The sequence below is a fragment of the Python bivittatus genome, unplaced genomic scaffold (assembly GCF_059951505.1).
Source record: "Python bivittatus isolate LINGU-HERP-01145 unplaced genomic scaffold, Pbiv_v1 ctg000370_np1212, whole genome shotgun sequence".
NCBI classification, from domain to species: Eukaryota; Metazoa; Chordata; class Lepidosauria; order Squamata; family Pythonidae; genus Python; species Python bivittatus.
Window position 1 is genome coordinate 3,021,700 of NW_028277062.1, and position 251,348 is coordinate 3,273,047.

General features: G+C 55.7%; 20 protein-coding genes, 1 long non-coding RNA gene and 1 other non-coding gene across 38 annotated transcripts; 15 read left to right on the forward strand and 7 right to left on the reverse strand.

Annotated features, from left to right (window-relative positions):
• Positions 1-1,053: 1,053 nt before the first annotated feature.
• On the forward strand, positions 1,054-4,426 carry LOC112542430 (uncharacterized). The gene is made up of 3 exons (XM_025175251.1): positions 1,054-1,179; positions 1,841-1,898; positions 3,567-4,426. The coding sequence occupies exons 1-3, from the start codon at positions 1,054-1,056 to the stop codon at positions 4,424-4,426; spliced, it is 1,044 nt and encodes a 347-aa protein (XP_025031019.1).
• A 2,440-nt stretch (positions 4,427-6,866) lies between these two features.
• TMEM102 (transmembrane protein 102) lies at positions 6,867-11,016 on the forward strand. Of its 2 annotated transcripts, none has more exons than XM_088142115.1 (3): positions 6,867-6,911; positions 7,310-7,528; positions 8,889-11,016. In XM_088142115.1, exons 2-3 carry the CDS (start codon positions 7,339-7,341, stop codon positions 9,908-9,910), a joined length of 1,212 nt encoding a protein of 403 aa, XP_087998241.1. In that variant the 5' UTR covers positions 6,867-6,911; positions 7,310-7,338; the 3' UTR covers positions 9,911-11,016. The 2 variants fall into 2 exon arrangements, with proteins under 2 accessions (XP_087998241.1, XP_087998242.1); XM_088142116.1 differs by having other exon boundaries at positions 6,875-6,901.
• An 11,257-nt stretch (positions 11,017-22,273) lies between these two features.
• Positions 22,274-43,907, forward strand: FGF11 (fibroblast growth factor 11). Its single transcript, XM_025176917.2, has 5 exons — positions 22,274-22,466; positions 34,461-34,571; positions 35,903-36,006; positions 38,676-38,874; positions 39,918-43,907. Exons 1-5 carry the CDS (start codon positions 22,274-22,276, stop codon positions 40,028-40,030), a joined length of 720 nt encoding a protein of 239 aa, XP_025032685.1. The 3' UTR covers positions 40,031-43,907.
• An 801-nt stretch (positions 43,908-44,708) lies between these two features.
• Positions 44,709-54,641, forward strand: CHRNB1 (cholinergic receptor nicotinic beta 1 subunit). 4 transcript variants are annotated; one of them, XR_015796460.1, is made up of 11 exons: positions 44,709-45,072; positions 45,265-45,404; positions 46,668-46,712; positions 47,789-47,898; positions 48,805-48,913; positions 49,202-49,349; positions 50,021-50,212; positions 50,989-51,212; positions 52,066-52,211; positions 52,783-52,888; positions 53,755-53,890. XR_015796460.1 is itself a non-coding variant. In XM_088142094.1 (11 exons), exons 1-11 carry the CDS (start codon positions 44,832-44,834, stop codon positions 54,504-54,506), a joined length of 1,644 nt encoding a protein of 547 aa, XP_087998220.1. In that variant the 5' UTR covers positions 44,709-44,831; the 3' UTR covers positions 54,507-54,641. The 4 variants fall into 4 exon arrangements, 3 of the variants coding, with proteins under 3 accessions (XP_087998220.1, XP_087998221.1, XP_007443863.2); XM_088142094.1 differs by lacking the exon at positions 52,783-52,888 and adding an exon at positions 54,366-54,641 and having other exon boundaries at positions 53,755-53,902; XM_088142095.1 differs by lacking the exon at positions 53,755-53,890 and having other exon boundaries at positions 52,783-53,695.
• Positions 54,642-55,542: 901 nt separating this feature from the next.
• On the reverse strand, positions 55,543-59,274 carry LOC103062673 (diamine acetyltransferase 1-like). The gene is made up of 6 exons (XM_025176655.2): positions 59,150-59,274; positions 58,692-58,746; positions 57,991-58,074; positions 56,942-57,043; positions 56,179-56,219; positions 55,543-55,979 (listed from the first exon to the last, which is right to left on the reverse strand). The coding sequence occupies exons 1-6, from the start codon at positions 59,210-59,212 to the stop codon at positions 55,803-55,805; spliced, it is 522 nt and encodes a 173-aa protein (XP_025032423.1). The 5' UTR covers positions 59,213-59,274; the 3' UTR covers positions 55,543-55,802.
• A 6,176-nt stretch (positions 59,275-65,450) lies between these two features.
• On the forward strand, positions 65,451-69,310 carry LOC103061945 (thialysine N-epsilon-acetyltransferase-like). Its single transcript, XM_088142176.1, has 6 exons — positions 65,451-65,628; positions 66,649-66,700; positions 67,678-67,761; positions 68,318-68,419; positions 68,676-68,716; positions 68,984-69,310. Exons 1-6 carry the CDS (start codon positions 65,548-65,550, stop codon positions 69,188-69,190), a joined length of 567 nt encoding a protein of 188 aa, XP_087998302.1. The 5' UTR covers positions 65,451-65,547; the 3' UTR covers positions 69,191-69,310.
• Positions 69,311-70,184: 874 nt separating this feature from the next.
• Positions 70,185-76,218, reverse strand: LOC103062429 (C-type lectin domain family 10 member A). The gene is made up of 8 exons (XM_007443802.3): positions 76,110-76,218; positions 73,669-73,794; positions 72,692-72,787; positions 72,351-72,422; positions 72,105-72,197; positions 71,692-71,840; positions 71,490-71,596; positions 70,185-70,403 (listed from the first exon to the last, which is right to left on the reverse strand). Exons 2-8 carry the CDS (start codon positions 73,790-73,792, stop codon positions 70,259-70,261), a joined length of 786 nt encoding a protein of 261 aa, XP_007443864.1. The 5' UTR covers positions 73,793-73,794; positions 76,110-76,218; the 3' UTR covers positions 70,185-70,258.
• A 1,540-nt stretch (positions 76,219-77,758) lies between these two features.
• LOC103061717 (asialoglycoprotein receptor 1-like) lies at positions 77,759-93,877 on the reverse strand. 4 transcript variants are annotated; one of them, XM_088142153.1, is made up of 10 exons: positions 93,613-93,870; positions 85,997-86,116; positions 84,442-84,539; positions 84,014-84,130; positions 82,761-82,856; positions 82,318-82,389; positions 81,420-81,506; positions 79,361-79,512; positions 79,084-79,190; positions 77,759-78,260 (listed from the first exon to the last, which is right to left on the reverse strand). In XM_088142153.1, exons 2-10 carry the CDS (start codon positions 86,014-86,016, stop codon positions 78,110-78,112), a joined length of 900 nt encoding a protein of 299 aa, XP_087998279.1. In that variant the 5' UTR covers positions 86,017-86,116; positions 93,613-93,870; the 3' UTR covers positions 77,759-78,109. The 4 variants fall into 4 exon arrangements, with proteins under 4 accessions (XP_087998279.1, XP_087998278.1, XP_087998281.1 ...); XM_088142152.1 differs by having other exon boundaries at positions 85,997-86,121; XM_088142155.1 differs by lacking the exon at positions 81,420-81,506 and having other exon boundaries at positions 85,997-86,121; positions 93,613-93,877.
• On the forward strand, positions 87,210-97,981 carry LOC112543366 (zona pellucida sperm-binding protein 3-like). The gene is made up of 12 exons (XM_088141990.1): positions 87,210-87,589; positions 87,834-87,952; positions 88,931-89,034; positions 90,315-90,492; positions 91,082-91,202; positions 92,514-92,605; positions 92,868-92,998; positions 93,632-93,751; positions 96,571-96,678; positions 96,955-97,035; positions 97,165-97,275; positions 97,827-97,981. Exons 1-12 carry the CDS (start codon positions 87,278-87,280, stop codon positions 97,979-97,981), a joined length of 1,632 nt encoding a protein of 543 aa, XP_087998116.1. The 5' UTR covers positions 87,210-87,277.
• SENP3 (SUMO specific peptidase 3) lies at positions 93,693-114,008 on the forward strand. Of its 2 annotated transcripts, XM_088142088.1 has the most exons (16): positions 93,693-93,751; positions 96,571-96,678; positions 96,955-97,035; positions 97,165-97,275; positions 97,827-98,752; positions 99,456-99,674; positions 100,195-101,183; positions 102,776-103,078; positions 104,326-104,437; positions 105,626-105,773; positions 107,059-107,106; positions 108,076-108,153; positions 109,838-109,975; positions 110,329-110,412; positions 111,577-111,627; positions 113,263-114,008. In XM_088142088.1, the coding sequence occupies exons 7-16, from the start codon at positions 100,208-100,210 to the stop codon at positions 113,371-113,373; spliced, it is 2,049 nt and encodes a 682-aa protein (XP_087998214.1). In that variant the 5' UTR covers positions 93,693-93,751; positions 96,571-96,678; positions 96,955-97,035; positions 97,165-97,275; positions 97,827-98,752; positions 99,456-99,674; positions 100,195-100,207; the 3' UTR covers positions 113,374-114,008. The 2 variants fall into 2 exon arrangements, with proteins under 2 accessions (XP_087998214.1, XP_087998213.1); XM_088142087.1 differs by lacking the exon at positions 99,456-99,674 and having other exon boundaries at positions 93,694-93,751; positions 113,263-114,007.
• Positions 114,009-116,046: 2,038 nt separating this feature from the next.
• On the forward strand, positions 116,047-121,971 carry EIF4A1 (eukaryotic translation initiation factor 4A1). Its single transcript, XM_088142114.1, has 11 exons — positions 116,047-116,181; positions 116,917-116,965; positions 117,157-117,289; positions 118,016-118,155; positions 118,718-118,886; positions 119,362-119,471; positions 119,661-119,804; positions 120,135-120,272; positions 120,535-120,624; positions 120,978-121,057; positions 121,157-121,971. Exons 1-11 carry the CDS (start codon positions 116,159-116,161, stop codon positions 121,299-121,301), a joined length of 1,221 nt encoding a protein of 406 aa, XP_087998240.1. The 5' UTR covers positions 116,047-116,158; the 3' UTR covers positions 121,302-121,971.
• On the forward strand, positions 119,151-119,273 carry LOC112542823 (small nucleolar RNA SNORD10). The gene has a single exon (XR_003086405.2). It is a non-coding gene; the product is annotated as a small nucleolar RNA SNORD10 (small nucleolar RNA).
• A 1,457-nt stretch (positions 121,972-123,428) lies between the features above and the next one.
• On the forward strand, positions 123,429-129,745 carry CD68 (CD68 molecule). 2 transcript variants are annotated; one of them, XM_088142124.1, is made up of 7 exons: positions 123,429-123,567; positions 124,627-124,771; positions 125,115-125,668; positions 126,199-126,318; positions 127,653-127,725; positions 128,523-128,690; positions 129,022-129,745. In XM_088142124.1, exons 2-7 carry the CDS (start codon positions 124,705-124,707, stop codon positions 129,159-129,161), a joined length of 1,122 nt encoding a protein of 373 aa, XP_087998250.1. In that variant the 5' UTR covers positions 123,429-123,567; positions 124,627-124,704; the 3' UTR covers positions 129,162-129,745. The 2 variants fall into 2 exon arrangements, with proteins under 2 accessions (XP_087998250.1, XP_087998251.1); XM_088142125.1 differs by lacking the exon at positions 123,429-123,567 and adding an exon at positions 123,744-124,298.
• Positions 129,746-132,639: 2,894 nt separating this feature from the next.
• On the forward strand, positions 132,640-136,125 carry MPDU1 (mannose-P-dolichol utilization defect 1). Of its 2 annotated transcripts, XM_088142165.1 has the most exons (7): positions 132,640-132,907; positions 133,248-133,313; positions 133,415-133,547; positions 134,079-134,164; positions 134,788-134,906; positions 135,077-135,187; positions 135,755-136,125. In XM_088142165.1, exons 1-7 carry the CDS (start codon positions 132,814-132,816, stop codon positions 135,869-135,871), a joined length of 726 nt encoding a protein of 241 aa, XP_087998291.1. In that variant the 5' UTR covers positions 132,640-132,813; the 3' UTR covers positions 135,872-136,125. The 2 variants fall into 2 exon arrangements, with proteins under 2 accessions (XP_087998291.1, XP_087998292.1); XM_088142166.1 differs by lacking the exon at positions 133,248-133,313.
• Positions 136,126-136,808: 683 nt separating this feature from the next.
• SOX15 (SRY-box transcription factor 15) lies at positions 136,809-139,178 on the reverse strand. The gene is made up of 2 exons (XM_088142164.1): positions 138,582-139,178; positions 136,809-137,359 (listed from the first exon to the last, which is right to left on the reverse strand). Exons 1-2 carry the CDS (start codon positions 139,088-139,090, stop codon positions 137,140-137,142), a joined length of 729 nt encoding a protein of 242 aa, XP_087998290.1. The 5' UTR covers positions 139,091-139,178; the 3' UTR covers positions 136,809-137,139.
• A 3,932-nt stretch (positions 139,179-143,110) lies between these two features.
• Positions 143,111-160,948, reverse strand: FXR2 (FMR1 autosomal homolog 2). Its single transcript, XM_088142089.1, has 17 exons — positions 160,555-160,948; positions 154,771-154,823; positions 151,905-151,998; positions 151,732-151,803; positions 150,996-151,144; positions 150,569-150,662; positions 149,740-149,856; positions 149,243-149,413; positions 148,575-148,653; positions 146,202-146,311; positions 145,790-145,876; positions 145,324-145,537; positions 145,022-145,216; positions 144,540-144,740; positions 144,202-144,297; positions 143,959-144,065; positions 143,111-143,739 (listed from the first exon to the last, which is right to left on the reverse strand). Exons 1-17 carry the CDS (start codon positions 160,603-160,605, stop codon positions 143,632-143,634), a joined length of 1,998 nt encoding a protein of 665 aa, XP_087998215.1. The 5' UTR covers positions 160,606-160,948; the 3' UTR covers positions 143,111-143,631.
• A 794-nt stretch (positions 160,949-161,742) lies between these two features.
• On the forward strand, positions 161,743-172,078 carry LOC103062427 (uncharacterized). The gene is made up of 5 exons (XM_088141991.1): positions 161,743-161,850; positions 162,760-162,980; positions 163,101-163,203; positions 168,594-168,874; positions 170,668-172,078. Exons 1-4 carry the CDS (start codon positions 161,743-161,745, stop codon positions 168,870-168,872), a joined length of 711 nt encoding a protein of 236 aa, XP_087998117.1. The 3' UTR covers positions 168,873-168,874; positions 170,668-172,078.
• A 952-nt stretch (positions 172,079-173,030) lies between these two features.
• EPHB4 (EPH receptor B4) lies at positions 173,031-201,385 on the reverse strand. 2 transcript variants are annotated; one of them, XM_088142063.1, is made up of 16 exons: positions 200,462-201,385; positions 189,596-189,666; positions 187,114-187,795; positions 185,367-185,522; positions 184,940-185,269; positions 183,968-184,092; positions 182,347-182,503; positions 181,589-181,691; positions 181,172-181,242; positions 180,878-180,991; positions 178,702-178,949; positions 177,653-177,868; positions 177,033-177,182; positions 175,896-176,089; positions 174,864-175,019; positions 173,031-174,784 (listed from the first exon to the last, which is right to left on the reverse strand). In XM_088142063.1, exons 1-16 carry the CDS (start codon positions 200,514-200,516, stop codon positions 174,661-174,663), a joined length of 2,952 nt encoding a protein of 983 aa, XP_087998189.1. In that variant the 5' UTR covers positions 200,517-201,385; the 3' UTR covers positions 173,031-174,660. The 2 variants fall into 2 exon arrangements, with proteins under 2 accessions (XP_087998189.1, XP_025032853.2); XM_025177085.2 differs by lacking the exon at positions 200,462-201,385 and adding an exon at positions 190,751-190,831.
• On the forward strand, positions 187,813-190,735 carry LOC112543016 (uncharacterized). Of its 4 annotated transcripts, none has more exons than XR_015796465.1 (4): positions 187,813-187,863; positions 188,596-188,773; positions 189,497-189,613; positions 190,369-190,735. It is a non-coding gene; the product is annotated as an uncharacterized LOC112543016 (long non-coding RNA). The 4 variants fall into 4 exon arrangements; XR_003086485.2 differs by having other exon boundaries at positions 187,827-187,933; XR_003086484.2 differs by having other exon boundaries at positions 187,827-187,933; positions 189,501-189,613.
• A 6,345-nt stretch (positions 201,386-207,730) lies between the features above and the next one.
• On the forward strand, positions 207,731-211,069 carry PPP1R35 (protein phosphatase 1 regulatory subunit 35). Of its 3 annotated transcripts, none has more exons than XM_088142130.1 (5): positions 207,824-208,184; positions 208,515-208,715; positions 208,901-209,171; positions 210,154-210,284; positions 210,535-211,069. In XM_088142130.1, exons 2-5 carry the CDS (start codon positions 208,536-208,538, stop codon positions 211,033-211,035), a joined length of 1,083 nt encoding a protein of 360 aa, XP_087998256.1. In that variant the 5' UTR covers positions 207,824-208,184; positions 208,515-208,535; the 3' UTR covers positions 211,036-211,069. The 3 variants fall into 3 exon arrangements, with proteins under 3 accessions (XP_025030177.2, XP_087998256.1, XP_087998257.1); XM_088142131.1 differs by having other exon boundaries at positions 207,918-208,184; positions 210,494-210,814; XM_025174409.2 differs by lacking the exon at positions 208,515-208,715 and having other exon boundaries at positions 207,731-208,184.
• MEPCE (methylphosphate capping enzyme) lies at positions 211,020-218,450 on the reverse strand. Its single transcript, XM_025174408.2, has 4 exons — positions 216,548-218,450; positions 213,584-213,802; positions 213,235-213,361; positions 211,020-212,116 (listed from the first exon to the last, which is right to left on the reverse strand). Exons 1-4 carry the CDS (start codon positions 218,372-218,374, stop codon positions 212,064-212,066), a joined length of 2,226 nt encoding a protein of 741 aa, XP_025030176.2. The 5' UTR covers positions 218,375-218,450; the 3' UTR covers positions 211,020-212,063.
• Positions 218,451-227,293: 8,843 nt separating this feature from the next.
• ZCWPW1 (zinc finger CW-type and PWWP domain containing 1) lies at positions 227,294-250,383 on the forward strand. Its single transcript, XM_025174407.2, has 15 exons — positions 227,294-227,503; positions 228,681-228,759; positions 230,687-230,744; positions 233,131-233,279; positions 233,642-233,791; positions 236,868-236,984; positions 237,782-237,902; positions 242,001-242,076; positions 242,595-242,699; positions 243,829-243,912; positions 245,557-245,632; positions 245,732-245,829; positions 246,126-246,189; positions 247,135-247,272; positions 247,512-250,383. Exons 1-15 carry the CDS (start codon positions 227,294-227,296, stop codon positions 247,838-247,840), a joined length of 1,854 nt encoding a protein of 617 aa, XP_025030175.2. The 3' UTR covers positions 247,841-250,383.
• Positions 250,384-251,348: the final 965 nt, after the last annotated feature.

Here is a 251,348-nt window from a genome sequence, read left to right on the forward strand (position 1 = left end):
TTCAAGTCCCTGTGAAGGGAGATGGGGCCTAAGGCCGGGTTGACACCCCATGGGGGCCTAGGCTGGAAAGGAATGGGAAAGAGAGCCCCAAGGACTCCACAGTTCAACCCTGGGCTGCGTAGATCCTCTTCTACTGGAATGTGTGCGGCTGAGCGCATGGTGGGAGCTCCGCCTGACCGATCAGGTCTCGTGTCCCCTGGCTTCCGTAGGGAGGAATCGGATCTCCTGGGTCAAAGGGCTTGACGGGGGCTTCAGAGGGTCATCACAGGGATGACGTGGGCTGTGGCTATTGTGAATTCTCCTTCTCCCTCCAGCTTGCAGCCTCTTGGTGCCATCTGGTGGCAGAGTGCGCGGGGAGGGGGACTCTGGGCCAGCCGCGGCTCCTCCATCGCCAGCAGCCTTTCTCAGCTTTGTTGGCAGAAGGAAGAAGAGCTGACGAGGCAGGAAGGGAGATGGAAGAAAGAGGATCTTGTTTATGGAGAAGCTGAAGAAACCTACGGAGTAGAAATGGACAAAGAGGAGGGAGGGAGGGAGGGAAGGAAGGAAGGAAGGAAGGAAGGAAGGAAGGAAGGAAGGAAGGAAGGAAGGAAGGAAGGAAGGAAGGAAGGAAGGAAGGAAGGAAGGAAGGAAGGAAGGGTCTGTAGTGCAGACAAAAACATGTGCATATCAAGAGTGCCTGGCATGAGATCAGTAGTCCAGGCCAGGGATTCCCATGCCCACATGCCACCCATTGCCCCCTGGGCCAGCATGATGGGTGTGCTGGTTACATGAGAGGGACAAGGGAGGGGAAGGAGGGAGGGAGCAACCTTTGGTTCAGGAGGGAAGGGAGAAAGATGGCTGCCCCCCCCCCACAGTCACCCAGCCCCTGGTCTCTTCCACCTCACAATCCCTGGGGGGCTCAGTTGCATCACAAACCCCTTCCTGGGCCAGCCCCTCCAGGTCTCTTCAGCACCAGCCCCACTCCTGTCCGGGACAGTTGCCCTTGGGCCAAGCAGAGGGGGCAGAGGGGATGTCGGGCTCAGCCGGCCAGCTGCTGGCCCAGTCGCCTCTCCCATGGGGGACTCCAGCCTCCTGTGCCACCCAGCCCCCGAGGGCTGCTGCTTGGAGCTGCACGAAACCGTGGCTGTCCTGCTGGCTTTGATCCTGGTGGTGCAACTGGCCCTCAAGCTGACCACTGTGGTGAGGGGCCTCTGGGGGCCCGGGGATGGGTGAGGCCCCAGCCTCCAATGGGGGCTTTAGCTTGGGGGGCTCTCAGCAGGGGATGTGGGAAAAACCTTGGAGATGGGGGGAAGAGATGCTGCCTAGGGAACAATTAGATAAGAGGGGGTGTAGCCTGCAGCTGCATAACAGAAAGAGAAAGAAAAAGAAAAAGAAACTCAGAAAGGACCCTCCCTAACTTCTCAGGCTGTAAAAGAGACGGTGGGAGATTTGTCCTCTCAGACTAGCAAGATTCTGTTAATGTAGCCTACAATAAAGTAGAATTAGCTATCTGGTCGTGGTTCCTGTCTGGTCTACCTGGGAAGGCTGACAGGTACCCACTGGGTATGGTTAAAAGAGTCAAGACGGCACCCACAGACTTTTTGAGCGTAACCTGTGGACACCCTTGCCAGGTTGGTCTGGCCACTGCCCAGGAAGCAACACGGGACTCCAGTCTCTGTCTGCCATAGAAGTTCAGACGGCTGGGGAGTTGTATCCAATGGGAGTTGTAGTCCAGTCCAGGAGCAGGCAGGAGCGGCCCCTGGCAACTCCAGACCCCCGCTCTCCGTGGTGAGCTTTGAGGGTCTACTCCGTCCAACCTCCGGCCCTAACGGGGGGTGTCCTCCCTCTCTCTCCTTCCCAGATCTGCTATTACATCTGCTGCTTCGTGGGGGGCTTGTGCAGAGCTCTCACTGCCAAAGGTGAGCGGGGGGATGGCAGAAACTGGGTTTGCAGGAGGGGGGTGGCGTGGAAGGGCTTCGGCCTTTCCCCCCGGCGCCTCTTGGTGGTGGCTCTGGGGTCCTTCCAAGATTACAATCTTTAATTAACCACCTAGGAAAAATGATGGAATGGATTCTGTGCCACCAAGTCAGCGTCCACATAGAGAGATTTTCTCCAGGCCGGTCTGCCCCAACCTGGTCCTTCAGTTCTTCCAACGGTGCCCCTTTGCACTGTGACCGAGTCCCTTCCTCTTCTCTTTCCCACCCCCTCCTCAGCACCATAGGTTTCTCAAGGGAGCTGCCTCCCCCACCACAATCCTGTGAGGTAGGCTGGGCGGAGAGACAGAAGCTGCGTCTCCCCGGTTCTCACCCATCCCTGGCTCCCAGACCAGCCGCCAGCCTGACCCCCCGGGATTCCAAGAAGCTCCAGCTGCAGGAGGGCAGGGCTTCCCCCTCCGGACCAGGCAGACCCCCGGCCTGTTTCCCTGCAGCGGGTGGGTGGGGGAAACGGCCAGAGGGCCTGGGGGAACCCAGTTATTTAGCCTGCAGCTTGCAAGACATACTGACGGTCACGCGGTTGAAAAGCAGGACGCAAAGCAGGACGCATAACCTGCATCGCAGGGCCCGAACACCAGCAGCACAACTTCTGGGCAGGAACGAAGTGTGAATTGAGCCCTAAAATAAACTTAAGATAGTTTTAAAAAATAAAAAAAAGAGCACCCCACATTCCCTGCCGAAACCTAGAAGGAAAACTGCGAACTTTGATCTTGCTCACATCAGTAGCAAAAGCCACAAAACTTGCCATCCGCTCCTGAGACCCCTAAAATTATTTAAGCAGGCTCGTGCCCTTCCAAATAAATAATTGATGCGTATTGCCATTTTCAGTGTTTATTTTCATTTCATGATATTGTTTCATTTTATGTACTTTGCAGGTTGTAACTTGCCCTGAGATTCTTAGGATAATGAGGGGGTGAAAATATTCCAGTAAACATACACAGATTCCCCTAGGAACACAACTCTGGCATTCATTTACACCACACACTCACGTTCGTGCCATAGTGTTACATTACTGTTTTTATCTTCTCCTTAAACCATGGAACAATTTGTTGCCTTTCGCCATTTATGGCACTGTTTTATCCGTTTGCTTGTCTATTTACAAGATAGATAAAACTGCATTCAACTAGAAATGTTGAGAGCCCTTCTCAAGCTGTCAATAATTCTTTTAAGAAGCTGGTGCTGTTTTATTGCTGTATTTTAAAGGGCGGATTTGCCGTTCAGGACCTTTGTCCAGCCTGGTTCCTGCTGCAACCCTGAAGCCACGTTCGCAGGGAATTCTGGGAGTGCAGCTCCCAGAATTCCCTGCCGTGGCTTTAGGGATGCAGCAAGAACCAGGCTGGCCAAGGGTGCAACGTGACAAGTAAATTCCAAAGCAAACCCAAAGGATCCTTTTAACTGTCACACCTCCACTCAAAGGCGCTCGGAAAAGAAGGATTCCAAAGGCCCAAGGCCAAGGGGAAAACTCCAGCGGCCTTCTTCCACGGCACGGAGGCTGCAGAGGCCAAACTGCTTGGACGCCGGCGTGGCGGCACCCGGCCCGGCCGCTCGTGCCCGAGGTTGCTCTTTTGCAATGCTTCCGCTTTCTCTTCTCAGGATCCGAAAAGCCTCCTGTTCTCGTCCGCCCAGTGAAGAAAGCGCACCACCGAAAGCCACCAATACAATACTCAGAGGAGGATCTCCCCCGCCGGCGGCACCGCAGAAGCAGATCGCCGCAACGCCGGTGTCTCCAGTGCACCCTGGAGCCGGTCAAGCTCACCATGAACTTGGAAGGCGGCCACTTCCGATGCCGGGAGCACCAGCAGATGCGCCGACGCTCGTGTGCTGATTATCCACCCTGCGGCTCACCCCGTTATTACAGCTGTGACTGTGAGAACCGGCACCGGGCCCGGACCTCCTCGGCCCCCTCAGCCTATCCCATCCCCCATTACCGGGACGTGGCCTGCGGGACCTCCGACCTGATCGTAAACGTCCCTGCTGATGCTGAGCGCCGGAATGTCGGGATAGCCACGGAACCGTATCCGCGGACCCCGGTGGCGGAGACCCAGCGTCGCTCCATGGTCACTGGCCAGGATGCAGACTACCCACCCGCCGGGCAGCATTCCCGTCGTCCCGCCAGAGTGTACATCTACCCGGTCCACCCTCAGACCCCACCAGGGAGTCGGTCGCCCAGCCCCGAAAGGGCCCACCGGCGACGGGCCGTCAGCCAGGACGAGCAGGCCGATTACGAAGCCCGCGAGCAGCGCCACCGGGCACGGGAACCGGAGGCACTGGCACCCGCAACGCCACAGCAGCAGGTCGCAACCGGGGGGCCACCCCGGTTCCATAACGTGGTCAGCAGCATCATGCAAACAGGGGCGACACCAGCTGAACCGGGGGGAGCCAACACAAAGCAGCGGCAGCCACGGGCCGAAACCCCACCAGGCTCCGACTGGGTCTACCGCCCCCTGAAATAAACCCTCCGAATGCAAACCAGGGAGTGGGAGGAGGAGGAGGAGACAAGAGAAGAACAGACATCCAGCTGCCTCAACTGGGCTCCTCTTGGGTTGGGGAATGAACATTAAAGACAATTCCATCCATCTCAGGATACCCCTTGGTGCTGCCCAGCTGGGCGTTCACCCTCCCCAGAATCCAGGTGCCGATTTCTCTGCCGGGGCAGCTTCTCTGCCTCTGTACCAAACCAGGGGTGTCCACAGGCCGTGGTCCCCAAAGGGCGCACATAAAGTCAGGTGCAGCTTCAATCACACCGTGGCAGCTGCCCTCCCGATTTTTTTTGTGACCACCCAAAGGTGGCACGGGTTAAGTGACAGACCCCCAGGGGAAGAACGGGTGGCTCAGGGGTGCTCGTCGCTGGGCGCATTCAGCTAGCCCGCGCGTGCACCAGCAGTGCTTGGCCAGAAACATCACCCCAAGAGCTCGAGCCGGGGCTTCGGAAGAAGGTCCCAATCCCTCCCTGGTTTTTCAGGGCAAGAGTTTCGAGGAAAGGGGCTGTGATAACACTTCTGTAAACGGCAGAAGCAGCGGGGATTCGGATACAGGCTCCTTTAAGTAGAGAAGAGCCATTGCCCCCAGTATGAATGGCTTTAAACAACCTCTGGGCAGGTGCAGGGAGGCTGCCCGTGGCTCACATTCAGGGCAGCGGTGGAACTGGGGGGCAAACCCACTCTTGGCCCATGTTCTGTAGGTGGGCTCTCACCCCAGGGAGAACTTGACTGACCACCAGGGGACAGCGAGGAGAGACAGAAAACCCAACCCGTTGCTGCCACCTAGCGGCTTTTCCAATTTTGCAGCTATACCCACGGCTTACCCCCTTCATGGTGGACCCGAACCAGAGCAAGCCCTCTCCCCATCTGCTCACGGCTTTTTTTTTTTTCCTGGGTGCCTTGACCAAGAATCCTGGGCGGAGGGCAATCTTTGCTCCGACTTGTGAGAAAGAAAACCGAGAAAGTCAGTTTCTCCCAGGCGCTTTTCTCCTGCGCCTTCCCCATCCAGGCCGCAAATGCCCAGCCTGACTGCCTGATTTTCTTGGGGGGGGGGGACTCCTGTTCCAAAGAGGAGCTCAACTCCCACCTCCAGCAAAGCGAGCAAGGACGGAAAGGCCGCATCCGCATCCCGTGCAGTTTGGAGGGGGAGGCTGAGCGAGCTCTCGGAAACCCCCTAAATGCACATTTTCATTCCAGTCTGGAGGGGCTGTAGGATTGCTGATTGCAATTCATCAGAAAGTTAAGGACCATTATGCAGAAGAGGAGCAACGCGCGCTCTCCTTAGACAGGTGTCAATTACCTGTCAATTAGCTTCTTGGCGAGGACAGAATGTTTTCCTTGTCATCAGCGCAGCAGTTTTAATGATGCTGCTAATGATTTTATTGGTCTTTAAGCCTGAACGTAATTTTTTGCATTCCGCTTCCTTCTAGTCTCATAATTTACATTTTTATGCTTTCACTGTTTGGATAACCCAGATAACTCAGGGCATCTGAGGGGCCCATCATCCAAACTGTGGGTTGCTTATCTGGGGTCTGTGGCATAAGCCACTCGATTCATGCAACATACTAAACCCTGAATGGTGGTTTGCAGGGGCTAAGTTCGCAGAGCAGGTAAAGCCACTACAGACAAGCCTTCTTGAAAGCCCCAGGAGAACGGCCCTTGGTCTTTAGCGCTGGCACTTGAGATCTCCTCCGCACGGAAGACTCGTGCAAGAAATACGGTGCAGCCACCTCCCAGTCGCGCCCCAGCCCCTCAGTCCCCTGGATGAGGACCAGCCCTTCGGGGCCCGGACACCAGCTCCCCCAGCATCCCTTCGCCGCTCTTCCGCCTCCCGGGGCATCCCCGGACTTCGAAGGCCCCTGGCGGTGAGTTGAACTTAGCCCCCCACCATCCCCCAGCCCCTGACTGAGGATTATGGGGGTAGGAGTCCAACACGCAGGGCGAGTCTGAGCCACGAAATCGGCCGTCCGCTGGGAGTTACCCGCGTACACAGGCGGCGCGCGTTCAGACGGCCCACGAGTCGCGCCGCCTGTGAAGCGGGCGGAGAACGGGCAGCGCGGCTGGCTTTGAAAACGAGTCCTTCATTCCCCTAAATCGGCAACCCCCGGGAGGCGCTGCGAAGGCGCGGGGAGGGCCGGTTACATTGCAGCTGCCGCGGGAGGGGCCCGCAAGAGCCGTTCCGGGCGGGGAAGGCTCGCCGGGGCGCCCAGCGGAGACGCTGGCGGGGGGACCCCGCGCCCCGCCGCCCGGCTCTGCCTCTCCAGCCGCAGTGCGCGGCTCTCGCCCCCCCACCAACCGCCTCGGGGGCTTTTCCCAAAAGCGAAGAGGGGGCCAGGCTGCCGCTCCCGGCATGCCTTGGGAGCCGGCGGGGATGGGGTTGGTAGAACTACATCTCCCAGAGTTCCTGGCGGCAGCCGCCCTCGGTGGGTGTGGCTTCGGCTCGGCCAGGTAGGCGCAGGTGAGCGGGATGCTCGGGGGTCGCGGGGACGGGGTCGCGGGCTCGCTTCGCTCCTGCCCGTTGAGGGCGGCGGGGAGCAGGGCAGCAGGCGAGGCGGCGGCGGCGGCGGCGGCGGGGGGCCCCGAGAGGCGGGCGTGGCGCGGCTGCCGCGTTGCACCTGCTCCGACCCGGATGCCCGGGCTCCAGCTCCATGGCTCCAGCTCTGGGCGCGTCCCCGTCCTTTTCTCGGCCTTCTCAGCCTCCCCGTGAAGCCCACCACCCGGGGTCTCCTTGTGGTCTCCCATCCAAGGACCAGGCCAGACCCCGCTTAGCTTCCGGGTCTAGTCCGGGCGGGGTATTGCATGTGGAAGCCCCCGCCCCCGGTTATTCTCCCCGTGACTAACTGTTGCTTCTTCAAGGAAGCTGCGTTGAAAGACTGAACCGGGGAATGGCATCTCCTCCTGAGGACGCCCCCCCCAAGCCGGCCCCAGCCAAGCCCCTCACGGACCTGGATTTCCGCTCCGGGGTGCAGATCGAGGAGCTCAACCAACTCATCCAGGAATACGACGCCAGGGCCCCCGGGGGCTGCGACGCCCCGGAGCTGTTTCAAGCCAAAGACCTGGTTTTTTCGCTGCTGGGTGAGTTGGGGCCGTCGAGAGGGGACGCGCTCGGCCACCCTTCGGCCCTCCGGGCTTTGGTCACTGACGTACCGCCTTCTAGCCCGCCCCAGTCCACAGACTCCGGCCAGGCTACGACAGAGTAAAAACCTAAAGCGATGTATGCCCTGCGAGCATCTCCCCGAGATGGGCAGCGCAGGCCATCCGCCCAGCTTAAAAACTTGGTGGAATCGGGCTGGGGGGCTCTTTTTTGAAATGCCACCCAGGAGGGGGCTGCACAGACCTCTGGGGGAGGGGAGAAAGGCCTGGTCCACCTCCCCCAGGCTCTGATAATAAAAAAATGCCAGGAAATGGGCCTCTCCAGCAATAGATATGGGAAGAAAGAAAAAGGCAGGAGGATTGAGAACAGTAATTGCCAGCGCTGACGGTGCCTTGGGTACAGTGTGCAAAAGGTGCCCCGGAAGATGAGCCAGCCACCATCTGCGACATGACCCAGCCCTGGTCCTTGCTGATGGCTGTGGACAGGAGGGGCCGATGCCAAGGAGTTCTGCCCGCCTGCGGGAAAGGGTGAATTCTAGGCCCTTTGGGGTTGCTGGGGTGAAAGAATGGGCCCGCAGAGACCAGGGAAGCTGCAGCGCCCCAAATTCCTCTGTGTGCAACTCTAATCAAAGTGCAGAGAGGTTGGATCAGTTCAGGGCGGCACCCTGTTTGCTCCCCTCCCAGAGGTCCACGGATAGGGTGGCACCATAGAGGCACCCTTTAGCCATTAAAACAAACCAGGCTCTCATTCATTCACCTTCATTCACACCCTGGTCAAATCCCCACTGGGGGGGGCATCTAATCCCTTCCACACCAACGGGGGGGGGGGGATCCCTTCCCCTGCCTTTCCCGATGGCAGCGTTCCATTCATTAATGAAGGTCGGGCGCAATCTTTCCCTTTGCGGGTTTTCACTGCAGAAGCACTGTCGATCCTATGCCGATACAATCTAGCCTTGTCGTTTCCCTCTTGCCGGTAGCAGTTTGGGTGGGGAAATAATTTCAGTTCCTCGGACTGAGTCAAGTCAGCTCGTCCCAACTTGGGGCTGTCCAGATGTGTTGGTGCCCGAGACTGGAATCGCTAGCCATCGGGTGGCTAGGAACCTCTGGAGAGCACCACGTTGGGGCGGCCAGAGGTCACCCCCTTAGCTCATTGGATCAGGACCTACGTTCCTGGTCTAATTAGAAGCCAAAATATATGTAATAAAGCCACCGACCCGTGAGAGGTCTGTTCACCCCCGTCTTTGTTCTGTTTGGCTTCTCCCTTTGACGTGGATCTCCCCGCCAAAAGGGTCCTCTGCGTGGCCGCGGTTCTTTTTCCACCCCCTGCCTTGTTCCCACCCAGGTGAGGTCCAACGATCCGATGGGAAACTGCCCCCGGTCAACTGCTACCTCCTCCTCTCCGGCGGAACCCAGCAGGGCACAGTCCACGTGGACTTGCCCTCCCTGCGCCCTCTTTCTCCCGGCGGCGACTACGATACCAGTTTCACGCTCCTGGTGCCGGTTCTGCATGCGGCTGGGGTGCCCGTCACTCTGGACATGAAGCACAGCACCCCCGGCCACGCCCAGATCAGCCTGGGCCCCTTTGACGCCACAACGCTGCAACGCTGGTCCGAGTGCAGCTCCGGGGACCAGACTTTCCTCTCCGCAGAGCTGGTCTCCGAGTGGTTTTTCCGCGCCTTTTCCTCAGCCGCCAAGGATCTTCGGGTCGAGCTCCGGGGCCGCGTCACCTCCGTGGTCATCTGCGTGGGACCCTCCCGCGTCCTCTACGACATCATCCCCGTGGTGGCCCTTAGGGGCTGGCCCGAGGTGGCCCAGCCGTGGCTGAGCCAGGCCCACTTCTGGGACGGCAAGCTGAGGGACGAAGACGTTGCCGGCAGCTTCTACCTCCTCCCTTCGGCGTCCGGCTCCGACTGGCAGCTGGCCTTCTCGGCTAGCGAGCTGCACCTGAGGAGGATCCTTCCTCTCCCGCTGCTGCGGTCCCTGCGCGCCGCCATAGCTGCCCTCCCCTGGGGAGGCCTCCGGGGCCTGGGGCCGTACCACCTCTTCGCCCTGAGCTTGTGGTCCTGCGAGCGACTGCCCAGCAGCTACCTGGCCCAGGAGGAGAACGCAGCCCACTCCTGGCTGGGGCTCCTGGACGACCTGTGCGCCAGCCTGCTCCACGGGCACCTCCCCAACTACTTCCTCCCCCAGTGGAACCTCCTGGAAGGCCTGTCCCCTCGGGCCGCACAGACCCTGGCTCGGGCGGTGGCCCAGGTGAGGGCCGACCCCTCCAAGTACCTCCGCCAAGCGGTGGAAGGGGCCAAAGAAGCCAAGCGGCTGGCCAAGGCCTATCGCTGCCAGCTGCCATCCCCTGCGGCCTCCTAGCCATTGGGCCAGTTCCGCAGGGACAGACCACGGCCGACCCACCCTGAGTTCTTCAGGCAGAAGGCAAAACCATCCGGGAGCCCCAGACCTTTCCGAGAAGCCAGCGGGATGCTTCCCAGGTTGGTGGTGCCAGCCTTTGGGGGGGTGCAGGGGGCACGCCAACCGGGTGACCTCTGCAGATATGCTGGAATGTGACCCCAGGCTGGCCGGCGGTGATGGGAATTGTAACCCCCTGGCCCGGGTGGGAGGAAAGGGAGGGGAGGATCTGGGGTGCAGGAACGGCCCTGTGTTCTGCCATCTTGAAATTGTGCCTTAAAATGACATTATGGCCTTGCAACCTTTGGCAGCGAAACCAGGTGACTGTACCTCTCTCCTTACTGTACTCTCAGTATGTGCTTTCAATCCAGTGATTTCAGACACGGATTCCTGCCGAAAGGGATCCAGGACAGGCCCTCCAGAAGTTTGGGACTTCAACTCCCATTAGCCTCGGCTAGCTTAGCCAAAGACGGGTAGCTGTGGTCCAGCGTGGCTGCAGGGTGCCAAATTGCACAATGTAGCTGAATCCTCAGCCCTAACCGTGGGCTTCTTTGGGCCGGGGTGTGTGTGTGTGAAATGTCAGTGAAGAGGGTCTGGGACATTTGGGTTGAACGGGAAGAAAAGACCTTAGCGTACCTCTTTGTAGCCTGCTATCCTCCAGATGTGTTGGATTACAACTCTCACAATCCCTAGACAGCTCAGGAATTATCCAACACATCTGGAGGGCCCTGGGCTAGGTAGGTCTGTCCTACAGAATATTAGAATATCACATGTTGTGGTTATATGTGTAACCGTGCACTAATCGTAGTTCGGAAAAGCATTATCTGGGCACTGTACTGTTACTTTCTTAATCGTTAAATGGCGGGGAGGGTTGTAGTCCACTTCTCCTGTAAACCATTTTTGCACCAGCACCGTCTGTCTGTCTGTCTACCTGCCCACCCACCCACCCACCCGTCCACCTGGTCACTGACTAAAGTTAATAAAATAAATCTATCAAGAGAGCAGCTTCAGGGTTGCGTTTGGTTTGGAAAGGAGCGTTTTATAAGCCTTGGGATAAATTATATTTTGTATTTGTAAAGGGTCAGATTAAAGATTTATTTGCAATGAGTGCTGGTGGTGGCGGTCGTTTGGTGGGAGAGAAAGAGGGGGAAGGGGGCGGGGGGAGCGAGGACAGCCGAAAGAGGGGCAGGGGAAATGACAGGATGCCGCTGTCCTCAAAGGAGAGCACATGAGCAGACGAGCCGCCCGTGCCCATCCTTCGCAGGGGCCTTGCGAGGGAGTGAAGTGGGGGCTGCTGTCTGTGCCTGGGAAAACGAGCTGCAGCCGGGCAGAAACGCTTCTCACCCCACGTCCCTAACTCAGACGTTGCTCACGAGCACCCAAGCCGGCATCCAGCTGCGGGTGAGAATTGAGCCACGCCCTGGCGTTTCAAGGAGGTGCCAGCGTCCAGAGGCAGCCTGCCCCCACCCACGCTCTGAGGTTAGGGAAGCAAATGCCGAGGCGGGGGGGGGGGGAAGGTCCCTGCCTGGGAGGAAAGGCGACAAGCAAACGGCCTGCAGACAGGGAAGCGGAGGCGACGTCTGGAGATTGGTGGCTTATTACAAGCGGGCGAGGGAACGATCGTTCCATGGCCAGGACCGCTGGCTGTGGGGAGCAGCCTGCCCTGGTGGGGGTCCTGCCTGGGGCTTTGCTGGGAGCTCAGCAGCAGCTAGAAGAGGAACCGCCACGCCGAGGCAGCATCTAACCTCGGCCAGTGCAAGAATACTTGGAAAAAGGCAAAGGTTGATGGCACTTTACAGACTTTATATACTTATATATACTTTATACGCTTTATAGACTTTTGCTTGAACTAAGCATTAAAGGACTGAGTATTAAAGATGTATTTACATCACCTTGCAAGTCCTAGATGGGTGGAGAGCAAGAGCCTGCTGTCGGGGACGGCAATAAAGCACCGTGTACAGCTTTGCCACGCTGTGGCACGTCCAGTCCTTGGAAATCAAAGAACCCTCACAGGCCTGAGTTGCTATTAGCCCGGGCTCTCCAAGGGCTTCCTTCGGGTCAGCTCGAGGCGGCGTTCACACAGCCCCCTATTCTAACCTGGAACTGGGTATCACGGGTCAGCCTGTTGCAGGATGCCAACATTTGCCCCTGCAGGTGGTAGCAAGCAGGCCATTCCCTAAAGTCCCCACGTGTGAGATGAACGCACCGCAGTTCTGCTCTGGGAACCCAAGTGTAGGGTTTAGCATGTTGTGTGAACCCAGGCAGACAGAGGTATGCACAGGGTCAGGCGCTGAAATCAACCCCTGGGAAGACGGTCTAGGAAGCAAGGTGGCCGCCCTCAGGCCCCTGCCCCACGGACAGGAATTGCCTTCTCTGGGGCCCCCTTGAGGGCTTTGGGGGGTGTTTTGGACGTGGGAGGGAATGGAGGGGGAACCGGGAGCACGGGCTGAATCTTCCTCCCCAACAAATTTTGCGTCTCGGGGATTAAAGGGGTGGGTTTACAGAACTTGCTAGGAGAAGCCGAACGGGGTCCACCGCGTGAACATTTGCATGTCCAGCTCCTTCCTTGTGTCTGTTTGGGTTCAGCCCTCCGCTCGACGGCCGTCCCACAGACTTAAGACGCCGTCCAAATTCCCCAAGATTCATCTCTCACAATCTTTAGCGAGGCAGAAAGTCTCCCTCTCTTTCTACTAAAACACAGTTTGATTACAAGAACGTTATGCGGTGATTCCAAAATTAGCACGGCGTGGCATTCACACAATCAAATAATTAACACATTTCTCCATTAAGGCTTGGAAGGTAATTGCTTAACAGGTCTATCTGTCGTGACTCTCCATCTTTTCCAGGATCTTGCAAGGGTCCCACTGCCTGCGCCTGCTGCATTCTGGAGCAGTTGAAGCTTCTGGTTGGTACTCAAGGGCGGCCCCACGTGCAGCACATGGCAGCAGTCAAGCCATGGGGTGACATGGGCAGGAGTCACTATCTGGGGCGCTGCCTGATCCAAATGGAGCTGTGCAAAGGGGCACAGCAGCCACTTGCTCTTTGGAGAGGAGCTGTGAGTGCAAGAGGACCCCCGGATTGCGCACCACTCTTGAATGGGGCAGTGTGACCCCATCCAACTCAAAGATGGGATGCCCCCAGATCCGGGTGTCCCCAACACCCGTAGCCGCTCAGTCTTGGTACAATTGAGTTGGAGACAGTTCCTCCCCATCTAGACCTGCCCAGCCTCAGGCACTGGAACTCAACCTCAGCAGCCAGTCCATGATTACATATTACTTTTTTAAAAATGTTGGTAAGACCAACCCCAAGGTTACAAAATACTGTGCAACTTTTGGGAGACTCTCCAGGCTGGTATGTTAAACCAGGACAGAGGAAGGATTGTTTGGGAATGCCCAGCCACGTTGCAGCACCAGTTCTCAAACATCTAAGCAAGCTGATTTTTTTTAGACTGGATGGAAGACCACTAGGAGATCCCAAGCAGTAACAAGGATAGGCAGTCAAAAAAGCATTCCAGAAGAAAACACTGGCAAACCCCCACATTGTTGCCACGCCATGCAGTCAACAGAAGCTGAGCTTGACTTAAGGGAGATGGCTATTTTCTATTTTCACTATTAAGGGGTGTGGTACAAAGCCTCATGACTTTATTCCAGAAGTTTGGAAAAGGGGATTTCAGAATTAGGCTCTTCTGTGCCTTATGGATGCATATACTGGATAGGATAGGAGAGCATGAGTGCGTGTCTGTGGGAGGAGGCCATGCCTGAAGGTGCTCCCGGGGCCATAAATGTGAATTTATTCCACCCCTGATGGGGTTCGCGTTGGAGGAGTTGTTTTTTCTGCCAGCCACGAGGGGGCGCCAGACGCTCATTTCAACCAACTTTTCCCTTTGACCCCGTGAAAGTGAGTGGGATTTAAATAACTTTCTCTCACCGCCCCCGCGTGCAAAACGAGGCAAGGCCCAGCCCTCACCTTTGCTTCTGCAGCAGCGCTGGCTGGGAATAGCCCACAGTGCTTCCTAACTGATGCCCCTGAGGAAACATCCCTTGGGCATTCGTCAATTTAGAGAAAGCAGAAGAGAAAGTGAATGTGAAGGGTGCAAAGTTCTGCATGAATATGGGGCTGGCTGCTGCATGCCGTAAGCGCAGGATGTGATGGAAATACAGCGCTGGAGAATAGATGGACTGTTTAGTAAATGGTGTAGCACCGAGCAGAGAGTTAAAAAGAGAATCTGATATTCCCTTGGTCGTTTAATGTATTTATGGACAAATAAGAATTGCTCGTGCTGATATTAGAGGCGTGTTGGCTGAGGGTGCATGTAAATTTGTATGCAAATGAAGCCATGTGGTTGGTTGAGAACCCGCATGATTTGCACTGAATGTTAGACGGCTTGTGCGATGCAACCAGGACCCCGGCTCTGCAGATGAATGAGCTGAAGGCCAAGGCGGTGGTGTTTAACAGGAAACATGGAATAAACAATTGAAAGTTATAAGTAAATAGTTTAAGAAAATATGAATGCAAGCAGAGGAATTGGGGTCCCTGGGAAGAGCGTTTGCTAAAGATGGGAAAATGGAAAGAAAAAATGTAAGATATGGAAATGCTGTGGAAAACTAATGGGCGTGTTTGTTGAAAGAGGCCAAAATGCTTGGGCAGAAGAGCATGGTTGTGCCCACTCTGTGTCCATGGGGTGGGTCAGGAAAGTCAAGATGGCGGCCACGAGAGTGCAATCGAACCTCTCCCTGTTTTTTATGTGGCCGCCATCTTGACTTTCCTGAGCACACCCTACAGCCTCCCCTATATGCAGGGGAGCGTTGGGTACATCGGAAGAAGCATGAGAGTGTGGAAGAAGGGGATGAAACAGGGGAGGCTGGGTCAGGAATGAATGAACGGGGACTGAATACAGACGTGAGCAACTGGCGTGCCAGAAGTATCATTGAGAGGCAGAACGAGAAGCGCTTTGCTGGAAAGACGGGCGGGGAGAGCGAAGGGGTCGAGAGGAAGGGGAAGGCTGAAGACGCTGCGATGGGGTGCAACTGATGCGACCGCCAAAGGGAGAGAAGCGGTTCCAACAGAAGAGTCTCTCTGCAGCTCAGGGTCGATCTGCGGAGTCCCCCCCTGCAAGGAGGTCGCATCATTAGTGGGAGGGAGGGTGGGGTTTGAGAAGTGAGAAATTCAGCAAAGGCACGTTAAATCTTAAAGGTAAGAAACAGCATTTGGGCTTGGAGAAAGCAAGGCTGGTTTGCCAGGCTAATGCAAGACGAAGAGTTATCGTGAAAGGTGCTGACGAAAACGACTTTTAGCTCAGCCTTCTTTTCTCCTTCTTAACCTTCCTTCCTTCGGCGTACAACGTCACACTCCTTTGCGCAACGTGGCTTACCCCAAAGCGGTGCGACGGGTATACGGGCACGGACAGACGTTTTTCAGTGACCTGGGAGGGCCGAGTCCACGGGCAAACAGCAAGGCAAAGCAGAGTTTTCCTCTGGGGCTCTGCCTGGGCCTCCCCCTGAATTACCCCCAGCTTTGGGGTAGGATGAAAAAAGTCAAGGGATTGAAATAGCCTCCCATAAACTGGATGCTTTCAAATATTGCAGCCACGTTTGCAGGTTTCCAGCTGTGAAATTCCCCCCAACACCCCTGCTTTTGGGGAAGAAGGCCGAGTGGGAGAAGGAGGGGAAGCCACACTATTTGGGGAGGAAGTCCGTTCTCTGCCCCACTGCATCTCCGGCCCAGCGTTTTGTAGGAACAAAAAATCAGGCGCCCCTTTGAGGGGCTGGAAGTCAGAGCCGGACTTAGTCTGACGTCCGGCTTTTAATCGCTTAAAAACTGGTCAGGGGGTAAGGTGGGCTGCTCTTGTTCTCTTCCTTCAGGGACGCGGGTTGGGTGGGGGCTGGGGAGAAGCAGGCCGAAGCCCATCGCAGCCACAGGACCTCCCCGGGGGACCTTCGCCAGCGGCTTTCTCGCAGGGCCGCCTCCCTCGCAGGGTTGTCGTGGTGGGGAAAAGAAGGGCAGGGCAGGGCAGGGCAGGGCAGGGCAGGGCAGGGCAGGGCAGGGCAGGGTGCCATGGAACCAAATTTGATTCATCAACCTCCCTCGCAGGGTTGTGGTGGTGGGTGCCTCAAGCTCCTTGAGGGGGGGATGGCTTTTGCTAACAAACAAAGCAAAGGAAATTCGACCAGAACGGGAAGGAGACCACAGGGCTGAGTTCCAGGCCAAAACCGCTACCTGAGGCCCCCACTTCTCCCCAGGGCCCCACCTGCCAAGCCCTGCAGAAACGGGCAAAGCCTCCGGCCACCCAGGGCAGGACCGGCAGAGCTGTGGGGAGGCCCAGGGCCCTGAAAGGACGGGCGGGCGGACAGGGGTCCGAGGGGCCACTGGGGTGGGCCGGGCCCCTCCTGTTGAATTCTGGCCGGGCAGCTCCTCACCTGGAGGTCAAATTTCCCCAGGGCACAGCCCTGGGTTGCCTGTGGGGAGGGATGGGCGCTCTGCCCCATGGCAGGACAGGCCTGTGAATGCTCCTGCAAATGCTGGCCAGGGGCCAGGCTGCAGGACTCTGCCAGCCCCTCCCTCCCCGCCCCTCCCCCCCCCGCCATGCACTCTGCAGCTGCTTCTTTTGGCTGCTGGGGGGCCAGGGGAGGCTGCCGGGCGCTCTGCCCTCTCTTGCCACTGGAGGCCCCCAGCAGCTGCAGCGGAAGAGCCTGTTGGGGGGGCTGGGCCAGGCCAGCCCCACCCTCATCTACAGAGCCAGGACTCACTGGAGCCCTGATGCCATCTTCTGGACGATTCCAACACCCCTCCCTTCCCGCTTGAACAGCTTTAACCCCCCCCCCCCCCCCCCCCGGCATCGTGCCCCTGACCCTCAGCAAATCCTGACAGGAGCAGCGGCTGCAGCTGGAAACAGCTGCCCCCCCCCCCCCGCAGCTTGCAGAGGTCGCCAGAAAACGCTGCCCGGGGATGAACTGAGGGAGGGGCTGCTGATCCTCTGGGGGCCTTCAAGGCCAATTAAGGCCGCGAAGAGGATTCCCTGCCTCTGCAGAGCTGGGGGGCGGGCTGGACTCGGGGTGGGGGGGCTGCTATTGTCCTGGGCTTTGCAAGAGCTGCAGAACGAAGCCTTTGCATCGCATGGCCCCAGACGCCCTCCGCGAGTGGGGGGAGCTATTCTGGCAGGAAGTGCAGAAAGGGGGTACAGGAGAGGCCCCCCAATCCAATTCCAGCCTGCTGTTTCACCTATTGCTCCACCGCACAGTTGAACCGAGATCCACCCAAATAGACCAGGGGCCAGTTTGGGCCCTGGACACCACGTGTGGGTGCTGTGGCCGAGTGGGTGCCACGGGGACAGCCCAAATGTGCCGGAATGCCGGCTGCCCGCAGGGTTGGTTTTCTGATCAAGCTGACAAGACGCAGGGCCGTCTCCTTGTTGCTTCTCTATAATGCCAGGCGGGGCTGGAGGTGCCCCGAGGCCAACCCTGAGAACCCGGATGGGCCAACCAGACATTTCTGGCCTGCTAGCTGCCATCGTCCCCGGCCAGGACAGTGGACCAAGCATGTGTTCCCCAGCCCCATGTCAGAGGGGGCCCAAGACATGGCCAGGCTGGGATAATGGGACATGGTGCAACCCATTAAAATGGGTCAGGATGCTCCCTAGAGCAGTGTTTTTCAAACTTGGCAGCTTGAAGAGGTGCGGACTTCAACTCCCCAGCTGGCTGGCTGGGGAATTCTGGGAGTTGAAGTCCACACCTCTTCAAGCCGCCAAGTTTGAAAAACACTGCTCTAGGGGGCAGTCTATTCATTGTGCAGAATTTGCACCCTGTCCCCATTTTCTTCCCAGACGAAAAGGGGTAAATGAAGAACCCTCAAGCTATCTACTGTATTTCTTTCTCTTGGAGAGGGACAAAATATTCAACTGTGAGCCGCAGCGACTGACGCTACCTCTTGTGGCCATGAGTTCCAGGGGTTAATGGCGTGTGGTGCGTCCAGGCACCCTCTTTCATTTATCCCACGGCGGTTCCCAAACGCCAGGGGCCGGGGTGGGGGAGAGAGAGGACCCCCCTGCCAGCAGAAAAGCGATCCCCTCTCCCTCTTGAACCTGGCCGTCTCTGATTCTGCAGCTGCTGCAGAAAATATATATTAATCACCCCAATTAATTGCAGTGAGCGAGGAAGTGGCAGGTTCCTCCCCATCGATTTCTTACGTAGCCTCTGCTGGGAAATTGGGTCCCTCCTTCTGCGAACTTTGCAATCCGGACCCAAGCCCCCTCAATCTGTGGGAGAGGGTGCGTGGGTAGGGCACGGGGCTTTTGACCCACCCAGACCCATTCTCCACAGCCCCCGGCTTCCCATGGCGGACGCGTTGGGCCGCAAAGCAATTAGCAAATGGTCTTGGAGAGGCCAGGGCTGGCAAAGTGCCTCTTTTTATTGGCGTGAGGTGCCAAGTGGGGCCGGCTGTTCCGCGAACGGTTTTGATCAGCGCGCACCGAGCCCCTTGTTTGCTCCCAGGTTGGAGGTGGCGCCGAGCAACCGGGGTTATCGCCCTGGAAAAAGCGCTCCAGAGGCAGGGTTCCAACACACATGCACGTGCACACACTCCCCCCACACGCACACCATCAGCTGCGGGTGCCAGACCAGCCACAGCTCTGCACGCAGGAGTCATCCTGCCAGCTGGGACGCTCCGGGCAGAGAGGAAAAGCAGGGCTGGGTTCAAGGGTTTACAGGCCTTTGGGGAAGAGTGCCTCTGAGCATAGCGATGCTGGGCAGCCTCAACCAGTGTGCTTCAGCTCAGGCTTAAAAACGCCTTGATTTCCCCCACTCAAAGCACTCTGCATATGCTCAGAGGGAGCTGAAGCTCTAGTTAGGCCCTCTTCCTCCTAGGGATTAGCCCTGTGTCTTTCAGACTTGGCAACTTGGAGATGGGTGGACTTCAACTCCCAGAATTCCCCAGCCAGCAAGGGTTAGGATTGGCTGGGGAATTCTGGGAGTTGAAGTCCACCCATCTCCAAGTTGCCAAGTCTGAAAGACACTCAGCCAGTGGAAAAGCACCATCAGCCTCGCTTTGGCATAGAAGAAACTGTCCTGTGCTGCATGGGGAAGTGTGCAGCGATGGGCCTTGTGGCTCACAAGCGTGCCCTCCCCCTTACTCATTCACCCCTCCGCTGCCAGCCTTCCAGGGCTCCTCCTGAACCTGCCAGATGAGCCCCAGGGGCCTGGGGCGATGTGGGCTGGAGCATCCCGGCTGCCATTTTCGATCCCCGCCTTGTCCGCAGGCAGAAGTGCGTGAGAAATGGATAAGTCTGCGCTGTGGGGCCAGGGCCCTGGAGGATGGGGCGGGGAAGGGCGAGGGAGGGGCAGGGCTGGGCACAGGCCGGCAGGCAAGCAACTGTCCTTCCCTTCTCTGCGTTGGGGGGAACTAAGCACAAGTCCATGCCCGAGTTCATCTCTAACTTGGCTGCCCCCGTCCCATTCATGTCCCATCTGCATGAAGTTTCAGTGGGGAAAACTCGGGGGGGGTGGGGGGGAGGCAGAAACAGCAGGCAAGCCCACCCCAACATCAGGACTTCGGGTTCAGTCATGGGCACCGCTAACCAACCAGGGCGGGGGGTCCAAAGAGCACGGGCTGGGACGCGGCGATCAACGCTCTGCCTGGTTTTTAAGGGGTTTTTGACTTTTTGGGCCATTCCCTGAGGACGTCCCTAACCGCCAACACAGGGAGAAGCTCACAAAGGTTTTTATGTCCGGCCCGAGGGAGTCGAGGAGGAGGAGGGCGATGACGATGGTTATGATTACTGATCAGATGCGCCCAATTCCAGAACGACTCGGTCTGGGCATGCCCACCCTATGTCGGGCATCAAGAACGGGATGCCACTTCCGCCTCGGCTGGGTTTTCTCCGGGCCTTGCACTGGTAAGGCCCTGGCACCTTTGTGGGGCTTAATGCCGCTGCCTTTCCTGCTCGGGTGGAGAACTGGGGGGGTCTCTCTTTGCAGGCCTGCCCTGAGAGCTGCCTCTTCTCCCACCCCCCACCCCGTGCAAATTTCCCCCAAAGCGCTGCTTCTCCCACTCTGCACACAGAGAGCCCTGGGACGCTGGGCTCCCTGGTACAACGAGGATGTGCCCCTCCCTGCCCGTGGCTTCCACTTGCACACTGCGCCTGGCCGGGGGCTTCACCACGCAGCGCTGCTCCTGCGGCGGGAGCAGGCAGCCATTCGTCCTGTCCTGCTGCACTGACTGATGGGCCGGCTGACCCCTTCCTGCCGCCTGCGGGTGCAGCAGGAGGAGGAGATGATTTAAGGGGGGGCGGAGGGCCCTCAAAGGGGGCGCAGAAGCATCTTAAAGAGAAGCTGCAATTCTGTCCCACCCAGCAGCCCCCCCCGTTTTCTGCTGGATGCAACGCTTGTATTGAGAATAGACTAGCAATTCAGAGGTGCTCTGCACATGCACAGAGAACCGCTTTCGCGGGAGCCAAGGTAGATCCTGTTCCAAATTAAATCTGCTGAAGGTAGGTGTATGGCGTGCCCTAAAGTTGCACCCTTGTTGGCCCATGGAGTGGCTTGGCATTGTCTTAAGGGGGGTAAACTGAGGCACAGAGAAAGACAGAGGGGTGCTGAGCTCAGAACAGAAACAGGGCAAAGTCATGTCACAGGGTGTGGTCAAAAAAGTCAAGATGGTGGCCATGATGGTGTGATGGAAGCTCCACCCAGCTTTAATGTGGTTGCACATTAAGACTGTGTGGAGCTTTGATCACACCATCGCGGCCACCATCTTGATTTTTTCGACCACATGTTGCAGTACATGTAAGAGGAAGTCTCCCTCATTTCAGGATGTTTTTTTCTCACCTCCCATTCTAGCCTTCAGCCACGGGATTTCCTAGTGGTCTCCCATCCGAGCAGTAACCGGATCCATCGTTTCTGAGCTTTTTAAGATCTGCGAAAGCCAGCCAGGCGCCGCCATCTGCTGCGGATGCAACTGAGACCCCCCTTCCGCCCCATCGAAATCGACCCCCAAATCAGGGCCTTTGTCCTGGAAGGCCTGAAAAGCTCCCCTCAACTCTCCTTCGAGGAGCCCCCGTTCCGATCGCAATTGGGCAATACAGGCTGTCTCCTCCAGGGGGCGCTGTTTGCCACTCAGGACTGACCCATCGCAGGCAGGGCATTCCTGGGCCTTTCTCCTCCCCACCCAACTTTCCCCCCACTGGGCCTGTGCTGGAATCCCCCTTAAGAGTAGTTTTCCAGGACCCCCCTCTTAAATCCACCATGACGCATTGATTCCTGTGGTGTTTGGAACTTCCTCCCACTGGAACCCGGCTCGCCCCCTCCCTTTCCTCCCAACTTTTGGGTGTCCCCAGTGCCCCCCCCGGCCACACAGACACCCCCCTTAAGCCTTCCCTTGCCTGTGGGGGCGGGTCACCAGATCCATCCAGGGTGGATTTCTATTCTCAGAGGTCATTTATCTGTGTTACGATGTGCCTGCTTAATTCCCAGTTTGCTGCAAAAATGTTCTCAACCTGTGCGGATCTCTCTTCTCCGGGGGGGGGGGCAGTGCCCCCGCCCCGCATGCTCCCGAAAAAGAGGAGCTCTTTTTGGCAGGGCGGGGGCAGCCCCCCACCCATGGAGTTCCTCTCTCTGGCTGAAGCCCGCGCCTGCCTGCGCGATGGGGAAGCGTCTCCCCCCCCCCCCCGAGCTTTGTCACTGGCGTGTGACAGGAGCCCTTCTCCTCCCGCTCCCCCTTCCCCTCCCTCGCAGCTGCTCCCTTGCTCGCTGCCAACACACCCAAACCTGCACACACGCGCATCCTGGCACACCCAGCGGGACGGCTTGGCGAGGGTCCCTCCCTGCCCCGTCCCTCGGCTCAGCCCCTCTGAAGGACACGCCAGGGTCTTCGGCTGGCCTCTCCCACCCTGGAGCGCAGCGGAAGCCGCGATGGATGGAGGGCAGGGACGGATCCTTCTCCTTCTCGGGGTTTAAATCGACCTTCTGGATTCGGGAGCATCTGCCGTGCGTGGACCGTATTCGCCAGAGGAGAATGCGCGGCGTTTCCTTCACGTTGCCCTAACCCCGGCTTCGGGGGTCTTCCTGCTTCTCCCCCCCCCCCGTCCCCCAGGCGTTCTGGGGCAGCTGCTCGTCCCGGCTGGCTGGAAGTGGGGATCCTTCTGCGCTCTCCCCCCAGTCTGATGGGGACCCCGCCTGCTCTTCGGGCCCCGACTTTTCTGGACCTCCGTAGCTGAGAGAGGAGGGGGCCAGGAGCGTGAGGGTCACCCTTTCCTTGACCGGGCGACTGCCGGCGCCTTCCAGCCCCCCGCCCCCCCGCCCCCTCGCCCCCACCCCCTCGCCTCCGGATGGGGCAGGCATGGCCGCGTTAGCCAGTTCCCTGATCCGGCAGAAACGGGAGATCCGGGACCCCGTGGCCACCCGCCCCGTCTCCACCCAGCGGAAGGTTTGCCCCCGAGGCACCAAGTCCTTATGCCAGAAGCAGATCTTAATTTTAATCTCCAAAGTCCGGCTGTGCGGGGGTAGGAAAGGCCGGCTGGAAAAGACGCCAGGTAAGTGAAGTTTGGAGGCGGGGGGGGAGGGTCAGGCGGCTGCCCACCCTTAAGGAGCGAAAGGAGGGACGCAAACGGTGCTGGCGGGACTGTGAAATTCCTCTGGCTGTATTGCTCTCCGCCGGGGTTAACGCTGCAGCGGGCAGGGCTCGGCTTCGGATTGCAGGGCTTGCACCCCAGGATTCGGGCGGTCGAGAGGATGTGGCCGGGGTGGGCGCCGATCGCTCGCCGGTGGTCCACAATCTCCTTCGGTTGTGGTTGAGGCGGACCCTGCCCTTCCCAGGGGGCAGCAGCAGGAGGCGCTGTCGGGGGTGGCCAATATGGGCTCTTTCCTCCGTGCACGTCCAAGGGTCGCCTGCAGGGGGCGTTCTATCAGGTCGGTTAAGTGGATCAACCGAGAGGAGGGATCCGGAGTTGTGATCTGAGGGGACTCTGCTGATTGTGGGCCGAGGAAGGGGGGAAGAGAATGCGTTCCTTTCCGGGTGCCCCGCCTGCACGTGCCCGGCCGCCGGGGATGGCTGCGGGCGAGGGCATCCGTATTCCTCAGGGCCCCCCGGTTACGCAACTCGGTGCCAGGACCTGCCCAACCGGGCGCCCATCGTGCAGTAAAAAGTTTGCTCGTGGACGGGCTCCCCAGAGCCCCGTCGGCCAAGGGCCTCGCTGCAGCAGAGCTGGTCTTGTGGACGCCCAGAGGACCCGTTCTTTGGACCCTCCGCAGGAGCCCAGAAGCAGGCGGCTCTGTACGGACCGACCGGCTGATACCGGTGGGTCCTTCGAGCTTCGCAGCCAGCTCCAGAGGGCGAGAGAGCCCCTCCCTGTGGACCTGGCGGACGGGCAGCTCTCGTTTCCTGCAGAGCCTTTCCCAGGAAACTCGGCTTTCAGGGTTTCTGTGGAGTCGTTGGATTCCCCCCCAGGCCCGTTCGGGATGCTTGTACCTTCCGCCGGCCGCTCTTCCAGGAGAGCTGCCTCGGTGTCGGGGAGCACGTGTGTCCCTGGGCCCTCCTGGTCCTCCAGGCGAGGGGAGAGGAGTGAGCGTGTGTGCATTCACACCTGCGGGAATTCGCACTCCCACAGAGAGGTGCGAATGGCGAATGGCATGCCCTGAAAGCTGCAGGTAACGCCCTGCTGGGGGCAAACAGGGGCGCTTCCTGAATCCACAGGACCCCAGAAGCCGGTTTTGCGGCCACTTTTAGAGAAAGGTGGCAGTTTGTGCAGGTGGGTCTCCTTCCGCATTTCCCCTTCCCTTGGATGCTCTCTGGGTGGCCCAGTCAGCTGGGGTTGGGCCCTTTCCCTCCCTCCCTCCCTCCCTCCTCCCTTCCTTCTGCCTCCTGCTCCCTGCACATCCCTCGAGGCCTCCTCCTTCTCAAGGCGCATGGCACATTTGAGGGTCCAGCCAGATGCCTCAGCAGAAAAAGACTAAATAAATAAGCACTAAATGATGGGGCAGCTGGAGCCCTTTCAGGTGTTGCGAGAGAGAGAGAGAGAGAGAGAGAGAGAGAGACGGGCTATTAATTTTAAAGGTCTGTAAGTGAAAGTGGCTACTGGGGGATTGCGGAGCCACCACGATGACCCCGATCTGCTTATTCTCCACAGGATGCTGAGGTGGGGGGAGAATCCTCATTAAGGCTGATTAACTGAAATGGTTCCCGCTCTCCTCCGGGGCCCTGTCCTGCTTGGCACTGAGGCCGTGGGGGAAGGAAGGGGATCTTCCGTGAGGCTCCCGAGGGGAGCCCCACTTCTTCCTCTTGCCATCGGGGTACACCCGGAGCAACCCCGGGGATTGACGAGGAAGAGCCCGAGGCCCCTGGGTGGGGAGCTGTGGGCTGCTCCCCTCGGCCTCTTTGTCATGGCACCAGTGAGGCTCCGGGTGGGAATCGTGGGGATTGGTCGCGTGAGCATCTGGGGGGCCCGTCGGCAGAGGTGAGAGAAAGGCCTGTGCTGCCCGAACAACTGGACTCTCAAGCAAAACGGGAAGAGGAAACCCCCCTGAATTATAGGATTCAGGCAGCCGAGTTTTAATCATATGTTGGTCGGCCTCTCCAAGCAAAAGGGAGCTGGAGTCGCTGCCATTCTTGCCTGGAGTGGGGGATGCGGACCCGGCCCGCGGGGCACAACCCTGAGCAACGTCTCACCTGAAGAGGTTGCTGTGAAGACCCCCCCCCACTGACCCATGGCCTGTCTTGAGTACCGAAATTCCGTGGGGGGGTCAACCCCTTCCCCCAAGGCCAGATCTCCCGTTCCCCCCATCCCTTCATTGGGAGAGTGCCTTTCCAAGCCTGCTGTAGGGAAGTTGGCAGCCCCCTGGAGCAAAGCCCAGGCCCCTCGTTGTTGCCCATGCAACACCCACCAGAGCCAGGCGGGCTTCGATCGCACCATGGCAGGCGCCGGCTTGACTTTTGGACCAGACCCTGCGGACACCCCCGGAAGGAACTAAGAGGGGTGTCTCTTCTCCTGGGAAAGCCAACCGTGGAGACCCCAAAGAGCCTTTGGACATGGGGTGGGGGCCAAAGGGGCAAGTGGCATTGCACACGTTATGATGTCACTGCTTGCCCTCTGTCCCAGGGCATGGGACCGGGATGGAGGCTGGGAGGGGGGTCCCTTCTTTCGGCCTCCTTTTTCTCCCATATCAAATTTCTTTCTGTTGGGTGGGAAGGAGAAAAGTTGTGAGGCTGGGTTCAGCCTGTGCCGCTGACGTCCCCCCTCCCCTGCCCACGGCAGCCCCGATAACTCCCCCTTCCCCCCGCCCTTCCCTCGGCCATTCTTGGGGGACGGCGCGTCTGGGGCGGGGGGCAATGCAAGGCTGGGGGGTTCCTTCCACCAGCTCTGCTGCACAGCCCCGTGACGGGGTTGAAGACAGAAATCAGCGCAGCTTCAACGATAAGGGGAGATAAAACACAAGTGCCCTGATCCTTTAATTATTTCCCATTTAACAGAGTGCTGGAAATTGCATTTTGCCTGCCCATCAGCAGGATAATCCTCAGGGGAGGACACTTCCCAGGGCACACAACCAAACCCCATAGACCAGTGTTTCTCAACCTTGGCGACTTGAAGGCCTGTGGACTTCAACTCCCAGAATTCCCCAGCTAGCAATGCTGGCTGGGGAATTCTGGGAGTTGAAGTCCACAGGCCTTCAAGTCGCCAAGGTTGAGAAACCCTGCCCTAGATTCAACCCATCCCTTTGTTACACAGAGGGAAGGACAAGGCCCCTGGAATTTCCTTACACCCGTCTCGCCCAGCCAGGCTCCCACCAGATGTGCTAGAACGGCATCTCCAGCGGGGTGCGGCTGCTGCATCTGGAGGCCAAGGCTGGCTTAGACTGAGGAAGCCCTCAGACAGAGGGGTGCCAAACCCTGCGCCAGCCCTCCGCGTCTCGCCTGCGTTGGGGGGGCTGCATATTTCTATCTGGTAGAAGCCAGCAGGACGGGCAGCTTCAGAGGAGGAGGGCACCTCCGTACCTTCCCCTCCTCCTTTGTCACCAAGGACAGATGGAGGGGAGTTGGGGGGGGGCAGATCCTGCCCAGCACTCCACTGTACAGTCAATGAAGCGTTCAGTTCCAGGCTACTGAGACAGGCGGGGAAGATGCGGTGCACATCTGCTTGGGTGCCCACCGGCCGCCCACAGGCACGTGCAAGGTGAGCCAGATTGGGGGCTGGCAGAGCGTTATTGATTAGGAGCAGCCTGTGGGACAAAGCATTGGAGGAATGGATGGCTTGGGGGAGGATATAATATTTCTGAATCCAGTTCCCATTTTCACCCATTTGAGCTTTTCGGTGAAACCGGGGCTCCAACACCTGTAAAACAAGAGGGGGGGGTTGCATTTCCTTTGTGGAGTTTGCAAGATTTTCACACTGCTTCGCATAAAACATAAAAAGAGCCCTGCTGGATCCATCCAAGGGCTACCCTGGTCCGATTGTTTCTTCCTCCCAGCAACCAGCCAGATGCCTCCAAGGGGCATAACATCAGGAGAAGGAGATGCCCCCCTCTCCTGCTGGTGTTCCCCTGCAAGTGAGATTTGGAGGCACCTGCGCCCAACCTGGGGGCGGCCCTGAGTCTTCAGGACTGACAGGGAGACCTGTCCTCCATGAATCCCCCTTCAAAGCCATTCCAGATAGGGGCCACCACCATGCCTTGCGGGAATGAACTCCACAGACTGTGAGAAGTTAAGGCGAGCCCTCTTCCCTCAGCCCAAGGGCCATCCTGGGCCAGATCCCTCCAAGGAGCTCCCACGCAGGAGGTGGAGATGCTCCCCTGCAAGTGGGACCCGGAGGCACCTGCGCCCAACCTGGAAGCAGCCCTGAGTCTTCAGGGCTGATAGGGTAGACCTGAACCCCCTGTTGAAGGTCATTCCAGATACTGGCCACCACCACGTCTTGCGGGTAGCGAATGATGGAATTACACAAACATGAAACCTGGAACCTGCTGGAATATTGTCTGCTTCTAAATCTTCTAGATCCCCCCACCAGAAGCAATAAAAAACAGGTGGAGTTTTGACTGCCCCGTTGCGGCTGCCGTTTAACTGTGGACGCCCCTGCCTACCCCCTTCTTTGGGTCTGATTCATTGGGGCCAGTTGCAAACCAATAATGTGACTAGAATTAGTTGGCAGGGAGACAGCCCTAGTGCTGCTGGGAAGGGCAATGAAAATGGTTTCTTCCCCTTCACTGGAGGTTTTCAAACAGAGGGTGGATAGTCCTCTCTTGGGGATGGCGTAGGGAATCCTGCAGGGTGCAGGGGGGTTGGACTGGATGACCTTTGAGGTCCTATACATTTGATAGGCCTGGTAGACCGCACCGCCTCTTGCCACATCCATACCCCCGCCACCTTCTGGCATTTCCCGGCCCATTTCATAGCAGAGGACACCGCCAGCGGCCTGGGGCAGCTCGCTGGACAGCCCCCCTCCCAGTCCTGTCCTCTCCTGTCCTGCAGGGACCTTTCGACATTTAGGGCAGAGGACCTACAGTTGCGCCATGGGCCGTGAAGGGAAGAGGGGGCAGCTGCACGAGGGGGCTCCTCCTTCTTTCCTTGGCTGGGAGGACCAGATGGGGCAGCCACTGGGGGTGGGGGGCACAGTGCTGGGCAGGCTGAAGGAGAGAGTTTGCTGGGCACAGAGAAAGCCGGGCAGACCTGAGGGGGAGCAGAGGGGGTCTGAAGCGGAACCTCCGTGGCCCATTGCAGTCGACGCAGCGGTTGGCAGAGGCCGTGGGAAGGGGCGATGCCTCTCCATTCCCCCGCCCCCCGCCTCTTCTGCCCTTCTCCCTGGGCGCTCAACCCGCACAGCCTCGCCTTTTGGCCGGGATCCACCCTCCGGCCTTCCCTCCCCCCTCCCCAAAACTGGCTGCCTGGTGGTTTTCCTGGCCCTTCGTTCCCAGGAGCATCTTTGCAGTTGGCAGCGCTCTCACCTGGGAGCCGGCCAAATCTTGGGCACCGCCCTCCCCGCTCCCCCCCTTCCTGCAACTGTGAGCTGCTCGGGGCAGGAGGGGCGCAAACGCCAGCACCCCTGCCCCTCCCGTGTGGCACAGCCAGCTGAATGGGGCTTAAAAAGGGCCACCCACCCATTCGAGCGAAGGGCGCGAGTCAGAGCTCTGTAGAAGCTCAGCTACCTCCATCTTCATGGGGGGGGGGAGTAAAGGGGGACCCTTTGGGGAAGTCTCTGCAAAACTTCCCTTCTGGAGAGATGAGTCCCCACCTGGGTGCCAAGCGACCGGCTGGGGGCACAGCCCACACTCGCCTCCACTCATCTCCAGCGAGGGCACCTTGAACGGGCACAGCGCGCTTCCCCCAACATTCACCTTCGCCATCCAGCCAGGCTCTCTCCTTTTCATTATCCCCTAGTCCCCCGTCCCCGTCCCCCCATTCATGCCCCCCCGTGCTCCCCTCGCCTTTCCGAAGCCACGCCCCCAGGGCCCCTTCAGCCTTGTTCCCACGTGGAGAAAGGTCCCTTCTGCCCCACAGACGGGGCGGGCCCCCTTGGTGTCTGAAGAAGCAGAGGGCAAGGCACTTTTCACGAAATCAGCCTGGAGCTCCGTGGAAATGACCCCAGTGGGTGACGGGGGGGGGCTGGGGGGCTGATGGGGAGGGAAGGGGTCGGCGAGGGCAGAGGCTCGGCGGTGGTCCTTCTGCCAAACTCCGCCGCCGTCCCTCCCGGGGAATCACCCACCCTGGGGAGCATCGCTTTCTGCCTGAGCGGCAGTTTGGATTTTCTCATTAGAGTTGCAATCGGGGAAGAGGCCGAAAAAGGAGGCGTTTTTATTGCTGGGAATAAATTTATTTATGGGTCTTGGAGAACCCAGGAGGCCAAGGGAAGCTGATCTCAGCTTTCAAAGACACCAGTTTCATTTGTAATTTGATGGGATAAATTAGGATGTGAACATGATGGACAGCTGGGCAGGTGCCAAGGGCTTGCCAGTGCTCCCCCCTCCCAGCATGACTCAGGTGGGCCTTGGGGCAGCGCCGCCATCTGGCTGCCCCCCTGCTGCAGCACCCCCCTTGAGTACAGCCCCCAACGCCCCCCAGGTCAGCTGCTAGGAGAGATGCAGCTGCCCCCTTTCTCGGGCCTCAGTCAAAGGCTGGGGGACCTCTGTTGCCCTGGCTCAATGCTCCGCTCCATCGGCTTATCCCCCTCCCCAGCCCCCAAAACTACTCCACAAACATGCATATATTAAAATAAATCGGAGCCGTTTAAATAACACGCATGCATCGTGGAAGGAACGGAGCCAAGTCAGTCTGGGTGTATTTAAGGATCCGGGGCACGTTTGACGAAGAAAAGAGAATAAAAAGAAAGGATGCCCACTCAGCCAGCAGTCCATTGCCCCTCCCCCCACAGCTTCCCACTAAGTTTTCTGCCCTTAATTCTGCCCGGGAGCTGTGCTCTTGACAGCGAGTGGGTGGGGGTCTTCATATCCACCCCCAACGCTCAAGGTTCAAATTGTACAGCAGGGCTGTTTCACAAATATTCTGGATTTTGCCCAACACTCATGCCCTTCTCCCCCCAGTGTGTGTCAGGGGCCTCCAAGCCTGCATCCCCCAACCCCCATCTTGGGGCCATCGCTTCTGTCCCCCCCACCCCGCCCCAGTGCACAGCTTCCTCAGTGCCCTCCCCATCTCCGTCTTTGCAGCAGCTTGCAGCTCTCATCCTCCTGTCTCCTGCCCCGCCTATGGGCCTGGCCCCCCAACAGGTCAAGGATGGGGATGACTCCTATCCCTGCCCCACTGACATGGCCTGGCCTCCAGGCCCAGCAGCCCGCCTCCCCACGCCCTGCCGTTGCCCGTCTGACAGCCATCAGGTCAAGGACCACCACAGGGCTCGGCTCCCACATTCTGGGCCCGCCTCTCCCCCGGCCTCCCTCCCCCTCGCCACCAGCGCCACCCAGGGGATTTCTCTGCCCCCTTCGCAGTCCCCTCCCTGCGGTGGCTGGGGACTCAGCATCTGGGTGGCTCTTCCTGCAGCTGCAGCGTGCGAGGGCGGGAGCATACAAGGCAGGCAAAGGGGCACACGCAGGCCTGTGGGCCTCCCCAGGCGGGCGGCTGGGCGTGGGAAGGTGCCCTTTTGCACCCCCGTGGCACTGTGCCATGCCACTCAGCCGACAGCGTCTCCCACGGCAGTTTGCTTTAGGAAATGCAAAATCGCGGCCACCCTGGATGGCTCCGGGTTCTGAACTCCGCCCCGCTGGGTTTTGGCTGCAGATGTGCTTTGTGGCCAGGGTCTTCCCCAACCTGGTGTCCCCACTTTGGGCTGGGGAACATGGAAGTTGGCAGGGAAGGTTGGCCTGATCCCCCAAGGGCCCGAGGAGAGTGGAGAGGTCCCAGAGCATGTGCAGAATCCTCTCCCTATCCTGGCTGAGAGTCATGCAGAATGGCTCTGCCTGACTCCGAGGAATACTGCAGTGGAAGAGAAGCCCCTCCCTCAGCGTCGATTTGAATCCAGGTTTAAATGAGCCCAGGGAAAAAAAATCAATGCAGAAATGTGTCAAGGAATACATAGGAGAGCAATTTTTCCAGCCGGCCCCTTCCAGGTGCGCTGGGATTGCAACACCCAGCTGGAAGGAAATGCCCCAGCCTGGGGGGTCAGGAGAACTGCAGGCCCAGCCGGTCTGGAAGCTGCTTGTCTGGGGAAGCCTGCAGCAGGGAGGGGACTCAGCGCCCCCCCAGGAGCAAGCGTGCAAGCCTTTCTCCGTGGCCAGAGGGCTGCAAATATCATTAAGTGTGTAACACCCCTCTGCAGTTTCGCACTGAACCCAGACTTAGGGAAGGGGTTGAAAAGAAAACGGTCCGGTCGCTGTCCTTTCATACGGTGTGGTTTCGCACTGGGGCCCTCGGACTTAGAGAAGAAAAGGACATTTGGAGGGTCGGGACCCGTCTCCTGGGGCTTCTAAAACGTGCCAAGAAGTGGAGAAGCTGTACGTGGTTAATTCTCCCTCGGTGGTCATCTCAGCTGGGGTGAACTTGTCAGGTGGGGAATCCAGGACCCCCCCTTTGCACGGCCCTGGGAACTCACCACCGCAGGGTGTGGCGATGGCTATTCACCGGGAGGGCTTTGAAGGAAAAGCCCTTTCCAGGAGGGCTTGTCACGTGCTCCAGATGACCTCCCTGCCAGAGGTGGGAGACGTCTCAGTTGCTGGGAGGAAGACATTCAGAGGGTCCAAATGATGCTCCTGCAGAGCTCGGGGGCTTCCCTCCGGGCATCAGCTGGCACCAGCAAGAAGGCTTGCTCGGATCCCACCACGTACTTCTTGGGCTCTTCCCCTCTTCCGTTTGGTTTGGCCTCAGTGGTCCCCTTCTGTGAAGTGGGAACACTCCTGGCTGGAAACCCTGGGGAGGGAGGCCATGAGATTGTCGGGGGCTGCAGCCAAAAGTCCTTAAACCCCGGAGGAACTGCCCTGCCACCGTCACGGGAAGCCACGGACCCAGGAGGGCAAACTCACAGAGATGGGGGATGCTCACCCCTTCTTTTGGTGCTGCCCTAAAGGACGGGCACTGAAGAAATGATACAAGACAATCCACAGCCCAGGGCCAGACTCTGCCCCCCACCGGAAGCGGCTGCCCTCCCCATCCACCCGAATGATCCTGTTTTTCCCTCGGGAGCCCCCTGCAGTGCCTGTGTGGCGCTTAGAGGTGGCACTGCCCTCTAGAGAAGGTCATCCTCTGGCGACTTACAGGGACTGGCCCGTGCAGCCCTCTTAGCATGTGCAGAGGACCACAGAGGAGACCTTGGTGAAGGCACACGGGGGCAGCAATTAGCGTGACCTGAATTAACTCCAGGAAGGTGCTAGAAAGACCCTCAAAGCGATCCTGCCTTGACTTCCTTTGGCATAAGAGGAAGGGAAGGGAAAACGCTGTTTTGCTTATAAGAGTCAGTTCCTAGAGCCTATCTCAGTAAAGCAGCGTTCCAATACTTCTGTGACGTCCGTTTCCAGACCTGGCCTACCTTGCAGGGCTGACAGCAGGCTAGAAAAGCAATTTCTGTTGGAACGCTTTTTCAACTGGCCGCCAGCCCTGGGATCTCCTGGTGGCCTCCCATCCAAGTCTGCTCTGTTTAGCTTTTGAGATAGGCAGGACCTCCCTTCCTCCACACACACACACAAGAAAAGAAACCTCTTTGTCCCGCTGACCCCTCCTCTTTTCCATCCCACTAATGGGGCCGGAGGGCGTCTCCCGCTCTTCCCTTTGGTTAAACCACAGGATTAAAGCCGTGGGCTCTTCCACCCCCACCCTCCACCCCGCATTAGCTGATTGAAAATCTCCCAGCAGCTTGTTAAAGAGACCTGTTTCCCTAAGAGGCTTCGGCCCCCCTCCTCTTCCAGATGCCGGGCCAGAAGGCCAAAGAAAGCAAGCGAGCTTTTGTCGTGTCCCCCCCGCCACCCCCCCTCCGGTGAATTGCTTCCAAGGGCTGTCAGAAGGAGAGGGGAGAACAAAACGAGACTGGCTTCCAGCGGGCCAAGGAAAGAGCCTTGCAGATAAAGCTGTCCTTAAATGATTTCCTCGTCCCGTGCTCTGGGCGAGAGAGAGACACGCTTTCTCCCACGCAGGCATTTCCCTCGCACCCCAGCCCGCCTCTCGGAGAGCCTGCTTGCGCCACGGCTCCGTCCGGGTTTAGTTTTTGGAACCAGGGATCAGGCCTCCGGTCTTGGCCAGACCCCTGCGCTTGTCGTGGACGGGCATCCGAGCGCCCCGCGAGAGACGCCGTCCTGCAGGCAACTGATGGGGACGAAACTCATCCCTTTTCTCCTGCGTTTTGGGGAGAAAAGGGTTGAAACTTGCCCCTTTTACTATGGAGGAGTTTACTGTTTTAGTAACTGGTGGGGCTTTTTTTAATCGGTGGGAGAAATAACTGGCGTCTGAGAACGTGGCAGGCAGTGTTTTTGCTGGGCACCAAGTCGGGAGCAGATTCCAGGCAAGGGGCTCTCTGTTCCTGCCTCCAAAAGGTCTCGCATCTCACCCTGCACTCAGTGAAGTGTGTGAGTGTGTCTTTTGTGGCCCTGTGACCTGCTTTGCCACCCAAAGAGTCTTGGTGAGAAGATCAGAAAATCAGGAGGGTGGAGTCCTTGGGCTTCTCTGCGCTGGGCTCTTTTCTTGCAAACGTTTCATTGCCCGGCTGGGTAACGTCTTCAGTGCTAGAAGGGGATGGGGTTTACTCTCTCTTTATCTGCTGTGGCCTGCCTTGCCAGTGCTGGGGGGTGGGGGCGGGCTCTGTTTTGCTCCTCTGGTACTTCTTTGATTGGCATCTGTTCGCTGCTCGGTTGTGTGCCTGGTGGTGACCTTTGCTTCTCTGGGCGATGATTGCTGGTGACTGAATGCTGGTGAGGGGTCTGGCAGCACCTTTTCCGGTCACAATTTCTATTCGAAGGCAGAGGCTCAGGGTTGGCATGGCCTTTGCCCCCCACGGTCACCCTGGTTCCCCCCTCTTGGCGGGAGGCTGTGAAGCACGGCCCCAAAGGCTGGGGTGGGGGCAGCAGGGGTCCCGGGCAGCTCCTCTCGGGGTGGCCCAGTCTCAAAGCACCGGCCCCAGCCGCCACGGTGCCCCTCCCTTGCTCGGACCTCCCCCTCCTGCGGCGCTTCTGGCCGCCTCAGCTATGCGGGGAGAGCAGCGGGCCATCCGTCATCCGGAAGGGGTTCTGCTGAGGCTGACGGAGCAGGTGGCAGCGGGCGCATGCAAGAAGGGAGCCCTTCCTCTGTGCGCCTTGGCAGTTCATGATGCCCTTGCATGGGAGGGGGACGGAGGAATCCCTTCTGGGGGGTCAGGAGCCTGGGGTCCCTGCAGCAGGGATGGCATCTGTGGGGAGGGTGGTCCCTTCCTTCCTCCCTCCCACCCTCCCTCCCTCCTTCCCTTCCTTCTTCTCATTCCCATCTCCCTCCTTCCTTCCTTCCTTCCTTCCTTCCTTCCTTCCTTCCTTCCTTCCTTCCTTCCTTCCTTCCTTCCTTCCTTCCTTCCTTCCTTCCTTCCTTCCTTCCTTCCTTCCTCTCATTCCCATCTTTCCCCGGCTGAGTCTTGTCTCCCCACTGCCCCCTCAGGGGCCTGGCGCTGCGCCAGAAGCAGAGCCTCCCCCGAGTGTGCAAGCATGCGGGGTCCTTGGGGTGACGCTGCTTGGGCAAGAGGCCTCGGGGGGGGGGGGAAATGCATAGCTGCTCCGGGGGGCCAAGGGGGGAGACGGACCGCTGCCAGCCCTCTCCTCTTCCTGGAGCAGTTCTCCCGGATCCCGGTCAGAGGAAGCTTGGAGGGGCTGTGGAAAGGCGTCAGTTCCAGCTTTAGGTCCATCTTGGACAGGCATCTAGATTAGCCTCCCCATTCCCTTTCCAGATGTGTTGGGACTGCAACACCCAGAATGCCCCAGCCCACATGACCTCCCAGCTAGCTGGGAATTCTGGGAGGTGCAGTCCCAGCGCGTTGGAGGGCACCACGTTGGGAAACTGGCCTCGGGCTTTGCATGGCTGCCGTGCAGCTCCTGGGGTTCAGTCCCCCCGTAATCTTCACCCCCTCTTCTTTTTACCCCCATGACAGAACCGCAGCTGAAAGGCATCATCACGAAGCTCTTCTGCCGGCACGGCTATTACCTCCAAGCGCGCCCGGACGGTGGCATCGAGGGCACGAGGGAGGACACCAACGGGTTCAGTAAGCCGCTTGCTGCTCGCCGCACCTCTCTGCGGGTCTCTACGGCCGGCTCCGGCGTCTGTCCTGCCTGTGGACAGACTGTGGGGCAGGAGGAGCGCCTGGGGACCCTCCCTTGGCCAGGGACCCTGCACCAGCTGCAGCTCAGCTGTGGCTGCCCCCCTCGGTGGCCGGCCATGGGGGGAGAAAGGGGACGGGTGGAGGGGCCCTCCTGGCCTCTGCCTTGGCACAGGGGGAGAAGGCTTCGATGCACCACTTGGGCCCAAAGGGGGGCCACCTCCAGCCTTGCCCTGAACCCCCCATTCCTTGCCTGCACCTTGCCGGGCTCCCTTTGGGCTCCCCTCCGGCTGGGGCTGTTGCCGGCTTCTTTAGTTGAGCCTGGAGCCCCTGGGGAAGCAGGACGGGCCCAGGATGGGTGACGCGCCTGTCCTGGTCGCCACCCGTTTCCAGCTGGCAGGCCAGTGTCTGTCCGGGCACGTGGCCCTTCCCCAGCAGCCTCCTGAAGACAAAGCGGCCGGTCCCCTGGCTGGCCGGCCAGCCACCCCCCTGCAGCTGCCTCGCGGCTCTGAACAGCCAGTCTTTAATGGAGTAAGCGCTTCTCCCCGGGGAAAACGCTGCCTCTCAACAGGGAGAGTGCACCTGGGCAAGGCCACTGCTCCAAGGGCTGGCTTGCCTCACCTCAGCCCTCCCACCAGCCACTGAGATCCACGGGGGTCAAAAGAGTCAAGATGGCAGCCACAGCCATGCGGTGGAAGCTGGGCCCCCTTTTTACATGCATGTTGCAGAGGGTTGGACTAGGTAATCCCTGGGGTCCCTTCCAGCTCCAGAACGTGGGGGCGATCCTGCCCCCCTCCTCCCAAGGAGCTGGAGAGAATTGGCTGGGTCCACTTCCTGCCTGGGCTGTTTGGCAGAGACCCCCTCCTCAAAGACCCCCATTCCCAACTTCCGATCCTTCATCAGCCCTTAGGGAATGGGGGGGGGGGGCTGTGCCTACCTTCCAGGCACAGGGTTTTCGGCTGCTGTGTATTTTAAGGTATTATTTTAATTGTTTTTATTTTTTAAATTTCGTTCACTGCCCAGAGTCACCTGGTGAGATGGGCGGCTGTACAAATTAAATAAATAAATGAACAAACTTACATCCAATTAGAGATCCAAATTTAACTTCTGGGGGACCAATCTGGCCTGGACCACTAGCTGCCAACCCCTGATTTGGCGAGGTCAGCAGCCGATGGGCTGGTCCGCTCTGAGCCGGTGGGAGCCAAAACCCCGCTGGCTCTCGGGGTGGTTTATGGCGTGCCGCGTTGCTGAAGACCCGCTCTCTCCCTGCCCCACAGCCCTCTTCAACCTGATTCCGGTGGGGCTTCGGGTGGTCGCCATACAGAGCACCACGTCCGGGCAGTACGTCGCCATGAATGCCGAGGGCTATCTCTACAGCTCCGTGAGTAGCCCAACCCTCTCGCCGGCACGGGTGGTCCCTTTGGGCTGGTGGCTAACCAGGTCCCTGGGGCGGGGGTGCAAAAGCTGGCTGTGGCATTTCAGGGTGGGGGGGGGTGATTAGCAACTGTCCTCTATACGGAAGCCTTCTGTTTTGGGTCCCAAAGGCACCCTCCCCATCCCCTCGTGCAAAATGGCTGTGAATCCGTGTGAACGGAACACACCTGTCTGGGACGCTGCTTTGCCCTGCTCCCTGCCTCTTCTGCTCCCCCCACCCCTCAAACCTGCACTCTGGTGTCTGGAGATCTATGGTCTCTCCCCCCCGCTTTTTATTCCCCATCTGGAAACAGCCCAAAGCCGTGTAAAGGAAGAGGATTCACCTGTGGGACGAAGCAAGATCTCTCTTTTGGGCCGTCTGATTTCCAGCCCTGGGTCAGCCTTGCGAGGTAGTCCAGGCAGAAAGACGTCCCAATGAAGTAATTCTACTTTATTGTAAGGTTACAGTAATAGAGTCTTGCAAGACTGAAAGTTCGTCCCTCCCCTTCCCCTCGCCTTTTCAGCCCAAGAAAGTAGGGAGGGTCCCTTATGAGATGTTTCCCACGTCCCCATTCCTGCTGTGGGCTCAGCGGCCTCTGATCCAGCCATTGCCTAGTCTGTGGCTCTTCCTCCTGTCTCCCAAGGCCATTCCCACATACCATTGAACTCTAGAGCAGTGTTTCTCAACCTTGGCAACTTTAAGATGTGTGGACTTCAACTCCCAGAATTCCCCAGCCAGCAAGGGTTAGGGTTAGGGTTGAGAAACACTGCTCTAGAATCTAATCTAAAAGAGGAGCTGGGCATGGGCAGTGGGTTCCCCCCCCCCCATATAAACTGTCACCCTTGGTTGATGCCTCAAACTTTGGGGGGGGGGGAATCAGAGGTCACATTTAGGGTCAGGGGCCGAAGCTTAAAGGAACCCAAGAAAATAAGACTTTCCTTTTTTGTGGCACAACTTCCTAGCCCAGAAGACCCTCCATTTCCAGCTCTTCCCCCTCACCCGTATAATAAGGCTGGACAAAGGCTCCCTGACTCTCTGAGCCTCCTCCATTGCAAGGGAGAAGCACTCTTAACAAGCTCAGTTGCCCTTGGTTTCCGAGCAACACCCAACAGGTCCGAATGGAGGACCCCCACGGATTGGGGTGGGAGCCAGGCACTTCCCCACCCCCCGTTTCTCCAAGGCGGTGGGCAAACCTTTCACACCGCTGTTTCTTGTCTTTCCACCCGTTTGTGGGTCTGATTCCTCCTTCTACTCTTCATCTCCCCCCCCCCAAAGCAGCAGAGGGTGGGGAAGAAAAACAGGGCGAGTTTAGGCTGGGACTAATTTTGCTCTAATTTACGGCTTCTTGGCCTCCTTTCCTTTCTCAGTTCTGGGATGGCAAACCCCGGAGCCTCTGGTTCCTCCCTCCCCGGCTGGATTATCGGGGTGATCCCTTCAGGGGCTGCTGGGTTAGGCCGAGCTGGGCATCGCCATCTTGCGGCTGGTCCCTGCTATGACCACTATTTGGCACAAATCAGAGCGGGGGGAGGCTGGAATGGGAATTCTTTCTTTAAAGAGGGTAGAATGAAATTGGGACTTCACGAACACATCCATGGCGTTTAGCAGCAGTAGGGAAATGGTTTTGCCTTTGCTCCTCTGGTAAAGTTCTTTTCACCACCCAGTCTAGTCTACATTGGGGGGATCTCCTGGTGGTCTCTCATCCCAGTCCTAACCATCTCTGTCCATGCTTTGCTTTTTCTTTCTTTCCTTTGGAAATCCACCAGTGTTAGCTAGAGGCTGCCTCTGCAAAATCTCCTCCCCTCTCCCCACCGGGAGGAGACCAAGATAAGGAAGGGAGACAGTGAAGGACTGATGGATGAAGAACAAACGGAGTTTCATTAATTGATTTATTGCTTTCCAGCCGAAACCACCCCACCCACAGGCACACATTTCATTATACCCAGACCATCCTCACCCCAAGCAACAGTATCGGGGGGGGGGGGAATGGTGGTATTTTAGTAGCCTGCACCTAGTTGTTTTTGGAGTGGAGAACCAACCACAGGTGGGGCCATTAATACAGAGCCAATGGGCTCACATTAAACATGCAGGTTTGGGAAGGAATTGTGGTTAGTTTCTTTTCCTCTCTCCCTTTTTAAAAAAAATCTCATTACTTAGTTTTAAAAATGCAGAGATACAGATGCTATAGAAGGACGGGAGAGAATGTGGAAGGAAGGAAGGAAGGAAGGAAGGAAGGAAGGAAGGAAGGAAGGAAGGAAGGAAGGAAGGAAGGAAGGAAGGAAGGAAGGAAGGCAGGCAGGCAGGCAGGCAGGCAGGCAGGCAGGCAGGCAGGCAGGCAGGCACTTTTAAGATCGCATTACTGTTTAAAAATTCCTTGCCTAGAGATGGTGGATTATCTTATCTCTTTGGCCAGCCCCAAACCAACATTTGGCAGCCCAGTCAGAGGGGCTTCTGAGGGACCCCAAAGTTGAAGGGTTTGGGACCACACGCTGCCCAGGGCTGCAGGCTGGACTTCTGGCCCGCCTTCCCGCTGAGCGCCTGGTCCTCTTCAGCAGCAGCCGGAGCCCCGGGTGGGGGGCCGCCCAGTGCAAGCGTTCTCGGGGGGGGCTCAGGAGTAACCCTTCCTCCCTGACCCCCAGGCTCACTTCACTGCCGAGTGCCGGTTCAAGGAGTGCGTCTTCGAGAACTACTACGTCACCTACTCCTCCACCCTGTACCGGCAGCGGGAGTCCGGCCGCTCGTGGTATCTGGGCCTCAACAAAGATGGGCAGGTGATGAAGGGAAACCGAGTCAAGAAGACTAAGGCTGCGGCCCACTTCCTCCCAAAACTGCTGGAAGGTGGGTGAGGGTCTTCGGGGTCTCTGCAAATGATCCCTTGCACACTTGCGCAACCCCTAGCCCAGGACGCCTCCAGCTCATTCTTGCACAAGCCTAAATAGGCACACCATCTTTCAGCAGGCCATCTCTTGTGCAAGCTGTGCAGACCGACTTTGTCCTGATTTCATGCAAGGCCCCTTGAAAGCAGGGGGAGCCACCTCTGGGGCCGATTGCCCCCCCCCCCAGCTATGCAGGGTTGCTCCTTCCAGGCAAATCCCGGTTACACGACTCTCTAGCTTCTGTCGTCTGTGGTCAGGAGGACTCGCAGGTGGCACCTCTGCCCCCATGGCCAGCGGACGGAGCACCAGGCACTCCGGCTTCTGCAGGCTGGAATGGCTTTCCAGGGTTGCGGTGTTGAGAAGCAAAGGGGAGGGGGTGGGCAGAGGAATGCACCCCCCAGCAATCAAGATTGTGGGAAGGGAGGCTTTATATATGCACGTGCCCATGAATATGGGCACAGATTTCTGGGAGGCTGGTCTCCCCCCCCACTGTTGTGGCAAGCCAGCATGACAGTGTAGTGAACGTCCAGATTTAGACTCCCTCACAAGATTGCTGGGAGGAAATTGGAGGCAGGGAGAGCTACAGGCACTGCCTTATTTTAATGAATGAAAGAAGGGCGGATGTTCTTGATCAGCTCCTAGTTGTTGCCCTGGGCTTCGACTGAACCAGAAAATTGAGCTGACCTACCTTCCTTCCTTCCTTCCTTCCTTCCTTCCTTCCTTCCTTCCTTCCTTCCTTCCTTCCTTCCTTCCTCCCTCCCTCCCTCCCCCCCTCCCCCCTCCCCTCCTCTTTCTTTCTTTCTTTCTTTCTTTCTTTCTTTCTTTCTTTCTTTCTTTCTTTCTTTCTTTCTTTCTTTCTTTCTTTCTCTTTCTTTCTCTTTCTTTCTTTCTTTCTTTCTTTCTTTCTTTCTTTCTTTCTTTCTCTCTCTCTCTCTCTCTCTCTCTCTCTCCTTTTCCTCCCTCCCTCCCTCCCTCCCTCCCTCTCTCTCTCTCTCTCCTCCACAGTGGCCTTGTATCGCGAGCCTTCCCTACACAACGTCATCGAGCAGGCCCTGGCTAAGAAAGCAGAGGCTGGAGATGGCCCTGTGCACCCACGGAAGGAGGCTCCAGCCACGTAGTCCCGAGGATCGGGTGGGTGGGTGTTTCTTCCCCTCCACCCTCCACTTCTCCCCATGCGAGTCCCTCTCAACCGCCACCACCTCCAAAACACACCTCTACTTGTCCACGATTTGGTTCTCAGGATGGCTTCCCACCTGCGCATCTTCAGCCTCTGGAATTTTTGACCCAAATACGATCAGCCCAGGAAGGAGAAGATCTGTTGACCCGGGATTTTCCATTCTGGGATGAAAAGACATTGTGCATGCACGCACACACGCGGACACACACACACACACAGGGACAAACAACAAGAGTCTCCTGTTTCAAGCCATAGGACCAATACAGGGCCCAGCTCTCTGGGAGAGACACTGTGTTCCTGCAAGGGGCTGACGCCACGTTCCCAGCTGTGGCAGATCCACGGTGGGTCTCCAGCCCCTTCAACAGGTAGGGCTCCTGGCTCTGTCAGGAGTACCCTTCCTAACGAAACCCCAGATCTATTCCAGTCTTCCATGCAAACAAGGCAGTGGGTTTATGGTGCTTCACTCCCTCCGGGCTGGTAACACAACTTACAAAACCCTTAGGAAGCAGCAGAACAGAGAAGGAAAAAGATGTTCACGTTCTTTGAAAGCAACACTTTTTGCCTACTGCAGAACAATCTTCTTCCTCTTTTTTTCTTTAAAAAAAAAACCTGTACTACGTTCCGCCCCTCGGTGGTGACATTGTTCTATTTCAAACGATGGCAGAATTATATATGGTGTCATGGCTGACCTTCGAGGACACAGGAGCTAACAACTGGACGGGTGTTCCTGGCTGGGCAGGGCAGGGCAGGGCAGAGCAGCCAAAGCGAAGCTCCCGGTTCTGGTCAGCTCAGGAAGCCAAAGGTCCTTTTCTCGCTGGGGTCATTCCATCGCCAGGAGAGAAGATCACCTTCAGGATTCTCAACCGGCTGTTCTAATGGTGCAGTTTTAAAAAGTGGACTCTTTTTCTTCATCCACGGAATGCCGAAGAAAACCGCCCTTGCCAACCCTTCTGCCCTGGGCCTGCTCTGCAAATTTCAGACAGTACCCACTGAAGACCTCTGAGTGAAAAGGATTAGATTTGATGAGCTGGATCGCCGCCTTCGACGGCAGGAAAAGGCCACCTCTTGCAGCAGGGGGCCTGCTGGAGGCTGTTGCGCCCCCGCCCGCCCCCCTCCCCGCTGTGTGACACCGCTTCTGGCCACTGGATGGCAGCGCTGCGTTCACGGAGGAGCAGAGACTTCGCGTCGGCCCGTCCGCGTCCTTGAAGCAGGCCCCGGAGAGTTGCAGTACCTCATCTGGCCACTGGGTGGCAGCACTCATCCCGGCGCAGGGCTGCGGGGAACCGCGCCTCCTTCCACCCTGCGGGCGCGGGGGGCGCGGGCGGGGGAGGCTGCCCGGAGGTTCTCCACCCGCCTCCTGCCCCCGACTGCGATCTGGCCGTCTCCCCTCATCCCAGGAGCTAGAAGTTCACCTTTTCCTTTCTTTGCAGGGATTCCACTGGCAATAAATTAACGGGTGGGAAATTGTAGCCTTGGGAAGGGGCGATACTGATTCCTGCTTGTGGGATGGGGTCCCTTGGCCCTGTGGATCAGCGTGGGGGTGGGGGGTGTGAATGCGGGCTTGTCTCCTATGCCTTGTGCCTGTCTTCCAAAGACAATGTGATCAGCTTCCTCCAGACACGTCCCCACGGTCACATCCAGGCCAAAGCAAACCTGTCTTCCAGCTCTCCACTACACTACCCATCCTCCCCGGCCCTTGTACCTGGCTGCTAAGTGCTCTGCCTCTGCCCAGCCCCGGGTGTACAGAGAGGAACCCCCTCTTTCACACAATCCAGAGCAGCTGGGTTTCCTGTCCCCTCATTTGGGACCTCTCTGTCCACTGGCCAGGCTTTTGACCTTCCCCAGGACCGCATCGTCTTGACACGTCCTCAGCCCTGTTTCAAAAAGGGTCCGGTCTATTTCGGTTTTGCCTCAGAGGGAGGGAAGGGCAGGCCTTCAATAAAACCAAGGGTGGACGGTATGTTCTCCCTCCTCGAGAGGGGGGCTCAAACGAAATCCCTGCTCCCCCGTCCCAGAAGCTGGGCCTTTGCCATCCCTGCCAAAGAGGGAGCGTGGAGAAAAGATGGAGAAATGTGGGAACAGCTGCAGAGTCAAAGCTGAAATGGGCTCCAGGAGGTCTGGGCAAGATGGAGCCGCTGGGGGTCAAGGAACTCCGAGGAGTACTTCCCATTCCAGCCACGAGTTGGCAGTGGAGGGGGCACGCGAAGGGGGGGGGGAGCTGGACTCTTGGCGTGGGTTTGGCCCAGTTTTTGCACACATGAGTTTGGTCTCTCTAATTGGAGCTGACCTTTGCCATTGCTCTTCTGGTCAAGCTAGAACCAAAGCGGGTGCTGAACCCAACATTCAGCCTCTGCCAAGGGAACCTGACCTCCAGGGTCTTCCAAAAGTCAGGGGGTGGGAGCAGAAAGTGGGCCACCAAGTCCAAACAGGTCCAGCTTCTAAGGATGCCAATCCTGGAGACTCCCTCTTTTCAGTAAAAGAGAATGAGATTTATGGAGTAAATACATGTAGAAGATGGAGTATAGCTAAAGGGTGGGAGAGGAAGAAGAGGTTCGTCTTTGAAAGACCATCTTTGATGCCAGATGGCTACCCCTTTGCTCTGATGCCACCAGGACAGGCATTTACCCACTTGGATGAATGAGCAGAGAAGACAGATTTGGGGTTGGGAATGTAAATACTGTATGCACCAGTTAAAATTATTCAGCAGTGAAGTGGTTAAAGTGGCTGAGCAGGCAGGCCGAAGGAGAGAGGGAATATCATAGGACCAAACTGGTGGTGCACGGATGATGGACTCAGTCTCACAAGGAACGCTGTGCTGTAGTGTTGGACAAGGAGTGGAGAGAACCAGGTTCTGGTCCCCCCTCAGCCATGGGGGCTCCTGAGCAGCTAGTTGTTCTCTCTCAGCCCAACCCCCCTTTTAGAGCTGTGGTGGTGGTGGTGAAAAATAAGAGGAGGGAGTTTCATTTACACCCCTTGAGGTCCTGGAAGAACTTCAGGATAAAAATGCAACTATGGTAATCTAAGAAGCAGTTCCTTTGGCTGGTTGGGAAACATGAGCATTGTAGTCCAACTGTTTGAGCCCAGAGAGACCACGATAGGAGCCACTGGCTTGGGTGAGGCTGCCCTCGCCTTAAAGAGCTTCCAGCAGTCCAACCATTCAGGGATATCTGCAGGGTATGGTCAAAAAAGTCAAGATGGCAACACACATAAGAAACAGAGCCTTGATCCCACCGTCTTGACTTTTCTAACCATACCCAGTGGACACCCGATCTGAACTTTAAATCACAATTGGTGTATTATGAAGAGTTGTATAACCAGATGGAAGGGTGTCCACAATGAAGGTCAAAAAAGTCAATACAGAGGGTGGATTGGATCTGATCCTCTCTTGGCTGGGAGATCCAGGGAGTCCGGGCCTGGGGGCTCGATTGGGTGCACAAATCCCCAAAGGAGGCTGTGGCCGATCACCTCTTAGGGCTGCCAAGGAGACACCTGGGTGATTACGAGCGTTGTGACCTAGAATATTCCCATCGCCTCCCCCTGCAACCACATTCTGAATTAGACTCGGTGTTGTAAACCACTTTACAAAGGACAGACCCTGAAACTCGACATTTAGAGCATGCGTCCCACTTCCCTTAATAGGCGCCGTGACAATCGCAAAGGCAGGACCCCGTTCCTTGGAAAGTCCGTGGGGAAACTTTGATGCTGCTGCAACCCGGAATGCATAAAACGCAAGTCAGGTGCAATTCAGGAAAAAACCCCAAAAGAGTCTTCTTGCAAATGCACAACCTCAATGGCGCAAGAACCAAGGTTTGACTGGCCCGGCTGGGGAGGCGGGGCTTGGGCTCCTTAGCTCCGCCCCTGCCCCGCCTCCCCCCCCGCCTTGTCCTCGTCCCCTCGACCAGCCCAGAAAAGCAATAATAATAATATCCACAATAATTGCGGGAGGCGCCCTGGGTCCTCAGCGCCCTGCATGAGAAATGGCTACCCCCAGCCGTGGCCCACCTCCCGGGGGCGAGGGGTCAGGCCGCCCTGGTTTGGCACCCTGAAATAAAGGAAACTTTCTACAGTTCTTTCTCACCTTGTCTTGGGGGGGGGGGGGTTGTTGCAGGGCTTCAGAAATGCGCTTCCAGGAATTCATTCTCCTCCCGAACTTTCGCCTGTGATTTCTACAAAAGCCTTTCGGTTCCTGTTGGGATTTGCTTGCCTGCTGATCGAGGAAGGTTGAACCCGGGGCCTCGCAGGGTCAGGGTGTGGGCTGGGGGACAGGTGGGGTGGGCTGCTGCCTCCCCCCCAACTACGCAGGTTGGAGGTGGCGGGAGCTGTAAACCAAGCTGTTAGGAGGGCCAGGCTGGCGAAGGGGCAGGGCCAGGCGTCTTCCCTCCTGACTTCCACCCACCCTGAACTGGGGAGCTCTGGATTGAACACAGACCTTCTGCAGTCCGGGAGGGGCTGGATCAGCGGTGCCAGCTGCCGGCAGCTCCTTCCAGACGGGACCCCAGCCCAGCAGCGCCCCGGAGGCTCCCTTGGGTGGGCTCACCTGTTCCCCCTTTCCCGGGGGGGGGGGATAACTCTTCCTGCCCGGGTCCTGCTGTGCTGCCCTTCTCTACTCCGGGGCCGCCCAGGCCGGGGCCCAGATTCTGCCCGGCGGTGGTGGCGGCAATGCCCCTGTCCGCCCGCCCTCCCTGGGCGCCTCTCGCTTCCCGCCGGGGCTGCAACCGGAGAGGGCTCCGGGCCTGCCTTGGATGCCCTTCCTGGGACAGCTGGCCGGGCGGAAATGCCTTCCGCAGCTGGGTAATCCCCCCAGGAACCCAAGACGGGTCCCCTCCCCACCAGACTGGCGGCCGCGGGTGCCACCAGGCAGCTCTCGGCGGCGGAGAGGAGGCGCAGTGCGCGCCGTCCCGCCGGGAGATCGGGGCAGCAAGAGGCCCGCCATGCTCAGCTGGGTGGTCTTCGGGGGGCTCCTCTGGCTGCTCTCCGTCGCAGGTAGGCCTGGCCCCGCCGCCCCCGAGCAGGGTGGCCCGGGCAGGAGGGGCCCCGGAAGCCCCGCTGGCTGACCGGCTGGCGTCCCCAAGCCGGCTTGGGAAGGCTGGACCTGCCCGCCGGGGGCGCTGGCACAATAGCCCCCCGCCCCGCCGCCGCCTCCAGCCCCGCCGCTCTCCTCTCTTCCCCCTCTAGGCGCGGGGGCTTCCGAGGTCGAAGGGCGCCTGAGAAAGCGGCTCTTCGAGAACTACTCCAGCACCGTCCTCCCGGTGCGCCGGGTCCCCGGCAAAGTCCCGGTGAGGGTGGGCATCTCGCTCTCGCAGCTCATCAGCTTAGTAAGTGGACTCCCGGGGCGGGAGAAGGGGGCCGCAGCGGGGCGGGGCCGCGACCGGGGGAGGCCCAGACCTCCTGCCCCGTTGCCCGGGCCGGCGGAGCAAGCAGGCGGATCCCGGGCTCCCACCTCCAGTCCAGAGGCCCCGCTGGCGAGCGGTTGGGCAGGGAGGCGCGTGGGCCCCGCAGCATTTAATCCCGAGGGTCTGAGACGGGGATGGGGGGGGTGGCTCCTGGGCGCAGGCAGCTTCTGCGTCGCCGGGGCTGGCCGGCACGGGAGCCGCGTCCCCACAAGTCTGCTCGACGCGCCTTGGGAAGCCGCTGCGCGCGGCGGCGCCCGTCGGCCGGGCGGCTTTGCTCGCTTGGTGCCGGCCCTGCGAGGGGCTCAGGGGAGCGGCAACAGCTGAGCAGGCAGGCTATTAATAGCTCTTTGTCCACTCCCGTCCGGCTGCAGCTGATGCCCCCTCCCGCCTGTTGGGGACTGGGGCCTTTCCGGAAACGTTTTCCTCCTCCGGCCGGCCGGGGAAAACCCCGCGGACAGCAAGAGGGCTCCTGCCCCCGGTCCGGATGGACGGGGCTGGGCAGGACAGGGGCTAAGCCGGCCCTGACTCCTGACCTTGGAGGGGCTGCGGTGCAGTCCCAGGCAGCTCCGTGCCGTTTGCTGGCTCGGGCGGCCCTCCCTTCTTTTCCTCCTGGGATAAAGCTCCCGGCCACTCAGCGATGGCCGCCTGCGCAGGGTCCTCGCCTGCCCTGCCTCTTCTAAGGAACGGGGGCCAGGTTGGGAGTCACCGCAATACAGTTGCAAATAGCATAACTGAGAAGAATGAAATCATGCCAGGGAAACCCAGATGGGCTTCAAAAGGAAAAGAGTGGGAACCTTCTGCATTTCCCAAGGGAGAGATCCCCAAGGGGGAGCCTCCACCAAGAAGCCTCCCTCTTTTATCCAAGCGTGGGGTCCCTTCCCTTCCCAGGACCGGCACCGCCCAGAGGTGCTGCACAGCAAGAGGCTGGCTGAAGACTAGAGCCTTAGAGTGGGAGGGGGTCCTCGAGGCCATCGAATCAACCCCCTGCTCAATGCGGGGGTCCAGATATCCACCCTTGGCCTGAACCCATCCACCGCAGAGGGGCCCAGCACCTCTCTCAGTTGCCGGCTCTTCCCGGGAGGGAGTTTTTCTCTTTCGGCCAGAATGTTGGAAGTCCCCCAGTGCGGACGCTCTAGAAAGCACGAAAAGACACACGAGGCATCTTTGCCGTTTTCTTCTCCTTAGAATGAAAAAGATGAAGAGCTGACCGTCAAAGTGTACATGGATAAGGTGAGTAAAAAAAGGCTGCCTTCCGCAAGCACTGATGTTTGGTCTGCCAAAGGAAAGAGGGTCTTTTTCTCACAGCACATCCCCAGAGCATGGACTTCTTTCTCCCCCCGGCCCTGTTGTGATGGCCACGAGGCCAGACTCGGGTTTAAAGACGGCCCTCTTTCTCATACAGCCACCCAGCCCAAACCTGTCTTGCTAAGGAATTAAGGATATATTTAAAGCAGATCTAGCAGGCTTTCTCCTCTCAAGCTGGAAGCAGAGGTGATGGTGGTAGGGGGTGCCTTAACCTGGCAGGGGCTTCCTCCAGAGACTTTGCGTTTCCTGAGTTTTTTCTGGGTGCTACGAGTGAGATGCCTGGGCTAAAGAGGAAGGACTTGCGTGCGCCACATTTGCAGGCTGCTGGGGGAGATGGGTGCCCTTATTGGACGAAGCATTTGTGGAAGTCGCTGGCCTCTGCCCAGGGATGTCCAGAGGGGTCGAGAAAACTGTCCAGGGGACCACAGCCCATCCCTTTTTTTACACACCACCCAGGTGTGAGCCTTCAGGCCTGCAGTGGCTGTGGCCATCTTGACTTTTTCGCCCCCTGTGGACACTCCTGCCTCTACCACAGCATTAGGAAAGCGACGATGGTTTTCTCGAGCTCCTGGTTGCAGAGGGCCAAACAAACATGGGGCGGTTTTGCTCGATGGACAAGCTCAGAAGCTGGAGGAGGAGAGAGCAGCTCTCCAGGGTGGGGAGGGGGGCAGAGGAAGGGAGAGACCTGGGTTCAAGCCCACCTGTACAGAGATTGTCGGGAGGGCATCTGGGCCTGTAGCAGGAAGGATGTGGCCCACAAAGAGCCGGGAGAGAGGGGCAGAGCTCCAGGGCAGCCGATCTCATGCAGCTTTCTGTTTGTTGTTGTGGTTGTTTAGTCGTTAAGTCGTGTCCGACTCTTCGTGACCCCATGAACCATATTGCGCCAGGCCTTCCTGTCCTAGCTTTCTGTTAACTGACCTTATTGGCCAAGCTGTGATTTTTCCTTTTTTCTGCCGGATTATTCTGTCGTCTTCCTCGTGGGACCTCCCTTTCTCTCTCAGGAGTGGATCGACTATCGGCTCACCTGGGATCCGGCTGAGTTTGAGGGGATCACCTCCATCCGACTCTATGCAGAGGAAGTGTGGCTCCCTGAGGTTGTTCTCATGAACAAGTGAGCAGCCCTGAGGACCAGGACCTTGATGCTGGCCTGGGCGACCACCAAGGGGTGGGACGGGGGGGTTCAGCTGGAGGGTTTTCCCCCACTGCTGAGAGGGGAACAGAGGGAGCCTCTCTGGCCTTGCGTGGAAGTCTGGGGACCAGCAGGGGCAGAGGAGGATGACCACCACTGAGTCGGCTAAGGCCCGTGCACAGGGGTGGTCCAAATCTGCATGGTGGGGGTCACAGTGTCACCCTCTAACCCCCCCCTTCTTTTCGATGGTCCACTGCAAAGGGTCTGAATTGCAGCCCATCTCTCCCTAAAGGTGCCAAAAATGGACACCCAAGTCTGGCCCTTCTTAAGCCCCCTCCAGCAGCCAAAACCTTACAGGATTTGGTAGTGTGCCAGTCAGATGAATGAACGAATAAATGAATGAAAGATTTATTCGTGAATGAAGGGAGGTTTATTAATAAATGAATGGAATTCATACTTTTTTTTAGATTTTTTTAATCCGCCTTTCTTATTTTTATAAATAACTCAAGGCAGGGAACAGACCTGATACTCCTCCCTCCTCCCATTGTCCCTGCAACAACACCCCCGTGAGGTGGGCTGGGCTGAGAGAGCAGGACTGGCCCAAAGTCACCCAACCAGCTTTCATGCCTCAGGCGGAACTAGAACTCACAGCCTCCTGGTTTCTATTTTCTATTTTTTCTATTTGATGGAAAACCCACGGACACCTTGCAGGTGGAAAGCAGAAAAGAGTACACATTTTAGTGATTTTTTCCCCATTTCAGCTGAATTCAATTAACTTAAGTCTGAAGCTGCCCACTTTAAGGCTTCGCTGCTCTGATGAGGTTTTTGAGCATGGCTCTTTCTGCGGAAGGCCAAACCCGTTTCCCCGTCTTCTCTCCTCCCGTCCAGCAATGATGGTGTCTTTGGAATTGCTCTCAGCGGGAACGTCCTCGTGCGCCACGACGGGAGGGTCCGCTGGCAGCCCCCGGCCCTTTATCGGACCAGCTGCAGCATCCAGGTTAGGCTCTGCCCCAGCCTTTGGTTCTCTCTGCCTGATGGGGTTTGTAGTCCAACCCATCATGGAAGGGGGGAGGCTGAGAAAAGCAGCTCTGAAGGGGCTTATAAGTTTACCCCTCACGGGCAAGCGATCGGTGCCAACTCACCACGCACAGGTGCAGAGAATATCTCCCTGTGCAAGGCGCCCTCGCGTCGGGAACGGGGAAGTGTTTAATCAAGCAAGATGTCATTAAAGGCTTAGGGGGCAGATACTTGCTGCTTCTGTCTCTTGTTCTTTGTGGGACCACAGGTGACCTATTTCCCGTTTGACTGGCAAAACTGCACCATGGTCTTCCGGTCGTACACTTACGACGCCTCGGAGATCACCCTTCTGCACCCCGTCGACGAGGACGGGCAGGAGGTGAAGGAGATCCACATATATGAAAACACCTTTATTGGTGAGGTGCCTGCGGGTCAGCGCCTGCGATGGGGCGGGGCTCGCCTGTCCGCTGGGCAAACCCAGCTTCGTTTATGGTCATGCAAACCCCGAACATTTCATAGGCGCCCCACCCTCAGCATGCAGTTAATGCATGTTTGCTCCGCTCTCTCTTTTTTCTTTTTCACGAAGTCTCCTTCAAGTCGCGGGTGTCCGTGGGGAGGGTAGAAAGAGTCAAGGTGTCAGCTGCCATCTTGCGGCTGAAGCCCTGCAATGCCTGTAAAAAAAGGACAGGTTGTGACTGCGCCGTGGCAGCGGCCATCTTGACTTTTTTGACCTCCCGGCCCCAAATCAAGATGTCCGTATTGTTTCTTACGCCACCGTAAAAGAGATTTGGGGCAAGGCTTCCAAAGACCCTGCTGCCTTCTATCCGAGCCAATCCGATCCAGGACTTGCCACAAAATCCTGCCCCTTCCCCGGAGACCACCTTCCCCTCTCCGGACCGCCTTCTGCCCCGTCCAGACAGGAGCTCCGCCGCTCTGTCCAGCTCCGTCTCTTGGGGTCCTTCCTCACCCCGCTCAAGAAGACGGGTGGCTGGGGAGCCACGAGGGAAGCCCCCGGCGCCACTGGAGGAGAGGCCGGCGGGGGTCGCGGGCCTTCCTTCCGGACGTCCTTCTGTCCTTCTCTCCGCAGACAACGGGCAGTGGGAGATCCTGCACAAACCGGCCCGCAAGAACACCCACCCGGAGGACCCGCTCTACGAGGACATCACCTTCTACCTCATCATCCGCCGGAAGCCGCTCTTCTACCTCATCAACGTCATCATTCCCTGTATCCTGATCACCATCCTGGCCATCTTCGTCTTTTATCTCCCGCCGGATGCTGGTGAGCCACCGCGAGGGGCCTCTGGGGCTTTCGTGGGGGGCATCTTCCCTTGGAGCTCATTCCCTTGAAATGGCGCAATACCGTCTCCTTCCTGGTGCCCTCAATGCCCCCTCATGCCACCCCTTCCTATTGCTGGGACTTCCTTCTGCCGGGCGGGGGAGCGTGGGCATCCACAGGGCAGTGAGCAAAAAGGGTCCCCCAGTCCTCCCAAAGTTCACCTCAACTCAGGCCAGTCTCCGGCAGTCTTGCTCTCCGGGGGCTTCCTCCCGGGCCCCTTGGAGCAGAGTTGGTCCCCTTCAGAGGGGGGCCCAAACCAGGAAGCCGCTGGAACAGTGCTTGTGGGAAGGTGGCGGGGGGAACCGCCGGACCGTCGGTTTCCTCAAGGGCTGCGCCTCGTCCCACCTTTTCAAGGCGAAGGGCCACCAGGCGTCTCACGGGCTCCCCGTCTTTACGGGAATCCTGGTGTAATTTGCCCCCGCTTCCTGCCCCCCGAGGACCAAAGGAAGGGGTCCGTAACTTGCCCTCTCACAATGCCTCCTCGTGGGGTAGAAGGGGACGTCTCCTGTGAACTGAACCGGGGGCTTCCTGGAGAGGTCGCTGCCGTTTGGAAGCGGTCCTCGTTCCTGGGGAGCGCAGATGGTTTCCTTCTGCCTGCGGCTCTTGGCAGGGGCCCAGACCAGCCCTGCCTTTGAGCTGCGGACTCGGGCTCTGGGCCCCTGTCTCTGCCTGGGAAGGGGGCCTTGGCCGAGCCTGACTTCCCCTCCCGCTTGAACCAGGTGAGAAGATGACCCTCTCCATCTTCGCGCTCCTCACCCTCACCGTCTTCTTGCTCCTGTTGGCCAAAAAGGTCCCAGAGACGTCCCTGGCAGTGCCGATCATCATCAAATACCTCACGTTCACAATGATCTTGGTGACTTTCTCTGTCATCTTCAGCGTGGTGGTCCTCAACATTCACCATCGCTCACCCAGTTCCTACAAGATGCCCTTCTGGGTGAGGCAGGTAAAGGGGGCGAGAGGGCCTTCCTGCTTTTCCACCAGACTGACCTGGGAACCCATCCTGGGGTTTGAGACTTCCCTCCGCCGTCATGCGGGGGAGACGGGAGCTCAGCTCTTCTGGCAGCCCAGTTCCCTCGACCTGGCAGGCCTCGGCCCCTTGGAAAGGGCCCTTCCGGCCATCCCCTCTGGGGGACTCGTGGGCCCTCCGCCCATCCTCAAGCCATCACATAGATCAGACCAGCCTAACACTTGGTGTCTCCCTGCCAATACAATCCTCCAGCCGTTGATGGAGGATTTCGACCGATGGCTCGATCTATGATTTAGCCTCTATCGAAATCCAGTGTGAAGAGCGCAGGACAGCAGGAGAGCCACTCCCGCTCCACAGATTCCCTGTCCTGCATCCAAAGCAAGCCCCCTGACTTGGGAGTAGGATCTGGGTGCCCTGGCGGGCCGTGCGTTAAGCCTGAGCCAGAAGCGGGCTGCAGCTGCCAAAAGAGCCAGTGCGATCTTGGGCTGCATCAACAGAGGTATAACAACAGGATCGTGGGGTGGGGCGGGGTGGGGCGGGGTGGGGCAAACAGTCAAGATGGCAGCTGAAACCACGCGACTGGAGCTCTGCCCCTTTTTCATGTCCATTGCATCTGCCATCTTGACTTTTTTGACTCCCTCATCTGCTCTGGACTCTATTCTATCCTATGTGATGTTTTTTATGTACCCCACTGTTCTTACTTTCTATTTACACTTTTTATTTTACAACTGCATTATTTTAAAGCTCTGTCTTCTGTCCAGAAAGCTCTGGTTATTAGTCAGATTAAGAAGAGAATAAATAGAGGAGTGTTCTCTTGCTGCTTCTCTAGATCTTTATCCACAAACTCCCCCGGTATTTGTGCCTGCGGCGCCCAAAGCCGGAACCGCCCCTCAGGGAGACGCTGGTGAAAAGCAGCCGCCACGCTGACGAGTACTTCATCCGCACCCCTGCCTGCGACCGTTCCAAACCCGGCAGGTACAAACCGACGCTTTAGGGTAGGAAATGAATTCAGGGGGAGGGAGGAAGAGAGGGAGGGAGGGAGGGAGGAAGGAAGAGAGGGAGGAAGGAAGAGAGGGAGGGAGGGAGGGAGGAAGGGAGGGAGGGAGGAAGGGAGGAAGGGAGGGAGGGAGGGAGGAAGGGAGGGAGGAAGGAAGGAAGGAAGGAAGGAAGGAAGGAAGGAAGGAAGGAAGGAAGGGAGGGAGGGAGGGAGGGAGGGAGGGAGGGAGGGAGGAAGGAAGGGAGGGAGGGAGGAAGGAAGGGAGGGAGGGAGGGAGGAAGGAAGAGAGGGAGGAAGGAAGAGAGGGAAGGAGGAAGGAAGGAAGGAAGGAAGGAAGGAAGGGAGGGAGGGAGGGAGGGAGGGAGGAAGGAAGGAAGGAAGGAAGGAAGGAAGGAAGGAAGGAAGGAAGGAAGGAAGGAAGGAAGGAAGGAAGGGGGGAAGGAAGGGGGGAAGGAAGGGGGGAAGGAAGGGGGGAAGGCAGGCGGGCTGGCTTTTTGGAGATGTCCTAATATCAAAAGCATGCCCCACTTTCCGCATTTTTTCAAACAGAAAGTACTGTATGTTGGGAAGATAATGTTGCAGAACAATAACACGCATTCTGGATTGGTTAGTTGGGAATGAATAAAACTAAGCCTGGGAACCAAGTCTTTCCAAGGTATTTTATTGGGGCACAGAGCAAAGTCCTAGGTGGATTCCCCCCACCCACCCCAGAAGCTTTTCTGGCAGTGAAGCAGAGTGGGAAGGGTTGTATGGAGAAAACCAGGCCAAAGTTTCCTATGCAAAGTTTTCATCGTCCTTTGAGCCCACAGCAGCACCACTTTCCAAAGGAAAAAAAACCCAGAAATATGCAAATAGTCCCCTTTTTTAGATGATGGATGTTTCCTTTCTTTGCAGCCCTTTCCATAAAACTTTTTTTCTGTCTTTCGTACCTTAAAATAGTACTGTGGGCAAACTCCATCAACTGGGAATAATAGGGATTTTAGGTGCACTTTCAGCTTTGAGATAATTGGCTTTGATTCTTTTGAATCAGAATCCAACGCCCACAGATGGGGGGATCTGATCTAGATACAAAGGGGCTGGCAACTAATTTGCTGGAGCCAATCAGAGAACGAGCGCACTGAATGACGTCAGTCAGGTTCGTTTATTTAATCGTGGAGCCCATTGAGAGTAAAGCAAAGCCTTCTCAGTTAAGTATGGCCTCTGCTCTGTACGGGCGAATATTTCGGCTCCTTTTGGAGGGACCGGGGGAACATGTGGCGTCACATGCATCACGACATCATCATGTAAATGATGCAATTCACCATATCTGTCCACCAACGTGCATGGCCGCCGCCGCCTCCTCCTCCTCCTCCTCCTCCTCCTCTTCGTAGCCTCTTCTAGATGGCCCCACGCGCTGTTCGTGGCTGCTGAGAAGGTCCATTCTTTGCCTGCCCTGAACCCCAGAGACTCGGGCCGGTCAATGAGAAGACGCCACTTGCCTGTTCTTCATCGGAAGGTCAAATCCTCTCCCGCTCTTTCAAGGTTTCAGCTGGAGACCCTCTCCACAGACCTGCGGAAGTTCATCGACGGCCCCAGTCACGGCATCGCCCTCCCTCCCGACTTGAAATCCGCCGTGGATGCTGTCTCGTACATCGCCGAACAGCTTCAGGAGCAGGAAGATTACGATGCCGTGAGTTGGGGGGAAGGGGCAAATCGGTTTGCAGAGCTTCTTGAGAGCGCCTGGGGAAAGAGCGATCCCTCGTTGTGCAGGTTGCTCGGGAATCCGCAGGGAGAGGGTCAAAAAACTCCGTGGCAGCCACAGCCAAGCAATCAGAGCCCTACCCTTTTCATGTGTTGCGGGCTTTGATTCGTGGTTATGGCCATCTTGCCTTTTTTGACCCCCTTCCTGTGGACACCCAGGGCAGTTTGCAGTAATCCACAGGGGTTGTGCAAGGACCTTGTCTCCCGCAAGGCGCAGGAGATCCTGCTGGGCAGTGCAAGGGGGACATCGTGCCCTTGGCCGTGCGCCAACCCAGAAGGGAGCTGAGCTGCTCCCTACCCCAAGCGTGCATGTGCGGTGGAGGGGGCCTTTCCACGGCCCCTCACGCCCCCATGGACGTCTCTCCTCTCTTCCCTTCTCCCAACTCCTCCAGCTGAAGGAAGACTGGGAATACGTTGCCTTCGTGGTGGATCGGCTGTTCTTCTGGACCTTCATCGTCTTCACCACCACCGGCACCCTCACCATCTTCCTGGACGCCAGCTTCCACCTGCCCCCGGAGCAGCCTTTCCTCTGAGGAGCCCCTCCTGCCAAGAAGGCGGCCCACCGGCCGGAGAAGAGGACCCCAAGGGAGATGGCCAGGCCCGCAGCAATCTTCATCCAGAGCAGCTTCCCCAACGTGGCACCCTCCAAACGGGTTGGACGGACTCCCATGTCCCCCCACCGGCAAGGGGCTGAGGATGATTGGAGTTGGACTCCAAGACAGCTGGAGGACCCCGCCTTAGGGAGGGCTGCTCCAGAGTCTTGTTACGTTTCACAGCCGAGACTCGGTTTGGAACAATTAAGCCTGGCGAGTTTTGCTCTCATCGTGCGTAGAGAGAGACCTAATCGGTGCCTCTGTCCTTCCTTGTGTCAGACGCTCTTACACTCCCAATTTCCTTCTGGTTTACTCACTGTGTCTTCCCCTACAAGCCCTTCTCCCAGTTTTGTGCTTTCCAGAAAGGTGAGGACCTGACCAGGATGTAACTAATGCTGGGTTTTTTTTCCATTGAAAATCAGACACTTCTTTAAAAATGCTACTTTTCTTATTTTAATGGGATTATAGCCTTTAATGGAACTATAGCCTGTAGAACGTGAATCTATCCTTTGTGGGCTCAGATTTCTTCCTCATTTGCTTCCAGTGACACGCAACGAACGGTTCACAACAAACATAACTCCATCCTGTTTTGTGACCCTCTTCTGTTTCCCCCAAATGTTAAAGAGTTTGGTGTTAGGAACCTTGTCGGAATGGGGGCGATAAGGGTTTTTGGGGGCTTCAAATATGCCTTCCCTCCCTTGCACAGAAGGAAAGGTTTTGTGGAAAGCATTGATTTTGGTTTCCAAGGGCTCAGGAGTGTGACGTCTCACGCTCCCCCTTGTCTGACTGAGCACCCTGAAGATGCCCTATGCAGAGCATGGTCAGAGGGAAAAGAGGGAGACCGAAGCCAGGGCGAAACACCAGGGTAGCCAGCGGTTGAAGCAGTGAGGTTCAAAGTCCTATCGAGATTAACCCGGTTAAATATTACTGGGAAAATATTGTGCTAAATCGGTTATAGAATAAACAGTACAAGATGCTTCTGTGAACACTTTTTCCTTTATAGACCTTAGTTCCAAGGATCCCCCAGGTTCCCCTCAGGCCAAAGGTCCCAGCACCCATGCTTCCCGGCCGTTTCCCGTCCTCCAGTTCCAGCTCCTAATCTCTCAGGGCACGTGGCGTGCGCTCAGAAGGCAATTCCCCCTTCTTCTTGCGCAGACCCGGACCGTGTGGAGTGCCAGAAGGGCGGGTGGGGTGGAGGGCTCAGTCCCAAAAGCCCCTCCCCACCCCCACCTGATGCTAGGCTTGGCTCTGGTCCGCCATTTTGCGGAGCCGGTCCTCGTAAAACCGGAGCAGATTCCAGCCTTCCTTGACCGTGAGGTTTTCTCCTCCCCGCCTCTCAAGGAAGGCCGTGTTGTTTGGGTTATGGAAGAAAACGTGCATACGAAGCTCGGAGCAGCCTTGCTGCCAGGCAGCCTGAAAGTGCGGGGGGGGGGAGAAAAATCAGTATGCAAAAACTCAGTGCCCGCCCCATCTGGACATCAGCGATAACTGGGGCAAACATTGGGCAGAGGAGACATTTGGCCTCCCTCCCCCCGCAGTGCCATGGTAAGCCCTCTGAGGCCCAGTGGGTGAAATGGCACAGCACAATCCCCGGGGGGGTGGGGGGGCTCACCTTGGCTGCTTCGTTCAGCAGGGAATTCCCGATCCGCATTGCTGCAAGGAAGGGAGTCAGAAGAGAAGGGGGAAGTCAGGGGGGCCGGACCCCGTTCTCGCCCTCAGGAAGGCAGGCAGGTCCACAGCAGGACTTGGTGTCCCCCAGGAATGTGGGTCGGTAGCCCAGCAAAGGAAAGAAGTGCTTCCTTGCCTAATCTGGTGGGACCCCCGCCACGAGATAAGCCGGTGGCCGTGGCCTGGAGGAAAAGTCTGCAGGTGCCTGTAGATTTGCTGGGGGGGGGGGGGAGGTGGCAAACAGCAACGCCGAGAAATCTCAGGACGTTGCAGTCGGACGTTGGCCCTTGCCTGCGCTCTGGAATTGTGAATGAATGAAATATAGCAAGGCGACAAAGAACGCCTCGCCTGGAAGTGGGAGTCTATCCGGGCCAGGGGGGGGCACATGATGTTGCGCGTGCCATGGCGTCATCTGCCTCACTGGCATGAAGGCATCATGACTTGGGCCTGGGTGGCCGCGCCCCTTCGGTTCAGCATCCCAAGTGTTCGGACCGTGTCCTGCGTTCGAGCAATTAGCAAGTCCATGAGCGGGTCTTGTGGCTCGGGGGGGGGCCTGGAAGTTTTACCCCGTGGTTTCTCGATGAGTATGTGGTGGGAAGGCAAGCAAATGCGACTTACTTGGGAAACCACGGTCAAGCGTAACGTGGCTTGGCAGAGAACGGGAGCCCAACTGCCAAAGGCAACCCAGCGTTGTTTCCCAATCTCACCTCTAAATTCCGGCATGACGTAGAAGTTGTCCATATAGAGGTTTTTCCCCTTCCAGCTGTTGTAGGTGTAGCTGGAGAGGATGTATCCAACCAGAGTGTGACCTGCAGAGAAAGTGGGAGAACGGCGACTGTGCAGACGTGGCCACGCAAGAGGGGGCAGAAAGCGCCAGCCGCCCCTCCAACGAGGTTCTGCCAAACTGCCCCTCTTCCGCCAGCCAGGATGGCTCTGAGCCGTTCCCAGAATTTCACAAGGGGGGCAGGCCACATCGCACGGGTGCTGCACAGGGGGTGGGGGGCACGAGGAGCAAATGGCATCCTATGGATATCGTATGTCACCATTTGCACGATGGGAGCGTGACACTGTCCTCATGGCTACGCCGTATCACCCTTCAAAAAATAAGGGGAAGGAGTGCTGCGAATGCCACGTTGAGCTCCTGAACAAAACAGCGGGCTATAAATCTAGCAAACACACAAATATGTAGCCTTCTCTGTCTTTAGACTTGCTGGAGAAACATCCGTTCAAAGGAAAACGTGACAGGGCTGGGCAGACGAGCTCTTCCCCATTTGCTAGGCACGTGCCAGGAAGGCTCCCCCTCGGAGAAGCCTCGGCCTGCTCTCTCCCTTCCACTTATAGAGTTTTTGCGGGTCTATTACAAAGCTGGGCGCGATCTTCTTTCCCTCTGGAAACTGCGTGGCTGCAAACTGGCTTTGGGGAGCTGTGGCCAGAGGGGGTCTGGGGACATCTCTGGAAGTGGCCGAAAACTGCCGGGTCTAACCAAGGGTCTCCTCTCTATGCTCCATGCTGGGCGTCGTTTCATGTGAAGATGGCATTGGGAGAGCAGAAATCCAGCTAGTTGGTACTGTGTGCGAGAGGAGCATTTGCAAATCCCCCCGGGGACCACTCAGAAAGGTCAAGATGGCTGTCTCGCCCACACCCCCCAAACACGCAGAGCTTCGATCACCCCTTTGTGGCCCCCATCCCTGCATCTCCTATTCCTCCCGAAATGCCAGCCTCCCAGAGAAAGGGGGTTCCCCCCAGATTCAAATACCTTCCTTGCTTTTTCGCTCCGGAGGAACTTCAGCCACAAAGCACTCAAACCTAGGGCGAGGTCCAAATCCGTCCTTTTCCAGTTCTAGAGAAAAGTAGAAGGAAAACGGTGGCTCTTTTGGAAAAACAGCCTTTCTCTTCCCTGCTCATTTGCCAACTGGGAAGGGGGTGAGCAGCTGCGGGGGGGGGGAGGGTGGAAGTCCGCGGGATTTGGGCTGCCCGTTTGCCATCTTCCCCTCCTCCTGGGCCTTCAACCCCATAGGGCTGGAGGGAATGACTGGAAAGAGAGGTGCTTGTGGTCAGAAGGGGACACACAGCACCCTTTGGCTGAGGTCAAGAACAAGCAGGCGCATTTACACACTGGGCTCAGCCTGGTTGATGTGAACCAGGGTTATTTTATTGCACGGTTGTTTTAGCTGCCCTGTGGTGCGAACCCAGCTGGTTTGGGGAGTTTATGGTTCAAATGCAGGAAGGGGGTGCACTCTGGAACTGGCTTAAGCCCGTTGTGCGAATGCAGCCAACTTCTCCCTTCCTGCAGATCCAGCTGGGCTTGGAGGAAGCCCCAGGCACAGGCAAGCCAAGGCAGGTTCCCTAGAAGATGGGGGACACCCAGCTGGGCGGGACTCTGCCCCCTCAACTCAGCACTTTCAGGGAGCCCAGCAGATGTTTCACATGCCCAGAAACCCCCTGCCCCACCCATACCTTGGACGTTGGTTCTGAGGGTTTCCAGGGGCACGTTGTAAATGACGGCTATCTCCTGCGGAGAGACGAGGCAACGTTAACTGGCTCCCTCAGATCTCAAGGCACCTCCTGAGGCAGGAGGAGTCCCAGGACAGCAGGGCTTCCGGAGCAGGAAGGAGCACGGTAATGGCCCCATCTTTGCTCGTTTGGGCCTGATCCACCAGCACATTTTCCTCTCCAACTGCAGTGAACGAGGGCTGCCCAAGAACACGCGTTCTTCTGCGTAGCTCTTGCGCAGCTCAAGGGAGGACCATCCTGGTCAGCTGGGCCTTCTGGATCTCCCTCAGCCACGTGCCCAAAGGGACCTCCAAGCCGGACTCCACGTCATGGCCCCAGGCATGGGGGGAGGCAGCCTTGCTCCTGTTCCTCCTCCCATCCACGCTGGATGCTGCTCTGCCCATCCTGTTCCTCATCCTCACCTTGACAAGGCGCATGATGTCCTTCAGATCCCTGGGGGCGCATGGGCGGACAACAAAGCTCATGGCGCCTGTCCTTTGTCTGCTCCTCTCTCTGCCTCTTTGCCCAATGTGCTGCTGAGTTGATTAAGTATAGGAGAAGGTGGAGAAAAACCAGTCTTTCCTCCTCCTCCTTCTCCTCCTCTTCCTCCATCACTTGCCCCACTTGGCATTCAGAAGGTCCCAAGTTCAGCCTTAGCCTCTCCTCTCTGAAGGAGGCTGGGAAGCAGGGGTGGGCCTTTGGGGCTCTTCGGAGGCTGAGAGAGACACCTCGGCAAGTCTTGCGGAGACCGGCAGGTTGCAGGAGAGACATTTCTCCCGCTGGGATTTTGGAGACACTTGAGCCTTTCTGCACTAGGGATTTGAAGCATCTTCTGGATCAGGGTTGGCAAAATTAAGACGTGTGGACTTCAACTCCCAGAGTTCCTGTTGGCTGGGGGATTCTGGGAGTTAAGGCTACACAGCTCAAAGTTGCCATGCTTGACAAACACTGGTCTACATCATCCAGCCATGATAACAGGAAAACAGACAAGCCTTATACCTCTTCGGTTACGATGGCTGGGAGATGCGAGGAGGACGCATAAGATGCTAGCCCACAGACGACCTGGCTGTTCACCTAAGTCTCTGCTATCAGGTTTGATGGACCCAGAGGCCCCACAGACACTGTTTGGCGTGTCTGGGGCCAGCAAACCTTTTGCAGAAGAGGGAAAGCAAAGGGGCCACTGGGACAGGCAGCGTGCAGGAAAGGCAATCCCGGAAAATGCAAATCAAATGCAAAAGATCTAGCAAATCCAGCCCCGTCCTAGTCATTATTAGTTAAGCGGTGTTCCCGGGATAAGGCAGAAGTCAGCAAAAAATCGGGCATTCTATTAAGCAAACCTTAGAAAATGTTAGAGTCTGTGGGAAGAAAGCTGCGTTGGTCTGTGGTGGCAAGAAATCAGGAGTTTGGTCGCAGCTTTTCCAAGAAAAGGAAAAGGCACAAACAGACCCTTTATAAAAGCTGAAAGCACCCAGGCAGCTTCTAAGACGCTTGGGAGAATCTTAAAAGAGTTCACCGATGCTAAAAACACCCCCGGAGAGGCCTCAGGTGGGTCTCTGGGGACAGCTTACTAGGGAGGAGGTGGCAGTGAGAAAAGACCTCCCGGCAGCTGACCCAGAGGTAGACTGCCCCTCAGAGTGGAAGTTCCATAAAGTCAGCGTGACTGGCAGCCGTCACTAGACTCGTCCTCTTCTCTGGAGATGTACCCTCCAATTTAGCAGTTCGCCTCTGACATCTAAAGAGGTGACTTCGTTGTTCCACCTTTTGCCGGAGTGCCCTGCTTTAGTGGCAAAGGTGCACATTTTTCTCCGGTGACAGGGAGCGGCACACGGCGTTCTTCTCGGTCTGGTGACTTGTTAATGTTTAGTATCCTTGCAAGCCCTGGTCTTTGCAGCATCTCTTGCGTCGGCTGGGTTGGGCTCTTCCCGGGTTTGGGCGCCTGCCTTCCAAAGCCGTGGGGAAGCCCGCACTCCTGCCTGCACACCCACACCCACACCCACACCCACGGAATCTGCAATTCTCAGCCACCCTCAGAGGTCACGGCAACCTTCCCCAACCTGCTGCTCTGCAGATGCGTTCAATCCCAGGCCCAGGAGCGATGGGAGTTGGTGCCCAAGGCCCTCAGAGCTTGCGGTGGGAGAAGGTGTTTAAAAACATTACAAGCAAGCTCCTGGTTGTGAAGCTGCTTGCACGCACAAAAGCCTCGCATCGTGTTTTGCCAGATGTGGCAGGAAAGGAGCCGCCTCTGAAGGAGGAGAGAAAGTCGCTCCTGAGATGAGAAAAGCCGCTGACCGTTTTGCCTGCAGCCATGCCAGCTCCACGGGCAGTGACCGCACCTGCACGCACACACAGACACACACAGACACACAGCAGGTCTATCCCTCCCCCCCCCTCCGAACAAACCCTGCCAGAACATCTAAGGAACAAAAGAGCCCAAAGGTGAAAGATGCTGGGTAAGCAAGCATACAGTAACTCACACTGGAAGGAGTCGAGCCAAGGCAGAAATAGGGAAAGTGGCTGCGATTCGAGAGGAGAGAGGATTCTGAGCCCAGACGGGACCCTTCTGGCCATCCAGGCTGACCCCTGCTCAAGGCACGAATGCGAATCCACAAATCCCCTCTCAGGGGCTGCAAGGACAGGTTGGGGAAGGTTGCCGTGACCTCTGAGGGTGGCTGACAACAGACCGACTGACCCCTGGAGGCAAGCGGCCTTGGGAGGGGCGAGGACTGCGAACACGGGGGGGGGGCGCGCGGGGGGGACCGTTCAGAGATGTGGGCAATGCCTGTGCCCCGGGCACGTCAGGCAGACAACATCTGTGCAGGGAAGGCAGCCCTGGGGCCAAGCCATTCAGCACGGGAGGTCAGGGAGAGGCGTTCTGGACCAGCCACGCAGGACGCAAATCGCATCATCCACATCGTTTGCAAGATGATGGCATGGCTTGCGCAGTAGCACTTGCTCTCCTACACACACACACACACACACACACAGACAGCCCTGCCAGGCAGCTTCCTTCAAGGTTAGACCTCATCTCTGCTTCTGGAAGACCCGGCGTTGAGCGGAGCAGGAGGAAAGTTTTGAGAGTTCAGAGATCTCTGGAGTGGGGCGTCCAGTAGGAGTGGCAGCAGGAGACGTGGCTGACCAACAGCTCCAGCTCTGGAAACACCAAAGAAGGTAAGAAGGTGACCCTTAATCCACAACTGGATTCACACCCTTGCCCCAGAGAGGCCCCACGTCCCTGACCGCTCACATGGGAGGGACGGAGGGAGGTTCTTGTGCAGAACTCACCGAGCACCGCTGAACCAGTGGACATCCTGAGGAGTCCAAGGGCATGGATGGGTTTCCCACGGGCCTATGTCGAGCGAGGGACTTCATTCCAAACCCAGACCCTATTGCCCTCTGCACGGAAGCCGCGGGGCCTGAAACGAGACTCCCCGCCTCTCCCTGAGAGCCACACACGGGCTTTTTGTTCGGACCTCCAGTTTGGGGAAACATGGCGGGCTTGGCATGTCCGGCCAGCTGCGTGGCCAGGGGCAGGGTCAGCCTTACCTAGCAGGAGCCGAACGCCTGAGAATCAGCCCCGTCTCTGCGGAAATTAGACTGCACGTTCGAAGCTCTGCTTCTGTACCGCCTCAAACGATGCGGGGGTCACTTTAGGACTGCCAGCTTACCCCCTCAGGAGCAGGGCGCCCACTTAGGAGAAGGCTGACCTTTATTTCCAAACATTTTCAGTCCCTTCTGCAATAACTCTCCCAGCAGAACGGGGAGGGCAGCCCTTCTCTCCTTCCCGCTCTTGAGAAAGCAAGGAGCGCCCGAGATTCCCGGACTCCCGAGCTCCGTCTCTGTCCTGATCGTCCGCACACTTGGCGAGCGGAGAGTGCCTCTGAATGGCCGGTCCACCTCCTGGCGGCCAAATCTGGTGGACACGTGCTGCCGAAGGCCCCCCGAGTTCTGCCGCAGGAAGCTGACCCAGGGCGGTGCCCCCGACGGGGTGGATGCAGCTCCCATCGTCCCCGGCTGGGTGTGGTGGGACCTACAGCCCAACAGGGAGACAGGATGCTGGGTTGGGGGACACGCTTTGAGCACAGAAGGGAGCCCACGTGCTCTGCTGTGATATTCCGGTTCCGCCAAAGAAACCCGAAATCCGAAGGCCGCTTGCCTGGAATTCCACACACGGACCGTCTTCCGACGCCAGACCCTCCCGGTTCCTTGGTCAGTCGGTCGTGGATGATCAAGAAGTGAAGTCCACGGATTCGGAGGGGGCAGGAGACATTCTCCCCCAAAGACATAAAGACCCCCTCTCTCCCTCCCTCCCTCCCTCCCTCCCTCCAGCAAGCCCCCCAATATTTCAAACCAGCCACTGAGCCCACCTGGGGACCCCTCCTGATGTCCCTCCCGACTTGGACCGTTCCAAAAGGGCAAAAGGGGACCAGACGACAGGGCTCCATCTCCCTTGGCATCCTCAGTGCCGTGCAGGCGCCACCCAGGTGCCACAGGCAGATCCTCCTGCTTTGCTCGTGGTCAACTCCTCCTCCGTGCCCTGGATGGGTTGGCCAGCTCGGTACCTGGCGGAAGGGAGGCCGAGCACCCGCCATGGTTGCCAGCCCAATCGAGGAGGCAGGCAGGCAGAGAGGTCCGACTGGAAGGCTTCGCGTCCTCCTCTGCCCAAGGACAGGATCCTCTTCCTCCTCCTGCAGGGTCTCCTGCAGATCAGGCTGGTGGACGCTCCTCTTGAGAAGATGGGGAACTTCTCAACCGGCCTCAGAAGGGTTTCTGGGCCTCTGGGTTGAGTGTTTGGGGATTCCCAGGATTGTAAAGGCACTCTCTCACTCCTGGCCTTCCGTAGGGCTTTGAAGACCTGGTTCTGCCACTTGGCGTGGGGATGGCCAGCCCCATAGAGGCCTGCTGTCTTCAGCCCCAGATTCTTCATCTTCTTGGACTCTCCTTTTCCTTTTTTAGTAATGTTTTTAAATTGATGTTTTATGTATTTATATATATTTATGGTTTTAATGTTTTGTGTGAGTCGCCCAGAGTTCCCCCACTGGGGGGAGATGGGCGGGGGAGAAATTTAACAAACAAACAAATAAGAGACAGTCCCACCTTCCCCAACCTTTGGACTGTCTAACTGAGCTGTGGAAAAAGGGGGACCTGCAGAGTCAGCAGAATTTCTCCAGGAAGCCCAGCGTGTTGCAGCCTGTTACCACAGCCTTTCTCCCCCAACACGTCCTGCAACTGATGATGTGGGAAAATACATGTTTGGGGTGAAGAAAGTGAACTTCTAGAGGCTTCAGGTGAATGGGAGCGCGTTAATGAAACTGAAACATAAAAGAACGCGCAGCACCCTTAAGGCTGGTGTGGACTACCAAGGCGCCCGCCGTGAAGGAGCTGGTGTTCTTCCTGGCCTTTGGCACCCCGAACGGATCCGTTCCTTCTTCTCAGCAAGGCTATCGTTTCCTTGTAGATAGCAGATAACAGAGGGGCAGAAAGTCACTGGAGATCCGTTTCTTACTTAGGTATGCCTGCATCATCGTGTGAATGTGCGTGTATGCGTCCTTTCCCCTTCCGCTGCAGCGAAGCCTTGATTGTTTTGCATTTGGGCCCTGCATTTTGATTCCACAGTGGCATTGATTACCCTAAATCTCCAGGATGGTCATCAACGTGAGCAGCCAGAAAGCACAGTAGCCATGCTGCTGAGGGCGATGGGAGTTGGAGTTTAACATGTCCAGAGAGACCCAGGCCAGGGAAGGGTCTCCGTACGAGGAGAGAGGCCCCAGCAGGACCACCCCATGAATCCGGGAGAACTCCCGAGCCCCTGCCGTTCCTCTCCTTTATCATCTGGGGGTCCCTCATCAAAGGGGACGTGCTGCCCAGGCGACCCACTTTCTCAGTTCGCACAAGACGCTGGCTCGCCAACGAACCAAAGGACTGGGTTCGAACAACTCTCCCCACTACAAAACTCTCAACCAGTGTTTTTCAACCTTGGCAGCTTGAAGATGGGTGGACTTCAACTCCCAGAATTCCCCAGCCAGCCATGCTGGCTGGGGAATTCTGGGAGTTGAAGTCCACCCATCTTAAAGTTGCCAAGGTTGAAAAACACGGCTAAACAGTGTTGCAAGTGATCCAGAACTGCATGTCGTGCGAATGCAGCCGAGAAGCCTTGAGATGACCCGTCGAGGCGTGTTCCGTTGTTGGCCACGGGGTGACCAACGGATTGGGGCACGTTTTCACCCGGGCGAGAGAGGGCCAAATGACGCAGAGTGGAGGGAAGGCACAGAAGCAAAGGGCCCCTCGGGGCCAAAATCCAAATCCGGCGCGCAAAGGGGCCCCGTCCAAAGCTTTCCATACGTTTCACTAGGCAGGTAACACGCATCGCACCTCTTCTTGGCTAAACCAAATCCGTGGGCGCGTTACCTGACGCCCCCGCGCATGTGCCCGTCAGAAGCCGCGAGGGGCGCTCGCTGGCCTCTCGCGTTTACTCCCAGGGGGTCTTTCTGACTATTATAAAACGGCAAAGGGAACCCAGGCCAACTGCTAACGAGTCGCGTATCAACCCCAACCCGAACAAGCCGGAGCGACGCGGGCCATCCCCGGCGCACAAGGCGAGCAGCCCCGGCGGGGCCCGCAGCGGAAGAAGCGGCCGGCCGGCCGGCCAGCCGGCCTCCGCCACGCCCCCGCGCGGGACCTGCTCTGAGCCGAGGCGAACTGACCGCTCCGGCCCCTCCTCTCCCCGCCCCGCCCCGCCCCGCCCCTGCGAGGCGCGATTCTTCCCCAGCGCCTGCCGAGGACGGGCCGAGCGACCGAGCCGCCCGCCAGGCGCCCCGCGGCTATGGACGCCGCCGCCGCCGCCGCCGTCTCCGTCCGGGCGTGCCGAGCCGAGGACTGCGCGGACGTGGCGCGCATGATCCGGGTGCGCGCAGGGCGGCCTCCCCCGGGGCCGGGGCCGGGGCCGGGGGCGGGCGGCGAGCCTGCCAGCGGGGAGGGGGGTCCGCCTGCCGTGGCCCCGCGGAGGGCGAGGCCGGCCACCCCTCGGGCGCCTCCGCCGCTGCTGCTCCGCGGCTCCGCTGCCCGGCTGGGCGGCGCGGGAAGGCGCGCCGGGACCCCAGCGGCGCTCCCGAGCCACCCCGTCCCCCAGAGCCTTGGGAGCCGCTTCCAGGGCCCCCAAAGTTGCCCCCCGGCTGGAGAGGGGGAGCCTCGCGCGGGGGGGGGGCGACCAGGCCACCTCCTGCTGCTGCTGCTGCTGCTGCTGCTGCTGCAATCAAATGAAATCAATCAAATGAAAGGAATTAGGCCAGGTTGGGCCTGGCCCTGCCGCCTCCTGGGGGGCTTTGCCCCCACCCCAATGGGCTAGGCCAGTCTGCAGGGCCACCGTGGCTGAGCTGGAAGCGGAGAGAGTCTCCTGGTCCGAATCGGTCGGAACTGGGATTCTGCAACCTTTGGATCCTTTGCTGAGGGCCAGCAGGTCCCCCAAGGACCCCACACCCGCGCGTGCACTTTCCTGGCAGAGCCAAGGGAGCTCTGGGCACTCTTACCTCTGGGTCTGTGCCCCTTATTTCCAGAGCCTTTTGTAGCTGCCCGTTGAAGACAGCAAGTGTTCTGCTCCCCCAACCCCACTGCCAGTCACCTTGAAGCTGGGTGGTGCCGAAATCAAAGACATTAAATGAAATAAAACGCAGGCGAGTTTTTGTCTCCGTAGGTCCCCGGAACGAAGGAACCCCTTCAGGAGTACGTGCCAATTCTCAGCCCATCTCCGATGCCCTGCAGGGCGCAGATTGGGAAGATGGGTTGTGCGTCCCACTGGGGTCAAAAGAAGTCTGGAATGGCTTAGGGGGCTCGGAGGTGGGAGTCGGGGATGTCGAGAAAAGGAATTGCGAGGATCTTTGCTCCCCTGAGACCGGAGGTGTCTTTTCTCTTTCTCTCCCCCTCCCAGGAACTGGCAGTCTTTGAAAAACTCCCTGAGCAGGTCAAAATCACGGATGAAGGTAAGGCTTGAGCCCTCTCCCCACCCCCGGTAACCCCCTCCCTCCTTCAGATCACCCTCTCTTGATCCTAGAGCAGTGTTTCTCAACCTTGGCAGCGTTCAGATGGGTGGACTCCAACTCCCAGAATTCCCCAGCCAGCAATCTGAACGCTGCCAAGGTTGAGAAACTCTATCCTAGCGAATGATGGGGTGGCCCTTCCTCTCCTCAGTGCCCACCGTCTTCTCCAGTGGCAGAGCCCGCGCTCAGCTGCTCCCGTGCTGGCTGCCCCCGGACTGAGCGGTGAAATCCAGGCGGGCTACGCTTGCATTTGTGTGGCTCCTCAAAACGCTCGGCCTTTATTTCATGTACTCTGTACCGTTCATCGATAAAGACTCACGGCGGTCGACAGCCGTCCAGGAAAAGCGCAGGCTCGGTGTTTTTACTCGATGGCGGTCGATCGCTCTGCGTCTTGATTGAATGGGCTCTAAGGCCCCCAGGAAGCCTCGTGAACACGGGAATTGTACACCATACACTCCTGGAAAAAGAGATGCGTAAGGGCAAAAAGAGGAGGTGGCCGTTGAAATGTAGAAAACGGCATCTGTTAACTGGTCATGGGAACCGTCTCAGAAGACCCTCCCTCGTTTTCTGGACAGTAAAAGTAAAGCAGGAGAGAAGGGCTTTCAGAATTGCAAGATTCTGTTACTGTGTAACCTTACAATAAAGGAAGCGTTGGTACTCGTGGTTTGTGCTTCTGGTCTGGACTACCTCGAAGGGCCGACAACAACAGAGAACAAGGGGTCCCTGCCCCAAATGCCGTACAGTTTATTATTCCTCAAAGGGGAGGAGGCCACTGTGAACAACGTAAGGGAGAAGATGGCCCTAATCCACCAACCGTTTTCCCTTTCGAAAGACGCAGGCCCCTGTGGAGGGCTGCTGTCCTGGCGTTCCCCCGGCCCCTTTTGAACGCCGCTTGCTTTTCTCCCACTTGGCCTCAACAGGGCTTCGCGAAGATGGCTTCTGTCAAGACCCCTTCTACAAATGTGTGGTGGCTGAGCTCCCCCCAGGATGCCGGAGCAAAGAGGGTGAGTAGGGCTCCCATTCGTATCCAGGTGTGAGCCCCACTGTGTAGACCAGGGTTTCTCAACCTTGGCAACTTTAAGATGCATGGACTTCAACTCACAGAATTCTGGGAGTTGCAGTCCACACATCTTAAAGTGCTGGCTGGGGAATTCTGGGGGTTGAAGTCCACACATCTTAAAGTTGCCAAGGTTGGCCAAACCTTAGGCGGTGGCTCTCTCCAAACATAAGCGCAGCGGCTGACCCGGCAGGGAGGGCGTGTCTAGAATGGCCTGAACCGGCCACCGAGGCCCCTGGGCTCCTCCAGCTGCCCCTCCGGCTGCCCGAGTGGTGGAGCGAAGAAGTCCCGGGGCTCTTGCTGGATGTGCTGCTTTGAAACGAGCAGGTCAAGCAAAGGCTGCCCGTCTCGCTGGACGGGGACACGGCCAAAAAGAGAGCACTGGATGTGGCTGAACGTGGGTGCCCAGAAACAAGTAAAGGCCCAAATTCATCGCAGTCGCTGAGTTACAAAGCTCTCATTTCAAAGCGGATTAAATTCCTCCTTTGTCTTCTCCCCGCCAGGGCACACCATCGTAGGGTACGGCCTCTATTTTTTCATTTACAGCACCTGGAAAGGCAGGAACATCTACACGGAAGACCTCTATGTGATGCCAGAATTTCGGGGTGCGTAGCTTGGTCAGGGGGAGAAGGATCGGGGAAGGTGCCTGGCAAACAGGAAGGAACTGCTGTTTTTAAAACCTCTGCGTGCGGGTGTGCGTGTGCCCAGAGTGCGTGAACCTGAACGGCTGACAGCGGCGCACTGCCCTTGTAGCATCCGATGCTGGAGAGCCGGCCAGCCACGCGAGCTGCCCGGATCCCCTTCCCAGTCTCGTGCTGAGGCGTGTTCTGCTTTTGACCCCCTCTTCCCCTCCCCGTGCAGGGAAAGGAGTGGGAAGGAAGCTCCTGAGCGAGATCGCAAAGGTAAGGAGGACGTCCTTCTCTGTCGCGGCAGTTGCCACCTGCCAAGAAGGAGGACTGTCAGGTGGGGGAAGCCTCCTTGCTTGGCCCCCCAATCCTGTTTGCCAGCTGGAATCTGAAGCCACGAGGGCAGCCCAGGCACCTCAGGGTTAATTTCTGCTGCCCTCCCGATCTCCTCTGCCCCCTGCCCAAAGCACCGGCCCCTTCCCTCCCAGGGACTCCCTCCAGGCCCCATTGCACAGCTAAGTGCCCCCCGCTCGTGCCCTCCAGATCGGCTTGGAGAAAGGCTGCACGCAGATGAGGCTCGGGGTGCTGGACTGGAACCGCCGGGCCATCGACTTCTACCTCCGTCAAGGGGCGGCGGACCTGACGGCCACGGAGGGCTGGCACTTCTTCCGGTTTGAGGCAGAGGCGCTGCAGCAGCTGGCGCTGAGGGAGGCGGGCGCAGGAGCCGGGCTCGGGTCTTGCAGGGCGTAGGGCTCCTGGCTCGGCTGGAAGGGGAGCAGCAGGAGGGGTCTCCCCCAGCATCCGCGCAGGCCGACGCGGGATGTAATAACACCGTAATCAAATAGTAATAAAGGCCTAGACTTCTAATAAGTGTCTTGGAACTCGTTCTTTTCAGTAGGCTGCGGCTAGCTCTTACTTCCTTGCTGTACTTCATGGCCTGAGGAATCTTTTACTCTGGTTTTGAACCAGAAACTTTCCAGAGGAAAGTTAACGACAATAGTCCGAACCAGGCAGTCCCTCCCCACAGGTATGCAGTCTCGAAGGTATGGCATGAAAGGAAAAGGTGAAGGGGAGGGAAGAGGAGCAAAGCAGATGTGAGTATCCATACCCAAACTGAAAGGGAGGCAGGTAATGCAGAAAAAGAGGCTCTTCTGCCAAGCAGGTCAAATAGCCCTGCTGAACCCCCCCCCCCCCCCCCAGATTATGAGAAGACCCTTCCCTGGTCTGGATCTCCCCAGATCTGTTCAACTCCAACTCCCATCACCCTCAGGCAGCAGGTCTACAGTGCACAATCCCCATTCCAGCTGCCCACATGGATAACATCCCCGGAGTCTTGGGATAACCAATTTCAGGAGGTGGAGAAAGCTGTTTTAGCAAACTGCAACCCCCTGGGTTTTCTGGAGCAGCTCCACTAACTGGGTGTCTCCATGTCCCAGGTAGACAGTCTTCCCACAACATGCTTAGCCTGCTTCCTGAGTCACCCCACATTCGGGGTTTGCCCAGGGCCATGAACTCTCAACTAACCAGGCAGGCCGGATGTCGTATGATAAGCCACGAAACCCCGAACGTTAGAACTGAGCCAGCTTAGTGTGTTGGGCAAAGGCTGTGCCAGGCCCCGGGCTGGACGATGCCAGCCAGCCCGGGCTCTTCTGGTGACCGATACCGGGGTGAAAGCTGCATGGAAGGGAAGGAGCACTCCAACTAGTCCAAGGCCACACGCGAAAAGCCCATTTGTACCACGGGGTTTTGCACCATCCTTAGTTTTATTTGCTCAAAGGGTTTAGCAGGTGCTCCACGGTCACAGCCGCTCCTCCTCGCTTACTGCTTCGCCTGCACTTCGCACACCCAGTTTAATCGGAGCTCGCAGTGATCGTCACTCCACAGGCCGTCTCGGTACAGCGTCACGCAAAATGCTGTGTCCAGGAATCTGGCGAATCTGTTCGGTTTCCCGGGCCTCCAGTCACTGGAATGGGGAAAGCCGAAAACATTGGCTCGGGCGTAGCAGAGAATCTCAAAAGGAGAGCCCATCCTCTGATCCAGCGTTTCTCAACCTCGGCAACTTTACGATCTTAACGTTGCCGAGGTTGAGAAACACTGCTCTAATGTAACCCCCTCCTGCAGCAGGAATCCACTGTTCCCCGGCTTTGTTGATGGGGATCACGCAGTCACAAAGGAGACAGCTCTTCGTAGCCTAGCGAATTGTGGGAATTCACCAGCGCGGCTCATTTCTGCTGCGATGGATGCAAACACAGGTCAGTTGAGGGCATTTGGTTAGTTAACTGCGGGTAAGCCCATTCTGGGAGATCAGCTATGATGTTAGGAAGGCCCGCTGAGCGGTCAATGTATTGGGTGAGTTAGGGTTAGGGTTAGGGTGATCTCGGTTCAGTCTCTGGCAAACTAGCCTACCGCCCGCGCCAACTGGGCAAATGAACAAGAGAGGGGTCACGTCTCGGGATGGGGTGCTGGGGGACCAACGTTTGACTGATGGACAAGGACTAGCCGGGGTTTTCTACAGCAGGACAGTGGCTCCTTCAGTGAAAATGTCCACATGTACGCGTTGTGGACCCTACTTTTGGGAGAAGGGGGGGCACAGTCTACACCCTGAGGACTGAATCTGTGGGGCATGATTCTCTTGCTCCAGGCTTCATGGCACCTAATCCAAGGGCCACAGGATCCCACCAAGATGGCAGGGTCAGCCGCTTGGTCCCCGCGTTGGACCCTTGCACACTTGGAGGGCCCCTCCTGTGTCTCACTTGCACTGAGGGTGCCACAAAGCCGCTGCTGAGGAATGACGTCCGTTGACTGTCCGCTTCCAGGAGTGAATTAGGGCAAGGGGATTTCAGCCGCTTCGAAGCACGACACTTTGGAGAGCAAGAAGGGGGCTCCCCCAGGAAGGCAAGTGTGCAAGCGTGCAAATGCAAAACCTAAAGCATGGAAGGGGACCTGCTAGCTGGAATGGTGGGGTTGGCGCCTGAGAACATCTGGAGGGCACCTGGTTGGAGAAGCCCAGTCAGGCCGGGCTGGAAGAGAGGGCAGCGGGGAAACTCACATTCTGCGCACAGTGTAGGTGGTCCCGTCCACCCACTTCCATGCGTCACCAATGTACTTCAGACCGATCCAAGCAGTGCGCGGCTTGGTGAGTTGGAACACAAATTGCTAAGTGAGAGAAAAACCAGAGCAGGCATGAACAGGGGGGGTCTCAGCCCTCCCCGTCCAGCAGCCCCCAAGAAATCCAGCAGCCGGGCACTGACCACTTCCACGTAGCTGGCGAGGATCACCAGGTGGGCGTTTTTCCCTTCGCAGTCCTCTCTGGCTTCGTTCCAGGTCTTCTGGGCAGCGGAGACCCAGTAGCAGCTGTGGCCAAGCAGACGCCACCCCTTGGGGCAGCAGGCTCTTGGCCCTGTGGGGCGGAGTGGAGGAGAAGGGATGGGGAAGAGGAGGGGCACCCCCTTACAGCTGGACAGGGAGCTGCCCTCTGCCTGGGGCAGGCGGGTCGGGGGGAATGCCAGTGCAGCGGGCAGCAGTCATCCATGGATCCAGGAGAAAGCCGCAGATCCCGACGGGCAAATCCAGGTTACGATCAAGGGATCTGGAGGACACTGGGCTGGGGGACGCCACCCGGTCCACCCCACACCCAGCACAGCCTCCCAAAGGCACAACTGACCTGTCCGGTTGTGTTTTGTGTCATCCAGGTCGCAATTCAGCTTCTGCAGGGTGCCCTGTAGTTTGGTGACCTGATCCTGGAACTGGGACTTCACTGGAAGTGGAGAAAGGTACAGTCACGTGAGCGATGCATGTTGGCGCCGAGCCTGGGCGAGTGAGGATCTCGTCCTGAACGCGTGGCCGCATCGGAAGAGGTCTTGCTCGCCCGCGGTTGGACTTTCGAACGCCTGCCTTAGCCCAGACTGACCTTCCTTGGCTTCTTCACTCAGGTTCTTCACCATCTGGTCAACCTTTAGGAGAATTTTCAAATTGTTGGCCTCTGGGAAGGGCATAAAGAGGGCACAGTGTTGCACGTTCACGTGTCTTGGTTAATGCAAGAAAAGAGGAGGAACAGAATCCAGTGCGGGGAGAAAGAAGGTTGTGCTCCAAATTGCACCAGCCTCGGGGGGCCGGGGGGCCTCCTCTCCACGCCAGACCCAGCGGAGATGCACTGCCCACCCCCACTTCCCTCTGCGCAGAATCGCCTTCGAGAAAACCAGGAGATTTGCGGGCCAGTTTCATCCCGAACATCAGGATTCCGCGACTCACCCTTTTGCTTCAGAGCAGCTAATTCCGCCACGATCGTGCGATTGATGCTCTTCACGTCTTCCTCCATCCACTCCAAGGCTGCGCCGTATTTGCGCCCTGGGAAGAGGAAGCAGTCTCGCTTGCTTCTTTGAACCCGCATCCATGCATCCGCTCATCCGCTTTTGCTATCTGTACTTCCCTCTGCAGCATAACTCATGGCACTCTTTTCCTTCGCTTGCTACGTGCCTTCCTGCATCTCAGGGTCACTTTGCAGGTTGTGGGCCCCGCACAATGGCTGCCCCTTTAAATCATTCTTTTGTGTGTGGTTTGTGGGTAACTGTGTGCTATAGCTGCTTTGTGATAATCGACTGGAAGGAAAACCGCAGCACTCAGTTTACTGCTAGAATGTATTATCAACAAGGCCAGTTAAAAAGAGAAGTATCCTCTGTAATGTTTACTTACAAACAACGGACATTAAATATGGGTCTCTTGCAATGTTAATTAGTAGCTTTTCCTTAGCAATTTATGTTTCCTGTTCAGCATGGCTGAGGTGGTGTCCCCTGTTAATCATTTTCCTCCCCCTTGTCCAGTGGGGGAAACTAATGAATCATTTCAGTTTGTTCTACAAGCCTACTCGATAGAAAAAAAGAAATATTTAAAAGAAGAAAGAAAGCAATAGGGGAAGAGCTATAAGAATCAGAAGCTGTAAGCAGGAAGCTTTTGATTAAAGACACAATGACCCTGAAAAGCCACAATTGCTTTTTACCAGTCCATAACAGACCGGGGGGGGGGCTGTTATATAATGGAATAGCCATCACAAAATGCGGTTTGGAAACCCTGTTATTTGGGTTCTCCACTCACTCAAGTGAGCAAGTGCAGAATGCTTCCCAGGTTGCCATTCCAGATCTCCTCAACAACATCAAGCCTTCCAGATCCTCTCCACTCCACAGTCGTGTCCTGTCCCTGCTTTGCCACGCCATGTCACATTTCTTACTCACCAAAAAAGCCAAAAGTGATGATGGACAGGGTAACAACCACAAGAAGTCCCAGCAGGATGAGAATCACCCTCCGGCCAGGGCAAATGCGCTGTTGCCAGGAGTTCTGGGGGGCAAACCCCGCCATGGCTGCAGAGGACACAGAACAAAAATTCTCTCAAACTTCTTGGCCAACACTTCAAATAACACAATACTGTGGTCTTGTGTGTGTGAGAGAGGACTGCACAGAACACCCATTGAACGAGAATGCACTATGCTCGATGTACCACAATGGCTATCTCCCTGCACATTAAGCCACGAAAAGGATGCCTCCGCTGGGAATTGGGCAGAGGTTGCCTACAACCACCACAGGGCCTGTGCCCCTTGGACTAGGCCCAGGTTCATAGAAGGCCCTAGACTAGGCCCGGGTGGGGCTGGTTCCTTGTGGTCCGGCTACTGTGGGAACCCAGCCATTGCCTTCCCACCGGTTGTGTGAACCAGGCTGTTATTCAGGTTCGCAGGTGGCTCCTTTGCCTCAGCAGAGCACTCGACTCCATCCTGTTAAGTGAGGTTAGGATTGAACGGGTTGTACGAAGGTGGATTGTGAATCGTCACGATGTAGACGTGGCATCCGACCCGTCAGAGCTTAAAAGGTGGTGCGATTCATAGCAGGCTGTTAGTGGCTGCTCCTCTCTCTGATCTGTGGTGTCTAAGAGTTGAGGAAGGTGAGACGGTCTCTTATGGGTGCCTTCACAATCCTAGGAATCGGTTGTGCCTTCCCTGATTCCCAGGAAATCCCCAAACTCTCAACTCAGAGGCCCAGAAACCCTTCTGAGGCCGGTTGAGAAGTTCCCCATCTTCTCAAGAGGAGCGTCCACCAGCCTGATCTGCAGGAGACCCTGCAGGAGGAGGAAGAGGATCCTGTCCTTGGGCAGAGGAGGACGCGAAGCCTTCCAGTCGGGCCTCTCTGCCTGCCTGCCTCCTCGATTGGGCTGGCAACCATGGCGGGTGCTCGGCCTCCCTTCCGCCAGGTACCGAGCTGGCCAACCCATCCAGGGCACGGAGGAGGAGTTGACCACGAGCAAAGCAGGAGGATCTGCCTGTGGCACCTGGGTGGCGCCTGCACGGCACTGAGGATGCCAAGGGAGATGGAGCCCTGTCGTCTGGTCCCCTTTTGCCCTTTTGGAACGGTCCAAGTCGGGAGGGACATCAGGAGGGGTCCCCAGGTGGGCTCAGTGGCTGGTTTGAAATATTGGGGGGCTTGCTGGAGGGAGGGAGGGAGGGAGAGAGGGGGTCTTTATGTCTTTGGGGGAGAATGTCTCCTGCCCCCTCCGAATCCGTGGACTTCACTTCTTGATCATCCACGACCGACTGACCAAGGAACCGGGAGGGTCTGGCGTCGGAAGACGGTCCGTGTGTGGAATTCCAGGCAAGCGGCCTTCGGATTTCGGGTTTCTTTGGCGGAACCGGAATATCACAGCAGAGCACGTGGGCTCCCTTCTGTGCTCAAAGCGTGTCCCCCAACCCAGCATCCTGTCTCCCTGTTGGGCTGTAGGTCCCACCACACCCAGCCGGGGACGATGGGAGCTGCATCCACCCCGTCGGGGGCACCGCCCTGGGTCAGCTTCCTGCGGCAGAACTCGGGGGGCCTTCGGCAGCACGTGTCCACCAGATTTGGCCGCCAGGAGGTGGACCGGCCATTCAGAGGCACTCTCCGCTCGCCAAGTGTGCGGACGATCAGGACAGAGACGGAGCTCGGGAGTCCGGGAATCTCGGGCGCTCCTTGCTTTCTCAAGAGCGGGAAGGAGAGAAGGGCTGCCCTCCCCGTTCTGCTGGGAGAGTTATTGCAGAAGGGACTGAAAATGTTTGGAAATAAAGGTCAGCCTTCTCCTAAGTGGGCGCCCTGCTCCTGAGGGGGTAAGCTGGCAGTCCTAAAGTGACCCCCGCATCGTTTGAGGCGGTACAGAAGCAGAGCTTCGAACGTGCAGTCTAATTTCCGCAGAGACGGGGCTGATTCTCAGGCGTTCGGCTCCTGCTAGGTAAGGCTGACCCTGCCCCTGGCCACGCAGCTGGCCGGACATGCCAAGCCCGCCATGTTTCCCCAAACTGGAGGTCCGAACAAAAAGCCCGTGTGTGGCTCTCAGGGAGAGGCGGGGAGTCTCGTTTCAGGCCCCGCGGCTTCCGTGCAGAGGGCAATAGGGTCTGGGTTTGGAATGAAGTCCCTCGCTCGACATAGGCCCGTGGGAAACCCATCCATGCCCTTGGATTTGTCCAGATGTGGAATTCCTCAGGATGTCCACCGGATGCATGATTGTGTTTAATGGCTTCAGCAGCTCAACGTGCACTTTTGCTTTGCGAATTCCTCCCAAGACCTATCCTCCCAAGATCTAACATAGGGGCTTGGGGTGACTGTGGGCAGGGGCGCAAAATAAATCAAAATGTGGATTAATAGCCATTTTTTTTACCTTCTCCTTCAGTGTTTCCAGAGCTGGAGCTGTTGGTCAACGGCCTCTCCTGTTGCCACTCCCACCGGACACCCCACCCCGGTGATCTTTGAACTGTCAATACTTTCCTCCTGCCAGGTTCAAAATCAGGATTTTCTAAATGTACAGATGAGGTCCAGCCGTGAAGGAGGCTGCTCCGCAGGGCTGGGGGTTTCCAAGGGGGTGGAGGAGAGCAAGGGCTACTGCGCAAGCCGTGCCATCATTGTGCAAGTGGTGTGGGTTACGTAATTTGCCTCCTGGCTGACATCGTGGTGGCTTGCCCGGGATCCCTGCCCTCAACCTCCTGCTATGGGGTCTCACTGCAGACGCTTCTAGAGATCCCGAACAAGGAGGGGTGGTTTGAAGGGGCTTCCACACCGGGCTGCCTTACGATGGTGCCCATCGCCAGAGGGACTCATGCCCTCAACGCCACCTCCTGGACTACTGCAGCGCACCCTGCATGGCGCTGCCCCAAAGGATGCTCAGAAACTGCAGCTGGCCCAAAATGTTGTCATTCCTGTATCAGGGAATCGTAGTTGCTCGAATCGCGCGATGCCTGTCTAACGCAGCAGCACTGGCTTCCGGCAGGCTCGCGGAGAGGGTCTGAGGGGCCGGTGTCCACCCAGGAGGCCCTGAAGGGCTTGGCACCGAGGGACCCCCAGGAGTGCCTTCTCTGCACCCTGGTTGTTCACCAAAACCTCCAGGGAGCAGGTTTTGCCCACACCTCCTAATGTCCCCCAGAAACCTGGGGAAGGGGGCCTGGCTGGCCATGTCTTCAGCACCAACAGAAGAGAAACCCTCTAAGCAGAGGGTAGAACTGTGGGTGCCCTCTGAGCTTGGCTGTTGCTTGCCAACGCGGTAACATGGTCAGGGCAGCAGCTCAGAGCACCAAGGACTCCACCGTGTTTTCGGCTGCACCTCCCCTATTTTGGGTTCCCCCTCAGGAACGTAGGGAGGCGCTCCCCCCTTGGTCTTGTGGGTGCTTTGGGGGAATGAAGGAGCAGCGGTGTGCCGGTTGTATTATAGCAGATGATTTTAGACTGTTTAAAGATCATCTTTTATGACGGACCCTGCGGGGAATCTTTCTGGAACCCAACCGTAGAAAAATTAATAGAGTGGAAGGAGCACGTCTTTTAATAACATTTGCAAGTCGGAAAAGGGGCTACCAGGCCCTTTCTGGTTTTGGGCTTCCGTGGATTAATACAGCTCTCCTCCTACGACGTTTGCAGCCTGTAGTGACTTACGGAAGCCATGAGTTCAACTCCGCCTTTCTGTGGGAAAAGTGCAGGAAAACCTACCAGTTGAGCTGGTAATTTTCCCAGCAGGAATATGGGTGCGGCTTGCATTGCCTCCTTTCAGGGGTTTTTGGGGGGAGGGGTCCGCAGCTGACCCACAGGCCTGCGACCTCCTTGTGGTCCCCCATCCAAGTATAAACCACCACTAATCCTCCTGAGCTTTTCCAAGATTTGCAGAAAAGGGAACCGAGAAGCTTGGGGAACTCCTGTCCTGCAGGAAAGGCAGAACTTGAGTAAGAGACCCCCGCGATGCAATCTCGACGCCTCCCCCCATAGACTGGTAAATAAAACACGGTCGCAAAGACATCTTCCCCCAAGCACAGGACAGACAGATGCTTGCTTTTGAAAAGGCTTTATTGTTTTGAAAAGACATCTGGTTAGGGCGCTTCACCTTTTAACCCTCCTAATCTTTTGACAGCAAAGGCCTCCTATAGTAGTTCTGCATTGCAGACCTTTCTGAGGCCCTGTGCAACTCCCTCGACCTGCACGCGTTTGGGGTCTGCCCTCCCTCACACGGAAGGGGCCCGAGCCTTCCCTGACCCACGTCGGCTCTCAGCCAATGGCCGACGAGGAAACTGGGGGGGGACGGAGGGCAGCCGATGCTCAGCCCATCTCACACGCACCCATGCACCGCACACACACATAGACCGGTCGGCGAATCAGTTGGGGTGGGACTCGCTCGTGTGTTCAGATCCCCAGTTCCATCTCACACACCCAGCCGAACATGCGGGAACAGTGGTTGTCATTCCACAGGCCGTCGTCCCCAATGTGGACACAGTCCTCCCCGCCCCCAAGGCCGTGCCCATACCAGTGGTCTGGCTGGCCCTCACTCCAATCCCTAAAACAGGAAAAAAAGAAAGAAATTAATCTGGTTGCACATCTACACATTTAAATCTTCTGGCACCTCAAAGCAACCAACCTGGTGCCCGGTGATTACAACTCTCATTGCCCCCAGCCAGCCAGTATCTTCTGCTCCTGGTTTTCCTGATTTTGCATGTGAGTCAATTTGGTTTTTTACGAAATGTATGTTTAGGCTACCGATCCACCGGAATCTAGGCGATACCTTCCCAGCGAAGCAATTGAAATGTAAAGAGAAGGCCACCATTAAAGAGGTCGTGGGGATTACTAGAAAAATATCTCTGACGACATACTTTCGTGGAGGCATTTCTTCCATGAAAATATAGACTATTGTTTTTTCCATGACATGAAATACAGGTAGTCCTCAATTTACGACCACAATTGGAACTGGAACTTCTATTGCTAAGCGATATGGTTGTTAAGTGAGTCGCACCTGATTTTATGACCTTTTTTGCCACGGTCATTAAGCAAATCCAGCTTCCCCCATTGACTTTGCTTGTTGGAAGCCCCCTAGGAAGGTTGCAAATGGCAGTCACGTGACCCCAGGATGCTGCAACCATTGTAAATACATGTCGGTTGCCAAGCACCCAAATTTTGATCATGTGACCGTGGGGATGCTGCAACACTTGTAAGTGTGAGGACCAATCATTAGTAACTTTTCTCAGCACTGTCATAACTTTGAACGGTCATTAAACAAACAGTCACAAGTCGAGGACTACCGGTATAATGAGGCTGCTGGTGCAAAATGGGGGATTTTATTTTAATTCCCTTTTGGGAGAGAAAGCGAATGCTCAACAACTCACTTTGGGTCAAGCACATATAGCGACCCATCCACCCACTTCCAGTTCCCGGTGACATCCGTCAAGCCGATCCATGTGAAACGTGTACGTCTGTTCCGATTCACAAATACCTGGCATGAGAAAACTCAAGCTGGCACACTGACATTTTCCCAAAGGAATTCTACCGCTATTCTTAAATTCAGAATATTGGGAGATCCATTCAGAGCAACGGCAGTGACCCTGCCCTGCCTTGTCTCCCCCTGCTGGAGACCCAAGGGATTGCCCATCACAGCCCACCTACCTTCTCATTTGGAGAGTTGATGATCACCAGGTGGGATTTTTTATTTTCACAGTCGCGTTTGGCCCCTTCCCACGTCTCTTGTGACTGGGTTGTCCAGTAGCAGCTTGAGCGAAAAGTCAGCCAGCCTCGGGGGCAGCAACCACTTTTGCTTCCTATCAGTGGAGGAGAAAAGATCGGAGCATTACCTGCCACGGACCCAGTTGCAAAGATTTCCACCGGTCCTTGCATCTTGGGTCCTCTTAGTTCCTGCTCCAGATTCCTGCCCACGAGATCTGGCTGGCCTCTGTTGTGGGGAGGGTAGAGGCAGCAGTCCCATTGGGCCAGCCAGTGTTGGGGGCCTAGAGCCCTGGGACGGACACCCACCTCCTCAGTCACTGGGGAACACGCTGCCAGCCTGACCCAAAGCTGGGGAGAGAGAAAAAGCCTGCGAAACAGAGTGGCTAAAAAGTTGGGGAGTGAAGTTGTGCGAGTGTGCAGAGCAGCTGGCGGTTCCTGGTGGGGGAGGGAGGAGAAAGGTCCACCGGTGGCTTTCCTGGGAGAAGGAGACGAAGACCCAGAGAGAGGCCATCTCCACCAAGACCCCAGATGGGAAGGAGGAACAAGATGGCATCTTCATGCAGGACCCAAGACAGGAAGGAGGGGATGGTCGGTCCTTGGTGAAGCCCTGGTCCCTGGGGAAGGTCAGCGCAGGAGACCCTGAGAGAGGCTCTTCCCCAGCGGAGGAGCAGTCAGTGTCCGGCTGAGCCAATCCAGGAGAAACTCAAGCCGTGCTGAGCGTGCGACAGTAAATCCAGCCCCTTCTTTCGTTTCACTTGCTCCTGATAAGCCCAGAAAGGGGGCAGGGAGACCAAGGGAAAGATGGGGGGAAGCAGGAGAGCTCCCTGGGTGAACCCCAGGATTGTATTACATACTGTATACCTGTTGTAAGTAATTGTTGTAAATAACTTCACTGTAAGCAGTAAAAAGCATAGAAGCCTCCGGTGCCCTGTTTTTCTGTGTCAATTGCCATCTGTGCAAAGCAAAATTACACCTCCGGTTCAAAGAGAACCCTGTCCTACAGGGACACTCTGCTAGCAGCAGGACCTTTTCCACAGCAGCCCCAATAGAGCAGGATTGTATGACGCCATAAAGCCACCCGCAGGAGGACCGATCTCCTTGCGCCCAGAAATTAATGGCAGAAGCCTTTGCTGGAGGCAGAGGGAATGGCCTTGAGGGACAGAAGGAAGATCCGCTCCCGAGACAACAGTCAGATAAAAGAAACCCAAGTCTGGGCCAGAAGGGCAACCTGAGAAAGCCTCTCAGATGAGGAGACCCTCCCCGGTTCTCATGAAGATAAAAGAAGGGAGGGGGGAAGCGCTTGCAGACTTGCAAGATTCTGTCACAGTAACCTTATCATAAAAACAGCATTACTTTGGTTTCCTTGTTGACACCTTCTTTGTGTGATCGCTGGTCCAAGGGATTTGGATGGTGGTCGCAAGTTCAGAGCTTCTGGGGAATCACCCCCCCGATTTTTTTCCAATTGACATCTGGAGGTCTCCACATCAAGCCTTCTGGCGGATGCTTAAGGGTGGCCTACAAGGGAGGGACCTCCCTAACATCACTGAGGCAAATCCTAGTCTTCCTCAGCCAGGGCTCGGCTGGCTCTGTTGCACTACAATGCAGGGAAGTGACACCCTCGGGGCACCAAGGGCCGGGGATGAAAGGAGCCGAAGCCTAATCACAGCAGGAAGCGAATGGCATCTTCAAGGGGGACAAGTGACATCGTGTGCATCGTGACACTATCCGGAAAATCCCACAATTTACATCATTTGCACGACGACGTTAGGGTGGGCAGGTGGCTATGACCAGGGAGGGCGGCTGGCTGAAGAGACGGCAGAAGAGTTTAAAAGGGTAAGCAAAAAAAGAAGGAAATGATGTTAAGAGGGAAGATCCCAGCTCTCAAGGCACTCTAGCATGGCCATTGATAATAAAAAATCAAATCAAATCAAATCAAATCAAATCAAATCAAATCAAATCAAATCAAATCAAATCAAATCAAATCTGGCTCTTGGGTTTTTACCGTTGCTTTGCATTTCTATGAGTTCACAGTGCAAAGTTCTGGTATTCCGTTCTATGATATCCAGCTGACTCTGGGTTCGTTCCTTCACTGGAAGAAGAGCAAGAGAAGAAAGAAGCTTTACACACACACACACACACACACACACACACAGGATCACAAGAGAAAAACTGAAGCCCATCCCTATCCTCGAAAGACCCCCACCCCTGCCCTGGAGACCCTCGTCTTGGCCTACAACAAAAGCACTTTTATGGCTGCAGACCTTGGGTTAGTCCAGCGTTTTCAAACTTGGCAACTGGGAAGATGGGTGGACTTCAATTCCCAGAATTCCCCAGCCGGCATGCTGGGAGATGACGTCCACCCATCTTCGCATTGTCAAGTTTAAAAAACACCGTGTTAGTCGATGGCGGCAAAACATCAGGAGGTGTCTTTTTGGACTCCTGAGAGGCATTTGATTCGAGGCAGAAGCTCTCGTGAGCAGCAGCAGCAGCAGCAGCAGCTGCAGCTGCAGCTCCCTTCATGGGGTGCCTGGAGGGGCTGGGCTGGTGGGGGGTTTAAACTGGGGTGGGGGAAGGGAGGGGGAGACAGGTCGGTTGACAGATGCAGGTCCAGGTGAGGCAGCTCGTGAAAGTGCCTGCCTTTTAATCCAAATTGCTAGTCGGAAAAGATGTGCCCAGACCCCTCCCGACTTTGGTGGCTGCAGTCTGTCTGTCTGTCTGTCTGTCTATCCAATTGATATGCCACCCATCTCCCCCGGGGGAATTTCTCTGAAGCAGACGTCTTGCCAGGGGTCTTGAGATCGAAGCACCGTCCTTCCTTTGCAGGGACCCCAAGGCCCCGCCACCACCGCGCCCCAGCTGGAAGTGGCAAAGAAGGCCCTTCCCGGGTGAAGAATGCGGACCTTTCTCCAGCTGGTCGTTCTCCTGTTCCAGGGTTTTCTCCAGCGTAGCCAGCTTCCACCAGGTGCTGTTCCCTGAAGAGGGCAACGCGAGGGAAGGTCCGGTCACAGCAATGCCAATTCCCACGGTCCCCCAAGCGTCCCCCTTCTCAAGTTGAGGACGAGGAGAGGAGGAGGAGGACCCCTTCCGCCGACTGGGCCCCTAGGAGCCTGGCAGGAATTGCACCAGCAGCCTTCCCACCCTCTTCTTATGCCCCCTCCAGGAAACTTTGCTCACCCTTTTCCAACAAGGTGCCCTCCCCAGACGATGGACCGCCTCCTGCCATTCCCAGCTGGGAAAGGGTACCCCAAGGGATGGGGCTGGGTTGGGGAAGAGGGGCCTGCAGCCACGGCAGGGGTGTGTGTGTCCTCATGCTGCTTCTCACCCGCCTGGCTCCTTAACTCACTTTTGTCCTTGAGACTGCCGACCCCCAGCTTGACCGTCTTGTTAAAATTCTGCAGCCCCCTCCGAGCTTCTTGGAGATTTTTGCTGAACTGAATGCCTGGAAGTGAGAGCGGGAGGGAGGGAGCAGCACAGAGGGAGGGGGAACCGATAACCTTATACCCGGGTCGTATAAGCTGACCCCCCTCCTTTGGTACAAGGGCTTGCCCCCTTTTCCATTCTGCACACTCATGCCTCTTAGTTGCTCACACTTTCTGGCATTTCGCCGTAGAATCCCCTTGCTCACTTTGCACACAACATTTGAACCCAGGCCGCCCACCCATTTTGCAGACAGAAGAGGCAAATGGGGAATCCTCACAAGCCCTGGAGATGATACACCTCAGGGAGGGACAGCCAACACCTCAGAAGAGCTGCATAAAAGCTGAAATGAGTTTGAAAAAATAGAAGAGAGCCTTGGGCTGAAACTAACCGAATCCCATTTATTACCGACAAGTGCAAAGGGTGGATTGGCATAAGAGTATAATAATGCAGATGAAATCAAATCACAGAAGAAGGAAGGAGTTCATCTGACTTGGGCAGTAATCCTTGTGAGCAGAATCACAAACTGAAAGCCAGCAGGGCGATGCTGCTGCAAAAAAGGCAAATGTGATTCCAAAGCAGCTCTCATACAGCCACACCAAGTAAAAGGCCCACCTCCCTCTAGGGGGTCCTGCGAAGGTTGGCGCTGTTTTCCCAGCATGGAGACCCGGGAAGACAGGTTCACAGAAGGAAGCCGTGCTATCTGCATGGGGCTGCCTGCTTTAGAAAGCCAGCCTCAGCCCGGGGCAAAGATCCCGGCAGGGCCAGGTCACCCTGCTCAAAGCCAGGAGAAACCTTTGGCGAGTGAAGCAAAGGACCCCAACCCTGCAGGGAGAACTCAGCACTCCTTCCCTGGGAGGCCCACCCTAGTTGGAGTTGGACTAGACCACGCGCAACAGCCCCTCTGGCTCTGGCCGATTCCCACGTCATCTGAAACCCAGGTTAAAAAAAAGACAGCACGGCTGTCTGCATTCACATCAGATAAGGGGTTCCAACAGCTTTGGGCTTCAGACATGCGCCATCCCACACGTCTCCTCTCCTTTCACTTCCCACCTTGCACGCCAGGTCTGCCACACGTTTCCTCCTCCATTCGCCTGCGCACGGCCCATTGGCCTTGCACACCCACGTCTCGGCTCACGGACAGGGAGAGCACCCGACCCGCCCTTACGCCGCACTCACCTTGGATGCCCAGGATACTGACCGACAGGATCAAGGTGCCACAGAACACCATCAAGGCCAGGATGAGACGGCTGGTGGGGCAGACGCGCCGGAAGGACGACTTCGGCAAAGGAAAGGCTGCGCGAGGAGGAGGAGGAGGTCTCTGAAGACCACCAACCCCTCAAGGACCAGACAACGAAATTTGCAAGGGGGGGGTGCCTCCCCAGAGAAATGAGATGCCAAGTCTCTTAGGACTGCCCTCCCCATGTGGGCACCTCCCAGAAGGGATGGGAATGGCAGCCCAACCCTTGGGGCTGCTTTAGGACCCTGGGCAGGCATCCCTGGGTGGTGCGGATCCCCAAGTTTCTGCCCCACCAGCCCTAGTCCCTACCATCCCCTCGGCCCGTGCCCAGGACGAGCCCCTGTCGGGCGAACCCGCTTCCAGGTACCTGTGCCAAAGTCTCTTCCGCTTTCGTCCACCACATTCAGAGACTGGGGGGTTTCGTAATCCATCTCGGCCGTAGCAGGGGGGTCTGAAGCTTCCATGCTGGGGAAAAGGGACACGGCTGGGTGGGGGGGAGAAACCGGAGGGAAGGCGGGGGGCTCATGGGGTGATTGGGAAATCCGGAGATACGTTCCAGGAGGGAAGTCTCTGGAGCAGCGTTTTGCAACCTTGGCCACTTTAAGATGGGTGGACTTCAACTCCCAGAATTCCCCAGCCAGCCAGGCTGGCTGGGGAATCCTGGGAGTTGAAGTCCACCCATCTTAAAGTGGCCAAGGTTGAGAAACACTGCTCTGGAGAGATGACCTTCTCCACTGGGACATCTCAAAACAGACAGCCCCTCTATTTTTTCCAACACTGTTGTCTGCTCTGCTGTGCTGATGCATCCTTACCTAAGCAGCACCCTACTCCCCCCCACAAGTATGGGACTGCTCTCCCTATCTTCCTCTGCCAGCACAACCGCAGGCCTTCCTGCAGCTTCTGGGATCCGTAGTCCCAGCATCCGCGGTTCCTAGTCCAGATCCTTGCACAGCCCAGGGGAATCTAGCTTGGAAAGGACCTTGCAACCCCGTGGGTCCCATTCCCCCCAAGGCCAGCCTGGTTCGCACGACAGGAGGGCTCGGCAGCCTTTGACCACATCTCATGGCCTACGCCACCGGCCAATCCTGATTGGCTGAACCCAGCTTACTGTGTAAGGCAGAATTGGCTGGGGTCGGCTAGCAAGCCACGAATTATGGTTTACAAACCAGAGCAACCTGTGGTGTAACTGGTCTTATTAACTGGGCCCTCTCGTTGTGACCAGTTAGGGCTGTTGCACCAGCGGCTGCCTTTCTGGGAGCAGGAGATGGTCAGTCCCGCCTCCATCGCTAGACTACTGTGACACTCTTTGTGCGGGGCTGCCCTTGACGGCTACTCGGAAGCAGGAACTGGGGCAAAAGCAGCGCCCCCCTTGCTATCGGGCGTGAGCCTCCACAGCCAGGTCACGCCAGACGCTGCCTTGGCTTCTGAGTGCAACTCCAGGGATCCCCTTGCAAGTCCAACCATTCCCATTGGGGGGGCTGGAGGCAGCGTCCCCTCCTTCAGCCTCTTCCCTTTGGGATGAGACCCCTGTGGGGGTGGTCGATCCAATCACTGTTGCTATTTTGCTCTTTTTGCTCGCTGTATGTTATGGTTCAGCTGTGAACTGCCAGGTGCCATTCTGTATATTGTAAATCAATACATTGAATAAAGTGGTTTTCCTCTTTTCGGATGTAGCTATTCAGTTAATCCGGGTTTAAGGTCGAGGCGTGGCGTGAACCCTGCCTAAGCCGGTGCAACTGGACTCTGCAAGGAAAACTTTGGCGAGCCTAGCCAGCCTTCCCCAACCTGGTGCCCGCCCCTCCCCTGCCCCTCTCGTGTGCAGGCCCGTTCCCCCAGCTCATCCCAAGACAGCTCTCTCTTTGGGACCCCCCGGAGGGAGCCCGAAAGCCTGAGGGCCACTCGCCACATCCTGGGCTACTCACTTGGCCACCGAAGTCGCCATGGTGCCGGGCTGAGTCTTCCACCCCCTTCTCTCTTCCTGGTGGGACCGAGCGCGTCGCCAGCGGCCAGAGCTCTCTGCCCGCCCAGTGCTGGTCAGGAGGCTGTCCTGGGCAAAGTTTGGCCAGTGAAGGTCCACCACCAAACTCACCTCCCAGCTCATCCCCCCCGACTCCTACGAAAGCGGGGCGGGCATTGGGCGGCCAGGAGCAGCCAGGCCACGCGTGCTCCCCCCTCCCTCCCCCCAGGACCTTTGCTTTGTCAATATTATTTCTCGCCAAAGCGGTCAAGTGTAGAATTGGCCAAGAAATGCTCTACAGATTGGGGGCAGGGGGAGGCAGAAGGGGGACCAGCATTGAGCAAATCTCCAGTATGGAATTCAAAGGCACCACTGGAGGGGGGGGTAGATGTCCAATGCAAACAGCTAAAAGAGCTCCCCCCAACCACCCTCTGCCAGATGGGCTGGACATCAGCTCCCATGATCTATGGCCCCCTGCAGAGGCATCCACCAGGCGTGGTCAAAAAAGTCAAGATGGCAGCTGTGAAGGTGCACCTAAGCTCTGCCATCTTGACTTTTTTGACCATACCTGGTGGACACCCCTGGCTGAGGATTGTGGGAGTTGGAGTCTTGCAGGCCACAGGATGGGGGAAGCTGAAGGAAACCAAGCACAATTGCTGGGCCTGCGTTCCATTCAAAGCAAGCTAAGATTTGCTGTGCACATAAATGCTGACTGTTGGGTACTCCCAGGGGCCTAAAAAAGGGCAGGAACAGGCTGCATTTGCATGTCAGCATGCTGCCATGGTTAAAGGAACCATGGTTTATGCGAGAAACCCGATTTTCTGGGTCCACGTGACCCAGAAAGCCATCTAGCCACACACTAGACTAACTTCTGGTCGGTTAATTTGTGATTGAGGCTGCCCTACAAACCCAGTCTGTATCGTGTGATTAGTTCCTGCTTCAGCAATGGCAATGAGTTTGATTCGGCAATCCATGGTTTAGTTAACCAGGAGTTACCCAGCCCATGAACAGTTCAGTCCAGCTCCCCCTCTTTCCCTCCAGCCCTACAATAGAACCCCTTGGGATGGGATCCCACCCCCGCTGCAGCACCTGTTTGCTTTCCCGGTGGACTTCCCGCCTGCCACACATCTGTGCGCGGGAGGGGCCGGCGCTTAATTGCCTGGGCCAGGGAGCCGCAGGTGGACGGCCGGCCCCAAACAGCCTCACCGCCGAAGCCTCCCGGCTGGGCTGACTCTGCCGGCCAGCAATGCAGCCCCGGCTCTTCCTCCCCTTGCTGGCTCTGCTCCAGCAGGGCTGCCCTGTCCGGCCCTGGCCTCTGCCCGCCGGCCCCCCCCACGCCCCCCTTCCTGAGGCGGCTGCCCCCCCTGCCATGCAGGTGCAGTGCGAGCCGCACCGCATGGTGGTGACCGTCCCCAGGGACCTCTTTGGGGTGGGGAAGCTGGTGGACCCCACGGAGCTGGCCTTGGGGGCTGCTGCCTGCCCCCCCGTGTCCCCGGATACCAGGGCAGGCGTGGTGGTCTTTGAGGCAGGCCTCCATGAGTGCGGCAGCGTGGTGCAGGTACGTTCGTCAGCGGGGCTCTGGGAGGAGGAAGATGGGAAGACTTTGGGGCAGCGTGCGGAGGAGACCCCGGCAGGCAGGTTGGGGGCTGGAAATCTTCCTTCTTCTGCTTGGGAAGGCCCCTTACCCAAATTGCAGCCAAGCCCACACAGCTTCCTCGTCCCCGTTTGCAGAGAGCTGGCTGTGGTGGGTGCACGTCACGCTTACCCCAGAGCAAGACCTACCCCGTGTTCCCTTGTTCCAGATGACCCCCGACTTGCTGATCTATCAAACCAACCTCTTCTACAGGCCTTTGGTTGCCAACCACCCGGTTATCGTCCGAAGCCACGGGGCCACCATACGCCTTGAATGCCGCTATCCCAGGTGACGATGGGGCCGAGGGGGGCACGTGCTGCTTCCCCCTCTGCTAGGGCGAGTGGGCCTGGAAGGGCCGGGGGGGCCCCTCTGCGCACTGGGGTCTCCCTCCTTGCTCTTGACGGTGACGGCTGGAGCTGCTGCAGAGAAGCCAGCTCAAAGTCTTGGCGAAGGAGGACGGCAGGCAGGCATCCCACAGGGAGTGCTCTTGCTACCATAAAGGTCTTGAGGGGAGGCCAGACGACAGGGCTTCTTACTAACAAATTAAGGGGGCCAGTCTCTGCCCCAAGGAGCATGCATGTTAAAAATGGGCTGTGCCTCGGTTGGAATGTGATGCCAACCCATAACGAGTTTGCCCTGGATTTGTCCTGTGGCATAAACTCAGTTCCCACATTGCACTGAACCAGCGTCAAGCCAACCGTGCTTTAGCCGCATAGCTTTTGTGAATCCAGCCAGGGTAGTTAGACTCTGGTTCCCCGAGAGCTCAGAAACCTGGCTGAGTACCGAGGATTCAGTTCACCAGGGGACGTGTCCCCTACAGGCTGACACCCTCCACGGGGGCTGCTACGCACCTCACAGCTGCACTGGCACGAGTTCCAACCTCGGCTACGGAGGCAAGAGGGGAAATGCAGACGGACGCAGCAAGTGGGGAGGGGAGAAACGGAAGGAATAGGCCCGCACTGGGGGGGTGCCCTCTGCACATGGGCTGGGACCCCCACATTATACTACACCCTAAGGACGCTTGGTTGTGGCTTTGTGCCTCACGTGAATTCAGCCTCGTGGTTTGCAGAGTCAAACCAGGATTGTTCAGCAAACCAGGGTTATATGAAGCGCTGGGATGCTGCGAGGTGTGAACTCAGCGTGAATCGAGAAACAGGAGGGGAGAGAAACTGGACCTTCCCCAGCCTGGCGCCTTTCCGCACACATCAGTTGGTTTGCGCAGCCGTGGGCGAGCCCCCACTTTCTCGTTCCCGTCCCTTCTTCCAGGAGGGACAACGTGACGAGCAAACCTGTCCAACCAACCTGGCTCCCCTTTGGGTCTACGGCGCTGCAGGAGGCAAAGCTGGGGTTCTCCTTGCGGCTGATGAACGGTGAGGAAGCCTGAAGCTGCTGGGCTGGGGTGAGGGGCAGAGAGCTCTGTCCAGCCGAGCGGACGGGCAGGAGGCGGCGAGAAGCCCCATGCCCGCCAGGCTGCTGGTCCTCTGGGTGGAGTCGGGCTCCGAAGGTGGGCCTGGCTGTGAATCCTGCCTCCTCCTCTTCCTCCTCCCGCAGAACGGGTTCCCCCACCTCAGCCGCAGGGTCCCTTTCCCCAGGCTCCTCCTTCCAGCAGGGGCCGAGGGTGGGGGAGCCCCCCTGCCCATCTTGCACGTTTCAGACTGAGATCCACGAAGATGAGGAACCTGGCAGTCTCCCCACTAGAGCGGTGTTTCTCAACCTCGGCAACTTTAAGGTGTGTGGACTTCAACTCCCAGGATTCCCCATGCTGGCTGGGGGATCCCGGGAGTTGAAGTCCACCCATTTTGCTGAGGTTGAGAAATGACGTTCTAGAGGATGAGGACCAACATCAGCGGACCCCACTCGACCCCCAAAGGCGAAGGAAGTCCTTGTCTATTCTGGAAACTGAGCCCCGAATCCCGGAGGGAGCCGGTCCCCCTGAGCCGGCTCTTTTCCCCTCCACCCCCGGCTGCACCCTGCAGGCAAAGCCCGTCTCGCTTCCTCTTGGGCTCGCTCGAGGCCAGGGTGGGGCCGCAGGAACTTTTCGGCACATTTACGGGGTTGGATTGAGCGGAGAACGTCCCCATGAGGCACGTGCACCACTCGGTAAAGCCAGGCACAGACCAGCATCCCCCCCCAGCCACGTTCTCACCCCTAGAAAGCGCAGTACCTTAAATTGCTTCTCTTGTGCTCACAAAGCCAATTCTTGCCCCTTTTCCAACTGTGGAACTTCCTCATTTCTCACCCAACTCCGGTAACAAGAGCCGGACCACTCGGCCTATTGCAGAAGTGCAACGGAAAAATCCGGGGGCCACCAGGCTGGGTGGGGAATCCTGGGAGTGGAAGTCCACCCACCTTAAAGTCGCCAAGGTTGAGAAACATGGCATGAGAGTTGCCCCACTTGGCTGAAACCTTTCAGCCGGCCAAGGCAGCTCTGGCCGGGCTCAAACCAGCCAACCCCAGGTTGGTTGAGCGCCTGGCCTGGACCTCTCGCTGAGGCATCCTGGGGCTGCTCCCGCTTGTGGGAGACTTTCGTGCCCGCTGACCCCCCTGCAGTTTTGGCATCAGGACTGATGACTCTGTGTCTTGGGCAGTTGTAACTGATGGGAGGGAGGTTGCTCAAGAAACCATGGCTTAGTGTCTCTCCTTGCGCCAGACGACTGGACTGCTGAAAGAGCCTCCACCCACTTCCAGCTGGGACAGCCCATGCACCTTCAGGCTGACGTCCGGGCAGAAAACCACCTTCCTCTGAGGCTCTGGGTGGAGAGCTGTGTCGCTGGCCTGAGCCCCCTGCCCACCTCTGGGCCCCAGTACGACATTATGGGCTCCAGCGGGTAAGAGCCATCGCCCTGCAAAGCTTGAAGCCTCCTGCTCCCCACTAGTGCCCTCCAGGGGTTTTGGGATCACAATTCCCAGAACGCCAGCAACCACCCTAGCTAGGAATTCTGGGAGTTGTGCCCTCAATTCACCTGGAACTGCAGCTGATTCTTTCCGAAAAGCAGCAAAGCCTTTGCTCCTAGGAAAAGGCTAGAATTGGCGGCCTGGGGGGCGGGGAGCCAACTGCTTTGCATGCAGGGAGGTCCCAGAATTTGAACCAAGCTGGTAAGGGTGCCGTGGGATGGCCCATCCCAGAGCCACGATCTTCCAGCTGGAGGAGGCAAACTGACCCATTTACCTACTATTTGCTGGGGGAGGGGGGAGAGAGAGCTCCCAGCACAGGGCAGGGGTGGAAGGACTGGCACCAGCTGGGGTTCTTACCCTCAGCTTGCCGAGATCAGCAGTGGCTATTCCTGTCTGATCACGGAGCTCAAGAACATGAATCTTGTTGGCTTCCCTTCTTGTAAGGTTATGCAAGACGGTGCTGGTAGCACTAAGCGGGCAAAAAAAAGGGCACCTCCCCCAGAGAAATCTCCTCTACTGCAGATGCCTGCTCGACGGGAGGGAAGAAGGGGTCTCCTCCACGTTCCTCTCCCCACGGCTGCGCCAGGAGACCCTGCAGTTCACAGTGGACGCTTTCCGATTCACTGGAGAGGCCCAGAGACTGGTGCATCCTGCTGTGGAGGATGGGTTGGGGAGGTGGGGGGGGTCTCCTTTTCCTGGATGGATTCTCCCCCTCACTCCTTGTGAATTACAACACCTTTGGGTGCCCAACGGCTCTTTAGAAAGCCTTCACCCCACTCCCGCCAGATTTCTCTCTTCGCCCAAGTAGGGGTTTCAGAAACAGCCACAGTGGGACTGACCACCCAGAGTTCGAAGCCCAGGATGAAACAACAGCTTATTTTGTATGACATACTAAGCTAAGAATTCTAGCTTAAAGCCACAGTACCTTGGTTCACATGCTAAACCAGTGTTTCTCAGCCTCAGCAACTTTAAGACGTATGGACTTCAACTCCCAGAATCCCCCAGCCAGCATGAGTTGAAGTCCATACGTCTTAAAGTTGCTGAGGCTGAGAAACACTGCGCTAAGGCAAAGCCAGACCAACTAAATTATGGTATAGTGTGAGGTATGAACCCTGAATAAATCCCAGTGGTTGCATTCACACACCTTCCTTATCCTGCTTAAAGAATGAAGCCATTTTTTAACCTTTGCACGATAGCCTAAATCATCAACTGCCTTAACAGACCAGGTTTTGTATGCAGAACGGTGAACTGAATTCACACTATGTGCTCGATTAAAATACAATTAACTGGTTTGCAATTCAGGGAGTTGTCTGAACCGTCGGTTCGTGCTTAGCTGACCTGCCGCTGCATAAAAGCGGTCGTTCCCTGGTGCTTGCTTTTTTTTTTTTTAATGGCGAGTTTCTCTTCCTCTGGGAGCAGAAACAGTAAATACCGCCAGTAAAAAATGAGAAGATTCCGGGTTTTTTTTCACTAGAGTGCAAGGCAGCCTGCGGCCCCTGTTTCAGGAAGAAAATCTGCCCCCCACCCAACTTCAGATCTCCAGGCATCTCGCTAAGCAAATGCATTTCCCTTAAGGGTTGGGGGCAACATCTCCAGCTGGAGACCAGCCAGTAGCACGGGTGGCATGCGTCCCACCACCAATGTCCTGAAGGAGGGGGCAAGCAAGGTTTAAGTCTGCTTCGGAACAGAACAAGGTCTCTTTTCCCACATTCACTGAGCATCCAGGGGAAACACTGGTCCTGCTCAACCACTTTGGTGCCTTTAGGGCATTGTTTTTCAACCTTGGCCATGTTAAGATGGGTGGACTTCAACTCCCAGAATTCCCCAGCCAGCTATGTTAAAGTCCACCCATCTTAACGTGGCCAAGGTTGAAAAACACTGTTTTATGGCAAGGGAGAAAAACCCACCCTGCTGGGGATTTGGGACTGACAATTCCTCTTTCCCCCTTTGCCAGATCTACATCACCTGCCACCTGAAAGTCACCCCAGCAGACCGGGCACCAGACGCCTGGAACAAAGCCTGTTCATTCGACGCAGCCAGCCGTTTGTGAGTTCGCCCTCAGCCAGCAGCCCCTCATGCCAGCCCAGTTCAAGGCGGGCTGCTCTCCCCCCTCCTGTTTCTAACACTTCTCTTTCCCGCATGGGCGAATTGTGGGAGTTGTAACCCAGCACCTGTAGGAAGCAGTGGGTTGGGGGAGGCTGAGACCTAGCCGCCGGCCTTGGCAATGCCCGTAGCTGCCCCTTTTCCAAGGTGCCCAGCTGGGGGCACAGAGGCTGGCTCCCCGACAGCACGCTGTTTCCCCTGGCAGGTGGATTCCTGTGGAAGGGCCGAGGGGCATTTGCAGCTGTTGCGAGGCACGGAGCTGCGATGGGACGGTGCAGGAGCCAGAGCTCCAGGGCCTCAACTCCGAGGAGATGAGCTGGCAACGCAGCTTGGCAGGTATTCCTCCTCCCGAAATGGGCCAGGGCTGGCTGAACTGTTTGCAACAGGTAAAATCCAATGGGGTCAGCCAACGTGAGCCACAGTGTACACATTGCAGAAATCCAGGGAACCACTAGAGCAGTGTTTTTCAACCTTGGCCACTTTAAGACGGGTAGACTTCAACTCCCAGAATTCCCCAGCCAGCCAGGCTGGCTGGGGAATTCTGGGAATTGAAGTCCACCCGTCTTAAAGTGGCCAAGGTTGAAAATCACTGCACTAGAGAGCAGCAAACAGCTACATCAAGCTCTTTGCTGCTGCCCTCTCATGATCGTTCAAGATTCTGCAGCCCTTTTCCACACGCAGAAGCTCCAGACGTTTGCTGGCTTCACTCCTTGTCGTAAGCCATCATTCTCTAAAGAAGCCAGGACTGGCTGGGTCCTCCCAGGGTGCCAGTTTCCAACCTGGAGCATGCTAAGCCAGATCAAAACCAACCACGAAACTGCTTTGCTTGCTTCAAGCGGGGAAGTGTTGGGGACAGCTCTCCCGGGGAGATGCACAGGGCCACTCTTCCCAATGTTCAGAGCTGAGCGTCCAGAAGGAAAAACAGCAAGGATTCTGCTACAGAAGCTCACCTTCTCCTTCTGCCCACAGTGGAGACAGCTGTTCCAGAGGCCACGTTAGCGCTGGGACCCTTGTTCGTTTTGGACCCGCAAGAGAACGCCGATCAGTTTCCTGGAGAACCTGGCGTCGAGGAAGAGATGGTGTTGGAAGGTAACAGACTTTTCTAGTCTGGGGGTTTCTGAGCACGGTCTCATGGTACGGCACATGCATTTCCTGGCCAATGAGAAATTCCAGGGCAGCTGGGCAGTTTCGCTTCCCCCTTGATTCTCAGAGATCTATATGAGCCACTTTCTTTAGAACCGCATCTGTTCCCTCCTCGGTGCTTAGTCATGGAAAGCACTTTCTCCCACTCGTTAGCCTAAAAAGACTCCCAATCAAGCTTTTTTGAAAGACTAAATCCATGGCTAGGTGTGGCTTAAAAGAAATGGCACAAGAGGTAGAAAGGATGAGGCAGGAGAAGGAAAACCAACCAACTTGGGCTGCAAGAAGCAAGATTCCCGAGTTGGTCTTGCAGGCGTCGTGGCAGAATCCAGGCCACACCATGGCATATGGTCCCTAGAGTGAGGAGGGGAGGGGCATTGTGGCCTGGAGTCCCTTTCCTTCTCAGGACAGGAGTCCAGATGGAAGCCCCCAGTCAGATGGCCGTCTAGCAAAGGGGAGCCCGCCGCCTGTCTTGAATGTGCATTCCGCTGTCCAACTGCTCTTACAGTCCGGGAGATGCTTCTATGGTGCAAAAGGACCTTGCTGTTATCTACTGTAAATCCAGGATTCAAGGTCCTGCACTCCGGACCAGCAAGAACAGGTCGCCATGTGGCACCTCTATAGGTGTCCTCTCCTTCTGTCTTCTCAAAATGAATTTCCTGGGTCTCCTCGTAAGACTTGGTTGTGAGCCACCTGATCCTAATTACTCTTCTCCGAAACTGTTCCAGTTTGTCTGACTCCTCTTTAAAGCCAGCACCCTTAAAATAGGATGCAGGATTCAAAGCAAGGCCTGAATAAATGCAGAATAAAGAATAACCCTTTGTTACAAACTGAAGCTTCCCAGCACTGCTTACGTTGGAAACGTGAACCCTAGAGATGATTAAACTGGTTTACGCATTCTGGAAGTCCAAATTTTGGCCACCTACTAAAATCATCTTGAAACTGATTTCTGTCTTCTTGGGTGTTAGCTATCCCACTGAAGGCTGTGTGTCATCAGAGACACGTTCTCTCCACTTCATCATCCAAGTCATTAATAACCATGTCAAGGAGTACAGAGCCCAAGTATTAATTCCATGGCTTCTCGTTAGGTGTTCTCCAGTTGATGAGAGCTCTCTGAATATGGTTTCTAAGTCTGCCACACATCTACCAACAGGCATGGCCATATTAACTCGTTTGCTGGTCAGAATATCATCACACATTCTGTTGAATGCGTTGGTAACATTAAGATATAGTATATCCACAGCATTCCCACAATCTACTAAAATTGCTGCAATTTAAAAAAAATGAGAAAGTTAATCTTGATGAAACCATACCGATTCCAATAATAAATGTTTTCTCCAGAAATCAGTAGCTTATTTTCTGTTCAGAATCTTCCCGGCTATCAGAGTCAAGACGGCGGGTTGTTCCCCGGGTCTTCGTTTGCCTTCTTCTCAAGATAGGAATGTCACCCAGTAGTTTAGCACTTTACCCGTTCCTTGGGTTTTTTCCATGCACAGAGATAAAGACATCTTCAGCAAGTTCCCTCGGTATCCTCAGGATGCAAGGAATAACGGCTCTGGATTTTAAATCTCCTGCAAGTAAATAAGTGTTCCTCTCTCCATCAGCCCCAGACTTCAGTCCTATCCTTTTGCCCTGCTCTTCACAGCTGTCCAATCATGAACACTTTGGTTGAGAAGACTGGGATCAAAGAGGATCCGAATCAATCTGCCTTTTCTTTGCTACCCCAGAGTATTGTGCTGTTTTCACTGAGTGGCTGTTAGGCCAATTTCTTCCTCTTCCTTTTATTCTGAACCTACTGTGCAGAAGCCCTTTATGTTTTTGTTAGCATCCCTTGCCAAATTCAGCTCATCTATAGATCTGTGCTTCCTGAACGTACCCAGTCCTTGGGGCCTGTCCTTCCCATCCTTGTCTTGGTTAACTTGTGAGTAAACCCTACAAAAGAGTTTGGTCAGGTTTGACGGCTGCCAAGATGGCTGGGGATGAGGGCTGTAGCCCAAAACATCTGGAGGAAGCCAAACTGGAGGAAGGATACTTTAAATGACGCAGAGCCAGCACTTTAACTCTTCTGTTTGCTGAACGCAGAGCTACAGTTCTTGATGTTGTGAAAACGCCACGCTGGCCTGGTCAGCTGCAGCCCAAATTTCTGCTCCAGTTTGCCAGAAGCCAAAACAGAACAACACAAACAAATACAACAAAGCAAAATACAACAACTTCCTCCTCATGTTACGCCACAAGACAGCAACGCTGAACAAATTTAAAGGAAGCCTCAGCAGGCTGGGGCTTCCTTCAAAGAGAAGTTTCCCTGAGCAGCTTTTAAGGAAATGAAAATGCAGAAGCGTTACTGAATTCCTACTTAACTCCAGCTGAAGGGGGGGGGCATCTTTACATTCTGCCTCCTGCTTACAGAAGCCTTTCTCTTTCTCCAGAATCCGTCTGAATAAAGACCGGTGCATTGCAAAGCCAGAGGCGCTGCAGTTGGATCTGAGACCATCAGGGCTGGCATGAAACTACTGGGGGGCGGGGGGGAGCTGCTTCCCCAGAATTATCCAAAATCCTGACAAGCAGGAAACACTGGGGGGATTGTAAGCCTTCTTAGAGGCAAGAAAACAGCTATGCAGAAGCACAGATAAAAGGGGAGGGGGGTCGAGAAGAAAGCTGGCCTCCCCAACGTCCCAGCAAGCAGCTTTCCCAAATAGCAAACGGCAAATACTCCTGATTTGAACGTTGATTAACACACATTTCACTGGTGCTCTTTCCACTTCTGACAGAATTTATACCAGCAGTGCCAAACGTAGCCCAGTCTCCCTTCAAAGAGCAGGAGGGGTCTACCAACGTCTCTGGGGATGAGCAGCATCGCTTGGGCCTCTCCCCAGAAGGTAAGCGCCGGACAATTGTAAGGAATTCTAGCCACAGTGGCCGTCTGCCTTGTCCAAATCAGCCCCTTCCAGAGGTTGGATCGCAAAGCCCATAATTCGTGGGGGGTTGATGCTGCTCCCTCACTTGCCTTCTGGAACTGCACCACGAATGACGTCTGTGCAAAATTGGCCCCGAGCTCTCGTTCTCCCCGCGCTGAGTTCACCGATGTTAGATTTGAGGGGACAACTTCCTTGGGCGGGTCCAGCCAGGCAGCTGATGTTTTTCACCCTTGGCAGCACCTGCCCGGCAAGGCCCCGGCTTCCTCGAGGGGGCAGAAGATGGCTCGGGAGGTGGAGACCCAGCTGAAGCAGCAACAGGTAGGACGCCTCCTGGAGCGCCTGGTTCGTGAGCAGCAGCTTTGACAAGATGGCCTCTCCTGCCACCGCGGGCCGGCTATGCGCTTTGGCACCTCAGCTCGCCAGCCAAACCCCCACTTTCTCCCACAGAGAGATTGGCCCTGGGCATCAGGGCAGAGGTTCTGTCCGGGCCCCCCGGAGATGCAGCTGCCGTTACTGCTGCGACGCTCCCCAAGGACGCTGTCAACCTGGCAGCTAAAGGTGAGCGGGGCACGTTCAGAGCCCAGCGGCCTGCCACGGGGTGGTGCTTTCTTGCTTTTTTAAAGGGGTCGAATTTCTGCCGTGGGCATCCACACCTCGTTGGCCTCAGGCGAGGGGGCTCCCCCTTTCCAGCACCACCCCGGCCTGATACCTCCAGCTGAGCCACAGCCCAACTGCTTCAGCTTCAGCTTCACTCGGGGGGTGAACTCAGCCCCCCTGCTTTGGAAATCACGCGAACTCGGCTGTCCTGGCCGGGTCAGCAGACTGTGGTTAGAGCAAATAGGTCTCCATGTCACGTGGGGACCCGGACACTGGTGCAGGGATGCTCCTTGTGCTGAACCTGCAGGGGTTCTCAACCTCGGTAACTTTGAGCTGGGTGGACTCCAACTCCCAGAATTCCCCAGCCAGCGCTGGCTGGGGATTTCTGGGAGTTGGAGTCCACAGGCTCAAAGCTGCCAGAGCCGGGCGCTCGGCTCGGCTCGGCTGTTCCTGAAGCGGGACGGCCGGGCGCGAATCGGGGTCCCCACAGCCGCCTCTCTGCTTCCCCCCAGGCGCGGAGCGGCCCTCCGGAAGAGCGACGGGCGGGCCCCTGCTGCTGACGGGCGCGGCCGCGGCGGCCCTGCTGTCCCTGGCGGCCTGGCTCCTGGTCAGAAGACGGCGCCGCCTCCGCCTCCGCCGGGCACCTCCGGCCAGCCTGGCACTTTAACGCAAATAAAGACGTGACTGGAAGCTCGGCCTCCCCGCCTCGCCTCGCCTCGCCTCGCCTCGCGTCTCTGGGGGCAGCGCCTGCGGGGAGCGGGAAGAGGCACCCGGCGGCTGGGGCGGTGCCCCACCGCGGACCCGGTGCCCGCCGGTCCTCGCGCGGGGGGGCTGCGGGCCTCCCTCGGCACCGCCTTCCCGAGACGGGCGCCGGGGCTGCTTTCCCGCGCGGAGGGGCCGTGCCCGTGGGGGCGGCTGCGGGCAGGGTGCCAGCTGGGCACCGCCAGGGAGGCGGACGCGGGACTTGCCAGGGGAAATCCGCTCGGGGAAAGCGGGGCCGCTGGAGAGGCGGGAAGGGGAGAGCTCGCCCAGGCCGGTGGGAAGGGGGACGACCCCCGCGCTCCCGCTCGGACTACAACTCCCAGCATTCCGTGCACGGGGAGCCCAGCCCCGGCGCCTCCGCGGCCCATCGTGCCCCGCGCCGGAGGATGAATGACGTCCCCAGTAGGGCGTGGCGGAAAAGGCGGTGCCGTGACGTCACGCGCCAGGAGCCGCGCTCCCTCCTCCTCCTCCTCCTCCGTCGGCCGTAGCCCCGCCCTTTCCCCCCGACGCCAGTTGATGACGCCATCGGGCAGCGCCGGCAGCCGCGGCAGTTTCTGAGTAAAGGAGGCGGCGGCGGCGGCGGCGGCGGCGGCGCTGGGAGGGGAGAGAGAGCGAAGCCTCCCTCGCTCCCCGGCCTCTTTCCGCGGTGGCTGCGGTTGGGCTCACTGCGCGCACGGTGAGGCGTGCCCGCGCGGACCCGGACCCCTCCCCTGACCCCCCGGCCTCCGTAGCCTGCACGCCCCTCCCCCGCCGCGGCCAGACTCCCCTCCCGTCGTCCCCTGCGGCGACGGCGGCCCCCCGGGCCGCGCGGCCCCCTCAGGTTGCCCCCTTTCCCTCCGGCCACGCCCCCTCGCAGCTCCCCTCTCCGCGCTTGGCCCCGCCCCTCCTGCCTCGCGGGGGTCTCCCCGAGCAGCCTCGGCCCCCCCTCAACCCGCGGCGGACCCCAGCTCGCGACGTTCTCAGCCCGGAGCCGCGGAGCAGCCCCGGGCGGCGCCTCGGGGCCGCCTCGCTGGACGGGCCCTGTGGCTGGGGGGGCCTGGAGCACCCCCGGGATCAAGGGACCACCGGGCCCCGGCGTTGCCTTCCCCGGGCTTCAGCCCTCGGTCAGCCTTGGGCCTGGCTGGAATGGGGGTGGGCTTCCTTCCCTCCTTCTGCGCCCCACCGCCCCCTCCGCCCTGGGGGGCACGTCAGAGAAGGCTTCTGGACCTAGCCCGGCACAGATCCCCCTTCTTGTTACGCCCTCAGCTGAGAGCGACGTGTGTTTCTTTGTGGAAATTGGGGCAAGAGGATTTAAGCGTTTATAAAGAAAGCATCAAGTCCGGTGCAAAAACTGCCGAGGCGTCGGTCTCGCCCTGCTTAAGCCTGTTTCTTTTCATCAGGCCCTCCAGGTGGCCGTGCAAGGAGACAGTGGGATAGCATCATTCCCTTCTCCAGGGAGGCTGTGGAAGGTAGTTCTGGCATGCTCAGTGCCTTAAACCTTGCTCTACAGAGTATGCTGTACCTTGAGGCTGCACCTACGCTGACAGCTCAGGCCAGGCTATCCAGGTGTCTGGAGGAAGCAGTCTAGCATGCAGGCAGAAGCCAGATGCTCCCCCTGAGTAAGTGTGGGGAGAGCATCTTCTCTGGGCAACTAGAGCGAACCGTATAGAGTTTAAAAGCAAAGCAACAGCCGTGGTGGGTGCCCAAACAATCCTTGGTCTCTGCTTGAATTGTAAGGAAAGATGCAGAACTGGGTTGTTGTCGTAGGCAAAAAGACCAACTCCTTGGAAGTTGTCACAAAACAGGAACGTAGGTCATCTGCCCTTCCGAAAACATCCTTTGCTGTTCTGAATTTCTGGGCTTTTGAGTTGCTCTGTTTGTAAAGTAATCATGGCCATCCACTGAGAAAGGGTGGGAAAAATGACTGAAAAAAGTCCTGGGGGCCAAAGTTGCACTAAGCATGGATTGACATGAAGCCATCTTACAGCGGTGTTCTGGGTTCCTTTGGCCTCGCATCTGCAAGGCATAGTTATTGTGCCACTAAATGAGTAAATAACAGATCAATGTCAACTCCTTCAGCATGAAAACCCACCTTTCAGTTCCTCCTGATCAAGATGGCGTCTTTTTTTCCCCCTTCAGGCACGTTGGAGCCATGAAGGAAAGCATTCAAGACAAGAAGTACTGGGGGGCTTCCCCCAGCCTCCATGACCCCGTAGGACATCAAGACCAGTTTTGCAGGGCTTCCCGGGAATGGAGCGAACCGGAGCATAAACATGGCGGTTGCTTTGAGGGAAGCAGGCGCTTGGCCTGCGCCAAGAAACAGCTTCCGAGTTTTGACCCCTTATCCTCCAGCAGTGATGAGGAGCAGGAAGGCAAATGGGATCTCTCCTGCATGTCTAGCTGGGGAGTAGCGGGGGGGCCTTCGGAGCTCTCTCGGAACAAAGCTGGCAGGGGGAAGATTGCCAGGAGTGGGGGGCGCGCCTGGCCCTTTGAAGTAGGGACCGGCTCTCATTCCAGAAGGCGTCCACAACTGCTGGGGACCTCCAGGCGACATTGTTTTCGCCGCCGGCGACAGCGTGCCCTGCGGGCCTTCCGGATGTTCCTGTATTCTAAGAGCTCCTCCCTGGCATTCCAATGGAAGCTTTGGGGCAAGATGGCTGCCAAGGGGCGCCGACGAGGAGGGGCAAAGCGGGTCCGGTCATCCATGTCTCTCTCCCCTGGCTCCCAGCCAGATGATGACCACCTTCCCGTCTATAAGAAAAGCTGCCCTTTGGGGGGAGAGGAGGAGGACTGCCAAAGTGGGGCCAAGGGCCGGCCCCACCCTGCTGGCTACAAGCCACACTCTTCTGAGCCCCACCTGGACTACGAATTGGGTGGAGCCTTCCCCCCATCTCCATCCACACCTCAGCCCTCCCGTCTCAGCTTGCTGGGAGCCCTGATGGAGGATGCTTCCTCCTATCCTCAGTATGTGGAGCTGCAGCGGGTGAGCTTTGACAAGGACGCTGGCGCAGTGGACCTAGAGGAAGAAGAGTCTGCCGCTCTCCTCAAGTACCCTGCGAGGGGAGCCCAGGCTTCCCCCAGGACTAGGAAGATGGGAGAGCCGGAGCACAGCCTGGATGGCGATGGAGGTAAAACGCAGATATTTGGGTTTCTGCTCTTGAGCCCTTCGTCTTCTTTGTGGTGCTAATTTATACATGAGACTGTCATGGAAGGGCTGGTTTTAATTGCTGCGCGTTCTGCCATGTCTGTCAATATGCAAGTGGGGCCGGTACCACGGTAAGCAGTTCTAAGCAGAAAGCCCCCTATTTGACTGTGCTGCCCTTAGGCAAGGTCTCTTCTCAGATTGCAATATTTACTAATTGTTCTCTGGCCTGGGCATTTATTGATCTGGGCAAGGTAAGTCAGAAGAGAAATCTATAAATGGGGTGCCACAATAACGTAGAGGGTAAGGAGGAAGGATAGGAAGATCAAGCAAGGCGATTTGGGTATCAGTATGGTGCTGCAAAATGGTGTCAGAGGCTGTTGGTGGTTGACAAAGGCAATTGGGAAAGTCTGAAGGCTGGTTGGTGTAAGGGCCCCTTGCTGCCTCGCTTCTGCTGTTGGAAGCAACCAGGCCAAAGCAAGTAGAGCTCCATCTCTGGCTGTACTTGGTGGTAGGAATGGAAAAGCCTTCTCTTTTATTTAGTTATTGCATTTTTACACTGCCCGACTCCCAGCGACTCTGGGCAGTTCACAGTTAGAAGCACACAAAACAATAAAATCAAAGAATGATAATGAACAAAAAATGTCACGAACAGGATGACCAAAGCAAACCCACATTGCCCTGAAGGGAGCTTCAATCACCCTCACCAAAGGCCAGGGTGGGGGATCTCATGGAGAACCTCACTTCAGAGGGCAGGTGCTATGGCAAAGAAGATACGCTTCCGGGGGTCCCAATAGATGTTATTGTTTAATCAAAGGAACCCAGAATGCAGGTTTGGGTAACCCTATGTAGAGTGTGTGGCAGTAGTCAGGTCGCAAGGCGAGCAGGGCATGAGTGACTGAAGGGCTTCCTGGTCTAAGAGGGCTCGAGTGGCGCACCAGATGGAGCTGTGCAAAGGCCTTCCTGTCCACAGCTGTCACCTGCTCATTGAGCAGGAGCTGTGGGTCCAGGAAGACCCCCAAGTTGCACACCACTCCGAAATACTGAGGCGTTTCTGCTTGTCTAGACGGGTGGTGGTGATGACCTCTAGGCCATGGAGGAACTCCCACCTTGCCCAGAACTCCGCTTTCACTCCAAAAAAAAGAACGGAGCAATCACATTCTTCCTCCAGAATAAGGAGTGTGGCTGGGCGTATGGGTCTAAAGCAGTGTTTGCCAAACTTGACAATTTTCAGATCTATGGACTTCAGCTCCTAGAATTCTCAATGATGGCCATACTGGATGGGGGATTCTGGATTCTGAAGAAGTTGCCAGAGTTGGGAAACATTGTTTGAAAGGAAGGGATCCCCTCCCCCCCCCTTTCTCATATCCTTTCCCCCAATGTCTGCCGTTTGTACATGGAGAAGGAGAATCCAGTCCATGTGCCAGATTCAGCCACCTGTCCCTGGTTTACAGAATTCTGCGCTAGATGGAGCAGTGAGCTCGCTGCGCACATAACAATTCCCTGTGTTCTTATGACTGCAATGAGTAGATGAGTTTCAGGCCCTAAAAGCATCCCGCATCTCTTGCTCCACTGCAGACCCTCTGGATGCTCTTCCCAATGGCTTTGCTTCTCTCCCTCCTGATGGTGACCTCTGCTCCCTCCCCGGAGTCCCAGACGCCACGATCCTCATCAGCAATGTCTGTAGCATTGGAGGCCATGTGGCCGAGGAACTTTTCCAAGGCCCCCGAGACAAGGACAGGCTGCTGGATCCTTCGGCCATCAGGCTCGAAGCAGGGAGCCAACAGGCAGATTTAGCTCCTGAGGATGCCGAAGAGAGGCTTGGGGAGAACATGGCTCAACCCAGTCTGCTGCGGGAAGAACACATAACGTGTGTGCACAGTAAGATGAGTGTGTGTGTGGAGAGCGGGCGCCTGCCAGAGCAACAGGCTCTGTCTAGGGATCTCCGTGATTTGGCATGAGACACATAAGATGGCACCCTTGGGGTCCCATGAAAAGTCACTTTCTCAGATTCAGGTACACCCTAGACTTTGGATGGACAAAGCCTGCCTAACGTCTTCCTCTTCCAGACCATCCGATCCATCTGTTCTGGGATGATCTGGTAATTTTCTGGGAATGGTTTATGGTGATCCAGCCATGATCTTGCCCTTTGAGCACGAGATGTTATCCACCCATTGATCTGGAGCATCAGGGTGGATAACATCTCAAAAAACACCAGACCAGCCTTGAATAGCCAGATCCGCACGGTTCAGAGAAGAGTGTGGGCAGGCCTGCTCTGCAGAAAAGGTCAGGTCTTTTGAAAAGGCCTAAGCAGTAGATCGTCTCAAAGGAGTTGTTGCTATCTTCTTGCAGCCAATCATCCCCCACCCCCGTTCACACCACCAAAAAAAATAAGCATTAAATTTACATCCTGCCCTTTGCCCTGTAAGTGTTGAGTCTTCCTCAGTCATAAGCTACAAATAAGCCCAGTGACCCCATGACGCCAGGAGAGCATCCGGGGGGAAGCATGGAGCTGCCTCATTGCTCTGGGCGCTCTTCTGAAGCTAAGTCAGGAAACGGTTGGGTGTACAAGGCCCCACGTTTCTTGGGTCTCGGGGGAAACTTCATACACTGGGCTGCAAATTGGGGAGAATGTGGTGGTTTTGGTTGTTTATGGCTCTTGCTTAGGGATTGTACTTTTGTTTTCCTTTTTTTCCCACCCAAATGATGGAAAACTCTTGTCAGTAGTCATAGCCAAGAAGGTTCCAGGAGGTTCATAAAGGGAACTTGAGGGGTGCAGGTCACAAACCCCTGTTTTAAAAGAGTCGAAGAGATTTGCATCTAGTTCTCTGGTGAGCCACCTCCGATCTAGGCCAATGTAACGCCAGCAGTAATAAGAGATTGTATGACTCCAGGCAGGGTGTCTGCAGGGTGCAGTCAAAGAATCGAGTTGGCGGCCGGTTTTTATGTGTGTTGCAGAGCTGTTATGGCTGCCATCTTGCCTTCATTGACCCTATTCTGCAGGCACCTCTGATCCCAGGCTTTGTCCCAGGACCCTTAGAGGCAGGCCTCCCTCTTCCTCTTCCTCCTGATTCAATCTGCCAAAAGAGACTTCGGTTGCTTCAACTCTCTTCTGTCCTTCCCGCTAGATATTTTGGATGAATTCCTGCAGACATACGGCAGCCTAATTCCCGTCAGCGTAGACGAGGTTGTGGAAAAGCTGGAGGACATTTTCCAGCAGGAGTTCTCTACCCTACAGAGGTACTATCCCCTGCTTCCCACCCCCACTCTTATTCCTCCCTGTCTCTGTGTAGTGGTCTGTGGGAATGACCTCGGGAGGCAGGAGGAAGAGACTTCGAGGTAGTCCAGACAAGAAGCTCAAACCGCGAGTACTAACACTACCTTTATTGTAAGGTTACAGCAGTGTTTCTCAAGCTTGGCAACTTTAAGATATGTGGACTTCAACTCCCAGGATTCCCCAGACAGCATGTTGAAATCCACATTTCTTAAAGTTGCCAAGGTTGAGAAACACTGGGTTACAGTAACAGAATCTTGCAAGTCTGAAAGCCCTTCTCCCCTGCTTTACTTTTACTTTCCAGAAAATGAGGGAGGGTCCCTTCTGAGACACTTCCCATGCCCCTTTTGCTGCTGTGGGCTGAGACCCCTTTTGGATGACAGTGGTCTAGGCTGCGGCTCTTCCTCCTGCTTCCCAAGATCATTCCCACAGACTGTTACACTCTGGCAGCCACTGGCCAGTTCCTCTGAGAAGCTAGCAAGCAAAGAAATGTGGAAAAAATTAGTGGAGGCATAGACGCTCTAGCAGTGTTTCTCAACATTGGCAGCTTTCAGACATATGGACTTCAACTCCCAGAATTCCCCAGTCAACTGACTGGGCAATTCTGGGTGTTGAAGTCCACACGTCTTAAAGTGTCCAAAGTTGAGTAACACTGCTCTAGAGGATGCTCCTTTGTTTCCTGGAAGTAGGCTCTGAATTATGGTGGAACATTATTAACATTTCACCTGCTTTTCAGCCAAGGTTGGACTTAGAATCCATTCTAACCAAGACTACGCTGGGGAGGGAGAAGGGGACAGAAGGAACTGCATGGGTGGGGCTGAAAAATACTCTAGGTTTGTCAAAATGAATTGTTTCCTGTCCCATGCAAAGATAAGTGGCAATAGAGAATCCTCAAACAGCTTGATGCCAGCCTTGTATCTGTCGACAAGGGAGCTCCGACAGCTTTTGCTTCACCCCATATTACAGCACTTGATGAATCTGTGCCAGTTGTTGTGAGGGACTGGGAGAGCCTCTGGACTTGGAATGCCAGATGCTGCTTGGGGGTCAACTGATGGAGAAGAAGGGCCCCAGACCCCTACCCATCTGTGAATGCCCCCGTTCCTTTTATTCTTGAGATGGTATCCAAGGCCCGTCTTCCTTTCTGGCCCGTGCAGGAAAAGCCTGGTGAACCAGCTGATCCAGTCCTATCAACGCATGCCAGGCAACGCCGTAGTACGGACCTTCCGTGTCACTTACAAACGCCATGTTGTCACCATGGATGACCTGCAGACCCTTTTTGGGTCGAATTGGCTCAATGACCAGGTATGGTTGCAGCAGACAGAGGGAGAAGGATCCGGGGAAGGAAAGTCAGAGAAGGAAAGAAGAGCAGGGGCTTCTGCTTGTAGTGGGGCTGTTGGCACAGGCGTTTGACAACAGGGTGCTTGGGGTTGCACCAGACACCCAGTTGTGCAAGGGTTGGCTCTGTGGGTGTTTCAGAGCTAAGGAGCCGAGAACACTAAAGGTCATAATCCCCTTCTGGTATTTTCTAACCTGTATAGGCTCCCGACCCATATCTGGGCTTAATTCAAAAACAATTACGCCTTTCTGGCTTGGGGTCACTCCATGTGAAGAAGATAAAGATCTTCCCAAGACTGTTCCACATGCTCTGAGTCCAGGCTGTTGCACATGGAGGACCAAAGAGCAGCTTTGGGGAGTCGGCTTTCACAGCATTTGTTTTTCGGTGGTGAAATGCCTGGCGCAGCAAGTCCACTCAGCGCGTGTCTTAAAATCAGCTCAGCACCTGTTCATGCTGGCTTTTAAAACGGCTCTGGAGCCTTTCTCCCTGGCTAGACTTCAGTGCGTTTTTTGGGGAACAGATGATTGTGAATTGTTTGGTTTTGAGTCTGGGCCTCCAGATCTTCCTCGTTTTATTTGTATTTGCCTGTTGTCATGATCCTCATGAGAGCTGTGTGCTGTAGGGCAACTGATAACTTAAGAAGTGTGATGTGGAGATATTGTTTGATGGATTATACAGTTTAATTGCTAAAAAAACCCGGGGTGGCCTTAAATTCCTGCTGATTTGTTCCCCCATCTGTAAAACAGAGAAAGTAATAATAATACTAAGAGTAGCTTGGATTGTAGCAGGATAGAAATGGAATAAACACATGTATATCTATCTACTCAGTAAGGCTATTTTAAAGGTCTCTGGAATATTCTTAGTGAAACTAGCTTCAGCCAGAGGAAACCAGAAATGATAACCTGCTATTAAATATTTGGATGAGTTGCAATAAATCTGGCAAGGAGGTCTTGCCCTTCGTTGGTTTAAAAGCAAGAGCAAATATTTGTTGTTCAGAAATGGGCTTCCACAAGCCTTGGGTTTGTTGGAATCGAGACAGAAATTTGCACTTCTCCATATATTGTGGCTGGAGTTAATTGGTTGTCTTTCTTGAGCACCATTTCATACTTGGGTTCAGTTACTGGTTGTTAGGGGAAAACATAATCCTGTAATTTGGTCCTGCAAGCCCAGGGCCTACATCCCTCTGGAGGAAAGGGGTGTGTATTTTATGGTCTTGTTTTAATCCGTCCCCATATCTCCCCCTTTGAGCAGGTCATGAACATGTACGGGGATCTTGTTATGGACACAGTGCCAGAAAAGGTGAGCCGCTTTTTCCAATCTTTTTTCCTTGCAAGATGAGTTCAGAATACATGTGAGCAAAATAGTCTGATTTCCAAACCAATTCACATTCAAAATGCTCCACTCTGTGCCTGAGGCAGGGTGCTTTGATCATTCTGAAAATGTTTTGAGCTCAAACGCCTTCGAAATGGCTGAAAGAGGCACCTTAAACATCCGACAGCCCTTCTGAGATCGAAATGTAGCATTGCGGGTGGGAAATGATTTCAATTTGAAAGTCCTGCATGCTGTGCTCAGGAGTTTAAAAGGATTAAGAGAGACACGGTCACCAGTTCAGGCTGTGAAGAAGTATAGAATTTGCTTCCCAGACAAATTGGCTCGGTTGCTGTTTTGGTCAAAGGATTCTGCTGTTACCAACCACGGCCCTTTTTTTTTGAAAAAGGGGCCATCTCCCAGTTAGATCTGGATGAGGAAGTTGGTGTTGAGGGGAGATGTCTTCAGTTAATTCCTTGATCTTCAGCAGTCAGGGTGGAAGTAACTACCACTACTGTTCTAAGTTTCCAAGGGAAGAAGAAAGAGGTTGGGGAGACAGTGAAAGGGGGAAAGGCAGCGTGCTTGTTTTTTGTTTAAAGAACGGGGAGTGGATCCCATGCCACGAGTGGACATTACAAATAGATACCGGATTTGGCAGTGGTGATCTGACAACCCAACCTGTCAAATCTCAGACAGTTCCCAGTTGGTGACACTCACAGAAGTCTTGGGATGTTTTGCTGTTAACTTGGGAAGACCTGCAACCAAGCAAGCAGGCATACGACAAACCATGGGTCAAAAGGGAGTGCTTAGGCCTAGGGTTGTGTGTCCGCCTAGATCTACGGCAGGGCTTGCTGTGTCGGGCAAATCGGTCACTGTGTCCGTGGCTGGCCAGCCAGCTGCTCGGCTCACCCTGCCTTTTCTGCACCTCCAGCTTCGTGGTTTCGCTTTTCCTTCCATCAGGTTCACTTTTTCAACAGTTTTTTCTATGATAAGCTACGAACCAAGGGGTACGATGGAGTGAAGCGCTGGACCAAAAATGTAAGTTTTTGCCAGGATTCCATTGCAGTCCACTTGTCAGGGACAGGGAAGAGTTTAGCAAAAAGGGGTGCCTGGGAATAATAAGAAGGGGGCCAGAAATTGTGCTTCAGCCATCCAGCAGATACTGAAAGCATGGAGTCAAGGACCAGATTAAAAAGACATAGCAGCTGCATAACGTCCATAAGCTACAAATTAAGCCACCAGGCTGTGAAGGATCTTAGGCCACCTTTAAACCCCTCTCCGGGTAGTTGTCAGAAGAAGCCATCCTGGGGGGGTTGCTTGGAGTCACACAAGAGAAGAGCAGCCTAAGAGCTGGCCCAATTCTGTCACTGTCAAACCGTGCAATTACAGTATAATCAGTCTATGTTGTTGTCATTCGTTTACATTTATTGGCTGCCTAATTCCAGTGAACTCTGCAAGTTTTAAGTTTCAAGCTAAGTTTAAACTTTAAGTCTTATGGCCTCTAAAGAAAATATTTTGCTGATAAGTAAATGATGTGTCATAGTTAGAATGGAAGGAAATATTAAATGTTTGAATATTTTCAAATCAGAGCACTTTTAATGGAGAGTGACATCAATTATGAGAATCAACAAAATTTGGAAATAACGGAGTGACTTACAATACTAGTTTTATTTATTTTTATTTTATAGTGCATTATTAAGAAAGAATGATAATGATAGAGCAGGTTGAAAACTATGTCTGAGTAGGCACAAAGCAGAGGAAAATAGATCAATGGAAGTGTGGATAAAATATGTGGGATAATGTATTTTCATTAAATAGGTCATTTCTAGGCCATTGTTTTAAATTTATAACTAATGTTTCAGTTAAATAAAATGGGAATGCAATGAATTATAGCAATTGAGAGAAAGTTATGGCAAAAAGATATCAAGGAGTGAGCAATAAAATAGCTGCAACGACATTTGTGTATGAAATCCGTTAGACCCTGTTTTGCATTTTGAATGCTAGTAAAACTAAGCCAATATTTATTTTGCCTAACTGTTTGTTTGAGTGCCTGAACCCACTCCAGGCCATAAGTTATGGTTTACGTTTTGGCAGCAATTCCCAATTTAAAGATACGGTTTGAAATTTGTTTATAAATTAGACTTATTTTCATCATGGTTCACCTAGAATTCACACTTCTTCCTGGTTTGCATCTGCAAATTGCTATTTTTTCAAACATTTGGGCAAAACAATGAAATTTATGCATAGTTAATGTCTTGTTTGTTTTTTGGGGGAGGGTTTAAATCAGACAAAATGGACAGTATTTGTCCTAACCCTCATAAAAATATGAAGCAGATAAAGACAAATTAACCACAACGTGGATATGGTTAATTATGATGTTGTTTGAAAAGAGAAAGGGAAAGTTAAGAACATCAACACTGCATTTTCTCTCTGGTCTCTGACTAACACAAGCCACTACCAGGCTGCGATGTTGGGGGAAGCATGGGAGCTGTAGTCCGGCCTATCTGAAGGGTTCTGTTGGATATGGCTACCCTGAAACCTGTTGCACAGGCCCAAAGTGTATAAGGTATTCCTACCCAAAGCCCAAGGTGCTGCTTTTTGACCAGAGGTCACACAGGAGCTTAAGCCCGGGCACCCTGTCCACAAGGACAGCCGGGTAGGGAGAAGGTGGAAGCCGCAGCCTGCTGCAAGACCGTGCTGAGCTCCGCTGGTCCCCCCACAGGTGGACATCTTCAACAAGGAGATCCTTCTGATCCCCATTCACCTCGAGGTTCACTGGTCACTGATCTGTGTGGAGGTGAAGCAGAAGAAAATCACTTACCTGGACTCCCAGCGCACCCTGAACCGGCGGTGTCCCAAGGTAAGGGAGACCCATGACTGGCGGCAAAGGGTTCGAAGCCTCCAAGGTCCCGGGGAGGTCGTGGGCCCAAGGGAAACCCGGCAGGGCCCTCCTGGAGCACAGTCTTGCTGTCTTTGAGCAGAGGCCATGACAGTTCACCGCTGTTTTGGAGACTTAATTGAGACTTGCAGGATAGAGGTGGGCATGCTGGAATGGGATTGCGCCGAGGGCTTTTGCCAAGAGGTCTCTGTGTTTTCAGAGGTGCCAAGCAGCAGTGTGGCTGTCTGAGGGGAGCCTGGAGGTGGGGTGGGAATTGGGCTTCAGCCTAACCCAAGTGTGCTCTTTCATGCGCCTGCCTCCTCTCTCCACCGCAGCACATCTGCAGGTACTTGCAAGCAGAAGCAGATAAGAAGAACCGCCCCGACTTCCGAGAGGGCTGGAAAGGGGTTTTCCAGATGGTGGGTGTCTCTTCCCATGCATTTGGGAGCAAGGGGGGGCAGTTAGCAAGCTTCTTTGTATTCTTCAAGTTAGCCCGACTGCCTGAGTTTCTCAGGGTCCCCCGTTGATCGCCATTTGATTTGCACCCCCTGCACTTTGACCCGGGAGGATCATCCCTGTGGCAGCAAGAGGGATAGGCCCAAGAGCAGGGTTTCTCAATCTTGGCAACTTTAAGATGAGTGGACTGGGGAATTCCGGGAGTTGAAGTCCACTCATCTTAAAGTTGCCAAGGTTGAGAAATACTGCCCAAGAGGATCTTCTATTATTTCCTGTTGGCCCTTGGCCGCAGCCTGCTGAGTCCACTGCTCCCTTTTTTATTCACTTTCTTTGCCTCTCGGGGGGAGAGAAAGGTGGGGGAAGCCAGAAAACAGCCGCTGCAGAAGACTTGTGGCTGGCGCTGCCCCACGGCCTCCCCACGGTAGATCTCTAGCCTAAAGAGGGCTCACCCAGTGCAGATGGTGGCCTGTCAGCTGCCCAAGAGAGGATCCCAGGAAGGGGAAGGGAACTGAAGCTGGGAGAGAAGAAGATAAGAGAATAACAGCCAGGGAATCTCTTTCTGACCCCTGCATTGGGTCCTACAAAGCTGTCATTGATTGGGTCTGTTTTACGGCCACGCTACTAGGCTATAATATGGATGGTTTATTTCTGGTGACATATGGAGCCTGCCAGGTTTGTGAATCAGAATGTTACGGTTGAACTCTTTGGGTTTAGGTGGCTGTGTAAATCCAGCCCTTTGCAGGGTCCGGCCAGAGAAGGGCTCTCGCACCATTAATCACCCGCCCTGATCCTTTAAGCTGATGCTGTGCTCAGCTGATTGGAGAAGATGACGTCAAATATCTCTCCGCTGCTGGGCAAAAGCTAACGATAAGGCAAGAATTGGGTGCCCAGAGTAGCTTAGATATTGGGGAGGAGGGCAGAGATGACGTTTTGGCAGACATAATGCATGCCGGTGGGAGCCCAGACGAGGAACGGGGGCGATCCTAGGCCTGTGTTCTCAAAGCATGGGGTGCTCAGATCAGGAGAGGCTGCAGATGGCTGGGAATAGGAATCCTGGGACAGTGGAGCACTTGCTCTTGCCCCCACCTGCCCCTGCCGGTCTGACCCGTCTCGTTTCTCCCACTCAGAACATCGCCAGACAAAACAACGACAGCGACTGCGGAGCCTTCGTCCTGCAGGTGAGATGGCAGGTGCAAAATGGCCCCTGGCACTGGGCAGGGCCCACAGAAAAACCAGGTGTCCGGGGGCTCCTTTTATAACTGTTCAAAGGCAGCAGCTTTCCAGAGCTGCAGCTCACAAACCTCTTCTGCTTTGAATAACATTTGCTACTCGAAAAGGAGCTTCCAGACTTCTCCCAATTTTTGGCTACTGTAGACTGACCTGGTTCTCCCCCTACTCTCTTTCCCTCTGACTTTCTTTTCTCCTCCCCAATCACTGTAGGGATTTGTAAACACTGCTTACAGTATGCTATGGATAGTTGTGTAATTCTGGTGCAAATGAAGAATCGTACCTGCATTTGCATTCAGTAAATCATGGCTTTTATATTTGTGTAACAAACAAGTTTTCAGTGCTGCAAACATTGTCCACTAGGACCATGTAGTACTTCAGATTTGATTCCAAAAGGGCTTCAGAATGCAGGGGGCGCAACCGTAGCGCCTATTTGTGGCTGTTTAAAGCAGCCACGTCTGTCCCCAGGGTCATGTTCCACAGCAGCAGCAGCTTTTTGGAATTGAATCCAGAGGGCTGGACAACCCTATTGTCCAGATGTAATAGCTACAGATGAAAAAAAGAATCAACGCTGCTTCTCCGCTCAGGGCTGGATGGCCCAGGAGCCACCCCACCACGCCAGGCGTTGTGGCCAAGCTCCCTTGCATTCTCCGTCTAAGTCACGTGATCCTTGGGTAAAAAAGCTGGCATTGAAGAGGGCCCTGAAGACAGCCAGGAGTGGAGCCCCAGGGGTCCAGCTTCAGGGCTTCCCATCTGTGGGGCAGGTTGTTAAAATTCCAATTTCTCTGCATCGGAACTTCAGTCATTTTGGCATGGAATGACTTCTGGTGATTCCTTTGACTTTAGGTGCTGTGGCAGGTTGATTTTTCCACTTACTGCCTATGTGTATAAAGCTCAGGATTAAGCGGTCCATGCCGATGACATGGTTTGGCCTCCTGTAAGCCCCCAGCCTGCACAGCTTCTGTTTGGGGACTGCAGGAGTTGTTCCAGATACCTGGAAGGCACCGTTGCTCAGCAACCCTCTTATAGTGGGTCCTTTCAGCAACCTTGAGGGGCTCTGACCCGCTTCCTTGGAGTGGGTTGGAGTGTTATGCCCGCAATCCGTGCGTCCTTTGTGTGCGGCAGCTGCGTGGTCCCCATCCCAGAGTAACAGCCAACCCTTCCGAGAAGGTATTACGTGAGGTTTGAAGGGCTCCTCTGCCCTCGCTGCTTAGGTGGGTACTGCCCGCGCCCGGCCTCTCCTTCCTCCCCCGGGGGGGGTGGTTTTGGCTTGGGCCCTCCCCATCTTTGGCTAGATAGATTTAACCATCCTGGTCCCTGCCCTGCCCTTTCCAGGCCGCTGGACTTGGCCGCACTGTAGAATCCTCAGCCCCTTTCTCTAAAATGCAGCTTTGTGGTTTTCGCTTTACTGGGAAGAATGTGTCGCTGTACTTATTTCTGGGCGAACCCTGGACGTTGGGCGGAGGCTGCTGCCGCTGCACCGTCTACATGGGCTCCCTCCCATCGTGATTAGCAGAGAGGAAAATTAATCCATCGATCGATCAATCGATCAATCGATCTCTTTCTCTTTGTTTTTTCTCACATAGTATTCCAAGTTCCTGGCGCTGGGCCTCCCCTTCACCTTCACACAACAAGACATGCCGAAACTCCGCCGACAGATGTACAAGGAGCTGTGCCATTGCAAACTCATTGCATGACAGCCCATCTACGCCCCGCTCCCCCCGCCCCCCCCTCGGACAGAGCGGAAGCGTCATCCTTTCCTCCTCGGCCCAGGAGCGCCTCTTCGTCCGGCCAGGGGGCAGGTCCGAACCTCACTGGGTTTCAGGCAGAGACAAGGGAACTCCCGAGGTTTGATAAACCGGACTTACGTGGGAGGGAGGCATTTTTTACCCAAGTTGCCCCCCACCCTTCTTTCTTTTCTTTCTGGTCTTTTTGTTTGGTTTTTGTTCATATTTAAACCCAGGACAGGGTGGCATTTCTCTCGGTTGTTTCATTTGGGAAGGGGGGAGGGTTGGGGGTTGGAGCTGGGGATGGCTGAGATGGGAGATCTGCACCTCGCCTGCTCTCTGCAGTTGCTCACTCCAGATCTGAGAAAAGGGTGTGGGGTCCTGAAATTAGGACCAGGAGGGGAGGGAGAAGAGGAGTCAATCCTGCCCCCCCCTCCCTGTTGGCTTCTTTGTGTTAGTGAATAATGTATTTTTTCCCGAGGGGGAAGGAGTTGAAGAGGGAAGGGGCTGTGGTGGGTGGGGGCAGGGACAGGTTTCTACACTGGGGCCGAGATAACCGAAACAAGCATTTTTTATACGTTGGCTGCCATTGTGGGTAATAAAAAATGTTCTTTCGAGAAGCATACAAGCGAGCTGGACTTCTGATACCCCTCCCTAGTCCTCCCACCCAGGAGCACCGGGAAGTTGCAGGCCGTTCTTCTGAGTCAAGCAGAGTTTTGAGACCATGGTATAGTTCAAGGAACAGAACTATAAGAACTTCTTGCCAAAGAAGGCTTGCAACAGAGGGGTCCCCCTGTCTGGTTCCCTCGTGCACCCTGGACACCTGCGTGCCTTGTATGGGTGTCTCTGCCACCCCAGGTGGCTTCGCTTGGCAGAGGAGCCCTTGGGAGGGGGTAGGCAATGGCCTCTGGGGCCTTCAGAGCCCCACTTTCCTTGGGACAGTGATCTCTCCTTGGCAGCTTCCCGCAAGCCACACTACCTAGGAAGCATGGGACTTGTAGTCCCAAGGCACCAGCTTGAGAAAAGCTGCTTTGAACTCCACAACTGGTCTACTCCCAAGTAGCCTCTCAGTGAGCGTTGAAAGGGACTGAATGCACTCCTCTGAGCCTCTTCCTGGTTTAGACAGCTTATTGTGCACGTTTGCCAGCGGTGACTCATTTAATAAGCCATGGTTAAGCCCTGGCTTAATTCAAGATCTGAGCCTTAGTGTAGCTGTTTCATAATGGGGAAAGGAGCATTTTCCTTTTGGGGGTTTATTAATGGAATTTCTAGGCTGAGTTCGAACAGTTGGCAAAGGACGACAGCCACCGAAGGCGTTCCTGGGGAAGGCTGAGCTGGTCTGCAGCTTCCAGTGGTCGGTCCTGCCGGTCGGCTGTCTCCGGGGAGGAGGCCTATCCGCAGCTCCCTGGGGCCGGCCGAATGATGGGCCCACCCAGCCGGGGTCCCAGCCGCTCAGTTCCTGGGGGTCCTCCCAAAGGGGCTGAGGAGGCAGCTCTTCAGACGAGGCCTCGGTGCAAAAGGGCCACCGCGCCTTCCGAGGAACTGGACCGCAGCACTGGCACGTGGGCTGCCTCTGGGCACCCTCGGTCCACGTTCACCCCATTAGTGGAGGCCCTGCATGCCACACCTGGGCAGGGGTGGGGAGGGGCGATTCCTGGGGGAGGAGGTTAGCCCGGTCCCGCCATGGTGGACTGCACCTGCGGGGGGAGGCCCAGGGGCTTCTCTGCGGGGAGCAGATGCTGGATCACAGAAGCTTACGCTGTAAGGGGGCCGTGGTGGGGCCTGGGCCAGCCAGTGGGCATCAAGAGCGCCCTGGGCTTGTCGCGGGGGCGGCCCCTGGGGCTCGGGGCCCCCGTGCAGCCCGGAGCCGAGTTAAAGGCGGGGCCTCCCCACACCAGGCCGCGCTGCGACCGAGGCGGGTCCGCTGTCCCTGCTGCCCCGCTGTCCTGCCTCCCTCGGGGAGCCGCAGGGGTCCCCGCCTGGCCTCGGGGCCGAAGCCCCGGAAGCAGCATCCGGCCTGCGCGCCCCGGGGCCGGGGGAGCGGGCAGCCGGCCCCGCCTGGAGGCGCACGGCCGAGCGAGGACGGGCGCTTGCCATTCCTCCCCCGCCGGGGCTCGGGGAGGCAGCCCAACGAGGTGGAGGCCGCCGCGCTCAGTCGCACCGGGCAGTTTCCGGGCGTGCTCGCGAGGGCCGCGTCGTGGGAACGCGGCCTGCGCGCGCGCGCCAGGAAAACGGGGCCCGCCCATCGCTGCCATCTCCCGGGGAGGGCGCCTCCCGCGAGGAAGCCCGTTCCGCCGGCGCACAAAGCCAGGCCCGGCCGCCGCCGCCGCGCCACGTGCGCCACTCGCCGAGCCCGAAGGCCCACCTTCCCCGCCGCCTTCCATTGGCTGCGCGCGGCTCTGCGCACGCGGGCGAGGGACACGGGCCCCGGCCAATGCGCGCCCGGCGCAAGGCCTCCCCGCGCGACGCTCCTCCCTCGCGCTGACGTCATCGCGGGCCCCCGCCTGCCTTTCCCAATCAGCGGGCGCTGGCGTCACCCGTGACGGCTCGGCTAGTCAGTCGAGGAGGGGGAGGCGGCCGAGCCAATGGGAGGGAAGCCGGTCGGGGAGATCGGTGGGCCGCGGGCCAATCATGGCAGCGGGGAGGGAGGGCGGACCGGAACCCGAGGACCAATGTCCGCCGGGCCGGTGGGCGGAGCCCCGGCGACGGTTATAAGGAGCCGCGAGGCGGGCGGGGCCAGGACCTTTTCCACAGAATGTCTGCGAGTCAAGAGAGCCGGTGAGTGAGCCAGCCGAGCGGCCGCGGCCACTAGGCCGCCCGGCCCGTTCGCACCCGCCCCCGTCCCGCGCGGGCCCCCCTCCCCGCGCCCGACCCCTCGATCGCCCTTCTGCGGCCTCGTCCTCCGCGCCGCCGGCCTCCCACGTGGCCGCTCCCGCGGGCCGGCTCCCCTGTGGAGGAGGGGGCTCCCGCCCCGGCCCTTGCTCCCCGCGGCCTCGGGGCGGCCCTTTCTCTCCTCGGGGGCGCCGGAGGCGGGGCGAGCGGGCGGCCTGCCCTGCGCCGGGCGCCGGGCGGCCGTCCCTTCGGGCCCGCTGCCATCTTGGGAGCGGCGCCGCCTCGCCTCGCCTCTCCTCTCCTCGCGCGGCCTCCCTGCCCCCCACGCGGGAGGGGCCTTTACGCGCCTGCGCGCGGCTCCCGCCGAGGGCCTCTCCGCGCGCCCGCTATGGGGCGCGGCCCCGGAGGGCCCCCGGGCGCCTGCGGGCCGGGCGGGCCCCCGGGCGAGGGGGGGCGGCCGGCGCGCTCCCCGCCGCGGGCGCGTCCGCGCTCCCCCGCGCCCATTGTCCTGCCGCTCCGCATCCGGGAACTCGGGCGGCGTGACGTCACGCGGCCGGGGCGGGCCCGGCGCCCTTAAAAGGGAAGCCGGAAAGGCACGTGGGCGGGGAGGCGCCTCCGCGGCGGGGGGGGTCCCGCGCCCCGCGGCTGACCGGGCCTTCTTGCCTTCCCCTTCGCCCGCAGCTCTAGAGACAATGGCCCGGACGGCATGGACCCCGACGGCGTCATCGAGGTGAGGACGGGCGGGGGTGGCGGCGCGGGGTGGGGCGTGGGCCTGGCGGCGGGCCCCCCAGCTGCCCCTTCTTCTCCGGCCGGGCGCGGCGTCTGCTCCCGGGGAGGGCGAGTCGCCTCCCGCCCGGGAACCGCCGCGGGGGGCGTCCTCCGGGGCGACGAGGCCGACCTTGCGCCCGCTTCTCCCCGCAGAGCAACTGGAACGAGATCGTCGACAGCTTCGACGACATGAACCTGTCCGAGTCCCTCCTGCGGGGCATCTACGCGTACGGTTTTGAGAAACCTTCTGCTATCCAGCAGCGAGCCATTCTCCCTTGCATCAAGGGTGAGGTCGGAGGAAGCGAACTGCTGCTGGGGGCTTTCAGGGGTTGGTGGGATGCCGCCGTGACCACTTCCAGCCCACTTCGGCGCTGTTTGGGCATGACGGGCATTGCCTGGCAATACTGGGGTGTCCTCGCCCAGAAAGGGGATATGATACTGGATCTTCTATCAAAAAGAGAAGCATATTAAAAAAATTCACAAGTTTCCGGGGACCTTGCAAGAAGGGGCAGTTGGGTGAATCCTGGAGAGAGTTTCAGTGAGCCACACGCTTCCTTTCTGCTCTGACGTTTGAACTTTGTTCTCTCGTGTAAACTTACGCTAGGTCTGTTTCCTGGATTCAGGCAGCTGCCTGCGCCAGCAGTCGCCCCACAGGATTCTCAGAACAGAGGGGCGCGCCTGGGGTCCCTTCAGTTTCCGATGCCAGCTGTCCCTTATCCTTGGGCCTTTCTGTATTGCCGGGGGCAGCGGGAGGCTTGGCAGATGGGCTGCAGAGTCCCCATCCCCTGCTCATGGGCAAAGAGGCGCCTCTCCGCGTGGTTGCCGTCTTACATCTATCAGGGGGACATCAGCAACCCCATTCATCCCAGTGCAGTGTTCTTCCCAGTGGCTGCTTACTGGTTCATGCTGGGGAAACAAAACGCAGTAGGCCCCGCAGGTGCTGCTTCTGTCTTGAACGGCAGGCGTGGAGTGTTTAGTTTCTGGGTTAATTGCCCTTTTTTTTCTTCCTCAGGTTACGATGTGATCGCTCAAGCCCAGTCTGGCACTGGGAAAACAGCCACGTTTGCCATCTCCATCTTACAGCAGATTGAGCTGGACCTGAAAGCCACCCAGGCCCTGGTGCTGGCCCCCACGAGGGAGTTGGCTCAGCAGGTGGGTCTCTCTCTTTTCCTGGAGACGAGGCAATGAGTCGGAGGGCTGCCGCGCAGGCTTCCTTGTGTGTCTGCTGGTTCAGGCCACTGTAGCGGGCTATGGCTTTCCTTGGCAATGACTGCTGGTGCCAGTTGCTCCCCCACGAAGGGTCCAGCTTCTGCTCTTTTTCCTGAATGTGTTGAGGCTCCTGCTGTGTCAAAGGGGACTCACGAGACTGAGGGGGCTTGGTAATGCTCCTGTGTCTGACTTGTATGCTAGTTGATGCTGGCGCACCAGTCCCTGCTAACTGGGCAAAGAAGCGCCTCTAACTGTGGTGGCTTCTTACATCTAGCAGGGAAAGAGCAACTGATCCTTATTCATCCCAGCACAGCGTATCTCCCAGTGGCTGCCTGCTGGTTCATGCTGGGGAAACAGGGGTGGGGCTGAGACTGTATGAACGGTAGAAAAGTTCTCTATTGAGATTTCCAGCACATCCTCTTAGTTACGCTGGTGCTTGCCAGGGCGTGTGAGAAGGGGGCCTGCTGGCCAGGGCCCTGGTGATGGTTTTCTCTCCTCCTGACAGATCCAGAAGGTGGTGATGGCTCTTGGGGACTACATGGGGGCCTCCTGCCACGCTTGTATAGGAGGGACAAATGTTCGGGCCGAAGTTCAGAAGCTGCAAATGGAAGCTCCCCATATCATCGTGGGGACTCCGGGGCGCGTGTTCGACATGCTGAACAGAAGATATTTGTGTAAGTACATTCTGCTGATCCGTTTGGCGTACCGAGAGCAGGCGTTCTTCCCTCAACCGGACAGTCTCAAAGATACAGCAAGGTTTCAGAGTCTTGCGTGGTTCCCTTTGGTCCTGCTACTAAATCTGTAGGACGGTTGAAAGCTTCACTTCAGCTGTTGCACATCTCCCAAGATGCGTGCAGCGTTTGGGTTCTCCCGTTCCTCTTGTCAGCGGGGGGGGGGGGGGGGACTTGAAGCCCAGCCCGCCCTCCTTCCCTGCTGCTGTTCCGTGATGATCACCCCATGCGTGTCATCTGACCCCATGCCCCAACTTTCTCTTCCGGCCAGCGTTCTGCTGGGCAGGTGGAGGAATCCTGGGGACCAGGGGGAAGTGATCATACCTGAACATGGCCCTGAGACCAGCAGCTTTGTTCTCCTGTTCTGCTTGGCATTTCCTGCCTGAAATGGCCTGCCTGATTTTCTTTTCATTCACAGCACCAAAGTTTATCAAGATGTTTGTGCTGGACGAAGCTGATGAGATGTTGAGCCGAGGCTTTAAGGACCAGATCTATGATATATTCCAGAAACTGAGTGGGAACACGCAGGTAAAGGCACAGCCGTTTGCAAAACCAGCCGTTTCCCGGAGGGTGGGTTTTGTGTCCACCTAGGAGGAATCCGAGGAGGCATTTTAAGAAAGCTGAACCAGTAGCATGGCTGCAAGGGGAGGGGGAAGAATAGCATGAGTAGCTGCTGTGGGCAGAGCAGGAACAGAGTCGAGATTTTGGTCCTTTTAGGTGGTTCTCCTGTCTGCCACCATGCCGATGGACGTGCTGGAGGTGACCAAGAAATTCATGAGGGACCCAATCCGTATTCTAGTGAAGAAGGAAGAGCTGACTCTGGAAGGGATTCGGCAGTTCTACATAAATGTGGAAAGGGAGGTACGTGCGCAGCGTTCTTCTGGTCAAGGGAGAGGTTGGGAGCCTCTTGGCAGCCAGGCTAGGTAGGGTGTGGGTTTGATGTCAGACCTTAAGGAGCTTCTGACTAGATCTTGCTGGTTCCGTTGCCCCCCGCCACTGCGCAAAAACAGTTTGGATCACCTTTTCCCTTTTGCACCCAGATTGCTGCACAGTCCTAGAACCCAGTTAGATTTCTCAAGGGCCGGCAAAAAGTTCAGGGCCCCCTAAACTGAGCCTTGGCTTGGTCCTGCACTGTTCCAGGAGAGGTGCAGGGAGCATCTTTGTTAATCCTTAATCCTCCTTCTTTATAAGGAGTGGAAGCTGGACACTCTTTGCGATCTCTACGAGACCCTGACTATCACCCAGGCGGTCATCTTCATCAACACCCGGAGGAAGGTGGACTGGCTGACGGAGAAGATGCATGCCCGGGACTTCACTGTTTCAGCCATGGTGGGTAGGCTGTCTTTCTGCACTGAGCCCTGCACCTGGTACAGTGGCGGGTTGATTCTGCCATGTCAGAAAGGGGCATGCTGCTTTCCCCGCTGGCTGTAGAAATGGGGCCGCTCTTGAGAGGCCCAGCAAGGCCTGGTTGTTTCCCTCTGCATCCTGCGTGAATTGGGGGGCCGCAGTCTGCTTTGCAGCAGCAGTTTGACATGGGAGGCCTGGTCTTCGGGGATGCTGATGGGGCGTTCGCTTTGTCTCGCCTGCACAGCACGGGGACATGGACCAGAAGGAGCGTGACGTCATCATGAGAGAGTTCCGCTCCGGCTCCAGCCGGGTCCTGATCACCACTGACTTGCTGGTAAGCGCCCCGCCTCCTGGCCCGAAAGGTTTCTCCGCGCTCCCCAAGGGGATTCCCTCTCTGCCTGGCCAGCGCAGTGCCAGCGGCAGACTGTAGCTCCTTGGCACACAAACTGTTGAGGGGCTGCTTGTCTCCACGGCTGGTACCCCCGAGGTCCCTGTCACTTTGCAGCAGCTCACAGTCGGTTCTCTCGCCTGCCTCGGGAACAAGCAGGCGTTGATGCTTCAACCAGCGGTTTCTGCCCCCTGCCCGGCCACTAGCCAACCCCTCTGGGGACAGCTGCTGATGTCAGCACACCTGGCCTGGCGAGGGCCCGGGCTTCTGTTGAGCGCCACCGCCTATTTCTTCCTTAGGCCCGTGGAATCGATGTCCAACAGGTGTCCCTGGTCATTAACTACGACCTCCCCACCAACCGCGAGAACTACATCCACAGGTTAGTAGACGTTCTCAAGGAGCTCGATTGGGGCGTCTCTCCATTTGGAGTTTTTTTAGCTTCTTTCCGCTCGCCCTCAACTCTTCGTCTCCCCCCCAGGATCGGTCGAGGTGGCCGTTTCGGAAGGAAAGGCGTCGCCATCAACATGGTGACAGAAGAAGACAAGCGCACTCTGCGCGACATCGAGACTTTCTACAACACCTCAATTGAGGAGATGCCTCTCAACGTGGCTGACCTCATCTGAGCTGCCGGGGGGGCCCTGTGCCACGGCACCCCTTGCTTCTCCCCCCACGCCCCACAGCTAGGCACAGTATTCTCCCGTTCCTGCCCTTTTCTATTTTTGAGTTTTTTGCCTTTTGAATAAATGTCACTTTTTTGGAGGCAGAATGAAAGAAATCCTTAGTGTTTACAGGCGCTTCTCCGTGTCTTGTTTTCCTCCCTCCCTCCTTTGTGACTTCATTTTGTAGCTCAGTTGTCCAAATATTCCCTGTATGCAGAACAGAGGTATCCTTTCGTGTGGGGATCAAGTGAGTAGATCACAGAAGCTAGAATTTCTGGCTGCTTCCTGCCCTGCCTTTCCCAGAAAATAATTTTGTAGTTTTTGAAATAAACCTTTCGAGAGAATCATGGTGCTAATGGGAAAAAAAAAAAAAGCTTGAGAATCTAAAACCTACCTCAAAAGGTCATGGTTTTTTTTCTCCCTGCCTAAAATTAAACAAATTGCCAACGTGTTTTTCTCTTTATGAAATGAGACCTTCCCTATCACATTTTTTAAAATAAAAAAAAAAACGAAAACTTTTCATATAGCAAAAAAAAAAAAATCTGTGTGTGCCACCTTTATCTTTCTTTTGTATAGCTATTATTTATTCAAAAGGAGAGTTACAGTGACCAAAATAAACGTGATCTTGAGAAAAGCCTGATTTGAGTGAATTTTGTAAAGCGGGGAGGGGCCGGGCCCTCCCGGCCCTTGGCCCTCCCTTGAGCTTTAGGTCTCCAGGGCTGGGGCCGGCTCGGTGGCCCCCGGTCTTTTCCATTGGCCTGGCTCTTGTTACCGGAGTTGGGTGAGAAATGAGGAAGTTCCACAGTTGGAAAAGGGGCAAGAATTGGCTTTGTGAGCACAAGAGAAGCAATTTAAGGTACTGCGCTTTCTAGGGGTGAGAACGTGGCTGGGGGGGGATGCTGGTCTGTGCCTGGCTTTACCGAGTGGTGCACGTGCCTCATGGGGACGTTCTCCGCTCAATCCAACCCCGTAAATGTGCCGAAAAGTTCCTGCGGCCCCACCCTGGCCTCGAGCGAGCCCAAGAGGAAGCGAGACGGGCTTTGCCTGCAGGGTGCAGCCGGGGGTGGAGGGGAAAAGAGCCGGCTCAGGGGGACCGGCTCCCTCCGGGATTCGGGGCTCAGTTTCCAGAATAGACAAGGACTTCCTTCGCCTTTGGGGGTCGAGTGGGGTCCGCTGATGTTGGTCCTCATCCTCTAGAACGTCGTTTCTCAACCTCAGCAAAATGGGTGGACTTCAACTCCCGGGATCCCCCAGCCAGCATGGGGAATCCTGGGAGTTGAAGTCCACACACCTTAAAGTTGCCGAGGTTGAGAAACACCGCTCTAGTGGGGAGACTGCCAGGTTCCTCATCTTCGTGGATCTCAGTCTGAAACGTGCAAGATGGGCAGGGGGGCTCCCCCACCCTCGGCCCCTGCTGGAAGGAGGAGCCTGGGGAAAGGGACCCTGCGGCTGAGGTGGGGGAACCCGTTCTGGGGGAGGAGGCAGGATTCACAGCCAGGGAATCGACAAGGACTTCCTTCGCCTTTGGGGGTTGAGTGGGGTCAGCTGGCATTTGCAGGGGCCCAGGATGGTCCTCACTCTCTAGACGTTTCTCAACCTCGGCAAGATGGGCAGACTTCAGCTCCCAGGATTCCCCAGCCAGCATGTCTACTCTTGGTGTCTGTGGCCAGAAACCCAGCCACGGTGCCTCCCCTAAATCTCCCTTTCTCCAGACTTCTTCCATCTGTCCTCGGAAGGCACATCCTCAAGTCCTTGTATCATCATCATCTTCCTCTGCACTTTTCCCAACCTGCCCGTGGCCTGGAAAGGGTGCCCAGGACCCTACACAGCGTGCCAGGCTTGGTCTCAGCAGTGCCAAGTGGGCTGGAACTTCGCGTGCCTTTCTTTGTCCCAGATTCTGTATCAGAAAAGTTTTGTTTTTGTTTCTGAAAACAATCTGCATGTTGGAAAGCAGGTGGACTATGTAGGTGCTAAAGTCCAAGTGATAATGACCTCCTGCAGGTGTTCAAGGCCTCCGGTTGGTGAAATGGGAGGGAGAAACCATTCCAAGGGTCACCCCCAGCCCTGTAGGCAGTGCCCAAGTGGGGCTTGGCTCTAGTTTATTTTCCCAACCAAGCCTTCAAGGACCTGCAGAAGGGCAAGCTGGGTGCATCTTCACACGGCCCACTCGGTCAGATCACATCCAACTGGTGGATTTGCACAACTTGCGAATCTCGATTAGTAACCTTTGGTGAGTTACCTGGTAGCTGAAGTGGGGGGTTCTTCGATGGCTCAATTTATTCTGCAAACCCAGAAAAGGGCATAACTCAGTAACTAACTTGGTTACTGAGGCAGCCAGGCACAAGGGGGGGCGGGCGGGGGGGCGGGGGGTCCAGGTTCATCCCCTGCTGATGCAGGGAGGGGGAAGCCAGCCCCCCATCCCTGGAGCATCAGGCCGTTGTGGTTATCCCAGCCCATGCTTCTTTCCCCCACTGGCCTGTTGGGCTCCCCCCAAGACCCAGGGGTCTGCTTGGGTCAGGACTGCGCACACCTGTTCCCTTCATGGAGAAGCCTCCAGGCTGTGCTGGGTGCGAGGTTGTGTGTGTCTGGCCTGGCCCTTCACCTGCTTTGGTGAGGAGGCACAGCTGTCTCGTCACGTGAGAGTCAGGCCTCCGTCTGAAAATGAGGAACAGGAAACTGCTGGTTCCCAAGACCGAAGCCTCCACGAAGCAGACTCGGATTGTGGCCGCAAGCCTTCTGCCTCCTCGCTTCCCACACCCAGGATGCGGCAGCCTCTGCCCTTTGGCCGCCGAGCTGCGCCCTCCACCGACGGCACCAGTGCTTAGAGACAGAGGAGGGCAGGGGACCAGAGCCGCCGGGCCAATACCAGGGTGGCCCCAAGGGAAGTGGCTTCTGAGGGGGGGACCAGGCGGACAGAGAGCTGCAGGCCGGACACAGAACATTCCTGGTTGATCTCCAAAGGTGGGAGCCCCCTAACTCAGTGATGCTGCACTCGCTTTGTGCCCCACAACTGCCGGTGGGCGGGCAAGAGCCACGGCTGATGCCCGGCAGCTCAAGATGGTGGCTGGCGCCATCTGAGCCTTCGCAGGTCTGCACGCGTTGACCTCAAGGCCGCTGCGGGGCTGTCCGTCTGAGGCGGCTGCTGCACAGCCCAGCCCGCCATGGGGCAGGATGGAAGACGGGAACCAGCCCCTCCGGGTCTCTGCATTGGGAAATTCTGCCCCCCAACTGACTCACTGTTTGTTGAAGCAGCAAGTCTCATTTCCTTCCCCTTATTCAAAACCTCCAGAGCACGCGCTGAAGGCCCCCAGAGTCTTGTGAGTCTCAGCCCTGTGAGGAAGACGTCCCCAGCCCTCCGGAGGGAGAAATGCAGCCCCCCAAGATCTCTGTGGGGCCAGTCCTGTGGCTCGCCAGCTGGTACCTCCTTGCAGCAGGTTGGTGGCCTCCGTGAAACTGGGAGGAGGGTGTTGGGTCCAAAGCTGCAAGCAAAGGGAGAGGGGACTGGGACTTTCCGGAGGAAGGGACAAAGATACCCTCCTTTGGGTGCGCTGGGGGGCTTTTCTTGCAAGGACCCTGCGGGACTCTATGTATGGCTGGCCGGAGCCTCCCTGAGAGGAGCAAATCTCCCCCCCCCAATAGCTGAATGAATTCAAAGTGGGAGGCATAAACCAGAAGAGCCCCGGGAGCTTGTCTGGGGCGGAGAGGGGGGCTTGGGCAGCTCTGCACACAGAAGCCTCCGTGGGCCGCTGACCAGCTCCTTCGGCTACTCTCTTCCAGGTCACCCGTCAGCGCAGGAGGAGCCCTGGCAGCCGTGCCCCCAGCAGCCGGGCTCAGCGAACTGCTCCCGCCCCACAAACAGATCGGTCACTCTGGTGCCCTCGTTCACCAAGACCACCCACCTGACCACCCACCCCACCACTCATCCCCCGAAGCACACCACCACCCACCACCACCACCACCACCACACCACCACGCCTCGCCACACCACCACCACGGCCCCCGCCAACCAGACCACCACTGCCCTCCACACCACCACTGCCAGCAACCAGACGGTGTCACCCCACCACCCCACGGCCCCCACCAACCACACCACCCACCCCACCACGCCTCCCAGCAACCAGACAGTGTCACCCCACCACCCCACAGCCCCCGCCAACCACACCACCACTGCCCTCCCCACCACCCACCACCACACTGCAGCCCCACAGCCGACAGAGGAGCCCGTTGTGCCCGTGGGAAAGTACGTCGTTAAGAAAGGACCCACCATCTGTCTGCGGGCAGAAATGGGGCTGCAGGTCCAGGTGCGCTACACGGGCAAAGAGAAGCAGGAGGTAAGGGGGGCTCTCTGGCTTGACCGGGTTGTGCCAGGCGGTTGGGGGGAGAGGGGCTGGGGAGCCAGCTCTGCAGAAGATCCCCAGAAACGGCACATCAAAATAAAATCTGAGCGCCTGGGGGGAAGAGAACAAGATCCCGGAAGAATGGCCTCCCTGCCTGGAAGCCTGGCTCCTCTCTCTCTGGAGGGGCCCAAGAAGCCCCCGTCCCGCAGACGTCCCTCCTCTGCTGCCCGTCATGGCCTGCCTTGGCCGGGTTAGCCTGACCAGAGCGCCGCGGATCCACTTGGTTACCGGCTGGCCTTTAGCTCTGTCCTTGCAGCGCTGGCCATGCTTAATTGCGCCAGAGCAAGGGCAGGCTTGGGCTGTGGCGAGAGGGCGAGGGCGGGAGCAGAACGGGAGGGAGATGTGGAGCAGCCCAGTTCCCTTCAAGGAAACGTAGCACCTAAGAAGGTGGGCGTGGGGGGGGAGTGCCAGCCAGCTAGCAGGACCTGCCAGGGCCTTCTCTCCTTCCTTCCTTCCTCCTCCAGCTCTGGGGAGCATTTCCCGTGCAGCCCAACCGCACCCACGTCTCTGGGACCTGCTCTAACAAGACGGCCACCCTGGAACTGCATTTCGCAGAAGGCTCCATTCTCTTCACGTTCAAAAAGGTGCCCAAGGGGGGCCACGGGAAGGACGGGGAGCGGCTGGGGCCGGGAAGGGGCCTCTCGGGGCGGCGAGCAATTGCTTTCAGCAGCCCCACTGGCAGAGGCAGGGGCGGGCAGGAAGTTCCCTGTTAGCGGTCAGGCCTGCAGAGGCACCGAGCAAACACAGGAAGTCCCCAGTGAACAGCTGGCGGAACCAGAGGAACCCATACCGTCCCGTCCCGTCCCTCTCATTCAGCGGCTGGTTAGCAGCTCTCCCAAAAGGCCTCAGGGGCTTTCTCCCACAGCTGGCGGAACTCGGAGGTAGACTCGCCTTGACCCTGGAGGCTCTGCACGCCCACCAGGGTTAAGAGGGCCTGCTGTAAACCAGGGCAAAGCCACATCTCGCGGCAACCAGCTTAACGATTCATCAGGGGAAGTTTCTTAGCTTCACAAGAAGATGGCACTCAACAGGATTCTTAGTTCATTAATTTCATCGGCCCTTACGTTCTGCCAGTTAGTTTCCCTGGGTGACAACATGGCAGAAAAAGGACCGAGGAATCCGCTCTGAAGGAAGAAATGTAATCTTGGCCCTTGCTGCCCGCAAGTTTTTTCCCTAGAGACATATAAATGGCGGTGGGAGAAAAGCACCACCACGCACACAACCCCCTTCCCTGGCACAGCCGCCCTTGCCCGCTCCCCTGCCCGTGACTCAGCAAGCAACACCCAGCCAGACCCCACCTCCTCCCCCCCGGTCAGACTCCGCCTGGGCTGAGCCACGATGGGGTGAATCACTGGGCCAGGTCAGCTGCTTCAGCACAGCGCGTGCCCAAGCAGCCGCGGGGGGGGGGGCGCAGGGCATTCGCACCACCCACCGGCTCCGCTTGGCTCGCTCAGCCCTTCAGTGGCCCCTCTGAACCCAGGCCAATTGGCTCACCGAGGGCTTGGAGGCAAGCGGGAGATGGGCCAGCATAGGGGGCGTGGGTGCCGGCCGCCCATCCCATCCCAGCCAGGTCCACACCTTCACACGGCTCTGCCCTTCCTCCCCTCCTGGTGGGCTCTTTCCTGGGGAAGGGGCTTGGCAGAGCCCAGATAAGGAGAGCAAAGCGAGCAGCAACTCTAGATCGGTGTTTCTCCCCCTCGGCAGCTTTCAGATGTGGGGACTCCAACTCCCAGCATTCCCATTCCTGGGAATGCTGGGAGTTGGAGTCCCCACATTTGAAAGCTGCCGAGGGGGAGAAACGCTGCTCTAGACCCCTAAGGGGGCAGAACAGAAGAGTTGGGGGGAGGACGGCAGCCTTTGCCTCTCCCCCTCTTGGCTCTTGTTTCTGGCCAAGCCAACCCGATTTTCTCTCTCTCAGGATGATGCAAAAAACACGGCTTACCTGAGCCAGGTGCAGGCCAATCTGACATACCAGTTTCCCCAGGCTAAAGGTAAGCAGCTTTGGGTGTCTGGCTCGGGGTGGGGGTGGGGCAGCCATCATTAGTTTTGGGGCAGCGCTCCTTTGCCCAAGGCAGCCTCGGCAGAGACAGAGGGGCACAATGCAGGGATGTCTCTGCTCAAAGGGGTGGCCTGTGGGGTTTGTGGTCTTCAGGGGGCACATTCTGCTTGCAACATGAAATTAGGCCATAGGGCACCGCTCCGGGGTCCTTGAGCCTGAGATGCCAGACGTTGCTCCATCCTCAGCCTGCAGTGCCATCTAGCCAAAGCCATGTTCTCAGACTTGGCCTGGCCGCAGAGCACCCATCAGGCCTCCCTCAGAGCTCACGCTGGCATTGGCACTGAAACCTCGCGTCCCGCCCACAGCCAGTCCTTGCTTCGCAAGCAGTCGTCACAAGGCTTCATCTCCAGAGCACGCAGCGCTGGGCAAGGGGGGGCAGGACCGGATTTCCTCCTTTTGGTCCAGTCCCTGACCCTTTTGGGGGGCAGTGGGTGGGACTTCACCTGAACGGGATGTTTGGCCTGCAAAGGCACTCTGGTGCGGAAGGGCTAGGCGGAAGCAGGAATAACTCACAGACTTGCCCAGCGCAGTCCCCTTCCAACCTCACAACCACCCTAGGAGGCGGATAAGGCAGCAGGAGGGACGGGCCTACATCCCAAGGGAGAAGCAGTCCCCCAAACAGCCTGAAGAAGCCCACCCCTTCCCCATCCCGATTCCCGCTGCCGATGACCCAGATGCCAGCGCGCAGGCGGACCGCTTCTTCACCAGAGCGCTGCTTTGTCTCCCCAGAGAAGTTCTTCAGCGCCAATAACGCCTCCCTCTGGGAGTTCGCGGCCCCCCTGGGAAAATCCTACCAGTGCCACAACCGCAGCGTGGCCCTCAGCGACGGCTTCCGCCTGAACGCCCTGCAGGAGCGCGTCCAGGCTTTTCAGCTACAAGGGGGGACGTTTGGGGAAGGTAAGAGCCCTCTCCCTCTCCGCGAGGCAGGAGCCTCCTCCTCCTCAGCAACCTTCCATCTCTGCCCTCGGCTTCTGCTCTGCTTCCTCCTTACTCCCCCTCCCCAGCAATTCCTGATTCTCCCCGGGTTCACAAGCGCCGGTCTGAACACCGGTTGCAAGAGGCCTCCCCACCCAGTGACCCCTTTCACTTTTCCTTCCGCCTTTAACCGTCTCCCCTGAACCTTCTTGAGCCCCCTTTTCCTCCATGGCCCGCAACAGGAGCCGGGGAAACAGGCACCTTTCTGCCCCCGCTGCCTCTACACCACCACCTCTTGTTGTGTTCCTTTCAGCTGAGGTCTGTCCCGAGCAGAAACGCTCCATCGTCCTGCCCATAGTTGTGGGATTGGTCCTCTGCCTCCTCATCGTGATTGTCCTGGTGGCTTTCGCTGTGGGCCGATGGCGAGCCCACACGGGTTATCAGTCCCTCTAAGACCCCTTCGCACACACTTCATCGAGCTGCAGCTGGACCAGCAGACCAAGGACTGGACTTGGGGCCATCCAGCCGCCTGCTGGAGCCACCTTGGGACGGACACGCAAAGACCTCAAATCCGCTCCTCCGCCAGCTGCTCTTCTCGGACCGGATTCGAGCAGGGCACCTTCAGGGGATCCAAGCTTTTACCAAATAATCTTGCTGGTTGGGGGTGGGGGGAAGAGGTGGGATGTTTAATCTTTACAGATACCAATACTGTCAGATCTGGCCCAAAAAAAGGCAAGGCGGGGTGTTGGAGAAGCACACGGGGCACGAGACCTGGCTGGGTCACGTGGGAAGCTTTTCCTCCAAAGAGGAACGCAGCTGTGGCGAGGCTGCCTCCCAGCCTTCAGACAGCCAATCTGGGGACGCTTTGAACTCCATGTGAACCAACTGCTACCTACTCCAGAGTAAACAAAAAGGAACTCCATAGTTTGGGGGGAGGTTTTGCTTCGACTATGGAAACGGGATCGGGGCTTTTCCCACTCTGTGCACAGCAAACCGCATCACCAACTGATTTCCCATTAAAGATCTTGAAACGCCTCCATGTTTCGTGTCTTTGGGATTGCTTCTGGAGCCCCTTCCCGTCTTGGCTTCTGCAAATCTCTCCAGGCGGGAGAAAGCAGATCCTCCCACTCAAACTGCAGCCACCAAGAGCCCCCCCTCCGTGTTTGCCCTGCATTCCTCCGCTGAGACGAAACAACAGGAAAAACGTGGTGAGCACCGAAAACCCCAGAAAGCGCCAGCAGAAATCATTTCAACAATTAATCAAGAGCTCTACCAAGCAAAGGCCCCTGAACGGCTTATACAGCTTCACCCAGACGCACTCGCCTAAAATGAGGCGAGATCAACATTCAACACCGCCCATTTGGATCAAGGATCTCCTGCAGGCATTTGAGGCACTGGGATGAAGAAAAGCGAGCCGGGGCATCCTTGAAACCAATTCCTGGGCCCTGGCCTCTTTTCTAAGGGCGTGCCTGTTAGGCAAAGCTCAGCCGACGGATTCCAGGCTTTGGTGAAAAGCCCAGGAGGGCCTGCAAGCTCCAACCTAGCTCCTGCGTGCGACTTCCTGGAGCTTTGTTACCATCCTGCGTCAGCCGGGCGCTTCAAGATTCACAAAGGAGCAGGTGACTAAGCACGCCTGACCTTATCATCAGCAACGAGGACAGCTAGTCACTAGGGTTAGTACCGGTCACTAGCAGAAAGCACACGCTCCTCCTCCTAACATTCAGGGAGGGGAGGCTGTCCTGAAGCCAGCCGCAAGGCCCCACTTAGCTCTCGGCCTCAGGCAAAGTGCTGGGGTGGGGGGTGGGATTCAGAGGGACCCAGGTGGCCCCCTCCTGTTCCCAGAGACCCCTTCCTCCGGGCCCATGTTTCTGAGCATGGCTGCCAAGAAGAACAGGCCCAGGGCTTTGCTTTTCTTTGAGTTGTAAAGCTAGCTCCTGAACCCCACACGGGGGGGGGGGGGTCTGTGAAGTTCCTCTTTTCTGCTCTCTGCCTGAGACAGCCCTTCCCCTCAAGACACATCTGGACTGGTTCTGCTTTGGAAACAACGTCCAGGTGGCAGAGAGAGATTTCTACCCTAACCCTTCCGGCATCCCCAGACCGAGCTTGACACAGAGAGCAACAAAACAGACCCGGTTTCGGGGGGGGGGTCCTTTGCTCACTACAGAAAAGATGGGCCACGTCCTGAAAAAAAGATTTATTGAAGGCTGATCTCGCCCAGCGGCGCCTTCCCTCCCAGATGACAAAGCTCCCAGGGGCACCGGGTCTTTCCCCGCCCTTGGTTCATTTGTTCCCCTGCCCTGGACGCTTCAACCTGGAGGCCTCGCGTCTCCGCTGGGCCCTCCGCTCGGCGTAGCGGCTGGTCCGCCGGCGATCAGCCCCTCAGGGCCGAGGCCAGGGCGTCTCGAATCTCGGCCGCCCCCGCGTCTTCCTCCTCGCCTTCCTCCGGCGGCTGCTCCTCCCGCGGCTCGGCCTCGCCCTCGGCCTCCATCCAGCACGACTGGAAGACGTCCCCGCGGGCCTCGCAGACGTTGTGCAGGGTGCAGCAGGCCGCGATGAGGGTGGGCAAGAAGGACACGTCGGTGTCGTTGCGCTTGGTGAGGCAGCGCCAGCGCCCGCGCAGCCGCCCGAAGGCGACGCCCAGCACCGTCCGCGCGGCGTCGGCGTACTCGTTGAAGCGCTGCTGGGCGGGCGTCAGGGCCGCTGCCCTGTAGGGCCGCATGAGCCAGGGGAGCAGCGGGTACGAACGGCCGCCCAGCAGGTAGACGGGCACCTGCACCCCGGCGACGGCCCGGGACCCGCCGGGGAAGAGCTCGCCGCCCTGGGCCCGCCGGTACAGCTCCGACGCGCGCAGCCCCTGCGCGTCCGTCACCCGTCCGGGGCAGCCCACGTTGATGTCCCAGAAGCAGCCGCGCGAGTCCACGGCGGCCTGCACCACCACCGAGTGCCAGCCGCGGCGGTTGCAGTAGCCCGCGGCGTTCTCGTTGGGCGCGCGGATGGGCACGTGCAGCGAGCCCAGCACGCCGGCCAGCTGCGGCAGCGGGAAGCCGTTGCCGGCGGCCACCTGCGCGGGGTGCGGCGGGCGCACGTAGAGCGGCGTGAGGATGCCCACCACGGCCTCGCAGACGTCGCGCAGGATCTTGCAGACCGTGGAGCGCGACACGCCGAAGAGCTGCTCCACGGCGCGGTACTCGGTGCAGGCGCCCAGGCGCCACAGCGTCATGGCCAGGCGCACGTCGGCCGGGATGGCGCGCCGCATGTTGGTGTCCCGGCGCTGGATGGCGCCGCGCAGGTGCGCGCACAGGTGGTCGAAGGTGCCGGGCGACACGCGGAAGTGCTCGGCCCACTCGCGCGCGCCGAAGGCCTTCGCGCGCACCGTCTCCCAGAAGGCCGAGCTCCGCGCCTTGCTCCACAGCCGCCGCTCCCGCAGCAGCCGCGGCAGGGTGGCCCCCCCGCCGCCCCCCCCGCCGCCGCCCCCCCCGCCGGCCCCCGGGCACGGGCCGGGCGCGCGGGCCAGCAGACGGCACAGCCACAGCAGCGCGAAGCGCTGGCACGAGCGGGCCCGGGCCCGGCGGCGGCGCGCGGCCCGGCGGCGGCGGGCGGCCTCGCACAGGCGGCGGCCGCGTCGCAGCCGCAGCGCGTGGAGCAGGCACAGCGCCACCGCGCCGCGGCTGAGGGCGGGCAGCAGTGCGGCGTCCCCGGCCCCCTGCCCGGGGCCGGCCGCGGGGCACGGCGGCTGCGGGGCGGGCGCGGCCATGCTGGGCCCCGCCCGGAGCCCGCCCGGAGAGCCGCGGGAGCGAGGGGAGCACGTGGAGAGCCGGAGGGACGCGGCGCGTGCGCACGGCGGGCCGGCGGCGTCCGAACGGCGCCTCAGCCGCGCGCACGCGCCGGAGGCCGCGCGAAGGCTCGCAGCGCGCAGGCGCGGGGCTAAACGGCGCGCCCCGCGCGGGCGCGCGATGGGCAGCGGCCGGCCGGCCTGCCTGCCTACCGGCCTACCGAGCATGCGCACACGGGCCTGCGCCCTCTTGGGGCGCATGGGCGCTGATGGGCGCGTTGGCGTTATGGGAGCGGAAGCGCGGCCCGCCCAGGCTGCTTCCTCCTCCTCGAAATGGCGGCGTCGGCGCTGAAGGGCCTCCTGGTCCCGCACATGCTCCCGGAGCCCTGCTTTGACGAGCTCATCCTAAACCTCAACTTCTTACACGGTGAGCCGCCCCCTCCGGCGCCCGCCCCAAGCAGGCCTCGGCGCCCCGTCGTCGTGGCAACGCGCCCTGGCCGGAAGTGTCTGGGCGGTGGCGGCAGCCATCTTGGGGAAGGGCGACGATGCGGCTTCCGCCGCGGAGGGGAGAGCGGGGGCGCCATGTTGGGAGAGGGCGGAAGGCGCTGGTCCCGCGCGGGGGGTCGCCCGGGCACTTTGGATGGGGCGCGGAGTGGCGTGGGGGGGCCGGGCGTGGGCCTCCGCCGGGCGGACCCCCCTCTAGACGGGCCCGAGGGGGACCCGCGCGGCACCGCTCGCGACTCGCCCCCCTCTCTCCTCCCTTCCAGTGCCGTGCCTGAAGGTCTTCCTCAGCAAAGGGCTCGGATTCGGCATCGTGGCCTGCTCGCTCCTGGGTAGGGAAGGGAAAGGAAAGGGCGAGCGGGGAGGGCAGGGGAGGGCAGCGGCCGCCCTTCGACCGCGCGCCCCTGAACCCGGCTCGTTCCCCCCGCTGCAGTGAAGCTGCCGCAGATCCTCAAGATCCTGCGGGCCAAGAGCGCCGAGGGGCTGAGCTTCCACTCCATCCTGCTGGAGCTCGTGGCCATCAGCGGCACGATGGCCTACAGCATCTCCCACCGCTTCCCGTTCAGGTAGAGAGCGCGGCCCCGCCGAGTTGCCCTCCTGGCCGCTGCAGGGGATGCCTGCGCCCCCCCGCGGCCAGATGTGGCTCGGGAGGAGCGGGCTGAGCATCTGGCCGCCCCCCCCCCCGTCCGCTCCGCAGGAAAGCAGCTCTTTGGCAGCCGCGGAGAGGAGGGTGGTCGCTGCCGAGGGCGGAGTAAGGAGCCAGCGGCCTTCCTGGTGTTGCTGAGCTATGACGCCCGCGCCTCACCCTTGGCCTTGCTGGCTGGGGCTGCTGGGAAGTGTAGTTCAACAGCACCTGGGGGCTTCTGAGCATCCGGGTCTGAAGGTGCAAATAAGCCCAAAGGCAAGGAGGTTTGTCAACCATTTAAAGAAATTCTTTTGGGCAGGCAGATCTCGTACCCCGTCCTAAGGCTGGGCTGGAAGGGGGGGCGTGGGCTCGGGCAAGCAGGGGGCTCCTCGCCGCTGAGACTTCGTGAGCGCTGACTTGCCCATTACCGTGACGTGAGAACCCACTCCCTGCCCTCTTCTCTCCCTCGCAGCGCCTGGGGAGAGACCCTGTTTGTAATGGTGCAGACGGTGTCCATTGGGTTCCTGGTGCAGCATTTCGGGGGTCATACCAAGCGCGGTAAGTTGGGGAGTGGCGTTTAGGGTCCATTCCTAGCGAAGGATTTTGTAGACATGCACACAGCCCTGCAGGAGGGTTGAAACTGAAAATGCTTTGGCCAGTATCCATGTTGTGCAGAAGCTGTGACCCGCAGGCCTGGGGTATTCTGCATAACGAAAAGCAGTTTAAAAGTGAGTGGGGCCCATTCAGACATCCCTCCTCACAGTCCTAAGTTGATTTTCTGCTCAAAAGCTCTAGGGCGGTGTTTCTCAACCTGGGCCACTTGAAGGGGTGTGGACTTCAACTCCCAGAATTCCCTTCAAGCAGCCCCAGCTGAGAAGCACTGGTCTCGCAGCTTGCTGTATTTTGTAATGGTTACAAAGATTTTCAGGATGCTGACTTCATTAATCATGTGTTCATTAATTAATTAATGACTCTGGGGGGCATACAACAATGGAAAATGCATCTCAGTCATGGTTGCCCTGGATGTGGGGTGCGGAGGGGGATGCAGCCACCTGCCCGTCCTGCCCCCTGGTGTCCAAGCAAGGGGCCTGCGGAAAATGGACTGTGGACTCCACAGGGCTGTGCGTGGAGGGCCAGGTTGTGGGACTGGCGCGTGACGTGGCCCTCCTTTCTTTGCCCAGGCCTGGCCTTCCTCTTGACCTACTTTGCCGTCCTGTCTCTCCTGCTCTCTTCGCTCACTCCGGCAGCGGTGGTGACGGGCCTGCAGGCGTCCAACATGCCTGCTGTCGTAATCAGCAGGGTAAGCGGGGCCGCCCCTGGGGTGAGGGAAGGGCTTCTAGGAAGCCGAACGGTGGCAGCGGTGTGGGTGGCAGGCCGCCTCTTGCGTCAGCCGGCAGGCCCTGGCATCTCTGCCCGCCGCCTCTTGCCGCAGCCTGCGAGGCAGACTCAGAGGCCTGTTCTCCCCAACAGTTCCTGCAAGCAGCCACCAACTACCAGAATGGGCACACAGGCCAACTCTCGGCCGTCACGACCATCTTGCTCTTTGCGGGGTCCTTGGCACGCATCTTCACCTCCATCCAGGTAGGAGTCCAAAGGAGGCAGCCTGGATCCTGAGATTGGGTGGGGGAGGGAGGAGGGAGCCTTCTGCCCAAAGAAATCAATAATCAATGCCCCCCCCCCCAATCAGTAGCAGCCCAGCCGGCATCCTGCCCACCGCTTCCCAGCAGGTGTGGCAAAAAAGGGGAGCTGCCGGCTGGGAACAGCCCTGCTGGCTTGCTTGGGAGACCGCGCCCTTGTCTTGGGCAACCCTGAGCTTTTGCTGAAGGCTTGGCTGAACTTTCAAAGCTAAGCTGATCCCCAGGAGATCCCGCGTCCTTGTCTAGACCGAGAAGCTGAAAAGAAAAGAACGCCCCAAGAGGGCGAAGGCAAACGGCCCCCACGAAGTCCTCAGGAGCCGAGCCTTGTTTGCAGACCAGACCGGGGCTTAGCAACAGCGGGACGTGTGAACGCAGCCCCGTCACGTTGTGGCTTGCCCTTCGCCACTCTGCGTTCAAAAAGTCTTGTGGGGAGGAAGGAGTGTCCAGCCTCCCTGACCACCCCTCCCCAGTCCTGGGCCTCAAGGGCAGCTGGTTTCCCTTTGCCTCTCAGGAGACCGGAGACTCTCTCTTGGTGCTGACCTATGTTGTCTCCTCGGGGTGCCACGCCCTCCTCTTGGGACAGCTGCTGTACTACTGGAACGCTGTGGACCGGCTCAAGAAAGAGTGACCGGCCTGGCGCCTGCAGGGAGCAAGCAGCACACTCGGGGTGATCCTGAAGTCAGTGGAGGGGCCCCTTCCTGCGTTCCGAGCCGAGGGAGATGGTTGCCTTCTCTGGGAGTTTCACAGGACCTTTTAGCAGACTGGGCAGGGCGATGAGGCCTCAATGGACTGCTGCTTCCTTCACCTCGGGGGCTGGGAAGAGGTCTTCCCTTGCTGCCCCCCACCCAGACTTTTCAAAACAAAGCACAGCCTGTTGCAGAACCGTAGGCTGCCTTGCAGTTCTTTCTGTCCCCGCCAAGGGGAGCCCTTTGCACACATGGACACCGGCTTGCCAGGGAGCTTCTGACCGTCTTGCCCCAAATGCCCTGGGGGGTGGGAAGTTTGGCCTCTGTGCTCGGGCAGGGCCAGGCAGGCTAATTGGAGCGATTAGGGAGAGGAGCTGGGGGGGAGCCCAGGTGAGTCAGCCCAAACAGCGCAGCTGCCTGGTCCCAGGGAGTGGGGAGAGCTGAATTAACAGCGGGCAGCCCTGCTGGGCTCAGGTAGAGGGGAGGCAAGAGGCCATCAGGCAAAGCGGCCCAAAGGTCGTCACACCCCATCCCCACCCAGGGCAACCTGGCAAAGCTGAGACTCACTGGCTCCCAGCCAGCCTCTGCCCTCTCTGCCCTGCCCCCTTGGCCCCCCCCCCGGGCCCATTTGGCATCCGGACTGTGGGCGCTGGAAATCCATCTTCTCGGGGAGGGAGTAAGCAGAGATGACCCTCATACTACTTGGCAGCAGGCGAGCATAGGGCCAGCCCAAGCAGCACACATTTTTGCCAGGTGTGCTGGGCAAGGCTGCTGAAGCAGGGGCAGGGGGAGGTAGTTCCCTGCTTCTCCCCTTCCAAGGGGGCAATTCACCCAGTCCTTGGGCAGGCAAAGCAATTGCAGTCAGCAAACTCTGCTGTATGAAAAATTCTTTATTGGTTCATTTACAAAGCTTTCTTTAGAAAATATCATGCCGCTTATAAAAAAAAAAGTAATATCCCCTCATTCTAGCAATCTCCCCACAAATGTAGGTAGGGGCTGTTTTTTCCCATTCTCCCCACTTGTCAAATGCCAGGCCCCAAGGAAGGTAACTGCTGCCCAGTCCTCCTGCCCCCACTTCTTTGGGGCCTGAAAGTGGGAGTCCTTATGCCTTCCCTGCAAACTATGTACACGTTTCCTTCATTGTCCTGTCTGTCCTCATTGCGCCATCCCTGCGTAGGAAACTTGCAGCTGGAATTGCACTCTCTTGCTGCTAGAGGGGGGTTAAGGGGGCAAGGCTGCTGAACCCCAGGGGCTGGTAAGGGTGTTCGGGAAGGTAGCATGGGGTGGCTGTGTCAGAAACCTCGCAGCCCTGCAGCCCGTAAGCAGCCATCATGTCCTGGAAGTCCCCAAGCGGGTGCTGGGCAACGCTGTCCGGCTTCCTCGTCACTGTGGCAATTGCAGGGGTGGGTGGGGTGGCGTAGGCCAGGCTGCTGCCAAGAGAGGAAAGGGCAACGGGGTTATTTCTGTTCAGGGCAGGGAGAAGGCGTTTTAGGGGGCCCATCGTTTCTGCTAGGCAAGGCGGAATGCGCTGAGCCAAAATGCTAGTCCCCGGCCCATTATTCTTCGTGGGTGGACAGGTTGAGGGGCCTCCTGGTGGCTGTAATGTTAGCCCCCCACTCTGGCCTGCTCTTTCTGGATCTGGCCAGGCCCAGCCCCCACATTTTGTACTGAGGCGGGCACGCATTGCTGATCCCTTGTCCTTGGAGTGGGGGAGGCAAGAGCCCTGGAGGCCTTGCCGGCTTCGCCTGCCAGAGTTCCTCTGAGCCTGCGCTTGGCAAGGGAGGAAGCCGGCGCCCCTTCATGGCAAAGCTTCCGAGGTGGGCTGGGGAGGGAGCCTGGGGCCCTGGCTGCCCTGGGGGGGGCAGAGCAGTTGGCCAGCCTTGGGAGGCAGGAGAGGAGAGAGCGTAGCTGGTGGCTGGGATTGTCACCTGCCCAACCCTACACCTGCAGAGAGAGCTGCCCCCCCCCGGGGGCCATGGGCGGGACAGAGCCGCATTCCTCCGGCAGCCGGCTCATCCAGTTCTGGCCAAGAGCCCCCAGACCTGTTCAGGCCTGCCTGCCCTCAGCCGCGAGCTGCCGCCAAGGGACCCGAGAGCCGCCGCCGGGCCCGCGCTCCCTCGGGCCCCGCTCAGCCAGAAGGGGCGGGCCCGCCTTGCCTTTTGCGTGAGCTCGGGAACTTGCTCCCGGGCTCGGCCTGGCCCGGCCCTGACCCGAGAGGGAAGGCTGCCTTTGTGTGCTGGCGGGGCGGGGCGGGGCTGCGCCCAGGGAGAGCTGGCACCCCGGCCTGGGGGCACACCCAGCCTGCTGGAGCGCGAAGGCAGTGCCGAAGCGGGGCACCCGGCCAAGATGCTGGGGCTCTCCTGGAGGAAGCGGCGTCTGCGGCCGGGCTGGAGAACCGTCCCGCGGCCAGCGCCTCCCCGGGAGACCGGGACGCCCCAGGCAGCCGGGAGGCCTCGGCTGGACGTCCTGAAAGGGGAATCGGGTCTCCGGGTCTCGCACGCAGCTGACTCTGCCCGCTTGCTAGGGGGAGGGCGCCGGCCAGTTCACGCGGGACGAGTCGCGCGGGGGGCGGCTGCTCTGGGCAGCCTGCCCTGGGAAACGCTCCGCCGACGGGTCCCTCCGCGCCGCACAGTCGAGGGGACCGAGCCTCACCTGCAGGGCGCCGCCGCCGCCCCAATCGCGTAGCCGCCCCCGCCCGGGCCCAGCTCGGGAGCGCCGCTCGTCCGCCGGAGCGCGTCGGGCGGGCCGCAGTAGGCGGCCGTCCAGCCGGGGAGCGCCGCGCGTCCCGGCAGGAACGCAGGGACCCCGCCTCGCTCGCGGGCGCCCCGGCCCTTCCGCCGCGGCCGGTACTTGTAGTCCGGGTAGTCTTGCATGTGGCGCGCCCGCAGCCGCTTGGCCTCGTCGATGAAGGGCCGCTTCTCGGCGTCGCCCAGGCGCTTCCAGGCGGCGCCCAGCCGCTTCGAGATCTCCGAGTTGTGCATCTTCGGGTGCTGCTGCGCCATCTGCCGCCGCTGCGCGCTCGACCACACCATGAAGGCGTTCATCGGGCGCTTCACCTTCTCCAGCCGCTCTTCCGAGGGCGGCGGCGGGGCTGGCGGGGCCGGGTCCGCCGCCCCGTCCCTGGTGGGCGCCTCCATGGAGTAGAAGCCCGCGAACATCATCCCGACCGCCGGGCGCCGACTAGAGCGCCTCGAGAGGACCCGTCGCTGGGGGAGCCGGCAGCAACGGAGCACGTGCGGCCGAGGCGGCCCTAGAATATAGGGCGCCAGACCACGCCCCTCGCGCGCCCCGCCCCCCGATTCCCACGCCCGCGCTCTGCCCCCAACCCGGCCGGGAAAGGGCGCCCGAGGGTGCGACGTCGACGGACCTGGCCGGCGACTCCCTTCGCCTCTCCGCCCCTCCCCTCTCCTCCCCTCCCCTCCCGCGGCCCCCGCATCCCGACTCCTGCCTGGACCCTGCCCTCCTCCCGACCGGGCCCTCCAGGCTGTTCGACGTTTGGGGAAAGCGCTGGGTTTCGCTTGGCCTCTGAGCACAAGCAGAGTGTTGTCATGGCTCCCGAGCGCGCGCGCCGCCCGGCCGCGGGAGAACGAGGGGCCGGGCGGGTCCGCTTGTGCATCGGCGCCTGGTCAGCCCGCGGCCCCACAGTGATGCCTGAGCGGGTCCCCAGCTGAGCCCGCCCGGATCTCTTTGCCGTCGAGCCCTTCCTGTGCCGTGCTCTGGGCCGCGCTGGGAGCGCGCCCGCAGCAGCAGCAGCAACAGCAACAGCAGCAGGTCCGTGAAGGCCGGCCTTCCGAAGGGGGCAGGGAGACAGGCCCGCGGAGCTTCCCAGGCCGGGCCCCGCGCGCTCAGCCGCGGGCGGCTCTCCCGGGCCCAAGACGCCACGAGGCCTCTGTGGTCAAGGTCTGGCCGCTTGAAGCAGCCCCTGCCTTCTCCGGCTGATATCCTTTAGGCCCCGTGGCCTGCTGCGTGCAGGATGATGGGAATTGTAGTAAAGCCCACCTGGACGAAATGAGGCTGGAGAGTTGCGGCAGCCGGGAGCGGCGCCTGGAGGTGCCGAAGGCGGGGACGCAACAGCCCTTCTCCTTTCGGTGGGCTCCTGCTGGCAAGGGCCGCCAGGGTCCGGAGTCTTCCCACCTGCCTCGCTGGCTCATCGGCCCCAGCCGCGCAGCAGCAGCAGAGGAGCGGACCCGCTCCTTCCCCGAGCCCCCAGCCTGACCAGGGCTCGAAGCGCGCAGCTCTCCTGGTTTGGTCTCTGTCCCGGGGCTGTGAACAGCCAGCCCCGGCTAGCCGCGGAAGCCTTTGGAGCAGGCAAAAGTTGGCTCTGGGCCAGCTCCCTCCCCTCCTCCGCTTGGGCCTCCGGGCAAGCGGCAGGGACATCAGGCAGAGAGAAGAGCTGGTCAGTGGAGATGAATGCCCTCTTGGAAGCCATTCCAGGAGACAATAGGGAAGGATTTTGCCCGGAACCTCCTTCCTTCCGCTCAGTGGCAGTTTGGGCAAAGGGGGGGGGAGACCCTCCCTAAAATCCCTGGCAGGCATGGAGAAGGGGAACAGGGGGAAAGGGAGCCAGGGGGGAAGCAGTGCTGGCGCTCCTCCTTGAAATTCAAATACAGCTCCTCCGAACAATAGGATCACCAACGATAGGATCACCGCCTTTGCTGCAGGCACCGGCCTGATGTCTTCCTCGCTTTCCTCTGCGGTCCTGCTTAAGAGTTTTAGAGGCCATGCCAGGAACTCCCCTGAAATGAGCACAACCTTGCACATACCCCTACAGGCACGCACACGCATAGACACCATCACTTTCTGTGGATTATGGTAGGACTGAGCTGAAAGCTTCACAACCCAGTTTCGGTTATTTAAAAACCTGATGGCCCAGCTTTCCTGCTGAGCAGACCGAGGAGAGGGTTTCAGGTCCCCTTTGCTGTGCCAGGTCCAAATTCAATGGGAGCAAGAACTTAAAACTGGTTAGCTGGGCTCAAAGCTGGGAGACTGGTCAAGCGTGCAGGGGCAGGGCGTGGAACAGCACTTTTCAAATCCAGGGGCCACCAAGCATGCACAGAGTGCCTTTCCAGCCTGGAGCCAGTCAGAAAAGCAATGTTGGGATCCTTCTCACCCGAATCAGCTGGAGCTCCAGAAGACGCAGCTGAGAAGGAGAGGGGAAGAGTGGAGGGTGGGACCCAGGAGGTGCTGAAGCTGCTCAGGGGCCTGCTGAATTTCTAGGCAGGTGCCGGGCTCCAGTGTCATGCCAAGGCCCATGCAGAGGCCGCCGGATCACAAGGGAAGGCGGCTTCCAAGGAAAGTCATCCCAGACTCAGTCTGCCAGCCCGCAAAGCCGCCAGCCCCCTTGTTCCTCTCTGGTCACCAGTCAGGCCCTGAGAAGCTAATCAGAGCTCTTGCGTTGGACGGCTGGTGGGCTGGTCCTCCGCGGCTAAAGCAGCGGGCAAACTTTTCCCATTAGAATGCACTGTACCTGGTGCAATGGATTGCCTTTCATGCAGAAACCCCAAATCAAGTTGAGAAATGCACAGAGTACGTGCATATTTTGACCTTGCAAAGAGGGCTCAAGTGCAAAGGTGTCTCCCCATAACCCCATGTCACCTGAGGCAGGCCAACTTCTACGTCTGAAGAGAGTTACTGTTTACTTACCCAAAATGACTCAAAGATGAGGGCATTTGCCCAACTGATCCAATCTGGCATGGTTGGCACGCTCCGGGTTCCTTCGATCAAGCAATGCCCTGTCTGGGCCCCAGGAGCATGCCTTCTCTGCAGCAGCACCTGCCTCTGGAGTGATGTCCTCCGAGACTCAAGGTGACAGAATCTTGCTTAATGTGCTCCTCCCCCCCCTTTATCTTCCTCTGAGCTGGGGGGGGGGCAAGACCTTGACTCAGATTAATTTCTTGGAAAGGACTCGAGCCGCGCTTGTCTGACTGCTGCTCTTCCTCCTGTCCTTCGAGGCCATTCCCTCTTCCCGCTGCAGGTGGCCTCTTCCAGCTCCCAAGAGATGCAACTAGGGCAAAGTGGAATGTAGGGGGGCAGCCTAGCAGCTGAAGATGGATTCCCACGTTGACCCCCTCCCGTGTGAGAATGATATAAAGCTTGCTTCCCCTTCCTGCTTCCCCTTCCTCCCAGGGAAGCCTACGATGGGTGGAGGCCCTTGAGGCCATGGAGTCCAAGCCCTGCTCAAGCAACTCCTCCAAGGTGGTTGTCCAGCCTGTCTTAACACCTCCAGTGAAAGGAACCCCCCCCTGCTCCTAGTTTGAAATGATACTTTGCTTAAATTAAACCCCTCCTGAGGAACAAAAGTGGTTCTCAACCTTCTCAGGTGACACCTCCCTTTCCATGCATGGAGTCATCTTCCCCCCCCAATCTGCTTTTCTCCAGGCTAAAATACCCAATTTCTCCTTGCAGACTTAATTTCTGACTGCCTAATCACGCCTTCCCCTCCCTCCCTCCCTCCCCCCTCCCCAACCAGCCAGTTCCAGATGCAGAGTCAGCCCGTAACCAGGCTATTTTAGCTGGAGGTGCTGGGGGTTCAGGGCCTCCCCCCTGCCCTGGCTAAGGACAAGGTAAGCGGGAGGCAAATGCCATTTAAGAGGCCCTCACCCCCCCCGCCCGGCGGAACCTGCCCTACTCCCCTACTTTCACCAGACAGAAACGCGGCAGGCAGGACAGAAAGCAATCGGGGTTGGTTGTTTTTTCTTTCAAGAGTTGGGTTTTTTATTCTCTTTTTAAATACTGTACAGTGAAAAATAAATAGTCTCAACCGTCACAGATCAAATTCCCCCTTTCCCCACGCACAAACACACAAACTCAAGACAGCCAGGCCAGGAGCGAGGCTGCTGCGTCAGCTTGTCCCAAGCCCATCATTCCTCCTGTTGTCTTCCACAGTGTTTTAAGAAAAGGAAAGAAAAGGGAAAGAGACACGTTTGCAGGGCCCAAAAGCCACGCCGGAGGCCCTTCCCTTTCCTCCCTAGCCCGGCAGGGCTGCCTCCCCCCGCCTAAGCTTGGACCCATGGGGGGAGCAAGGACCTGATCCAGGCAGCCCTCGAGCCCCCTGTGCGGGGCGGGCTCGCTCTCCCAGACGCGACCGAATCCTTGCCTTCGATTTTGGTTAGTCGAAGAAGAAAGGAAAAAAAAAGCACTCCGCTTTTGTGTGTGTGTGTGTGTGTGTGTGTGTGTGTCTGTGTGTGTGTTTGCATTATCAGAAGGCACAGGTTGCTCTCCCCTCTTCTTTCCCCAGTTTGAATAGCCGGTTATTTTTTTTCCTCACATTTGTTTCAAAACAAAAAACTGTTTAAGTCACCAAAAACAGATGCATGAAAGTCATAGTATTTCCCCCACTCCTGCCAGCACCTCTCAGGAGGGGGATAATGAGCTCAGGTAGCATCAGACCCCCCCTCTGACAAACAAGAGGCAGAAAAAATGAAGAGGGGTTTGAATTGCCCTGTCCGGCTGCCATCGCTGAAGCTTAACCAGGATGTGTTAAGAGCTGTGGTAAAAAGAGTTTCCCATCTTTGGCAAGCTTTTAACGAGCACTAGATAATTACCTGGGGAGTGGGTGATTTGTTCTTTTTAAATAATGGTTTTGTTCTTAAACAAGATTGGTGTGGTGTTTATTTCGTTTCTCTTAAGATGTTGCAAGCAGGTGAAAAGTAGGGATCGTTTTGCGGAGAGGAGGGCTCGGTTGGCGGCACCTGGCGGGCACTTAGGACACCCCGTTGACCATGGCAGCCACCTCCTCCTCGCCGCCGGCAGCAGCGCTGTGCTCCCCGTTCTCCGAAGGGCCATTGACCATCTTGCTGTTTGCCTCACCCTGGAAGTGACAACAGAACAGGGGGCCAATTTGCCACGCTGTTGGAGGTGGCAGGGCTGCGGCCAACCCCAAAGCCGTTCCCTCTGCCTCCTTCTATCTACTCTGGTTCAGCCCCCTTTAAAAAACAATGGCATTTTACTCTGGAATCCCCCAACTGTCATAGCCAAGACCCTCTCTGGATCACGGTCCTCCTGCGACCCTCCCTCCAGCCCCACGTACCTTCTGCCTAGGCAGGTTGCCTTCAGCTGCCTTCTCCTGGCTTTCCTTGCGGGCAGGGCCCTGACGGCTCTGAGACTCTGCCCGGGATATGTAATCTGCTACGGTGACTGTGGGAGGGGAAACGAGAGCACACCGGTCATCAAGAAAACCACAGCAGATTCCCCTCCGGAAGGCGCACTTTCTGCAGGGACCGAGTCACCGACGCCCGGCTGGCCCCAAGCAATCAGTGCCGTGCGTCCTTACCCGGCTGGCGGTCCCGACTGATAGAGCTGTCCACACGGTTGCCACGATTACGGCGGCGTCTGCTTCGATTGCGTCTTTGCGGCTTCGATTCCTCCTCTAGTAAAAAGAAAGGCGGGCGGTGTTCAGAGCGACGGAACCATTCCCGTTTCCTTCCCGCCCGACCCCCGGAAGAAGAGGGGGATCGCCTGGAAACCAAGGGGCCACAAGAAGATGCGCTTGGCTTGGCAGGACCCCAAGAAGAGCCTCTGCCCCAGAGACCTACACCTAGACTCCCAGCCAGCTTGCTTTCCTCTAGGGACTGGGAGCCTAGAGAGAGAATGGAGGCGCCTTCCACTCACCCACGCCGTTCTCGTTGACAGAGGTGTTGTCAGAGTCCAAGGCCCCGTCCATCATTGTGGTGTCTTCATCGGTGCGACGTCGGCGCGAGCGGCGCCGGCGGTTGCTGAGGGGCTGAGACTCGCTAGCGTCTGTGTCCATGGTCTGGTCGGTTTCGGTGTTCTCCAGCAAGCTATAAGGGTTGCTGTCTGGGTCTCTCAATACTGCAGAGAGGAGAGGCCTTCGGTCAGCCGGGGTGGAGGGGCGGCTGACTTGCTTCCCAGGGGAGGGCAGCTTTGCAGACATGCTTGTTCTCTGGCGGTGGAGGCTGACTAGAGGATTCCTGTCTCCCCTCCTCCGGCCTGCGCAAGGACCCTCCTTCAGCTCCCAGACCTCCTCCTGGCTGATTGGCAGCTCCCTCCAACCCCGAGAATAGCCAAGGGCTGCCTTATCCGCTGAGGGACGCAGCGGCCCCAGAGCCCCAAAGATGGCCTGCTGTCTGTACCTGAGCTGATGGAGGAGGTGTTGTACTTGCTGCTGCTTCCACGAGGTGCTGGAGCGGGGCCCCGGCCCCGCCCCACCCCCGGCCGCCGCCGGCCGTCCTCCAGGCGAGGGTCACGATCGCTGGGGGGTGGGCACTCATAGTCATCCCTCTTTTCTGACTCCGTCTCAGAGGCGTTGGATGCATCAGAGTTGGTAGCTAGGGCAAGAGAAGGAAGGAGGTGGTCCTGGAGTCCGACTCCCCCGTGGGCTTCAGAGGGGGCCCCCGCTGCTCTGAGTGAGAGGCAGAACACCGCCCCCACTCACCATAGCCAGAATTGGGTCCCCTGCGCCCACGGCCACGCCCGCCGTAGCTGCCGCCATAAGTCCTGGTGCTGTGCAGGGACGAGGAGGTACTCTCATCCGTGGTGTAGCCCCCCCGTTCCTTCTCTGCGCGGCTGGAGAGGGGACGGAAGCCCAGGCCGATCTGCCGCAATTGCTCGTCTATCTGCAGCCTTTCCAGGCGCAGCTGTTCCACCTCCTGCCGGGGAGGCAGAAAGAGGGTTGAGGAGGGCCTGCTGCCAGGAGCTCTCGGGGAGTGGGGATGGACCGTCCTCCTGCCCCGCGGACAGAACAGGCACACTAGTACTTCACCTGCTTAGATCAGGCAGGGCAGCTCCAGAGAAACGCCCTGCCCAGAGATCTGGGTGGGGGTGAAGCGCTGCCCTCTGAGACTGACCCGCCCTCTGGGACAGGGCCTGCAGCGTTCTGTCCCGCCCTGGGAACGCCTTACCTGGAGGTAGGAGAGGTGGTATTCCAGCAGCGCTTGGGCATTGCTGATGTTCTCCCGCGTCCCCACGAAGATGAAAGGGACCATCCCCTGCAGAGAGAAGGAAGGAAAGAGGGAAGATGGCGGCAAGGACCAGCCGCGCGGCAGGCCTCTTTGCCCTGGGAGTGGGGGTCCCTCGGGGGGGAGCAAAGGCAACCCCTCAGGTCAAAGCGAGGCAGTGTAGTTCAATGAGGGCACAGGAAGAGAGCCGAGGAGGCAAACCACCACCTCAGCACAGCTGGACAAAAGGGAAAGCGGCAAGGGTGGGGGTGACGGGGTACACTGGCCACCAGAGCAGCCAAAACGAAAGAAATGACACTGCTCTAAAGCGGGCGAGGGAACTGGGTTGCCTGGCCTGGGACTCGGCTCAACATACCTCCTCCCGGGGATTCTTCTTGTCGTTGTCACCTTCCACCCGCACTCGGACCACGCCGGATTTGTCCACAATCTCCTGGATGACCTTCCCGTTCTTGCCTATCACCTTTCCTGCAGAGAATGGAGGGCCGTCAGGGAAGGGTCTTAGAAGACGCACCTGGCCACCCTGCCTGGGCTGGGAAGCTGAGCAGGGCTGCTCTGGGCTCCCCGGCTGCAGGCTGGGAAGTCGCAAGAGGCACCCCGGAGGAAGTAAGAACAAGCGGCCAGAGGTGCCTCCGTAACGTCCCCAGCAGTTAAGCTCAGCTCAGAGACCCACATTTGTGAGCTACTCTACACGGCCCGGTTGCAAACAGCCGGACCGACACGCCCTGGCGCCAGGGAGTCTTGCCTTCATCCTGACGGCTGGGCTACTGGCATACGCTCTACGTTGGGCTGCCTTGGAGGATGACTCAGACACTGCAAACTGAACAAAATGCAGCAGGTGGGCTTTTACGGGGGGAGAGCCGCTGCTGCAGGGCAACATCAGGGCTGCAGCCCTTGCACTGGTTACGCCCCCTCTGAACATCCAAGAGCCCCCCTGGCTGCTATGAGGAGTTTCAAGGTGGGTCTTCTCAGCAGTGCCCCCCGCATTAAGGAACACCAGACATATGTGGAAGGCTGCAGAGACCTTGCGATTCCAGCCTACCTAAGGCCTGGGCTGGTCATGGCTCAGCTGACTGAAGTGGTTCATAAATACCGTTAAATAAATTCAGATTAAGTTTGAATAAATTCAGTGCTGATCTGGCCCTGAAGAACTTTAGGGACTCTCTGCTCCAAGTTCTGCCCAACCTGTTAGGCTGCTAGAGAGGGGACAACCCCTCACTGGGGCAGCCCCAGCACTGGGGAACGCCTCACACCTGAAGGGCCGCCGGGCACCTTCCTTGCTGGCTTTCGGTTGGCTTCAACACAGTTTTGGGACTGATTAGGCTGACCATTGACTGGGTGGGGTTACGTTTTACCTTGATTTGATGGCAAAGCCGGTCTGTCATTTTTATCTTATGTGAGCTATATTTAAAGGTTGTTGGGTGCTATGTTGTGGTATGTTGCGGTATTTTTGTTTCATGAAGTGTTTCATTGGAATGATTTCAAAAAGTTGAAAATTGCTTGAAGTTTTGGGAGCTGACAGGTACAGAAATAATGAATAAGGTAGTAATCAACCAACCAACGCCTCCCAAGGACTCCTGGGAGTAAAATGCTTGTTCCAATCAGAGAGGGGAGTTCTTCAGGCCACTTCAATTGACAAAGAATGGGTCTCCTTCCAATACAACCTCGCAACATCGGTTTGGCTGTGATCACAGAAAGTGCACCAAGAACCATTCAGCTTTCCTTCTGTTTGTTTCCAAACCACAAAAGCAACTACGGAAACCAGGGATTCTTCCAGTACAAAATTAATATGCAATACGGCTTCTGTCCTTGAGAACCGCTATGGGCACACCACCACACTGTAGGAACGAATGGCAATTTTGAGCATTACTTCTCTGAAAATCTCTTCACAAAGGTGTCTACTTCCATGAAGTAATTTTTTGAATCAAACGTAATTTTCAACCTCTAGAGGTATGACATATGACTGTCGAGTTGCTAAAATGGCCTTTCACCAATATTCACACGGTGGGCATTTCAATCCCTTCTGCCATACCTCTTGCTTCAGTGTATTCCGAGTAGAAACAGCTGTTAGAAACAGCTCCTGAATACAAGTAGGGAGTTCCCAGCACTTAGGGGTGGCGGCCTGATTTAACTATATTGCAGGCCTTTTTTGGCGTGTGGTACTTATCCTGCTGCTGATCCTCTATTTCAGCCCAAGGTATGTGCTCCCAATCCGCCCACGTCATCCAACAAAGGACTACTTTGCTCTCTGTTCCAGTTAATCATCTCCCTCCAGGTACCTTCAGCCCAAAGTGAGGGAACGTCTGAGCGTGATTGAAACAGCCCAAAGGAAGATGATGTGGGTAACTCAGTATTCCCCACAGGCATCAGCTCGGAGTAAGACCAATTTGTTCCATACCCCGCAAAGGCTCCAGAACTGTGTTGGTCTGGAAGATTCAGGTTTATCAGTAAACACCCATGCACAACTGAAGGCAGAGAGTGGGAAACCACCCTTGGACCCAGGGAAAGAGCAGGCAGCCTCGCCGCCTTCTGGAGGGTGGTGGCCGAAGGGAAGGGGCGAGGAGAGGCGTTGCACAGACTGAGCGGGGTGGGACATCATGCCCCAGATGGCCAGCTAGCTTTCCCCAGCAGCCCCTCTGCAGCAGACCCAGAGGAAAATGAGCTGCCAAGAGCGAAGCGAATACCCCTGGGGAGAGAAAGGGAGGCAGCGGCGGGAACTCGCTTTACTCACCAACCAGATTCCGGGGGACCTGGACTGAATCCTCTGAGAATTCCAAGAAGCTCCTGGCCTGCTTGCAGGCTTCTGGGGTCTAGGGAGCAGAAAGGCACAAGGGAAGGCCACGCGGCTCACTCTTACGATGCCAAGAGCGGCGGCCACTGACGTGTTCTGCACAGACCGGGCATCTCATGTTACTGCACCAGAAGCCGGTCAGGCTAGAGAGGTGCTCCCTCTGGGCCGCCTGGCTCTTTCTTCCCCCATTAACCAAAGGAGCAGGCCTTCACCTGCCCTGCTTTTCCTTGGACCTTTCCTGCAGCTGAATTCTGAAGCAAATGGGCTAGTGGTTTTTTTTTTCTCCTTTTTGTCTCAGGGGAATACTGCTTAATGCTCCAAATACTTTTAAAAAAGGAAAACCATAACACTGAACTTGCCATCAAATTTCAGCTGTACAGCTGGAAGGAGCTCCAGACGTTACAACCTCCCACCTTCTGTTTAACTCTGGTCACCCACCTCCCCCCAAGGTGACCCTCCCGGTATTCGCCCATTGGGGCAGATTTCCTGGCTCTGATCTGCAGCTGCAGCTGGGCAAGGGACCGTGCCCACACCGGCTCCATGGGAAAGAGTCTGGCTGCTGCGCCACCCAGTTCTCCTTCCACGTATCCCAGGGGTGGATTCCTCACCTCCCCATAAATGCGGAAGGTGCAAGTCTCTTCGTCTAGCTCGATGGCCGTGACTCCCAGCACTTTGCGGGCCTGCTGGATGTTGGCGCCATGGGTGCCGATTGCCAGGCCCATCAGGTCCTCACGCACTGTGAACTCCTCCTGGAAGGCTGAGGCCAACTGCTTGCTCGTCTAAAGGGAGGAGGCGGCGCCGATGGGAAACAGAGGGCGGTCTGAACCCCGCCCGCCTTGAGCAGCCACAGCCTTCCCTCCCATCCTCCTCCAGCAGCTCAGACGCAGGCGTGCCGGCTTGGAACTCGGTCAAAAGGTTTGGGGGCCCCGATTAGACACAGGGCAGAGGGCAGGGCCTCCTGGGCATGAAATACAGGAGCTTGCGAGCGAGCTGGAGCGCTGCTGCCTCAGGCCAGGAGCCCCGACACAACCCGGGGGCTAGCTGCTCAGCCTGCTCCTTTCTCCCTCAGCCCCAACCACCTCCTGTGCCCCCGGTGCCCTCTGACCTCCAAATGTTTGTTGGCCTCCTCATTCCGGGACATCAGCATAAGCTTTGTTCGGATGCTGCGCAGATGCATGTCCCCCAGCAAAGACGCCCTCTTGACGGTGGACTCGTTTGTGGACTAAAGGAAGGCAGGAAGCAGCCTCTGCTCAGTACCCTTGGCCAGCGGGCAGGAGCAGCACAAGCAAGAGAAAGCAGAACCACGCCAGCTCCCACCGGGCCTCAGGCCATGAGGAGGGAAGCAGCTCTCCACAGCCCAGAGACAAAACCCTCATCTGGTCAGAGCAGAAGCTTCACTCAAGCACTCCTCTGTAATTCTGGCTCTTTACGTAACATCACAGGCTGAAAAGGTTACGTGTGACCGCCGGATTATCCACGTTAAAGTGTCAACTAGGTTCAAAAGTGTGCTGTTCTTGAATCCAATTAAGTTTATGTTAAATATATTTAGCAGAGTTGCCTAATTGAAGCAAATACACAGCTGCTGGAAGCTGTCCGGGACATTCTCAGTGCAGAACAGGAAATTCTTCGTGAATCAGAATAAAATGCATGTGGGATCCTGTCTGTCACTCACAAAGAGAGGAACAGCAACGAGGGGATTTTAGGCCATTGAACAGGTCGTCTCTGCATCCCACAGCCCTGCAAAACGTGGCCACTAGAGGGGAGCCAAGAGCCGTGCTTTGCCAACCCTTCTGGGGACAATGTGGCACCGCATCGTTCAGCCAGACTGTTCTGTGGACTGCCAATACTCCACCATACCCACAGAGGACGGACAGACGGACGGACACACACACACACACACACACACGCTGCCCCCCAAAGTGGTGGCTTCTTACAAGGATGATGAGTTCGCTGCTAGTGGTACTGAGGAAGATACAGTTTGCACCCACTGCCTTCTTGAATTCTTTGTGCACATTTTCATTTGAACAGCTGTAGGGTGGAAACAGAAGGCATTAAGAGGGCTTGGAAAGCCAGAATGTTGCAAGCAGCGGCAGCAACCCTAAATCCCAGGAGCCAGCCTGGGCGGGAACTGCCACCAGCCAAAGCCCCTGAGGTACCCCTTCCTCTTTCCCACTTCTGCTTCCGACTTTCCTTAACACCCCTTCCGCCGTTTCCAGAGAAAGAGTCAACAGCTGGGTGCATTTTGCAACAGCTGGGAGCCCCAAGTTTTGAGTTGACGAATACAAAGCGTAAGATGCCTGGATTGGGCAGGCAATTTGCAATTTTCCGACAGACAGAACTGCAATTCCCGTTGACACTCACGCCTCCTTGAGATCCTCTGGTACCGCAACTGTGAATTTGAAAAAGCTGCATTTGGTGGCCACTTTGCTGGGGTTGACAGGCCGCAATCGCTCCAAGGTGACAATTTCGTTGTAGATGGCATCGCAAGCAGCATATTCTATGACATAAAACTGCGAGAGAGGGCAGGGTCAGAAAGAATCTCTGAGAAGTTGCAACTGTGGGAACAGAAAAGACAGCTCTGGAATATGCACTAGTAGTAAGCCTGAGAAAATTCGAAAGGAGACGACACACGTAAAAGAAACCAGATGTGGGTTCTGTCTACACACTGCAACTGAAGAGAGAGAGAGAGAAAGAACAAGACGACAAATTCTTTCACAGAGATGTGGGAGATTTCCGAATTCACAGGCACTGTCCTGGCAATTACAGTACAGGGAGGTCCTGCCACAGTCTTCTGTGAGTCCTCATCATCTCCAAATCCTAACCCTACTTAGCTTCTAAGACCACACAAGGTCAGCCAGATGCCACCATCTTCTAACACTAATTACATGGACGTGTTCATGCACTTTTCCCAGAAGTTGATTTTATTGGTTTTATGGTAATTTCTTTGATTGTTGTGAGCCACCCAGAGTCGTTGAGAGCTGGGCAGCATGCAAGTTTAATACATTGTAAATTATAATCATTATTACTAAAGCCGATTGCCCTTGCCGCCTTCTGAGACACAGCTCAACTAAAGAGAAAGCGCTGTCCCAAGACTTACATCTCCTTTCATCATACGGACTCTGGCCAGCCACCAGCCACAGGGCTCATGCTCGTTAGCTCGGGAATAAACCTAAAAACACAACAGAGTTTGAGCTAGCCAACCCTTTCACTCCAGCAGTGCCTTGCTCCCCTCCCACTCTGAAATGCGGTTCCTTGCTGGCCAGCGCTCACCTCCACCTCGTCGCCTTCTGAGATCTCCTTACTGTAATCCGTGGGTGGGGGCAGCCGCACATCACCGAAGGGAATTTGCCGTTCCGGCTGCCAGCTAGAAAAAGGCAGAGTGTTACGCCAGGCATCCCTGAGAGCATGGGCCGAGGATCATGCCTCAGAAGCTCAAGAAGAGAAGGCCAGACTTATGGAGAATCAACAGTCAAGCATGAAAGGAGAGTGCTCTTGCTGTCCTGCCTGCCCCAAGCTACGAAAGTTGGCTCTTCCATACTTGACCCTGGCTCCTCTTAGCAGTTCCACAGAAAGAGGGAAATACAGAAAGAAAATGACTTAGGACACAGAGTTCATCCAGCTCTAAGATGTGTTGCTATAGATTAGCCAAGCTGTTACTTAAAGGACAGCTGCAGCCCAGTCTCCCTTTTCAGAGGTAAACTGTTTGCCAGCTTGGGGTAGAAACTGAAAAGAAGGTGACGCTTATCCTCCCTACACCATCTAGAGGGAAAAATAACTATTTCCTATGTAGGTTTATTTAAGTAGGGCTTAAAACCAAAACTCTCAGGGTGAATTCAGGGGTCTGAAAGTGGTTTTTGAGGGAGCTGAGGCAGCTGACAGGGAAACAGAAGCCACCCAGCCTGACCAGAACCACGAGGAGGGCTGGCCAAAGGACACAGGGCGATGCTGGGAGGGACCCTGGGTACAGTATTCAAAGCCCGCCTCCTCCTCCCCCTCCCGAGGACAGCAGGCTGGCGTTTCCGGCCCCTCTGGTGAGAGCGAGCGCAACCCTGGGAACTGGCCGTGGTGCTGCAAGGCTGCCTTGCTGACTGCTGCTGAATTAGCCAGCATTTTCATGCCCCTGTGGAGAAAGGAGGGCGGGCGGACAGGCGGGCGGGCAGACAGCAGCTGGCAGGAAGCTAGTTCCAACTGGCTGACCGAGCCACAGACTCTGGCTGCCAGGAAGTGGCCGTTCTAGTAAAGACAGCACCTGCTCCCTGCAGGGAGAAGGGGCAAAAGCAGCCTCAGGCTGAGACCCCCAAGCTTTGGGAGCAGAGGCTGGAGAGCAGGCAGACACCCCCCTGCAACTGTGACAGGAAAGGACAAAGGGGCTGGCTTGTTTTCAGCTGCCGTAGAATGCCCTTACTCAACTAACGGCTGCTGGGCCGAGAATTTGGAGCACTCTCATTCTTATCTTATCTCAACACACACACACACACACACAGAGTCAATCAATCCTCCTTTTCACAAATCTAGAAGAATCTGCTTTGGGAGAAATGTCCAAGAGGCGTAGCTGGGCCTGTTCCTCCCGGGGCCCTGGTGTGAGGCTCTGCAACAAAACCTGCTCAATGCTGTGTCATTCCTACATGGGGAGAGGCAAGCAAATCGACTGCCATGACACAGCTTCCAGAGAGGCTCTTGGCAACCTGTCCTCCTGTCCACTCCCTCCCCTGCCTGTCCAACAACTGAGGGACCTTTCCCTCCTCACTTAAAATAAAGGAGCTGGGAGGATGGAAGGTTCCCCACCAGGCACCTGTTCAAACAAAGAGAAGACCAGGCCAAGGAGCCTGGGCCATCCACGCCAGCAGGTATTGTCACTCATCCTGAAACAACTGGTTAGCCGTACCCAGTTGGAATACTTTAAAACTATAAACCATCTCAGATGTTTTGGCAGAAATTCTGTTTAAATAGTTAAATAAAATTATTCCAATTAAACGGCATTCAAATGGTATCTTAACAATGAGAGATGTTTGCAAAAAAAAAAGAAAAAAGAAAGGCGTATTAATCTCAGCTCACTCAGAAAAGGCAAACACATTTCAACTAGGCTGGAACTGCTGAGAATCAAAACGTTGGTTGAGTGCCTCCAGAAGGAGACTGAGGAAGACACAATGGGGATGGGAGGGGAGAGGTCTTTTCTTCTAGGATGGCTTCTTCCCTAAGGTGAGACTATCAAAACAAGGCTTTCCCAAATGGCTTCTGGAGACTGATTTGGGTCTCATGGTGCCAGGAATTTGTCTGGTTTAAGACGTTATTCCACTCAATGTCGATAGTTGCGTTATGTACTTATGTAATGTATTACTTGTATACCACCTGAATGCCCATTGGACTGGAGCAGTATAGAAACCATAACGTAAAATTAAAAAATAAAAATAAGATCAAGGAGCGAGGCCTAGAGGCTGCCTAAAAGCAGGCGTCTTGTCAACAGACACATCGCCTCCAAGAGGGGAGGTTTTCCAGAAGAGGAAGACTGCCAAGAACTCTGATGCTGTTTCCTCCCTTCCACATTCAACTCTCTGAAGAAGCTGGCCAGGTTATATTAATAGAAGAGGACATGGCCAGCTTTCGGCAGGTGAGAGCAGAGGACCTGCTGAACTCTAATCAGCCCTATGGGTTGATAAAACATACCGTTCACATAAAATGTAGTACCAAAACAAATAATCCATATCCTGGCACAACAATGAGTTGGCTTACACAGCTTGCTAAGACCATGGCTGGACTCCCATCACGCAGTGAACTGAACGACTAAATCCCATTTGAGTCCAGTTTAGTATGTCCTGTGAACTCAGCCAGAGAAAAACTGCCAGGAAAATTCCTAGGAGTCAGTATCACATTTCTAGGTGATACTGATCTTTCTGTTCTGGGAGCTCCATGTCACCCCCTGACTGGAGGCAGCTCCAAGTCAGCACACCTGAATTCTGCACTTACCACTGTTGCAGCAGCTCATACATAATTGGTTTTAACAGCACAGGGATACCTGGTCCTCTTAGCTGGCTCCAAAAGAGCTCTGAGTCACCACACCCAACTCTATCTACTAAACCCGCCAGCTCTTTTCCAGCCTTCTAGGACAAGGGGCAATGTTGCATGGTTAGGCACTCACTTGTTCTCGAAGGATATCGTGACCGAATCTTCATGTACATCTTTAACAAAACCCTGTATAGAAGAAAAAGACAAGAAGACTCTGTGTTACCGCCACAGCTACGAACCATCTAAAGCTCTCCACTAGATTTAGGCAAAGTGCAGAGACCACCAGTAAGCAGTGAGATCCCCGAACTGGGCCAAGGGAACTCAAGGCATCTTGGAATCAACTTAAAGCAACACTGGAAATCCAGACTTGGCGTAAAACAAGGGCAGAGTCACTGGTGTGTGTGACTCACAGCAGCAGGATGGGCAACCATGATTTGCAGAAATTACTCTTTGGAGTAGAGAGAGGCAAATAGTATATAACTTTTACACATCTGGATGGAATTAGAAGCATAAACCATGTTGCATTATCTGCTTGATTCTTGACTCAGCAAAATCCCCACGCAAACAATGCTCAGCTGGGGTAGGGACACAGATGGTGCACAGAGGTTCTGCTCCCAGACCCTGCCTGCTTTAGAGGTCCTGGCAGGCTGAGAGAGAAGAGCTGAAAGAGCTTTACGAGGGTCTCCAACTATACAAAGCTCCCTGCATTCAGGCTCCCAACTGTGGGGGCTTCAAAGTGTCCAGCTGGACTTGCCTACAAATGCCAATCAGGTCCTTGTGTAACTTGCTGAATGCTCAAAGTCTGCCAGGCATATAAAGGTAATGGGGGCTGTCTGGGTGTCCTCGCCCTCTCCCAGTTCAGCTTCATATATGTTGGAGGTTTCAAAGGCAGCCTGAGTTTGGCTCACATTCTCACCCACAGATACCTTGTTACAGGTATTAATTTGGAAATGTGCATTCTGACCAGATAGCACATACTCAGGTCTTCTTCCAAAAAGAAGAGCGGCAAAGAGCAGTATGTGAATGTGGCTTAGAGGAAATCCCACCCCCAAGGACACCCCCCCCCATCAGAGCTTGGTTCTGACTTCTTTTGATCTATTTACTGGGAATGTTTCTATCCCACCTTTCCTTGTCCTAGTTTCTGTCTGAGGCAGTTTCAGGACAAGGAGAGTCCCCTCAATTGCCCAGCTTACACAATCTACCTTTGGGGCAAATGCAAGCAGCAATGTGAGATTCACCCTTTGAAACTTTTGAGAACTGTTAGAAAAAAATAAAGGCCAGTGAACAAACCCTTATTGCAAAGTATGACTAAATTAAATCATTCACTTTGAAGAAGCATTACACTTTGGGATGGGCACATGTACAGGGAAGGAATCTAATCTGATACTGTATTCTATGAAGGGGTAATACCTGGATTCATCTGCTTCCCTAATTCCAAAGAATTGCTATTCTTTGCAAACAGCTTCCAGAAAGGGCAGTACAGCAGACCCCCTTCTTCACTCACTGCCCCTGTCTGATGGGCTCCAATTATTAACAAAGCTGGGTGGGAAGAGTGGGAATAAAGGCAACTATAGGTTTATCCTCAAGGGAGGGAGGGGCAAACATGTTCTGAGCTTGGACTGTGCTGAGAGCAAAACACCCTGCATGTCCAAAGAATGACAGAAAGAACAGGTGCTCTTGGGGGGGGGCGGTGCCTTCTCTGCCAGCTGCCCAACTGCAATGGGGCAGATATACCACCTTCCTTGCACTACAAGCTGACTTAAAACTGCATGAGCTCTGTGGACAGGAATGTCAGCGGACCAGCCAACAGAGGCTAGAGGAATGAGGAAGAAAGATCTGGTAACCTCAGAAGCCATTTCCTGGGTGGCAATGTTGGCTAGAAGAGGGTTTGTCCCCAGTGTAAAGTTTCCCTTTACATGGATATGGGGATTCTTCCCAAGTCTCACAAAAGAAATGGCTTTCCTCAACAGCAGGCCTGACTGCGCCCTTAGCAAGTCTGGATACAGCCATGAAGCAAGCCTCTTGTTTGTGTTCCCCTCCTAGTACGCTCCTTGTGGCTGGCTTTGACCTCCAAGAGACCCAATTTTGCCTCACAGGTTAACTGTATACTGACAGTTTGGTGGGAACAGACAGTGCATCTCTAACTAGGCTCCGTGGTTGTGCAACAGAAGCAGAACCCAAGAGTGGATCTCTGCGTGCTTTGGGGTATACACTCCCCTTTAGCCTGCACAACTAGCTTTAGAGCACTACTGTGTCTGAGACTACTGACACCTTTTGGACAGCAAAGATCATCTCATTCATCATTCGTTTAGTGTAGACCAGTAGAACGCCTCCCCTCGCATTCAATAAGGCCAGCATCCAGGAATATTTATATCTCCCGCATTCTTCACCTCTGGGCCGACTTACCTGCCCCCGGGTCATGCTACCAGTCTAAAATAAAACTGCTGTGCATGTTCTTTGCTGTGCTTGTGACACCACATTAGAGTTTCAGGGAAGCTCTTCTTCAGGTTTCAACTTCACTTGCAATATGAACCTACAGCTGGTCATTCCTTGGGGCTGCATCTCTAAGTATGAAAAGTTTCCTCCTGTTTTTGTGGCAAGCCACACCTCCAGTAGCCTTCAAGGCTTCCATGCAAAACTTTCTTTGAAGCACAAGAACATTCCATGAATATCTACAGGTTGCAAAACATTTCCTGATCCAGACAGGACAAAATCTTTCAAGCTAAGTACCTTCACAACAATTGCCCAGTTAAGCAGTGAGACGTTTCTGATGTAACACAAGAGCTGTCATTACTAGCAGCCAAAATTAGTCTTGGGCAGCCTTTCCAAAGCTGAGGTCTTTCACATGGTTGAACTGCACCTTCCATTGTCCCTCAGCCTGGGTGGTCAACTGCTTTTTCTAGCTGGAATAAAGGAGGTCTTAGTTCAACCCTCAGAAGACAGCAATTTGCCACCAAAGGCAAGGCCATTTTCCAGCATACAATGGCTTCCTACCAAGGTTCTCCAAGTGTGCAAAGAAGACCAGCCCAGTCATACAGTCAGCTCCTAAGAAACAATCAAGGAAAGAACCTGCTACTGGAGCTAGTCCCTGACGTTCTAGCAAAGGGCTCCTTGGACCATTCCCAGCTACAACTGACAAGGCAAATTTTCTGAGTGTAAAAATTCTTCCTCTTCTACTGACTACATTCACACATACCCCTAAGCCACAAGCCCCAATGGCTGGGTGCACACATTTTCTGACATGAGGGCTTAGCTTAACATGTCAGTCCTGGAAGGTGCAACATCTGGCCTAAGGCAGCTTTGGAGGATTCCACCTCAAAGAAATGCACAACCAACCAGGCAATTTCAGAAAAATACAGGAAAGTAGATCTGTGGGTGATACCTTTGAGGCCAGGACTCAGAGCCAAAGTACATGTGGGCAAACAACTGAATCTATCAGCCTGGTAGTCAGTAAGCAAACTCCCCTATAAAATGGCAATTTGTGTTGGTGGAGAGGGAGGAGATAGGATGCCACTGTCAAAGAGCTAGTTCACAAAGCCAACATTATTCCACAGAACATCTGTTTGGTGACGAACATTCCTACTTTCAGCTCACCAGCTTTATTATAAGCCCCTCTGGAGTATATATTATCAAGAGCAACAGATACTTAAGACAAGTGCATTATGAAGGTAAATGAAAGGGGAGGCCTACAAACCAAGAGAAACAAAGAGGATTTGGCAGTACAGAACCCTCTGTGGCTGGCTCCATTTAGTGTGCTAAGACATAGTTTTCAAATCACGATGGCTAATTTTAGTTTTGACAGCATTCTATGACAATAGCAAACAACACATATGCTTTAGGGCAATGTGAGAACCAGACAGATAGAGAAGATCATATTCAGACCACATCATGCCACAAAAACATATGAAAAAACATGTTATGATAGGCACAGCTGCCAACCACGGATCTGTAAATTTTAGGTTGCCATGTTTGTCTGAATGCAGCACAATGGCTTCTTCTATCCAGAACAAACCACTGTACTACATACAGATGACATAGGATTGAAGCTGAGATCTTCTGAATCCATTGAGATATAAATGGTTTCCTAAACATGTTTTTTCCCAATCCCAACTGCTCATACTGAGAGTCTTTTGAGGACATGTGATGAGTGCCTGATTGCTGGTAAAAAATATTGTGATAGGGCAAACTTATGACTTTAAAAATAACTTACTTGATAAAGATGCCATAGCACAGTGCATACAAACAGGCTGAAAATAACCTGCCCTGCTCTGAGAGCCAAGGATTAGGCCTCAAAGATTTCTGCCTTTGATTTGTGGCCATGTCCATGTCAAATACTGGCTGGCATGACTCCATCCTGAGGTGGGATGTCTAAAATTAGCAAAACACACAATCCCACCACCACGCCTTAAAAAAAAAACACAACCTAGTGTAGGTTATTGAATTCTCCAATGTGGAACCAGGAACTGTATGAAACAAACATATTTCTCTTCCACACAGACCAATAAAAGTTTCACACTGCACATTTTAGGTACCTGCTTTCTTTTTGTCCATTCAAATATATCTATACACACATCCCAATATCATTCCTGCATGCACAGCTGGGCACACTTAATAAAGAGTAGACAGGGTTCAATTCAGCCACTCTTCCATTTCTTCCTCTGTTGAAGAGGGAAAACTGTTTAAAACTGACAGCTACAGATCTGGAGCTGTCCAACATATTGGACTTTTCAAGAGCTTCAGGTTGCTGGTTTCCAGCCCAAAGTTAGAGACACAGAAACTTGTGTTTCTCAAGAGTTACTGCTATAATTAAGAGCTGCCTTAGGCCTACTGAAGTATAGATTGAAAATCTATCAATTTCAGGAAACTGAAAATGCTCAGGCCTAGGAAACTGGCAGAGACATCTCAGAGAGACTTACATTTTGTTTGGCAGGAAAGGAAATGCCACTTTTTCTCCCTCTACCAGGAACCCTTACTGGCAATAACTAATGTCACTTAGGGGCAAAAACTGGAGAAGGGGCTTGTGTATGTTGGAGCTGGTTTCCAGTTCCAAAACTGGGGGTTCATACACAAGCTTGCTCCCTTTTTTCTAAAATTAAGACAGCTTACCTAACAAAGTGGGAGGGGGGGGGGAGATATTTTTTGTTTATTCATGTTTGCTCCAACCAGACAATAGGAAATTCTGTCTGGCCAACCATCTGGAAACTCCCTCCTGCCTTCCCTGCCCCTGTTGCACCACCCTTGCCCTGTAATGATAGGAGCACGATTTTTTCCTTACAAGGCAGGAGGGTTTCTTAGGTGGGAGCCTATGCCCGAAGGAGCCAAACTGCAGGATTCCCCTCAGACAGACAGAGGTACCTCACCACCTGAGCGGAGCCGCTGGTCAGAAGGAGCATCTGTTCTTGCCAATCAAAGCACAAACAGATAGAGTTTCAAGGCCTTGCCACCATATTTCATTACACAATGGAGATCCACTAAATGCATCGCTGGCAACAGATGGAGCTTCAGAGGAGCCCTTTCCAGAACGGGGGAAAGGAGCCCCGAAAGGCCTCCCTTTCTTTCCTGGGCGGGGGGGATGGGTCAGAAGGGGCCGCGCGACGGGTGGGACCGAAGGCCTCTCTGCCCCCTCGACCTGGGCCTCCGGGGCTGCCCCGGGAGGCTCGCTCCGCCGCGGGCGGGCAGCCAAGAGAAGCCTCGGAGCCGGGGCAGCGGCCAAGGGGCAGAGAACGCGCCGCCGGGCAGCCCGGCCCGCTCGGCTGCCGGCCTCTTCCGCCGGCCGGGCTCCCCCACCGGCTCCAGGCCTCCGGGGCGCGGGCGCCCTCTCCCCGCCGCCCCCGGGCCCGCCACGCCCCCCCGCCGGCGCTCCTTGGCGACGGGGCCCCGCCCTCCCGGTCGCCATGGCAACCTCTCCTCCCCTCACCTTGTAGAAGGCCCCGTTAGAGCCCCGCACTTCCACGGGCAGGCCCTCCATGGGCCCCGCGGGGACGACGGTGGGGGCGGCCGCCAAGGGCGAGGAGCCCCGCGGGGGTTGGGCCGCCGCCGCCGCCGGGGGGATGGGGGCGGGGCGGGGCCCGGCCTCCTCCGGCTCTGCCACCGTGACCGGCCCCAGCCGCGGCCTGGCACGGCCCGGCCCACTAGGCTTGCCCTGGCGCTCTCCTCCTCCTCCTCCTCGCGTCGTCCGGTCCCCGCAGCCGCCGCGGCCGGCGCCGAGCGAGAGCAGGCAGGGCAGCCAGCGAGCGAGCCAGCCAGCGAGGGAGAGACCTCCCCTCACAGAGCGCGCCCCCTCCCCGTGCGTGCCTCTCGCGCTTCGTGCGTGCGTGCGCGCTGCGCCTGCGCCGCCGGCCGCTCCTCCCCCCCACTGGCGCCGGGGCACGCCCCCCGCCGGACGCGCCAATGCGCGGGGCCGCCAGAGCCGCTGGCGCCCGCAGCCCGACCAATCGCCGGCGGCGCGAGCGCCCAGGTCTCGGGCCAAGAGGCGGGGGCCGACGCTGGCCACGCCCCCTCCCTCCCGACCCAAGTTCTCGTTTCTCTTCACACTCCTCCCCCCGCGGCCAATGGAAAAGAAAAGGCGGGGTTTCTCCTAACGCCAATCACAAGCAGGTTTCCTTCCCAGGGCGCAGGCGCAGTAGCTCTTTCGAGCGTTGATCAACGCCCCCGGCGGAGCTCCCCTAAATTCCACCCCTGGTGACCAATTACGAGTCGGTTCTCATCCCTCACATCCAATCAGGGGACGGATATGCCGCCCCTCCTCCTTCCAAGGTAAACACACGCCCCTTGCGACGCCCTCGCCCCGCCATTGGCTTGTCGTTTTTTTAAATTCCTCCTGCCCTGAGAAGTGGGCGGATGTTAGCCAATCCGAGCGCAGGAGCAGCTTCATCCCGTGCGGCCATTGGGTGGAACTCGCAGAGGGGCGGGATGGGGGAGAGCCCATTCGCGAGCACCTGGTCGCCCGCCGCGGTCCATTTTGACCCGGTTGCAGCCGCCGAGCAGCGGCGCGGGTCTCGCCGTGCCTGGCCCGGGGGCCCAAGGCGGCGAGGAGAGGCCTCTCTGCCCCGCCCCTCTTCCCTTGCGAAGTCACTGCGGCTGGGCTCGCCTGTTCGGTCCTTGGATGGGAGACCACCATGCGATCCCGGAGCGGCGGACCCCTGGGAAGTCGGAGCGCCTCCTTCCTCGCTCGCAGGTCGAGCTCCACGAAGAGGAGCGTACCTTCCGAAAAGTACCCATCTGCCCCTAGAGGAAGGCTGGCTCACCCTGGAATCAAGTCGGATTCGATGGGCCCGTAACGGTAGCCAAGGAACGGCCCCTTCTTCGAGGGCTGTCCCCTCCCCCCCCTTAGAGCTGGCTGTCGCGTTTGGTCCATGCCAGCCGTGATCGGGTGGGGCAGAAGCGCTGGGCAGGGGGGCAGTGCCCAAAACAGGCCGCCTGAGAAAGAAGGGCCCGCTGTCCCAGGGCCGCTTTTCCTCGCCCCCTCCAAGCACGTCCTGTGGATCCCTCCCGTTGCAAGGCATGGATCAGCACAACCTTGGCGACTTGAAGAGGGGTGCACTTCAACTCCCAGAATTCCCCAGCCAGCCTGGTTGGCTGGGGAATTCTGGGAGTTGAAGTCCACCCCTCTTCAGGTCGCCAAGGTTGAGAAACGCTGGATTAGATCCTAGGTCAGCACTGGGGTCGGCACGAGCGTCACCAGTGTCCTCAGGCAGGGCAGGTGAACCCTAGAAGGGGCCTTAGGCAGAAGCCAAAAAGCAGCCGTGGGCCAGTCTGGTGCCCGGCCAACTGGAGCCTCGGGCAGCGACGATGTGATGTGCAGCAAGACTGTGTGCCCTAGGCGGGGAGGCACCCATCGTCAGCCACGAGGGCCTCCCAGGTTGGTGAGGTGATCCGGCTGCGGCAGGGGGGAAGGGGGTGGAAAGTCGAGCGTGTGCCCATTTCCTCCGGCAGCAGCCGCAGCCCTGATGTGGTCAAGCTGGCCTCTGGGAGCCACTCACCTTGTGAAGGCGGAACCGGCCATAAGCCTGGGCGATTGCCCAGAAGCCTCCCCTCCGTGCCCCCTCCTTAAATAAAGCAAAGGAAGGCAGAAAGAGGAATTGCTGTTTGGGGCAGGATTGGCAACCGTTGCCCGCAGTAGCTTGTGGCCCTCCACCCTAAGCGCTCTTGGTACAGCCGGCAGCTGGGCGCTCCTCCCTCGCTGCTGCCAGCCTGGGTGAACAGCTGGTTCTGCTCAAGACATCTCCCTCTGCTGGACGTTCCTCGCTTGCTCCAGGAGGCTCCCCCCGCCGTGCCGGACAGTCCGAGAGGGTCTGCGGGCAGCCCAACAGGCACAAAAGGCGGCTCCAGACAGAGGCTCGGGTGAGCGTGAATAAAAGGGCCTCGCCCCCTGATAGAGAGGGACTCTGCTGTTCCCAGGTCCTTTGCTCTGAGAATTCCAGCTCGGAGGCGGTAATGTAAAGTCCCGTATTGTCTTTCCAGGCTGACAAATGCGAAACGGTGCACCGAGTCACGAATCGGGTTGCCACGCTGCTGGATTTTCCAGTTGCTGAATGCAGCGGCCGTTTTGCTTGGCTTTGTTGAGGTTGGTAAGCTGGCTGCCCGATGCAAAGAGTTCACTGTGCGTGTGCGTTACAGGGGGGGAAAAAGCCTCAAGCGATCGCAAGAAAAGTTTATGCCCGCTGTTGCTTATTCATGAGCTGTATTGAATGAAGTCATTGCTGGATGTCGAGTCTTTGTTGGGCTCAGTTCTGCAGCTCTTTGTCTGGGCAGGCGGTGAAGAAACATGCTGCAGGTCGCTTCTGTGGCTCACGAGTTTCAAAACGTTTTGCGTTCTTTAAAAAATTATCCGCCTGGGCAGTTTTTGCTGTAGCGAGGGGATAGTTGGCACCGCGCGGACTGTTGCTCCGCTTCGCTACCACGGAGTACGTGGAGTGTGAATTCTCGTTAGGGGTACACTGAAAATGTTTCCAGTTGAGCTGGTTTGGTTTGGTTTAACTTGAGGAGAACCTATTCTAAACCTTCAGAGTGGAGCTATTCTGCTCTTCGGACAGATTAAAATCTCTTCCTCCTTGGCCTCAAGAGCCACTTTGGTGTCGTGGTGAAGGCACCAGCCTAGGAACTGGGAGACCCCGAGCCTTGGGCACGAAGCCAGCTGGGGGACCTTGGGCCAGTCCCGCTCTCTCAGCCCTCGGAGGGAGACAATGGCAAGTCATTTCGGGAACTCCTTGCCAAGAAAAGTGCGGGAACTAGTCCAGGCAGTCACCAGGAATCAACGTTGGCTTGCTTTTAGTTTCATGGATCCCTCGTCCTTTGCAGAGTGAGGTCATAGATAGGTGGCCAGGATAGGGTCCATGTATCTCTTCGTGTCAGCTGAAAGGTGTGGTCATAGGGGAGGAAAAACATCTCCAAGCCCCATCTGGACATGGAGGGCTGAGAATTCTTTGAGCTTTGGGTTGGCTGCGTTCTTCAAGGGCACCCGCCGTGCCTATTCTGTAGGTTCAAGTCCAGTCCTTTGGCTGTTCTTGAATGAATGACTCCATAAATAAATGAATCAATATTCCAGCACGTATCAGGCAGACCACCATGGTCTGCTGTCTGATATGAGTCCAGTTTCAATACTGACACAATTGTTGAAAAGAGTAAAATAAATAAATACAAATAAACTAGCCGGGATAGCGACTATCAGTGTATTAGAGAAATAAATAGTTGTTGAGGCACAGCAGCTCTGTATGTCCTCCAGATGTACTGTATCTGATGTGTTTTTGTATATGGTATGCTTTTTTTAGCTAATTTAATATGGATATTTATATTTTTACTGTTTTTGATGTTTGATTTTAATTGTGAGCCGCCCAGAGTCACCCTCTGGGGAGATGGGTGGCATAGAAACTTAACAGATAAATCAATAAATGTGTCATCACTCACGGCCAGCATGTCCAAGGACTGTGCAGTTCGGGGTGAGAGGAGTGGAACCCCTCCAGGAGCATCAGCTTGGGGAAGGCTACCGTTCCACCCACCCCTCCCTCCGGTTACCCTCCGCCTGGCCTGAGAGAGCAACCCCATATGTGCCCCACGTTGGCAAAAAGGAGAGGCTGGTTCCAGGGCAGGGGCTGGGAGAGCCGGTGGTCAGGAGAACAGGATGAGGCCATGGGGCTGAGGGACCTGGAGCCTCTCCTTCCCACAGCAGACAAGGCTCCCGGGGTGCCAGTGGTGGGACCCTCTGCCCACTGGCTCCAATCGGGAGCCCCTGATCTCCCAAGGCCACAGCAGGAGCGAACCGGCCAGGAGGACGGGGTGGGAGGATGCTAGATGGGGAGATCGGTCGGGGTACATGGCTTAGTTGTGAGCAGGGCTGGTGATGCCCGGTGGGGCAGCGTGGGGCTAGAGAAAGGCTAAGCTCTGGTTGGGGCATGGCCGTCCAGGCAAGGCATAGGAGCCCCCTACCCTCAGCCCCACTCAGAGTGAAGCTTTTTCCCTACAGCCGGTTGACGCACGGCCCTCAACCGCGGCAGAGGAGACTGTCAGCCCCGCAAGGTGGGCCAGATCAGGAAGTCAACCCAACAGGAGGGCTAAAGGCACTTTAGTTGAGATTGGCAGGAATAACAGAGCCTTCCAAGTCTGACTGCGCTGGATCGCCTCCCCCTTCTTATGCTCCAGTGAATCGGAGAGGTGTCTGCCTGACCCGCCTCCAAATATTATCTTCTTGTTCTGGACTTAAAAAGTGTTTCGGCCCCTTTTGCCTTTGTAACCGTTCCTGCATATCTCCACCAAGGCTCTCTTCCTTACTCTCTACAGTAATATTTCTCAACCTTAGCAACTTATGGAAGTCCACCCATCTTAAAGTGGCCAAGTTTGAAAAACACTGATCTAAACCAGCTCCCCCTGACTTGGTGCTGCTTAGCTGGGAGAAGCTGTCCAACTCTCCTTCCAGCAACCATGCCAGCCCAAGCACCAGGGTGAGAAGGGGAGCTGGTCCTGTAGAAGTTTGGGCTGGGCTGGAGCCAACATCTGCCAGGCCTATGCTCCAAGGGCTTTTGAACCCAAGACAGGGGGAGCCAGCGAGGGCCTTCTCTGGGAAGAAAGGAGAGGGAAGCTGTAGATGGGGAGGCTCTTGATGAAGGAAGGGGCCTCCAGAGGTGCCCCAAGTTGCCCCCCTCCTCCATTCAGTGCTCCTCTGTGAGATTCAACCACATCCCTGGCTCTCGAAATGCACCGGAAGGAAGATCGAGCCATGTATATCGATCCGGTTGCAGCAGGAGGCTGGTTTTTCTGTGCCTCCCCAGGTCTGCCTCCTTTCTCTCTTGAGGGGCTTCGAAAGCCTCCTCCCACCTGAACCCCAACAGCCTCTGCTCAATTTCTTTCCAAAGGTCTCCGCTTCTTCCAAGAGTAGAAACGCCACCTTTGTGTTAGGGCGCAGCACCCCCCCCCCCGGGGTCTTCGTTTCCAGGCACCGCTGCTCCTTCTGACGCTGCTCCGACCAAACCGACAGAAGAAGCTGGTGGTCCCACAGGCTCCGGGCTTTGGAGCGGAGGGGAGAGGGTGAAATGGGCCTTTTGCCCCCAAATTCCCACTGAAGCGTAGGCCTGTGATGACGTCAACCCAGGGAGGCTGAATGGCTTGGTTGGCCAAGGGATGCCCAACCCGGTGCCAGGAATGTGCCCTGTGACCCCCTTTCTCCTGAGAATCCCCCTTTGCTGCGGTGGCTGCCTTCCCCTTGCCAAGAGGAGAACCTGCACTGCTGGGGGCTTCATTTGGAGCCCCCCAGGGGGCTGGGAGGGAGGAGTGGGGTTGGGAAGCCCATGGCAGACGGCCCTGCCTCTCCTCCACCGCTCTGAGGAGGTTGGTCTCCCCACCCCCGGCCCCCCAGCGTTCTTCTCCAGCTCCCTTCCTGGCTCTGAGATGGGAAACGAGGTTCTTGAGCCCGAAGGAACCCAGGCCAAAGGTCGGGGAGTCGTGCAGAGACAGGACGGGGAGTTCGTCGTCCCCTTCAGCACCGGGCCCAGGCTTCTGCCGCAGATGCTACGATGCCCAGATCGCGGGGCAAAGTTTGGAGTTTGCAGCCGGGCCAGCTGGAGGGGGACGACTAGAAAGCCGTTGCATCTCGAGGACCAGGACTCTGCAAAGAAGTCCGGAGGAGCCTTTCCCCCACCCCCACCCCTGCCTTTAGAGGCGGGGAGGAGGGGAGATGGCCGGTGTGCCAGCCACAGGTCACAGTGCTTCAAGGGGAAGGGAGAAAGGGGATGCCGGGGTCCAAAGTGTGAGTGCCGAAGAAGAGAGGAGTCCTAGGAGGGGGGAGAGGAGGGCTGGGGTAGCGCGCTCAGGTCGGTTCTGAGTCCCTGCAGAAAAGCGGGCTGCAGATTCAGCGCCAGGCAGCCGAGGGGAAAGGTGTTGGCTGTCCACGGGGCACTTGGCGCTGGACCAGCTTGGTCTGTCGCTCTCTCCGGCCCGACCCATCTCCTGGGCCCCTGGGTGGGCAGAGGGTGACCCCTGCTCTGCTACCGGGATTCTACACGAGGACCCGGGAGAGGACACCCGCAAGGTGCCTCTTTCTCAGTTGCTGGGTAAGCCAGATTCCGCGCCACTCTCCTCTAAGAAACCACGCTCTTTCGCCAGTCCCCGGGAATCACAGGCAGCTTGTCTCGGAAAAACCCAAAGGACGGACGGACGGACGGACGGACTGCCTCCCACCCACCCACCGGTTGCACTTTGCGAGGGGCCCACCTTCTGGTTTTCAGCATTCCTCCCCGGGCTGCTCCCTCGTGGAATTACTCATTCCGGCGCATCGCAGGTGGATGGAAATGAATTGCTGTGAAATTATGGGGGAGGACGTGGCTGCAAGGAGTTCTGAAAGGGTCCCCCCGAGGGGCTCCATGGGGCTGCTTGGGGTGACCTGACCCACACCTTGCCAACCACATGGTGGATTTCGGGAAGAGCCCCGTTGCTTCTTGCTCGAGAAGCCTCTGAGCTTCTTGAGGGGGACAGAAGTGACTGTGAGGAGGTCAAAAGGTTCAAGGTGTTGGCCACAACCGTCGACCGAAGCCCGCCCCTTTTTACTTGCGTCGTGATGTGCATCTTCGATTGTCTGGTTGTGGCCACCACCTTGAGCTTTTCTCCACCCAGCTAGCCACATCTGCCCCCTCCTCCTCCTGCTCCCCCATAATGAAAAGGGTCCCCTTGCTTCCGGTCCTGCCTCTGCAGAGAAGGGGAAGCCAACTTGGGGCACGCTTGAGGGCATTGGCTGGCCCCTGGTCGCCTTGGCATCGCCAGCGTCCCCCTCCTGGTGATGGATTGAGGAAAGGGGGAGGGGGGCGCTGGCTTGGCAGCAAAGGGAGGAAAAGGTCGTGATGGGGGGAGGCCTGGCTCCAGACACTGCTGGGGGGAGTTGGGGAGAGGCACGGAGGATCAGGGGGTGCACAATCAGGGTTGCCAGCAAGCGTGGGGTAGAAAAGCCCTTCGTGCCTGTGTTCCGGGGGGGGGGGGTCTGTGCGTTTGCTTGCTTTTCTTTCTGCCTTCAGCTCCTCCTCCCAGCCCCCCTGCCTGCTCCTTTGTCCCTCTTTGCCCATAACTCATTCCCTGGGCGATTCATGGCTTCCCCTGGGGGACCGAACCCCCTCCCCGGGCCCTTCCCTTCCCAGCACACTGTTGCCCAGGGAGATGGGGGTCGAGCACCCCTATAAAGCTCCAGCCAGAGGTGCGGGGAGGCCAGACGCAAAGCCACCAGCCCCTTCGCCCTTCCTGGACCAAGGCAGTCTACCTGCTGGGCTCCCCTAGGAACATGCTGCCCGCAATGAAGCCCTGGCCTCTCCTCCTCCTCCTCCTCCTCTGCCTCCTGCTGCCAGCTTCCCAGACCCCCGTCCACCCTCCCCGGGTAAGGCCAGCATGGCGTGGCACAAGGCTTCGTGTGGGGCGGGGGCGGGGGGCTCTTGGCTGACAATCAGTTCATCGCTGCCCCGAACGTCTTCCTCTTCCCTACAGCGGATGCTGGAAATCCTCGGGCAGGACCTTGTGCTTCTGCTGTCCGGCAGTGAGGCAGGGCCCCCCTTGCTCCCCCTTGGCTCCTCACCACCACCCTTAAGGGGGCAGCCTTCCCCCAGGCCCCCGACTCTCCCCCCCGAGCACCGCTGGCTCCACCTCCTCCGTGACTTGGCGAAGATGCAGAGGAGGCTTCCAGGGCGACCCAAGAAGGCGGCTTCCCTGGGCTGCTTTGGGGTCAAGCTGGACCGGATCGGGACCTTCAGCGGCCTCGGGTGCTGACGGTAAGCCGGACAGGGCGGGGACCAGCGCTCTGCTTTGCACGTGTTGCCCCCAGAGTCAGTCCTCGGCGGGGCGCGGGGCTGAGGCCTGGCTGGGCAGCCCTGAGCACCACGGGAGCTGGGCCACGTCCCCGCGTGGGGTGCCCCTCCTGATCCCCCTCTGCCGACTCCCGGGGGTCTGTCAGGGCGGACGGGCCCTTCTCTGGACACCGGCCTCACTCTCCTGGGGGTCATCCGTGCGCCAGGTGCACGGAGGGGAACAGCCTAAAGTGAAACCTGACCCAGCAGAGCGGGCCGTGCGCATGATTTGGCTCACTATGGGGCAAGAACACCCTAATCTTGCCCTTCTCCAAGGGACGGGGTCAAGCCGGAGTCCTTTCCCCCAGACTAGCAAGTGGGGTGCCAGGAAAAATTGGGGTGAGCTTGCACTTGAGTGGCAGGGCAGCCCCTGAAACTGGGGAGGGGTTTCCCCACACGGAGATAGTCCTGCCTTGGCCTAAGTCTTTAGGATGTTCCCTGGGGAGGCAGGAAGAAGAGAGTGGGCCTGGGTGCCTCGTTTTTGCAAGGCAGGGCGCAGAGCTGGGCTTGGCGTGCCCCGGGAGCCTCTCCCAAGCCCCAGCATTCCTTCCTGGGGAATAAGACCCGGAGCAGCCCCGAGCCCACCGCCAGGGCATTTAGGACCGGCAGCTCCTCAGCGAATCCAAGCCCTTCTGCCAGTGGGGGCCGGTGGGGTTTAGGAGCCACCCGGACCCTCCTCCGTCTTGCAGGGAGGAGGTTTACGGGAGGGAGCCCCCCCTCCAGGGAGGGGAGCAGGGGAGGCAAGGCCCTTGCCGGAAGGAAGCGAGGGGGCCCGTTGCAGCCCTGCCTCAGCACTCCCAAGGCTTGCCTCTGCCCCACAGGACGGGCTTTGCAGCCTCGGGAGGGCAGTGGGGCGGTTCCAGGATGGCCAGAGGGTCCTTGGTCGCCTCCCAGATCCCTTGGATCAGGTACATGGGCCCTCCCTTCCCTCTGCCAACTTTCCTTGGGCTGGAAGTACTTTCTGAGCCGGCTAGGCGGGGTTTATGGTGCGCCCGCTCTGCCCGTCACTGATGAAAAGGAGATGGTGGAGTCCACGGGCTCCCCGTGAGCTGCTTTTACCGGGTGCTAAAGGAAAAGAGGTTTGACTCTCTGTAAAAATGCCCGAGAAGGGGACTTTCATAGTCCCACCCTTTGCTCTGAACCCAGCTGGGCTCCTGGCAGCTTCCTGCGCACTTGTGGGCGTGCACGCGTGCCTCTGTTAAAGCTGAAGATGGCAGACGCGGGCGTGTGATGATGGTGCAGTCGTGGCAGCCCTCTTGAATGTTTTGACCCCTCCCTGCAGGCCCCCCAATAGACCACCATATGGAAATAGTTTGCTGCCGACGTTTTCCAATTTTTGCTCACATCCTCGTCCCAGATCCCATCCAGGCTGACCTGACTGGCTTTTCCAGGATCAGCCAGGCTGGGCTAGAGCTTAGCAGGAGATCCTGGGGCGGGGGGGGGGGACAGCTACGCTGGGTGGGAATTTGGGTGCGACCTCAGCCCATCGGGAAGACTTGCAGTCTAGCATTTTCCATTTCCAAAGCACTCTCTTTTCACAGGACAATCGTATGTATTTACCTATCCTGTATTGGTTTAAGAAGTTGGTACAGGATGGCACGGTTGGGTTCCTGGGTGCCTTCAGAGGTGCACCCGCAGCCCTGCGTCGTTCTCCAGGGCTCCTGCAAGCCACGGGGCTGGGAACTAGTTCTCCACTGATTGCGATGTTCCTGTTGTAGGTCTCCTGCTGGTGACGAGGCCCCTTGGGGCTGAATGACTTCGTTGGGACAAAAGCACTGACCTGGGCTTGCAAGGACTTCGCCTGGCCTGTTCCTCTGCGTTGCTGCCAGGACACCCCACCCCACCCCACCCCACCCCCTTCACTGCTGCTCTCCAGATAAAATCCAGCATTCCCTTCCAGCTCCCCACATCCTGCATGGCGCCATTCCCAGGTAGCTGACTGGAACAGATCTTCATTTTCACGCAAAATAAAAACAGCTCCTTCTGCTCGATTCCCTCCTTGCAGCTGCTAAGGCCGCCTGGTGAAATAAAACCGTGGGTATAACACATTCAGCAGCTCACGCCGTTGCTCGCAACCCATAATGCACGGCTTAGTGTGACGGGGGAGCCCGGCCAGCCGTGGCTGGCTCAACAAGCCACGGCTAAACGAACGAGGGCGGGAGGTGATGCGTTAGCCCGGCGTGCCGTTCCAATCGGGGAGGAAAAGTGAAGGGGAAAGTGTTGAAAGCGGGCATCTCTGGGCATTCCCTTCACTCAGCTGGCCCAGGCTTTGGGGATTGGGGGGGGCGTTCTTTTTAGAGAAGCCCAGAATGGGGTCCCCTCCTGGATCTCCCCTCTAGACAAAAATCTCAGCAGGTTCCCGGGAGCCGTGTGCCCATGTTATGTCATGGTTTGTCCACACGGTGTCGCTGTTCCCTGCGAATTTTCATGTGGGCCTTACATCAGTGTTTTTCAACCTTGGCAACTTTAAGATGGGTGGACTTCAACTCCCAGAATTCCCCCACCTGCGGCTCCCGGATATTTTGAGACTGGAACTCCCAGGATTCCCTTGCCAGCTACTGGGAATTCTGGGCGTTGCAGCACTAATGAAGACGGCAGGTTGAGAAAATTAGCCAGGGGGGCTCATCACAAGAACTGCTGGCTCTTTAGCGCAGGAAGTGGGGGGGGGGAGAGAATAGAAGCGAGTGGCCCGCCAGTGGCTCTAAATAAGACCCCCCCGCCCCTCCCATCTCATCTCCAGCTTCCCTTCCTTGCACAGGATCCTTTGAAGGGGCTCTGGCCAGCAGCTTCCCCTGGCACATTCTGCTCTGCCCGGGCTGCGTGGGCGGGGCACACCTTCCCCCTTCTTCCTGACCCACCCAGGAACCCCCCAGCTTTCTTTCCAGGCATGATGAATCATTGCAGATGGACGGACTGAAGCCCCTCCATCTAGCCCACTTTTCCGTTTCGGAGGAAGGACAGTCAGCTGTCCTCCTCCAGTGCTTTCTTCTGCAAAATGTATTCCGTGTTTGCCAAATCTGTGTTAAAACCTTGGCCAGGGGGAGTCTGAGGTGGATGAATCCGGCTGGATGAATCGGTGCTGATCAGGTTTTTACACACCCATTTCCAGCAACAAGAGTCCGAAGAAGAGTTCTTTCTCCTCGTTTTATTCCTGCATCCCCCTCTCAAAATGTGGGATTCGTGTCAGCTGGGTCAGCCTTGCTCAATCTGGGCCCCCACACCCATCCCTCCCAGCCGGATCCCTCTTCCCCTCAGCTTGGCTAGACCCTGAGAGCGCTTCATGGCGCACAGGACGTCTCGCTTGCTTTAATTCTCTGAACCTGCTTGGCGGGCAGGCGTGGTTCTTGTTTTGTAGGTAGATTTTAGAGGCTGATGGGGTGGGGATGGCAGAGGAAAAAAGTGTCGGTGGGTGCCCCTGCATGTGGGTGCAGGGAAGTAGGCACGATTACATTAACAGCCTTCTCTGGCTCCCTCTTTGCCCGTGCAGGCACCCGTGGCATTCTGCTGTCTGGCCTGGCTACGTTTTAAGTGTTTTTCGGATTCTTTAAAATTAGAAAATGGAGAGGGGCGCTTGGGAAGCTGGCATGTCACATGGCAAAGTGCAAGCCCCTCATATCATCTTGATGGCCAAGGATGCCCTTTGGAAAATAGAAATGGTGGGTAACCGTGCCCAGATGCCCAGAAAGGAGGCCGAGTGCAGACGACACGGCCAGGAGCACCTTGAGCCCCAGACGGGGCCAGGGAGGAGAATGGCAGCAACGGTGCCAAATGGGCAGCGGCAGCCATGTTAAGATACACCCCATGGAGGCAGCCATTTTGTCCCCATGACTTGCTCCCAATATTTCTCTTTCGTTCTCCAATTCTCAGCCCCCCTTTCCCAGCGTAAGCCAGAGTCTAATCTCCTTTAAAAAAAAAAAAAAAAAGACAGGTTCTGTTTATTAAACAAAAAAGAGGATGATTAAAAAAGAATTAAATTAGCATTTTTCCCTGCGGGAGTGGCTTTCAAAAACCCCACCCTCTCGCATGTTTCTCTCTGCTCTGCTCCCCATTGCATTGATATGATTGTTGGTCAACAAGAGATATGGGGGGGGGCTTCGATTGCACCATTGCAGCCACTCCTTGAGCTTTGAGAATCCTCCCCCCCCCCCGATGTCCTGGGGCTTCTTGCATTGCAGCCAGAGCTGAAGAGAACTTGGTTACCATCCCCCCCCCCAAATCCCACCCAGGTATTGGGATTTCAAGCTGGACCATTTGCAGTTCCAGGTAGGAACGTTTCTCGAGCGGATCGGCCACCTCGTGCAATGGTGGCGGTACTTTTCTACCCCTCGTTTGGCAAAGGGAGGGGGGCACCTGAAATTTAGCACCCAAATCTTCCACTGGCCATCAACCGGCCCCAGCCCACCCCTCGGCACCCCCCCCCCAATTTTGGCTTATGAGATACACTGTTTTTTAATAAAAAGCAACATTACCACCTTCAATATGAAGGCTAAGAATCGTTGCGAAAGCCGCACCCTCGGCTCCGACGTCACAGGATCATTCCCATGGTATCGTCGGTCAGTGCCCGTGCCACCGATGCCCTGAAGGCTTGGCTATGGCGCCATGAGATCCCAGGGAGCAGCCCAGCTTTGGCCCTAACCCTGCGACGACGTCACAGCCGGGACCTGGAGATCCTGGGCATTCTCCTTGGGGTCTCGGGGGGCCGCTGGGAGGCCCCCGACTCCTCCCTCCTGTGGCACCACCACCACAGCCTGATTGTCGCAGAGGTCGGAGCCTGGCGGGGGCTGCTTCGCCAGTCCCATCACGGGTTTCCCACCAGGGCTTTCGGCTCACCGGGCAGGAGTTCAGCTGCCCCTCCCCACGCTGGGGTCTCGCTTCCATCTTTTCCCGCTTTGCAGGAGCCCCCGCAAGCCCCTTCTGCGTGGGCAGCATCTCCGCAGCCCACCCCAGGCCAGCATCCCTGGTTCTTTGGCTTCTTGGCCACGGAGAGCCGGGGGGCACCACCTGCCAGGACAGATTGTCCAGCCGTGTCTCCTCATGCAGAAGAGCCCTGGGTTCGAGTCTCAGCTCCCCGTTCCTAGAAGTCGGCAGAGAAGGGGGCTTCTCATCCCCCTGGAAAGGAGGGTGACAAATGAGGCCGGGGGGGGGGGTGTTAGCCTGCCTGAGCTCTCCAACAGGCACCGAACAGCCCCAGAGGGGTCTTTCCCTCCCTCCCCCCCCAGGGCCCCCAAAGAAGCCATCTTGACCTCTCCTGCACACGGAGCAGCTGGTCCCAACTGCTGGGGGCATCCGGCCCGGGAGAGTCTGTCTTTGGCATTTCATCCCTCTGAGGCGCAAATGCCTTGGGAGTTTGGCCAAGGGAGGGGCCCAATTCGCAGCCCCCCGGCCGGCCCTCATGGCCTCTGTCCCGGGGGGCACCCCGAGGATCCAACTTCTGCCGCTCCGAAGGTGCCTTTTGAGAAGCAGACTTGGAACGAAACTTTCCGAGGAGGTCCTTGCGACAGTCTGGGACTTAAATCTTCTTGGGAATCCTTCCAAAACTTGGGGAAGGGGGAAATACATGGGGAGAAGCGAGAGGAGCAGGGGGGATGGGTGCCGACGTGGTCAGTCAAAAGGAGACACCTTCCCCAACCCATCGCTCTTTGCTGCCTCCCCCAAAAGGGGTTAAAAGATAGAGATGGGCAAAGTCCGTGCTTCTCCGGGCAAGCCGTCGGTCAGTACTGTCCCACTTTGGCCCCCGCAGACGAGCCTGCCTTGCCCTGGACACGCATGTTTTGCACACTGGACAAGATCTTCTTCTGATGCCCGGCCAAAGTCACTCCGATGCGGAGCAGGTCTCTGCAGAGGGAAGAGAGGTTAGGCGTGCCCCTTCCTCCCCTCCCTCCCCTTCCTCTCCCCCCGCCCGCCCTCCACTCACTCGGAGGAGAGTTGGCTGACCAGCTCGAAGGAGGTGAACCCGGCGCTGGCAAAGCTCTCTTCGTAGCGGCCCATCTTGATGGCACGCAGCCAGTCGCTGACCGACCCGAAGGAGGAGTAGTGGGGCAGGCGCTGGTCCAGGAGCGGGTGGGACGGCCTGGCAGGGGGAGACCAGCAGCCTGTCAGGCTCGTGAGGGGGGCGGTGGGCTCTCCCATAGGGGAACCCCCACACACAGTGGAGGGAGGCGAGTCCTGGGACTGGGAACTGGGGTTGGTGGTCCAAACATCTGGAGGGCCCTGGGATGGGGGGCTGGGATGGCCCCACCTGTTCCCCCCTTCTGCATGATGGGAGCCCCTCTTCTTCCTCCATCTCTCCCCCATGACACAAGGGGTCGTCCTTAAACTGGGCGTTCTTAACCCGGGGACCGCCTGTATTTCTCTCTTGCTCTGCACGGACCCTTGCCCAGCTAAAAACCTTTTAGCTTCATTAATGAGGAGGACTGCGTACATCCCTTTGCCATCTTAGGGGGCTGTGATACGACAAAGTTTGGGGATCCTGGCTTAAAGTCATCCTGCTGAGACAATCACTGGCCAAAGTGAGGCCTCTACGACTCTGTCCAGGAGCCCCCAGCATCCCCGTGGGCGTGCTTGTGTGATATCACACGTGTGATTTCACGGTGCAGCTGGGCCATCCCCGTCGGCTGCTCCAGAGCCTGCAATGGCCATCTGGAGCAGAGTCCCTCCAGCCCCTCATGATTCACACAGTCCTTTTTCCAGGGAGCTACACCACAACGAGGAGGAGGAGAAGACCTTGCTGGGGGTAAATCCATAACCCCACGGAGAATGGGAGGGCCTTAACCCTTCCTCCCACCAACTCAGCTTTTCCCAGGGCCCAGAAGAAGCTGAGGCCCCTTTTCCAAACAGAGCCCACGGGCATGGCGAGGGCTATGCCAGCTTTGAACCCTGCCCGCCACCACAAGCACCCTGCTTGCCCAACCCAGGGGCCGGGGGCTTCGGCAGGCCTCCCGCTCACCCTCCGTTTCCCCGCGAGACGATCTTGAGGCTTGCTGGGTTCCGGATCAGCTTGTCCAGGGAGTTGACGATCTGGGCGAAGCGAGGCCGGGCGTTGCGGTCCCCCTGCCAGCAGTCCAGCATCAGCTGGTGCAGAGACGTGGGGCAGTCCGTGGGGGGCGGCAGCCGGTAGTCCTGCTCAATGGCGTTGATCACCTGGGAAGGAGGGAAGCACCAGAGGAGAAGTGCTGGGGCTGACGAGGAAGGAGGGCAGGCAAGGTACATCCTCCGTAAGTTGGGGGATTGGGGCCTGTGGGAAAATCAGATCCGGCAGTGGAGAATGTGGAGCAGGGCCCTCATAACGTGGCAGGCTGGAAAAGAATGCCAGCTTCGGGCCCGGGCTTGAACGACGGGAACGATTTCGTCCTCCTTTTTCAGATGCCGGAATAGAGCAAAGCAGGACAGAAACTCGAGACCAGAGATACGTTGTGAACGTGACACAGACTGTGTGTCACACAGATTGTGCAAATGAAACACAAGCTTAAGTGGGCGTGTAGCTGGCTCTTGCTGTGTTTTTTTCCTTGCCCCGCCACGCCCTTTGCAGCCAGAGGACCCTGGCCAGTCTCAGCAAAACCCCAAGGAGAGTCGGAGCGGATTAGTTCTTGGGTGGGAGACCACCAAGTGACTGGGAAGGGGGAAGAAACCTCCCCAAAGGAGGCCAGCTTCTCTGCGCTTGGCCCTGGTGCCCTCAAAGTCACCCACAGACACTGAACACAAGGAATTCTGTGGGTCAGCGAAACAACCCAGTCCCCAGTACAGCAGGTTGTGTGAACCAGGGACAGGATCTGTTTGTGATTGTAACCCAGCCCTGAAAAGCTGGGCTAAAGCTCAGCGAAGGGTCCCTGGCGGGCCCTAACCAGGGGGGGCTGGGAAACCCTTGCAGAAGCCCTGGAAAGCAGCTGCCGGCCAGGGCTGGGACATTAAGGCCAGAGACGGAGCAGGGGCCGGGCTGGGCTGAGCAAGAGGCGGCTTCCCAGCCCCTCTCCTGCGGCCAGCCCCCGGATCAGCCCAGAGCAAAGCTGGGGGAGAAGGGAAACGGGAGAAGCTGCACCTGGGGGCCCCAGACACACACACAGCCATCCCTGGCGGGGCCACTCACATCCTGGTTGGACATGTCCCAGTAGGGCCTCTCCCCGAACGACATGACTTCCCACATCACGATGCCGTAACTCCACACATCGCTGGCCGACGTGAACTTGCGAAAGGCGATGGCTTCGGGGGCCGTCCAGCGGATCGGGATCTTCCCACCCTGAGGAGGGATCGGAGAACCGGGGAGGTGGACGGGAGCCTGAGGGTCATTAGCCCAGCTCCCTGCAATGGGGAGAGAGACCAAGCACCCCTCTTCTGCAGGGCCACCCTCTGCGAAACCGGGATCTACCCTTGGCCCTGCTGGACGCTGAGCGCCCCCTCCTTGTCCAGGGAGAGGGAAGGGCCTTAAAAGGAGATGCAACAACCCACCAGGTAGGCCTGCAGGGGGAGCGTGGCCTTCCCAGAATGGGGCCGGGGCATTGCATTCTGCCTTCCCTACGCTCCCACCACCCAGGGAGCCCCTCTCCTTGCCTGATCCCCCTGCTGCCAGGGCATCCTGGGACCACCCGACCCATTCCCCCCCACAGCTGAGATCTTGGGGGTCTGAGCAGACTTGGATCAATACCCCTGGAGGCGGGGAGGAGGCACAGCCTGTGTTTTGGGAGAGAAAGGAGGAAGAGTTGGACGTACCAATGAGCTGGTGTAAGTGGGGTCAGATGAATTCTCCTCCAGGAAGCGGGAGAGCCCAAAGTCAGAAACTTTGCAGACCAGGTTACTGTTGACCAGGATGTTACGGGCTGCTAAATCTCGGTGCACATAACTCATGTCGGAGAGATAGCGCATGCCGGACGCAATGCCCCGCAGCATTCCCACCAGCTGGATAGGTGTGAACTGGCCGTCGTTCAACTGCAGGAAGGCAACAAAGACCACTCAGGAGTTGGGCCAGGGACTGAAGACCCGCTGACCGGGATGGGCCGGTACGGATACAAAACAAACATCTGCGGGCTTTTTGCCAGAACACCAAGTGCGGGACTGCAAAGGGTGCAGAATTAATTCAGTTCTTCTTAGCCTGGCTCCGAACACAATCTCCCTGCAGGCACCAGGCGGGCCTTCTTGGGGAGCGAAGCCTAGAAGGAGCCCTCCGAGATCCAAGAGGTTCCCCCCAGCTTAAGTCAATGCACAACACCCCCCCTTTCCATAGCAAAAAGTAAGGGGGTATCACTTGTACTCCCCACCATTTGAGGATTGAAGAGGGGAACCTGAAGAAGGAGGGAGACCACAGAAGGAAATGCTGTGGGGCCAATCTCAGGAAGGAATGCTCAGTTTCGTCGGATGTATGCACTTTTCAGAAGTTTAAGCTGCTGGAAAGTTTAAATTAGATGTGCTGCTAGGATAACCCTCCCCAAATTCATACCCCTCCAATCTTGGCTAGGGATTATAGGTGTTTTTTAAAAAAATTTGGTGCCTTGGAGTCAGGCTGGGCTTCCTGGCAGAATTTCCGGAAGCGTTTTGCCTCCTTCCTCGGGCTGCAAGGAGGGACTGGCCCAAAGTTGCCCTGCTGGCCTTGTGCAACCCACGGTCTCCCAGTTTCTGGCCCGGTGCCTTTAACCACGACACCAAACTGGCATATTATAACCTCCATATATCTGGGGGGGATGATGCTTTATGGAGTTATGGATTAATAAGTTTCACCCAAGTGATTTCCCTGTCCTTCAGGATGGCGGCTCCTGTCCCCTCACCCGCAGGAAGGAGTCGAGGGCCCCGTTCTCCATGAACTCGGTGATGATCATGACGGGAACACTGTTGGTGATGACACCGTCGAGGCGGATGATGTTGGGGTGCTCAAACTGGCCCATGATGCTGGCCTCGCTGAGGAATTCGCGGCGTTGCTTCTCCGTGTAGCCCCCTTTCAGGGTCTTGATGGCCACATAGATCTCCTTCTTCCCTGGGACCTTCAGAAGGCCGCGGCAGACCTCTCCGAATTCACCTGTGGGAGTGGGGTGTCAAGCAGAGAGGGAGAAGGCTGCTGTAAGGAGAGGGGACCGTTTCAAGTTAATAACTGGACGTTAATTCGAGAGCCCCAGGAAGTGCAAGGTCTCGTCTTGAAGGTTCTGGCGGGGAGGGCCTCTCCTCTGTCCTCCTGAACTTGGTCAGATTCTTCCAATTGCATCTTTTAGGTACTTGTAAAAACTGTTCACCTAAACACCTTCCTGGGATGACAGTCGATCCTCAGAGTATGAAGAGACCAGCAGTGCCTCAAACAACAGAGCAGGTGCAATTTCCCATTGTCACCCGGAGGATGACCCTCACCCTCGGCTGAAATACTACAGTGTTTCTCAACCTTGGCCACTTTAAGAGGCGTGGACTTCAACTCCCAGAATTCCCCAGCCAGCCATGCTGGCTGGGGAATTCTGGGAGTTGAAGTCCACGCCTCTTAAAGTGGCCAAGGTTGAGAAACACTGCTATATACAGTTTGAGCTTGGATTCTCTTCTTTTTCCTTTCCCTTTTTAAATTGACTAGCTCCTTTTATATTGCATTAATCCACTGCTGGAATTTGCATTTCAATTGATCGCCACCCACTTTGAGGCCAATAATAATCTCAGCATACAAATGTGTTTAAAACAGTGAATTGATGAACTCTGCACTGCAGGGTCTTTCCACAGGGGAGGGAAACAGGGTGCCAGGGCAGGGTCCCTCCCATCCAGGGCAGCCTTCGCCAACCTGGGGCCCTCCAGCCTGGCTGGAAATTCCGGACATCCGGGTGCCAATCCGGTTGGCAAAGGCCGAGTTAGTGAAAGTGGCCACGGCGGCCAGCTGAAACGAAGGCTCAACCCAGGACGGGTCCATGCTCGGCCATGGGAACTCGGGGTGACTTCTCAGCCCAGCCTACCCCACAGGGGCATGGTTGTGTGGATCAAATGAAGAGTGACCCCCGGAGTCACCAAAGAAAAGGTGGGATGTAAGAGGGATAAGTCAATAAGGCCCCTGCCAGCGCAGCCCGTCAAGAGGGCGACCCTCGCCACTCCACGCTTTTGAGCATGGTTTTTGCAGGAGGGGGCTTCTCTTCCCCGGCCAGAGGAACTGGAGTTGCTCATCCCAGATGAACTGAGGAACAGGGGCCCCTTCTTGTGGTGGGCAGCCTGCCTCCTTCCCCATCTCCCTTGCCGAGATGGCACCTTCCAGATGATCTGTTCTGTCCTTTGATCGGTTTTTGCAATTCTCACTGCTGTTTATTGCTTTATTCTTTGGGATGCTACACTTTGTTAATCACCGTCCTGTCAATGTTAAGGGGGGACATAAGAACGTAAGCTGTGCCCTGCCGGATCGGACCCCTGGCCCATCTCGGCCAGCAGTCTGTTCTCCCGGTGCCCACCGGCTGCCCAGGGAAGCCCACTCCTCTCCCAGCAAGGCTAAGAGCCAGCGATCCCAGGACTTTCATGAACAGCTCCAGCCAAGCTGGGAGCCAGCCCCACATCTCGGGGTAGCAAATTCCAACACTGAATTACGCATTGTGTAAAACAATATTTCCTTTTTTTTCAGAGAGAATTAACTTGAGCGTGAACAAGTCCTCCTTGAAAACATTTTGCTGACCCATCTCCTGAGGTCCCCCTCAGGGTGTCTGCAGGGGAGGCGTCCAAAAAGTCAAGAGCCACAGTTATGGGACCGAAGCAGCCCCTCATGCGTGTTGCGATGCACATAAAAAAACGCACAGTTGTGGCTGCGTCTTGACTTTTTTGACCCTGCTGGTTCCCATAAGGAAACCCGCCACCCCAAACCTTGGGGACCCGGAAGGAACCTGGGTTTTGGACAGACGACGCAACGAATGCGCAGTTCCCCTTCCGTGGACAGAGATGGGGAGTTCGGGGGCTCTGTTCTTTCTCAGGGCCCTGCAGAACGATGGTCCAGATTCTTACCTGCGCCAATGACCTCCTCAATTTTCACGTACGAGACATCGATCTCTTTTGCAAATTCTCGCACGGCCTCGTTGGGGTCTTCGTAGGTGAAGGGGTCAATGTAGACCTTGGTGCCTGTGCGGAGATGGGGCAGTGCGGCTGTTAACGGGGATCACCCCAACAAATCCTAACTCGCCAGCCTGATGGGGCTTTGGGGAGGGCGAGGTGCCCCACGAACTCCCCTCCGGCCCCCTCCCACATTTCCAGAGGCAACTCCCTCGGAGACCCCCACTGCGCAGCTCTTCCCGCACTCACCGTGTCCAATCAAGTACTGTCCAGGTTTGTCCGAATATTCTTGCTCTCGCGACCCAGAGGAACCCTGGCGTCTGCCGGAGAAGGTAAAAAGATGACGTCAAAGGCAACTTCCTTGCCAGCAGCCCCGCCCACTCCCTGCCTGGCCCCTCCCACTCCCATTAGCTCCTCCCACAGCCACATCCCCGTGCCTCACCTCTCTGAGCATCCCGTTAGCCAGTCCTGACTCCTTCATCGCACAAGCTCCCCTTCTTCCTCCTCCCTGCTGTCTTGCAGAAGACCCCCTCGGGCTCCACGCCAGAACTCCCAGGAGCCCGGCCACGTCTCCCCCACTGTTTCCCTAGTCCTGGCTAAGCGGCTGGGCCCCTCCCACATCTCCTGGCCCCTCCCACCCCTCCGGTTTGGGAAGCGGCGCCTCACCGTAGGCAGACTACGGCCACGATCACCACAGCCAAGAGCAGGAGGGTCCCTAAGGCCGCCGTGCCGACAATGAGGGCCAGCTTCTCCGCGTTGCTCCCTGAATCTGCCGGGAGGGGGGAGAAAGGGAGGGCTGGAGTGGTCAAAAGCAGCAAGGAATTATGGGGAGGGACTGGACTTGACCTGGACTGAGGCTTAGAATGGGCAAAATAAGGGGTGGAAAAGGACCCCCGAAAACTTGGTGGCGGAAAAGCCCTGTTCTTTTTCCTTTTTTTTGTCATTTTAAAGGGGCTTCGTTGCAAACCTATTAAAAATCTCCATGGGTTATGCTATGGCAGACCTTTTGCAACGTTCAAGGATTTTGGTGAGTCTGGAATGAGCAATCTGGTCCTCGCTGATTTTTTTTCAGTTCACAACCTCCAGCTTCCTTACCAGAAAAAGTCATGGGAGAAGCAAACCAATTTTCAAGCGTGTTTTGTGCCTTTGCAACTTAAGAACAGCTTTAGAAGAACATCTAGAGTTCTATTTGTGGACCTTTTATTTGGGCTTAAATTACGCTACCGTTCCTAGAACACGTTCTCTTTTGGTTGGGCGGAAATCCTGCCCTCCAGAATAGATTATTTCATAAGCCAGAACTGTTCCAGGCTTCATCTCCTGCCCAGGAGAACAGAGCATGGCACAAAGCTTCAGCAGAGGAAGACCACGCCAACCATTTGTGGCCAAGGCCGCCTGGCACGACATTTGCCGCGAGGGCGTCTTACCATCTCCTTGAGTCTGGAAGGCCCTTTCCGGCCCAAAGCCTCCGTAACCTGCCTCCGAACGGGCACGGACTTGAACAATGTACACAGCTCCTTGACGCAGCCCAGACAGAGTCACCCGGTTCTCGGAAGTCTTCACAAACATGGGCCCACTGACACCCTGCGGGAGGAGAGACCCCACCCTCATTCAGTCTTCCACACTCCCTGGAGAAAGCCCCCCGTGGGAGCCCGTATTCCTAGGTTTCCTTTTCTCAGTGGACATGCACATCTGGGCAGTGCTTTCGTCCATCCCACCTCCAGGAGCGTGGCAACATCGGTCTCCAAAAACCCAAGTGGAAGAGTCTGTGCAAAGGTTAGCTGCAGAACAGGCTGGGATCCTTACAGAAAACTCTCCTCCACTTGCGCGCAAAGGCTCCCCGTTTCTAAGTCAGGCCAGACATCAGATGCGTTCTGGGGCTGGAGGGCCAGGCGTCCCCGTCAGACAGCAACAACGCTGCAGAGTCATCCGTGGGACTGAACCTTGCCCAGCGGCATCCGTCACCCAACTGCCCGACTGACCTCCTAGCTGTTCCCTTTCCAACAAGGTTAATTAACTCCTAATCCATTCCCACTTTTGCCTTCGCCATCCCTGAGTGTTCGAATGCAGAAAGGACAACGTCGCTTTCAAGGCAGAGAAAAACCCGAAGTCGAACTGAACCCCGGAGATAAAAACCTCCGATTTAACGCGACTCCTTGCCCTCACGTGCTCCTCCTTCTTGGCTTCACCCAACAGCAAAATGGTTTGGGGTTGGGGTAAGGCTGCTGGTCACTCTTTAATCTTCCAAGGTAGCCCTGCTCAACTTAGAGACTTGCCGCTGGAATGGATTACAAGTATCGGGATCCTCAGTCACCTGGCTGAGGATTATGGGGAGTAGGATCCAGCCTCCCTTCCCCGTGTCATCTTGGAAAGAGAGCTATCGAGCGACACCGTGCTTAACGGATGCATTTTTAAGATTACGTGTTGAAGAGTGGTTCTTTTAAAACACGCTTTTATCCCACTCTTCAGCCCCAAACGGGTTTTTGGAGTGGATTACAAAAGATCAGTCATCAGACGGATCAGCTTTAAAGCAGTCTGACTGACCAATTAATCTGTCAGCAGATTTCAACTCTGAAAAAAAAATAAAATGAAGCAAGGGCTTATCCAGCTGCAGGTGGGAACTGCGTCCTCTGAAGAGCATCTTTCTTCCCGCGCGGAGGAGAAGGGCAGATTTGCCTTCCAAGAAGCGTGAGAGCCCGGGGGGTTCATCTACAAAAATATTGGCTGGGGATTTACTGCTCAACTTGAAAGGGAGGCAATCCCCTGAACAGCCTGATTCCCTGAATTCTCGAGTGAAGAGGAAAAAGGAGAGTCACGATGCAAGTCTACGTTTTCATGGGCAAATATTTGCAGATTTCGGTCAACAGGCACTGAATCGACTCGAAGTCATAAGGCTGAAGCAAATGGGAGCGAACGGCCACCTTATACCTCTTCCAAAGACCCAGCGCTAGACGGCAAGGGAGAGTTTTGGGGTGGCTTTGCTGCCCACTCGCCGTCGCCTGGAGGCGCACAGACCAGACCTGGGAGCCCTTGCCTCGCCTAGCTTACCTTCTCGTAATACTTGACTTCATAATCCAAGATGCTGCCTGTGGGTGGCTGGATGAACGGCCAGGCCAAGGTTACCCCGCTGGGACTGACTGAGGTTTGCTCGATCTCAGAAACGGGCTGGGGGACTGGTGAGAGAAAAGGACCTGTGAGCTTAGGGCAATCGGATCTGGGCTGCAGAAATCACCCCGACCACTAGACGCCAGCAGAGAGGGGCAGAAACCCCTAACTCTTGGCCGCCATCCTGTGTTGGCCCCGGTGCCCGCAGCCCAGAGGTCATAGTCTCACCCAACAGACTCCTCCGGGTCACAAGCCGGGCCACCCAAATCCCCCCAATATGGTTTCCCCGTGCTAATATTAAATAACAACGTTAGAAAGAGAAAGAGGCTGGATATAGGGCCGCTCTTGAAGAAGAAAATGACGTCCTGCCACCTGTAAAACAGGTTCTTGCGGACAGCGCCTGGCTTTGCCCATCCTAAACATTTCGGTTCGAAGTGGTGGGTGACCCCCATGCCTCCGGTTGGCAAACCACGATGTCGCTTGTGGCATATTGCGCTCAACAAAATGAGATTTATTTACACGATGAAGATGGTCTGATATGGTCTGATAGGTGAAGGCCCCTACTTGTGATTTATTTAAGCAAACTGGATCTAGGTCAGTGTTTCTCAACCTCGGCAGCTTTAAGCTGTGCGGACTTCAACTCCCAGAATTCCCCAGCCAGCCAATTCTGGGAGTTGAAGTCCACACAGCTTAAAGCTGCCGAGGTTGAGAAACACTGCTCTAGATCAACATGTAAGCCCTGGCATAGATTTTTCCTTGCCAGCAGACGGTCCTTTCAGGTGGCTCGCTCTGGAACAACCCTCCCGGGCTTGGATGCTCCCGGGGTGGATGGAGGGGCGTTAGGCCACCTCTGCCGAGGCCCAGCTTGGAGCAAGCCCTTCTGGGCGCGCTGCGGGTACGGGGGCAATGCCCTACCGTCTTTGTTGGTGGTGATGTTGATGGATTCCGACTGGGGCGGGTTCTGACTCAGATCGGAGACGCCGTTGACCGCCTGGATCTGGAAGGAGTAGGTGATGTACGGCTGGAGGCCCTCCACGGTGACCGTGCGGTCCACCAGCCCCCGCGACCGGGGGGCATAGGCCAGGCGGGCGCACTCGCGGCAGCTCTGCCGTTCGGGGCACTCGCTGCAGCCGACGTGGTACGAGACGTCATCCCGGCCACCGTTTTCCAACGGTTCGCTCCACTCCAGGACGGCCACCGAGCCGTTGATTTTCGCCACGATGCTGCGTGGGGCAGAAGGCGTGGCTGAGCAGAGGAGAGAGAGCGGGGTCAGGCCCGGGAAGCCTTTGCCTACCCCCCAAGCGCCCCCCAGCCCTCGCTTTCCTGCCCCGCGGCCACTCACTGGAGCACTGCTTGGTCACCGGCTCCTTCACCGTCCGGTAGAACCCGATGCGGCAGGAACATTCGCTGGACCCCGGGGAGGCAGACGTGCTGAAGGAGGGGCAGGGCTGGCAGCCCCCCTCCCCTTGGACGGCCTTGAACATCCCGACGGGGCAGGCTGCGGAAGAGCGGAAGGGGACGTCAGCCTCGCCTCCCGGTGGGAGGGCCAAAGGGTGCCTGCCCCGCACCCCACCAGTGCCCTTTCCACAGCCCCTGAACCGGTGGCGGCAGAAATGCCGGCTTCTTTTTTCCGACACCGTTTTGAGATGCGAAGGGTAAAAGGGCACCCAAAGTGCCTCGCCCTTTCAAGCTCCCGATTCCCCAGGGAGGCCCCTGGTTGCACCCACTAAGGGCACCCCTGGAAGCCTGCCCAAAGATGTCCCCTGTGCCCTAGCTAAGCCCTTCCCAGCCTCCCAGGCCGCCTTTCCCCCGGTGGGGTGAGTCCCAGAGCCAGGATGCTGGAGGATGGCGGCTTCTCTCTGAGACCTTTGGACCCCCCAAGACCCTGCTGAGCTAGGCTCTCCGGGCAGGGAGGGGGCATCTGGGGCAGGGGATGCACGTCCCAACCCCGGGAGAGCGCAGCCACAGGAGGGCAAGCAAAGCAGCCGCTCCACCCGAGACCCCTCCCCTCTCTGCTCGCTGGGGGCTCCAAGTGCCTCTCCCGGCAGCAACCTGCTCCGGGCTCTCCTCCCCCCCCCCCGCTGGCTGGCTGGCTGGCTGGCTACCCTTGACCTCCAGATATTTGGCATTCCTGGGGCTCCCAGCCCTCCCGCCGGCAGGAGCTAAAGACCCCCGCCCTGCCCCGCCGGTCCAGGAGAGGCGAGGGCGCTGGAGAGAGAGAAAACAGCTGCACGGTGGGCAGGGGAGGGGAGGGGAGGGGAGGGGAGGTGGGGGCGCCCCACAGGCCTTCCTGGAAGACCAGCAGTGTTGGCTGCCATCAGCCCACGGTGGTCTGCAGATGGGGGCCCTGAGAAGCAGGTCGCTTGGGGGGGCACCACACCTCCCTGTTCTCCTTTGCTCTCCTCTCCCCTCCCCCCCTTGGACTGCTGCGTCCCCCCTTCTGCGCCCCCTGAACTCAGGACGTCTTCCTGGAGGATCTGGAAGGGCAGATTTTGTCTTGGTCTTGCATGAGAAGCTTTGAGGCGTCCCGGCTTCCGGACGCCTCTCTCTGACCCGCCAATGGCCAGGGAGGGTTGGCCCCGTCTCTCCCCACTCTGCCCTGCCCTCCTCCCACCAGGGCCCAGGAATGCTCTCCCCCCACGTGCAAACAGCAGATGGGCAGAAAAGCACGGATGGCCAAGGAAGGGAGCAGGAGGCCTCCCCCAACCTGGCAGAGGGGAGCCAGTGGGGACAGAAGCCTTTTTCCCATTTCCCTACATGGTCATCATCATCGCTGTGTGGAACCTGCATGCTCAGAGGCAGTCTACCTCCCACCACCAGCCGCTGGGAACAGAAGCAGAAGGCACGTCCCGCTTCATTCCCCGCTTACAGGCTTCCAGAGGCACATAGACTGCCTGCTGTTGGAAACAAGGCCCTGGTCTGATCCAGCGTCGCGGCTCCTAGTCCCTCGGCGCTGAGACCCCCATCTCACCTTCAGGGCATTTTCCTCGGGGGGGAGCACTCATGCCTCCTGCGCCAGCGCCACACCTGCTGCAAGGGCCTGACAGCCGCCCCCGACCATCCTGCCCCCCTCCCTCCAAAACCCGCACCTCGGCACTTGGTGCTCTCCTCCGAGGGCTCGAAGCCCGCAGCGCAGGTACAGTCCGTGATGGCCTGGTCGGCCCACTGCCCATCCTCCCGGCAGTACATGCTGAGCGGGCGGGAGCTGGTCTTGATGGCGTTGGCCACGCACTGCCCGGTGACCGGCATGACCAGCTCCTTGGGCACCGTTTCCTGGAACAGCGTGAAGTTGACGGTCACGGCCGGGCACTTCTTGTAGAAGAGCCGCACGGAGAGCAAGGCCATGCAGGCGCCCTGGTCCTGGAAGGCCAGGTAGAACCCGGCCTTGGAGAGCGGTCCAACGCGGAGGGTCTTCACGTTCACTTTCCCGGAAGCCTCCATGCCCGCCCGCTTCCGGGTGAGGTGCTCAGCCGCCACTGTGTCCACCTTGACGTAGGGGTTCTCCATCCAGGGCGGGAAGGTGGCCGAGGCCAGGTCGGTGTCGGCCTCGTAGAAGAAGACGTTGAACGTTTCCTTGCACGCGCGGGTGACCTGCGGGATGGAGAAGCACTCCACCACGGTGAAGCGCAGCTCGGCGTAGACGTAGGTGGCGCCCGAGCGGGGAACGAAGGTGGTCCGGAGCCAGTTGTTCTGGTTGGGCTGGCGGACGCCGCACACCTCGAAGGTCCGCACGCTGTTCTGCTCCTCGTCCAGCCCGCTCAGCTCCTCCCACTGCCGAGGACAGAGGCCGGGCGGGTTAAGGGGACGTGCCGAGTCCAGAGCCCCGCTGCGCCTATCGGGTGAGCGAGCAGCGAAGCTGCTTCCCCCAGAGCAGGGCTGGACGGCGGGAAAGCGGAGCGGGACAATCGGGTGGGTGGCTCTGCCGGATCCCCAAAGGCCACCGAGCCAGGGTGCTTCCCAAACCAGCCCCCCAGCCCTCGGTCCCAGGACCTGGTCTTGGGAGACAGGCTGCCCTTAGGAACGATCGCTGGCCGGCCCCTTCCTTGGCCTACTGCCTGACTCTTCTTCATCCCTGGCCACCGAGGAAGGCAGGGCAAGGTCCAGGGAAGACAAGCAGGAGGGTGCTGGGCTGGCCCCTCCCGCCCCCCTTACCCATTCCCTCACCAGAATCAAGTCCGCCCAGGGAGCCTGTATTTCTACGAGGTACGCCTAATTTCTAGGTCTTTTCGGCAGCGGGGGATGCCCACGGGTCACAGGAAACGGCACCCTGATGTCCTGGAGGTTCAGAGATGCGTGACCTCCCTGGGTGGGCCCAAAGCAGCCAAGAGTTTTGCCCTGAAAGGGATCGCTTGACCCGACCGGCAAAGTAGGACGGGGGGATCAGGAGGAGCCACCGGCAGGGAAAAGGGAATTCCAGATGCTAAGCCTTATCTTCCCAGTCCGGAGCAGCTTAAGTCCGGGACAAGGGTCCAGGTTCTTCCCCAGCAAACCTGCCCCAAGACTGCAACCCCCAGGACACGGTTACGGTCATCCTGGGCGGCGGGTAACCCGTTTACAAATTCCTGTGACAGATTCTGAAATCAGGCGGTCAGTAACTGGGGAGGGACCTCCAGAACTGATCTCCCCCACCCGAAGGACCGTGTTGGCGAAGGATGATGGGCCTCGTGGTGCCTCCAGGGTCGCAACTCAACTCTGATTTCCTCCCAGCACTCAGGCAAAAACATTTTCCCTCGACTGGTTCTTTTCAGGGTGAATAATTCAATTTGAGCTGGAATTTGCTAGGGGTGCTGGGGCTGTATGAATTCTTTGTTCCAGGCAGGCCTTTTGTATTTCTGAACAGCTCTGCCCAAAAGCTGCTTGGAGGGAACTAAACCCGTGAGAGAGGGTTTAGGAGCGCCTTTGCTTACAAGGTTGCCCCTTTAAAAGCACAGGGATTTTTCCATCTACCGTCTTTCCTTCCCTGCCAGGATGAGAATAACCACTAACTTCACCTCCCTGCACCTTTCTTGTTTCTGATACAGCAGGAGAGCTCTTTCTGCTCTTTCAAAACCAACGGGCCGGATCGGAGCTGACATTTATTCTTAATAAATGGGACTGGTAGATGCTGGGGCTGACTGACGGTTTAAGTTGTCTAAGATGGGGCGGGGGGGGGAAGGAGGGGCAAGAGTATCTGCCACACCCTTAAATGATGCCCATGGTCCCCACCCCCATCTGAACTTTCATTAAAAATGTCATTAAATTGTGTGGTGATCTCTTGCAAAACCTTACGTGAAAATGCAATCATCCCTCGGGCTAAATGCTCACCATTTCTCTTAAAATGTGGAGGGAGGTTCAAAAAACATGCCTTGCCAAATTTGGCAATTGCACACAATCTGGGGAGGTTATTTATTTCTCGGGCACCTGCGTTGTTGTGTAAATCCCTCAACTGCCGATCCTTGCCTTAATGCCAGATTTTTCCCAACCATCCCCCAGATAGAATGGACTGCAATTTCCATCATTCCCAGCCCCCGTGGGAGAGAAGCCAAAGACACAGTCCGGTGTCCGCTTTCCAAGATTCTTTTTGCCCCTCACCTGGCCATCCTCGGTGGGGTAAGTTGTCCATTTTAGGTCGGCTGTCTCGAACTTGGTGTTCATGAGATTTTCTAAAAGAAGGAGAGAAGAAAGGCTGAGTGCCATCCACCCGGTGTTGGCAGTCCCTGCCCCTGCCCCTGGGTACCCAGGACAGAGGGCAAAACCTACGGAGGGTTTCATGGGTAGAAAAGGCGGATGCCAAGACAAGGGCATCCTCACCCAAAGATAGGAATTTCAATTGGAAGCTCAATTGTAATGCGAAATTGTGCCTCTTAAAAGCCTAACCAGATTTGAAAGGTTACTTGAGCAGCAGTGGGTGGCCAAAAAAGTCAGGGGGTTTTGGACTGCACCCTGCAGACACCCCCGGTTGTGTGAACACATTACGGTCTACTGAGATTACTATGGTCTTGCAAGGCAGAAAAGAGAGAAAAACGCTTCGAACTTGGAAAGAAGCAGACTGCCACCTTGGTCCAAGCAGGGGATACCCCCTCTGCCTTCGCCCGCTTGGCATCCCTGCCTCGTGGCCCTTGCCTCACCCCCTCCCCAAGAAACGAGTGAACGAATCACCAGGGGATAAAGCTTTTCTTGGTAGAACTGCCAGGTCATGGAGGCCTCTCTGAGGTTAGACAGCGTTGTACATACATGCAAATCCTGAATATTTACTTTACGCAATTCTATTTATATTCCTCAACCTCGACTTCATCTGCAAAACTCCCAGGACAAATTGCAATACAATTTGTACTGCATTCACACGACCCTTTCTCTCGTTACAGCATTCACCCACTTTCTGGGTTCCCACGATGTATTGAGGCACGAGGCCGGATCTGCCCGAAGGGGGACTGGCCGTAGTTCGGCCTTACAAAATCAAGCCTGTTTGTCGAATGCAGCCGGGACACCTGAGCTGGCAGAGATTTCTTTGGGGAGGGGGCAAGAAACCAAGTCAGAAACGGTCTATGAGAGTGTCCGCCCCCCCCATCCTAGATTGTTGTACGCCGCCCAGAGTCACTTCTTGTGAGATGGGCGGCTATAAAAATGTGATAAACAAAATAATTAGACAGCTAAATAGATTAAAAAATCCTGCAAAATTCCCTAAGGCAGTGTGATTGCACAGCGAAACCACGAAGGCTACAGCAAATCTGCTTGTGGGGCATTTACATGGAGAACGAAAACGCCTTCCTGTTCAGGGCGATGCAAACGAGGAAGTTCAAAGCCTGGCTGAAATCAAGGCCTTTCGCTCAGCCTTTCTCCTACGGGGTTGATCGGATTCGATGTCGACCTGCCATCCTGCTCTGGCGAATCTTCAAGGTGCTTCCATGCGTGACCCAGGCCAGCAAGAGTTGACGCTGCCAGCCCACCCCTAAATCGGAAGAAACAGGGGAAGCCAAGTGCCATCCTGGCTGCTCCGAAAGGAAGTGGGAGGCCAGTGGGTAGGGGGTCTGCATGCCAGGGCTTCCCCACCCCTCCCCTCCATCGGAGCGGCCCCCAGGAAGCCACTCGCTTCCCTGCACGCGATGCCCCTAGTGCCCGAGGCCCAGGAATGAGGCCTCCTGGCCAGGTGGCCTGGGATCCGGGGCACATCCCCACACGAGGCCCCCCCGGCAGCCCCCGGCCACGGCCTTGGCGGCTCTCCCTCGTCCAGGATCCTGGGAACGCAGCCGGGCTCTCGAAGGGTCAAAGGTGGTGGAATATTTATAAAAAGCCGGACGGGCGTCACTTCCCCAAACAGCTGCCCCGCTGCTGCCGCCACCGCCCAGGGCCAGGAAGGAGCTCCCTCCCTGCCAGTGAGAGCCCCTCACTCGCCCTCCCCTGCCCCCTCCGGCCCTGGCTTTCGCTCCCTGGTGGCAGCAGGGTGGCGCGAGACCCTCGCCTTGCCAAGGCCACCAAGGAACGACAGCCCCTTGTCCTCCAGCAAACGCGCTCCCCCCACACCTGGTTGCGGTACCTGCAGCTGGGACTCCTGGGTGCCCCACCCAGGCCCAATCGGGCTCTAGGAAAGGGGAGAAAAGCCCCCCAAGACTTCAAGCTGCGCCCCTCCTGCCCAGGCCATGTTTCCTGGCAGAGCAAAGGCACTGCGCTCCTTTGACTGCCCATCTGTCCTCAAGCCCCCCAAGCTGGGTGGGTGGGTGGGAGAGCCTTAGAAATGAAAGGCCTACCTCGCAGGGGGGTTGTTGAGAGGGCACACTATGAGGGAGCCAAGGGGTTGGCAAAATTGAAAATGGCTGCTCTCCTGGGCAGTTGGGGGAGGTGTCATGCCCCTATCGGATTCCCGGTCTGGCATTATCGGTGCCATCACCACTCTCCTCCCCAGCCAGCCTGCCCAGCAGGTGGGCAGCAAATGCCCGAGTTCTTCCCGAGTTCCCCCTTGCATGGTCTCCCTCCCTCCCTCAAAGCCCCCCACCACCATCACCTGCTCTGACCACCACAGGCCTGGGCAGGGAGGAAATTAAAAACCAGACTCCCCCCCCCCCGGTTTTCCCCATCAGGGTAACTGGATGCTGGGATACCCTGAAGGGGAGGGGGTGTGGCAGCAGGGAATCCTGGGTAATTACAGGGTGACTCCTTGGCTTGCGATGGCCCCCCGGGGCAAAAGCAGATGGGAAGGAAGCCAAAAAGAGGGGAATGTTCAACAGCATGGGGGGGGCGGGCGCATGGGAACCTCCCCCACACTTGGGTGGAAGAGTGTTCAGGCGACACAATCTCCCTACTTGAAAGGCTGCACCGGGGAGGCCTAGTCCTGGTTTTCTCTCCGGCCCCCCATTCGGCGCTCCCTCCCCCGACTCCTTTCCCCCAGTTCTCCGCCAGGTGCCCCCGGCCATGGGCCCCGTACCCGTCGCCCGATGCTCATTCCTGCCTAAATCCATCCCAGATGTGTGACCATCTGACTCTGCAGAGGCGGGCCGCCAGTTGCCGACCTGGACAGGCAGGGCGCTTCCCCGGCTCCTTAAGAAGAGACCAAGGGGGCCCTAGGGGCCGAGGGCCAGGGGAGGGGCCCACACCTTCTGCCCATGACGGGGGGCAGGAGTCCCACCCGGCAGGGCCCTCCTTCCTGGCACCCCCCAGACGCCTCCCTGAAGAGTCCCCCGCCTCTGCCCCAGCCCGGAAGAGAGGAAGGCAGCCGCACCCTGCATGAGGCAGAGCCGATTAATTAAATCTCAGGCACGGTGCCCAACGTGCTCGCCGCTTAATTACAGCAGCCACGTCTTGCACCAGGGGCCGGGCGTCTCTGGGGCAATAAATTCCCCTTTAATAGCCCCCTCGGAAAAGAAGCCGCGGACCCATCCCTCCGCTTGGGCGGGTCCTTCCAATGCCGGAGAGCCAGACAGGTTTGTGCCTGCCCCCGACTCCTGCCCGTCCACCAGGCCCCCCCAGCTCCGGCACCCTGCCTCCCTTCGCCGTATCTCCGGGACGAACGCTGCAATTCTTAATCAGGGTTTCCAGGCCCTCCAACCCATAACGCTCTGTCTGGGTGGTGTGCTGCGCGTTAGAAACACGCCCAGGATAATGAAAGCAAAAAGGAGGGAGCTGCCTCAGGACAATCACCCGGCGCAGTAATGAAATTCCTTCGGAAGGCTCATCCTTCCCCCGCCAGGCGCCTGGGGAAAGAGCCAGGTCCCTGAGGCTCGCCTAAAGGACTGGAGGGTCACCCAACTCGAATTGGGGGGGATGCTATTCCAAAGGACAGGCACTGCCATAAAGGCGGCGCAGCCCTTAAATCCCATCAGATGATGCTGGTGGGAAGATGGGACCCACGGCGTGCCCGCGATGGCAGATCTTACTGGACTTATCTGGGGGAGAGCTGGTCCCTCAGAAAGCCGGCTTGATAGCTAACAACCAGCACCCTGAATAGCACCTGAAGCTGACTGGTAACCAGCGCAGAGGCGCTCCATGGGCTTACCAGGGTGCACCCATAACTGCCCATGCTACCCCATTCTAGGCCAGCTGACGTTTCCAATGGGTCTTCAAGGGCAGCCCCAGGTAGAGCGTATTGCAGCAGTCCACAGGCGAGGTGAGTAAGGCGCAAGTGACTGTGGGCTCCCGGACCAGGAAACGGCACGCTTGGTGGCCCGGGAGAATCTGGATAAGGCCCCCTGTGAGCAGAAGCTGCAAATCTGAGGTGATCCCCAAACTGTGTACCAGTTCGGTCCAGGAGAGGCCTGCTCCCTTCGGAACTAAGGATAGAAAATCCATGCTGCCGGGGGAAGCAGGAACTGGTCATGTCAGGGCTGAATTTCAGGCTGTTCCTCCTTATCCAGACTCCAGCAGTCTCCAGACAGTGGGACGAGAGCTGAACAGCATCACTTGGTCCATCTGAGGTCAGATATACAACTGGGTGTCATCAGCATCCTGGTGATAACTAACCCCATGTCGACAGATGACCCCACCCAGCGGCTTCCTGTAGACGTTAAACAGGAAGGCGAGAGTGTCAGCCTCTGTGGCCCCCCACAAGTCAGAAGGAGAGGAAAGAACCACTGCACCCCATGCTCCCCACCCCTAAATCCTGGAAGGATACCATGATCGATAGCATCAAAAGCTGCTGAAAGATCAAAGGGAACCAGGACATGCACACCACGTCCATCCCGACTCCAACAGAGGTCATCAACAAGGGCAATCACTGCCGTCTCCATAATATGTCCAAGCCTGAAACTCAACTGGGAAGGGCCCGGATCAGTTGTTTCCCCCAGGGCCCTCCGAGGCTTCAAGGTCACCACCTTCTCGACACCTTTACCCAGAGAAGGAAGGTTGGAGACTGGGTGAAAATTGTCTGGAGCCGCTGGGTCTGGAGATGGGTTCTTGAGGAGGGGGCGCACCTCCATCTCCTTCAAGGCAGGTGGAACCAACCCCTCCATCAAAGAAACATTCATCACCACAAGGTCCCAGCTACACACCACCTCCCAGGAAGCCTTCACTAATCAGGGCAGCAGGATCTCAAGGGCCGGCAGCTGAGTTAACGATCCCAAGGAGCACCAGGCTTGGAGGGGCAAACCCATGCTTATAAGAAGGGGAATTTCCAAGCGCAACCACCCACTCGGGCTTTTAAACATGGTGCAATGCAGAAGTGGGTTTGGTCAAGCTGAAGGGAGTAAGGCATTATGCAAGCGCTTTCTTGAAATCCACATTTTACTAGCTGGGGGGAGGGGTGTGGGGGTGTCAAGGAAAGCCTCCCACCCTCAGAAGCGGTGCAAGAGCCCCTCTCCCCCCGTGGTCCAGAGGCACCTGCCAGGAGATCTGCTTCCTCGTCTCCAGCCCCCCCAGCAAGTCTGTCAGCTGGGATGAGCTCTTCTTCCAGCACAGCCTCTCCCCACAGTGACAAAGCCACGGCTATGGGGAACACCAAGGCGTTGGCTGCGGAGAACTGGTGGACTTCTGGTCAGAGGGAACACAAGCGTAGGAGCTGCGCCGACCCCGGGAGAAAGGATCTCTTGGCTGTATTTATATTTATATTTAATTTTTTGTGCTGTTTTAAAAGTTGGCTGTTTTTATTGTTAGCTGCCCAGAGTCACTGGTTTGAGACGGGCGGCTATATAAATGGAATGAATGAATTAATGAATGAATGAATGAATAGAGACCCAAATCCTGTCTACCAGACTCCTCTTTTTCAGTACCACAGACAAGGCAGCTCTCCTCAACGGAAGCCTCGCCTTGACCCCTCTCTAAGGGGGCAGCCGACTCTTACCTGGGGGCGAATCAACGTGCTTTTTGCTTTGGGATGACACCCGCCGGAGGGAAGGAGAGGGAAGGGCACAGCTCGGCCAAGCCTGCCTCGGGTGCCAAAGGTCCAGGCTGAAGCCGTCGGGGGGGGGGGGGGCGGGGGGGCTGCTCCCTAGGTTACAGGGATCTGAGCAGGAATCCAGCAATCCCAAGGCAAAGAGTGATCCTCCAAAACAGGAGGGGGGGCAGAGCTGCCTTTATTCCGTGCCGCCACGCCCCCCCCAAATCCGAGATAAATCGGTAGCCCAATCTTGGCTCCGCCCCATCCCTGAGGTCCGATGCAGAAGGCCTCTGCTGCTGGCACCCTTCTCCCGGGCGAGAGCCTGGGGGCAGCCCAGCCTTCGGGACCCTGGGCCAAAACTGGATGGCGGTGGATTCTGGGCGTGCCCCCAAAGGCTGGGCCTTGGGGGCTACGAAAGAGGGCAAGAGTGGGGAGGACAGTGCTGGGTGGAGGTGAAGTCACAAACAGCGGGCAGAGATTGTGACTTCCTGCCTCTCAAAGAGCAGCGCTCTCAGGGTCATTCAGCGAAAGCGGCTGGAGGCCGGCCAGCACAGAGAAGGGAAGGCCTGAGACAGGAATCATTTCCAGAAACTACTTGGCTTTTGCTTTCTCACACACACACACACACACACACACACACACACAACAATCTGACATAGCTGGGTTCACCCATCCGGTTAAACCATATTGTGGCTTGACATATTGTGTTAAACAGATTGTGCTGCTACACTGTTGGTAAGCTATGGTTTATGGCTTCCATGTTGTGCAGGCTCAGGGCTTCACTCAGACAGCCATGGCTAAACCATCCACGGCTTAGGGGCGGATGAGCCCGGTCACAGAAATGGGAGAAAGGATGCACCGATGACCATTTGGCCCAGCCAGCCATTAAGCAAAGCCTTCACACCAAGGAGGCAGCGCACCTCTAAAATCTCTGCGACACTCCATGGGAGCAAAGCTGGGCTTTGGATGCAAAGAGCATTGATGCTTTTGAACATGGGTGTTGGGCAAAACTGCTGGGGACAGCCAAGGAAACAGGCCGAAGGAATGTCGCACAAATCAACCTACTCGAGGCACCAACGACCAGGTTCAGATGATCCTACTCCAGACTCATGATGAGAAGACCCGGGTCTCTTGGGAAGTCCGTAACGCTTGGAAAGGTGGGAAGGAAGGAAGGAAGGAAGGAAGGAAGGAAGGAAGGAAGGAAGGAAGGAAGGAAGGAAGGGAGGGAGGGAGGGAGGGAGGGAGGGAGGGAGGGAGGGAGGGAGGGAGGGGATGACCAGCACCAAGGTGGAGGGACTCAGCAGCAGTTGAGTAACAGCAGTTATGGGGCACTGTGGGAAGACCCGAAGGACCAGGTTGAGGACAGACCATCCTGGAGAAAATCTATCTGTGTGGTTGCTGAGTCGACACCAACCTGATGGCACGTTATCCATCAATCAACCTCTAAAATCCAAGGGGAGCCCCCTTATATAGTGAGATGGGTGGTGTATAAATTTGATTAATAAATACATTTATCTCGTGCTGCACATCCTGATGGTGCCTCACCTGGAACGTCCACTTGGAGATGGCAGAGGGACTGCTCGGGACAGTACAAGCCCCAGGAAGCAAGCGAGTGCTTGCCCATCTCCCACTGCAATTGTCTGGGCCCTTGAATGACCCAGAAAGAGGGCCCCAAGGAGGAGTCCCCTCTCGTGCTCGTCCCCATGTCTGGGAACTGGCCTTGGCGCTGGTCCTGGGTCCAATTTAAGATGATACATTCCCCCCTTGCTTTTCCCAGCCGCAGAGCACACTCAAGCTGGGGCCCTGTTGCGCAGGGCTGGACTCGCCCCCCAACTTTGCTTCACAGCTTCCCTCCCCGGGCTGGCGCCCTCCAGGGGCAGGGGACTACAGTGAGGAAGCTTGAAGCGTCTCCTGGCCTTTGCAAGCGTGCAAAGGGCACGTCAGCAAGCGGGCAAGCCGTGGGAGGAGACGAGCGGTGAAGGTGGGTGCGCAGGGGGGCGATTCTGCCTTTGATAAAGGATGGCCGTCTCCCCGAGGAGCAGCGGGATTACCAGCCTGCTCAGATGCAAAAGCCGCTGCTGAGAGGCTTTTGAAGCCTCTGCCAGGCTGCGTTCAAAGCCTCCTCTGACTCTCTGCGGCAAGAGGTGGGTCAGCCGCTTCCGCCCTCTGCTTTCCGGGCTGTGGCAGGACCCCTTGAGGCTGACAGGGCCTTCTGCGGGCCCAGGGCTGTCTGGGAGAACCCGTGCGCCGGATCCACTGGAAACATACTGCCCATCACGCGCGAGTACCCGTGGCTTGGACAGCCACTCTGGGCCCCATTCTGATGCCGTGCCAGAGCAACACCTGCACCCCTTCGATGGGGCTGGTGCCCCCTTCCGTGCTCTCGGCAGCGGTGGGGGTTGGGGCCCCCCACAAGATGAGCCCAAGGGGAGGGGCGTGACAGGAACGAAGGAAGCAGCAGCCCAGGGAGCCCCTTTGCCTGCCCGCTGGGGCCCAACGGGTTGCCGGAGGAGCCGAGGTGAGCAGGGGAAACAGCCGAGAAGGCGGACGGTCCGCAGAGGTGCAGGGGCAAAGATGCGCAGGGCCTGCCGTGTCCACTGCCAGGGAGAGCCCTTCTGCCCCTCGGACGTGGTCTACGGTGAGGCAGCAAGTGCACCTCTGCCCCCAGAGCAAAAGGGAGCTGAAGGGGGGAGGCCGAGAGAGGCTGGCAGGCTGGTGGCAGGACCCGTGGCCTCTCACGCTGAGGAGGAAGCTCTTCCCCTCTTCTGGAGAGGACGCTGGAAACAAAGCCCTCTGGTGCATTCTGGGAAACCAGCCTCAGTGGCCACAGCTGTTGCCGGTGGCCCTGGGTTCAATTATATGCCCTGGCACCCCACTACCAATATGGGGGATTGTAGTTTGATAGCAGGACATATCTGTGGTGGTGAGGGGTCCATAATACGGATCCTGCAAAATGGTCCACCCAACATTTGAGGGCCCCAGGAGGATGTGGTAGAAGGGGCTTTGGCCAGAGAGAGGCAGAGAGTCGCTCCTGCTGTCCGTTCATCCCCTGATGCAGGATTTATCCTCCCACCCCAACTCCCAGTGGAAGCCACAGGCTACTGTGCCATCATCACGAGTCAACAGACCTGATTCCAGTCCAACAGCCTCAGTAGAAGTCAGCAACTAGTCCACCTGTGCTGGAACCTGCCCACAGGGAGATCTCAGAGCCAAAGAAAAGGAGCAGATGGAACGAAAGCAGGTGGGCTGGGTGGGGGTGGGAAGGACGCTTTAGGATCAGGACCTGTGCAGGGGTGGGGGGACCTTGGCAGTCTGGCAGAGGCTGGGGGCCCCAGAGCCCAAGGTCTTGGACGGAGGTACAGAGCACCAGGCCAGGCTGTTTTCCCCATCCAGCTCTTCAGAGAAGCAGAAAGCCCACCCCTGGGCACGGGAATGGGGAGGGGACTCCCGAATAACCCCCATGCGGCTGGAGGGATTCAGCCTGTGTTCTGTGCTCAAGCGGCCCTTCACAGCTCTGGGGGAGATCTGACCCCCAAGGAGGAGCTCGGGGGGAAGAAGGAGGCAGAGATTTTTTGGGAGCATGTAGAAGGGACACTGGGTGGGGGGAGTAACTGAGGGGAGGTTTTCAGTCTAGCTTGGCAAGTCAGGGGCACATTTTGCTAAAGAGATGACTTCTGGTCCCAGCTGCGGGGGGTGGGGGGGCAAATGTTTATTCCCTCCCCTTCCTTGTGTTTCTATCTGTGGTGGAGATGAAAAGGAACAGACCTGGAAGAAAGCATTTTTCTCTGCTCCTGTCTTAATCCCTTTTCAATGAGATTCTCCTCCAGATGCGGTGTGTGATGACTGAGGGAAAGAGAGAACACGGAAAGGGGGGGCAGCAGACTGAAAAGGGGGAGAATCGAGAGCTCCCCCATCGAAAGCAGAAACTCCGTTTCCTTGGGACTGTTGGGGGAATCACAGACTGAATCAAAAAGTAAAGTGCTTCCCCAAGGTTGCAGTCCCTGAGTGGTGGGTGGGGTGGGGGGAGGTGGGGCTATGTTATGGGGATGATGGGCATTGTTGTCCAATGCATCTTGCAGGCGCTAGTCTCAAGAAGGCCAGCACCCAGATCCCCTTCTGGCAGAAAAAGAAAAGATCCCACAGACCAAGCACAGAAACCTAAAGGGCCTAGTAGATCTCTTGGCAGAAGGACAGGAATCTTCCCCCCCACCCTCCCCCCACCACAACCCACCAGCTGGTTCCAAGGGACGGGGTCTCCAACCACCTTCGCCCTCCTCGGGTTAAGGTGCCCGCTTTCCTCCAAGGGAAAGCCCCGGGGGGACTCCTCACCACTCCCAGCTCTTCCCACCTTCTGGACCCACAAGGGGCCCAGCTCTCTGCCCCAGAGGACCAGTGTCCAGGTCCCATCACCCCCAACCTAGGGCACTCTAAAATACTTCTCTTGCTCTGGAGGCCACCACAGCACAGTGTGTCCCTTGCAAAGCAGAATTTCGGAAGAGAAGAAGCCATTCCAATGTTAAAGTAAGGAAGCAGTCAAGAAGAGAGCCTGGGATGGGGGGGGGGGCTAGATTGTGGGGGGAGAGATTGGGGAGGAAAAGAACTGAGAGCAATTGAGGAAGGGGAGACCTTGAAGGAGAGGAATTCGGAGATGAAAGCCCTATTGCAAATCGTTGCCCTTTTGGTGGTGGGTGGGGGCAGATCGTGGTTAATATCAGGAAAAGGAAATTGATCGCTCAGGAGTGCTTCATTAGCAGGATCGATGCAGAACTCTAAACACTTTGAACAGCCACTTTAAAAAATAGACCGGGGGGGGGGCAGAAAGGATGGGTGGGGGGGAGAGAAAGAAAGGTGTCCTCTGCTGGGCTGATATCTGCCAAGGCAAATTCCTTACTCCCCTCTTAGGGAACAGGATCCAGAAGCCGGGGCGGGGGGGGGGGGCACCACTCCTTGGACTTGATATCTCCCCCCTCCCGGGAAGACAGGAACTGTAACTCCTAGCCGCCTCCCCGCCCCCCCCCAGGAAATTCCCATCTCCTCCTAGTAGGAGTCCCTGGGAGCGCCTTACTGTGCACGCGTGTGTGTGCAAAGAGTTGCACAAAAGTTCCAAAGGAGCTCGAGCGTACCCCAGCCCGTTCCTGGCGCTTTTCAAGGCTCACCTTCCACCGCCAGCACGAGGGAAATCCGGAACCAGAGGGGCCACCAGCACTTCATCGCACCAGGAACTCCAGCAGTTCATGCAGGGAACAAACCAGGATCAGCCGACGCAAAAAAATCCGAAATAATCCAAGTCTTGGGGGGAAACTGGAATCCTCAAAGCCCGCTCAGGGTCAGGAAAAATTAATTCCACAGTCCGGGAACCGCATTGGCGAGGGCGGTATTTTTTCTTCCAAAGTACACTGGACAAACGGGGGGAGGGGGGATGCGAAGACTCCCCCGGCAAACGTTTTCAAGTGGGAACGCAGCCCCCACCCCGCTCCTCGGCTGCCTATTCAGAAGCGCCCTCCGCTCCCCTCCCCCCAGCTCGTCTGGCGCGGCGGCTGCGCGACCGACTTTCAGTAGGGGAGAACTTTCGGGGCGCCCCCAAGCCTGCCTCCGACGCCCGGGACAAGCTCGCTCCGGCCGGGAGAGCGCAGCTCTGCGCGGGGCCCCCTCCTGCCGAGGCCCGGGGGGGAAGAGGGGCCCCCCGCCGCCAGCCGAGCAGAAAAAGATGGACTCCCCCGATGCCGCGGCTGGGAGTCGGAGCCCGTCCCCAGCAACTTTCCTGGCGTTGGCGGGCTTCTGGCCGGGGCGGGCTGGGGCCGAAGGCGGGCGAGGCGCCCGTCCCGGGACGAGACAAAGAGTCCGGCCTCAGAGCCAGGTTGGAGCCGTTTCTTCCAAACCTGAAAGTCCGGAATGGCAGAGACGCCGAGCAAACGTCGGACAAAGAGCGCTCCGGCGGCGCAGCTCCGCGGAGCAGCGAAGTCTGGGCAGAGTTGGGCGAGCGCCAGCGACGGGAGGGGAAGGGAGGGGGCGCGGAGAAGTGGATCCGGGTTAGGGTTTTAGGGAGCCCGAGGGTCGCTCCGCGGAGCCGCTCAGCCCAGCCAGCCGCCCCCGAAACTTTTCCCTCCCCCGAAGAGGAGCAGGGGGAGGGGAAGAGACGGGAAAGCGCCGCCCCGCCTCCAGCCTCTGGGAGCTTCAGCCCCACCGATCGGGCAGGCCCCCCTCCACAAGAAGGAGGGGCGACCCCAACCCTTCCCAGCCCTTTCTCCCGGCCCGAAGTGGGGGCTGCTTCTGAAGTCCCCCCCTCCCAGAAGTTGCGGGCCGGAAAGCTCTCAGCCCCTTCACTCCAAGACGCGCAAGAAGGGGGAGGGGGCTTCTGTCTGCCAAGGAGAGGTGACTGAAGCGCCCCCAAGTTTCTTACAAGAGCCAAACCAACACTGCAGGGGACAGGGGCTCCCCAAAAGACAAATGGCCCCCAAGTTTGTAAACCAAGAAGGGCCCTCGGTTGTCCCCCCAAACTTGGAAAGGTTCGTTCACCAGCATTTAAGAGGCCCCTTTCTGACTTCAGACCCCCGGAGAGGAGGGCGCCCAAAGGGCGTCAAGCGCCAACAGGCAGGGCGAAGAGCTCAACTGCTCCCCACTTGCTCCAAGGGAACCCCTTTTTCCCTCCGCGGTGGGGCAGCAGCGGGGCCCCCTCTCCCGTCTCTGCTGCCCCAAAGCGCCACTCTCCCCCGAGACACAGCGGGTGCTTCGAGCACGGGCTGGGGCGCGGGCCAAAAGGGGAGGGGCCTCGCGGCGGCGGACTGACCAACCGAGACACGCGCGGAACACGCCGGGAACAATTCTGGGCTGGGAGAACGTGTGAACGCGGCAGAGGCCTTCAGCTCACGGAACAGTGGTTGAGGGCCAGAGGGATTTATTTCACTCGCCTCGTCTAGATCCAAGTTCCGGGCGTCAGGAGATGAAGGGGCGATTCCCCCTGCCTTTCCCGGAATCCGACGTTCACTCGCATTTTGAATGCGATGCCGAAATTATTCATAAATCGGGAAGGCGAGGGGGGAAGGAAACTTGCAAGCTGGTGGTGAAGTCGGGGCAAACGAACGTAAAGAAGCGAACCCCCCGGCCGCCCCGCTTAGAGGGGGGCGGATGGTTTACAGTGTTTCATTCTGACGACTATTTACACCCCCACCCGCGGTGGCGGCCGAGAACCTCCAGCGCACCGAGGACCCGCAGCGAACCTGCGGGGTGCTTCCCGGAGGAAGGCCAGGAGTCGCCGGCGAGCCTTCCGCAGCCCCGAGCGCGGGGCTGCCGCAGAGGAGGCCCCGCTGCTCGGATGTAGCCGCCGCCTGGGAAGGGACGGGGGAGCCGAGCCGCCGAAAAATCTAGCGAGCGGAGAAAAAGCGGAGAAAAAGGGCGGCCCCGGCGCTTCAGCGGCTGGGTTCCCACGACGCGCTAACCCTTGAGCCGGATTAAGAAAGCGCCGAGGCCGGCCTGCCGGGGAAGCGTGGCTAGAGCCCCAGCGACGGCCGTCGCGGAGGCTGCCCGTCCCCCGAGCGCCCCCGGCGGGGCTTCTGGGGCTGAAGTCCAGCCAGCGGGGCAAGCTCCGTCCAGCCGGCTCCGGGGCCCGTGAGAAAGACGGTGGCCGGCGGCTGAGCCCGGGGGGCGGGGGCTGGACAGCGGTGACCTGGGCGAGGCTGAGCTCCTGCCGCTTCCTGCCTGGCTCCAGCCATCCTGGATGAACCAGCCCCTGCCCTTTCCGCCCGGCCGGGCCGCTTCAGCCGCGCGAGGATGATGGGGCCGGAAAGCCGCCCGCGGGAGGGGGCCGGAGCTGTCTCTGCTGGCAGGACCCCGGCTCCGGCAGCGGGGAAGGGGCGAGAGGCCGGGCGGGGCCTGCCACGCCGCCCGCGGAACTCCCCGCCACAGGTGGAGGGCGACGGGGCCAGGGCGAAAGCCAGGGGAGCGGCTCCCCCCGCAGCCTTCGGCCCCGAAGCCCCCGGGCCGCAACGCGGGTGCTTCCCCAGCGGGCAGACCCGGCCAGCCTGCGGCATGACACAGCCGTACCTGCGAGGACCGATGGAGCTGCAGGCTCCTTGCCCCTCCTGGCCCTCCAACATAGGTCTCCGATTTGCATTTAAGCCAGTTGGCCCTCTGCCCACCACAGCAGCCCACAGGGGCAAACTGTGCCTGGCTGCCATTTTGTGAGAGGGCCCCCGACATGCCCTCCCAATGGGTCTGCCGACGCTCGGTTGCCGGGCGCTTCCCAGCGATGCTCTTTGACTCCCTCTGCTGTGGCCCCTCCCAGAGAAGTCAAAAACAGGGTCCAGTCCGAGCTGGTGGCCCAGAAATCAGAAGTTCACAGAGGGGCAGGTAGAAGGTTGCCTTCACCTGATGAATTTCGGCCTGCATTGCTCAGCTGTTCAAGGTTGGAGGAATGGAAAACAGTTGGGAGGTTTTTATCCAGCCAGATTAGAAATAATATTTTAACCTAAAATATTTATTGATATGTTAATATTTAATTAAATTAAAGTAATTAAATTTAATTAATTTAATTAAATTTAAATATTAAATTAAATTAAATATTTAATATTAAGTATTTTAAATGTGTTAAATATTTAATAATATTTTTTTTTTAATGTACAATCTAACCTCCCACGTACGGGCTGGAGTGCAGACTGAATGGCAAGGTGACCCTGTGGCAGGCCCAGGACTTGAACCCAAGACCAGATTCTTAGTCCCTAATTGGCGGAGCCAATAAAATAAAATAAGCCAGGGATTTTACAAGTGAACCGGCATTTCATTTCTGAAAGGAGTAGGCGTGGGACTTTCCCCTTCTGCACTGACCGAACTCCCTACGAGCTCAGAAACATTAGTTTCTCCTACTTCTGCTGGAAAGAGATTCCATAACTGCAGCCATTTGCTTTCTTCCTTTCTCGATTAATTATGGTTAATACACCGATTGGCTTCTTTGCCTCCACCTCTCCAGAACCCTTCTCCACCTCGGCTGGAAAAATATATCCAGAGACACTTTATGGAAAGTCTGCAGGCAGGCAATCTGTGAGCCCCACAGCCAGACCCGGGTTATCTCCCTGGCCAGCTGCAGACACACACACTTCCCCCGCCCTGCAGGTCAGGCCCGGGGCAGGAAACAGAAGGGGCACGGCTGGCCTGGAAGCAGTGGTCACAAGCCCCAGGGCTGGTGGGGAGCCCGTGAAGTTGGCTGAGATTTTTTCCAGGGGGGCGTTTTGAAGGGCGGTCGCTTTGCTGCTTAATCAAGAAGCTTGCAGGGGCCGGGGGGTGTTGGCCCAGCCTCTTCGGGATCTGGGCAGAAGTTCAGACCGAATCTTTGCCTAGAGCTGGCCTTGTGACAGCCCTTAAGCCAGACTTTCAAAGTACTGTAAAGTTCAGTCCCAGAACATCCCCGTGAAATGAGGTTAATAAAGTAGTACCTCTGAGCACACGCAGAGCACCCTCCCCTCCCCACCTGCAACAGCAGCAACTCTGCAGAAGAGTCCCTGGGGATGACTTCAAAGCCCATAAGCCGTTTCAGGACATCTGTTCATCCTGTAAAAGGACAGGCCACCCTGGTGGGTTTCCAGGGGTCAGTTAAAAACCGAGGAGGTCGTGTGATCTGGCTGTCCATGCATGTATCTTGGCCTGTTGTGGAAATGTGACCCAAGTGCTGGAAATGGGTGTGTTCGGCCAGGAGCTGTGTTGTGTGAAAGGAGCCTTCCAGCTGGAAAAGTGCGAACAGACAGCCTTGCGTCTGTCACTGGTGAGGCTTTGCTAGCTGGGAGCTGGGGGACCAGGCCACTTGGAGGGCGGACCCATCTCAGGAAGCCCTAAGAGCTGCCCTGCCCACCCGCCCTCCTTCTCAGCCCCCACTCTCCTCTGGGTCCACCATACTTTGCGCACTACACACTTCGGCCCGGCTTGTTCTCTCCCTGGGGAGCCCTGAGGGAACCTGCCCCACGCACAGCGCCTGCTGGCCTTGACTCTCTGCCGGACCCGCTCGCCCCCTTGCTCTTGCGCTGGAGAAGCTGAAGAGTTTGTGCAGCTCCAGATTCAAATTGATTCCAGACCGAGATGGCTGGGAGAGGCAGGGGGAGAAATGGGGGTCCCTGGCTGGCTAATTGGAGGGCTCTGCAAAAACCAACCTGGTTTGAATTAGGCTGAGCCCCTCCCCTCCAACACCCCAATAAATTTCTTGCCTGCAGCCGGATGGGGGGGGGGAATGGGATGAGATGCAGAGAAGGGGGGCCAAGGAGGAATGTTTTCCACCAAGGAGGAACTGGATCCAGGACATGTGGGGGCGGGTGCCCCAACACGTCTGCCCAGATGTTCCTCATCTGTGGGCCATCTCTGCGTGTTTTGAATATCTCCATTTATCTTTTCTCGGCAGTGATATTCAAAGCCCCCCGCACTCCCCCCCTGAAGCTGGCAAATGGATTTGGGAAGGAGAGAGAGAGGGAGGGAGGGAGGGAGGAAGGAAGGAAGGAAGGAAGGAAGGAAGGAAGGAAGGAAGGAAGGGGGCTGCTGGGCTGTGAAGGCGTCAACGAGGACCCCTGCCAGCTCCCTACACGGGGGAGGGCTGTCTGCTCTAGACAATGGGATGAAGCGCAGATCGTGTCCCCCCTTCATGCAGGCGCGCCCTCCCCCTCTCTCGGCCCGTGTCCAGGTGCGTTGCACTACGGGTCCTATCATCCCCTGCCAGCAAGGCCCGCGGGGTCAGGCGGCGGCTCTCCCCTCCCTCTGCACCCAAGAGCCCGGCCTGCCCCGTCCCCTGGCCGACTGCCCGGGCGCGGCTGCCCCCTTCAGCCCGCGGGTGCCGACGCTCGGCGGGCCTTTCCCCGAGGCTGGCAGGATCCTTTGTTCTGCCCTTCTCCTCTCCGGCAGGGCGGGCCCCGCGCTCAGGAAATTGCGCGCCCGGCGGTTCGCCAGCGCGGGAGCAGAGCTGCCCTTCCCCGCGCGCCAGGCGTCGTGCGGGCAAAACGCGGACTCGCTGCCGGGCTGCAGTCGCGCGCCGCCGGCGTCCGCGTCGGACCGGCGCTGTTTGCTTTGGCACGGCTGAAAGCCCAAGCGCCTCCGCTCGGCCAGAGCGAGCGGGGCAGCGGGCGGCTGCTCCCTCCCGGAGAGGGGCACCTCTGTGAGGGGGGAGAGCTGCGGGCGCGGAAAGCCAGCCGTCTGTGCGCCAAAAGCCCGCCGAGGCATCCGGGCAGAAAACCCGCCCCCCGCCTGGCACGCGGGACCAAGCCCGCGGCGTCACCGCAGCTGTTAGGATCCCTGCTCGCTTCGGCTGCGTTTGGCGGCCCCGCGCTGCCCAGGAGCGCCAGCCCCGAAGCCCCGGGGAGGAAAGATGATCGCGTCGGCCCCAAACCAGCACCCTCCAGACGCACGGGATTTGTCTCCCATCACCCCCAGCCGGGGAGTTCCCCGTTCTGCTGGAAGTTTTGGCACTGCGAGGTCTCGGCGTTAGGCGTCTTCCCCTGCCAACTGCGCGCACGCGGCCCGAGGGCCGGAGGGGGGCGGCACAGGCGTAGCCGCGGGATCGCCCGCAGCGGGCCCCGAGCCCCACCCAAGCAGCCCCCCCACCTGCCCTCTCGCCTCTGATGCCGCTTTCCGCTGCAGTTGGCGAAGAACAATAGCCCGGAGATGAATGCCTGGCAGCGGCGGAGGAATTTCCTGCCGGGGGGGGGCCCAATGAAGGCCCCGAAAGAATAGCTTTTACTGACAGCCAGGAATCGCAGCCGCGTGCAGGCATCCTCGCCCCCGCCCCGCAGCCGACACCACGCGAGGGGCGTCCTCTTGAAAGCGGGGCCCCAGCGCGAAGGGGGCGCCGGGACCTTCCTCAGCCTTCCTTCCTCCGGATTCCCGGCTGGGGGACGCGGCTGGGGCGGTCGGGGCCGACGGCTCGTTCCAAGCGAGCGTTCCCACGGGGCCCCTTTCCAGGGGGCCCTTCTCCGTCGGGTCGTGGAGGGAGGGAGGGGAGGGGAGGAGTCCGGGACCCCTCGGGCAGGGAGACGCTCCCTACCCGGCCCCTCTTCCCCCGGGGCCCCAACACCCCAGGGACCGAGCTCTGCGGCGGCAGGTGTAGCGCAGCCGCGCCCAACCTCGCGATCCACAGCGAGCACGGCGGAGGAGTCCGGCGCAGAGGACCGAAAGCGGCGCCTCATGCGCAGCCGCACTGTAAGAAGCGCGCGGGGGGGCGTTGCGCTCGCATTCCTCCTCCCGCGACAGAGCCTTTGAAGCGGGGTTTCTCACACCGGGCAACTTTAAGACGGGAGTGGGGAATTGCACGCTGGCTGGGGAATTCTGGGAATGGACGTCCACCTGCCTTAAAGTTGCCCGGTGCGAGAAACGCCGCTTTAAACTTTGGGGAACGTCTTGCAGCATCAGCGCACTTGCGAACCAAAACTGCCCCCCACTTGCGCCGAGAGACCAGCAGAAAGGGCCTGGTGCGCAAGCGCGGCTCTCCCGCCCAGCCGCCGTGACGCACACGGAAGGCGGCCTCTCTCTCTGGCCCCGCCCTTCGGCCCACCTCTTTCTTTCTGTGCGACTTTCGTGACGTTCTCACGCCATTCGGCGTTACGGCCGTAAAAGCCGTCAATTCCCTTGGTGCCGCTCTAGGATTTGACGCATCTGGGGTGGAAGCGCGCTCTTTCCTCTCTCCTTCGCGTTGGGACGCCCGGAGGCCCGTCTGGGCTGGGGGACTCGATAGCCTTCCTGGCTATCGAATAGGGCACTTTCAGACGGGGGCCATCTTGGATTGAAAGCGGGGCTGAGACGGCCCATCCTAGCGACGGCCTCTTGCTACGCGGCGGTGGCGGCGGCGGCAACGAGCACGGCGGTGGAAAGAAACGGGGGATCGGCGGGTCCCGGGGAAGACGGTTCAGAGAGAGGAAGGTAAAACCGCCCTCGGGGAGGTCGCTGGCCGAAAGCTGCCCTGGAAAAGCCGGGTGAAGGGGGAGTCTGGAAACTGCCGGCGGCAGCGAAGGTCGCCTGGAAACCGCCTTCCCGGGGAAAGCGATGCGGCGGGCTCCTTCAGGCGCGGCGGACTACAGCTTCCCTAATCCGCGGCCAGCCCCCTGCTCCTGCAGCTCTCTCCCAGCTCCGCTCCGGCTGAGGGCAGGCCGCCTGCGGGCGGGCGGGCTGCGGCGGAGCGGAGCCCTCGCCCCCCGCGGAGCCGCTGGAAGCGGCCGCTCCACCGACGCGCTGCGCCCCTCTCTCCGGCAGGCGCCCGCCCTGCCTCCCGCCATGGCCGGCGCGCTTCCCGCGGCGCCCCGAGAGAGCCTCCCTTGCGCGGCGCCCGCCCCGCAGCCGCCTTGCCGGAGCCCGGACCCCGCGGTGGTGCTCACGCCGGAGCGGAGCGGCTCGGGAAGACCGGCGGGCGGCATCCTCCGGCGGGAGCCGCAGCAGAAGCCCGCCGGCAGACACGTAAGTGGGGGGCCGCGCGCCTCTCGGAGGGCGGGCGGGCGGAGGGCCCCTCGAAGCCCTGCCCCGAGCGGATGGCCTCGGGGGCCCCTCCCACCGCTAGCCCGCTCCCCGCAGAGGGCACGAGCTGCGCGAGGAAGGCGAGGCAGGCCGTCCGGAGAACGCCTGGGGGTCTTTATGCCTCGCAGGTCCGCTTCCGGAGTGAGGAGCCGGGCGGGGTCGGCCTCCCCGGGCCACCAGAGGAGCCCCAGGGCGTCGCCCGGATGGTGCGGAAAGAGCCCCGGGGCAGCCCTGCCGCCCTCCACGCGCTGGGCACTCCGGCCCCTCACAGCAGCCTGGCCTTGGGGGCGGAGGTCCAGGCGACGCGGGAGCAGGCCTTCGATGCCCGGCAGGCGGCAGAGGAACTGGTGCAGCACTCGTTCGTGGCCCGCTGCGCCGTGGGCGCTCACGTAGGCGAGGGTGAGTTCTCTGGGGACCCATACGGGCGGGCTTCTCTTCCCAGGTAGCACCCCCAAACGGGGGGAGGCGCGTGGGCTCGCTCCTGTCCCGGCCTCCTTGCTCACGTTGCGCGGCGAGCATCTCCCCCGCACGCAGAAGAGCCGCCAGATCCGCCTCTGACCAGTCGCCTTCGCGCAGTGTTTCTCAAGCTCCTCAACTCGACTTCGACTCCCAGAATTCCTCAGCCACTGTGCGGACATTCCTCCTCCGTGTGTGCTGCCTGAGGAATTCTGGGAGTCGAAGTCCACCCACCTTCGAGTTGAGGCGGTTGAGAAACACTGGCTTAGTGAGATGTGCAAACCAGGCCTCTGGCAGCATCTCCAAAGGCACTAACGGGCTCCTGGCCAAAACCTTGGGCTACAGCTCCCCTCTTTTTTACCTGAGTATAAAAGCCCAACGCACCTGGCGCCACTCAGCTTGGGCGGGCTGAACCAAAGAAACACTGTGGAGTGGAAAACGATGGCAGCGTAGGAGCTCTGGGTTTGAATGGAACCGAATTGCCTTAAGAGCGCGGCTGGGGCACAGGAAAGCGTGTTTGCTCCTATGCAAAGCGACAGGCGAGAACTGGCTCTTGGGGCTCAGCGGGGCCGTGACTGCGGCAGCCTTCGCCCACTCAGCAGCCCCCAGGTGGCTTGAGACTGTGATTCCCAGAATGCCTGGCCCGCGGGGCCCCTGAGAGTTCTGGGAGTTGCAGTCTCAGGACATAGGCTAAGCGGGGAGCCATATGCATTGAATTAAACAAATTTTTAAAATGGGAAAGCCATCAGGTTAGGGAAGGATGGTCTCTATCCCAAGTCCATTCCTTAGTGGCAGTCCAGCCCCAATGATTTCAATAGGAGAGACATCACGACTTGTGGTTTTTAAAAGTGGATCTAAAGCGACTAGGGTGGCCCCAACAGTTGCCCTAGTTCACCAAAGCTGCACACCCCCTCTGCTCCTTCAGGTCTGAACATTCCCCGGGACCAGCAGCTCTACCAGGGCCTCATCAGCCTGCAGGTGCCAGCAGATGAATTGATCAACTCTGCTGTGCAGGAGAAACTTGCCCTCGCCCAGTACCATCCTGGAGGCAGAAAGGTAGGCCCCGGGCATCATCTCCTGCTACAAGCCCAGGAGGTGGCAGGAAAGGGCACAGCCCATGCCTCGTGAGGAGCTGCCCTCGCCTGGGAAGGGGCTTTGCCTGCAGTCTGCCAGGTGGGGCTGGGGCTGAGTTAAGCAGGTTGCAGGCAATTCAGGAAGGCCTGGGGAGCATGTTCCGTGCACGAAGCTCTTCCTCTTTGTTGTAGGAAGGGGCCGGCGCACGGCCTGACTTGATGGCGTTTTACAGGCCAGAGGAGCTGTTCACAGAGACCCCCGTCCTGGAGGTGGAGGGGCTGCCACCCCTGAAGCTTCAGGCACAGAGGCGAGATCCAGCCACCACGTTCCTTATGTACCGGAAGCTGCAGCAGTGGGCGAGTTGAGGAAGGACAGAGACCACACGCCGGGCCCTCCTGCTGGCCCGCTTTCTAGAGACACGGACTTGAGCCACCTTGCTGGTGGCCATTCACTCAGAAGCATCGCTCAACCCCCTCCCAACACTTTATACATAAATTATAACTGCCACTGGATTGCGTGGTTTTTCACTTTACTGCCAAAAGGATTCACATCGAAGTACACGTCAGACATGTTTCTTGCTGCAAAGGACTTGTTCTGGCAGTTTTTCTTCAACGCCAGCACTGCCCTTTGCCCATCGAGAGAGCACGAGCCCACCCTTCAGGAGCAAGTTGCTCTTTACTACCCCTCCCCCTTCCCTCCAGAGATTGGGACAGCAGCTGGTAATAATCTGTAGGCTTTATTTATATATATAATCAACTTTTTTTAAAAAGATAAAACTCCTTTCAAACAAGATCACCTTACTACTACAGTTGGGGGGGGGGGGCTCTTTTTGGCCCTCCAAAAGGCAGACAGCTCCAGACTGGAAGGAGGGGGCATCTTCATTTAAGATCACAGCCAGCAAGCGGTGGGTCTTACGTTGTTTCTCCCATCGCACAAAAGGAAGCCTAATTGGGCAGAGGGCTATGTGGGACCTCACAGAGATCAGCTGAGCCCTCAAAGCTAGCTTGAAGTTCTCCAGTCAGCACTGTCTCTTTCTCCAAGGGAGAGGCCTCTCCCCTGCTCCCCCCCCCACTACAGGCTCAATGAAGCGCACCCCTTCCAGAGAAGAGATGGTTATCAGTCAAGTTAGGAACCAGGCGAAGTATCAGAGGCCCAAAAGCTGCATCCGTTTTGCCATGTTCGCACTCCCAGGGATGGGGGAAAGAAAGAGGCACCGTTTTATCCCCCAACCCTGCTCCGATCTAGCGGAACTTAAGCACTGTTGCGCCCCAGCTTAAATTTCAAGATGGTGGGCAAGAAAAGGAGCCTGCTCTGGCAGGGCAGAGGCACAAGCAACTGGCTAGGCCCTTTTTGCCATCTGGGGAAGGGGAGCTCTTCTCGCTTTCCCATTTGCTCGCAAATAGAGGACCCGATCCCGGACAGAGCCGCTTCACCTTTTCCTGGCCCCCCATCCCCCCCCATCATGCCATATTTTCTCCATCCCATCAGGGGCTCAGGTTGTGCTGAAGAGAGTCCTGGGTGTGCTGCTTCATCCCCCGCTGGGCTGAGGCGTGGAAGCTGCTTCTGGGGCCAGGCCAGGCAGCTCCATCAGGCTTAAAAATCCACAGCAGGCCAGTTTGGATCTCCCTCTGCCTTCAGAAGACTCCAACATTCATCAGTGGGGGCTAGCCCAGCTGCCTGCCCCCCCAGAAGCAACCGTGGCAGGTCAAGAAAAGAGAAGGAGGCAGCCTGGGACTGGCGCTCAAGACACAGCAGGGCTCCTCAGTGCACTCCAGGGTGCGCCTTGCGGAAGAGATAGATGGGGCGCTGGAATCCTGTGGGGGAGCCCAGAGAAGGGTGTTAGAGGCCCTTGCGTGCATCCTCTGCGCTCCCCACCAATTTCTGATGGGCAGGTGCAGGAAGAGCAAGATGTCAGCCCCCCACAACATGCAGCTCCAATACCTGGCCAAGCTGCAGAACGATCCATGTTTGTTTCGAAACCCATCTCTGCCTCTCCCTACAGAAGCCCATCCCTGGGACCAGGGTGGATTTGCTCTCCAAAAACTCTTTCTCAGTGCAACCCAGCACCTATTGCCCCCCCACAAAAAACCTGTGCCATTCCCTGTAATTGTGTCATTAACAGCTTTAGGATGACCCAGAAGAATGCTACATGCTCTGATACGTTCCGGACAGAGTGTCTGAAGCGCTGACGATCTTCATCATTGCTTGTATTAAAGACTCCGATGATCTCAGGGGAGAAAAATATCAGAAGCCTTTCCCAAGACCGCAGCTGGTGCCAGTGAGATTTGGAAGAACCAATCAGGGATTTCTCTTTGAAATCCGAGGGGGCTTCTGAAACTGTCCCACCAGCCCCAGAGCTTCTGTCTACCACATGGACTGCTGACATTAGCAAACGCTCTCTCACCTTGTGGGAGAGCTGGGCAGCCCCCCAACCACATGCAGGCCAAGAGCCTCTCTTGCCAGCCAGCCCTCTCAGTGGCTGGCCTCCTATGCGAATCTGCACTTGGCACCCCCTCCTCCCCCTCCCCAGCGCCACCCTGAGGTAGTTGGGCTGAGGAAGCGATTGGGCGTCTCCCTGGGAGCTTCCATGACTGAGGGGGCATTGGCCTCGGGCCTCCCTGGTGTCAATCCACCTTCCCCATGATGCTGCTGGTCTGGCTGACCCTTGGTCAGCTGTGCCAGCAAGCAGCGCAATTGGCTCTTGCAGCAAAGACTCTGCTGTCCAGGAAGGGCATGGCTGCTTGTGGCAGGGCAGCAGGAGGGGATTATGCCACTTTTGCCATCCTGCTGCCCTCCAGAGTTTCTGGCTGGTAATCCTGGAGGGTGTTGCCCAGTCTGTGACTTGCGGGAGAATTCTCCAAGCACCTGGCCAAGCAGTGTTATTCTGGAGTTGCTCTGGCACATCCCTGCCCACCCGCCTCTGCCCAATCACCTTTCGATGTGTTTCTGGGCATGGCGACCAATTCATAGCTGGAGAAACCCACTTCGGAGGAGGTCAGGTACGAAGGAAACTGGTCAGGTTTCAGCTTAATCCGGTGGTAATGCCTGCATATCGTTTCCTGGGAACAGGATGGGAGAGAATTCATACCAGCAAGAGAAGGACGCCCCCTCCCCCCCACTTCCAGAGGCTCCTCAGCGGCAGACTTCGGGTGAGATGGAGCCCACCCCAGCCGCTGAGCCCAAGGTCTAACCCTGGCGTACTGGAGCGCGTTCAGAGGGGCAGCCCCTGCCCCGCAGCAGGAAGAGCCCTCTCACCAGGGCTCAGCCAGCCTCTCACTCACCGTCAGGTTCTTCCTCTTCTTGTAGGAGGACCAGGCCTGGGGCTCCAGGATGAGGATCCCGCCTGGCCGAAGGTGGCGGTAGAAGCGCTTGAAGAGACGCTTCAGGCCCTCGTCGCCCCAGTTGAGCTGCACCCACTTGGTGACGCTGAGACAGAGGATCACGTCGTACTCTGGCTTCTGGGCTTCCAGCAGCTCCTCCCGGTCCAGGACGTAGTTGCCCTGCCAAGGAAGCCAGAGAGTTGGTCTGCTGCTGGCCCGGGGGCAGGCTGTGGCTCCCCCTGACCCGCTCAGCCTTCTCCCCCCCCCGGCTTCTCAGCATCACTGGGAGAGGCTGGGCAACGACCTCTGAAAGCCCGAGACAGGCACCACCGGGGCACTGATGAAATTCTGTCCTCGCTCTTAGTCTCTGCTTGACCAAGTGACAAAGTTTTGCCCCAGTGCCTGGAGGCTGTGGGGGCCTGAAGGGGAAGGAATACTGATGAAGCCAAGCAGGGACCACCCCTCTCTGGGGGTTTTCCATTCTTAGTTCTGAATGGGGTTGCCCCCCTCCAGATGTGCAATGGCCCACAGCTCCTGTTAGACAGGGAGGTGGTGGCTGTGGCCACAAAAGCCTTTGCCCAAATCCATCTTGTGCGCCAACTGCGCTCATCCCTGGATTGGGGGCCCTTAACCCCTCACTAGGTAACCCCAATGGACTGTGAGACCCTGCTTTTGGGGGTTGCAGATTTGGAGGGAAGGTACCTCAAGGTCCTGCTGCGAGATGAGCAGCCAACTTTGCAACTGGCAACCTTGAAACCAGCACAGCTGTGAGGGCTCCAGCTGTGCTTCCCTCCTCACCTGAGCTCCAACTCCCCCTCCAGAGCCTGACAAGTCAGCAACTCTGAACCTTGTGCTTGAAAGCAAGGAAGCCCAGTGCAGGTGGGAGGAGAGGAGGGGGAAGTTCAGCTAAATATTTGCTAAGCAGGTAGGCCTGGTAGAAGCCTCTTCTCTGTTCCGGGGGGAAAGAGCCAAGGTCTGGCAACAAGGATCACGCCAGTCAGGCCTCGGTTTTGCCAAGGCCATGCTGGCACCAAGGAGGGGCTCCTAGGCTCATGCGTGGATGTGGAAAGAGGGAGGCAGAGCCAGATTCCCAAGGGCTTTTCTGGGCTGCTCTTCCCCCCTCTGCATTTACACACGCAGAGCAGAAGGGAAAGGGGGATCCTTGGGTGTCATCCCCCATAGGTAGACCATACTAGGGAATCAGCTGCAAGGGGAAGGCGAAAATTACTTTTACTGAGAGTGTCTGTAACAACAGAATCTTGCAAATCTGATTGGGCTATACTCCTCTTAAAGTTCAGTGAATTAGGGGGGTGTCTGCCCAAGCCACTTCCAAGCATTATCTGGGTGTTCTGGACTTGAAACATTTCATCCCCCTTTGCCAAGGTAACGACTGCTGCATGTCTTGGTCAAGGTCATCTTCCTTACTCTCTACCCCGGGTGCTCTTGTGGTCCAACTTTAGGTCCTGATCCAGGCCAGCAGAGGCCCCTGCAGCTGGAGCTCCAAAGGCCAGAAGGAGGGGGGCCCCAAGCTCTTCTGTGCTCAGGCCATTCTAAGGGTGGGCCAGCTGAGGGGGAACTTTACTCGAATTCCAGCTTTTGTTCTGCCTCCCAGAGAATCCCACTTGAAACATCCTCCTTCGCCAGGCCAGGGGACTCTGCTAGTTGACAGCCCCTGTATCCAAGCAGAAGCCACTGGAGGAGGGGCAACAAAGTACAGCTTACCTCTGCCTGTGCGGAAGGGGCTTGCACCCCAAACTGTCTCTGATTTGCCTGATATGGCAAGGATGGCTTTCTGAAAGCCAACCCAACCCAACGCAACCCAACCCGGCTTCAGGTCAAAGCCTGCTCCAAGCACACGGAGCAAACTCTCCCCCCCCAGCGGAAGGAGCATTTGCAAGTCTCCTGCCCAGAGCTCAGCTGCTACCATGGGTCCCTGGAGCCTCTCCCCCACTTTGTGCAGGGTGTTTTGGGGGCCTCATCCTGGAGTGCTCCCCTTCCAAATTTCCCCAAACCCTTGGCCCATGTGATGCCCCCAACCCCAGGCGGAATTAGAATGCAACATACTTACTGCCTCTGGACTGGCAAGGAACAGATTCCTCCCTCCCGCCCCTGCATAAAATGGGCTGCCTGATCTTCCAAGATCCGGCAGTGCCTTTGCTTCATCCCCCACCCCCACAAGGCCCCTTCTCCAGTTGCTCTGCTCAGCCTCCGCATCTCCCCCAGGCCTGGCTGCCCAAGAGGATTTCCCTGGAGATGCTGAGGGGGGATCCTGGCTGCAGCCCCGCCCCCGTTCCCTCGAGGTAAGACTTTTCAACTCCCCCAGGGCATCGGAAGGGACACCTGGCCCCGGCAGTTACGGAGATGCCACAAACTCCCCCCATTGCAAGGCTTTTCCAGTATCTTGGGGGACTCCTCACCAAGAGCCCATGCATCAGACTGAAGCACTAAGACCAGCAGAAGAGGGGGGAATCACTCCCGCCTCCTCTCCCACCAGGCCCAGGCCAGCCAAGGATGCCAAGTCTCCACTTCCAAAGCCCCTCTTTTCAGGACCCAAGGAGAACCTAATCAGAGATGACCCAGGCCACGCCTTCTTCCTTCGGCCCCACCCTCAACCACTGTTACCCCTTAAGGGCCCATCAGTGCTCTTTAAGCAGGTGCCTGCCCTAGAACGGCTGATGACCCTCCACGCAGCTGAAGGGACTTTCAATGGGGGATGGGATCAGAGGACCTGGTCTGGTCATCTAGGGAGCCGAACTAATTTGTTCTCAGGTAGTGGAGGGAGAGCTGCCTGGAAAAGCACAGCTCTCCCACCTGCTGCAGAAAACATCAGCTCCAGGGCTGCGGGACAGCAGGCTCAAGTCACAGCTGCCCAGGCAGATGGTGGAGCGGAATTCCAGCAGGCCCAACGGAGCTTCTCTTACTTACCTTGACAAAGATCACGTTGTTAGGAAAGACGGTTGCATCAACCCCTTCTTGGGGCACCCTTGGCGCAGCAATCGGACCTCGGCTGGCCATGAGAGAAGCAGGAAAGGTTTTCTTGGCTGGGGTGCCCCCCTCCCCATCACTGCGACTGTCCTGGGGCCGCTGCTGCTCTTCCTGCATCTCCTCAGAAAGGTAGTGCCGGATATTCTGGCGCGCCGAATGGATAAGGGCTCCATCAATGTCCATCCCCACCATTCTGGCAGGGCCCCACTTCTTGGCCACGCTCAAGGTCAGGTGGCCCACGTTGCAACCAACATCCAGCACCTCTCGGCCTCGGAACCACTCCGGCTTCATTGCCCGCAGCCGAGAGTCCTCGCAGTTGGGGTTGCGGTAGCCGTAGTACTTGCAGTAATTGCCGTACTGGAACTTGTGTTGCAGCGCCCGGCGAGGCTGAGGCTGCTGCATGGAGGAAGCCTGGGGGTGACGGACCCGCGGCATGCTTTGCCCCCGCTCTGGGCTGCTTCGGCTAGGCTGCTCACCGGAGGGGTGGCTGGCTCCCTGCTGCCGGGCCCCTGCCCCTTCCGATTTGCTACAAGTCCTGCGCCTTTTGCGATGGTGGTGGCGGCTCCCGGCACTTACTGAAGAGGCTGTGGACGGGCATGAGGGGGTGATGCTCCTCGAGGCCTGCTGGGCCGGCGGCAGTTCCCCGCTCTCCAGCAGCAGGGGAGAGACCACCTCGTCCCTGCAGTTGATGGCAGTGTTGAGTTCGTAGGGCTGTGGGGTGGCCCCGTTGCAGGCCTTCTGGCACGACTTGCAGGCGGCGGTGGTGGCGGCGGGGGGCTTGCCGCCCCCCTCCAAGCCCCCCACGGCACGCTGGGCCCCCCGGTGGCGGTGCCGCTTGCGCCCGGCTTTGATGGGGGAGGCCAGCACCGGGGGGTCCTCCTGGGCGTTGTTGAGGCTCAGGGGGTCGGTGATGTCCTTGGGGATGAGGATCTCCACTGGGTCCCGGCCCTTGGCAGGCAGCGGTGACGACTTGGGGGTCTCGGCGTTGAGCGCCTGGTTGACCTCCTCGTCCAAGAGGCTGTTGAGGTTGAGCGGGTCGAAGATGTTGCCCCCCAGCAGGAACTCCGAGGGAAGCACCGGGTCGCACTCCGAGTTGACCCGGCGCCGCCGCTTGAAGGCCGGGTGTTTGAAGCCCCCGCCGCCGCCCCCGACGTGGCAGCTGTTGCGCCGCTTGCCCCCGCCGCCGGGAGCCCGCGGGGGCGCCTGGAAGCCATTGCGGGGCCGCTGGAGCTGCTCCGCCGCCGGCTCCTCCTCGGGCAGCGGGCCGGGCGCACCTTCCTGCTGCTGTCCGCCTGGCGGGGGGTGAGGCTGGCGGGCCGCCGCGGCCTCCCCCGCCGGCGACAGATGCGGCCCCTGCGGCGCGAGCGTCACGTCCCCGCGGCCCTCGGGCGCCGCGTCCTCCTCCGGTGCGGCCCCGCCCCGAGGCGGGGGCTTGAGCAGCGGCGGCGGCGGCGCCGGGACGAGGAACGCCTCCTTGTCCGTGGCCATCTCGATCATGCCTGGCCGGGCGAGCGGGGTGCGGGCCCGGCCGCCGCGATGCAGAGCTCGGTTCCGCGCGGCGCTCGCCTCAGTCAGCGCTCCGCTCCGCCCCGCCCCTCGCGGGCTCCTCCTACGCGTGCGCCGTACGGACGCGCGCCCGAGCACAGTCCCGGCAGCCTCCGCGCGCGCAGCCGCAGTGCTCCTCCCCGCTCGCGTCAGATCCCGGCGCGCACGCGCACAGGCGTTCCGTCGACAACCGTCCGACGCTCCCCCTCGCTCCTGGCGCATGCGCGCCCCCACACACCGCCAAAGGAAGAGCGCTTCACGCCTCCCGCTTTCCCGCGATGGCACGCTCCCCCTGCGACGGTGATTTATATATTCGAAGGGTGGGGCCATAGAAAGACGTGCCCCCTTCTCGCAGCTTAAGCCAATCGGAGTTCCCGACTGTCACCACACGCGTGGAGCCGCAGCCAATCGGAATCTTCTGTACAGGGCGTTCCAGAGGCCACCTCCCCCCCTTACTCCCGCCTCCTTTATCCCATTTTCACCAATAGGGGAACTGGTGTATGGCGTCTTTAACCAATCAACATTCCAAGATAATTTTCTCGAAAGTGTGGGTGAGGGTCCTTGTTTGCTGAGGGCGGCGCTTATCATGTGCCCGTGACAGTGTTACTCAGGTTCAAAGCTTATACCCCCCCGAAGAAACTGAGTTTACTATTTAATGATTTCCTAGGATGGCAATTATTAAAGAATTATTCTCAGCATAGGGTGTAAGGTGGCTGCAAGAGCACCTAAGTCTCTAAAGCTTCGTAGTCATGCCTGCAGGCATTGATTTAAGTCTCCAAAGCGGACTCCCCATGATTCCTAAACAGAAGTATCGCCGCTGCCCCAGAGACGGATGTTTTGATTATAAATCGAGTAAAAATTCCGCCTTGCATGTAAACAACAGCACTTTTTTTTAAAGGGCTCCCAATATGGACAGTTGTGAAGGGTCACGTGGTTTCGCTTCCCGAAGATGTGTGCAAAGCCTCCTGGTACATGTAGTTTCCGAGCGTCCAGGGTTCCGTCTGCCCCTGTGCGAAGACGCCGCCTCCGCCCTCCTCCCTAAGAAAAGCAAATTGAAGCCCGTGTCCCTGCAACAAGTTTTTTCTTCCCTGTAGATTAGGACGTTCGGCTCTTTTGCTTTGCACGGGCCCGATACACGTGTTGGACTCCAAGCCCCATTATCCACCAACCAACAGGCCTTTGCACAAGTTGGTCTGTGGAAGACGGCAGTTGTAGTAAAAAATGCCCCCAGCCATCCATTTTCGGCACCTTCCAGTATGTTTGGAGTGGCTGGCACCGCCTCGCTCGCGTCAAACAACAACACAGGGAGCTGAAGTATCCCTCCAAGCTGGCTAGCTTTTGGCAAACTCACCCCGTTGCAATTTATTGTATAAATCCTGGCTATATATATCTTCTAAGTAAGTAAGTAAGTAAATACCCCCTACACCTCCTTGTTGCCCTAGTGGCTGTCTGGATTTTTCCAGCCCTAGCTTGGCGCAGAGGGTGAACTTCTCACCCTCCGGGCCCACGAAGCTGTGCTGCTGGTTCAGTGGGAAATAACAGCAAACATCAGGCGGCGAATCACCTTTGCGTTGTGGACCAAGCATCAGAGGCTGCAAGACTTTGGAATTTTATTTATGGCTCGTGCACGGGTGCCTGAGCCACGGCGCAAAAACGCAGCTGCAGCGCGGGTGCACTGGCTTCCGCCCCGCAGCTCAGCCCGGCCCTTCTGAGCATGCGCAGCGCGGGCGCCAGCGGAGCAACAAGCAGGTACCGGACATTCCATGACTCATTCCTAGAGAGACGCGCCCCCGCGAGGGCGGCAAAGGCCCGGATGTGCGGAGCCGCGTGTTTGGGGCGCGCCTGCGCGTTAGGGCAGAAGAGGGTGCGGCGCGCGCGCGCTTACCGCTTGCGGGGTTTTGCCTCAGATCAAACGCGGGCGCGCAAAACAAACATTAAAGTTTTTTACTGAGGTAATGTTGAGTTTTAAGAAAAGAAGCAAAGCTTGTCCATGTGGCACAAGGGGGACATAAAATCTCCTCTTTCTCCCCCCCGCACTTTTTTACCTCACGAAAAATGCTGAGGCAGCAAAAAGCATTGAAGTGCGAGGTTTGCTTTGTCATGGATACCACAGCACCGCGTAGGTGAAAAAGTCCACATTAAAATCTCCTCTCTCCCCTGTTACACAGAATATGGCTTTAATTCTTCGACTTACAAAAAACCCCACTTTATTTCCTTCGCCGACAAAATGCCAGTAAAAGCAGTAGAGAGGGATGGGAATCCTGAGCCCATGGGGACCATTTTTACCTCAGAGTGAGCCTCCATGTCAAGATCTTTTGACTTCAGTTGCAAATGTGGCTTATCCTGGCCACCACCTCCAGAGGAGTCCCTCCCTGGCTATATTCTATTTATTGCATCTCCACATGAGCTCTTCTCACCAAAGTCTAGTCATAATTTGAGCAAACAAGGCTACAAAGACTTGACCTTTTGTTCCCAGCCAAGAAAATGACCTCTGACATCACCCCAAAAAAGGACCATTTGATCCCTTAGCAACTCCATTCAGCCCAAGATCATCCTCCTCAGTCCCCTTCCTGTGATGGCATAGTTCAGGGTAGGGTTAAATCTCCTGCCCTGTATCTTACTCATCTATTTCACTGAAAGGCCTCCACAGATTTTATGAGGGAAACCAATTGGTAGAAAATGGGAATGAACAGAATAAAATAGTAGCAAGGAACAAAAAGGTTTGTAAGTACCTTAAAATAGAATAATTTTTTCCTTAAACACCAGGACACCAGGTACCTTAAGGTACTGTACTAAGGAAGGTGAAAATGCCTAGGAGGAGAATAATATATATGTGTAATTCCATCATTCCATCAATCACAAGACATGATGGTGGCTACTAACTGGGATGGGCTTAAAGAGAGATTCGTGGCCTTGAAGATTCAGGGCTGCCTCCAGGTTGGGCGCAGGTGCCTGCAAATCTCACTTGCAGGGGAGCATCTCCACCTCCTGCGTGGGATCTCCTTGGAGGCATCTGGCCCAGGATGGCCCTTGGGCTGAGGGAAGAGGGCTCGCCTTAACTTCTCACAGTCTGTGGAGTTCATTCCCGCAAGGCATGGTGGTGGCCCCTATCTGGAATGGCTTTGAAGGGGGATTCATGGAGGACAGGTCTACCCTATCAGCCTTGAAGACTCAGGGCTGCCTCCAGGTTGGGCGCAGGTGCCTCCAGGTCCCACTTGCAGGAGAACAAGAGTGGGAGAGGGAAACATCCCAGTCTCCTGATTGTGAGTGCCCTGAAAACATCTGGTTGGTCCCCATTGCTGGATTAAGAAGGGTCTTGGCCTAATCTGGGAAGAGTAGTTTTAGGTTTAAAAGGGGTACCACCGCACAACTGAAAAGGTGCCATATCCACTTGACTTTCAAGGGGCAGCTGGAAAAGGAAGTCCAGAATGTATCAGTTCAAGGCAGGTTCATCTGCAAGAAGCCCAAGTCTGTAATGACTTTAATTAAAAAAACACTGCAGTTTAACTTGAGTCCAGAAACAAACAGGAAGCTAGTTCCTATAATAATAAACCCACATACAACAACATATTGCAATAAGGAAGCCAGAATGTTGTTACTGGAACCCCTAGAATTGTGGACAAATGAACAGTTGCTAGGAGAGATTTCGCAGGTTTAAATGTTCTTAACTTTTGCTAACGCAATAAATTTAAGAGTTGATTAGATGTCTGCCCACTTCCACATAGACATACTGACATAGTCTCCTATCTCTAGATTTCTGCAGATAGTCTATTCTAATCATTACCCCAGAGACAAAAAAAAGTCTCACTATTTATTCTCCAAAAAGAGCATACAGGATTGCAGATCATGTTAATGGTCTTTAAGAACTGAATTTTATGTTTGTTCATGAACTTTATGGCTCATTTTTTCAAGACTGTACTAGTATTTTTTTTCCTATGGGAATCTATTTCATTAAATAATTGACTAAAATCTCTAAACATCAAAAGGAATTATGCTTACACATTCAAATATTTCTTGTTTTGTACTGCCAGTATTTGAGGATCTGGCTAAAGCAAATAGAATTCTGTGGCAAGACAAAACATATTTTTGTATTATCAAGATCTGAGGCTTTGGTGCAGTAGTGAGAGTAGGATCTTTTTTTAGTGCTCCCCAGCAACTAGGAATTCAAAGGCATATATTGCTGTCTGTGAATCTAAAAGCCACACAGCATGAAGCATTGCAGGTGTTACCTCCACAAAAATGCCTAATTCCCTTAGTATATCTGCTAATTCTTTTCTTAAATAATCTGGGGCCCAATCTAAGCAATAAACATATTGTAAAATCTGATAAAGCAGGAGCCACATCTATACAACAAAACTATTTTTAATTTTAACCCCATTTTATCACATGATTTTTCTCTCAGGGGCTGCGAGAATGGATGTCTTTGTGAGGTTGCAGAAGTTCTTGGAATAAAGATTTGTTTTCACTTGCCAGCACTATTGGATAAAAAAGCACAGTGACTCAATTTGTTCATGTATGTAAGATAAAGATTATATCCTACCTTTCTCTTGCATTAGCATTACTAACATAAAATAGCTCACAAGAGCAGGCAGAAGTAGTCTGGATTTATTATATGAATCTATAATTTGTACAATTATGTGTGTGTGTATAATTATATAATTTTAAAGTATGGTTTCACTCCCTTATCCATGTTTTTATTGAAAGCTTGAAGACATAATAGTTGAAAAAATCTTTTTAGTTTTAGTTTGCATTTGCATAATATTCACTGACATGAAATTATTCATATGAGGACAGAAATTTATAAACAAATACCTTATGAATGCTGGGAATACTGAGAAACCTTTTCACACTGAAAAGGGTAGGGATAGGCATGGTTTCTGAGAATGGGGTGAAGTGACAGTCGCAAGGGCTCCGGAAGAAACAGATTATTGATCAGGATTCAGTCCCAGACATGGGGCAGAAATTGCATTGGTTGCCCTCATTGAGGACCCGGGGGAGGGCTTAGATAAGAAAACATAATGCTGCCGATCCTGAATTTTCAGAGACCTTCAATAACATCAACCATGGTATCCTTGTGAACCGCCCATAAGGGTTGGGATTTAGGGAAACCATTCTGCTTGTTCTTGAGTGGACAGTTCCAGGCACTAGAGAGAGAGAGAGGTTGAGCCCTAAGGTGCCAGTGTGGGGTGCTGCAAGACTCAATCCTCCCCCTCTATTTTATTTAAAATCTGCATGAAGCCACTGAATGAGGTCAAGGTATGATTTCAGGTAAGGTATCATCAGTATGCAGATGAAACCCAGTTACACATCCCTATGTAATTTAAGAAAGGGGAAAGAAAATTGAAACTTAAACCTAGCAAGAGGGAATGGCTGCTGATTCAGGAGACACCTGAGTCTAGGATTAGCCCACTTTAGCTCTAATGGGACTATGTTCCCCAGAAAGAGTTGATCTGCAATCTAACGGTTCTTCTAGACTCTTAAATCCTAGAACAGAGTATCTAGAACAGTGATGGCAAACCTTTTGGGCTCGGCATGTAACAAATTCGGAAAATGCCTGATTTGACTCTGCTGGCGTGTTACCCCCACCCACACAAACAAAAGAGAAACCATTCTTTATGTTTATTTATTAAAAAAAAATACGGTCCAGTCATGTGTGATGCTATGTATTATATAAAGAAACACCAAATAATTACAAAAATGAAATATAAGTAAAACAAACTCAGTTTCTTTGGTAACTTAAACAGGGAGAATAGTTATTGCTGGGTGTTGGTGAACGCTGGCATGGCACCCAAAATGTGTTGTGTCACCTTTGACACACGTCATAGGTTCGCCATCACTGATCTAGAATATCTAAGCCAATCTGATTGTGTAACTGTTACCAATCTCTTCTAAACAAATCCGAATATATGGAGTATTTTCTTTAAATGGAATATTTTTAAAATCATACTTCAAAAGAGCAGCATAGTAAATTGTAAATTTATTTTATCAAATGCCACCTTTGTGTGCTGGTTTTTGTTTGTTTGCTGTTGTTTTTTGGTTAGATTATCTGAATGTCTTATGGGGCTTTTCCTCACTTGCACCAAACCATGGCACCAACCAATATGGTACTTATAATATCTTTTTCTTGCAGTATCCCCTTCATCTCATCTCTAGTTTGTGAGTGAGACAGGCTTAAGCTGACCTTAGCTGTACTGGTGTTAAAGTATTATTTTTCCCCTTATTCTGACACTGCACAAGGGCAGTCTCAACGTGCTTAAATCTGTTACGATTTATCATCCGTTACCTCAGAGGGAAGTCAGCAGATGTCAGTGATGTGAAATAGAGGCAGGAGAGGGATTGGAAATGGGGACATGAAATTTAAGGCCAGTTTAGTATTCTGCTGACAAGAATTGTTGGATCATAGCCTTTCAGCTCCTGGAACAACCTTCTGTTCTCTTTACATTTCCAGTATAAACTGTCTGGAATCAGTCTGTCATCAGTTCTCTGTTGGTGCAGATGCAACACACTTGGGGATGTACTGCCATATGGTGAAGAGAGGAAGTTTATTAACAGATTTAATTGTGATTAGATTACATAATTGGATTTAGATATAGTGTAGGATTAGTAGAGTGAAAGAAGGGGAAATCCTGGGGAATTTCCCCAATTATTAAGATACTGGAATAGGAGGTTCCTTTTTAAAAAGTTGCATGAATAACATATACTTTGCCTTTTCTCCCTGCTCCTCTGCCCTTTTCATAAAACAGATGTAAAGCAAAATTTCTAAGACAGGTTAATGCATAATGACAAGCCAAAACAAGAAGAATGGTAAGTGATCAGTCTGTACTCCATTCCTTTAAGTATTAAAGTAACTATTTTGAGATGAATGCACTGGCTATGTTTCTCACAGCAGGTAGGGATACTACTCCTAGTCCCTCACTGGATGATTTTCCCCCAAGATCTGCAAAGGGTTTTTCCTACTTGGCCCAAACTATGGTACCAATATCTCCTGGTTTTCTGCCTTATCCCCATTTATTTATTTGATTCATATAGCCCCCCATCTCACATAAGTGACTCTGGGTGGCTTACAATAAAGTAGATCAAAACAATAAGATAATAATATACCATAAAAAATGTAGTCAAGCTTCATAAATTACCGTCAACAAAGCCGAGAGACTGACTCTATCACACTCCCAGGGCCTCATGATGCTGCCTCTCTTATCTCTAGTTCATACCTAACCTGAGACAATTCAAAGTCATCCTTAGCTGCTTTGGTTTAAAGGAGCTCATTCCCTCTTCTTCCAGCAGAGTTTTTGCCATGAATATGATATGGTATGCTTCGCTAACCATTCTGCTGCTGATGCAGTCAGAGGGTAGGATCTACTGGCCAGCTCCATTGGCCACTTTAAGCTGTTGGGGGCATGCTCCTGCCCTTCAGTCACCCTAACCTTCCGCTGCACAAAATGTCAGTTTAAACTGTGAGATATCTCTTGGCTGGTTAAGTAAGAAACAGCAAAAATAGGAAGCTTCTTAGGAAAGCTAAAGAAACCATGACTAAAGAATTACGGTGACTGTGGTGAATCAAATGCAAGACCTATATCTAATTAAATATAATTCAGATTCTTGCATCTTTTTCTCCTGCCCATGCAATAGGAAGGCTAGTACCTTTTGGGTGGGAGTGATGGTTTCCACATGCCTCTTGTTTTGATCTGCTATCTGGCTAATTGCTTGTGGGCCTCTAACAACTGGCCATCCCATGAACAGGAAAGAGCCAGGTTCCCCAGCTGGTTATTGCTGGTTCTTTCACCATTGGTTGTGTTATGGGGTTTCTGTTACTTCTGCCGAAAGGGCTTTTGCATATTTGCATTTTTTATTATTTTTACAACTTTTATTGGTTCTGGGAACTTGTGCACATGCATTATACTTGTTGTCTTGATCTCTTGGTGCTCCTGGGACTAGCCTGGTGCAGCTTCCCCTCCCAAAGCAGGGCATCATGCTTTTTCATGTCATTCAGGGGTGGGGGTTTTGCCTACTCCATTCCTGCTTTGGCAGCACCAGCTGCTATGGTGATGATTGTTTTCACCACACATCGGTCAATCACCATTGGGCAAATCTGCAAGTTTGTTCTGTACGTGTTCTCTAAGACTGGTCAACAGCTTCTTCTGAATACTACTTTCTATGAGGTCAAAACTGGACTTCTTGGTCACTTGCTTCAGTATCATCATGACCTTGCAGTACTAATCAGGGTGGAACTCATTCATTACTGATTACTCCCTCCTGCAACACCCCATGCCCTCCGCAGCTAGCTGAGTTATTTTTGAACACAGGTGCAACACCTTTTTAGAATAGCACTATCCTCTTTCTAACAGCTAACAGATGAGGAAGAGGAGTTGCCAGGAGCACTAGGAGAACTCCCTCCCACTTCTTTCTCTCCCTCTCTCTCTCTCTCTCACACACACACACACACTTACCACATGCTGGGAGGAAAATGAAGCTGGAAGACTCCACCAACCTCTTTCTTTGACTTGGCCCACAATAAGCAGGAAAACTGTATTTGCCAGTACCATGGCAGAATAGGGGCCAGTAATGGGGCCAGCAAATTTAGGCTGGTATACATTTCAGTAGGCTCAAGTACTAGCAAATAGCACAGTTCAACTGTGAGGAAGAGCCAAATTCCTGCCTCAATTAAATCTCTCAGAAATAAGAGGGGCTGAAGAGGAGGAACAGGCATGCTGATATGTATGCCCCCTCACCCCACCCAATGTGTATTCTAGAAGTTAAGGAAAGGAAAGCAGATTTTATTCAAAATTCAGTGGGTATCTTTCCAGTTTCTAGGTAAAAGTCAGAGCCCTAAGCGAAGAATGAAGAGTTGCAAATTTCTATCAAAAAACAGGGAACAAGAGTTGCTCCCAGAGTTGCTCCTGAAAATGGGCATTTATCTCTTATCACAGTCTCCAAATGAAATAAAAGAAGGTGGTGTTGTCAGGTTATAGATCAAAATAGCAATAATAATAAAATTTTAGCTTGTATAAAATAATCCCTGGTGGATTGTACTCATGTAAGTTAGGGGTGCTGCTTGAATTTTTTTGTCTTATTACGTTATTTATACACTACTAATTTACTAAACTTAAAACTCTGGTTTCTGTCATTTCAGAATTCAAGAAAATGTCCAAAAAAATCTTTGCTCCTCCAGTAGTTAAATCCTACTGTGTTCCCTTTGGAAAAGGTGAATTGGAGCTTCATGGCAAACAAGAAGATGGAGTTACAGTCAAATCCATAAATATATCACCAACCCAAAGTAAAAGACAGAAAGAGAACATGTCTAATGCAGAAAAGAAATCCCAGGGCAAGAAGAATTTGGAAATGATCAAGAATGTAGGTGGGATAATAGATTTTGCTCCCTTGAGTGAGAATTCCCAAGTCAGAGTTTCAGAACAGGAAAAACTTAGGGTACTGGACTTTCATACCACCAGCTTCTCCTTGAAAAATTAGGATGGACAATTAATATGTGAATTTCATTTACATGTTCAAATTCCAGTTGAATTCCAGCTATATATCAATACATCTGCCATTAAACAATCAGCTATCTCTATTCATGCTATGCTAAAAAAATTATCCACTTAATACAATTTTACTTTCCTTGCTTTTAGAAGATATTTAAGCCCAATATTTTTATCCTGTGAAACAGAATGCCAATATTAGGAAGCAGCCTCCAAGAACATTTCTCTGGATGCTCTTGTATATTAGTGAAGGAAAGACACTGCAGTTGTTGAGAAGAAGCTGTGTTTCTTCACCATGTTTTTCTTCGTACTTGATTTATATATAAGCTCATAGTTAGAAAATCACAGGGCAGTTTACAAAGGCAAAACAATATAGAATTACAAAATGTAAAATGACAGAACACAAAGGTTTGATACTAAAATTCCTGACCTCTTCCTCCTCCTCCTCCTCCTCCTCCTCCTCCTCCTCCTTCCAACCTGTATTGTGACTGTAAATTAATTACTCTTGCCTGTGTATCTCTGGAGCATCATGCAGATGTTTCCTAGAAGTTTTATTTTCTTATAGACAAACATTGGGAAATGCACAGTATACAGTCAACAGAAGCTTTCCCTTTACTGAATTTAAATCAGTTTAAACTACATGAGATATTCAGATATTCTTTCTCTCTATTTGTGGAAGGAATGGGATGAGAATTCATCTACAAAATATTCAGTAGTTTCTAGAACAAAACAAAGATTATTGTGGCACTTTAAAGGACAAGCAAATGTATTATAATATAAGGCTAGGATTATGCATGTTGAAATCCAGTGCATCTGGAAAGCACCAAGTTGGGGGAGGCTTGTTTAAAACCTCAAGGGCAAAAATCAACACTTTTAATTGTGTTTGAAAACTACGAGGCAGATCCAGAACTAGGAGACACCAAATAAGTCGCTGGGCTGCATTTTAGATTCAGAGAAGATTCCAACCTATTTAAAAAATAGCCCCACTCAAGTTTTATATTTATCATACGGTACTCAGCTGCTTCCACCAATCTCTTTTCATCTTTTGATAGGAAAAGGGGAGTCTCACTGATGCACAATTTGAGGAGATTGTCCAAAGTGTACTTCAAAAGTCTTTGCAGGAATGTATGGGTATGTTGAAACTGGAGAGAGAGAGGCAGAAAGATAAAAAGCAATTGCTGTAACATAAAGATGAACATTAAATATCTGATACGTTCCACTGAGCTTGACAAGATGAGAAGATAATGATTTTGCATAACTTGCCAGGTGTTATTCAGGCTACTGTGAAACATGGGTAGGGCATTCTTTCATAAGAGCACTAAACACTAGTTTAAAAATAATACTAAAAATAGCTGACAGCGGTGGAGACCATCACAAAAGAAAGTGGGAGAGTTTGTCCCCACTTCACCTTGCAACAGCCAGACCCCCACTGACAGCTGACACCATGTTTAAAGTAGCCTGAAGAACATCTGAAGGTGCTGCAGGGGGCACGTGGTGATGAGGAATCTTTCCTGCTTCACCACACTTCCCTTCTCAGCTCTTTCCTGCATTGACTGACGGGCACTAGCAACAAGGAGTTGGCTGTTTCCCCACAAGTTCTTCAATCACACAGTGCATCTCCATGAATCCGATACCCGGTGGGGGAAGAGCCAGCAGCTCCCTCCGCATTTCTGTTGCCACCCATCTGAATTATGGTTGCCTGGCAGGAGGGGCAGGAGTGAGGAGAGATGACTCTTTCCCACCAGCTCTCCAATCCCACAGAATGGCTGGTAGGTACAGGGTGAGAGCCTGCCTGAAAGAAAGCAAGCCCTCATGCTACAAAAGCAGTATGGCCTTGGCTGGAAAACAGGGCCCAGGAGGGGAGGGGGCACACCAGCAGCAACCTAAAATGGCCAAGAGGTGTGGGCAGATCCTGCCCCCGATCACCTCATCCACTGACACATCAGGCATTGTGTGTTATTTGAACAGCAAAGCTTGTACTGGGAGAAGATGGAAGAGCCCACATCAGCTCAGGAAGAGCTAAAGACAAATTTAAGCCTCTGTGTTCTAGGCTTGGGTTGAGAAAAGGCAACGTAAGGTGACATGCCCTTTTAAAATGGTTAGCAGGGCATCTTCGTCCTGTGGCTGGCAGCATGAGGGAATGCACCCTTAGTGGGCTATAAGATGGGTAGGAACTGGCCGTGAGATGCAGTTGCCAAACAAGCTAATGGGATCTCAGGTTGTATTCATGGCAATGGAATGTCCTGGAGGCAGGAAGTCATGTTGTGTCCACGGTCAGTCATGCTACTCTGGGGACACCATGCCCGCTTTTGTGTGCCTCGTTTTAAGAAGAAGGCGGACAAGCGGGCCAACTGGACAGTGAGAAGCAGTTGTGGATATGAGCACCGTACCCTAGTGCTATGGTCAAGGGCTGCCCATGCTGCCCATTGCCAATGCCTCCATTCTGCATGGAAGGGGTTGAACGAACGGATGCTTTGCTATGGTCCGCCATTTCCATTCCACCCTGGCACCAGCAGCCTTCAAGCTCCTAGCCCATTAACTCTGCCTTCCCAAGCTGTCAGCCATACTCAGGCCTTAAGGGGTGGCATACAGCTGGTGAGAGGACTGCAGATCGTCCTGACAGAGATTGCGTTTATACTTGAGAAGAAATTAAGGAGTGACATCTTGTCAGCTTCCAATATCTGGAGGCTGCCTTGCAGAAGAGGGAGCTGAGTTGGTCCAGATAAGAGAACGTGGAATGGCAATCAGTTTTCGGCAAAACTTGGCAACAGGAAGACATTGCCTCAGGATCAGTAGACTTTCATTCCTGCAGGTATTTAAGCAGAGGTAGGCAGCCATGTAATAGCTATTTATTTATTTTCTAATATGCTTTTTACTAGTCAAACTTGAGGCAGCACACAATAACACAACTAGAACAAAACAGTCACTAAACCTAATATTAAACATTAAAATTAAACAAATTCAACATAATACTTTTCCCCTATTTAAACTGCACAGATTTTAATCTTTGGAATTTAGCTTGCAGAGCTATATAAAACTGTTTCATTGTTGTTTCCAGAAAAGTTTGAGAAGAGAGTTGTTTCAGCAGAGTCTACTGAAGAACAGCATTCAAGAAGGTGAGTACTACATAGAACTTTGATTCTGTAAGTAAAGTTAAATTTCTCTTGACTGAAGCTCGGCTTCCCGTGTCTTCACGCCCACGTAGCTTTCTTGACAACAAAGCAGAAATAGTTCCAATGGCTGCTTTCAGGAATATGTTTTCCCCAACCTATCTACAGCCCTGGGACTTCCTTGTGGTTTCCCATCCAAGTAGTAAGCTCTATTTAGCTTTTCAAGATTAGCCAAGGTCGACGAAGGCCATACTGCCATCTGCTGTAGAACTGATTGTGGGATATACTATTTTGATTCAATACGAAAAAATGTTCCCATTCCCTGAAGCACCTCAAGCATTCTGCATGTGAAAAAAAAACTACTTTTGTGGTATGGATATTGTCAATCTGTGTTTAACTGATGCAGAAGATAGCAAAGAACTAATACAATTATACAGAATAGCAGCAGAACTGAAGTTATAGGTCACTTCTTTCATGTCCTCCTTGTTTCTTGTCTGTCTCTTGCCACGGTGCTCTGAAAGCCACAGAAATGTAGTTGTGAGAGCAAGAAAATAGAAAATGTGATGCCATCTGTGCTTAAACACTACATAGAAAGATACTGAGTTTCACATGATTTAAGAAGGGAGGCTGATAATTTGGTCAAGACTAGTTTAAAAGGGCAGAAAATGGGCTCCTTTGCCAGAAAGAGAAAATATGAAAGAGGCAAAAATGAAATAACTGTGGAATGCTGTTCCAGTGAGCGTTCATTAGTCCAGCCTAATAAATCACAGGCCTCCTCAGGCATTTTGCTCTCATTATGAGCCTCTCTCAACATGCAGTCAGCTCTCGCTCAAGTTATGGGAGCATCACATCAAGTGTTTCCACATAAGAAATCAAAGAACGCTTTATGTTTTTTCCACTCTATCTGCGCCATTTGTGAGTGTTTTTCAGTGAGGGACAAAATGCAGAAGGAAGCCCTTAGCATGGGATTTTCACTCCTGCTTACAAATGAAGGAAAAGAGGAAGCTTCCGCTCTGAGGATGCCTTGAGAGCTCTCCAACCTCCACCCTCATCAATAGTAATATTCAGGAAAGCAACCCAGCAGCTTGCAGATATGGACACATCATTTTGTGGCCTCACGGTGGTGCCCAAGTACAGGCAATCCAGATGGCAGACTTGAGCAGCTGATGGGTTGGAGCCTAACAGCACATCTTGGACAATAGGAAAGAAGTTCTGATAGTGTGCGGCTGCTATTTCTTAATTTTGAATGGAACAATGATAGCCAGAAGGGTGTTCTTAATCTTTGCCCTGCATGTAATTTATCTCAGTGTGATTCCGGGTAACTTTCCTTTCATAAGACAAGATTCAAAATGCTGGTAACCAAGCCTGGGAAGGGGAGGGCTAGGTTCCCACAACATGTTGGACTAAGCTAAAATAGGGTTAGGTAATTTAAAGGGGTTTTTTTGAACTTGTATTTGCTGAATCCACCCCCGTGCCCCAAATGGTTAACAGTGTTGTGCTGATAAAACATCCAAAGTAGGTAACATTAAAACATCCAGACTAAAAGAATAATAAAGCATACGTAAAACAGTTTATAGTTTAGCATTCAGGAAATCAGCTATTGTTCTAGCCTATTGTGTGAAGCAGTTAAATGAAACCATAATATAATTATTTATATTATATAGCATATTATATGGCCACAGCAACAGTGTTTTGTGAACCAGGTCATAAAAAGAAATTGGGTCAAAAAAGCAGTGACAAGGATTAAGTGACTCCTTCTCTCTCCCCCACCACCACACCCCAAGGCTTTTCTTTAAAGAAGTAAACCTGGGTTCTGAAACATGCATTTCCTTTCTCCCTAAAGCGTGTAGCTGTTCTTTGGACAGGGCAGAGGGAAAGGCTCACTCCTTTGCTCCAAATCAGGGGAATTTGAGAGAAACCTATATGTTCAGAGTAGCCTTTATTGAGAACTGGATTGGCTATTCTTCTTTCACTGGAAAAACTGAGACTCTTTGCTGGACCCTTTGTTATTGGACCCTTTGTTTGCATATTTATTATATTAATATCCATCTTTCCTCCAGAGTCCAAGGTGCCCTGTGTAGCACTCCTTCTTCCAGTCACCCTCAATAATAATGTTATGAGGGAGGCTAAGAGACAGGGACTGACAAAAGTCATCCAGTGAGTCTCCATCCCTGAGGCTGCATAGAATGTGGACCTCCTTGGTCGTAATCTAACGTTCAGCCTCTACATCTCTGTGCCTCTCCTATGTGCAATACATCCTAAGCTACACACATTCTATATCCATAGTAGCAAATAACATCCAGCTGTGGCTTGTTTTAGGTTTTGCAAGAGGGTGAGTTTTCACCCATCTTACTGAGGGGGGATTAATAATGTGCTTGTGCTGTTTTCTCAGGGAGACTTTGGAGGCATTTCTAGCCGCAGAGGGTAAAGACCTGGGGAAGAAAACTGAAGTAATGCTTTCAGAGGTGGAACAGAAAGAACACCAGTTAAAAATGAAGAAGCAGAGCAAATGTTGTGTCAATAAGGGTGAAGAAAATATAAGTACGTTTTTTCATGAAAATACAGAGCAAAACGCTCTGTGACCAACTTCTGCTGGCAGGAAAGGGGGCTGCGCAAGTGCAGCTCTGTTGGGCAAGGGCAGAATTCAATGGTGTGGATGGGAAGTCTAGCAAGGGAAAATGACAGCACGGTCCCTAGCAAGAGAGCTCAGCAGAGTTACGAGGGGCAGATTGGTATCTACGTTATTTCCAGGGTTTCAAAACAAGCTGCTGTAGCTCACCGTTTCCTCTTCCAGTCCAATAGTGCTGTTGTTGCCACCACATTACTCTTCTGGTGTTTTTATTAAGAAGAAAAACACACACACACAATGGACAAAATACTTATTTTTCTTTGTCTCCTGGCAGATGAGAAAGCAGAAGCAAACAATGTAGGGTGTAAGGAAAACCGGAAAGGAGAGCCCAAGAAAATAGCTCAAGGCAACGCCCAAGACGTCATTGACCAAAAGGAAATGCAGGAGGAGGAGGAGAAGGCAGACGGAGGAAGTGGCAACAGCAGTGAGCTGAACTGTGCCTATATTCCAAAAGGGTTTCAGGGAGGATGGGCAAATGGGTGGTGGTCAAATGCCGCAAACCACACCAGGCAGCCAGGCCGGGGTTCTTCTCTGGACTGCAGTTTTGTAGTTTTGCAAAAAGTCCATGGGAATGGAGAAGAGCCACGTGGTGCTTGCTCCTGGATCAGGTCCATGCACACGTGATCCCAGGATGTCTGTCCAGCAACAGAGCTGATTAATGTTTGGCTCCACTGAGACTCATAAACAAACTCACTGAACCACAGTTTCCAGGAGGGCCTGGGTTCAGACCATCTCTCATTAGCAGAAATGCTTGCTTCACCTTACCTCTTATGCTCATTCCCCTTCCCCTTCTCTAGCATTTCTCTGCTGTTTTCTGCTGGGCAGAAGGATGGTGCCTTGATAGTTTTGTAGCCTTCCTATCCTCAGTTGCAAACACTTGTAGTTTTGCAAAGTACCAGTGTATAATTTAACTGATCACCCCAGGCTTAAAGAAACCAATGCAATGCCTATCAGAGTTTTCATGAACATCCCTTGAGAAGCTGTTGAAAAGGCTCCCTCTTATATGTTGGCTTGCGAGATAATCTTCTGTTAAGAAAGCTTAGCTTGTGTGGAGGAGCGTGGTCTTGCTTGGTGTAAAACTGGCTGCATTTGCAGCATACTGGCCAAAATATGTTAAATCCAGCACGTATTAGTGGCTGGATAGGAAGGAAGGAAGGAAGGAAGGAAGGAAGGAAGGAAGGAAGGAAGGAAGGAAGGAAGGAAGGAAGGAAGGAAGGAAGGAAGGAAGGTTTAATCTATGCAGCTAAAAGAAAAGGGAACAATATCATTGATCTGAATGAAAGTGGTCTGCTCTCATGGAATAGAGTTGACAAATAAAGGCACAGCAGTGAAGTTGCAGGTTTCATTACATGAAGGGCTAGAACATAGGACAATATACTCCAAACTATGTTGACTAGATTGTTGTGGGGGTGTATGAAAGTAGGAGTTCATAGGTTGATGCAGTTGTACCAATGAATGGTGACAATAAAAGAATCAGGAATTGATTTTTTTAAAAATTGCACAAAATTCTGTTGATATGAGTGGGTGGAGGAGAATGGGACAAGAGAGTAGAGAAAAAGTCACTTGGAGACCCAAGAATGAATAAGAAAGATGAAATCTGTGAATACCTTATTTAAAAATGGTGTGCTTGTTTCACATGCGGTATGCGGTTTAAGCATACATCTTTTTATGTGTACACATGGCTAATCTAAAAGCATGATTGATTTGATTGTTTATTATGATAATTTGCAAGGTTACTTTGCTCATGAGTATTCTGGATGTGGGACAGACCAGGTTTTAGTAATGTTGTAATAGATCCTGGAGAAAAATGGACGTGAAAGGAAAGAAATGAAAGAAACTCGAGTGGAAGTTGAGCAAGTACAAGAAGAGAAAGTACACGTTCGGTATGAAAAAGGATAAGACAATTAATCTCCCAACGGAATAAATGAAAGTGGACATATGGAAAGAAGAAGTGAAACCTGCTTGGGCAGAGTAAAAATAATTACGTTACCAAGTGCCACAGAAGGGTGGGGAGTTTCAGTAACGGGAAGTATGAAAAAGGGTACTTCGTGGAATAATGAGGTGATAGAACCTCTGGTTGAGGAAAGTAAATGCATATAAATGATGCAGGCTGCAAAGAATGAGAAAGAGGGGGCATTGCAATGCTTACAGAGCGAAAAACAATGGCTGCAGGGAAAGGGAGCAAGGAGCGGTTAAGAAAAAATGCAGAGCAATTTTGATGGAAATTTTTAAAAAGTCTTGAAAGTAGGTGAAAAGGACTGGAAAAGGAGATATTGAGCCAAGAAAAAATGAATGCTGAATGAATGGAGTTGAATACAAAAGTGAGTGACCAGAATGTACCTTGAGGTATTTTGGTCGTACAGAAAGAATGAATGAGAATTGACTCACCAGACAAATAGATGAAGAGGGAAAGAGCTGAGGGGAAGGGAAAACCAAGGAAGTTGTGGTTGGACGGAGTTGACGGGAAGGCAGCTTTGTCAGTGTGCTTGCCAGCTCCCTCCCACTCCTCCCTGCATCATCCTCTGGACCATCATCCTGTCAGCTGAGATACTTTTTTTTTTCCTGACATAGTGAAAGGAAGCTAGGAAATCCACCAACTGCTACTCTGAAACAAAAAAGCTTAGCCATGGAGGCAATGCAGTTATTTTTATTTATTTTATTTTATTTTTATTTATTCATCAAATTGGTCACCGCCCATCTTGTGAAATGACCCTGGGTGGTTTACAACAAGATAAAAATTCATTAAAATACAACATAAAAACAATCCTAAAAATAAATAAAACATACTTTTATGATTATCATATTTTTCTGCTGATTGAAAGATAAGAGGGAGGCATGTATATGTGGTTGTGAAGAAGAGCCCTTAGTGCTGCACTGGGATCGCATCCTCTTCCACACCTGAGAGCAGCAGACTGATCTGAGACATGCAGGACCAACCATGTGGCCTGTGCTGCCACCTCTTTGGGGAAAAGCTAGACTGTGGGCTCGGGAGGGAAGGCCCAAGCACTATTTTGCATCTGCCACCTCAGGTGGTTGCCTTGCTCTTCCTGAAAATATGGCCAGCCTTGACCATTTTCATCCTTATATATTATTTTGCAGAGAGGTTGTTTGTCCCATGCCCAGAATGAAGAGCTTTTGATCCATAGGAAAAAAACCCCCAAAACTATAGAGAGAAAAATATATTGGAATCAGGATAGTTGTGCAGCTTTACAAAACTGAAGTTTGCTGGGGCTTGTTTTCCCTGTTCCTGACATAGTATCAGAGAAAGTCAGGATCAGAAGCGACCTGGTGGATCACCTAGTCTAACCTCCTGCCCAGTGCAGGAACCTACTATAGCAACACCCCTGACAGATGGCCGTCCAGCCTCTGTTTTGACAATTCCAGCCAAGGAAAATTGACTACCTTCTAAGGCAGCCTGTCCCATGGTTGAACAGCTTCCAAGCATAGCGTTTCTTTTCCTGATGTCCAACCCAAAGGTCCCGTTTCTGTTCCGCTCCTAGGCTGGTGCACAGCTTGGGTCCAGTGTTCCTACCCAAACTGTGAGAAGTGGCGGCAGCTGAGCAGCGATGTGGATCCATCAGTTCTGCCAGATGACTGGTCCTGCAGCCAGAACCCGGGTAAAGGAGGAGGCGAGACGAGCCTGCTGATGGGGCTGGTGGACTAGGCAGCCTTTCTTTCCTCCAGCTAAGTAAGAGCATTTTGCGCTGGGTACGTCTGGTTGCGGATGAGCACTGGGTTTCCCCAGGAACCCTTATCTGCTCAGGTACAACGCACGTGCTGAGTTGTCCTGTTTCAGTACCCAGTTAATATTGGTTTAGAAGGTTTAAAGTAAGTCAGCCTCCGAACATTGCAGAGAGGCCTAAGCACCTGTGTCGGTGGGAGCAGTGTCTACCTAGCATGGTGATACTTTTTAAAAGGGACTACTGTATGGCATAGAGACGACTTTCCAGGGCTTTAGCTTAATCTGGAAGCTAAGAAATAAAAAATACCTCTTCATTACTGTCCAGGTATATGGATCCAGAGGTCTGGCAGGGTAGAATTCAACACAGTGTAGAATTCAACCCCAGAAGGGGAGAGAAATGAACCCCAGGCCAAAAGGGAAAAGTTCATGTATTTACACAACTTGGGCTTTTTTTGGTGGCAACATTCAGCTGACCATGCAAAGCTAACCATGACCAGACCTGATTAGTACTGGGATGGGAGACCACCACGAAATCCCAGGGCTATAGGCCCAGACTGGGAAATCAGGGGAAAAAAACAGGACAGGAAAAGGCGATGACAAATTCTATCCATCTATTGCTGCCAATAAAACTGCACAGATGTGTCCCTGGAATCCCTCCTAGAAGTTGAGCTCCATTTAAGGGTGTCTTTTGATTAGACTTATTTTCAGTGGAATATTTATTTTCTCTTGCAGACCTTCGGTACAACAGCTGCAGTGTTCCTGAGGAGACATGGTCAGGCTCTGAAAATGAAGTGGTCTATGCCATTTATTTTCCAGGGTCAATTGTATGGGCCAAGCAATATGGATACCCTTGGTAGGGAAAAACAACAACTCTTCATATTAAAACGATCCATCCCTGAGCCCAGCTTAGTCTGGCATCCTAAACACATTTATTTGGATACAGGTCCCATTGAAATGAAGGGGAAGTACTTCCAAAGGCCAAATCCAGAAAGGAAGTATGAATACAGCAGGGTGGACTTTTCTAAATCAAGGCAATGGGGATGTTATGTATGTTATCTCTCTTGATCATGTACAAATGCTGCATTCAGAGAGCCTTCTGATTCCCTGTTGCCAGATTATGGGGATCTGGTTAGAGCACAAAATAATTCTCCCCTGCTCATCCCAAGGCACATCCAGGCTGGGTCTTTCAAGGCGTTCTACTTTAATTGTGTCACCATTGCCTCCGTCACAGAACCCACAACTCATGCTCTAAGCCCTCTTCTTAATGCTATTGTTGCTCAAACATCTTGGTGTGTGGGTGTTTCTATGGCAAGTATTTCAGAGAATTGTGGTTTCTCCGCAGTGCTGAATACAGGGTGTTCCATTGTCTCTTTGACTGGTGGGATCCTGCCCAGAAAATATCTTATATAAGCAAGTGAGGTTTTGCCATTGTCAAATTGACTGGGGATTATGAAATTGACCAGGCTCTCTGACAAAAGGAGGTTGTGAAATTGACTAGGGAATAGGCAAAGCACCAAGATAAGGATAGGATGGAGGGATGCTCCTGAATTAGTGAGCAGAAACAATTTATTTCTTTTTTGTAAAAGGACTAGATCAAATTTTACAGGAATGGAGAAATTATGGCCCTAATCTGTGGGTTTCTGCACTTAAAATTTTGAATTAAAAAATAATCAGCAACAACTGGAACCTGTAACTACAGGGCTAGGGAGGCCTACAACGTTCAGCTTTCTTCGCACCTCTTCTTTCTCTCGCATTTGGAAGGGGCGTGTGAGTGTGTTATGTACATGCTGCACCATCGTTGTACTTTGAAAAACTACTGTCATTTTGGTGCCCCTTGCATGGGTGGAGGCTACGCTGGAGCTCTGCCCCACATAATCCACAGCTGTGAATAACAGACTTGGCCCAGGTCGCACAGCTTTTTAAAAAAACAATCCAACCTTGAATCTGTTCAAAACTCCAACTGCATCTGTCTTCAGCCGTCCCTTCTTGAGATGGAGAGGTCAAATAGCCAAGCTTTCGTAGTGCCCTTGCCAATGCAGCAGCTGCAGTTCTTCTGATGGAAAATTAGCCAGAAATGGGGCTTTCTGATCCACAGAAGGGGGGAACTGCTTAGAAATGCTTCTCCTCTTTCTGTTGCAAATGTCTACCATATGCCTGAGTTTTATGGAAGAACCATTTGAGTTCTTGTGTGCCCCAGAAACTGCTTTGATATTTAAAACCCTAATATTAAGGGCAGTTGCACAGCACGAGAGTTCCAGAAAAACATCTACTTCTGCTTCATTGACTATGCAAAAGCCTTTGATTGTGTGGATCACAACAAACTGTGGCAAATTCTTAAAGAGATGGGGATACCAGACCACCTTACCTGTCTCTTGAGAAATCTGTACGCGGTCCAAGAAGCAACAGTTAGAACTGGTCATGGAACAACCAATTGGTTCAAAATAGGGAAAGGAGTACGACAAGGCTGTATATTGTCACCCTGCTTATTTAACTTATATGCAGAGTACATCATGAGAAATGCCAGGCTGGAAGAATCACAAGCCGGAATGAAGATTGCAGGGAGAAATATCAACAACCTCAGATATGCAGATGATACCACACTAATGGCAGAAAGTGAAGAAGAACTAAAGGGCCTCTTGATGAGGGTGAGGAGAGTGCAAAAGCTGGCTTGAAACTCAACATTAAAAAAAACTAAGATCATGGCATCTGGACCCATCAATTCCTGGCAAATAGAAGGGGATGTAATGGAAGGCATGAGCAAGGGAGGTCCTGGAATGGAGCTTCAAGGTTACAGGGAGGGGGAGAGACATTCCAAGCATCTCCTCAGCCCCCAGCCAAAGCGTGTGAAAGGGAAGAGAAGGAGACTGGCCGCTCCCTAAGGGATTCAGAGTTATAGTTGTTGTCATTGGGGGTTAGAGTTAGTCTGGTGAGATTCTGTCTAGTAGGTGTAAGCTAATAAAGTAACTGAGCTGTTCCTGGACTGTCTTGTTGTGGTTCTTGGACTGAACCTGACAGGGTAGAAATGGAAGCAGTAACAGACTTTATTTATTTGGGGTCCAAGATCACCACAGACAGAGACTGCAGCCATGAAATTAAAAGGTGCTTGCTCCTTGGGAGGAAAGCTATAGCAAACCTGGACAGCATATTAAAAAGCAAAGACATCACCTTGCCGACAAAGATCCGCATAATCAAAGCTATGGTTTTTCCAATAGTAATGTATGGCTGTGAGAGCTGGACCATAAAGAAGACTGAGCGCTGAAGAATTGATGCCTTTGAACTCTGGTGCTGGAGAAGACTCTTTAGAGTCCCTTGGACTGCTAGGAGGTCAAACCAGTCATTCCTAAAGGAAATCAACCCTGACTACTCATTGGAAGGATTGATACTGAAGCTCAAGCTCAGATACTTTGGTCGCCTAATGCGAAGAGAGGACTCTTTGGAGAAGACCCTGATGCTGGGAAAGATTGAAGGCAAAAGGAGAAGAGGACAACAGAGGATGAGATGGTTAGAGAGCATCACTGAAGCAATGAGCATGAAATTGAACAAACTCCGGGAGGCAGTGAAGGACAGGAAGGCCTGGCCCAATGTGGTTCATGGGATCATGAAGAGTTGGACATGACTTAACTACTGAACAACAATGGCACAGCTGGGTCCTTAAAGCACATTTCTTATGGTAGAACTAGCTCCTATAGAGGTAGCAGAGGAGTTAGCTTAACATTTTGGAAATCCAAGCTTATGATGATCACTTCCACCTTAAGCTTTTAGTGCTGTTGACTTTGCTTTCCTGCAATTTTCTGATAGGTGTTCCCCCACAAATTTAATAAATACTTTCTGTATTTTTTCCAGAAAGTTCTTCCCTATGGTAGGACTCTCCTGGTCCATGTAATAGAGATCTTGGCCGAGGAAATATGACTCTATAATAAGTCTATGATGGACATCAGTCCCACCAGCCATGTTTATTAAGGTTCATCCTGATAGGTTCATCTGGTTAGATTGCTTCCTGTTAGCCATAGGCAGGGCAGAGGGGGTTAGGGTTAAAAAATCTACATACATATTAGTTATTTTCCCTCAAGATGTTCAAGATGATGTAGTACTAAGCTCTCCTCTTCACTCCTTCCCAGTCCTGTGAGGGCAGTAGGAGACCCCGATTCCCAAAGAGCTTCATAAGCAGAAGCAGTTTCAACCTGGCTCTCACTGGCTGCAGTGGGGAAAAGATGGGAGTGTAAGGAGCTGCAGCACTGCTGTTATTGGGGTGCTCCACAAAAAGTGACGAAAGGATGAAACTGCTGTTTCCACAGAGATGTTTTTCAGAGTCCATGTGACTCAGTGGCCGTGTTCATGCAACACATTTGACCTGCTTGCTGAATTTAATCCATTTTCTGGGTTCGTGTGCTACATCAAACTTGCCAGACAGGCTGGATTTGCACAACACCCTGAGCAGCAATAACAACAAAAGCAAACGTAACCAAGGTGAACACTAAGCTTCGCATGTTGGATAAATGCATCTGCGGGCTCTTTATTAGACCCAGTCAAGTGTATTGTATAAACAGAGCCTGCATTTGACATTCTCTCAAAGCATTCTAAAAAGTTGATGAGATGATAGGACAGACCTCCGATTCAAGCCTTGTTCTTCCTTATCCTTAGTTAGTTTAGCTTTGTTAAGCATGTTCCGCTCACATATCTGGGGCCAAAGCTAGCATTGCCTTCTCCATTGCCCTCTCCTCCAAGAAGGGAGCCAATTTTAGCAGGCAAGTTATTTGTTAATGTGAAATGTTCATATTGGGCCCTTCAAGATTTCTCAGACAAATTCTGTAAAGAAGAGCTGCATTTCAGAGAATTAAGAGATGAACCACATCTCTTAATGAGAAGAGTTAATTTAATTAATTAACTAAAGGTTGACCAGGGATCACCACAGCTCAATGTTTTCTGCTCTCCTTCCTGTGTCTGTTTTTAGGTGGCCAGGAATCATAGAAGCTGACCCTGACTTTGAAGAGTACTTCCTGTTTTCTTCCCAGGCAGACTCGCTTCCTGTTAAGTATTACGTATATTTGCTTGACCCCATGTTTTTGTGTACATATATACACCGCACATGTGGTAACACATGATAATCGAACCTGACAGGAGAAGAGTTCAAGACGGTGGGAATTCCTTGAAAAAGGGGAGACTGAAAGCCCAGCTGCAAACAGTTGGAATGAATAAAAAGCAGAAGGCAGCCACAGAGGCCGATAGGATTGCCCCAAAAGCAAACAGAGGAAGTGCCAGCTAACTGGAGGAAGCCATGTGTCCCTCTCTTCCGAAGGGTGGGGGGAAGGAGTTGCAAAGAGCACATCCCCTCACTGGCTGGGCAGCTTATCTGGACTGCTGCACTGCACAGGGAATTGGACTTCCTAGCTGAAACAGACCTTTCCAGCTCTTATTCTGTGATCTTCATTTCAGAGGTCATCGAATCTTGGCTCCAGTCATGGCGCCTTTTGGATAATGAGCCTATGTGCCGCCTCTCCCCAAAATGGCCATTTGTGGCAGCTGACGTACTCTCCTTCTTATTTAGTCCAAGTACCACGTGACCTTCTTTGGTAACTCCGTGACCCGCGCCTGGATCTCTGCCTCCCTGCTGAAGAACTTTGGTGAACCGCCTGGGGAGGGAAATGCCTTGGTAAGGGAGCTTTTGAGTGGTGGCTCTTCCGGAAAGGAGGCCTCTTTGTGACATGGACATGGGCAGAGGCACCCACAGAATCCAAGGCTATTGTCATGTGTGCGTGTGACATCACAACACACGTGCAGAAGTGACAGAGCTTCTGTCTGCTTTCGTCATGTGTCTTAGCCTCCCCTGCAGGTGACTCTGGACACGGATCGGTAGAAGGTTACAATGCATCTCTGTGTGTGTGGCTCTTTAAGCAATTTTTTATGGCCAGAGTATTTTGTGTATTTTGATGTCCTTGTCTGTAGGGCAACTCTGCTGCCGCCTACTGTATATCCTTTTTATTCCCTATTGCTGGTTAGGAATGACTGCTGACTTATTCAGACCCAGGCATACAATGAGTTTTCCCAAGTTATCCTGTGAATGATAACTCTGGGTGGGGTACCAGTACACAGTGTACATGGAGACCACTCCCGTGATGTTTTCCAGGCTCCATAAGTCAGATGACTTCATTTAACTAAATGATTTAGGAATCTATTGTGATGCAAACCTCCAGTCTCTAACAATTTTGATTTACAGGACTGCCTCTGAGCCTCTCAGGTGTTAGTATAAATTTGAAAAAAGATAAGTTTTCCTGGGAATTAGAATGAGGGTGGTGAGTGACATCTCCCCCTTTTGTCTTCTGGTGAATGGGCAGTTGCTATATTAATCATAGCAGGTATTATATGAACTGGTGTCCATTCCTCCACCCGCCCACTCTGCTCTTAAGACGGTCATCTTTTGAGAGCAGCTTCAACGTTCCAGAATTGCCCACTAGGGAAAAAGGGTGGCCTACGCCTAAGGTTAACTCACGTTTCCCCCAGCTGTGTAAAAAGGGGATGGGCAAGGAGGAAACCACGCCACCCACTATTCCCATTCCTATCTCTCCACACCAAGCTCTTGGCAAAGCAACAAGGGGTGGAAGGGAGGAAAAATATAAGCAGGATGAGGGTTAGTGCCCTCCCTGCTGCCAGCATAGCCCTTTAATGGCAAAACCGAACTGTTGTTTTTATTTGGCGATGCAACGTTCTGGAAGAAGCGGCATCACAACCATCAGTTCCCTGAATCACCACTGTTGGGATATGATTTGAGCCCTCTGTTTCAGGCCAAGCTCAGGAGCAAAGGTGAAAAGAAGAATCTCAGAGTTGCTCTGGAGATGGCAAAGGAAGCAGAGCAAATAAGCATTCAGGTGGGATTGGGCTCAGACTCTGCGCCTGGTACAAAGGTTGCTTTCACGTTAGCACTTCTTTTTCTGCAGTAATGGCTGTCGTATATTCTCACGTTTTTGTCCAGGATCTAGCCCAGTGTTTCTCCACCTTAGCAACGTTAAGATATGTGGACTTCAACTCCCAGGATTCCCCAGCCCTCGTAATCTCCCACTCCATTACAATCCACCTTATTCTAGTTGCCCCTTGCACTTTTTCAGACACAATTTGTGGCAGTTTGGCTTTTAGGGACCCAGAATGTTAGGGGCTGGCCTTGCTTGCATCTAACCACATCCACGTGCCTTGGCAGCTTTTTTTCTGTCATTGTCTTCACCTCATCTCCAGCCTGTGAGTAAGACAGGTTTAAGTCATCCTGACTTGCTCTGCTGCTAAAGTAGCATTTTCCCCCTTCTTCCAACGTTGTCCAAGGGAAGCCTGAAGGTGTGTAATGTCTATTAGCCTCCTTGTCACCTCGTCACCTCCACTGGAAAGGGGAGAGCAAAACTGTTCAGTTTGGGTTATGACAGAATAGGATGTATTAGGAGAAGGGGGAGGGAGACTCAAGATGACAGACAGCGTCCTGTAACCAACCTGACCCCTGCGTGCTGCAGCCCTGTGATTGGCAGATGTTTTTCCTGGTGACATGCAGACAGGGAGGGTAACAAAGCCAAAAGAATCCAGCAGCTGCGTTGCCTATCTTACGTATGCTATATATACATTATCAGAACAGCACCGCTCCACAGTGAGTCAGAACAGGCACAATAGAAGCAGCAGAGCAATCTGCAATGGGGGTAGCAAATTTCACGTCAGTCTAGATTTCTCTTAATTCAAAGAGAGATGGAGAGGTTTTTAAGTATGGAAAGACCCCTTGACTAAAACATTTCCTCCTTCTAACTTCTACCCATTAGGGCTTTCTATTCAATGCTTCTGGGGTATTTGCAATGCACTGCTTGTTAAAACAGTCCATTTCAGTTTCTTTCATTATTGTCATGATTGTCATGATTGTTGCCTCGTTACATTGTATGCACAACCTCCATTAATTTCAGTTGGCTTGCAAAATCTGTGAGATGAGTTGAAGATGTGCAGCAGTAAAATGCAATGCTGTAGAACTGCATTTTTTAAACAAATGCAAATCCCTTTTGGAATGACAGATCTTTCATTTTCTTATCAGAAATCTGTCATACAGTATAAGGCAGGCAGCCTTGCAAGGCAAGCTGCTAATATTTTAAATAGGAAATTGATCAAGACCCCAATGGCGAGGGCTGTCATTTTCCTCAGGGTTTGGCTATTATTATTAATAAGACTCCCAGTGACCCTGCTTTCTCTTCCACAATGTGTGTTTCTCTTAATTTAGTTCAGACCGGGTTCAGCAATGGGGGGATGATCTGTGGATTCAAAAGCTAGCATAGATGCTTGAGGAGAAGGATTCTGCTTCAACTAGCTGGGCCTTAAACTCCTGGACCAGTTTTTCAGCCTTTGTGACTGGGCAGAGACCCTTCCATCCAGGTTCTTTGATTAACCAGCTGAAACTGCCTGGTGACACCACACATAGCTCAATGGAGAAGTTAAGCACTGTATCTTCACTGTATTAGCATATCAATACCATTCCCATTCCTCCTTCCCTCTAGGAGAGAATAAGGAGGTTTGGGTTCCACAGCCGATTCAGAAACAAAGAATCTCCCAAAGACTACAAAACCCTGAAAGGTAATGTGAAGTGCCACATGGGATCAGATCAGAAATATTAAAAACTAGTCTCTCTCTGCCTTGAGGGAACTCACATCTTCTTGGTTCCTTGTATTGTAGATTGTAATAATGTGACCTCCAGGCCTTGGGCCAAAAGGACTCAAGAAACAAGGGGTGGAAATGAGAAGGCTGCAACATCAAGCAAGAATGAAGAAAAGGTGAGCCAAGAGTAATGTATGCAGTATCTGAGGTGGAAAACAAGATAGCAGTTCAGAACTGCCTCCACTTCCATCTGTAAAACCTGGCCAAATAGTTGGCTGAACCCTACATCTGTGGGAGGCTAAGGATATGGACAGCCCTGATTTTGCAACCATTTGCCCTCTCTGGCCTCTGTTGCCTGTTCACTGCTTTGCACCAGTAGAAATATTTAGCATCCTTCCATTATTTATTTGGTGTCTTTGGAAGGCTAAATTGCTCTCTGCTCTTCAATTAGCAAACAATATTTCTTTTTCAGCTTCTTCAAGAAATATCAGTACTGGAACCCAATGCAAATATCAAGAAGACAATCAACATGAAAGGTATATTTTTACACACACCCTATCTTCTCCAGTAGCTTCAACTTCACCCCTTTCTTTTCTATCACTGAAGCCAGAAGGCCCTCCAACTTTCAGTTCTGCCTGTGTGTCAAATAGCTGAAGGGCAACCAACTGGGTTAGACTAGTATAAGCTGTGTGCAAAAAAAGAGAGACTCTCGGTGGAAGCAGATGCATAATCACAAGGGGAAGGGCAAGGGATCAATTGGGGAGACTTTCAGGGGCACCAGATCTTAACCAGGGTTCTGTTCCTGTGGCAGGAGGTCATTTGATGTTTGTTTGTTTGTTTGTTTATAAATATATATATATTATTAGCCGCTCAGAGACATGTATATGAGATGAGCAGCATATATATTTATAAATATATATGGCTGCTCATCTCATATACATGTCTCTGAGCGGCTAATAATTAAAATAAAAACAATAAAAACAACCAAAATTAAAAACAACAGAAATACTATAAAATAGCAGCCAAGAACATTCATAATAATGTTCCTGATATGTACTTCCACATTTCTTACCCATGTAGGTAAGAAATTCATAGCATTCATCCTTCAAAAGATTGCTGTAGTCTTGTCAGATTTCTAGACTTGAGCTTCTTGAATAAAGCTAAATAACTCCCTTCCCTTCTCTTGATCCTGGGTAGAAAGAAGATGAGCCATCCCTGTCCTTCGCCAGCCATCAGAGCCCAATTACAGTATGGCCACACTCCTTCCTGGGCTCTCGGAACACGGTCACAGCTTTCCCTTATCTCACTGTTGGCTCTCAAGAGGCTCTGCCATTTGGCCTCCATGCTGAGAACTCAACTTGCAGAATCTTGGAGTCCAGAGTATACAGTAGATTCAGATGTAGAAAGAGAAGAGGGTCATCTTCAAACCTCCCTGTCCTGAGCCATAACAATAAGTGTGTGTGTGTGTGTATTTCATACAGGGGACAAAAAACCTAAGTTAGCAACTGAAAATGTCTCCCCTGTGTCTAAGAAGAGCCGGCGAGAGAAGCCAGCCCCCAAGCCTGCAGCTGCACTCAAAGGATCTGATCAACCAACAGAAAAACGGAGTAGTCAGAAAGGTAAGAGAGAGAGCGAGAAAGGGAGAGAATGCCCATTCTGGCCTGTGTGTCCCAGTAAGAAATGGGTTTTGGTAGCAGGTATTTTAGCAAATGGTGCCAGAAAGAATGTTCTAAATCAGAACAGGGCCCAGATGGCCAGGTTATGAAGTCAGTCTCAAGTTCAGAGAACGGTGTTCATCCTACATTATAATTTTTTGTTCCACAAGACTGTAACTGGCTTCTGTATTCTTCCTGCCAAGGTTTTAAGAAATCATTCTCTGTGCCACAGTGTAAGACTACTCAAGCCAGACACCTCAAATCTTGCCCAGACAACAGCACTGCAAACTTAGCATTCTCTAGTGATCCAAGCAAGAAAGACAGCTCGGATGAGTCTGAAGGCTCCCCCAGGGCCCAAAGAAAGCTGATGCAAAGGAAAGGTGCAGTTGGGGAACCGAATGAAACCCTGGAACTGGAGAAGGGTGAAGAGGAAACCCTCAACAGCCAGAAAATGGCTGTCTCTGCCGAAGAGGAGGAGGAGGAGGAGAATGATTCTCCTGAAGACTTCTCTTTGGCTTTGTTTGAAGAATAGCCTGACAGTAGAAAACACACATACACGCACGCATCCAAACAGCAAAATAAAAGGGACATATTGCCTTTCTCACCAGAAATTACCCTAAACAAGCAGGAGGGTGAAAATGTTAATGAAAAGACATTGCAATGATCATATCAGATCATGGAAGCATAGCAAAAGATGGGGAAGGTCATCTTTAGTTTTCATTTTTGAGTTTGGTTGACTTGAGAAGTTGGGGGTTACTTGTTTTTAAATAGAGCTGGAAACTTCTCTGTTCCCTGCTTAAACAAACAACTGGAAGCAGAGCCATAAACCAGACAGAAATTTGCCCCTTAGTTAGTGCAAGAGAAAAACCAGGAAAAACAGCTTTTAAATGTAGGCTAATTTGAGGGGCTTGATTTGCATCTACTTGTTGACCCTAAAGATGCCCTGTGCCCCCTCTCTGTTGTTTCGTTATACTTCATACCCAAGCTCTATTAAAATCTAGTTTTGAATTTAAACTGTCCTCAGTGTTCTGATACCACAGTTGATAGAAGCTGCATATTTATATCCATAAGATGATAAAAGACTAAAAGCAAAGCAGGAACAGGTTAGGGTCAGTGGCATGAATACAGGCAACAGATTAATGTTGATAGCAGTGAAAATGCTAGTGCGGTCATCCTGAAAAATTGTGGATTGCTTGGCTTTTCAACCTGGGGGGAGTCAACTTTTCCAGGCATCCTTCAGGAGTCATGACCCAGACAAAGAGGAAGGCCTGTGGACAGGGCCAAACGACAGTGGCAGTGAGGTGTTAGCAGTCATCCTCCCCCTCTGCACAGAAAGCACGGTCTTCCTCTGTGGAGAACGTTGCATGGAGTATCTTTCTGGCAATGGCTGACATTCAGCCACTGGATGCTTTGCAGACCATCTTACTGCCACCCAGTCTTGCCTCTCTTCACAAACTTCTTCTTGAACAGCCACTGTTAAAGGTGGTTATCCCAGCCAGATGCACCTTATATTGATCCACTGGCTCCGTGCTTCATTCACCACGCACAAGGATTAGTTCCACAGTCCTTCCCAAAGTAAATGTAGGCACAAGATAAAACTGGTATCTAGAGGCGGATTTTTAAGATGTTTTGTGCTGCTTTTGCAAAGGATCCTGGTTCTCAACTTTTTAACACCCATGAGGTTGCCGACATTAAGACGATGTAGGAAATATCCAGGGGTGGGTTTTTTACAGAAGGACCGTAAGCAGTTCTGGTCACCAAACAATTTACTTGAATCATCATTCTTATACCTAAGAGTTGGTCTTGTGCATCAAACTCAGAGGGAGAATCTCAACATTCCTGCCTACTCCTGAATGACAGCACATTGGGCCACGGTTTGTCAGCAGCTGCTGTGGGTGCACTTTTAACTTGCTGTTGCGAATACTTCAATTCAAAAGATGCCAGTTCTGGACTATGAAAGGGCTGAGTGGAATTATAACATTTTTTAAAAATCTGTTTATCTAAATCAGCAACAATATGTGGACTTCAACTCCCAGAATTCCCCAGCTGGCTTAAAGTTGCTGAGGTTGAGAAACACTGGTCTAGATAAAGATATAGCCAACGCAGCCTATCGCATAACCCCAGTGCTGCATTGATTACGTGCTATCAAATCGGTGACATGTCTTAGCAACCGCCTAAGTAGCCCTGTTCTAGGACAAGCAATACAGCATCGCGTAACAGTCTGAGTCTAGGGCTGAGAAAACCCGAGTTCCCCATTCTTAGCCAGATGTCCCTCCAGGAGTTACTCAAGCCTACATTGCAGAGTTGTGAAGACAAAATGAGGCTGAGAGAAAGAACCAAGCTCCCAGAAGAAAGGATGGGGTGAAATGTGATAGAAAAAGCAGCCTTTTTTTTTAAAAATCAAAACCCTTATGAGCTAAGGAAAGGACTTGATCACTGAACTGACCCCTTTCTTGGCACACCTAATGGCAGAGAAAACTTTCAGAGGAAGAAATGTGTTTCCATAGGCATAGTCATTCTTTTGCACTATCACACTGGGGTCAAGGCTGACCGTCAGAGTGGTGCCTGTCCCAACTGTCATTTCACAGCAGAGAGAAGATTCCAGAATCCAATGAGGATGTCACAATATTCTCATAAACCTGGGTTCACATAACACTCTTCTCTTGCTGATTGAATTAAGCCATTTTCTGGGGTCACACAATAAAAAGATCATAAACTAATCAAGCTGAGCCTCCAATAAATAAATATCCAAGATTACGACTAACCAAGTTTAGCACGGAGACTTAACTGACTTGATTCTGCATATTGTCTGAATCCAGCTTAAGCAGCCTTCAATCTGTGCCTAACAAAGAGACAGGTGGAACAGATATGAATCTGTGGCAAATCTTCCTTAAACGAGAATAAGAGGTCCAGATACCTATCAGCTTTAAGCATTCCACTTTCAGTTTTAAAATGCCCTCTCTCCTCCAAACACATTGCCTTCTTAGCATTTTGTTTGAAGATATTCGCCTTCCCACATGTTAAAGGCACAAGCATGTAAAGTTAGTAAGTTTGCATAATTTGTTCTGATTAAAGAATGGGATTTTTCTGCTCACAGACTTGGACTACACGTATAAACACTTTAAAGCAGATTGCATACCAGAAGTGGAATGCATGTAAATGTTTTTAATAGACCCTTTCTCAACTTTGCACTCTTCAAATCATTTGGATTATAACTTCCATCACTCCCCCTCCCCCCAAACTGGGGTGTTGGGCAAGTTGCAGAAGATGAGTTTTTTCATTTGGGAATGGGCAGGGAGCCTCTTTCCCCTGACGCAGCTTTGCTGATGGGCTGCTCTCCTCCTGGCTGGCGCTGGGCTCCGGGTCTGACCAGAATGCCAGCCCAGGCAGCCTCTTTGTCTCAGCTGCCTCCTGCCTGGGGGGGGGGGGGGTGCAGAGAGAGTGGGGGAAACAAAACGGCACAGCCCCGGAGGAAGCGGTGCTTTGCCCAAGGTCGTTGGAGACACAGGCAGGAATAGAGAAATCCGCTTCCTGGCTTCTAGTTCCCCGAGGACCTAGCCTGCAGTCGGCCCTGAGCAGACCCAGCCCTTTCGCTCAGGTTGCAAGACTGTCCTCGGAGGTCGGCCAGGGTATTTTGTTGCTCCTGCCTTTCCCACCCACCTCATTTTCTCTGTAGTAAATGTTTTGGATGAATTACTGAGCGTAAGTTAACAAATCATACACACACCTAATTCATTTTACAAGTATAATGGCCGCCCAGCTTGAAAACAAATCTTTAAAAGATAACTCTGATTGGATGGAGTTCATGCAGCATTTTTGAGGGGTGAGTCAGCGTTTGATTTCCACGGCCTATAAATTCCAAATGGATGTCTTAGCCTGGATGTTGAGAAACGCTCATATTTGCGGCCAACTGGCTTGAACGGGGTCAGTCCATCTGGACAGCTATTTTCACATGGCAGCGAGCTTGGAAAAGAATCCTTTACAAATGTCTTAAAATGTTCAGGCTGACCCATGATTTCCTCACCACTATCCAGCCTTTA

Bases quoted from the DNA above. Each gene is read 5' to 3' on its own strand.
- LOC103061717 (XM_088142153.1), bottom strand. From the start codon at position 86,016: ATGGCGACTTCGGTGGCCAA. The intron at 82,390-82,760 runs GTGAGTTAAGGA...TGCCCTCTTCAG, and splicing joins CGGCAGTCTCAAGGACAAAA to GGAACAGCACCTGGTGGAAG. The intron at 81,507-82,317 runs GTCCGCATTCTT...CTCTTCTTCCAG, and splicing joins GAACGACCAGCTGGAGAAAG to TGAAGGAACGAACCCAGAGT.
- SOX15 (XM_088142164.1), bottom strand. From the start codon at position 139,090: ATGATGTTCGCGGGCTTCTACTCCATGGAGGCGCCCACCAGGGACGGG. The intron at 137,360-138,581 runs GTGAGGCTCGGT...CTCTCTTGGCAG, and splicing joins GCGGCGGCGGCGCCCTGCAG to CAGCCTGGCCTACGCCACCC.
- LOC103062673 (XM_025176655.2), bottom strand. From the start codon at position 59,212: ATGAGCTTTGTTGTCCGCCCATGCGCCCCCAGGGATCTGAAGGACATC. The intron at 58,075-58,691 runs GTATGGGTGGGG...ACTTTTCTCTAG, and splicing joins CCTCAGAACCAACGTCCAAG to AACTGGAAAAGGACGGATTT. The intron at 57,044-57,990 runs GTATTTGAATCT...CTTTCTCTGCAG, and splicing joins GGAGCGAAAAAGCAAGGAAG to GTCACACTCTGGTTGGATAC.
- LOC112542430 (XM_025175251.1), top strand. From the start codon at position 1,054: ATGGGGGACTCCAGCCTCCTGTGCCACCCAGCCCCCGAGGGCTGCTGC. The intron at 1,180-1,840 runs GTGAGGGGCCTC...TCTCCTTCCCAG, and splicing joins CCCTCAAGCTGACCACTGTG to ATCTGCTATTACATCTGCTG. The intron at 1,899-3,566 runs GTGAGCGGGGGG...TTCTCTTCTCAG, and splicing joins CAGAGCTCTCACTGCCAAAG to GATCCGAAAAGCCTCCTGTT.
- MPDU1 (XM_088142165.1), top strand. From the start codon at position 132,814: ATGGCGGCGTCGGCGCTGAAGGGCCTCCTGGTCCCGCACATGCTCCCG. The intron at 134,907-135,076 runs GTAAGCGGGGCC...TCTCCCCAACAG, and splicing joins CTGCTGTCGTAATCAGCAGG to TTCCTGCAAGCAGCCACCAA. The intron at 135,188-135,754 runs GTAGGAGTCCAA...TTTGCCTCTCAG, and splicing joins GCATCTTCACCTCCATCCAG to GAGACCGGAGACTCTCTCTT.
- LOC112543366 (XM_088141990.1), top strand. From the start codon at position 87,278: ATGCAGCCCCGGCTCTTCCTCCCCTTGCTGGCTCTGCTCCAGCAGGGC. The intron at 93,752-96,570 runs GTAACAGACTTT...CACTTCTGACAG, and splicing joins GGAAGAGATGGTGTTGGAAG to AATTTATACCAGCAGTGCCA. The intron at 97,276-97,826 runs GTGAGCGGGGCA...GCTTCCCCCCAG, and splicing joins TGTCAACCTGGCAGCTAAAG to GCGCGGAGCGGCCCTCCGGA.
- FXR2 (XM_088142089.1), bottom strand. From the start codon at position 160,605: ATGGAGGGCCTGCCCGTGGAAGTGCGGGGCTCTAACGGGGCCTTCTAC. The intron at 148,654-149,242 runs GTGAGGAATCCA...TCTGCTCCCTAG, and splicing joins CCTTCCGCATTTATGGGGAG to ACCCCAGAAGCCTGCAAGCA. The intron at 145,538-145,789 runs GTAAGGCGTTCC...CCTCCCCGGCAG, and splicing joins ACCACCTCTCCTACCTCCAG to GAGGTGGAACAGCTGCGCCT.
- LOC103061945 (XM_088142176.1), top strand. From the start codon at position 65,548: ATGGACGCCGCCGCCGCCGCCGCCGTCTCCGTCCGGGCGTGCCGAGCC. The intron at 66,701-67,677 runs GTAAGGCTTGAG...TGGCCTCAACAG, and splicing joins GGTCAAAATCACGGATGAAG to GGCTTCGCGAAGATGGCTTC. The intron at 68,420-68,675 runs GTGCGTAGCTTG...CTCCCCGTGCAG, and splicing joins TGTGATGCCAGAATTTCGGG to GGAAAGGAGTGGGAAGGAAG.
- PPP1R35 (XM_088142130.1), top strand. From the start codon at position 208,536: ATGGCCGGCGCGCTTCCCGCGGCGCCCCGAGAGAGCCTCCCTTGCGCG. The intron at 208,716-208,900 runs GTAAGTGGGGGG...TATGCCTCGCAG, and splicing joins AGAAGCCCGCCGGCAGACAC to GTCCGCTTCCGGAGTGAGGA. The intron at 209,172-210,153 runs GTGAGTTCTCTG...CTGCTCCTTCAG, and splicing joins GGGCGCTCACGTAGGCGAGG to GTCTGAACATTCCCCGGGAC.
- SENP3 (XM_088142088.1), top strand. From the start codon at position 100,208: ATGAAGGAAAGCATTCAAGACAAGAAGTACTGGGGGGCTTCCCCCAGC. The intron at 105,774-107,058 runs GTATGGTTGCAG...CCCTTTGAGCAG, and splicing joins CGAATTGGCTCAATGACCAG to GTCATGAACATGTACGGGGA. The intron at 108,154-109,837 runs GTAAGTTTTTGC...GTCCCCCCACAG, and splicing joins TGAAGCGCTGGACCAAAAAT to GTGGACATCTTCAACAAGGA.
- TMEM102 (XM_088142115.1), top strand. From the start codon at position 7,339: ATGGCATCTCCTCCTGAGGACGCCCCCCCCAAGCCGGCCCCAGCCAAG. The intron at 7,529-8,888 runs GTGAGTTGGGGC...GTTCCCACCCAG, and splicing joins CCTGGTTTTTTCGCTGCTGG to GTGAGGTCCAACGATCCGAT.
- ZCWPW1 (XM_025174407.2), top strand. From the start codon at position 227,294: ATGTCCAAAAAAATCTTTGCTCCTCCAGTAGTTAAATCCTACTGTGTT. The intron at 233,280-233,641 runs GTACGTTTTTTC...GTCTCCTGGCAG, and splicing joins TAAGGGTGAAGAAAATATAA to ATGAGAAAGCAGAAGCAAAC. The intron at 237,903-242,000 runs GTAGGGAAAAAC...GTCTGTTTTTAG, and splicing joins AAGCAATATGGATACCCTTG to GTGGCCAGGAATCATAGAAG.
- CHRNB1 (XM_088142094.1), top strand. From the start codon at position 44,832: ATGCCCTTCCTGGGACAGCTGGCCGGGCGGAAATGCCTTCCGCAGCTG. The intron at 45,073-45,264 runs GTAGGCCTGGCC...TTCCCCCTCTAG, and splicing joins CTGGCTGCTCTCCGTCGCAG to GCGCGGGGGCTTCCGAGGTC. The intron at 45,405-46,667 runs GTAAGTGGACTC...TCTTCTCCTTAG, and splicing joins TCTCGCAGCTCATCAGCTTA to AATGAAAAAGATGAAGAGCT.
- LOC103062429 (XM_007443802.3), bottom strand. From the start codon at position 73,792: ATGGCGGGGTTTGCCCCCCAGAACTCCTGGCAACAGCGCATTTGCCCT. The intron at 72,198-72,350 runs GTCAGTCTGGGC...CTCCACTTCCAG, and splicing joins GAGTGAAGAAGCCAAGGAAG to TGAAGTCCCAGTTCCAGGAT. The intron at 71,597-71,691 runs GTCAGTGCCCGG...TCTCTCACTTAG, and splicing joins TCGCCAGCTACGTGGAAGTG to CAATTTGTGTTCCAACTCAC.
- EIF4A1 (XM_088142114.1), top strand. From the start codon at position 116,159: ATGTCTGCGAGTCAAGAGAGCCG. The intron at 116,182-116,916 runs GTGAGTGAGCCA...CTTCGCCCGCAG, and splicing joins TCTGCGAGTCAAGAGAGCCG to CTCTAGAGACAATGGCCCGG. The intron at 119,472-119,660 runs GTAAAGGCACAG...TGGTCCTTTTAG, and splicing joins AACTGAGTGGGAACACGCAG to GTGGTTCTCCTGTCTGCCAC.
- EPHB4 (XM_088142063.1), bottom strand. From the start codon at position 200,516: ATGAAGTGCTGGTGGCCCCTCTGGTTCCGGATTTCCCTCGTGCTGGCG. The intron at 177,869-178,701 runs GTGAGGGGACAG...GCCTTCCTGCAG, and splicing joins CCCTCGACTCCTTCCTGCGG to TTGAACGACGGCCAGTTCAC. The intron at 177,183-177,652 runs GTACGTCCAACT...ATCCCTCCTCAG, and splicing joins CCACTTACACCAGCTCATTG to GGTGGGAAGATCCCGATCCG.
- LOC103062427 (XM_088141991.1), top strand. From the start codon at position 161,743: ATGGGAGACCACCATGCGATCCCGGAGCGGCGGACCCCTGGGAAGTCG. The intron at 162,981-163,100 runs GTGAGCGTGAAT...TTGTCTTTCCAG, and splicing joins GGCTCCAGACAGAGGCTCGG to GCTGACAAATGCGAAACGGT. The intron at 163,204-168,593 runs GTTGGTAAGCTG...TCTTCCCTACAG, and splicing joins TTTTGCTTGGCTTTGTTGAG to CGGATGCTGGAAATCCTCGG.
- MEPCE (XM_025174408.2), bottom strand. From the start codon at position 218,374: ATGCGCCAGGAGCGAGGGGGAGCGTCGGACGGTTGTCGACGGAACGCC. The intron at 213,803-216,547 runs GTAAGTAAGAGA...CTTCCTTGGCAG, and splicing joins ACAACGTGATCTTTGTCAAG to GGCAACTACGTCCTGGACCG. The intron at 212,117-213,234 runs GTGATTGGGCAG...GCTCCCCCACAG, and splicing joins GCCCAGAAACACATCGAAAG to GATTCCAGCGCCCCATCTAT.
- CD68 (XM_088142124.1), top strand. From the start codon at position 124,705: ATGCAGCCCCCCAAGATCTCTGTGGGGCCAGTCCTGTGGCTCGCCAGC. The intron at 125,669-126,198 runs GTAAGGGGGGCT...TTCCTCCTCCAG, and splicing joins CGGGCAAAGAGAAGCAGGAG to CTCTGGGGAGCATTTCCCGT. The intron at 128,691-129,021 runs GTAAGAGCCCTC...TGTTCCTTTCAG, and splicing joins AGGGGGGACGTTTGGGGAAG to CTGAGGTCTGTCCCGAGCAG.
- FGF11 (XM_025176917.2), top strand. From the start codon at position 22,274: ATGGCCGCGTTAGCCAGTTCCCTGATCCGGCAGAAACGGGAGATCCGG. The intron at 34,572-35,902 runs GTAAGCCGCTTG...CCTGCCCCACAG, and splicing joins GGAGGACACCAACGGGTTCA to CCCTCTTCAACCTGATTCCG. The intron at 36,007-38,675 runs GTGAGTAGCCCA...CCTGACCCCCAG, and splicing joins AGGGCTATCTCTACAGCTCC to GCTCACTTCACTGCCGAGTG.